This window comes from Panthera tigris, chromosome D1, assembly GCF_018350195.1.
Source record: "Panthera tigris isolate Pti1 chromosome D1, P.tigris_Pti1_mat1.1, whole genome shotgun sequence".
In the NCBI taxonomy this organism is placed as follows: domain Eukaryota; kingdom Metazoa; phylum Chordata; class Mammalia; order Carnivora; family Felidae; genus Panthera; species Panthera tigris.
Window position 1 is genome coordinate 63,724,735 of NC_056669.1, and position 267,574 is coordinate 63,992,308.

A 267,574-nucleotide genomic window follows, 5' to 3' on the forward strand; every position below is an offset into this window, starting at 1 on the left:
GAGAGTGTGCACACACATGTGGAGAATGGGCAGAGAGAGACAGAGGCAGAGAATCTCAAGCAGGCCTCGATCTCATTAACTGTGAGATCATGACATGAGCCGAAATCAGGAGTTGGACCCTTAACTGACTGAGCCACCCAGCCCTCCCCACCCCCCACAAAGAGTTCACATTCTTTTCAATTCTTTCACAGCAGCAGAAACAAATCAGCCATTAGTAGGTCCATAAATTATCCTGGTTCACATTTTATAATATTGTTGCTGGTTTCTTAACTTTTCACATGCCTCTTCTTTTCCTATTCCCATTTTGTGTGCCATTCAAGCTTCTACACGTGTGCAAACTTAACACAAATAGAATATGCTTATGAGAATTTATGAGATGATCTTTCCTTTGGCTCCCAAAGCTTCTTGAAAATTCCTTGCTCACAGTACTATAATATTTTCTACGCCTCTGCTCAACCCAGTAAGGAGGTTAAGACTGTAGACTGGCCCATTCATCTTAATATCCCCAGTGGCTAGGATCATCACTGCCATTTGGGAGGGATTCTCTAAGTGTTAAATGACTGCCTGACAGAAGGTGTTTCTAACTGGAGGAAAAATAATGATTTAAAATTCTGGTCCAGCCAATCAGTAAGTAAAAGGGCAGTAGCTTTACCAAAGGTTAATTTTGGAATCATTTATTAAATAGATTTTGCATTAATTGTTAAGGGTTTCTTGGGAAATCTAGCACACATATATTATGTGTACCCAGCACCTATGCACTAATGCATCCTGCACATACACACACACACATATACTATATTATAGAAATATCAGCAAAATCTTGGGGGGAAGTATAGCTGGCTGTAGCTCTCCCTGGAGCTCATCTTACTGTTTATTTAAAAGGAAACAATTCATTCTTTTTGAGCTTCAGCAGAGAACTCTGCTAAACTGAGCTCCTGGGCTGGTAACACATCAGAGAGAAAGGAAGGTGTCATTTGGCAATTTGGCTGCTGCTGATGACACAGTGATCTTTCAGAAAAAAAAAATTAGCTTCAGGGAAGGCTGCCTATTAGAGCAAAAGGATAGCAAGTTAAGAGAATTGGTTGCTAGATTTTCTTTGCAGGAAAGCAAGCTTTTTTTTTTTCTTTTTTTTTTTTTCTTTTTTTCTTGCTGAGTATGAAAAAATGCAATCTATTTATTCTGAGGTAATACTAAGAAAGGAGAGGCTGAAAACCAAATATACAAATCTTGAGAATCAGGTCATTGGGGGAAGGAATCATGCCCTTTGTATGTACACTGAGGACCTGACCCAGTGCCTAGCACCGATAGTCCCTTGGTAAATATTTGTTAAATAAGTGTATGAATGAATGAATGTCTCCTAGTTTTAGAAGTATCCCCTTATCCTTCTCCTCCAAACTCTTTAATTATTATAAAAATATAATATTCCATGTTTTCAAAATTACAAAAAAAATAAAGAGAATAAAAGAAAACACATTCATAATGGACTCATAAAGATAAAATTAGATTTTGACCCTTTTCCTGCATCATTTGTACACATGCACATGTGTTGGTATTTGGGGTTTCTTTTGTGGGGGGAGCTGCCTATTTTTAATGTATTTCTTTTAAGACCACCTCCTTGAAATTTCTAGGGACAAAATACAAAACAAGAAACAGACTTCCTTTCAAATACATAAACAGCATGCTAGAGTTTTTAAAAGCATTACTGATTACAGTGTTATAGAAAAATGTTTGCTTACTCTGGGACACTTCAGTATTCCTGAAGAATAAACGTGATTTCTCTTTTCCTCCCGCTGGGTTGTTCTCAGGTGTTAAGTCACTGCTCCCGCTCTCTGACAGATTTTCCATGTAGAAGATGGGGAGCCTGGAAATCATGCTGACAGTTGGAGTGAGGCCATTCTCCATTCCATGCCAGAACCAAAGGCTATTGGCCACATTCTTCTTTTAAAGCAGGGAAGTGAGAAAACAAGTCCTAATCCAAAACCAATACCTGTCTTCATGACCACATCTGCCACACACTGGTCCCACTTCCTGCCGAGCTCAGAATCTGACATGTTCCCCGTATGTGTGGCCGTTTGTATGTGTATGTGCACAGATGCACACAAATGTGTGGTCATGGTATATAAACAGTTTTCATTCTAATTTTTATTTGCCTTGTGAATATTTTTGAATGTTATTAATTTATTTAAGAATATGATTTATAATTGCTGAAATATTAATCTGTCCATGTTTAATGATTTTATTGTTAGATAATTAAACTTTTAAAATAGCACCTATTTTAATAACATGAATTGCAGTTAATAAGGTTACTTAGGTCAAAGGATATCAATATGTAACTACTTTGGTATACTTTTTCAAAATTATTTTCCAGGAAGGATTTTAATGTTATTGCATATAACCCTTAGTAACTGAGTCTTACAGCTTTTTAATATTTTTTTCAAATTCAGAATCAGGAAAATATTGTTTCATTTTTTTAATGTTTATTTATTTTTTGAGAGACAGAGAGAGAGAGACCGAGCATGAGTGGGGGAGGGTCAGAGAGAGAGAGGGAGACACAGAATCCAAAGAAGTTTCCAGATTCTGAGCTGTCAGCACAGAGCCAATGCGGGGCTCGAACCATGAGATGATGACCTGAGCCAGTGTCAGCTGCTTAACAAACTGAGCCACCCAGGCACCCCAATATTGTTTCATTTTAACCAACATTTTTTTCATAACTAAAAGATCAAAATTTTTTCACCTTTTTTGTTGCTTATGTCTCTTTTAGTGAATTATCTGTCCATGTCCTTCATTCATTAGTATCTATTTATCTAGCAATGTATTTCTTCTTGATTTAACAGTAATTTCATTGTGCTTATTTATTTTTTATGTTTTTATTAAAATTCCAGTTTAGCATTTTGTGTAATATTGGTTTCACTAATATTAGAATAGAGTTTAGTGATTCATCACTTACATACAACACCCAGTGCTCATCACAAGTGCCCTCCTTAATCCCCATCGCCTATTTTACCCATCCCTCTACTGTCTCCCCTCTGGTAACCATCAGTTTGTTCTCTATAGTTAAGAGTCTGTTTCCTGGTTCTCCTCTCTCTTTTTCCCCCCTATGTTTGTTTGTTTTCTTTTTTAAATTCCACATATGAGTGAAATAATATGGTATTTGCCTTTCTCTGCCTGACTTGTTTCACTTAGCATAATACTCTCTAGCTCCATCCACATCACTGTAAATGGGAAGATTTCATTCTTTTTGATGGCTGAGTAGTATTCCGTTATATATAAACCACATCTTCTTTATCCATTCATCAGTTGATGGACACTTGGACTCTTTACACGATTTGGCTATTGTAGATAGTGCTGCTATAAACATTGGGTGCATGTTTACCTCAAATTAGTATTTTTGTATTCTTGGAGTAAATACCTAATAGTGCAATTGCTGGGTTATAAGGTTTTTAATGTTTTGAAGAACCTCCATACTATTTTCCAGAGAGGCTGCACCAGTTTGCATTCCCACCAACAGTGTGAGTGGGTTCCCCTTTCTCCACGTCTTCACCAATACCTGTTGTTTCTCGTGTTGTTAATTTTAGCCATTCTGACAGGTGTGAGGTGATATCTCATTGTAGTTTTGATTTGTACTTTCCTGATGATGAATGATGTTGAGCATCTTTTAATGTGTCTATTGGTCATATTTTCTTGGGGAAAATGTCTATTTGTGCCTTCTGCCCATTTTTTAGTTGGATTAATTATCTTTTGGATGTTCAGTTTTATAAGTTCTTCAGAGATTTTGGATACTAACCCTTTGTCGGATACATCATTTACAAATATCTTCTCCCATTCCATAGGTTGCCTTTTAGTTTTGTTGCTTATTTCCTTCACTGTGCAGAAGCTTTTTATTTTCATGAATTCCCAATTGTTTATTTTTGCTTTTATTTCCCTTGCCTCAGGAGACATATCTAGTAAGAAGTTGCTATGGCCAAAGTCAAAGAGGTTGCTGCCTGTGTTCTCCTCTAGGATTTTTATGGTTTCCTGTCTAACATGTAGGTTTGTCATCCATTTTGAATTTATTTTTGTGTATGGTGGAAGTAGTCCAGTTTCATTTTTCTGCATGTTGCTGTCCAGTATTTGCAACACCATTTGTTGAAGAGACTGACTTTTTTCCATTGGATATTCTTTCCTACTTTGTCGAAGATCAGTTAACCATAGAGCTGTGGGTTCATTTCTGGGTTTTCTGTTCTGTTCTGTTGATCTATGCGTCTGATTTTTGTGCCAGTACCATATTGTCTTGATCACTACAGCTTTTGTAATATAATTTGAAGTCTGGAATTGTGATACCTCTGGCTTTGCTTTTCTTTTTTTAAGGTCACTTTGGCTATTCAGGGTCTTTTGTGGTTCCATACCAATTTTAGGATTGTTTGTTCTAGCTCTGTGAAAAATGCTGTTGGTATTTGGTATATGGATTGCATTGAATGTGTAGATTGCTTTGGGTAATATAGACATTTTAACAATATATGTTCTTTCAGTCCATGAGCATGAAATGGTTTTCCATTTCTTTGTGTTATCTTTAATTTCTTTGATCAGTGTTTTATAGTTTTCAGAGTACAGATCTTTCACCTCTTTGGTTAGGTTTATTCCTAGTGATTTAATGGTTTTTGGTCCAATTGTAAATGGGATTGATTCCTTGATTTCTCTTTCTGCTGTTAATTACTGGTGTATAGAAATGCAACAGATTTCTGTACATCGATTTTGTATCCTATGACTTTACTGAATTAATGTATCAGTTCTAGCAATTTTTTGTGGAGTCTTTTGGGTTTTCTATATATATAGCATCCTGTCATCTGCAAATAGTGAAAGTTTGGCTTCTTCCTTGCCAATTTAGATGCCTTTTATTTCCTTTTGTTGTCTGATTGCTGAGGCTAGGACTTCCAATACTATGTTAAGTAACAGTAGTGAGAGTGGACATCCCTGTCTTATTCCTGATCATAGAAGTAAAGCTCTCAGTTTTTCTCCTTTAAGGATCATATTAGCTGTTGGATTTTCACATAGGGCCTTTATTATGTTGAAGCATGTTCCCTCTAACTCTACTTTGTTTGTTAACCAATTTCTGTATGTTGGTTTATGTCCTGCAACTTTGCCGAATTCATGTATCAGTTCTAGCAAGTTTTTGGTGGAGTCTTTCCAGTTTTCTATACACAGCATCATGTCATCTGCAAATAGTGAAAATTTGACTTCTCCCTTGACAATTTGGATGCCTTTTGTTTCTTTTTGTTGTCTGATTACTGTGGCTAGGACTTCTAGTGCTATGTTGAATAGCAGTGGTGAGAGTGGACATCCCTGTTGTGCTCCTGACCTTAGAGGAAATGCTCTCAGTTTTTTCCCATTGAGGATGATATTAGCTGTGGGTCTTTTGTATATGGCTTTTATGATATTTGGTATGTTCCTTCTATCCCTCATTTCTTTTTTTTAAAATTTTTTTAATGTTTATTTTTGAGAGAGACAGAGACAGAGTGTGAGCAGGGGAGGGGCAGAGAGAAAGGGAGACAGAATCTGGAGCAGCCTCCAGGTTCTGAGCAAGCTGTCAGCCCGGATCCTGACATGGGGCTTGAACTCACAAACTGTGAGATCATGACCTGAGCTGAAGTCGGATGCTTAACCAACTGAGCCACCCAGGCACCCCTATCCCTACTTTCTTGAGGGTTTTTATCAAGAAAGGATGCTGTATTTTGTCAAATGCTTTTTTGCATCTATTGAAATGATCATATGGTTCTTATCCTTTCTTCTGTTAATGTGGTATGTCACATTGATTGATTTGTGAATATTGTACTGCCCTTCCAGACCAGGAATAAATCCCACTTGATGGTGGTGAATGATTCTTTTAATGTACTGTTGACTTTGGTTTGCTGGTATTTTATTGAGAATTTTTGCATCCATGTTCATCAGGGATATTGGCCTGTAGTTTTCTTTTTTAGTGGAGTCTTTATCTGGTTTTGGTGTCAGGGTAATGCTGGCCTCATAGAATGAATTTAGAAGTTTCCCTTCCTTTTCTGTATTTTGCAAAGAATAGGTATTAACTCTTTTTTAATTTATTTTTTAAAACAATTTTTTCAGATATTATTTTTTAGTATTCTCTACACCCAACTTGGGGCTCAAACCTACAACACCAAGATCAAGAGTTGCATGCTTTACTCACTGAACCAGCCAGGCACCCCTTCTGTTCTTTAAATATTTGTTAATATTTGCCTGTGAAGCCATCTGGCCCTGGATTTTTGTTTTCGGGAGATTTTTGATTACTGATTCAAATTTCTTTTCTTTTTTTTTTTTTTAATGTTTATTTCTTTTGAGATTCAGACAGACAGAGAAAGAATCTTGAGCAGACTCCTTGCTGTCAGTGCAGAGCCAGACATGGGACTCGATCCTACAAACCATGAGGTCATGACCTGACCCAAGATCATGAGCTGACCCAAAATCAAGAGTCAGATACTTAACCAACTGATCCACCTGGGTGCCCACTGATTCAATTTCTTTGCTGGTTATCAGCCTGTTCAAGTTTTCTACTTCTTCCTGTTTCAGTTTTGGTAGTTTATATGTTTTTAGGAATTTTTCCATTCCTTCTAGGTTGTCAAATTTGTTGACATATAGTTTTTCATAATATTCTCTTATAATTGTTCATATTTCTGTGGTGTTGGTTATTTCTCCTCTTTTATTTGTGATTTTATTTATTTGGGTCCTTTCTGTTTTCTTTTTGGGAAGTCTGGCTAGAGGTTTAACAATTTTAATGATTTTTTTCAAAGAACCAACTTCTGGTTTCATTGATCTGTTCTATTGTTTTTTAGTTTCTGTATCACTTATTTCTGCTTAATATTTATTATTTTCTTCCTTTTGCTGGCTTTAAGCTTTGTTCTTTTTCCAGCTCCTTTAGGTGTAAGGTTAGGTTGTTTATTTGAGATTTTTCTTGCTTCTCCCAGTAGGCCTGTATTGTCACATACTTCCCTCTTAGGCCCACTTTTGCTGTATCCTAAAGGTTTTGGACTGTGTATTTTGATTTTCACTTGTTTACGTGTATTTTTAAACTTCTTCTTTGATTTCCAGGTTGACCCATTCATTGTTTAGTAACATGTTGTTTAACCTCCATGCAATTGTGGTCTTTCTAAATTAAAAAAAAAAAATTTTATCTTTATTTATTTTTGAGACAGAGACAGACAGAGCATGAATGCGGGAGGGTCAGAGAGAGAGGGAGACACAGAATCTGAAGCAGGCTCCAGGCTCTGAGCTGTCGGCACAGAACCTGACGCAGGGCGTGAATTCATGAACCGTAAGATCATGACCTGAGCCAAAGTCGGAGGCTCAACTGACTGAGCCACCCAGGCGCTCCTCTAAATTTTTTCATAGAGTTAACTTCAAGTTTAATAGTGTTGTTGTCAGAAAAGATGCATAGTATGATCTCAATTATTTTGTACTTGTTGAGGCCTGATTTGTGACCTAGCATGTGATCTATTCTGGAGAATGTCCCATGTGCACTTGAAAATAATGTGTGTTCTACTATTTTAGTATGAAATGTTCTGAATATCTCTGTTAAGTCCATCTGGTCCAGTGTGTCATTCAAAGCCATTGTCTCCTTGTTGATTTTCTGCTTAGATGATTTATCTGTCCATTGATGTAACTGGGGTGTTTAAGTCCCCTGCTATTAGTATATTATTATCAATGTGTTCCTTTATGTTTGTTTCATTGTTTTATATATTTGGGTGCTCTCATGTTGGGTGCATAAATATTTACAACTGTTAGATCTTCCTGTTGGATTGTCCCCTTTATTATGATATAGTGCCCTTCATCATCTCTTGTTACAGTCTTTGGTTTAAAGTCTAGCTTTTCAGATATAAGTATTACTACTCTGGCCTTCCATTGACATCCATTTGTATGATAAATGTTTCTCCATCCCTCATTTTCAATCTGCAGGTGTCTTTAGGTCTGAAATGAATCTCCTGTAGGCAGCATATAGATGGGTCTTATTTTTTTTGTACATTCTGACACCCTATGTCTTTTGACTGAAGCATTTAGTCCTTTTACATTCAGAGTGATTATTGACAGATATGTATTTAATGCCATTTTATTACTTGTTTTGTCATTTCTGGAGATTTTCTGTTTCTTTCTTGTCTTTGTTACTTTGGTCTGTCCTTTCCACTTGATTTGACAGTAATTTAAAAAATATTTTAAGAAGACTAAGACTTTGTCTATGAATAATTTTCCAGGTTGTCAAATTTCTTTTAATTTTATTTAATGGTAATTTATATGTATATGGTAATATACATGTTTTAGATTTTTAAGAAATTAAATATACTGTTTTTCCTTTGTGTTTTTTTAATTTTTATTTTTTGCTTTGTGATTTCTTCTATGTCTTTCGTTCTTAGAAAACATTTCCCCTTCCTGGAGTATGCAAAATACTCATTTATAGTTTATTCTAGTTTAATTTAGTTTACTTTTGTTGAGTTTTATTTTGTCTTAATTTTAAGCACATTACTAAGTCATTTAAATCTAGCTTTATTTTTTGCCAAATACCTAACCAGTTGTTCCAGCATCATTTAATGAATACTCCTCAATTTACATATTGATTTACAATGGCATTTAACTATATTTTAAATTCCTACATAGAAGAGTGTTGGTTTCTAAAATATTTATATTGCTGCATTGCTCAAACTCAGTTCTTGCCCTAGAGACACAACATCTTGATAACTGAAAGGTTATTATAGGCTTTATTATCTCATAAGAAAAATCTCTGTTTATTACACTTTCGGTCTTGTTTTATTTTATCTTTTTGAAACTTTTTCACTATTCAAAACTATATACTTTTAAAATGAGCTATATGATCACTTTGTCACTTAAAAATTGGAAAAACTCAGATTTTTTATTGGAATCACATTAAACTTTTAAATTATTTGAGAAGAATTAAATAATCACCTTTATAATTTTTAATATTCCCATTCAGGAACATGGTTTATCTTTCCATTTATTCTCCTATTATGTCTCTCTGTTTTCTAATTTTCTTCATATAGATGAGACACAATTCTCTAAATTGCTTTTCACAGCTCTCTTATTACTGTTCTTTTAAATGTGCTTAATTATTTTAGATGACATAGAATAAAATAGTCTTACCATCATAATTTTGATTAGATTACTACTGGTAAAAAGAGGCACCTATTAAGATTTTATATGTATGTTTGCATCTGAACATCTTCCTAATTTCTCTAATTAATTTGAATATTTTTTTTTAAATTTCTTGAGTCTTCTAGAACAAATCAGTGATTTGTAAAATAACTTTTCCTTACTTTAATAGTGGTACCTATCTCCCTTTAGCTCTTTTATTGTTTTGCAAATTTACAAAGTAATGTTAAATAATAATGATATTAGGGTTTTGTTGTTGTTGTTCCTGAATCTCAAAGGAAATATTTCTGTTGTTTCAGCATTCAGAATGTAGCCTCTAGATTTTTATATTCATTGTTAAGGACATTTTCTCCCTTGCTTACTTTCCAAGACTTTTTCTCAGGGATAGATACAAAATTTTATGGGATCATTTTAGGACAACTGTGGGAGTAATCATGCTGCTTTTCTTCTTTGACCTATTACTGATGGGCAATATTAATAAATTTGTTAGTTAGAAGTGAACTTGTATTCTAAGAATAAAGTCTGCATACTATTCTGGGCATATAATTCTTCTAATATATTACTATATTATTTTCATTGGTTTATTCCAGATTTGACATGTACCTCTAAACTGTCATTTTGGAAATTGTAACCTGGCCACCTCCTTCCCCATACTCTGGATGCCTTTTATCAGGTGTTTCCCTTTTTAAAAATAAAAAAAAATAAATAATAATGATAGGACCATCTAGCACATTATGTAATTAGAATGAAAACTCCATAAGAGCAGAGGTCTTTGTTTTATTTATATGATGCATTTAAGATCTTATAAATGTACCTGACACACAATTGGCATTTAGTGGAGTTTAAATTAATATTTCTTAAATTAATGAATTATCTCTTTTATTGAAATTTACATTCTTCTTCAATCATTTTATACTACAAATTACACATTCTTTGATTTTTTATTTTGAGTCTTGACCTGTTTAGGTACAATAAGACATAGAATTACATATATTATGCACATATTTTCTTTCCGTTGCCATCAGGAATGGAAAAATAGCTGAAGACAAAAATTCTTCTCATACACTTTTTTTTCCATTAAAATTGTCACATATTGTTCCATTACTTCCTGGTCCTTAACATTGCTGAAGAGTATTATGAAGCTGGCCTTAGTTTCTTTGTCTACAAACTTTTCTTTTTGTTTAGTGCCAGGATGCTTTATTCTTTTTTAAAAAATTTTTTAAATGTATTTTATTTATTTTTAAAGGGGGGAGGGATGGTGAGGGGCAGAAAGGGAGACACAGAATCCGAAGCAGGCTCCAGGCTCTGAGCTGTCAGCACAGGGCCTGACATGGGCCTTGAACTCATGGACCATGAGATCATGACCTGAGATGAAGTCGGCTGCTAAACCGACTGAGCCACCCAGGCGCCCCAAGGATGCTTTATTCTTAAATTTTAAATACACAAGAAGAATATATTTATTTATTTTTAAAAAATTTAAGTTTATTCATTTTTGAGAGAGAGTGAGAGAGAGACAGAGCATGAGTGAGGGAGGGGCAGAGAGAGAGGGAGACACAGAATCTGAAGCAGGCTCCAGGCTCTAAGCCGTCAACGCAGAGCCCGATACAGGGCTCCAACTCATGAACCATGAGATCATGACCTGAGCTGAAGTTGAATGCCTAACTGACTGAGCCACCCAGGCGCCCCTGAATTATTTAAGAATATACAGACATATGTAATACGTAAGGCAAAAATCCCTCTTACTACTTAGTCCTTCCATTCCCTTCTCACAGAACTCCTCCAAAATAACCTCACTCCTCAGCTGTAAATACTCTAGCAGTTGGCTGTGTTTTTCTTCTAGATTTGTTTTCTATATATTTATATGAGTATAGAGTTTCTTCTTTCTAAAATGAGATCATATTCTTGTAACAAGGTGCCTGGAAGAGAACTTTAAAAATATTTTAGAAATAGAAGCTGCCAAATGCTTCTTTGTATAGATGGACACAGAAATTCACATTGAAACAAATTTTCTTGACCCACCGCTAGAATGCCCCTACTTGATTGTGTAAATATTAGACGAGTAAGCACTTGCCACCCTAGGGATAAGGGACAATAGAAACTTTTGCATCTTTGTCACATCTGCCTTTTCTTTTAATTTTTTTTTAATGTTTATTTTTTGAGAGAGAGAGAGAGAGACAGAGTGTGAGTGGGGGAGGGGCAGAGAGAGAGGGAGACACAGAACCCCAAGCAGGCTCCAGGCTCTGAGCTCTGAACTCCGAGCTATCAGCACAGAGCCCGATGCGGGGCTCAAACTCACAAGCAGTGAGATCATGACCTGAGCCGAAGTCAGATGCTTAACTGACTGAGCCACACACAGCTGCCTTTTCTGTGTTCCTAAGTATGTTGAGATATCTGGTCTTTGAGTAAAAAATGGGAAGTTGTAATAGGGGCCATGAAGCTGCCCCAGAAGACAGGTAAATGTTTCAACCCCTTCCCATTCAAAAATCAACATTACCAAAATCTCAGAAATGGATGAGGATGGTCCCAAACTAGCACAAGCATCCCAAAGTAAACAAATGAAGAGAAAATTTTTGAGTTCCTAGAATATTATGAAGAAATATGAGATGTATGACAGAGCTGGAAGGGGTGAAGAACCCAAATAACATATCAGCAGGTTAAGCTAGTCCAGAGCTTTCCAGCCAGTGAGAAATTTTTAATAATGGAGAATGGCTAATATATTTCTAGGAGCAATTATGTCTGCTATCAAATTTGAGGGTATTTTCTTTACTGACTATAGTTACCTATTAATATCTCTAAACCTTCCGTAGAAATCTGTTATCTAAAATAACCTAATGTTTGTGGTACTTTGTGAGTATGAAGGAAGAGGAAAAGAGTCTATACAGACCCAGAAACAAAGAAAACTTTTTAGGGGCAGACCATGATGAGTCATTGGGATTTAGGATGGAACATAACATCAGAACATAAGCCCTTCCTGGAAATCCAAGGGACCGTACCAGTGGCAGAGGTAGGTGTACTTTGTACAATATTAGGGTGACTGCTTGAACAATCTTATTTGGACAATATGCAAAGGATAAGACTTGAAAGATGGAGAATTTGGGAAGTACTAGGTTGCAGATGCTTGAGTATAAATAATTCCCAGTTGAAATGGCCCTGCTCTAAAGGGTGTAGTGGGTAGCCTCTAAGATGGACCCCAATGATCCCCACCTCCCAATGTTCATGCCTTTGTGTGAGTCCCTTCCCTTGATTATGGATTAGATTTAGTGATTCACTTCTAGCAAATAAAATACAGCAGAGGTGATGGGATATTATTTCTAAGATTAGGTTACAAAAAGACTGAAGATTTCATCTTGGGCATTCTCTCTTACTCACTCTGAGGAAAGCCAGCTGCCATATTGTGAGCTGCCCAATGGAGAGGCCCACATGTCAAAGAATTGAAGGAGGTTTCCAGCCAGTAGTTAGCAAGAAACTCAGGCACTCAGGTTAACAGCCTGCAAGGAAATGAAGCATGCAAACAATCGCATACATGAGCCTGGAAAGGGATACTGTCTCCCCCATCTGTCTCTCCTCAGATGAGACCATAGCCATGACCTGCAGTTTGCCTACAACCTCATAAGAAACCTTGAGCCAGAACCCAGTTAAGTTACACCTGGATTCCTGACCTACAGAGACTGTTTGAAAATGAATGTGTGTTGCTTTAAGTTCCTAAGTTTTAGGGTAATCTGTTATGCAATAACAGATAATTACTTCAGTGGGAGAAATAATCAAGTATATGCCAGATAGCTGATAAATTTGGTTGAAGACTCTGATTTGGATTCTGAATGGAATTAAATGTTTAATAGAGTCAGAGTGTAGGAAATACAATGATATGTTGAAGGATGCATCATTGTATAAAGCAGCATGCCACAATATATTATACCAAAACATCTATTTTCATGATTCCACTTGATTCTTAAGATACGTATGTAAATGTGTTTTAGAAGAGACAACTCAAAGGCTCAGGAGGAGCCTGTCTTCCCTTCCTTCCCAGTGACATACCGTGAAAACATGGAAAGTTACATAGGAATACTGTTCAAAAATCTAGTTGATACCAAGTAAAGCTAATCACAAAAGTGTAGAGAGAGCCTTAAGTGAGGAGAATCCAAGAGGTCCAGGGCATTCACCTACCAAAGGCTGCAGAAGAGCCACTCTCCTTGGACCTCTTCCCACTCCAGCCACACACAACAATGTCCTCAGTAATACATCTCTTTCTGGATGCTTTTAGGGAATTCAATTCCCAGGACTCAACATAGCTGAGGGCTTAATATAGACAGATGGGGGAGCACTGTATCCAGAGATATGAGGTTGATAGTATAAAAGACTAGAGGCAGAGAAAACACTAAAGCTTCCTTACTCTTATCAGTACGTTTTTTAGTACAGCCATGGGTTGTTACAACACATTCCCAGTATTTCCCATCCTTACATTTGCCTTATCATCCTAAAAATCAATCAATATCTAAATACTTAATGCCAAATTTCTGTTCTATTTTAAACTGTGATTTTATTTAATATTGACTTTGCAAGTCCATTTCTAGAACCTGGCTGTAACAGGGGCCTGGTCAGTCAGATAGTATGGTGTTGCAGTTAATAAAGCAGTCTCTATATATACTGGTTGGATTTGAACTCTAGCTTTCCTACGTACTGGCTGTGTCACCTTAGGCAAGTGACTTAATCTGTCTAGGCTTCAGGTTCTTTACTTATGAGATGGAGATAATAATAGCGCCTATCTGATAGCATTATTTTAAGGATTCAGTGACTCAATGCTTGTAAAGTGCTTAGAACAGCAACAGCTCCACAAATGGGTTTGCTCTCTGTTCGCCATTAGTTTTGTGATAAAACAGCAAGTGATGGGGGAGGGGAGGGGTGTTGGTGGACAAGAAGAGAAACCTTAAGCTTGCTTGCCCGGTACAGAGTTCTTTTGCCTCAGGAGTCATCCTGACCCAGAAACAGAGTTAGTGGTGTGACATAAGGCTGTTTAGTGTTCCCTGAAAATCCCAGATTAATATTAACACTCATGGCATAGTCTCTGGAGGCCCAGACTTGGACCTGCTTACACTTTAGCCCTGTTGGCCCTTAACTCATACATATTCACTCAGACAAGCATGGTTTAAACTGGGAAAATAGTCAGCTTTTTGGGTCTTTGTTTTTTATTTTATGGTTCTTTCTTTTGAACAACAGATGATTTATTCTCTTGCCCCTCTGGGAGCAGAGCAGGTCATAAACTGAAAACAAATGTCTGCAAAAAAAAAAACCAAAACTTTCCAGACAACAGTTCTTCTAACAGACAGAACATTATCTATTCACTAGAGATAGCCAAGCTTGCTTGCTTACTATTTTTTAATACTCTAAAAAAAACCATCAACTCCCTGAGAGTGGCCACTTTTCCATGGTCATCTTTATCTAAAGTTGCACAGTGCATTGAATCCTACCCCCAAAGAATAGGGAATGGAGGCCAAAAGACTGACAAGAGGGGCGCCTGGGTGGCGCAGTCGGTTAAGCGTCCGACTTCAGCCAGGTCACGATCTCGCGGTCTGTGAGTTCGAGCCCCGCGTCAGGCTCTGGGCTGATGGCTCGGAGCCTGGAGCCTGTTTCCGATTCTGTGTCTCCCTCTCTCTCTGCCCCTCCCCCGTTCATGCTCTGTCTCTCTCTGTCCCAAAAATAAATAAATAAATAAATAAAAAGACTGACAAGAAAGAGGCATGAGCCCCCATCTCCATGGAACTTGTTCTTTAGGATAAACTCTGCTAACTTGGAGGGAGGCTTGAGGTGGGGCATGGAATTCTGCAGGGCATAAAGAACTCCCTTCCTCTACTGAACTAATCAACAACACAAGTGCACACTCAGAGTCTCTCTCATACATCTTGCATGCACATTACTAAATTTCACATTTACTCTAAAGTTTTGTGTATATGTGTGTGCCTGTACGCGCGCGCGCGCGCACACACACACACACACACACACACACACACACACACCAGTCACCTCTAAACACTCACATCCTCAAGAAACATTCACAAATACAGGCTCATGGTAGTCATTGTCTACCATGTTGAGTCAGAGAAGGTCATGGAGGGTGAGGGCCTTACATCAGTTTGGAAAAGGGAGCTTTTTGACAGATTACTATCAAAGTAAAACTGATCCAAAAAGCCCTTCTCAAGCCTTTTGTCAGGATTCATGAGGGTAAGGTGCTAAGCCAGGAGTAGCTCCCTGAGAGCATTTATTATTTGTCTTTAACTTCCGTTATTTGAAACCTGTCAATTTGGGGTAAGAAATTTTACCCGATTCTGAGATACTAGAATAGGTGAGAAAGACGAATTTCAGTCTTCAACCAATCAACACGCATTTAACAGATGCCTACTATGGGCCAGACAACACCCTGGGCACTGGAACAGGATCTACCCCCTCATAGTCATAACAGGGGAGATGAAACCACACACATGAAACAGACAATCCAAGGTCGAGGTTATGCTGTCAATGCCTAAAAGGACCTTGTCTTGTAAAACATGTTCATTTTGGCAATGGAATACCTATATCCAGAGAGGCATTTACTTATGGCCACACAACTGGATAATAGACAGATGCTTTTTGATATAGTTACTCTCTCCATCCATCTGCATTGTTTCATAATTCTATATTTAAAAAAAAAAAAAACTTTAGCATGGTTCTATGTTTTATCTAGGTACCATGGTCTGTTCCTTCTCCAGAATTGGGAGGTCCCACAGGATAAGAGCTGATATTATATATTTTCAAAGGTCACAGTGACTGACACAATCATAATTATCCAGGAGGTGCTCAGTTCATTAGCCTGAACTGATCCTAAATAGTCCAGGTAGCTTTGCTGTTGGCCCAGGGCCCTATTTGTTGCACAAGAAAACAACATAGGTAATAGAGAACTAAATCTTGGATGCAGATTCAAGGTAAAATATTTCAAACTTGGCATAAAAATTACAGACATGTTTCCAAGCCCTTCTGTTTTCTTATTCATTTTGACCTTAGGTCTTGTATAATTATATGGACAAAGGTAATGCATTTTTATTTCAGCCAGCAGGAAAAGGTCAGCATCCTCAGGGTGCTTTTGACTCTTCATATCCATAGACAGAATCTTGAAAGTTTTGATATATTTCTCCTAAGGTTTTTTTTTTCCAAATTACACCAGGTCATCAAATCATCAAACATTTATTTCAACAAAAAATTTTGAAATCATCATGCCAAGTACTGGGTAAGTTGTTGGCTACAAATTTGCCTGGCTGAATTATTGAACACGTGCTTTATGCCCAGGAAAAAAAATAACAGCACAGCTGTTGTATTACCTCCCTAGGGCTGCTATAACAAATTGCCATAACCTTGGGGACTTAAAACAACAGAAATTGATTCTTTCACAATTTTGGAGGCTGGAATTCCAAAATCAAAGTGTTGGCAGGGCCACACTCCTCCTGGAAGCTCTATGAGAACCTTCCCTTGCCTTTTCCTAGCTTCTGATGGCTGCTGGCAATTCCTTGACATTCCCTGGCCTATAGCTGCACCACTGCAGTCTCATCTCTGTCATCTGCTCTGTGCCCTCTCCTCTTCTTAGAAGGAGTTCCCCCTAAATACAGGGTGATTTCACCCTAGATCCTTAACTCATCACATCTTCAAAGACTATGTGTTAAGATAAGGTCACTCTCTTGAGGTTCCAGGTGGACATGAATTTGGGGGGTGGGGGATGCTATTCAATAGCTGTTACTGCACTTTGCTCGTTTGGGTCTGCAGGGACAAGACTGACAGTAAAAGACATGGCCATGGAGGGAAGCTTTACTTTTTTCCCCATGAACCAGTTCCTTCCATCTTGCTTCTGGTTCTCCACAGTCTTACTCCCTGTCCTGCATTCACTTGGAATTCTCATCTCCTAATTCATGTGACTCTTTGGCATATGACACTGGTTCTTACGTGTTCCAAGCTACTGCCCTGTGAGTACCCTGGCCCATCTGGATTTGAGCGCTACCTGTCATCATCCACCATTTTTTCATTTAATGAATATTCCCTGGATACTTCCTAAGAGTCAGGCACTGTCCTGGATGCTGGATTCTCAGCAATGACAGAAAAAGTCCCTATATATCATGAGCAATGAGGAATGGAATTAAGGAAAAAACAAGCAAACAGATACTTGGCACCTAGAAGTTTCTGGTGCATAGTAGGTGTTTGATAAATATTTGTGATTTGGTAGAATTAGCAAGATTTTTTCTGATAGTGATAAGTGATATGAAAGAAATAGATTAGTGTGAAATAGAGCATTTAAATAGGGTCAACATGGAAGGCCTTTCTATGAAGGTGTGTTTAAGCTAAAATAGTAAGAAAAGGAAGGAGCCATCTGAGGACATATGTCTAAGATAGAGGAAGGAGCAAGTGAAACACCACTGAGCTGAGAACTGATTGTATTTGGGGGAAGAAGAAAACAATGTGACTGGGGAGAGCAAGGGGGAGAGTAATACAAGGTTGTGTCAGAAAGGCAGAGGGGATTCCACTCAGTTATGCTGGACACTATAGATCAAACAAAGGAGTTTGGATTTTTAATTTCCACTGCAATTGGAAGCCATTTGAAGTTTAGGTAATGAATTGATGTGATTTAACTCATGAGTTAATAGATCACTGTAGCTGCTCTTAGAAAAAAGGATTGTAGGAGGCAAGACTGGAAGAAGAGAGAAGAATGTTTTAGCACATAAAGAGGTTATAGGTGTAAAAGATATTGATTCCTTCAGTCCTTAGTGTAACCAGAAGACTGAGCTGGCCAAAGCCACAGGGTTGGTCTGTCTACAAACAGACTCATCCATTAACCTGAGCTTGCTGAATAAATAGCATCATTTTCCATGTCTGCCACAATGTGAAAAAGATTGGAAAGCACTGCACTTATGAACATTTTTCATGTTTTCCGACCATCAAGCTCCTCTTATACACTCTTACTGTGGAGAATTTCCCGCTGCGGTAACCAGTTTCCAAGATGGCTTCCCACATCCTGTTATTCACACCTTTGTGGAGTTCCCCACACTCCATATAAAAGTTTAGTTTGTGTAACTAATGGAATATGACAGAAGTGACTATATCTCACTTCAAAAATTAGGTTATAAAAAGCTGTGGCTTATATCTTGGGTTCTTAGATATACTCTTAGATAACTCATTTTGAGGTAACCAGCTGCCATGTCTTGAGAATACCCAGCCATTAGGCCTTTCCAGCTTTAATTCCTCTCCCCCACCCCAACTCTATCCTTGGAGGTCTGTGTTCAAACGTAAGAACCATCTTCTGTGTTTTAACTTGCATTTGTGTTTGAAGTTCCATAGAACAGATTTACCCTTAAGTGAGCCTAATACTACTGGAGACCAAAGGAAAATAGGAACATAATTCAAGGAGAAAGAACACTTTAAACACTTTTTTCTCTCTTTTTTCTGTTCTTTTTTTAAAAAATATTTTAGTGTTTGTTTATTTTAGAGAGAGAGAGAGAGAGAATGCGAGTGGGGGAGGGGGGAAAGAGAGAGAGGGAGACAGAATCTGAAGCAGGCTCCAGGCTCTGAGCTGTCATTACTAAGCCGGACACAGGGCTTGGAACCCACGACCCATGAGATCATGACCTGAGCCGAAGTCGGATGCTCAACGAACTGAGCCACCCAAACGCCCCTACTTTTTCTTTCTTGAATAATATGTGCAAGACATTTTTCTCCAAAATGGCATAATAAAAATCTAAAAGAAAAAACAACTTCACAAAACAAGCTTTGACTATATCTTTTAATATCCAAAACATTTAATTTTTAAAAATTTTATTTATTTTATTTTATTAATTTTTTTTTATTTTGAGAGACAGAGAGAGAATGGGTGAATGTGTGCTAAGGAGGGAGAGGGTGGGGTGGGGCAGAGAGAGAGGGGGAGAGAGAAAATCCCAAGCAGGCTCTGCCTTTCAGCACACAGCCTGACAAGGGGCTTATCTCATGAACCTCCAGATCATGACCTCAGCTGAAATCAAGAGTCAGATGTTTAACCAACCAAGCCACTCAGGTGCCCCTCCTAAGCATGTTTAAAACAAAAAATGAACAAGACCACCTCTTGCTATTTTATTGAGTCAGCATCCTTAAAGCCGTTCACAAATAACATTATGTTGCTTTAAATAGAACTGTTTCAAACAGGAGAACCAATATATAATGATCCCTTTTTTTATATCTAAAAGAAAATTAAGGCTTGTGCTTTTATTTTAATCAATGAGAGCTAAAGTTATAGTTTAAAAGGTACACCTCTTCTTCTAATTAAACCCTCAAAGCCAGGCAACAATCTACAGTTCATTAAAGTTCAGATTTTGCACAAAACCTTCATTATCTGCTCTTGATGAGTTTCCCTTCCTTTCCATACATTGCATTCTAAAAGAAGAGATCTGATTTCAAAAGACCCTTCAAGAAATGAGAAATAAACCCTTACCTGGGCTTACAATTGTGCCCTGATGAACCTGAAGACTTCTAACCTTTTTTGGAAACAAATATCCTTCCACAGGGAGTAAAATGGTTCAAAAGAAGAAAAAATAGTTTATTTGCTACATCCATCTGTATCTAGGGAAGCTGCTTTGTACTGCAACAGAGAAAGTCCATTACTTCCTCAACTGGCCAAGCCCTGAAAAGAGTTCCTTTTTTTCCAACAAGAAGTCAGAGATTATTTCTCTCTCTCTCTCTCTCTCTCTCTCACACACACACACACACACACAGCGTGTATTTTAGAGACCCATAGGGAAATGAGAGAAAAGAGATAATAGAGAAACAGTAAAGTATGCCCAAGCACAAAGAGAGAAAAAGTATTTGTGTGGTAGAGGACAGCAATTATTTTGCAGTTATTGAATGGCAGGAAAACTTACATCTGGTTAGTGGAAACTCTTGGTGCAAAATCTGAAGTTTCATAAGTTGCAGATAGAAAAGTTGAGGTCTCTGTATTGAAAAAGGCAATTCTAATGCCAGCACGAAAGGCAGAAGTACAGAAGAAAAGTAGCAAGAGAATGCATTCTGGGAGACCCAGTGGAGAGAATCCAGAATGCAGTGGGATCTTAGTCAGGTGGGAATGGGTTAGCAGAATAACAGATCAGAGTGTTTTACTTGTAGTTTATCACATAGTCAGCTGGGCTTTAGTCAATTCTTTTCTTTTTAAGTTTATTTATTTTGAGAGAGAGAGAGAGAGAGCACATGGCATGGGCAGAGAGAGAAGGAGAGAGAGAATTCCAAGCAGGCTCTGCATTGTCAGCACAGAGCCTAATGTGGGGATCGATCTCATAAACTGTGAAATCATGACGTGAGCAGAAATCAAGAGTTGGATGCTTAACTGGCTAGGCCACCCAGGTGCCCCAATCAATTCTTCAGTAAGCTACATGTAATTCATTGCAGAGTGTGGATTTGGTTTTCCTGCAATTGTCCAAGGGGATCATAAGGGTCTCCAAGAATGTATATAAAACTTGAAAACTCCTGCCAGACTTTTCTGATAAGAAATTCACGGGGAGATGTATTGTGTGATAATTGAAATCTAACTCTCCTTGAAGTCTTGGAATCTCCCCAACGTGGGTTTGAATCTTCATTTCATCATTTGCTAACTGTGTGACCTTAGGCAGGTGACTTAGATCACAGGGTGTTAGTGTTGCCATCTCTAGAGTCAGGATGATAACAACATCTATTTCAAATGGTTGTGATTCAGTTAAGCCAAGAACGTAAAGCACAACATTTGGTATATGGTATGGAGCAACTGTTCAATAAATGCCAGCTATAAATGAACACTTAAGCCAATCTGTAAAGACCCCACAGGACATAAATGTACATTGGTCAGATCCTACCCACCCTCACATGCAGAAAACCAAATCGAGATGTAGATCTGATAACATCTACCAGAGTTGGTGAAGGCACAATGCCAGTTTTGCTCTTTTGACCTTTGGGTTCATTCAGCTTCAGGACGTGAACTCTGTGCTGTTACCTGAATCCACCATACCCACCTGTAAAGGAGAGCAGTGTTAAAGTCAGGTCTCAGGAGTCACACAGTCCATCATGACTGCTGACTAGCTTTGTGACCTTGCACAGGCTACTTAATTTCTGTGCTTATGTCTCCTCAGTTGAAAAGAAGAGATAGTTAATAACAATACCCTGTTCCTATGGTTGTTATGGAGATTATATGAACAATATATTTAGAATATTTTTTAGAGTATCTAGCACATAGCATTAGCTCAAAAAACTATAGAAAAATATAATTATAATAAAAAATTTGAAATGGACCTCTAAGATTCCAAATTCTACTTTGCTTCCTGATGAAAGCTTTGAAGAATGGATTTATGGAAAGGAAATGAGAGAGAAGAAAATCAGGAGCAGGTAGGTTAGAGGAGGGAAAGAAAAGACAGGAAAATTTGCCATTGGGATAACTCAAAGTTTAAGCAGTACTAAGAAGATAACATTTAAATAACAAATAAAATATATAAGAAGAAAGCTTAAATATGGAAATTTAATATTCAACCCAGAAGTTCTATCAAAAAACCCTTGCATTTAGTGAGGACTCAGTAGACATATGATTAATTGGTTGGCTGATTAAATATGACTAAATACTGAGCTCTTCAGCAGACAACCTAAAGTTTGGTTCTCTGGATAGAATGAAGGCTAAGAAAAATATATGGTCTTAGGGTCTTCTGAATAAGGCTAGAGAGACACTGAGATGGATTCTCTCCCTCCTTCCCTACCTCCCCTTTCTCTCTCTCCCTCTATTACTCTCTCTGTATAAGCAGACATTTTTGTCCAAGCCATTTATTGATAAACAAAAGATCAAGAAAGGGATTGTTGAGCACTTCTTTAAGTGCTTAATGCTAACACTGTTTCTCATAAACACGCACATTGACCCCTTTTCTTAATAACCAAGCACTTGAGTGCAGGTCAACCTATTTTTAACACTGAGGATGGAAGGAAGTTTGATGTGGAAGACAAGGAAAGGTATTCTTTTCTTCTGACGCCTCTTTAGCTAGTTGGATGTTTCATCACCACTGTGACACAGTCTAGTCAGTTTTGGACTTTATCCCTTTCCAGAATCCAGAGTGACTCCAGCAGTTTTCCAGACCTGTCTAGGGTGAGGGACATTAGCCACTTTGAAAGGCAGCTCCAGGGACACAAAAAGTATTACAAAAACGTTACTTAGTGGCAGAAGGTACTTAGGTGTAGGTTTTTCTCAGTCAGCAGAAATCTGACCTCTGCTCCCTCCCCCACCCTTCCCTAGTCCTCATTCTGAAAAGACGAAAAAATGTAGAACCATGAGTATCTACTAAGAGGAGACAGCAGAGGAGTGCCAGGCCCTCTGACCCAGAACATTGCCGTCTGTTCCTTTTAATATACTCCTTTTATGGTTTATCTTTTAAATACTAAAGCTAATAAATCTCTACTCTCTTTAAAGTCAAAGAAATTGGAATTATAACTTTATAATTGGCAATCATGAAACTGGGAGGGAACAAGCACAGCTCAGGAAGGAAGAATAAAGATTTTGAACATTCCAGAACAACCTGTTATTTAGTGTAATGATAATGGACACACAGGCAAAGCGGAGCCACCCAATCCCAAATTTCCCATTTCATCTGTTAAGAAAAATTCACTCCAAACAGGGAAGGACTAAGTTTAGAGATTTACAAGATTGATGCCCAAGATGAGAGAGTGGTTGTCACAGAACATGAGTTCATTCCTGTGTCCTGGTCCAGGTGAATTATAGTGCAGGCTCTAAAGCAAGTGTGAGGTCGAATTCCTATCAGGGTTAATTAAGCAAGTCTGGGAGTATTTCACAGGAGTGGTAATCACTGGGAAATAGCATGGGCTCACTAAAAACAAGTCATGTCGGTTGTTTTCTTTTGTTAAAGGCAACTACCTGGCAAGGAACTGAATCAAACAAATGCCAGTGAATACGAAGTTCTGCCATTAGGAATGCCAAACCACTTCCCAAGAACAGAATCTGGGTCTTAGAAGCAGGATATAGTTTAAGAGCAGCATGAAAGATTTATAAGATTTCATTTTTTAAAATTATTTTTCCCCCAACTTTATTGGGGAATAATTGATAAGTGATATTGCTTATAATTAAAATGTACAACATGATGATTTGGTGTACATATACATTGTGAAATGATTGCCAAGATCAAGTGAATTAACACATGCATCACCTGTTAAATTTTTACTCTTTTAAAAACTTTTTTTGTGCGTGTGGTGAAAATATTTAAGATCACTCTCAGCAAATTTCAAGTAGACAATACTGTATTATTAACTATAATCACCATGCTGTACATCAGAACCTTACAACTGAGAATTTAGCATATATCTCGCCATCTTACCAATCCCCAACCGTTGGCACCCATCATTTTACTCTGTTTCTGTGAGATCAGGTTTTTTTGTTTGACTGGTTGTTTTTGATTTTTAGATTCCACATGCAAATGATACCATGCAGTATTTGTCTTTCTCAGTCTGGCTTATTTCACTTAGCATAATTCCTTCCAGGTTTATCCATATTGTTAGAAATAGCAGGATTTCTTTATTTTTTAAAGCTGAATAATATTCCTGTGTGTGTGTGTGTGTGTGTGTGTGTGTGTGTGTCACATTTTCCACATTTTCTTGATCCATTGGTCCATTGATGGACATTTAGGTTGTTTCCATCTCTTGTTTATTGTGAATAATGCTACAATGAACATGGAGGTGCAGATGTCTTTTCAAGATAGCAATTTTATTCCCTTCATATATATATCCAGAAGAAGAATTGCTGAATCATATGGTTGTTCAATTTTAATTTTTTGAGGAACCTCCATTTTGTCTCCCATAGTGGCTGCACCAATTTACATTCCCACCAGCCATGCACAAAGGTTCCCTTTTCTGCACGTCCTTGTCAACCACCATTCTGACACCAGAATATCACTTTCACATATTCTTTTGGTTAAAGTAAGTCACAGGGCCAGCCCAATTCAAAGGGGAAGGGAAACAGACTCAACTACTTGGTTCAAGGAGTGGTAAAGTCATGTTGAAAAAGGACATATGGAGTGAGAGGGATGGTTGTGGCTGTCCCTGGAAGCAATCTACCAGTTTGTCCTTGGGAAATTATTTAGCCACCTGATTTCACATGCTTTACCTATAAAATGGGAAATAATAACACCGACTTCTTAGGAATGTTGTCACTAATAAATTAAGAAAGTGTGTTTAGCATCATCTAGTACATTGTAGACACACAACAGCAACAACAAAAACATATGTTGATTGAGCCCATATTATGTGGCAGCATATTCCAAATACTCTATGTAATCTTTATAAGAATTCATTGATGCACATATTAGTATTATCTGAAGAGAAACCCTAGGCACAAAAATTTTAAGTAACTTCCACAAGGTTGGTTCCACAGTAACCATTTTCTCTAAATTACAAATGTCTTACTGCCTGCTACCTCCAAAGGGCACTTCTTAGTTTTTGTCTCTCTAGGCTCTGTTGACAATTGATGCTGTGGATCACTCCTCCATCAGATGCTCTTCCTCCTTTGGCTCTCATGACTCCCCTCTGTCCGGGTTTTTTCAATCTCCTCCTTACTGAAGCACATTTTAAATGGCAAAGCTCTCTCCTAATTTTCCAGCTCTCCTTGCCTGGATGAACCCATCCAATATGGCAACTAAACTCTAGGCTTCCAATTCTAAGTATCTTCCGCTACTTACCAGGTACGACCTAGGTCAGTTTGTGTAACTTCTGTGTCTTTCATTCTGTCTCATCCCATTGGTTGCAGTCTTGTCAATTAAACTTGAAATGTTTCTCAAATTTAGATGTTCTTGGCAATCAGCTAGTGCCTTTGGCCTGATCTAGGCCCTTATCATATCTGGCCTGGTTTATCAAAGTTTGTTCTTAACTGGACTTTTCACTTTCAGTTCGTCTTTGAGGTACTCACATCAGTGGTATATTTCTACATGTTTTAACACACACCCTCCTCCCCACCATTACTATACTAGCACTAGCATCCTACTCTCTGCTTCCCGCTCCGCTGTCACATGGTCTTTTCCTTCCTTTCAAGGACCAGCTTCTGCTCTGTATCTTCCACAGGCTCCTTCTCAGCTGGCTTCTTCACCCTCCTAGTTTTCCTAGGACACAGAGTCTGCTTGTCTTTTCATTGTTTGGAGTTATCTTTATAACTCTGCATTCTCTCTACTGTTCTAATATAAGATCCTGAGGCTCTAGCACCATTCACAGCAGGATTTCAAAGCTGTCTGTTGGGTGAACACTCTGTAGCATCCTGAAATACCTAACTGCACAGTATGATTTGCTATGCGGTGTCCCTAGCAACAGCACAACCTATGGCTAAGAGTGCCAGTTGTAGAGATTCTACTGTAATTGTTTTAGAGTAAGGCTTTGACACGAGTTTTACTTAAAGCTTATAATAATATTATTAACTTTATTATTACTACTAGTATTAGAGGTTACTCTGCCTCCTCAAGTATGAACTTGGGCTGGTGAACTGAGCCTTTATGAGCCTCAGGTTTTTCATTGGTAAAATGAGGGTAACAGTTATGTAGACCTTGGGGGGCTATCAAGGGAATGAAATGAGATTCTATATCTAAAAGGCTTGTGGTATAGTGCCTGGCACCCCTCTCCTGCTCCCCTCCCCACCGGAGTTCAGTCTTCGTAGTTATTTCTGTGTTTATTGCCTGGGAGTGTGAAGAGGTGGGTGCATAAGAGGTGGCCAACGTTCTCTTCCCCAAACCTCAGATTGTGTGATAGTCTAACTTGGTGTGTGCAGGAGACACGCTGGCAATCCTCGGATTTCTAATCAGTTGATTAGAAAACCAGCCAGGATCTGTGTCCCAGCCCCTTTCTCAGGAGCCATTTATTTGACCTTATTTCTACACTTGATCTTAGCCAAAAGGCCGAGAAGCGATTATTTGACCTTATTTCTGATGTGAGAGCCTCCACCGTCTCCAAATCACCACCGTGGTGGAAAAGATCCTGCACTTGGGAGATTCTTCCTTTGTTGGCAAATCTTGGCCCCGAACCCGCCTTTGGGGGTCTAGCACCCTTAGGCCCGTGATTTATGTCCAGACGGCGCTTTTCAAGTTCGAAGCCGGGACTAGGTTCTCCAGTTTGGGCGGGTGTGGTTCAGATTGCACCTTTCGCGCAGCGCACCCAAGAACGTGCTTTCGACGCACCGGGCGAGGGGCGGTGGGAGAGAGTGTTGGTTTGCAAGAGGACGGAGGGGTGGGATGGCGAGAATGCCCACAGCGCGCCCCCGATCACACTCCCCAAGCCTGGGCGCAGCCGCTCTGAGCGCCGGGTCCGGAGGCGAGTCCCGCGCTCCTCTAGGAGCGGGCGAGCGCCCTCCGTCCAACGCTGGCGCCCGAGCCGGGCCCACCGGGATCCCAGCCCGCGGCGCGCGCCACTGACCGGGCCCCGCCCCCCGGCGGCCGCGAGTGGCGGGCGGGGCGCCGGGAGAGAGGCGCGCGGGGCTGTGCGGCGCCACCTCCCCTCCGTGCCGGGGGAGGGAGGGACGGAGCGGACGGGCGGGAGAGAGAGAAAGCCCGACCGACCGGCAGCCGAAGAGCTGCATGCAACCGGTGGGAGGCCGGGCCAGCCGGGGCTGGGGCTCGGGCCGTTTCTTGGCGGCTCCCTGACGGAGAGCGCGGACGGCCCGGAGGCGGCGGCTCTGAGCTGGCAGGCGGAGGGTTGTCTCCCGCGCCCGCCTGCCCGGCTCGGTCCGAGGATGCGGGGGGGCGATGCCCGGGGCCAGGGACGCGCTCTGTCACCAGGCGCTGCAGCTGCTAGCCGAGCTCTGTGCCCGTGGGGCCCTGGAGCACGACAGCTGCCAGGATTTCATCTACCACCTGCGGGACCGCGCCAGACCCCGGCTTCGCGACCCAGGTGAGTGCAGCCGCCGCTGCTGGGCGCGACCGGAGGGCCCTGTGCTGGGAGTTGGGGCCGCACCGGGGCCTGAGGCAGATGAGCGACGCGGACTGGGGGAATGTGGGGGGTGGCCGCCGACCTAGAGGAGGGGATCAGGAAGCGGCTCGCCGTGGCCTGATGCTGGACCCGGGCGGGGACACGGGCAGGGGCTGCTGCGCGGAGGCCGGGTCCGGGGGGACTGGGGCAGGGCTGGAGGGACCACGCCCGCCACCTGCGCTCCGGTCGCCCTCGCTCCGGGGGGCGGCTCCCGAGCTCCCGGCTCCGCGCTCCACTCTGCGCTCCGGCCGAGGGGAGGCCGCGGCCGCTTCTCCGCGGTGGGAAGGGGGACGAGGCCGGAGGAAACTCTGGGAAGTTGGGAGTTGGGGACGGCCCCGGCTGCGGCTGAATCCCACTGGGCACTTCCCACTCTCTCTCTTGAGCGCCCATTTCCCTTCCCCGGTCTGGGGTGGGAAGGGCGGGGCGGGATCTGGCTCGGGGCCGGCTACGGGGAGCTCCGGGTCCTGGGCAGCCCGGCCTGAACCCGTTCTCGGCGGGTCGTTTGGCGTGGAGGCGGCCTGGGCCTGGGCTCCCGGAGCTACCAGCTGCCGCCGCCGGGCACAAACGGGTCGGTGGTGGGCTTGCTGGTCATGGCTGGGGCACCTGCACTTATCCCTAGTGGAAGTTGCACAGCTCCTAACTTTGGAAAGTTCGTTTATTTTGGCATTTGACCAATTAAGGTTAGAGAAAGGAGTTTTAGTGGAGCCATTTGCTTTTCCTAAGGGCCCTGGGTCTCCCACATTTCATCCACTGCTGTTTACTGGAAGACACAGTCCAAATGTTTACTTGAGATTCTTCTTACCTGGAGAAATCATTTTCTCGAATATTCTCTCAACCTAAATACAAAAAAAAAAAAAAAAAGTATGCGTTAAAGATGGGATGAGAAAATGGCCTTTCCCCTTGATGTTCCTGTGTATAAATATTGGAAAGGAGCTATTGCTGTGCAAATTATCCAGTACAAATTTACCTCATTTTAAGCCAATCCATTATATAAAAATCTACTTGTACAAAGGATAATTATTTGATTTATAAAGAGATACACAGCGAGTCTGACTTACATAGCATTTCCTTGATAGTATATTAAAAATGGGTCGGTGGGGTGAAGACAAATCATCTGCCAAAAGTTTATATCAGATTTTCCCTACTCAAAGTCTATTTTTCTATTGAAAAAGAAAGATTATTGTTCCCTGTTGCCTGTGGTTACATTAATTAAGTTTATCAGATGATCACTAATGTGTTACTTCAAACTGCAGAATTAAGTCAAGAAATACTGTTGATCCCAAACAATTTCCCTGGAGGTTCAATGCCCAGCCTTTGTGTGGCTTCCTGCTGGCTGTGATGTGCTGCACAGACCACAGATACCAGTGAGAGCTCCTTGTTTCGTGAACTGGGAGCCCTGGATGATGTCCTAAGTGGGGAAAGTTCTCTCCTTGAGCCACGGGAGCAAGAAAATTATTTAGCATGCTTCACCCAGAGCAAGTGTTAGTGTTGAAATGTCCCACTTCCTTGCCTGTGACTGTGCCACAAATTCCCATTGTTATCCCACATAAGTAGTCTCCTTTGGCTTTCTTTATAAGAGAAGATGAGTGAGGCCTCTTGCTGAGTCCATGTTTAACACTCCACATCTTTTTGGCTGATTTTATGCCTCTGCTTCTTTTAATATATAAGCTGGATTCCATGTTCTTGGGCTTTGCTTGGCCCCTGCACTGGGTTGCCCTTGAGGAAGAGTCACAGAAAAAAACTCCTTGCAAGAAACAAGTCTGATAACTTGGCTGAGAAGAAGCCACAGTTAAGAGTATGCCCTGCTAGTCCTTGAGTTCCTAAAAGCACTATGGTGCTTTCCTAACTAGGGCATGGTGGTTTCTAGGTAGCCCATGCCGCTCTGGATCTTTGGTTCAGGCTGTAAGTAGCCTGCTCCTGAGGCAGGAGTGGGGCACTGTGAGCATGGGGTGAGAGGGACGGAGGCTAAAGCCCACATCCAGAGTGCACCCTCTTTCCCAGGGCACTTCAGCTCAGGCCAGATCTCTCTTCACTTCCCTCCTTCCTCTCCTTGCCCACATTAATTCTTATATTAGATGCATTTATCTCTATCCCTCTGAAGCTGTTTGATTGTCTGAACCAAGAGTGGCTTTCATTTCGAGCTCTAAGAGCTGAGTGGCTTGAGTAGCTGCATTGCACAACACTGCACATGGTGCCCTGGCAATTGTCTAGTGTGAACCAAAATAAGCATACACACTGGTCCTGGGACACGGGTCCCCGACAAAGTCCTCTCTGTAAATGAATGACTTCCTTTTCTGCAAAGGGACTCAACTGAATGGCATTTGCCAGCTTTCTCTGTCCATTGTCTATCCATGCCTACTTGGTGGTAGTTAGATTTTCTCAAGCTCCACCGAGGAACTTTGGTTTTAGAAGAAGAACACAGACATCATTCCCTGTGGGGAAGTATGCAGAGGGACACTGCATCTGGGATATTTGTTCATTTTTTTCAGAGGTGAACTATGCGTGGGTCACAGATCAGTGGCCATCCAGAAGGGTTATTCCCTACCCAGGTAGCTGGGGTGCTCTGATGTGGGAGTACAGTACATAGTCTCCCCTGACTTGGCGTTAAGAGAGGATTTGATGAAAGTGCAGTGTTAAAAAGTAAAGCTGAGTCACATTTGGATCTGGAATGCCTCACCCAGGCTTTCATCTGTATGAACTATGAAAGTAAAGTGCTGATCTTTAAGCTGAGTGTGAGTACTTTTTTTTCTCCATAGAGAGCAGTTAGAATCCTTCTGTTAAGTGTCTTTATGTTGTTTCATATATTGGGGATGTGGGACATAAACTTGCAAATCCCAGAGTGTAGCCTTCATGACAGAGGGAAGAGCAAGTACAAAGGTCCTGAGATAAGGACATCCTTGATGTGATTCAAAGAACAGTGAGTTTAAGGGTGGCTGGAGAGAGAAAAAAATTGAGAATGATGAGAAACATGGTTGAGGGCTGGAGGGGAAAGATCACGTAGGGTCTTGTCAACCAGCAGAAGGACTTTGGATTTTACTCTCAACGAGAAGGGAGGGATTGAGCAGAGAAGTGGCAGCACTGGGGCTCTTTGCTGAGAAAATGCTGTTGAAGAACAAGGGGAGAGACAGAAACTTGATAGGAGGCTGTTGTCGTGATGCAGGCAGAGTGGGAAGTGGGTTGGCCAGCATTGTCATAATGGAGATGGTGACAAGTAACTGGGTTGTGGGCACATTTGAAGGTAGCTGCGCTAGAATTTGTGGATGGGATGGATGTGTGGGGTGGGAGAAGTGGAGTCAAAGAAGACTCCAAGGCTTTTTGGCCTAGGTTACCTCCATTTACTTCAAGGGGTGGAGGGAAGAAGGAAATGAGGTTTCTGTGTTACTAAAAAATATGTTTTTAAAAATATTAAGTGTGTGATGTCTCTCAGTTCAACAGTCACCTGAAACATGAATGTGTTCTTTAACATCAACTGGTCTATGCTCACATTTTGTAACTGGAGACTTCACACTCTCTCCTCAAGTGGGCCGATTGATTGTAGGACAGCATTTATTGTTAGAAGATTTTTTCCTGGTATGGAATGAAGAGTTCTGTTTAACTTTCACTCATGGACCTTGGTTGCACTTTTTTTTTCCCCAGTTAAAAACTATTGGTTTTTTCCTTTGGCTGTAAGGAGGTAGAGATGTTAGCTTTTCTTAACCCACTGTTTCCACATCTGGAAAAGAAGGGAGGATTGTGTCATGTAATTTCTAGGTTTTAACCACGTTGTATTATTTTCCTTATAAGCCTTTTCTTCTCTAGGGTGCCAACCATGTCCATGCCAAACTCTTTATGTAGGTCATTTCATTTAATCCTCATGACGTCTTCTAAGACCTTGCTGCGCCAAGTGTTCATCTGTGGACCAGCAGCATCAGCATCATCTGGGAGCTTATGAGAAACACAGACTCTCAGGCCCCACCCAGACCCACTGCACATGAATCTGTGTATTAACAGGATCTTCAGATGATTTATAGGCACATTCAAATTTGAGAAGCATGGCTAAAAGAGATTGGTATTTATGAATAAACTGAAGCTCAGAGCTAAACTAGCAGCAAGGCCATGGGTTCCATTTGGAAAGGGTTGAGTCTAAGTCAAAGTAGCTTCTTAGATAAACACATTACATGTACTAAGAATCTGAGAGTTATTGTCAATGAAAATTTCCTAGGTCTTTTTTCATAAGAGCCCCCTTCAGACCTCCTTTGTCTATTGCGTTCTTCTATAAAGGATTTAGTCTCTAACTGTAGGTTAAATTCTACGCAGTTGTAAAGATTCAGCTTAATTTTTAGGTTTTATGTTGACATTCCAGCTTTGTGTTTCTAGAGATTTTTCTTCATTTTGTGGTCAGGGTGTGAAGAAGAGCCTTATGGCTCATCATTAGTGACTTCTCTTTTCAAGTGGACATTGACCTTCTCAGGAAAAGCTCTTTCTAAACAAATGGTTTTCAACCTTGGCTGCACATTAGCAACATTTCAGGAGCAAACAAATAAAACAAACAAAGAGTTACCAATGACTGAGCTTTACTCTAGACAAATTAAATCTGAGTTTCTGGTGGTGGGGCCTGTTATCAGCATATTTTTTAAGTTCTGTTGATTCTAAAGTGTTGATTCCAAGTGGAGGACAACTGTTGAGACCATCAAGCAAAGGATTAAACCACCTAATCTGCTCAGCTCAGCTCAGCTCGTATTTCTTTCCTGAAAAATTAGGAAAGATGGTATGGAAAGTCAGGGGTGTTGTTAACGGTTGCCGTACACATCGACTGATTCTTTATTTTCCTTTGATAATATTGCCCCCAATTTTTATTTTGAGGTTTCTGTGAAAATCTAATGAGATCCATTATGTTCACCCAACTTGGGGGGTTGGGGGTGGAAAGAAGAACAAACTAAGAAAATCGTGTCCGAGCAGTATTTCATTAAAAAGCCAGAATGTGGAACCCTCACTAATGTCAACTGATACTGAATTAGAATGAAAAAATTTATTAGAAGATGTACATATAAGATAATGATTAAATATAGTTTCTAAGGGAAAACTTCAAAATAATGAGCAAGATTAAATATTAGTCTTATTAAAAATTTCACAGATAGTCAAAAGAGAGTTAACCTTAGAGCACTAGATTTTTATGAATAGACATTAGGATGATGATGCACAATGGGATTAATTTTTAAAAATTAATGATAATTGCAATCAGGAAATAGTCTTCTAAGGAATGAGTGGCATATTGGTTGCACAATATGTGAAGATAATTTGCATTTGCTTCAGTGACATTTGAGGGCTTCTTCATAAATATTTTATTTAAACAAGTGTGTTTTCATCTCTGTGGGATTCTTCTACATGGACCAGTGAGTGGTTTAGTCATGAGGTAATTATCAAGAGGGAAAAACAAAAGCAAACTGTGGTAAAGGCATCACAGGCTGTCCTGTGGCCAGCTGCCTCTTTCAGAATAAACAATCAAAAGCACAAACTTTTTGATGTGGGCTAACGTCTCAAGGAGAAATTAAGCTGACACCTAAGGGAAATCACCTAAAATGCCCTGTTCTGTATAGAGCATAGACTTTTCTTTCATGGTGAAAGCATATCGGCACGTTTGTGTTTGTGTGTGCACATGTGCTTTCTTGTATGCTTGGCCTAAAAAAATTTGTAATCCCTCTTGACTGAGTTACTTGAAGGACCAGACAAGTTTACTTGCTAAAGTGTAGAGAGAAAGGGGAGGAGCTTAGAGAGAGGCATAAGTGGGAGAGCAATCTCACTTTTAAATGGATTAATATGGAGGGTGCTTTTTTACTTTCTAAGTGAAATCACAATTTAAGCCATAATGTGCATCACAACCTTTTCTTTTCAGTGTTTTGTTGGAGTTAGTTCTAGGAATGACTTTAAACCAAAGCAAACCCTTAATGACTAGGTTTTGCAGATCTCCTTGAAATATTCATGTGTCCTTGTGCGTGTATTTTATCACACAAAAACTTTTATATCAATATTGATGGAACTGCACCTGAAGGGGGGAAAAAACTCAGCCAGGAAATCAAGATGACAAAGTGGGATAAAGAAAGAGCTTTAGAGTCAGAATCTGATCTTGCTCTTACTAGCTTTATGACTTTGAGCAAAATATTTAACTCTTCACTTTATTCATCTATTAAAACGGGCGTGGAAGGCTTCATGGGAGCACCGTGCCCAGACTAAGTGCTAGATTTTGGTGGTCCTGGTATTTATCTGTTCATGCTTCTTCTCAGCTGTGATCCATGGGCATGCATGTGTTTTACCCATTTCTAATCACTCATAGACAGAAGTTTCCATTCTACTTTTTCTGTATGCTTAGCATTTTATCACTGCTCATATGTCCCTAGGTGGATCTCTGTGTCTTAGTTTCCTCATCAGTAAAATGGATTACCAGTGTTCGGATAAAATATAGGATGCCCAGTTCAATTTGAATTTCAGATAAACAATGGGTAGTATTGCATGGGATAGACTTATACTATACCTGTCATTTATCTGAAATTCAAATTGAACTGTACCCCTTATATTTTTATTTGCTAACTCTGGAAACCCTATTATAGTATTTATCTCACAACACGTGTGAAATACTTACCATAGTACCTGGCAAATAATAAATGTTCAATATAGTAACCATTATTACTATTATATTTTTCCATGTTGAACAGTCATTATTGTGCAATTTTAATGATGACTATATATATTCCGAAGAATAGGTAAATCTTTTCCACTTGACCATGCTTTTTGGCCATTTATAGCTTCTAATTTTTCATTACTATAAATACTATTTTGTATCTATAATATCCTACTCCCTTTTGGGAGATTTTCTTCTCCCTTTTACTGCTCTAGTCAATGCAAAGGAAACTATGTTGAGGCCCCAAGGCCCTGGGGCTTTGGCAGGAGGACACCCTGACAGCAAAAGGAGAGCTGGTGGAGGGGCCTCATTAGACCTTCTTCTTGGGGTGCAGGCTGTGGGGGTGGCTGCACTTCTTATGGCAGTCCAGTACAGTATCTGATTCTTGCAGATACAACTCTTACAGTTGTATTCCTGGGCCAGCTGGTGGAGGGAAGTCTCAGTGATGCCATCCCGCAGGCGATGCAGTAAGTATGGGGTGGACTCTTTCTGAATATTGTAGTCTGAGAGAGTGTGGCATTCTCCAGCTGTTTGCCCACAAAAACCAGATGCTGCTGGTCAGGTGGGATGCCCTCCTCGTCTTGGATTTTGACTTCAACATTCCCAGTGCCGTCATTGGGTTCAACCTCTAGGATGATGGTCATGCCTATCAGGGTCTTCGCAAAGGTCTGCATGTCTACATCTGCCACAAGACTGCGGCCACTGACCGGCTCGGCTATGTCCTTAAAGAGGAAGAAGTGGAATATTTCTTAATGATAAATTATCAACAGTGAGTTCAGATTGTTTTCCTGTAAATTTTCCACCTTAAAAATAAAATCTTCCAGTTATTTTACCAGCAAAAGATGGGCTTATTCAGGAAAGAATTGCCACATGGGACAAACAACCTGTGGCAAAACCATGGGAAATCTGGAGAACAAAGGTACACCTTTTTAGGGAGAAAAGGGATAAATTGGGAAAGCTGTCATAAACTAAAAGTCCATTGGAGTAAACTGGTGGCTTCTCATTGGCTGAGCTGTTGAGTGGGGTGGGGATAAGAAAGCATGTCTTCCCCAGGTGGGATAGTAAAGTAGCATCCATGTGCAAGATCAAGTCCATCTCTTCCTGTTGGATCTGCAGTGGTAGGGCATGGGAGCTCCCCTTCCCAAACCTCCTGACTCCATTTTAGTAAGGTTTTCCATTATTTTCACAAGATCTATGCCAACTATCCCTGCTACATAGCAAACCCACTAGCATTAGATGGTAATAATGTGAAGAAAAACCTGCTAATTTAACAGGTTTTAAGTGGCTGCCCAGTTGTCGTTTCATTTATATTTTTTTGTTGGTGTTGGTGCAATTGAATATTTTCAATGTTTTAAACCTACTTTTGTTTCTTATGTGAATTTTCTGTGTTTGATCTCTATCATGTGGCAGTTTATTTTTTGAGAATCTTAATGTTTTTCCTACTAACTTGCATTAGTTAGAATATAAATATTCTGTCAGATCAGCTCACAGAAGGATTAGTTCACTGTTCAGTGAATGAGCTCTCCTTGTCTGACTACAGTTAATCATTATACTAGACCGATTTTTGAAATTTGAAGGGTGCATCAACAAATTGGGATTCACTGTAATATTCTTTTTTGGGGGAAGGAGGTAAGGTTTAATTGAACAATGTTGAGAATTTAGAGTGTCTCACTTTCTGCCCATAATGGTAAAGAAAAAAATCGACAAACTGTAACATTCTTTCCAATGCAAAGTACTGCCTTTATTTATGTGAAATATGAAAAAAATTGTGATGCATGTGATGCAACTTGGATCTCTTTTTCTGTATGTTTTCTCTCCCTCTTTCCAACTCGTCTTCCCTTTCCAGCAATTATGAAAACTTTACTCTTGCTACACTGACCAGAACACTCTTTTTTAATTATAATTAAGTTAAATTAAGAAAACATTGGAGTGCCTCGTAATTGCCAGGTACTCGGTTAGGCATCAGTAATTCAAAGATACATTAGACATGGTTACTGCCCCTATGGCTTTGAGATAAAACAATAATTGCAATTAATAAAATGAAGACAGGAAGGGAGATATATATGGGAAACAGTGCAAAGAAAAGAGGAGAGAAGTAATTAGCTGGCTTGAGTGGATCTGCAGAGGATTCCTAGAGAGGTTAATTCTTGGGTGGAGCACTTTGCCTGGAATGTGTGGGTGGGAAGGACATTCTAGGAATTTATAAAGGTCCTACATCAGGAGGAAATGGATCTTTGGTAATAATAGTAAGTAGAGTATGTGTTGGGACTGTTGAGGGAGGAGTCTGTTCTAGTAAACACTGGTCAGATCGTATGCCATTGTCAAAGTCCCACTGAGGACTTGGGCTAGAACACTCTGATGAGGAAATCTTAAAACAAGTATAATTTACTGTGATGGGTCTAGAGGACTCATTCTCAGCAAAGTACTCTGGGAGATTTCAGGATGGCAAGGTTCTGTGAGTGCCCATCTCTAGTCTCTTTGGTTGCTCATGGGAAATAAGCTCAAGTTGGTGGTGATGCTGCTTTTTTTGTCAAAGGTAAGGTCTTGACAGATTGGAGTCACTGAATGATAGATCCCTTGTTTTAGATATCCAATCATGTCACCCTGAAACCCAGGTATAATGACCTCACATAATTGTACAAACTGCCTTTAACAAATTTAGTCATCTGGTTCAAACATCTGGCTCTAGATATCATTTCAGAGTATGCCAACAGTGACATCTTGCTTCCTTGCCTGGTTATTTAATAATGAAAAAGCAACGTGTTCAGTTACATTGCAACCACACAGTATGTGGATATACACAGTCTGTTTTCTCTGATATTATAGGGCCCACGAGGGAGTAAGCATGGCAGACCTGCTTAGTGCCCACCAAGCCATGCTGTGGAGATGGTTATTTATTCTGAATACAGGAGCTGCCAGGTAGTGGGCACAATTTGTTAAAATAATTGAATTGGGGGCACCTGGATAGCTCAGTCGGTTAAGCATCCAACTTCGGCTCAGGTCATGATCTCACGACTCGTGGGTTCCAGCTCGCGTCTGGCTCTGTGCTGACAGCTTGGAGCCTGGAGCCTGCTTCGGATTCTGTGTCTCCCTCTCTCTCTCCTCCTCCCCCTCTCACTCTCTGTCTCTTTGTCTCTCAAAAATGAATAAACATTAAAAAATATATATTTTAAAATAATTGAATTGAACGCCCTTAGGTGGGTCATACACTTTCCACTTTTTTTATCCTCCCTTACCCCCTCCCCACACACATAAACTTTACTCATTACGTTTATAGGATATGCCTGACTACTGAAGACATTTCAGTTTGCATCACCTATAATACTGCAGACCTGCTGAAGGGTTTTAAGCTGAAAATTAAGGTGAGCAGATTTATCTTCTAATTATATCACTCTGGAGACAGGATGGAGGTTGATTGGAGAGATCATGATTGGAAATGCCATTTACTTACTCATCAAATGATTACTGAGCATCCCCTATGTGCAAGGCTCTGTTCTAGGTATGGTATATAGCTAGATATGTAGATACAGTATTGTGTATATAGTAGGGAACCAAACAAAATAAAAAGCTTTCCCTCATGGCACTTACGTGTTCCTGAGAGGAAAATTATAATACATAAATAAGTTAACTAATTACATAGTATGTTAGATGGTAATAAGTGCTAAGGAGAAAAATAAAACATGGAAAGAGAATAGGTATGGGGACCAAAATGGCATCACTGAGAAGCTGATGTGTGAGCAAAGGTTAGAAGGAGGTGATGGGAGTAAGGCATGCACACGTCAGGGGAAGAGCATTCCAGGCAGGTTTAAAGGTTCTGAATCAGGCACATGCTAGGTATTAGCCCAGGGCAAGAGAGAAAGACATAGGCTGGAAAGTGATGGCAGGGTGATCACAAGGCCCTATTAGCCATTGTAATGAATACGACTTTTACTCAGAGTAAAATGGGAAGTCATTGAAAAGTTTTAAAGCAGAGCAGTGTAATATCTGACTTAGGAATAGAAAGGATTAGTCTGATAAGACTGTAGAAGAGTGAGGGTAGAGTCAGGGAAAACAGTTATTTGACTGCTATCATAATTTATATGAGAGATAATGGTGGCTTGGACCAGAGTGATGGCAGTGGAGGTGGTGAGAAATAGTCAGATTCCAGGTGGCTTGAAGGTAGAGCTGATAGGAGTTACCAATGGATGGATGTAGGGTATGAGAGACAGAGAGGAATCCAAATGACTCCCAAGATTTTGGCCTGAGCAAGGGAATAGAGTTGTAGGGGAAGTAAGTTTGAGGGGAATGATTAAGGGCTCAGTTTTGAATGTGTAAAGTTGGAAATGCTTATTGGTGAGTCAAGTGGGGCTACAGATTAGTAAGTTGGATATATAAGCCTGGAGTTGGAAAAAGATGGCCTGACTGGAGATATAAATATAAGAATTGTAGGTATAGAGATGATATTTTAAATGACTCTGGCTGAGATGATCTAGGAAGACAGGAGAGAAGAGGACCACTAGTTCTGGAGGTCTCCATCCAACACTAGGAGGATGGAGAGAAGTCGAGGAACCAGCCAAAGAAGACTAATTAAGAGGGACCAGAAAATCCAAGAGTATTGACTTGAAAGCCAAAATGAAAAGCCAAGGAAAAGGTATATCAAAGAGGAGGGCATAAAAGTCATTTCAGGGCTACCATTAGGTTAAGTAGACTGACCACTGCAGTTAGTAGTGTAGGGGTCATTAGAAATGAAGTTGATAAGCTGTTTTGGTGAAGAGGAGGGAATAAGAGCCTGATTGGTGTAGACTTAAGAGGAATTGACTGGCAAAAGTAGTAGTTGGTGAGGGAAGTAAGATCAAGGGGTTTTTGTTTTTTGTTCTAAATTAATGTGATGGGAATGATCTAGTGGAGAGCAAAAATACATGATGTAGGACAAAACAGGAGAATTGTTGGAGCAGCATTCTTTTTTTTTTTAAGTTTATTCATTTATTTTGAGAGAAAGCACATGCGTGAGCATGAGTGAGATAGGGGCAGGATGAGGGAGAGAGAGAGAGAGAGAGAGAGAGAACCTAACTCGGGGCTCCATCCCATGAACTGTGAGATCATGACCTGAGCCGAAATCAAGAGTCAGATGCTTAACCAACTGAGCCACTGGAACAGTATCCTTGAGCGGCTATTGGGATATCTTTACTAGGTGCTCAAGGATGAAGTCTAGCCTGCAGATATATATCTAGGAGCCATCAGCATAGAGATTATATGTAAAGCTAAGACATTAGATGAACTTACCAAGGAAGGAATGAAGATTAAAAAGAAGAAGTCAAACTACTAGTTAGAGGTTAGTAAGATGAGCAGGAACCGACAAAAGAGACTGAGAAGGAACAGCAAGTACTGTGGGAGAAAAATCAGGAGTATGGTGGCCTGGAAGTACAGAAAGTATTCCTGGAAGGAGGGAGTGATCTTTTAAGTGAAATGCAGCTGATAGATCAAGATGAGAACCAAGCACTGGTTGCATTTAGCAACGTGGAGCTTCATTGATGACCTTGAACTGAGGGATTCTGAAGGAGTTGTGGGCAAGTGGAGTTCATGAAGAAAAGTTGGAGAACATACCCTACATTTTTGAGTTTTATAGTGAAAGAAAAGGAAGGAGAAAATAAGTCAATAGATGGTTTTTAAATAAAGGAGAAAGTGATTACAAATTCGTTTGCTAGAGAGGAGTTAAAAAGGATGCAGAGGATATGTCCTCAGGCAGAGGAAACAAAAGCAAAAATAACCTGTTAGGACTCTAACAAAATAAAAGGCTTTTGCACAGTAAAGGAAGCCATCAACAAAACAAAAATGGAACCTACTAAATGGGAGAAGATATTTGCATTTGATATATCTGATATTGATATTGATTGATATTTTGATATATCCAAAGTAGCTGAAGAACTTATGCAACTCAACACCAAAATATCAAACAAAATCAAAACTGAAAAAATCCACCATAATCTGATTAAAATGAGCACAGAGGGCCTGAATAGCTATTTTTCCTAAGAAGACATACAGATGGCAAACAGACACATGGAAAGTTACTCAATATCACTCATCATAAGGGAAATGCAAATCAAAAGCACAATGAGATATCACCTTACACCACCTGTCAGAATGGATAAAATCAATAAGGTAAGAAACAACAAGTGTTGGTGAGAATGTGGAGAGAAAGGAACCTTCGTACACTGCTGGTAGGAGTGCAAGCTGGTGTAGCCACTCTGGAAAACAGTATGGAGGTTCCTCAAAAAATTAAAATCAGAATTATTATGTGATCTGATAATTCCAATGCTTGGTATTTACTCAAAGAAAACAAAACAACTTAGTTCAAAAAGATATATGCACCCTTATGTTTATTGCAGCATTATTTATAATAGCCAAGATATGGAAGCAACCCAAGTATCCATTCATGGATGAATGCATAAAGAAGGCATACACACACACACACACACACACACACACACACACACACAGAAATATTACTCAGCCATAAAAATCTTACCATTTGCAACATAGATGCAACATAGATCTAGATGCAAATCTTACCATTGGAGATGGTATGCAATTGCATTGCATGGATGCAAATCTTACCATTTGCAACATGGATCTAGAGGGTATAATGCCAAGGGAAATAAGTCAGTCAGAGAAAGACAAATACCATGTGATTTCATTCATATGTGGAATTTGAGGGGAAAAAACATAAATTAACAAAGAAAAAAGAAACAAACAAAAAAAAACATAGTGTTAAATATAGAGAACAAACTAGTGGTTACCAAAGGGGAGATGGGTAGGGGGATGGATGAAATAGATAAGGAGGATCAAGAGTACACTTACCATGATGAACACTGAGTAACACAGAGAATTGTTGAATCATATTGTACACCTGAAACTAATATAACAGTGTATGCAAATTATACTTCAATTTAAAAAAAAGAGATAAAATGATTTAGGGGATTGTATTACCTGAGTGCTGTGCTTGAGTAGGTGGGTTTTTCAACAGTTCATTCATTGTCAGCGAGTCAGGAGTCCAGGTGGGCAGATATGGTTTGGAGATCGTATAGAAGTTTGTCTTCTGATTGCTCTCCCATTCTTAGTGAAAAAGGAGGTAGCAAAGTTATCAGCTGAGAGTGAGGATGGGGTGGGAGGTTATGGAGGTTTGAAAACTGGAGAGGTATAAATGATAGTCCAGAAGATGGGAGAGTAAATGGATCAGGGAAGTACAACGTACTTGCCAGGTGATGTTATGGGCCCACTTGAAGTTCATGACCATGAATTTGATGTGATACCCACCACCTTAAGCATGAATGTTTTCCCCACCACGTGCACCTGTGTTTGTGCAGGCATGAAGAAACAGGAGTTACGTTTAAGCAAGGTCATGCTGATATATGACAATGAGAGAGTGGCAAAAGAGTTGAGGGTATAAAGAATGGAGGAACTGGGGCAATTGACTCTGGAATCTCATCTGAGTAAGGAGGGGAGAGTAGACATGCAGGGGCAGGAAAGAGATTGGAGGCTTAGAGGATTGTGTGGGATGATTATTGGGAGCACAGTGAAGAGGAGGGACTGCAGTTGTTGTTATTAACCAGCTCTGCGATGTGACTGTGGAATGAGGCCCTAAGGTAGGGTGAAGGACAAGTTATAGACGGAGACAGGGGCAAGAAGACAAAGACCGTGGTTTGGGAAATATTGAATTAACCACACGTTAAGACAAAAGTAGTATTGGAGAGAGTGACACCAAGCCAGGAATGGGAGGAAGTGGGGAAATGGACTGTGGAATATAGATGTCTGTGACAGGGATGGGTATGTGTAGGGTAGTGGTGCAGTCAGGCAATATGAGATTCAAAGCTGGGGGATTTTGCAGAACACCAGAAGTAGTATTAGACCATTAGTATTTAGGCAAAAGAGTTAAAGGAATGTTTTAAGGCAATGGAGTTGGAGAAGAGGGGATTGATATAAAACATATCTAAGAGGTAAAAATAATCCGTATACTGATATGGAGTAGAGGGATCCTAATTTTCCAATTTTTGGCATAAGTGCCTGGAAGGATGGTCATGTAACTTATTGTTTACTACAAGAAGTTGAGTACGGTTTATGCAAAAAAAAAAAAAAAAGATTAATTTTAAATGTGTTAAGTTTGAGGATGTATGGAAATCTGATGCAGACATCCAGGTCTGTTGACTGGTGGACCATTGGGAAGAAGTTACTAGAAATCAGGAAGGGTGAGAGATGGTTGAACACTAAGGTCCCTTCCAACTTGAAGGGTTTGGGAAAATGATTCTCAGTTCCAGCTATGCATCAGAATCAATTGGGAAACTTATTTTTTTGTTGTTGTTTATTTTTGAGAAAGAGAGAGTGGGGAGGGGCAAAGAGAGAGGGAGACCCAGAATCTGAAGCAGGCTCCAGGCTCTGAGCTGTCAGCGCAGAACCCATGAGCAGTGAGATCATGACCTGACCCAAAGTTGGCCGCTTAACCAACTGAGCCACCCAGGTGCCCCTCAACTGGGGAACTTTTGAAGACATACTGCCCTGTTCCCTGACTGACTAAATCAGAATCTTCAGGGGTGATGCCTAAAGTGTCTCTATGCATGAGTCTGGTGTGCATCCAGGGTTGCAAATGACATGCATTTATGGCCTTTATGGATTGAAATTACTTTTTACAGCCCCATTGTCAAAATAAATGCTTTAACCATCTGTATAAAACTGTTATAATATATTAGGCAAGGAAATCCAAGCATGAAAATGCTCTCACTATCTATCATTGATTCTTTTTTTTTTTTAAACCACAGTGGGAGTTATCTCAAATTATTAGTACAGCTGCTGTTGGCACAACTAATAATAAATTCTGCAGAAAATTTTGCTGTAGAACGTGACTGTAGCACCCTGGCACGAACTAAAATCATGGTCTTCTTTTTTGTTAGACATGTAATATGATTGTCATTTATTTTTAATTTAGGATAACCATACTGTAAATAAGCTCTGTAAGAAACTCTAGGCCGTGAGCTTAGAGAAGACACGATTGCTTGATTCCTATACTCTACCACTTGTTCTTGCCGATATGTTCACTTCCTATGAGGAAAAACTCTGGAAATAAAGAAAGAGGTATAAATGGGGGACCACATTCGAACCACTTTTAACACTTGACACTGAAAATCTCAGGCGCAACATATTTTCATTGTGATTTTTTCAAATAATATGGAAGTCCACTGATGGCATAGCTGGGCCAGCTCTGAATGCTTCCCAAATTATTTCAGAAGGAATGAGAAAACTGTTGTTTGCTATTCTTTAATCTGTTCCACCATGACTGCTACTTTAGATTTAATGTCATTGTAATATACCAAATTTATAGGTCATCCTTCTCCTGGGGCTTTTAAAGTGCTTTGTGTCTATTACTTTAATTTTGGAGGGAGCTAAAACTCATCATGTTATGGAATTTATTTCAGAGAGTATACAGCAAGAGGTACAAAATCTCCCAAAGTGTTTCTTTTTTCCTTCCACATGCTGTTGGGAGAAGCATCCATTGATTGTAACTCCACACTGCTTTAGAGACCATTTATGGGTGGATTACTGTAGGCTTTTCTGGGGGGAAATCTAATCCCCAGAGGTTCAGTTTGAGAGGATCCACTCTGCAGGCCGATAAAGATTTAAATCACAGCTTTTTTTTTTCCATTACATTGGTTTTTTTGATCTTTTAATTTTTATATTGTATTATATGTCAATGACTCAATCATAGCTGTCTTCCCAGTGCCTCAGTATGTGGGAACTGGGAAGTTAAATTGGACAGATTCACAAAACAAGGGCCCTATAGCAAATTCCTTTATAATAAAAAGATGTTTTAGGGCTTGCAGTCACAGCGCTAAAGGACAGTCATCAGATTTGATTCAGGGAATGGAGGGAGAAGTGGGTGTTAAATAGTGGCCTTAATAATGCAGCTTAGAACATGGGGAAATGTCAGAGGAGGATCGAGTTGGATGTACACTACCTGATTTTTTAAATGCTCAGGAAATGGTTTCATTTAATGTTTTAAAATAACATGTGCAAAATATCTGTGGATTTTATATTTATCTGCTCTTTTTTCTAAGGCCTCATGCTAATTAAACTAACATTCCTGTATAATAAGCATACTGAATGTGACATAAAAGTCATCAAATAAGACTTATTTTAGGTTGGTAATAGTGCTATAAACAATGAAGACCACTCATTAACTTAATGAATCAAGTAGTATTCAAGTGTATGCAGGTAAGTTTGTTCAAACTTCCAAGTTAGAAACATCAGAATTATGATTGGAGACCATCATACTTCACCAATAATGACACATCAGTAGACAGTAAGTAGATAGAAATAATATTGCTAAAAGTTTGATTCATAAATACCTATGGATTTTCTAGTCACCAAAAGAGAGAAAATGTTCATGGAACATTTAAAAAAAATGGTTCAGTACCATATAAAGGGAACTGATCAGTCCATAAAAAGGGAACATTCATTCCAAAAGATCAAAGTTGTAGAGGCCACATTTACTAACCATAATGCAGTAAAACTATCAATGGGTGAATAACAGGTAACAACAATACCAGGAGCCTAAACTCCTGAAAACTGAACTCTTTTTTAGAGATCTCTTTAGTTAAAAAATCAGAAAAGGAAACTAAAATTCTAGACATTGAAAATACTGTGGAAATGAAAGTACATATATTAAAACTATAGAGTGCAGTCAAAGCTATATTTAGATGAAAATTCATAGCTTTCATTAATTCTAGTAAATAGAGTGATAGAAAATGAATACACCAAGCATTAAACTTAAAACCCCCCAAAATGTAGGAGCAAAGCGTTAGTAAAACCAAAAGAAAACATTCATGTATTAGAAAGTGAAAAATCAAACACACAAACAAAAGTGGTATTAATAAACAAAACTGAGATATGCTTTTTTTTTTGAAATTTACATAAGTAAATATTTTGTTGTTCTGACCAAGAAAAAAAAATGAGAAAACAAATACAGAGTAAAAAGAATGAGAAAAAGGATTTAATGACAGATATAGAAGAGATTAAAAAACATAAGAAAATTCCATATATGCCAATGATGTGGAAATACAAATTGAGTAGAAGTTATAAAACATCTCAGAGGAAGTATAGAAATATTTAGAAGATGCTGAATGGTGGACAAAGAATATTTGCCACACAAATTTATAGGCCCACATATTTGTATAGGTCAAGTCTATCAAAATGTCAAGTAATCCATCATCTTCTTCTTTGTTGGAACCATAATAGTCTTTGCAAATTTGTTTTAAATTCTCATTGCAAAACATTTTACATGAGCACAAGAATTAGATAAAGGTCACTACCACTTTCATTGTCCAGAAAGAGTCACTGTTACTTCTTTTTACAGAAGTGAAATTGCTAGATTTAAGCTTATGCACTTTGAATATTCAATACAAAACTATCAAGTTGTCCTCTGGGAAGAATTAACAATTCACATAATGTTAAAACTATTCCATAGCATAGGGGCACCTGGGTGGCTCAGTTGGTTCACCTCAGAGCCTGGAGCATGCTTAGGATTCTGTGTCTCCCTCTCTCTCTGCCCCTCTCCTAGTCATGCTCTGTTTCTTTCTCTCTCTCTCAAAAATGAATAAACATTAAAAAAAATAAAAAAAAACACTATTCCATAGCATAGAAAAGATATAGAAAGCATTCCAGTTCACTTTATGAGCCTGATATCAAATCTAACGAAGACAATAAGAAGAAAGATCTTTAAATTAATTAATTAATTAATTATTTTTGAGAGAGAGAGAGCAAGCCGGGGAGGGTTAGAGAGAGGGGGATAGAGAATCCCAAGCAGGCTCCTCAATCTCAGCACAGAGCCTGATGTGGGCCTCGAACCCACAAACAGTGAGATCATGACCTGAGCCGAAATCAAAAGTCATTTGCTTAACCGACTGAGCCACCCAGGTGCCCCAAGAAAAAAGAACTTTATGCACATTAAAAAAAAACAAAACAAAACCAAAAAAAAAAACAACTCAATTAAGCACATAAATGCCCAAGTTGTATGTTAAGTAATAGTAGAATAAATATAGCTTTTTAATGATATACTGTGACCCAGTGGAATTTTCTCCTGGGTGTTTACTTTGAGGATATAAGAATGGGAAAGCACTAGGAAACCTATCATTCATTGTGTGAATAGGTTTTCGGTTGTGTGTGTGTGGGTGTATATGTGTGTATAAAATACATAAAGTTATTTAAGTTTATTTTTGAGAGAGAGAGGAGAGCATTAGTGGGGGAGGGGCAGAGAGAAGGAGAGAGAGAACCCCAAGCAGGTTCCTTACTGTCACCACAGAGTCCGACACGGGGCTCGATCCCTCAAACTCTGAGATCATGACCTAAGCTGAAATCAAGAGTCGGGTGCTTAACTGACTGAGCCACCCAGGTGCTCCTAAAATTATTTAAGTTTTGATAATGTTTACACAAAAGTAACATAAACTTTTCCTATTTTTTCTCAGTCTCCATCCATTCCTTCATTAAAAAAAAAACTTCACTGAGGCATATTTTACATTTTCTATAATTCAGCCACTTTTAAGTGTACAATTTAGTGATTATTTAGTAAATTTATGAAGTTCTGCAAGCATCATTATCAATCATTTTAGAATGTTTTCATTGTTCCAGTTAAATCCTCATGTCCATTCACCATTACCTGGTTCCAGAAGACCTCTACTTTCTGTCTATCAATTTGCCTTTTCTGGATTTCAAATAAATGGAATCCTGCAATATTTGATATCACTTTTGTGACTGGATTCTTTCACTTAGCCTACTTTTTTTGAGATCCAGCCATGTTGTACAATGTGTCATCAATTCTTTTTTATTACTGGTTAATATTTCATTATATGGATATACCACATTTTATTTATCCATTCGCCAGTTCATGGACGTTTGGGTTGTTTACAGTTTGGAGCTACTATGAATAATTGATACTAAGAACATTTAGGTGCAAGTCTTTGCTTAGATGTATGTTTTCATTCCTCTTGGGTGCATACCCAGAAGTAGAATTGCGGGGTCATATGATGACTCTACATTAGCATTTTGTGGAATTGCTAAACTGTTTTCCGAAATGGCTGCACTAGTTTACATTTGCATCAGTAGTGTGTGCGGGTTCCCATTTCTCCACATTCTCAGCAACGTTTGTCATTATCTTTGTTATGATAGCCATTCTAGTGTGTGACATGGTGCCTTATTCACAATACATGATGGGTTTTTAGAGAAACAAACAAACATAATCACGTCAGATGATGCCATAACAATTATATGATAAAATTCAATATTATTCTTTGTTAATACCTGAGGGGAAAAAAGCTGCTATCCTAATATTAAGTATGATGATGACAACAATGGTATTAACAATTACATTGTGACTAGTAACAATAATAATATTGATGAGACATAATAGAACTTGAGACCAGGTATTACTCTAAGCTTTTTATATAATAACTCATTTATGGGGCGGCTGAGTGGCTCCGTCGGTTGAGCGACCGACTTGGGCTGAGGTCATGATCTCGCGGTTTGTGAGTTCGAGCCCCGCGTTGGGCTCTGTGCTGACAGCTCAGAGCCTGGAGGAGCCTGCTTTGGATTCTGTGTCTCCCTCTCTCTCTGCCGCTCCCCTGCTCACTCTCTGTCTCTCTCTGTCTCTCAGTAACAAAAACGTTAAAAATTTTTTTATAATAGCTCATTTAACACAGCCACCTTGGGGTAGGTTCTAGTGTTATCTCCATTTTACAGAAGAGGAAGCCAAAGTGTCACATAAGTGATGTGTCTGCCTCCACACAGCCAGTTAAGTCTTGGAGCTGGAATTGGAATGTAGCCATTCTGGATGCAGAGTCCACCCCATCAAACTTTACAATGTAACATGGAGAATCTCATTTCATCTGGGCCCTCAGTGCCTCCTGGTAGTTCTTACTTGTCATCTGGCTTCTTCCTTGCCCTTTTCTCCCTCCTCTCAAGCTCTACCTCTACCCTCAACTTCCCACTTCTCAGAGAAAATAAAGACTATGCAAAAAACCAGACAAACCTAATAGAACAGAAATAGAGTAACATGGCATTATTGTATTTAGTAAACATCGCATTTCAAATCATTGGGGTGGGGGGATGGATTATTCAGTAAATAATGTTGAGAAAAACACCGTATTTCTGCTCTATACTCCAAATTTGTCATGTATTTTAAATTTTCTAAAAAGTAAAACTGTTAAAATTTTAAAGGAAATTGTAAGATAACCTATAATTAGGATTCTCTACATGTGACAGGAAAACATTAATAACAGTGGCTTACACACAGAAGGTACGTTTTTAAAGTTCTTTCACATAAATATACCTAGAAATAGGCTTCCTAGATCTGAGAGGCTCCAGGTAGTCATGAGACCCACCTTCCTTCTGTCTTTCTATTTTGCTTTCTTTAGTGCATGGCTTATAGCTCAAAGTCACCACATGGGGTAAAATGGCTTCTGGAATTCCAGTACTCACATTTACATTCCTGGGAGAGACAAAAGAGTCCACCTCCAGCTCCAGTCTGCTCTTCCTCAGTAACCTTTTTGGAAGTCCCTGTCAACAGTTGTGCTCTTATCTCTTGATCAGAATTTAGTCCCACGGCCATAACCAAAGTTGGGAAATGTAGTCTTTTGTCTTGACATATTGTCAAGACAAATTCCAAGTACAATTTAAGTTTTATTGTTTTGGGGAAAAGGAAAAAATAGATTTTGGGTGGCAAATACCAGTTTCAGGAATAATTTAGGTAGCTGAAGCCTTCCTTGCATGACCCCCAAAGCCAATAACCATAAAAGACAAGCTTAACAGATTTTGGCAAGCACAATAGCAGCAGCGGTTTCTTTTGCAAAAGGCGTTATAAACAAAATGATGGCAAATCACAAAATGAGACAGAATAATTGCAGTGAATGACATATAATTAATATTCTCAAAATGTAAACAGATATACTAATTAGTAACTTGATCGCCTGTGCCTTTTGGAAGTAACGTATCAATTCTTTGGTTCTTCTGTAGATGTATATTATAGACTAAACAAAACTTAATCTTCTGTTTACTTTTAAAAAAAAACATGACCTTTTAGCAAGGGGAAACATTTTTTTGTTTTGGGTGTTTTTCTCTTCCCTTCAAGGGCATGTACTAGGCTTATCTGTTTAATGCTATCCTCTATTAATACATGTACATTGCTGGGCTGTTTGATTTAGGACAGATTCAGCTAGATTACCTGAATGCTCAATTAACTGCTATGGTGAGAATCATCTGCTTTCAGATTGATAAGAAGATCAAATCAGTAGCCATTCTTAGTTCAGTGCTTCATCAGCAGTGAATTAAAGTCAAACCATTAGCGGTCATTTTTCTAAATACTAATCATTGAATTCAAATCCTAGAAAAAGCCTTGCATGTTTTTAATAGTTATTATAGATTGGAATGTTTTTAACTGAGTTCAGGACTGAGCGACATTGGGAGGGGATACTGTTTCTGGCCAGATTACTTAGACAACAATAATTCTTCACAGCTTTCTGTTAATATCTTCTGATTAACAAGCAAGTTGGAGCCAACTGATTTTGGCTGTTTGGTATCCTTGGTAACCACTGTTAGATGATGAATTGAATCAGTCAAAATTAATTTCTTGTGAAAATGTGCTTCCATGAGGAACTATTGACTTTGATGTTTAGATGCACAAGAAATATGTATATGTGTGTATATATGTGTGTGGGGTGTGTATGTGTGTGTGTGTGTGTGTGTGCATATATGTATATGTTTGCATGTGTATACATCTCATCAGATGTAAAGAATATTTGTAGATAAAAGTGTGCAAAGCCTAGTAAATTCAAAAAGCAGGGAAGATGAGGGAAGGCTGCAAGGGCTCTGCTTTTAAGGATTTGCTTCTACCTGGAGAGGGACGACTTAAAATGAAGGAACCAGAGGCATAATAGCCACTGTATGAGCTTTTGTTCAGCTACAGGAGTGAGTAGCCTTCTTTCCTTTGCATCTGTGACTGCTGTCATGACAAAGCTATTTTATTGTTATAGAAGTTTGGAAAAAGAGAACAGTTCTTTTTCCAATATAAAATAATGCAATATATATTTTAGCTCCAAGCCCATTTTAAATGTCAATTTAGGAAGCATTTTCCTTTGGTCCTGGTGGGTGCCTTAGCTGAGGCCCATATCTGTTGCAAACCATGCATTTCTAGAAATGTGCATTTTGGAGGGTATTGCTAGGACATGAAGACACAGTGGTGGACTGTGTAGCATGGGCCAGGATTGCTGGTTGGTGTGATAGCAGCACTCTCACACCCCACATTTGGAGCCTGTAGCAGACATGACCCAGGTCCCTTTAGGCCATGCATTTCCCTAGAGGGAGCTGGGGAGGAATGCATGGTCCTGGTATCAGTTCCATATAAGATTTTGACAAATGCTGACTTCAGGACAGTCTGCTTGCTCTCAAAGGAGCTGTAAGAAAGGAAGGAAGAAAAGCAGGAGCTGAGCTATAACAAGGTAAATCACAGTTTCATTTATAAGATTTGCTGCTTAGGATTTTTTTTTTACCATAAAATCTGCCTTTGTTCTATAGTTAAATACTTTCTAAATGAAACACTTTCAGGGAATAACACATATTCTAGGCAGTCCATGTACATCCTTTATTTTTGCTTTCTTTTTTACTTCTTCCATAAATCATTCTTCTTGTTCTCCACTCATCTCTGGTGTCTTACTCCATTATTTTTTCTCTCCTTTTTCTTCATCTTATTCCCCCTTACTTAATTTTATCCTCCAAATTTGTTATTGGCTCTTTTCTGCTACTCTTCATAAATGAGGATGTAATGTAATCTGGGTATTCGTGTGTTGGATGCTGTCCTTGGTGCTGGAGTTATTGTGACTGAAAAAGGCATGATCCTTGTCCTCAAAGAAATGAATTATCTTCTAGTGGAGGAAATAGAGAAGTAAACAGGCCATTACAATTAGTGCCATAAGGGAAAATGTGGTGTGTTATGGAAGCACATGGGAAGGGCACCTAACTCAAACTTGCCAAGAGTGGTGTCAAAAACAGCATCTCCAGACAAGAAGTAAATAAACTCTGATATGTTATGGAAGTGTGAGCTCAAGCAAAGCATTCAGAAGAAGAGTTTTTAGTAAAGAAAACAAAGGCTAGAATACTTGAAGTAGGGAGTGACCTTAGGGAGCCTGAAAGAGTTTAGGGTTGATGGAGTTGAATTTGGGAGTTGGAGTGGGGATGTTTATGTGATGAGAGAGAAAGAAAGTAAAGTAGGGGTCTTGTGGGCTATGTTAAGAATTTGAATTTTATCCTGGGGTGCCTGAGTGGCTGAGTTGGTTAAGCGTCTGACCCTTGATTTTGGCTCAGTTCATGATCTCACAGTTTTGTGAGTTTGAGCCCCACATTGGGCTCTGTGCTGACAGTGTAGAGCCTGCTTGGGATTCATTCTCTCTCTCCCTCTCTCTCCCTCTCTTTCTTTCTGTCCTTCTGCTCACACTATCTCTGTCTCTCAAAAAAATTTTTTTTTAATTATAAAAAAGGAATTTGAACTTTATCCTAATGGTAATGGTGATCTATTTTATGATAGAATCCATAGGGCATGGAGTACAGTAGGGGGAGAGGTATAAAGGAAGTCTGAGGTTTCTGAATTAGGCAGCTAGGTCATACAGAATGCACAAGAAGGAGCAGGTTGAGGGAATGAGAGAGACTGAGTTGAGTTTTAGAAATGTATGTTTGTGGTATATAGTTAATACAAGTTGTAAACATGGGTCTGAAATGAAAAAGCAATTGCAAATCTTATTTTGAAATCTTGGTAGTGATTGCGTTTGTTATTGCCAAAAGTTTCCTTGCATTTTTTTTTTTTTTGCATGATTCTGGTCCTTCTGCTTGTCTTTATATTTTGGTGAGCATAGTTGGGCAATGATGTGTCAATTATATGTATCCAAGTAAGATCAAAATGTGAGAACATAGTTGTGGTGGAAGAGAGAATCCAGTATGCACTTTCTTGTGAAGGCAATTCAAACAAAATAGTGTTCAGCCTCTGGTATTATAGGAGTTGCCTACAGGAACTTGGAGATTGGCTTCTTTCCAAGAAGCAGAAGAGCCATTCTAAGTGAGTCCCATGGCCAGAAACATGGACTGATGGTGGTCCCAAGGGAAGTGTATGAATGAGAGTTTGGGGGTAGGTGATAAGGTCTTTTCCTGTCTAAACTCAACCTTCAAGATGAGAGGTATTTCTAATCAGCTAATTTCATTTAAGAAACAACCATGGTTATGTTATTGCTGAATTTATCTAAACATTTGGGTCTATTTTTATTTCCGGCTTCTATGCCCTTCAAGATGAAGTCCTATGGTAAATTTATTGCCTGCTGAGCTGTGTATAGCTGCCTTTGATTAGTCAGAGCCTGATACCTCCTTTGCTTCCAGTGCTTCTCTTTTGCTTCTGATATTTCATAATTTGTTGACCATATCTATGTTTCTTTAATTTACACCAGTCATGATTGTATTATCTTTGGTCATACTTCTGTAAGTTCATATTTTCTTGATGTTGTCGGTTTGTGTGGTTGGTTTTTTCCCAAACAGATAGGTTTTCGTTCCCATCACTACTCAAGTTTTCCCTTCTGCACCTCTCACATCCCACCTGGTCCATGGAACTGGACCTGACCTTGAACTCTGGGGCTGATGCCTTATGGTATAAATGGAAGAGTGAGGAGTTTTCCCTTAGAGGTTGCAGCATCGCACATAAGGCCACCTTCTCAGGAAACCCAGCATGGGCTTCCCAACCACCTCTTCATGGCCAGGCCCCTTGGTTGAGGAACATCATTTGTTATGTTTTGCTTACAGTGTCTCCCATTACACCCAATCCTTAATACAGATTTGGGGGGACTTCGTAAAGGTTCTTGCAATGCACTGGAGTGAGGAAAACTAGGTGATTTAACCACTCTATCCTGGCTCTGTAAAGTCCAAGTCAAGGACTGGAATTAGTTCTTTGGAGGCAGGGCTGCACAAAACCATCTGGAAAAGTAGTCATGGCCTCTGCTCCAGTTTAGGGCATGCCCCTTGCCTGCCAGTACTGGCCTGGCTCATTTCTCCAGACTTGATAGACTCTGGACTCTACCAGTGTAGATGTTCTCTCTGTTGGCTGTCCCCTCTCCATATGACCTCTCTCTCTTCACAGCCACACTCTCATAAGATGCCTTATATTTGCTGGGTTTCCTTCTTATCTTCTTCAAACCCCTGTCATCCAATTTCCACCCGCCCCACTCCTCTGGGGCTGCTCTCACCACAGTCATCAAGGACCTGCTAATTGCTAATCCCAGTGGCCACACTGCAGTTATCGGAATGCTGTTTCTTTGGACATGGTGAACACTGCTTCCTACCCTCTTGCATTTTGCCACACTGAGTCCCACTCTTCTTTTTCTCCTTCATAGGTTCTTTCTCTTTCTATTTTCCCCTTAGCTGTTGGTATTTCTTAATGAACTAGCTTGGCCACTGCTTTTCTCACTTTGCATTTTTCCCAAAGTCGTCCCCTCCTCTCTCGAGATTCCGCAGCCTCCAATGCACCCCTAGTTCCAAATCCACTTATAGCACAGACTCTGCTGAGCATCAGCCCTGTGTATTTTATTGTCTTGGATGTCTCCATCTGGATAGATGAAAGTCCCCTCAAATTCAACATGTCCAAAACTGGAGTCATCATTTTGGCCTTTACCCTGATGCTCTTTTGCCTGGAATATGCTTCCCACTGGTCCCTCAGGGCTCACTGCTCTCTTATTTGAGTCTCTCTGCTCAGTCAGCATCTTCTCAGAAAGGTCCCATATCTACCTATTTCTTCTCTGGCTTTTTTTTTTTCCTTGAGTGCACATATATCTGAATTAATATGATAGAATTACTTTTACTTGTTTAGTGTTTTCCTCCCCCAATTAGAATGTAAGCTCTCTTCAAAACAGATGAAAATAAGGGAAGGGAAACAAAAATAATATAAAAACAGGGAGGGGGACAACGGGAGGGGTTGTGGGAGGGGCGATGGGCTAAATGGGTAAGGGGCACTAAGGAATCTACTCCTGAAATCATTGTTGCACTATATGCTAACTAATTTGGATGTAAATTAAAAAAGAATAGAGATATTGGAAAAAAAATTTATAGTTAACATTAAGAGCAATTAAAAAGTTTTGAATGAAATAAAAAAAAAAGAATGTAAGCTCTCTTTATCTGTCTAGTTCACTATTATATTTATAGGACCTGGGCCAATTTCTAGAACATGGTAGGTACCCAAATACTGAGTGAATGAATAAATCATCCCCTTGCTCCCAGACTTACTTCCATACTTTTTTATCTTGATGGCCGACACCATGCCCATCCCTAGTCACTCAAATCAGAAACCAGGATGTCATTCCAGAAAGTTCTGTCACCGTTACTTCTGTCGTCCCTGCCATCCTTTATCCAACAGTCACAAATTCCATCTAAATTGATCTCATAATTATTTCTCAAATCTGTCTTCCAGCACCCTTTCTTCGACTATCACCTTGTTTCAGGCCTCACTCCCCTCTTGTATTACTAGAGCACCTAATGTGCTTCCTGCCTCTGTTATAAACCACCTAAATTGAGCCTCCACAGAAGCTGGAGTGATCTTTCTGAAAAGCAGATCTGACCCTGCTGCTTTCTTTTGTAAAACTCTTCATTGGTTCCAATCAGCTACAGGATCAAGTTCAAGCTCCTTAGCATGGCATGTCAGAGATGAATCCAGTCACACAACATGCCATCACTTGCTTTACATTAACAGCAGAGTGTGCCATGCAGTTTCTTGCCCCCCTACTTAAACTGTCCTCTTAGCCTGAAATGACTCTCCTCACCCTCCTGCCCCCTCCCTTTTAGTGGATCTTCCTTATCCTTCTGTTAACACTCAGCTTTGGGTCTCTTTCACGTGAATTCTCTGTGCTCTTCTCCCTCTCACTGTACCTACACTTAAAACACTATCTGTCCATGTATCTGCCCTCTTCATTTGATTGAGAATGCTTTGATGGAAAGACTGTGTGTTATTCATCTTTCTATTCCCCTCATCTAATCCAGTTACTGAAGCATAATAAGTACTTGATGAATACTTGAATAGATGAAAGAGCGAATGAATAACCTGTCAAGATGGGTGTTTCTGGCTGAAGTCTGGTCATTGTCATCAAGTTATGGCACAGAATTGCATTTTTAAAACCTGCAAATGGGAATTCCTTGTGTGCTTTATGCTACAGAACATTCTCTTTATATTTGTCAGAAAATACCATGTCTTAACCTTGCCTGTTGTCTTATTAAGACCCCAAATCAATAATAACCAAACAGAAAAAAGGGCCACTGGAAGATTATATCAATTGGTTTCTGTGTCTTATGAATCTGAAGGTTTTTCTCAAACAAGAATAAAAGGACATTTTTTTGCAATAGTTAAGTAATTATGTTGTTATTATAACATGTATTATGTCAGCCACATGGACATTATGGCTTAGTGGACAATTTTCTTAAGGATTTAAGGTATGCTTAGCTGAAAGTTACTATTCCTTCCTCCAGAGTACATACTGGATTTGAGTTTTCAACACAAAAACAAATGTTTCTGTTGCAGAATTTTATCATCAACTTGGTTGGAATTCATGCCCAGAATTTTTTGAGTTGAACAGTTCTGTCTCAGTGGCATGTAGAGATTCACCAAGAAAGGAACTGTGCCAATGATACTGTAAACTTGTTAAAAGCTATGAAAGCTGCACATTACTTAAATGGCAGAGGAAAGTCAGTCCTAAACTGAGGTAAGCACTTAGATCTGCGCAGTGGTTTTAAAATTCTGTTTTAGTGAGCCTTAAGGGTTTTTTTTTAATGTTTATCTATTTTTGAGAGAGAGAGAGAGAGAGAGAGAGAGAGAGAGAGAGAGAGCGAGCATGAGTGGGGGAGGGGCAGAGAGAGAGGGAGACACAGGCTCTGAAGCAGGCTCCAAGCTCTGAGCTGTCAGCACAGAGACCGATGCGGGGCTCGAACTCACAAGCTGTGAGATCATGACCTGAGCTGAAGTTGGACGCTTCACTGACTGAGTGCCAGTGGTGTGCTAGTAAGCGGTGAGATCCTGCAACATTGTCTTGGCCACACTTGGACCTAAGGGGTGAAACTGAAGCTGCCCTTCATTCCCACTGCACCAAAGCAGCAACACTGGTATCTGGTGTATAGAGGGTGGTTCTTTAACATATTTCCTTTGATACTCTACTTGGGTCGATCTGGCTGAAGAAAGCTGGATTTGTACTTTATAACTTAGAAAAAATTTTCAGTGAATAGAACTAGGTATAATTTCATGTAGTTGGATTCTAAATAGCTCAAGAGGACTGGAAAACATAGAGGATCTTCTAGATTCTCACATTCTAACTTTTTTTTTAAGTTTATTTATTTATTTTGAGAGAGAGAGAGAGAGAGAGAGAGAGAGAGAGAGAGAGAGGAAGCTCATGCACAAGCAAGAGAGGGGCAGAAAGAGGGAGACACAGAATCCCAAGCAGGCTCCACACTGTCAGCACAGAGCCCAACACCAGGCTTGAACTCAACAAACTGTGAGATCATGACCTCAGCTGAGATCAAGAATCGGACACTTAACTGACGGAGTCACCCAGGTGCCCCTCACATTCTAACTTTAAAAGTAGAGAAGAGGTAGAAGACCCTATCATTTTAGAAACTAGGGCCAATGAGCACAAATTTTAAGAGTTTTGGCACCCAAATGAAGAGGCCAGGCAAATATAATCCAGGGATTTTAAGGAGGCATATGCCATCAAGTATTTCCAGGAATGCTGGTGGCAAGAATGAATTGGTATTTTGGAAACATCCAAAGAATAATGTGAAATGTATTATTTTAATTTATGTTCAAACCAAGAAAGAAGACCTCTTCCTGCCTGGGGAGAGGGAGTAATAACAGATGCCAGGAGACACCCAATAGAGGCAGGAGCAATGCCAGCAGATAGAGCTGGGCAGATGGCCCGGTCCTCATGGTGGAGGATGTGTGGAATCGAGAAATTCAAGGTTTGTGAGCTTGGTGTCCATCTCTGGCAAAGTCCAAAGCCAATTTAGCAGATGGTTTGTGAGCACCTAGAAAAGAAAAGGTGTCCCAGAATGGCTTGTTAAAACCAAGTCGTAGTAATCTTCCTGTGTGTCCTTTCTTGATAGAATCACTCTAGATTTCAGCAAGATTTTTCATGAGGCTGCTTAGGATACCCAACACAAGTTCTTTTTTCACTGAGAACAAATAAATTGAGTTGGGGAAACGGTATGTAAGGTGAGGCTCATGTCAGCTGAAGAGAAAAGCCAGAGAGGCAGGAAGATATTTCCTTGTGGCCAGTTTGATGGAGCCAGTTAGAATCTGCTTGAGCAAGGAGTGGGGAACTCAGATAAGCTACTGTCTATGTTCAGAGTGTCCCACAGTACTGCATTTCTCAAACGGTGAACCGTGAGCCACTGCCTTCAGAGATACTTGGGAATGTTTATTTAAATGTAGATTGTAACGACCCAGCAATAGCACTGCTGGGAATTTACCCAAGGGATACAGGAGTGCTGATGCATAGGGGCACGTGTACCCCAATGTTTATAGCAGCACTTTCAACAATCGTCAAATTATGGAAAGAGCCTAAACGTCCATCAACTGGTGAATGGGTAAAGGAGATGTGGTTTATATATACAATGGAATACTACTTGACAATGAGAAAGAATGAAATCTGGCCATTTGCAGCAACGTGGATGGAACTGGGGTATTATGCTAAGTGAAATAAGTCAGTCAGAGAAAGATAGATACCATATGTTTTCACTAATATGCAGATCTTGAGAAACTTGACAGAAGACCATGGGGGAGGGGAAGAGGGAAAATTACAAACAGAGAGGGAGGCAGGCAAACCATAAGAGACTCAAATACAGAGAACAAACTGAGGGTTGATGGGGGGTGGGGGAGAGGGGAAAGTGGGTGATGGTCATTGAGGAGGGCACTTGTTGGGATGAGCACTAGGTGTTGTATGGAAACCAATTTGACAATAAATTATATTTAAAAAAATAAATAAATGTAGTTTCCTGGGCCTTACCCAGAATCAGGATCTCTGGAGGCACAGCCCAGGAATCTATATTTTTAACAAACTTCCCAGGCAATTATCAAGCACAGATGAATTTTAGGACTATTGCTTTAAAGATAAGATCATTTGCTGTCAAGAATGTTACCCAGCTAGTGAAGTATAGGGTTTTTTAGTTGTTTTAGAAGCAGATTCATTTTTTGTATAGGATTATGACCCAGAAATTTCTGATCTTCCTCTATATCTAATTGCCCAGGGTCAGGCCCAAAACTCTTGTTGCCATCTGGTGATAGTCCATTTATGGTACAAAAGTAGGACTGATGAAGCAAATCTTTTGAGCACTAAAATAGTAATTCTGCATCAGGTAAAGACCTCATGTAAAGAGCAGTGGAGCATACTTGAAGGAACTTAGCTCTGTACACTTCCTTAAGAAAGTCAGTCTCCATGCTGTCTGAATTGCAGTACTGCTCTATGGGTAACAACCATTTATGCACATATTTTTAAATATGTGCATAAGTATATGTACACAAGTTTATTATAAATTTTACTGATATAAAGGTTGTGCAGCACACAGTTCATAGTAAAATGCACATTATAATTTATTGATTGCATTATAATTGATTCTCACAGAGGGCTTTCCATGATTTTTGTCAAACATTTGTATCCCTAGCAACCTTTGGTTGCAATTGACAAACGAGTGTGGGTCCGACCTGCATGGTGGTTGAGTTTCATTTACATTAGCAAGCAAGATGAAAGTGACACAACAGTGGCACATATCCTAACGTCATTCATTCCTCAATAATGGGAGCAGCCTCTCTGTTGAACCAGGTAACAGTTTTTGAATACTGGAAGAATGTGTCTTCAGTCTTTTGTGCTGTTCACAATGTAATGGCTACAGACACGACACACTTTTAATCTTTATTATTGACATTTTCTCTATCACTCTCTTAAGACTAGTTCATCAACAAACTAATAAATGAAGCCCTGATTTGTGGTGTGTGAAATTTCCATGATATACATGCTTCTACCAACAAGGCCCATTTCAACCTACCAGCATGACATCACTGAACTCAGGGTTGGGAAGACATGAGCAGTGGCATATCATTGTATAGTATTCCCACCATACAGATGTAATATATCTAAATAACCTTGGGAACATGGATAATAATAAAATGTAGTAAAATGAATAGGAAATGGCAACTTTTGAATATTTATTACTTTTGTTCTTTTTTTAAAAATTAATTTATTTATTTTGAGAGAGTGAGAGCAAGCATGAGCAGGGGAGGGGCAGAGAGAGGGGGAGAGAGAGAATCCTGAGCAGGCTCCACACTGTCAATGCAGCTCAGAGCCCCACGCGGGGCTTGAACTCCTGAACCATGAGATCATGACCTGAGCTGAAACCAAGAATCAGACACTTAACCAAATGAGCCACCCAGGCACCTCCACTTTTGTTTTCAATGTAATGTATATAATTGTAAGTTTATACAATTTTTAAATAATGGCTGTGTTTAATAACGAGCTTTCAAAATGCCTGAAAATTTAACACTTGGCTCTTATAAGCTGCTATGAGCTGGCTCTAGCCCACTGCTGAATAGGGGCAAATTTTCTGAACTTGTAGATCAGTTATTTGGTTCTGTCCCTGCTTTTATGCAGGAGTACAGCTATGATATTTAGGCGCTTTTTCATATTTGCAGAAAATGCAGCTCTTCTAAGCCAGAGCATGGCAGTAACATGCCCGACAAATGTGTCCCGCCCCTGGGCATCAGAGTGAAGAGGAATTCCTAAACAGATGAGTTCGGATCCAATAGAACAGGTTTCCCCTGTCATGTCTGGGAAACTGTTTATGACTCATGTTCTTTGCCAGCTTCGTGTTTTGCATCAGTAGATATTCTGACATGTAAGGGTACCTCTCTTGTGTTGCATCCTACTGATTTCAACAAAACTGTTTTTGATATTTTGACACTCTCCAATCAAGAAGACCTTCTGAATACAAGTATGATATTATTGTTTGCTTCTTTTCCATTTTCTTCTATACCTGTTCTGTAAAAGGGCAGTCAGTTCATTATTAAAATCTGATGACAGCCTGGAGGTGGGCATTAGAGTAGATATTTGGAGTCATTTGCCCAAAGCCAGATACAGAATGTATTTGCAGTTTGTAGGTTTTTGGAGCTGGAAGTTGGAGGCTATCGGCCGCAATATCCAAAGATATTAGGATTTGAGCTGCACTTTTACCTAAATTCTTATTAAAACTGACAGTGCCGTGCAGTGTTATTTCTTTGATAGAATTTTTGGATAGTCAGGGAGTAGGTAATATGCCTCCAATGCACAATCATATCCTTTCTGCCTGTTTTCTCACTGTTAAGCTTACAAGCAAATTGTTGAGTAATTTCATTCTTCTCCCCGAGAGCATTTCCTGAAGTGCATTTGAATTTCCCACTGTAGGGACCTAGGCTCTATCAGTATTTTCTGTACTGACCCTTGTAATTATGGCACTGGGGCCTACTTAAATAGACTTTTGCCTAACAAATATAAACACAAAATTGCTTTAAGTTGCTAACTGTTCTTTCCTGCTATGGATATTGGCTATATAATCCAGCAACTTGCCTGCTATTTCAGTCATAAAACATCTTCTACAGGCTCTCGAATTCCTAAAGTTAAAATTCTTAGGGCACCCCTGATTCTTAATTGAGGTGAGAAAGCTTCTCTCCTAATATTGTAACAAAATTTTACATTTATAAAATGAACAAAAAACTCTTTCTCATATAATAAAGAACATAAAATGAAACCCAGCAATCTTTTTGGCTGGGAGGAGACCCTGAGCCCATTTTACGGTATTGACACCATTTTCCATTTTCCTCTTCAAGCCAAATCCATGTTCAGAGAAGCTCTCTTAGTGTATGCGCAGCCGATTCTGTGGTTCTGGTTCAGGGTGAAAAGCGGAACCATGACGGAGGGCTTCTATAAAATATCCTTTGGCTGGGTATGTATTGAGGTGTGAGTTTCCAGAAGCAGGCAGGTAGACAGATGGCAGGCTAGGCACCCTGGGCTTCACGTGCCCGATGACAGGCGGTGCCTAATTACAGATCCTCCAGTGCGCACCTCCCGGGGCACTGCGCCCAGGCGCTGACCCAGAGACTCCTGGGAGGCCATCTGGGTCCCCCACCCCAGGGTTACCTGGAGGCAGCTCTATGGGACGTTTCTGAGAGCAGGAATCTTCCCAGGTGCTTTTGTGTGTTTTCTGGCATCTGTTTCAGTTGAGACAGAGCCCTTTCTGGGTCCTTAATGATCCTCTTTCACCAGAATTGGGAACGTTCCAGCTTCCTAGTTTAAAGCATGCTTTCTTTATTTGCATTGCTTTTAGCTTCTTCACATTTTATTTGCAGTTTTTAAATATAATTATCTAAGTAACACATATGGTTAAAAATGCTTCAAGAAATCACAAAATACTGAAAAAAAGAGAAGAAAAGCTTTATGTCTTTCTCGTGGGTCCACTCTCCGAGGCGACCATTCCCATTGACTCTTTACTGGTTTTGGGTCTCTGGTAATTTCCTTCACAATGTAAATAATATAATTTTGCTTCAGTTTTTTATTTATCAGCTTTAGAATATATGTAAACAGGGTGAGGAATATTCTCATTCCCAATTTATATTTGTTATGATATTTTGAATCCTTTTATTAGTTACACGTTAAACTCTAAAAAAATATTTACATTTCCATGTCCTATTGAATCAGCTTTAGGCATTATTTCCAGGTCCTCTGCTCTGTAAAATAAAGATATATGGGTTGTTTAGCACACTGTTATTATGCTGTGATTGTAAAATTCTTACATTCTGTATTATAATCATGCAGCCATCCATGTTTTGTCCATATGTTAATCCTAAATATTACATACCAACAAACTGTGGTTAATAGAACATGTGGAGTTTTCTTAACCAGCTTATGGTTGTCTGGTTGGCTAGAATTATCAGGGCTTCCCATTTCTTTTAGAAAACATTTCAGTAAATACCATGAGAGGCTGAGTGGTCAGAGACAACAGCATTTTCACTACTATTCCTGTTTATTTCTGCTTCCATAAGTCAAGCTGAATGCTTACTAAGAAGCAGTTATTTTTGTTCCAGAACTTGTTTATCCTGATTGTGTTTATTGTTTCAATTATGTAATTTAATTAAATATTACATATGCTAGTGAAATAGGAGTACTAAAAGAGAATTGTTGTTTCTGTGAAAACTGAATCAAATGCTTTCTAAGACTCAGTAAAGGGAAGTCATATCTTTAAATGCCGCTGAAGCAGGAGCAGAGGAGCAACTGGGAAAGATTGAAAACAATGGAAAAATCTAGGGTTCTCCTCTCAGATTGCCTCACAAATATCTTTAACTTATTTAAAAAAATTTTTTTAATGTTCATTTAATTTTGAGAGAGAGAGGCAGAGCATGAGCAGGGGAGGAGCAGAGGGAGGGGAGGGAGACACAGAATCCAAAGCAGGCTCCAGGCTCTGAGCTGTCAGCACAGAGCCCAACACGGGGCTAGAACCCACTAACCGCGGGATCATTACCTGAGTTGAAGTCAGATGCTTAACCGACTGATCCACCCAGGCACCCCATAACTTCTTATTCTAAACAAACTCGAGATGAATACATACTGTATTGTGGATATCTTTGATGTAAGAAAGACAACACAGAACTACATACAACAATAATCCAAGGACCCGTATTCAAAAAAAAGAACTTTGCCCTTTATCAAAGAACTGGTGAATTCATATTTTAAGTTAAAACAAAATATTTACATTAAGATAATATATTTGAGGTATAAGGGGGGTGGATTTTTCCTTTAACTAACTTTTTTTTTTCAATTAACTGGCACCAGCCACATTAGTTAAAAGTCTTCTTAGCTTGTAACATTAGAGTATATACAGTAATTGAGTAGCCTTCAGCAAGTAACCTTTCTGTCCCTAGGTTTCCTCATCTGTTAAATTGTGGTAATCCTAGGATTTTTACAGTGATCAGTGAATTAGCACATAGGTGATGCTTATTACAGCATTGGCCCTTGTTAGGCACTCAAAGGTGGAGCCATTTTTATTGCTATTATAATTTTGTGACTTTGTAAAAATTAGTAGCTACTGAGCCATGAAGTGTGATTGGACCTTGGAAAAGGAAACACAGGTTTATGTTGTTAATCTTGTGCCACTTAAAGGATTCAGTCCCTTGTATCCAAAGTCTTCAGTTATGTGCCATCGATTGTTCAAAATTTTATTGTATTCTGGGGCACTTGGGTAGCTCAGTCGGTTAAGCATCTGACTTCGGCTCAGGTCGTGATCTTGGGGTTCATGAGTTTAAGCTCTGTGTCGGGCTCTGTGCTGACAGCTCAGAGCCTGGAGCCTGCTTGGGATTCTGTGTCTCCCTCTCTGTCTCTCTCTCTCTCTGCCCCTCCCCCTCTCACACTCTGTTTCTCTCAAAAATAAATAAACATTAAAAAATGATTACAATACTGTAATATAATACAAAATAATAAAGAAAATACAAAATATAAAGAAAAATAAACAAATTAACCTGCACTTACCTTTGAAAATCTGTGGCTGGTGTTAGATAGACAAGAGAGGAGCGTTATTGCGTAGGATGACTTTCACTATCACTAATGGGTATTGATAGTACGGTGTTAATAAACTCTTGTCATATATTGTATTTAATGTAACTGGCAATAAGGGAGCAGAGGAAAGGGTCTATGTCTGCAGGCAGACTGACCTAGAATGAAACAAAGCATTCCTAAGCTTACTCTTGTATGGAAAAGCAAAGGACTGTCCATAGATGCTTTGAAGTGACAAAAAATACATTAGTGCCTGTTGTGGGCACCTTCCAACATTCTGAAAAATCACTGATTTCTGTCAGACACCATGGCCTGAGACTGAGCATCCAAGTATGGGAGATGATCACCCACAATCCTGCAGTGTGCATGCACGAGAGAGAGAGAGAGAGAGAGAGAGAGAGAGAGAGAGGAGAGGAGAGGAGAATTGGCTCAGTTGTGATCACGTGACATTCAGCATCATGGAACACTCACAGAACAAGTTCCTCACAATCCAAGGTTATACTGTATTTTCTAAAAACAAATACTTAGGATATTATGTAAATAAAAAGAAATATACTTCTTCACTATATTATTAAAAATACCCAGTCTCTTTATCATACATATGGTATTGGGAACCTACTTTCTTCTTTAAAAAATTTTTTTTAATTTTATTTATTTTGAGAGAGAGAGATGGAGAGAGAGAGAGAGCGAGAGCGAGCATGCATGCAAGAGTGGGATAGGGGCAAAGAGAGAGGGAGAGCGAGAATCCCAAGCAGACTTCACGCTGTTAAAGCATGAAGCCCAAATCAGAACTTGATCCCATGAACCATGAGATCATGACCTGAGTCGAAATCAAGAGTCAGACGCTTAACCTACGGAGCCACCCAGGCAGCCCTTCTGGATGGTATTCTTCCCAGGAGTTCCTGTTCTTCTCATCTAGAAATATTCTGTCTTACCTACACAGAGCTGATGCTCTGGGATCCCATGTGCCCGGCACCTGAACGTTAAGTAGTTGTTTATTAGTTTCCTACTTTCTCTTTTTTTCCCCATGTAGTCAGAGTACATCGTCAAGTACATTTTTCAGAAGATGGACATAGGATATAGATATTAAATCCTTGCATTCTAAAAATTCTTTTATTTTGCCCTCATTTTTATGGATGATTTGGCTAAGCATACATTCTATAATGAGAATAATTTTCACTTGGATATTTAAAGGTACTGTTTCATGGTCTTTTTGCATTACAGAATTGCTTAAAAGTCTAAAGGTGCCTGCTTCTAGATCTCTTATAATGTTCTCTCTAGCCCTGGGGTTTTGGAATTTCACAGCAATGTGTCTGGATATATGCAGTCTTTCATTCATCTTACTCAACATTTTCTGGGATATTTGGTCCACAATCTTTCTTTCACTCTGGGAAATGTTATTTTTATGAGAATTTCTTCCTCTCCACTTTCTCTTTTGGGGGGCCTCCTGGATTAATCCTCATTGTTTCCCAGCTTCTTTGCAGTTTTTTCTTTCTGCTCTATACTCCTAATGTCCTGGAAGGCAAACATTAGAATAGTCTGTTGTGGTGAATCTTTTGTTTTCCTTCTCTCATTTCTCCGTGCTTTTTTTTCCCTTTACATGACCCTTTCACCATAATTTTCTGCACCTAATCATGGAGTTTGAGCATTGAGGAACAGAAGAACAACTCAGTATGAGTTTACTCAGGCCATTGGGTTATATGTCCACATCCTTAAGGGGCCAAGCTATCTTAGTCTATTTGGGTTCCTATAACAAACTATCCTAGACTGGTTGACATATAAGTAGCAGAAATTTATTCCTCACAATTCTGATGTCTGGTAAGTTCAAGATTAAGGTATAGGCAGATTCAGGGTCTGCTGAGGGCCTACTTGCTAGTTCATAGCTGGCCATCTTCTCACTGTGTCCTTACCTGGTGGAAAGGGCAAGAGAGCTCTCCGGGGTCTCTTTTAAAAGGGACCCATCTGTGAGGGCTCCACCCTCATGACCTCCCAGAGGTCCCACCTCCCATCACATTGGGTGTTAGGATTTAATGTATGAATTTTGGGGGTACACAGTCTATAACACAAGCTACCCCTAGACCCTATTTTAGGGAAATTTTGAGACTAAAGATCAGCTAGGCTTCTGTCTTCTTTCAATCCCATATTAAATTAATGGTTCTGAATGAACTCTGTGGCCAACACTAGTCAGAAGGGGTTTTCAGCAAAGTCCACTTCTTCCCAAGGTAACATTAAATAATGATTGGATATAATTACCCACAGTGATTTCTCAGTTTGCTGGTGGTTATGGTTTCTATCCTTACTTGTTCAAAGATCTGAGCAGAAATTGAGTTGTTCCCTATCTTAGAAGAGGATCACACCCCTTACTATAACCTTCTTCACCTTGAGATAATCTGCATCCTTATTTTAAACCTAATTTGACTAATGGTGGTATCTAATTGCAACTTTTTCTTTCTCATTTGGGATGAGATGTGGGCTCCCTGCTAGTTTCCAACAAATTATAAAGCAGCAAACACCTAGAACTTTCCAAAACAGTATGCAAGTTATAAAGACAATCAAACACTTCATGCTTTCATTCCATTTCCTTATATATTTTATAACTTATTTATGGAAATGGAATTGTTTAAGCTCTGATGCACCACATTTTCCAAGTGATATATAGCAGTCCATATGTTCACAGTGGAAAGAAGCATTATGACTTCATGGCAAATGGCAAAGATTGCAATATTGTCGAAGGGTCTTCTGACAGACTCCGGAATCATAACAGTGGGACTAAGTATACGAGTGCTAGGGCCCTGGGAAACCCTGGGAAGAACCCCAGACTGTGAGGTGGGCGGTACTCCATTACTAGTATTTTGGAAGAAGGATTTGAGAGAGACTGTGTACCTGGCTGTTACTGGTATTTAGTAAAGCCACGGAGTTACATGAATTTATTTGAAATCTAACTCTTCATCAGCATGCTCCTTGCTTAGTCATTCTTGTATTTTTATGATAATGTCTCATCCTTTCTGATCATTTCAATAATTCCTACTTCTGTTTAATTGATTATTAACTTCAGTATCTCCTGAAATCACCCACTCGTGGGCCTCCATGAGACGACTTTACCATTTTATACCTAGGCCTGCTGGACCATCATCCTTTACCTACTACGGGACAGGAAGGACCCCTGTCCTCACACTTCTTGTGTTTTCCTCAGGTCTCCCCTGGGGAATATGGTAGATAATAATATCCCACTTACAATGAGCCACTCTGTCATCCCTCTGATGCAGACTTGCTGCTGTCACTGTCACTTCCTTCCAGTGCTGCCCCCGTTCAGATCCTTGCCTTAGTTGCCTGCTAATCTCCGTTCTGTCCTGATCTACCACTAGTGATTGAGCCTCAGTCTCTTCTGCCTTTTATGTGTGAGAACTCTTCCCTCCCTGTTTGCTGTTTGGAGTCTACTCTTGCCTCTGGCACTCACGGTCTTGGTCTTTAGGAAAACACTTTTCCCCTCTCAAGCCTAGTTTGTATAGAGCATCTCATGGCAGTGCTGCTTGGACCGCTAGTGCTACAGGATGCCAATGAAGGCCAGAAAAGTGGGAGAAGTTCTCTGCAGCTGCAGGAAAGCACATTCCACCTGGGGTCGGAGAACCTGGAGGATGTTAGCAAAACACCTATTTGCGGCCCCCTGTCCCACTTAAGTCTCCGAAGCATCGTTGGGGATGTACCCCAGACTCTCCAGTTTACTCCACATTTGTGTAGCAGCCTGCCTGTGTTCTCTGGCTCGTGTTGTCTTTGGTGCTCCTCTCTGAACTTTTGGGAGGTGAAGAGCCTGCATAGTGACCAACTTTCATTAAAATGAAGCAAACTATTTGGTTTATCATAGAGATAGAAGATAGAACAGTGGTTGCCAGGGACTGGGGGGAAGGGTGGAGAAGTGAATGGGTTGGGGGTTGTTTAATGGGTACAGAATTTCAGTATGGGATGACAACAGGTTTTGGAGATGAACAGTGGAGCTATCTGAACAACAATGTGAATGTGCGGAATGCCCCTGAACTGTGCACTTAAAAATGGTTAAGGGGCACCTGGGAGGCTCAGTTGATTGAGCATCTGACTTGTGATTTTGGCTCAGATCATGATCTCATGGTTTCGTGGGTTCAAGCCCTGCGTGGGGCTCTGCACTGACAGTGCGGAGCCTGCTTCGGATTCTGTCTCTCCCCTCTCTCTGCCTCTCCCCTGCTCGTACTCTCTCTGTCTCTCTCAAAATAAATAAACTTAAAAAAATGGTTAAAATGGTAAATTTTCTGTTATGCAGAATTTTGCCACAATCAAAAAAAAAAAAAAGGAGGAGGAGGAGGAAGAGGAGGAGGAGGAGGAGGAGGAGGAGGAGGAGGAGGAGGAGGAGGAGAATGGGCAACAAACAAACAAACAAAAACCCTACCCAATTTGAAAAGAAGTTAGGACTAAAGAAATGTCTTAGGAGACAACATCAGCGCCTGCTTATGGCTATAGTTCTGTCCCCTGCCTTAGGCAGAATTTCCATGACTCAAGGAGGGGCAGGCCTTAAGAGATCGCTTTTGAGAAGAATTGGTATTCCTTGTATCTTCCAGTTAGGAGTAATTTGTGTTGAAATCTAAAGTATTTTTTTTCTTTACAGTCCATGCTTTTTAGAACAATTACTACATTTTTGGGTCATATACCAGTATTATTAATCATTCTGATGTCGAATAGATGCCAATTTCTGTGTGTAACTACTAATGAAAGTGAGCGATTTAAAAGAAACCATCGTCATTTCAGCAGCATGATCTTTACTGAAAGGAAATTGACTTAAAAACATATAATTTGTAGCAAATTAACAGTGAAATACAAAGACATGAGAGCCCATGCTTTTAATCAGTTGCCAATAATTTAAGCCTGATTGTGCTTGCACAGGCAGATCCATGACCTGGGGGTGGGGGTGAGGGATACATTAGGGTTTCAGGTATAGAATGTCCAACCTAGTAAGAGGTTTTATGTTGGAAGGGAGTCTGTTTTTAGCCATGGACCAGGGTTCAAGCCAGACAGAAGAAAGAAAATAGGGAAGAGTTGGAGCCAGTCCACTCTCTGTTCTGACTTTAAGCAGCTTGGAAATGTTTCTTAGGAGACCTAAGTCTAGGGTTAGAGTTGCCCTGAAAGCAAGACTATTTGGCTGTAAGAGTGTCTCCTGAAAATGTGGCTTCTCTCACACACTCTGAATAGGTCACTCTACTAATTACATAATATTTTCATAAAGGCAGCTCAATACAGTGTGTTGTGAAGTTGATATAATGAATAATGCCTGTCTTCAGAGCCCACATTCCTTGCACTGCACTGCCCTGCCTCTGTGGAGTCTTAAATATCCAGGGAAGCATGAAATATTGTATCATTTTCAATCATGATGAAAAGGTAATCTTAACGCTCACTCTATATATACTTAAACACGCGACTTCTTTGGCAGTTTCTTTTCCTGACGCACATTTTTTAGTGGATATAAAAATGGAAATGATACACAGCTTAGAATTTTATCATTCATCAAACATTGAGTGCCTCCTGTGTGCCAGACATCATGATAAGTTGTAGAAGATACTTTAGATATAAAATTTCTCTCACTTCAAGAATATGAGATCTGGAAGGACCCTTCCATCTTATTGCGTCTGATTTTATATATTAGGAGACTCAAGCTCCAATACGCGTTCAGATTCCCTGAGGTTATTCAGGTGACAAGAGGTAGGGCCCAGAATAGAAAACAGCTCATTCTGCAGCATATCAGTCTGGGTCCCAGTAGAAACAGGCACCGTGGTCAGAGTAGGTAATTTGAGGAGGGCTTAATAAATGACTTTTTACAAAGGCATGGTCAGGATGCAGGGAACCAAGCAGGGGATAGTACAGTACTCCAGGGCTGGAAATAGTAGGGAGCCATTGCCACCCATAGGCCCGAAAGAACCTGGAAAAGGGGCTGTGGCTCTCAGTAGAGGGACACATGCAACATGGTAACCTATCAGGAAGAAATCTGGGGAAATAAATATTATAACTTCATTCTCTTCCCACCCTCTGGTTTCCCATTAGGGCCTCTTATTGGCTGAACTCAACAGAAGCTGAAGGCAAGGGAGCCCTTGGATATAGTCCATATGGGTCAGCCTCCATGTCCCAGAGTGAGGTAGAGAGGAAAGGATGGATTTGGGGTGGTAAATGAAAGATGCTTTCTAATTGAGCAACCCACTTTGCCTCTGAATGGAGAAGTAAGAGGTGGGATGGTGGCCAGGAGCATTTAGGGAAAAGTCACTCCTCGTGGGAGCCAGGAATGGGAAGAAGGATTCCCACTCTCACATTACACATTGCTTTATGAGATTTTTCTAAATGCTGGTTCGCAAAGGTGGTTGTCAGCAACCTTTTTTGATCTTGTTCCACAGGATAGATGAGAGATTTAAACACTAACTGGAACAAAGCAAGATCAGATCTGGCCTAGGAAAGAACTGGGACTGATGGAGCTTATGGGGTCCTGTGGGAGGTGTGAATTATTGGGTCAATGCAGCAATGCCAGGCTTAAGAAGAATCTCAGACAACACTATGAAAGCATATGGCAGGCTTTATACATATGCAAATGCACCTAACTTTCCAAAGAGGCAGGCAAAGAGGAATTTCAACCCTTCACCCCATTTTAGAAGCAAAGATCCCACCCAGGAGAGGTTGCAGGCAGCCCAAAGTCTTATAGAGGTGACAGAAGTGGACCTCAGGTCTCCAGTTGCTGAGCCCTGTCCTCCTCTGCTGCTGGACAGGCTGGGCCTCCCATTTTCCACAGACACACCAGGTGGGTTGCTGACCTCTTTGGCTTGTGCCCAGTGCCCCCTTGTTCTTGCGTTTCAATTCATGGTGTTCTTTTCAGGCAAAAAGTCCCCATTGTCTAAAACCTTACACATCAAATTTTCTATGATTTTGTTAGAATCTTAGTATATCTTGAGTGTTTCCATTTACTCTGCATAGGCCAGAATTCCATGATATGAAGAACATTGTAGATCTGCAAACACCTGCCATGTTTCCAATTAAATAATTTCTGTAGAGAACAAAAAGAGACTGAAAACTCAGTAGCAAACCTGATGATAAACCCTGAGGCTTCCTGTTGTGCAGACAGCAGGGGCTCAGGTACAACAGGATTGGAAGGTCAGGGATACAAAAGTTGAAACCCAGCTCTTGGGGTGTCTGACTCTTGGTCTTGGCTCAGGTCGTGATCTCACGGTTTGTGAGTTCGAGCCCTGAGTTGGGCTCTGTGCTGCCAGTGCTGAGCCTACTTAGGATTTTCTGTCTTCCTCTCTGCCCCTCCCCAGCGTGTGCGTGCATGCGTGTGTGAGCACTTTCTCTCTCTCTCAAAATAAATGAATAAACTTAAAAAAAACAAACAAAAAAAAAACCCAGCTCTTGATGTTTGTGGCTACAACCAGTGTGTAGTCTCCGTAGCCCCTGCCCCATCTGGCTGACGCAGGGGTGGGGTGATGCCAGTGTGAAGAGGAGCTGGTCACACTGATGAGGCTGCACTTTGCAAATAGAAGGTGCAACAGAAAGTGTTCTCTCGACCTAATTTTAGGCCAGCTGTTTAGTTAACACATACAGAACAATTTGGGCAACCTTCTGAGGAAGGGATCTGAGGGACAGAGACACAATCCTACTAAAATATGGTCTACCTTTTATGTCAATCGCTGGAAAATGCAATTGATGCCAATTTCTGTGTTCTAATTCATTTTATTAGTCCACAGGCTTCTTAGAGTTAAGGCAGCGAAGTGCTCTGTTTATCTGGCTCAGTACCTTAATAATGGTATGGCCCCTGCAGGCACAAGTTAATGCTCCTTAATCCTTGCAATTTGCACTGTGAGCTAGTGCTCAGGGAACCTCCTGTCTGCTGCAAGAATGAAAAGCAGGAATGGCCCTAAACTGTAGCCACCAGTTGGATAGCACCCATTGGCTTGTGGTCACTAATGGGAATTATTATAATGGCTTTAGCTCTAGATACAGACATTCCTGTGAACTCAAAGTCATTTGGCAATTTCACAAGAACCACAGAATGTGAGAGCCATGCTCAGGACCTTTATGACAGATGAGGAATACCATAGAGAGGTAGTGGCTTGCCCAAGGTCACAAAATGTAAATGGTGGCAAAGCTGGTCCTGGAGCCCTTGTAGCATTCCATTTCTTTCCTGGGCCCTCCATGTATAGTTGAGCAGTTGTGCCCAATGCAACATGGGTGACCATACACAGAAGCCCTGGCCTTTCTTCTGGTGAAGTCTTTTGACTACATGGCCAATGACCTGATTTTGGTCTTTGTAAAAGAGAAGTGGTGATGGAGCGCCTGGGTGGCTCGGTTGGTTAAGCATTCAACTCTTAATTTCGACTCAGGTCATGATCACATGGTTTGTGAGATCAAACCCTGCATTGGGCACTGACAACACGGATCTTGCTTGGGATTCTCTCTCCTCTCTCGTCCCCTCCCCTACAAGTGTGTACTCTCTCTCTCTCTCCTTCTCTCTCTCAAATTCAATAAGCATTAAAAAAAGAAAAAGACAGAGAGAGAAAAGTGGTTATAAGTAGGACATGGCTCACTCTTCTTTTATGGTAAGCCTTTTCTGAAACCCAGAGTAGGTTTTGTATCCCCACTTCTGGACTTCACTAGCTCTCTATGAATTGTAAATAGTGTTGTGGAAATTCTCTTGATTTGACTAGTGGTTCCTTGAGGGCAAGGATGAGTTTTATTTATTTTGTACCCCTTGTTTACTCCTTAGCAAATACCAGGTGCCCAATAGGAGCTCCTTCTCTTGTCCTCAGTAATTCAGCTCAATAAGCACCTATTAGGCACCTGATATTTGCTTGTTGCTAGCTCAACTCATCAAGCTATAGGAGGTCTCATGATTTATTAACCAAGTTGACTACTTCTTGGTGTAAGAATAAGTCTGGTTATGGAGTGGCTAACTCCTGAGACACCCCATGAAAAAATTAAAAAAAAAAAGTTATGTATTGAGTGCCAGAACCTTTCTGAGCCCTCATTACAACCCCAAGAGGTAAATACTGTCATTATCCCAAAGTTACAATGAGAAACAAGATAAAGAGGAATTTAACTAAGGTTACACTACTGATGTTGGGCTGCAGTCCTTGACTGTGTGATTCTAGAATGCCTGCTCCTAACTACTGTACTATGGTGCCTGCAGTATAATTAAAGGGAAAGGTCTGCAAGATTGCATTTTCCAGACAACCTAAGTGCAATCATTTAAACACCAACACATCTAATTTTAGCCTAAAGTCTATTATATGCTTCTTATCCAATATGCCTCAAATTCACCATCCAGAAGATGCCCTCTGGGCTGTCGAGGTGTTTATAGGGCTAGGTTTCCCTTCACCAGATAACTCCAGAATGCTGTGATTTTTTTAACACAATTTTATTATTGTTGTTGTTGTTGTTGTTATTATTATTATTATTGTTATTATCTTTTTAAATTGTAGAGTAATACATGTTCATTGTATTAAGTTTAAAAAACCTAGAAAATATTCAGATGAAGGCCTCATGGTCACATGGAAGGGATTGTTGATGAGGGAATTCTGCTGTGGAATGTTGTGGATGATCCCTAAGTTTCCTTGTAATATAGGGTTTCCACGTTGGTTCAGTTCCCTGAAATACCTGACTGCTCATCCCCAGAACTGTTTGGTCTTGCCTGTTTCCTCCAACTAATTACATTATTGCTTTCCGTACAAGGCACCATGTGATAGTCTCAAGTTCTCTATGGCCTGACTGTCTAACTAAATTTCCCAGTGTTATCTTTATTAAACCCCCAAGACACAATTGTTTTAGGATTAGGAAAGCATCTTGTGTTCTGAACCACTGTGTGTGTGTGTGTGTGTGTGTGTGTGTGTACTCCATATGTATGTAGACTATATATATACTTGATCAGGTTTACTCAGTATCATCTGTATACCATCTGCATCATGGAGATCATGCAAAATGGAGATTAAGGGTCTTCACCCAAGGTCTATTAAATAAGAAAATCTAAGATTGGAGTCATGGATCAACATTTTTCCTGACCAAAGCGAGTTTTGTTTTTTGTCATTAAGAGATTGTTAGAAGTAGAGAGAATAACATAAGAAATTCAACGTACTTATTACTCAGTTTCAATAACTATGAACCCATGCTCAGTCTTGTTTCATCTATAATTTGAAGCAAATTCCAGGTATCATGTCATTTGAATGTTTTCATATGTATCTACATAACATAACCACAATATAATTATCATATTTGAAAAGTAATTAACATTAATCTCTAATATTACATTTCTAGTTCAAATTTTCCTTGTCTCAAATGTTTCTTAATTGTATAGTGTTTTGGATGCTGAATCACGTAATTAGTTATGTCTCATTCTTTTCTCTGACAAGTAGGACGTTGGGAGCCAATTCTGTAGCCACTTCTGGCAACTTTACAGAACCTCACGCATGTTTTTTGACTATGTACCTTACCCCTGACTTCATTTTCATTTTACTTTTCTTTTTCTTCAGTTCTGATTTCCTCACAAAGTACATTTTATCTTACTGTGTTGTGTATGTTTTTTAAGCTGCCTCTAATCCTTTTGCCAAAAGGTAAGTCGTATGTAAATGACCGTATCAGGGACCCTGAGCCCCTTGCCTTACTTCATTTTGCATGAGTCTTTCAAACCAGTCCCTATCATCTGAGCTTCTGACCATGAGTCTCCTCTTCTTTTTTATGCCCCACCACATCTCAGTCCCAGTGCTCAGAACCATTTTTCTGGTTCTGATCTTTTTTGCTTCCCTCCTCCATCGTGATTCCTGGCTTCCTTTGCCTGCCCTGGAAATACCACATTTCATTCATCCTGAGCCTCAACTGGCCCCTCTGCATTGTCTTTGTCAGTTTCCTTTGGCAGTGAGAGGACTAGACGCGGACACTGAATCTTTAGGTTCCAACGTAGTCTCTTTGAAAATTCCAGTCCTCTGGGACAACATGAGGTTGGGGGGACAGTTGAAAGAGGAGAGCTCAGGATAGGAAGGCGGGGTGGGTATCAAAAATGTCATCCCTTTCCCAGTTTTGCCCTGAGCTGTATTTGTTGTTAAGAAGTAGAGATGGGGCCAGACTGACATGTGAGAGACTAGGTGGTTCCCAATCTCTGGTGCCTTGTGTAGCCTTTTTACAGGGTTCTCACAGATCTGAAACAAACTGGCGAAATAAGGACAGTGGAATGGTTTTATTCATAAAGTTCAATATAGTGCTTTAAAGCAATGCCATTTATTTGGAGTGTTAAAATTCTTTCTTTCTTTCTTTCTTTCTTTCTTTCTTTCTTTCTTTCTTTCTTTCTTTCTTTCTTTCTTTCTTTCTTTCTCTTGCTCTCTTCTTTCCCTTCCTTGCTTCCTTTCTTTCTCTCCTTGTATGAAGTGACCATGATAATAAATAAGTTACCTTTTAACATCAGTATTAGCAAAGTAAAAAGTTGATAACCTATGTCAGTCCCCTGATATATTTTTAAATTTTTTATGTTTATTTATTTTTGAGAGAGAGAGAGAGAGAACGCACAAGCCAGGAGAGGGGCAGGGAGAGAGGGAGAGATAAAATCCGAAGCAGGCTCCAGGCTCTGAGCTGTCAGCACAGAACCTGATGCAGGGCTCAAACTCATGGACCGTGAGATGTGACCTGAGCTGAAGTCGGACGTTTAACCAACTGAGCCACCCAGGAGCTCTTGTCAGTCCTCTGATATTATTTTCATGAATCTAGAAGTCCAAACAAAGATGAGTAGAAAAGGATGGATGTCTTTTATGGGTTTGACTTTGAAGGAAAACTGTGCTAAGGAACTGAGATGATCATTATTATAATGATTGTCATGATTTTCAGTTATTTGTTCCTTATAAACCAAGGAGGAGGATTAAATAAGGACTGTTTTCAGAAATGCTTTGGGATTACAGACCCAAGTTCACCAGAATATACTAAGGCATATATACTTTATATACTATAGTAGCTTTAAAAATTTTTTTCTTCTCAATAATATTTGTTTATTGTAAAAAAATTAATATAGAAATGAAAGTCCCTGGGGTGCCTGTGTGGCTCAGTCGGTTGAGTGTCTGACTTCAGCTCAGGTCATGATCTCACGGTTCGTGGGTTTGAGCCCCGCATCCAGCTCTGTGCTGCTCACACACGCTCTCTCTCTCTCAAAAATAAGTAAACATTAAAAAAAAAAAGTGAAAGTCCCTTCTAATTTCATCTCAACAGAAATGGCTTGCCGTATCTCTGCATGGTTTTTAATGTAAAAATCAATGCTATTAGCATGAAAATATCAATATGTACAGATTGTCTATCCATTTTATACGGTATGTCTTGTTTCCCTCATTTTGGAAGGCAACCTTCAGTCTTGCTATTAGCTTCTTTTCTCTTTCTACGTCTTAATTTCTGACATCTTTTCTATTAAGTTTAAATTGTCCAAGCTGAATGTGCATTCAGTTCTACATCCGTACTTACGTCTTCCATACTTTGTCTATTACTTGATTCTAAGCATTGAAAATCAATAAATGGTATTTATATTATTATGAATATAAAATATTATTTAGCATAGAACCAGAAGGTATATTGTGATTATTTTTCCTTTTCCCAAACAGTTTTACTGCAGGAATTCCTAATTATTCTCTCTTTTCCACCATTTGAAGACAAATGGTGATGTCATTAGAAGCTGAATATTCCATAATGTCATGTATTTGTTTTCAAGTCCTCTTTGTCTGAGGACACCTCCTTCCTAGAGCCCAGTCTTCCTGCTCCAGGCTGGACTGGCTCCTCTCTAGGCCCGCCACTCACCTCTCACACAGGGACCTTACTGGTCTTCTGAGTGGAGTGCAACTTTTCCTATAGACTATGTCTTCTTCTCTCCTGTTGTAATCTCATACATTCATCCTCAAGTAACTTCCTATGATAGGTGCATGGGAAGTAATCTTGCTGACATTTTTGGCCCTCATACTGCATTGATAGTATTATTGGGTGTAGAAATCTAACTTAAGCGTAAGATTTCTTCAGAAATTTGTAGGCATTAGTCTATTATCTAGTGCTTTTAATGAGAACTCCAATACCAGTGTGGTTCTAATTTTTTTTTATGTTCATATTACTTGTGTCTCTCAAGCTTTTGTGATTTTCCTCTAATTTTTGTGTTTTGAAATTTCACAATAATGTGTCTAAGATAGGGTTATTTCATTGTAGGTGCTCAGTGGACTTCTATAATTTGTCCTTCAATTTTAGGGAATTAAAAGTTTATTTCTTTGGTATTTTTTACCTTCATTTTTCTGTCTTTACTTTCCAGGAAACATAGATATTAGACCTCCTGGATGCATACCCTGTATCTCATATCTTTCACTTAAATTTCCTGTGCCTTTGGTGCACATTCAGGTAGATGTTCCTTGACTTTGCCTGTATTAAATTTTTTCCAATAAATATATTTTTATTATAAATCACAATATTGCACTGAGAAAAAGGAGTGTGTACAGGTAGCTTATTGGGAATGTGATCCCAGAGAGAAGGTATGAGGAACAGAGGGATGAAGTAGGAAATAAGGGAAAATAAGTGCAAGGATGAGCTTTTGAGTTGACCACATGGACAAGCAGCTATTTCTTGTTCATCTTCAATTTTCTCAGAATCCTTAAGAATTCTAAGAATTGTCCATCCAGGAGACAAAAATCAGAACTACTTCTCGATCAATTCCCATCACTAGTTAGGCAAGGGTGATCCCATGGGCAACAGCTCCCTAATATATCTCTAAATTTTCTCCAGAGTGTCCGACTGAGTGGTCAGTAGTCTACTTAGCATCTCCTCTTAGAATTTCCATAGGTATCAGATTCTCCACTTTGTTGCTTATGGTTCCCGAATATGCAATTTGCAGTTTGTCTCCCTAGCCATAATCTAAGCTTCTTGAGAACAGGAGGAGGTGTGTCTTCTCTTCATCCCTTTCTGCACTTTATGCGTATTAGTTGGTTAAGTCATTGAAATTCAACAGCAACAGGCCAAGTAGTTGTCTAAGTGTATCACAGACCAGCGGCGGCAGCAGCAGCAGCAGCACTTGGGAACTTGTTAGGCAGACCTACTGAATCAGAAACTCTCTGCCCACTATTAAATTTTTTATTTGTTTCAGCAATCACATTATTTTACTTCTAAGAACATTGTCTTCTTCTTCATTCAATTTACCAGTAGTCTACTCTTATCTTATGTATGGATCAAATATCTTCTGGAAATGTCCTGTGAATGAAAAATTCTTGTTTCCTCACTGATTTATCTGTTTTCTCTGGGAACCTCTCTCTCTTTCTCTTTCTCTCTCTCTCTTTTCTTTGCTTTTATACATTGATCTGGTTGCTCTAGGCTGTCCTTACATGGCTGGTGATTGTTTGCAGCTTAATCATATTTAATAATGAGGCAGTAGAAAAGCTAACTATGAGGCTATGTATCTGTGAGTGATATTTTAATAGGCAGATTTTACTTTACGGGAACATAAGAAGTTACATTTTTTTTGTCAGAACATGGAGGATTTTGGTCTTGGGCATTAATTCTCACGCTAGTTGCCTTGGTTTCTCCCTAGACAGACTGGGAAATATTTTGGTGAAGATTTTTAATCCATGCTCATATTTTTGTTCTGTATCTCAGTCTTAGCTGCCACCATAGTGGAAATGTCTGTGTCCTGAGGTTGAGTTCAGTAGGTCAGGTTGCATCTTCTATCACTTTGCTATCCACATACAGTCTTCAAGAAAAAGTTTTTAGTTTGTTGATTATCTTGTGCTATATTCTTTATGACTGTAGGTTTCTATTTTTTATTTACTTCCTATCACCTGATGGGAGTCTCAGGAAGGGGAGGATATTAATATAAATATGCAGATGTACCATTATGAATCAAAGTCCCCCTTAAATATTTTATATACATATTTACACCTGTATTTCTTTATCAACATCAAGTTGAAGTATCAATAGTCTCCACATGCTAATAATATAGAACATTTAATTTCTTTTTACTTCCTTCCTTCTTCTGCCTCCCATGTTTTGTTGGAATTGTTGAAATTTGAGTATGTATATAGCATCATTGCTTTGTTCTTTTAAGTGTTTTTTTCATAACAGTTACATTAAGCTTCATAACCTCATAAAGAGCAATTATTTAGACTTAATGCAATTTGTGCTATTTTCTTTGTTTATCATTAATTCTTGTGATACATAGTATATAGATACACCTAATATAATATGTCCTTCCTTTCTTGAGTTCTGTATTCTGACATACATTTTTATTTGTTTGTTTGGAGAATTTGCTTAGATTTTATGCAGGAGAAGGTATGTGAATGGTGTATTTTCTGAGTCATCGTCTGTTTGAAAATGCCTCTTTTTCCCTCGTGATAGTCTGGCTAGCTGTAGAATTATAGGACCACAATATCCTTTTCTTTTTTTAAAAAAACATTTTTTTAATATTTATTTATTTTTGAGAGAGAGAGACAGAGTGTGAGTGGGGGAGGGGCAGAGAGAGAGAGGAAGAACAGGATCTGAAGCAGGCTCCAGGCTCTGAGCTGTCAGCACAGAGCCCGATGTGGGGCTCGAACTCACGAACCATGAGATCATGACCTGAGCTGAAATTGGACACTTAACCGACTGAGCCACCCAGGCACCCCTCCAATCTTTTTTCCTTAGATCAGCTGCGATCTCAAGCCCATCTGCTTCTGATCACTACTTTACCCATACCTCTTAGTTTTCATCACTATTTTATTTAATGTCAGGACCAGTTTATTCTGATGGCTCAGCTTGGTTGACCTCTTTTGAGCTGCTGATTTGTCCCATTATTTTTCTTTGGTTGTCAGTTTATGTGTTCTTACTGGCCCTTCATAGTTTAGGGGGACAACTACTGTTCATCTGCCTGTGTGTAGTATATGGAAGCTCAAGCCTTTCATTCATTGGACAATAATATTTGCCATTCCAAAACAAGTATTTAGGCTTGCATGGATCCCTTAGAATTCTAGGTGTACAGCTGGGATGTCTTCTGGGGGTAGGGATGTCATGGTATCTTGTATCTGATGTCTGCAAGATCAAGGATATTGCTACACTACATCATGTTCAGTGGCTGCATCTAATAGCAGGTAGAAGAGAGTTCTGATGGTCAGACCTCACTGCAGGGTCTTCTAGGCCACATCTTCCCTGGAAGAATGTACTCTGTGGCAGATCTGGATGCAGTTTTGTGCACAGTCACCCCCAAGCAGCAGCACCTCCAGGGATCTGGATCAGAACTGGGTTGCCATTTGCCTCCTTTCATCCCTGAATCACCATCTGGTTATTCTCTTGGCTCTTGGACAGAAGGACTAATTATACTTTCCCATTTTTTAGAAAATTTATCTTTAGAATAATTATTTTTTTGATGTTACTATTTTTTTCAGTTTTTGTTATGAAATATAGCATAAATGCCAAAGAGTATATATAGTGAATACATATGGTTTCAGGATCAATCATAAAACAAATGGCCATGTACCTACCACCTAACTTAAGAAATCTCTTCTAAGCAAGGCTGTTATGTGATTCTAAGCTGATTCTCCTCCCTTTCCTAAAGTCATGGGTCTGAGGTGGGTAGTATCTGTGGCCCTAGTGACTCAACAGGAGTTTTCTAATACTTCTTTCTGAAAAAAGAGAGAAAAGTGTCCAGAGGGTGCCCTGAGTTGTTTAAAAACAGAAGCCCAGATGATTTTGCTTTGTGGTTGGTATGTCTGTGTAGGTCACTACTGGTTTCTCCTCAAAGGCATTCCCTGGCCCATTGCTAACCCACATAGTACCTTTGTGTGAATAAGAAGAAATCACTTCTGCCATTTACTAGAAATTCTCTTTAATACCTATCTGCACAAAAATCTATAATGATTATGAATGTGACTAACACCTCTAGAGCTTATAGGACACAACCATAATTCACGGTAAAAGTAGTAGGTGGCCATAGCGGTCTTCAGGTGGGCACCATCAGGCATTTACTCAATGCCTACAATGTGCCAAGTGTTCTTTTAGTTGCTTGGCATTCAATGCTGAGATGGATGGGATTCCTGTTCTCATAGATCCCCCATGACTGGACTGGTGAGCAAGCTGTTTTTTGGGTGCATGAACTGGGAGTCAGCTAACAAGCTTGGGTCATTCTTGTGTTGGGTCAGGTCCCTGTGGTTACTAGCAGAAGTGGGTTAATTTAATTTCATTTATTTAGCATGTTGTCTATGCCACGTTAACCCTGAGAGGTTATGCTGTACCCAAGTGATGAGTTCAGAGCTTAAGTCCAGAGTGACCATATTCCCTGGTTTGCCCTGGGTACTGGGTAAAGTCTCTTGTCCCAAGTGATTATTAACATCACACCTCTCTCTCTTAAAGGTGTCCCAGCTTAGGACAATAAATTATATGGTCATGTGTATGAGTTAACTGTTTTTGCCATGGTAACAAACTCCTTCAAAATATTAGGGACTTAAAACATGAACTAGGGTTTGCTCACGGATTTGTGGATCAGCTGCAGCTCTTCTCCAGTCTGTGGATAAGGTTTAAGCTTGCTTCTCATTCTGGACTTTGGGCCTGTGCCACAAGTCTTCCTGTGATAGTAACTAAGTTGAAAGACTGGGCTTTATTTAAGATTTCTTCTCCTGGCAGAAGGTGGGAGCCAAGAGTCTTCTGGTCAGAGTTGGCATGGGCCATATCTCCTTGGATTTTATTGACTAGAGCAAGTCACATGGACAAAATCAACATCAGGGGATTGGGATTTATGCTCTTTCCTTGGTATGGGGGCACTGTGGTGGAAGAGAGTGAATATCTGGTGAATAACAAAAGAATTAATCACATTACACTCCTAAACCTACTGTTTCCCAGTGTGTCCCAACCCCAGCCTTTGCTGGTGTTTTCTAGCAGTGTCTGTGTTAGGAAAGTGCCACAGTGATTAACAGGACATAGGAGTTTTACCTCCATTTGGATTACAGAATGTATTAAGGGATTTCACTATGGTATGGAGCCTGTTTTGTTTTTGTGTTTTATTGAACTAGGTGGGAGTTGATGTTTGCTGTGGCCACCTGATTAATGAGGATAAAGTCTCCTCCTTTCTGTGTCCTGAGCACTACTACCTATCCTAGGAGTTTGCACAGTTGAATTTCCCATACTCCGTGTGAGCTGATGGAACCCAATGGAGCCTGTGGCCATACCACGCTCTCTTCCTACCTCATGTTGGGGCTCCATGAGGTGTGATTTCTGGTGCCCTTTACTCTGCCCCCACTGACTCTACTCCCTGTCCTCATCCTTGCCCTTGTTTCTCTGCACCTGGGAGTTTTAATTTTTATTGTTTCCTTAGTGTCCCTTCATTTGCTTGTGTTAAATGTTCAATACTGATTGGATTTTCCTTTAAAACAATTCTAGAAACCTCTCAATGTTATACTGGTTCACTGATGGATTGATGGAAGTCATCCTTGTTTCACATTGTTGTATAGTTTGCTAATCCCCTTTCAGTGGGTTGAGGAGAGAAAGGTGGCAGATTTGAGCTCACTTACCCATGTGAAACTGGAGCCCCAGTGTTGTCGAGCAGAGACAGAATATTATTTCACTGAAAAGGCAGAGATTGATGGGGAGGTGTAGAGGAGATACATTAGCTCCATCACCAGTCCTGGCAGCTGGCATTCTCTCAAGAGCCATTTTTCATGAGGAAACTGCTTTATCATTTCATAAGAATGATCAAGTACCTTCAGAGTCATGTTGAAAAGCACACGGATGGTGGGTGGTCAGCGTGACTCAGTAGGTAAGTGACCTGCAGTAGGAGTTCACATGCCTCAGCAGAAATGTCAGTTGTCTCATGTCATGGATTATCAGTATGCTGTGGATAATTAATATTGGAAAATTAACTTATTCCTAATTTTCTTCTTCACGAGAATATGAGTCTATGAGGAAGGTATGGAATGTGCCTTTCATGTTCCCCATTGTACTCTCTCCAAAACCTAGCCCAGTACCTGGCATGTAATGGACATTCAGAAAACTTTGGCTGAAGCAATGCAAATATTGATGATGGACAGTAAAGGCAAAGCCTGGGAGAATCCTTGGAGCTCCTACGTGTGATGGAGTGCAGTAAGGGCAGGTGGGAGTGTCGTTTAAAGTAGGGCTTACAGCCACCCAGGAATGAGTTCAGGTTGATGTCTTAGCCTCCCTGGGTCTACTGTAGCGTGGAGTGGAAGCCTGGAGGGAGTTGGGCTTTGTTCTGGGCATTAAGGGCACAGCCACTGCACTGCCACGGACCCTAGCTGAGGCCATACAGTCCGGGCCTCAGATGCCGTGGTTGCCTTGCCATATTTGCTCACTCTCACCACTTCAGCACATGCCCGCTCACCTCCAAAGGCCAGCCCCTGCATTTATTTGAACGTTCGATTTTTCTGGCCACTGAAGCTTACTTTGCCACTCGTGCTGCAGGTGGGAAATGCCCCTTGAGAGCTGCCCTCCAATCCATGACTGAAGGGAGCTGACATTATAAATAGCCCAGCCCCTTGCCCCTTGGGTAACTGGCTTGGTAAAGCCCCCTTCGCTGGCTGCCTTCCCTGGATCACTTCCTTACTCCCCTACCTGTGTTTTCTTCCCCTTCTGAATAAACCACCTGCCCTTGAATACTTGTCTCAGGATCTGCTACTGGGGAAACCCAAACTACGGTGGTCAGCACTGGGTCCTAGGTACCTGACCACTGGATGGGGGTATTCTTGAGGCTTCAGAGGACTTGAGCTTCATTTTGCTGAGACCCTTAAAAGTCAATGTCAAAAAGAGAAAGAAAGCACTCTAGTTTCTCTTGTATTAGAAAGTTGTTACTTAAACAATTCCCAAATTTCATTATACAGCTCTCTGAAATGATTGAGTAATTTTTAAGGACAGTTGAAACTGCCCTGCTCACAAAGCCTCAATGATTTGTATTGCTGTGGTGTAGGGTCTCAGTTGACTTGGAGGGCATTCCTAGTCCCCCTGAATATACCCCGTCTCTTGCTAGAGCAGACTGTTCATTGTTTTGAATCATGGCCTGCATGTCACTTTCTCTGTGCTGTGTCTGAGTCTCACCATCCCTGCGCCAGAATCAGGTGACCCGGCAGCATCCCTGGCCTATCTCCTGCGGCCAGCTCCTGAGGGATGAATGGATTAAAGAGTCATTCTGCCTGCACTGTGCAATGGATGGGCACAGGACGAGCAATCACACTGACCTTTGATCTTTGCTTCTTTGCAGATATCTCAGTGAGCCTGCTGACCCTTGTGGTCACTGCCTGTGGCCTCGCGCTTTTTGGCGTGTCTCTCTTCGTGTCTTGGAAACTCTGCTGGGTTCCATGGCGAGAACGAGGCCTGCTCTCTGGTAGCAAAGACGACAATCGGGAACCTCTTAACTACACGGACACAGAGACCAATGAGCAGGAGAACAGTGAGGGCTTCCTAGACCCTCCCACCCCCTGCCCTGACTCTTCCATGAAGATCAGCCACACCTCCCCTGACATTCCCCTCTCGACCCAAGCGGGGGGCCAGGAGAACTGTGCCCATGGCGTCCGTGTACAGCGCCAAGTCACAGAGCCAACCTCGTCGGCCCGGTCAGTAATGCCCCCTTCCTTTCTGACTGCAAGGCAAGGGCCACCTCGTTCCCCTCTATTGGCAGCAGTAGTGTTGGTTAGCCAAGGATCCTGTAACTGAAATTTCACATGTCCATTCAGTTTCAGAGATGCGAATATGGGAAAATGTGGTGCTTCCTATGCTCTAGTGAGGCTCCTTACTTCTCTTGAGTTCCCTGTGTAGGGTCCACAATAATAATAGTCCATAATAATAATAGTTACATTGCCAAGATTAACCATGATAAGTACTAAGAACTTTATGCATTGTTTTATTATAGTTCACAACTTTGCATGAGATGCAAAAGTTATTTTCATTTCACAGAAGAAGAAACTTAAGTCAAAGAGTTTAAGTAAAAACATCATAGATTGGTATGCATTCAGGGTTTGGACCCTGATTCAACCAACACCAGAGCCTGAGACCTCTTAGCCACTCTTCCCACTATCCTCCTAGTGCTATTGGACTCATTCTCTGTGCCTCTGACCTAGCCTAGCTGTCACACAGGCTGTCTTTGTAGTCCACAAAGTGGCTGGAGGTCTTTGTGCATCTTCAGCCTTTGTAAGGCCTAGAGTACCCAGGCCTCGGGTCACTTTCTTTCTGTGGGCTGCATGCTCCTCTTTAAGCAGTAGAGAAATCATGTAGTGCAGTGATAAAAACCCAGGGCTCTGGGGTCAAGTGAACTGGCTTTACTTACATGTATGACACACTGGACACATTACTTAACCTCCATATGTTTCCATTTCCTCTTCTGTGAGAGAGAAATAGTGATAATACCAACATATAGGTGCTTTTAAGAATGAAGCAATAACGTGCACATCCTGTGCTTTACATAGGCGGCACCTGGTAAGTACTCCAAAACGTGAACGGCCATTTTGATTTCCGTGTTGTTTTTGTCGTGATCATTGCCCTGTGGCTGGCCTCTTCCAGGACTCAGATGTTGCATAAACATGCCTTTCACGTTAAACAGACAATTCTCAATCCCCAGATCTCAAAATTCACTTTCGACAGGAGTTTTCAAGATAAGAGATACAGGAAGTAGCTTTTTTAAAATGAAAATATTTGCTTGAGCAATAGCCAGAGGAATAGCATGTGCTGTTATTTGGAGAGTGCGAGCACAGTTTGGGGGCATTTTTTAAAAATCTTTTTTATTTGTTCTCTAGAAACGGAAGTAAGATTTTACCCTTTTTTATGTTAATCGAGTTTATCCTAGAGACTCTGCTCATTCACATTAAGTGGGATGGAATATGACAGTTTATAATTTAATTTTTCTACAAACCTATTTTAGCATCATTTCCAATTCTGAATCAAAGAGCTAAACCTAAAATATTCCTCTGTGAGGAAATGGATGGTTGTTTGCCATTTGATTTAGAAGAACTCCTCAGATTTTATCACTAGGATTTCTCTTTAGATATGACTTAAATATAGCTGGAGCTCTGTTTGATGCTGTCATGGCGTTCATGCAGTGGTGTAGACTCGTAATAAAATCCCTTCACTATTTCAATAACTGGAGTCTTTCAGATGGAGTATCCATTGAAATTGTTTCCTATTCGGTTTTACTCTGAATGTTAATTTTTCTGACCTAGGTCCCATCAATACAAGGTGATAGTACTGTGCTTTTATTAGATTATGGATCTGAGGACTCTGCCATGATTCTAATGAATTGATAGCAATCATATCACTATAATTATCACAGTATTTATTCTAGAAAAATATATAAGTACTCTACTTATCAAGAAATGTATTTCATTTAAGAATAAAACCTGTAGGGGTACCTGGGTGGCTCAGTTGGTTGAGCATCCGACCGTTGATTTCAGCTCAGGTCGTGATCTCATGGTTTGTGAGTTCGAGCCTTGCATTGGGCTCTGTGGTGACAGTGGAGCCTGCTTGGGACTCTTTCTCTCTCTCTCTCTCTCTGCTCCCCACCCCCAAAATAATTAAATAAACTTTAAAAAAAAAACTTTAAAAAAGAAAGAATGAAAATTGTAGTATCTTCACCACTGATTTATAGAAATTGGGTAGAAGGGGAAAAAAAGAAGAAAGCGAAGGAATTATTTCTATAAAATGAATTTACATTTAGATTTATTTTAGTTTGAGAGTCATGTAATTATCTTTCTGATGGGCAAAATCAAGTTTAGTAATATCTGATCTACCGTAAGAAAACTAAACTCTTTCCAGCTGTGTTGATCTAATACTGATAATTTGTATCATTGTGCATTTAAAACATTCTTACCTAAATTACTACCGACCTAGTTTTATGGGTTATGTTGGGAAATACGTATGTATTAGTTATAGTCTTATCATAATGAGTGGTATATGGTCTTCTCATTCTTTAGGAATTGTGTTATTTATAAACACACACAAAACATTTTTACTGACAAAATGAGAGAAATGAATGAAATTTCCTTCACGTTCCAAAATTTTTAACATTCTTTTTAAGTAATGTTCTCGATACTGATTTGGGGAGGGAGAAGGTACTGTGCTGAGATGGCTCTAAACAGTCTGCTCTGCTAGTTCTTATTTCTTCCTTTTTTTCTTGTAATGCTCCTACTTCCTCACTGTAATCACTTTCTTTCTTACTGCTTCCTTCCTGCAGCTGTCTGGGGACTTGTCCCCAGAGTCCCAGGACAGCTCCTTTACCCAGAGCACATAAGCCTTAGACTCCCAGTTAAGGGCATCCCCACTGTCCCTGCAGTCCCTCAGCATAGCTTCTGTCACAGCACTGACATTGGAAAGCTCACCCTCTCCTGGCCTCTTGATCATGAATATGTGCAGCTCCCACCGATGTCTATGGAATGCCCTAAAGATGAGTTTTGTCTTCTCAGAAGGTTTCTAGTCAGGACAACTTCCTGTTGTTTTCCCACGATCGAGCACATTAACATTCTGTTTCTAGCTAGCTCAGTTACTATTAGAACCCTCCAAAGTCCCTGTTAATTCTTTTCAATTTTAGATGAAATCCCTTTTGTATAATATACTGGAAATATGGATTTGTTTTCAGAATGCTTCAATACTAGAACATTTTAAATATCTCTATTCTAAATATATAAAAATCCCTAGGTCCTCAAAATAGAAGGAGCCTTTGCAAGGCATCTAATGCATTTCCTGATTCACATCCCAAGATGAAAGTCCAACCTGTTTTATTAAGTCGTCTCAAACTTCTTATATAACACTTTGGTTTTATAAAAATTTCAATTACCACACTGCCATCTCTTTATCAGGCCTGTTAGAACCTGTGTGTTATTGCCACAGTCTGCTTCTGTCAGCTCCCCACCTCAGCACCATGCAGCGCTGCCCCAGAGGACAAGGACTCACTAGGAAGCTTTACCTGGAAAAGCTCATCATGTTCCAGCTACACTAGCCTCTCTCCATGCCTTCAGTATCCCCTGCCTTTTCCTGCCTTGAGGCCTTCACAAACAAGCTGTTCCCTCAGCCTGGAGTACTTTTGTTTTTCCCCTCCATCTCCTTTGCAGCTTTAATGTCCCACCTAAAGCATCACCTCCTCAGAAAGGCCTCCCCACCATCCTGTCTGAAGTATGTGCTCTTTCCTCCACTCCCTCCCACTCTGCATTCTCTCACATGTCACCTTGCCTGCATTTCTTCACAGGATCAAACTCTCTTTCTAACTAAATGATTACTTGTTTGCTTGTTGCCTGTACCCCTTCTCTAATCTAGGAGTTCTGTGAACTCAAAAACTATAGCCGCTGTTTTTCCCTATATATCTAACACCTAGTGCAGCCCCTGGCATAGAGCAGACTTTTTATTTTTTGTTTTTTTAATGTTTATTTTTGAGAGAGAGATAGAGAGACAGAGCATGAGGGGCGGAGGGGCAGAGAGAGAGGGAAACAGAATCTGAAAAAGGCTCCAGGCTCAGAGCTGTCAGCACAGAGCCCAACGTGGGGCTCAAACTCATGAACTGCGGGATCATGACCTGAGCCAAAGTCAGACACTTTACCGACTGAGCCACCCAGGCGCCCCTAGAGCAGACTTTTTCCATGAATAGCTGACAGAATACCTTCATCAGTATCCAGCCACTTTTATCATGTACCACTGACAAGAATGGCAAAAGGCCAGAAGTATAAACTGAAGAAGGGCCTATATGGGATGAGGCCGGTGGAAGACCTTTTGTCCCAAGTCTTACCTGACTTCAGAGCCTTACACTTAGGCTTTTGGCCTTATCTCCAAACTAAGCAAGCCACAGACTCACAGAAATATACTGACAGAGTTGAAAGAAGATGACAAATATTGAACTTTATTTATTTATTTATTTATAATGTTTATTTATTTTTGAGAGAGGGACAGACAGAGTGAGAGCAGGGAAAGATCAGGGAGAGAGGGAGACACAGAATCTGAAGTAGGCTCCAGGCTCTGAGCTGTCACGCAGATACTGAGGTGGGGCTCAAACCCAGGAATTGTGAGATCATGACCTGAGCCAAAGTTGGATGCTTAACTGACTGAGCCACCCAGGCACCTCGACAATTATTGAACTTTAGATTCGGGTCCCATCACTGGCCACAACTCCAGTAAGTGGTATGCTGAGACTGAATGTTGTAATTACTCTATGAGGACCACAGTTATATTAAGCTATGTTTGTGTGTGTGTGTGTGTGTGTGTGTTGAAAACATTTTTTTAGATGTGAACATTTAAAACACAACAGTGTTTTGGATGAGTCTTAGATATTTCTCCAAATTTTAATAAACTGACAGCTTGGAAAATGGAAGTTGCTTAGACCTCTCTCAACTCCCATGAGGTTCTCAAACTAGATGTAAATGTGTATTTTCTCTACTGGGGTTTAATTATTGGAAATTGTTATTTCCTTGGCATTCATCTATTTATTCTAGACACTTGTATTAAGCATCTTCAATGTGAAAAGTTCCATATCATATACTGGTAGTAAAGAGATGAAAAAACATATATATATATATATATATATATATATATATATATATATATATGTATATATATATACGTACACACATACATATATATATATATATACGTACACACACACACACACACATATATATATATATATGTACACATACATATATATACATATATGTATTGCCCTGACCTTAAAAGATCCACAGCTTAGTTGGGGAAATAGGCAAGAAGAGCCTATTTCCACTTATGCACATTAAAGTACTCAAATTGTTTTCTAGAAGATCATTCTGGCAAGAGTGTATAAGAGGCTTGAGATAGGGTGAAGACTGGCTATAGTGGCTGATTCAGGTCAATAATGATGAGGTCTGAACTCCTGGAAGCAATGGAAGTAGAAAGAGGCATGCGTTGTGAGCTACTTCAGAGAGGGTGTTGGTGGACATAGGATCATCTTAGAAATAGGGAATAAAACATTGGAAGATGACACCAAGATTTCAAACTTGTTTAACTTGGGAGGTGTGGGAGGAAGCAGGTCATGCATCAGAATATCCAACTGCACTTGACCCTACACCTCCACTGGCCAAGGTGTGATGGTTACATCTTTCTTATATCACTCAGCCTGGAGACCTCTGAATCCTGCACTGAGAAAGATCCCCATTTCCTCCTGCCCTGTAGTGAGTTCACTTCTGAGACTTCCTCTTCCGTGTCTGCCTACAGCTCAGGACAACCCAACCTCTTCCTCTCTGTCACCTGGGGAGTTTTCAAGAAGGCAAACAATCCCATCCCCAGCATTTCCAAACTTCCCTGTCTCGACTTGAACCTAATAAAGAAACCCATGTGGTTCTGAAATCATAGTTTGCTTCTCTCTTTCCTTCCCTTGAACCTTGAAGCTCTGTCAACACTGGTGCCCCAGAACCAGGGAAGGGATAGGCCAAGTTTCACCTCTAAGATGGGGTCACTGAGATGATGGCAGGTAGAAGAGTGTAATTTGTCTGTAGTTGCACAGGATATTTGGAGGTGCAAAGGATAGTGGGAATGATGACTGTCTGCTCTCACCCAGAGCCTAGACAGAAGATGTTGGCATATATGAGGAGAAAGCTGTGGGGACAGAAGGGTTGAAGATCCAATTCTGCTGAAGAGCTGGTTGCCAAGGTGGAAACTTGCTTGATTTCCCTACTGAGGTCTACAGCACCAGCTTGGAAGCTGATAATATGAGGCCAAGTTAAGTAACCAGGCTCAGTGAGAGTACCATTTCCTCCATGACAGTTTCCCAAGCCAGAGGCCTCTCTATCTGTCTCTGTGGCTCCCTAACGTCTGGTCAGTTCTTTCCCTCTTCTTACCTGCTGTGTGTTAGTGTTTGACTATTTTATTACTCTCCTGGCCAGCCAACTCCTTGCAGGCAGTGGCTAGGCTTTGCCTGTCTGTGCCTTCCACCCTACCTGACCCTTTGCTTTGCACATTCATATTTGGTAAATTGTGGTAATGTCCTCTTACTTAAAATCCAGTGGAGGTAGTTGGCTTTTTGGGTGATGGTTCGGGGACCAAGAGTTTGTTGGAGGACTCAAAGTGGGACCCTGGAACTGGCTAACTCAAATTTGAGGAAAGGAGAGGAGGAAAAGCTTTTTTTTTTTTATTTAAAACAAAATTTCTTTTTTACATTTATTTATTTTTGATAGACAGAGCACAAGTGGGGGAGGGGCAGAGAGAGAAGGAGACACAGAATCCGAATCAGGCGCCAGGCTCCAAGCTGTGAGCACAAAGCCAGACACAGGGCTCGAACTCACAAACTGTGAGATCATGACCTGAGCCAAAGTCGGATGCTTAACCGACTGAGCCACCCAGGCGCCCCTGGAAAAGCTTTTTTATATCTGGGTCCCTGCCTCTACTGACCCTTGGCTGCATCTCAGCACAAGGCTCAGATTCCTTCAGGCATTAAAGTGTTTTTGAGTTTGTTGTAGGAAATCTGCTTTACAGATTTTGTTAATCATCTTTGAAATAAGGATTTCTCCAGGCTCAACCACCAATCTTCCACCTCAGATCTGGGACAAACACATCCCGATCTTTCACTTCTCCACAACAGGAAAATGTGCTCTGCCTGCACTGAGGGAAAGTGGGAGGTAGGGGGAGCTGAGGGTCTCAATCCCAGTGGCTGGCTTCTCTAAGACAGCGTCAGAGTGTGACTTATTTACAGAGGACCCCATCTCTCAGCTTTCCTTTGCACCCCCAGTCTTTGGAAACCATTTCTTTTCCTTCCTTTAATTGTGCACATTAAGTCCTGAGAATACCAAAATACAGGACTCCCCAGACCTACTCAGAGGACTGTCTGCTTCAGATCTCTCCTTGTCACACTCATTCTGTAGCATTAAAATTCCAGACCCTTGCCCTGGATTCCTGTGGTTTACTGTAGTCAAGGGCCACCTCCTTTGACCATTTTTAGAACCACCTCACCTGGGGTGACAGGGGCCAGATCACAATATTCTGTTCCATATCTTTCCTTTCTCTTGCTTTGGACTTGCCTTTCGATCCCACCTCCATGTGAATAGCCTATGAAATTATGGGATATTGATTTTCCGTTTCTTCTCCTTTGTCGTCTTCTTATCCCCGTGGCAGCTTCCGTGCCCTACTTGCTCATGTCTCAGCCAAGAGAGCTGCAGAGGTTATACAGGGAGGTGGTGAATTACCCTGGTTCCTACTCCTTTGAGCTTCTTTAGTCTACCCGCCCACCCCTCCGCCCCCCAACTCTGGTAATCCCTGACTCTCTCCTGAAAGGAAATTGAAAGCGATTGAAAGAGAGCCCCAGGGAGTGAGAACTGTCATGGCCTGTTACAGTCTGTGCTGTCTGCTTTAAGCCACCACCTTCCGGTTGGATTCAACTGTTTCCCTAACAGTGTGATCCTGAATGGAGGAAGAAGTATCGGGAATGAAACTAGTGATGGAAAACATTTGGGTAGATAATAGTGTTCATATCTGTGCTTGGTTTTTAAAAGGAATCTTCAGCTATATCAGAATTTTGAATGGAGGCATCCTGTGTGGTTGGGATCTTGTTTGGTCTTTGAAGTAGGATCTCTTCATGATGCCCTCCCCAGTCTACTCCCTCAACCCCCTGGCAATCCATTGTGGTTAGGAAGAGCCGAGCACATGGGACTTACTTCTCTTCAGATTTACTGTCTAAGAAAATGTACAAGTAAAACAGAATATGTGCCATTGCTAAACAGAGTCGTGTATTTTAAATTAAAATTAAAATTTGCATGGCAGGCCTAGTCCTACATATAAGACAAAATGTTGCTGTGATGAGTCTAAAGGCAGTACTCAAAAAACCCAAAGGTAGGTTGTTATGCACAGAAAGTCAGCTCAGCAACCAGGTTGGGAGAAAAGTGGTAGCAGAGTGGCAGGGTTGGGTCCAGTGTAGACCCAGGACTGGTGTCCCATCAGACATTGGTCCAAAGAAGGTGGGCCTTAAGGAAGCACTTTTAATATTTAAACAGCATCACTAGACGGTTTCTGGAATGGCTTGTTGTAAGTGGGAACTGACACCAGCCCCAAGTAGGGCCCTTGTTTGAATCCAGACTGGCGGGAAAAATCAGTAGCAGGGGCCACAACTGGTACCACCCCTTTATGGCCTTTGCATAGAGCTGGACACATGCTGTTCCCTGCCAGTCCCTTCTGCCCAGAGATCCCAGTAGAGTGAGACTGGAGCTCTGTTCCGGCACTGCAGAGGGTCAATGTCTGGACAAGGGAGTGACTGAGCTGTACCAGCACAGACAGCTGGTTTTAGGTGTTTAGCAGCATCCCCTGACTGCCCCCCCCCACTTGAAAAATCGTTAAGATGCAGAGAAAACTTAAGATTGTGGATTTCTTTGTAAGAAATTAAAATCTGACAACAGAATCTTTCAGACCACATGGTTTTTGCACATATGGGGATGCATGTGCCTGGGATGTGTCTGCCTGCGGTGGACTGGGTTGGCTCCGACAGGTACATGTGATCGTTCTGTGATTGTGCTCTTGTTGTACCATGTAGGTGATTAATTAGTGACCAGGAGCATAGGTTGAAGATGAAGAGGAATGGTTAGTATAACAACATCTGTATTACCAGGGAGAATAATTTCAGACATGTTTGGGGGTCTGTTAATCCCATTTTCCATCTTTATTTCATAAAGTAGTCTCAAGAAAGGAAAAGAAGACAAACTCAAATGTTTACTCTGCCTCTCGAACTATTTGTAAGTCCCTCAGAGACAACCTGGCTGTTCTCTTTCACCTACTGGTGGACAGAGGCTACTTTAATTAAGGTTATTGGGAGACACCAGAAAAATATGGTATAGTGACTCTGAGCTGAAAACAAACAAAAATAACATGGAAAACAACCTTGTGTGTAATGACTACTCTCAATTTATGAGGACTCGCACAGATAAGGCAGGTTTCATAGAGAATTTCCGGGACGCTACTAACCCAAACCAAAAAGCTTCTAGAGTAAAGACTAGATTCTGTCAGCAGATACTCACTTTGCCAATATCAGTATCCAACCTTCTTTGAATTCCTCTATACGTTTGTAGTAGCTTACCTTTAATTGTTATGCTGTTAGTGTTTATTGCAGAAATAAAACCCTTGCTCCTGATCACTAATCACCCACATAGTATGACAGAAGCACTGTCATGGAGTTGCCAGGGGCACCTGTCAGAGCCAACACAGTCCAGCACAAGCGGACACATCCTGTCACCTACATTCTCACAAGGGCAAGAACTGTGCTCTTGTGAAATGCTTTGATTTTAACCAGTAAGAATTTCTTTACCAATAAAGTTATAAGCCAGAGACAGTTAATTCTATCTAATTTAGAGACAGATGCATTCTTCTTAAGGCAAAAACACATAGCTAACTATTTCAATTTCAGGATGATATTATATATAAAAGGTGAATAATTTTATTTTTAAAGCAGTTTGTACAAATCTTTACATTCCACCAACCGAATAGGCTTCTTTATTGGCATAGTAGTTTAGAAAGTGCATTAAACCTTTACAGCTCCAAGGTCACGTGGCAGTAGGTTCGTTTCCTGATACCAAGCCTCGATTTTGAGCCTCAAGCCTTGGGGAACAGCTTACTCACATTGATGAGCCTTTTGAATTTAGGCCAAAAAAAAACCAAAACCAAAAACCCACGGATCTGAGCTTTTAACAGTGCATAACTGACTACCTCGAGCCCAGGCACAAGTTTCTGGAAGACCCGTAGCTATTGAGGTTGTAACTTTTCTTCTCTCTTCCTCCTCATTCAAGGCATAATTCAATCCGGAGACAGCTCAACTTGTCAAACCCGGACTTCAATATCCAGCAGCTTCAAAAACAGGAACAGTTGACTGGAATTGGCCGAATTAAACCAGAGTTATATAAGCAGAGGTCACTGGATACTGATGATGGGACAAGGAGTAACAGCAAAGCCTGTGGGAAACTGAATTTCATTTTGAAATATGACTGTGACTTAGAGCAGCTCATAGTGAAGATTCACAAAGCTGTCAATTTGCCCGCCAAGGACTTCTCTGGGACTTCAGATCCTTATGTCAAGATCTATTTGCTTCCTGATCGGAAAACAAAACACCAGACTAAAGTGCACAGAAAGACCCTAAACCCTGTGTTTGATGAAGTGTTTTTGTTTCCGGTTCCCTACAATGACCTTGCAGCACGGAAGCTTCACTTCTCTGTGTATGACTTTGACAGGTTCTCTCGCCATGACTTGATCGGCCAAGTGGTGGTGGATCACTTCTTAGACTTGGCTGATTTCCCCAGGGAGTGCATCCTTTGGAAGGATATCGAGTATGTCACCAATGTAAGTCCAGCATTTCTCCATTTGGGGGGAGGCTTCTTGGTCTGCATGCATACAGATTACTTACACCTTATTTTATTTTGGGGGCAAAGTATAAAACTCACTTTCATGTCTGGATAGCTGTTGTTTCAGAACCTTCCTTGTAACTTCCCAGAAGCAGACCTTTAACAGTATTCATTTTAAAAGTTCCCGGAATTGCTCATGAAAACAGTATTAAAGAGCAACGTTCTCTCTTTTCTACTTTCTAATTCTTAGCTATTCCCTAACTGGCAGTAGATATTATCTGCCCTCCTTGCCACATTTTCTGTAGAGCTTTCTTAGGTTATTTGTGCTAAATGGATCCTGGCATCCTATTCGCTGTAATCTGCAGCTACGAGACCATTGCCAGGCTCTCTGAGAGCATTATGTCCTTGCCTGTGTGCCCAGGTCAGTTCAGTTGCATTTCCCATGATCAGATCTTCAACTTGAATCCCAGAAGTGAGAATGGTTGACAAGAGTTTGTACCACATTTGTAAATACAGAATCAAAGTGACAGGGAGTTCAGTCTGAAAAGATCTGCAGATATTGGCAAAGCTAATCAATAGGTCAAATCCAATTTAGAGCTCAGGAGAGAGGTCTGAAGGGCTACGGCAGTGACACCACACACCCATGTTTACATTTTAAATGAGATTGCAGTGGTGATATTATTACTCCATTTACATCCTTATCACTCTCCTGCAGACATGTATTGACACTGCTGAAATAGAAGGAAAACTGGACTTTCTTGGGTAATGCTGATATTTTAGAGCCACTTGCTTCTTACATCAGTCCAGATTCCTTCAGGCAACTTTGCTCGCACATCTTCTAGAATGCGAGCCCTTCTGAGGCCAGCATAGTTTTCTTTCTCTGCCTTGGCATCCAAAGAAACCAAGCTCCATAATCCTTCCTCAGCTCAGATGATGATCCAGCTTGAATTTGGAGCCCAGTAAGTGAAAGGCTCTCATCCTGCTCTGGAAGAGAACACGCAAAAATCTCTGTGTGGTGACCAATTACCCACACTAGTCTTCTCACTCTTGTCTGCCTTTGTGAACTGGGGACTCACCCATACTTTGGCTGTTCCAAGAGACATCTTCTCTTCTCATGGCACTAGATACTGGTGCCAGCTTTGTCCTGATACTCACATAAGCAAAGTGTGGCACTCAGTTTTGCTGGCCCTTATCACAAGAATGAAGAAAGGAAAGAAAGAGCTGGAGAAAGCAGAGCGAAGAGTCTGTTTCTGAAGTCTTTTTTCTTTGTTTTGTTCTTTTTCACTAAATCTACCTATAGCACAATTTGCAAATTACTATCATTCTATGATAAGATTTACTATCAGAAAGAACAATCATCCAACCTGATTTTTCTTCAATTCAGTTGGCTGGTACTTGACTTTTCACATAAATTTTGGCATCAAATTGCCAAATTAATAATTCTTTCTGGTATTTGGACTTGTATGAAGTCTGTAGATTAATTTAGGGAAATTGTGCATCTTTATGATATTGAGTCTATTCATTACCATAGTGTATTTTGTTTCATTTATTTATTTCTGTAAAATTCTAGGGGCGCCTGGGTGGCTCAGTCAGTTAAGCATCTGACTCTTGTTTTCGGCTCAGGTCATGATCACACGGTTTGTGAGTTTGAGCCCCATATCAGGCTCTGTGCTGACATTGCACAGCCTGTTTGGGATTCTTTCTCTCTCCCTATCTGCCCCTCCCCTGCTTGTGGGTGCGCTCTTTCTAAATAAGTAAATAAACTTGAAATAAATTAATTAATTAAATTAAATTCTTTCATTCGAGGCTTATAATTTGCTTCATGAGGATCTTGCATGTCTCTTGTTAGATTTATTGGTAGGTGCCATGTTTTTCATTATTTTAGGTACAGTTGACCCTTGAACAACATAGGTTTGATCTGCTCAGGTTTACTAATACATGGATTTTTTTTCAGTAAGTGCAATACAGTGCTATAAATGTATTTTCTTTCCTTATGATTTTCTTAATAACATTTTCTTTTATCTGGCTTACTTTATTGTAAGCATACAATGTATAAAACATATAACATACAGAATATGTGTTAATTGACTATGTTATCAATAAGGTTTCCAGTCAACAGTAGTCAATTAATAGGTAAGTTTTGGGGGGTCAGCACTCTAACCTTCACATTGTTCAAAGGTCAACCATAGTATTTTTTCTAAAATTGGATTTTCTAACTTTTGTTGTTATATAAATGCAGTTTAAATTTATCTTCAATTTGGCAATCTTGTAAAATTCTTATTAATGCTTATAATTTGATTGTAAAATCTTCTGAATTTTCCTTATAGATAATCAGACATGTGACTTGATAGTTTTGTGGGGATTTTTTCTAATCTGGATGCTTTTATTTATTTTTTAATTCAGTTTACAAACTAGAATTTCCAGTATAATGCCAAATAATAATTATGGTAGTAGTCATCCTTGACTTATTCCTACTTTTAAGTGAAATGTTTTTAACATTTTCATAGAGTATAATTTTGCTGTAGATGTTTTGTGGATGTCTTTACCATATTAAGAATGTATCCCTTGGGGCGCCTGGGTGGCTCAGTTGGTTAAGCATCTGACTTCAGCTCAGGTCATGATCTCGCAGTTTGTGGGTTTGAGCCCTGCGTTGGGCTCTGTGCTGACAGCTCAGAGCCTGGAGCCTGCTTCGGATTCTGTGTCTCCCTCTCTGTCTGCCCCTCCCCCACTCGTACTCTGTCTCTGTCTCTGTCTCTCTCTCTCTCTCTCTTTAAAAAATAAATAAACATTAAAGAAATTTTTTTTAAAAAAAGAATGTATCCCAAAGAAGAAGAAGAAGAAGAAGAAGAAGAAGAAGAAGAAGAAGAAGAAAAAGAAGAAGAATGTATCCTTCCATTCCTTCATGACTAAGACTTTTTATTGTAAACATTTGTTTTGTCAAATGCTGTGATCTTGTGAGGTTTTTCTCTGCTATAATTTGCTATTTTACTCAATTACATTGATCAGGTTTTTAATTTTAAACCAATCTTATATTCCTAGTATGATCCACACTAGATTTGATATATTACCTATTTTGCATATTAAGTTCACTTTGCTAATATTTTGTTTAGCATTTTTTTAATCTGTGCTAATGAGTGATACATGTAATTTACTTTCTCATATGGTTCTTATCTGGGTTGGAACCAAGATAATTCTTGTTTTATAAAATTAGTTGGGGGATTATTTTGGCTACTTTCCTTTTGTTTTTCCTTGGTGCTCCTGGAGGCTTTGGGGTTTGTTTATTTTTCTTTGAACTGAAAATAACTCTTTTAGTCTCTGGCTAGTAGTGAGGTTTAGGTAGTGAGGAAGAGAAGGGAGCAAGGTTGGCATATTTATTCCCCTACATAGCCTCCTTAGGGTATCTGTAGGCTGGCAATAACCTTCAACTGAAAGCCACAGTTCCGCATATGTCTTTGTTTTGCTATTGTTTTTAGAATGTTTTTCTGGGTATAAAAATAGGGTTTTTGGCATTGCCAAAAATGATTTTGGCATTACAAAGCTATCATTCCATAGTCATCTGACCTCCATTTGCCTTTGAGAAGTTGACTTTAGTATAATGTTTATTCCTTTGTATGCAGTTTTTTTTCCTTTGCTTTCAATATCTTGCTTTCCTCTTTAGTGTTCCATAGTTTAATTGCTCACGTTGCTAAGTGGCTATTTTTATTTATTCAGACTGATTTATAGGGTTCCTGAATATGAGATTGTTTCCTTTTATCAGTTCTAGAAAATTCTCACCCATTTACCTCTTTTCATTTGTAGAAGTTTCATTTGCGGTGTTTCCACACTTGACTAGTATCCTTAATAATCTCTTTTTTTTGTTTCAACATACTTTCAGTTCCCTTTTTAATTTCTTTTACCATTATGTACAAATTACTTTTATATTCTGTTCCTAACTGCACCAGCTATAATCTTTGTAGCTCTGATTTTTTTGTTTGGTATTTCCATTGACTAACTCATCATGCCTTGTTGCCTCCTATATTTAATGATTTGTGATTGTGAGTTCATATGGCTTGAAACTTTGTCAGTAGAAAATTTCATGTTCTGGGCTTCATGTTCTGCATTCTGAAAGTGCATTCCTTCAGGGATGATTTGTGAGGTAACCAACAGGGAACCATTCGAAACTGAATTTTGAGCTTGAGGGTTTGGGGGCAACAGAGAAGTAGGGTGAATATAGGCTCCAAATGTGTAAGTGCAGGCTTGTATTAATGGTTAGAAATTGGCAGGGGAGACTTTTTTTCCTTGCTTTCCCTAGAGCAAGTCAAGGACAGGATATATCTTTAGCTTCTACTTATGCAGGGTAGAAGTTCTTTTTTGTTTATCCTTTAAGGATGTGACCCTTAATCTTTAGGATTCCAGCTCTATGCAGGGTTCTCCCACAGTCGTCTTAAAACCACACACTAAACCACTAGAGATTCACATTTACCTTCATTAAAGCTCCAGTTCCAGGGCTTACTTACCTCCATGGATTCATACTTTCTTGCTGTTTCTGGCCACTGAAAAATTGCATTTTTGTCCCATCAGCTCTGCCATGCATTGAAAATGATTTTGTAGGGGCATCTGGGTGACTCAGTCTTTTAAGTGTCTTGGCTTCGGCCCAGGTCATGATTTCATGGTTCATGGGTTGAAGCCCTGCATCGGGCTCTCTGCTGACAGCTCAGAGCCTGGAGTGTGCTTTGGATTCTGTGTCTTCCTCTCTCTCTCTGGCTCTCTCCTGCTCATGATCTTTCTGTCTCTCAAAAAATAAATAAATGTTAAAAAAAAAAAAAAAAAAGAAAAGGATTTTGTAATCCAGTATTTTTACCTGGAGGAGTTTCTGTGAGCATCTACCCTGTTGTTGGAAATATCGTGTGCTACAGTATATTGTTTAAAGATTGTTCAAAAAAGCAGTTGTTACCTGTACTAACTGGATAGTAATCTGTGTATTGGATGTTTGCCTTGTGATTGAATAGCCAGAAAGAACCTTAGAGGTTCTGTAATCTGAAATCCTCACTTGGCCCATGGCACTGAGGTGGAGGGCCATTAGGAGATTCAGCTAATCTCACGTAGCTGAATAATGGCCAAACAGGAATTAGGACAAAGGTTTTCAAGCCAGTTCAGTCAGTTCATGAAAAGATGTTTCAAAATTATCATACATGCTGGCTGGCTTCTCTTTGCCTGGCTATCTCCTACTAAGCTCTTAGATCCCACCATAAATGCCACTGCCTCAGAGAATTTGTATCTGAGACCTGGACTAGAAGGGTAGGTTTTTTTAGTATTTGTTTCCGTGACACTCTGTACTTTTGTCATTACTCATCATACCTTCCCCATTAGACTGTTCTGTAAGTGCGCAGACCATGTCTGGCATGTTCACTGCATGCCCAGCCTCTGGAATGGTGCCTGGAAGTAAAATAATTAATATGCACTTACTGAATAAAATGAAGCTCCTTATGTGGGGCTAATTTGGTGAGGCTCCAGGGACTGATTTGGTTGGAGAGGAGCTTTATGCAGTGCTAAAACCCATAAACTAATCTTTCCATTTTTAAAAAATCTTGTTCCTTATTTCTCCAAGTAGATTATGGGTTTTACAAATGTTAGCAGTCAAATAAAAACTAATCCTCACACCTTCCTGTGAAGAAACAAAATGGCAGTTATTGAGTGTAAAAACAGTAGTTTAATTGGACCTCTCAACTGAAGCTATATCAATCAATAAGAGTGTGATGCATCTCTGTGGGATATGTTTCAGTCAACAAGAGAGAAGACATTATCAGGGGGAAGGTTGAAGTTGAGAGAGCATGAGTTTAGTGGTCTGGGTGAATGTTGGTTGTCATGCCTGAGTCTTGACATTTTCATATACCCCACTCATCACTGACTCCCTGGTGAATAGGCATTGAGCATTCAGGAATCTCTCTTTCAATGGCCCTCTTAGAAACTGATTCAGAGACTTTCTCTGGGAATCTCTGATCATCTCAGCTACACTCTAATTTGGGAGAGATGGCAGAGTTTTCACGTAGTAACAGTGGAAGCCATGAGGTTTCCTCTGTGCCCATATGGACCCCAGTTCAGAAGAGGGAAGGGTACAGTTGACAATAGCATAGACTCTCTTTTAATATTAGGAATTTTAAAACTGTACATTTCCATCAAAATTTGACTTTGTGAGTCATTGCAAAGTCCCATATCTTTCAGTGGCTGATTTAGGAATTTTCCTGTTCTGTCTTCTAAGTCCCTGAGGCCATTTTTAGACCTGACCGAGGTGTATACCTGGAACCAATCAGGAGGAAATATAAGTATTCAGGGAAGCCAGTTGAATGCAGATGGGGCAGGCAGTCTCTGTCACTGAAGAAGTTTATTAATTTAATCGTGTTTCATTCCATTGCACCATGAGTCCGAGGTATTATCATATGATTGTATAGCTATGTCAGATTCAGTGGCATCCTGGTAGATGTGTAACATCTGGCTGGTAGAGGTGGAGGGACAAGAAGGGGACCTGATTTGTAGCATTTCTTTATTTCCGTGGAGGAAATAACTCCTAGCGGCGCTGATTTTTCAAGCTACCAATGTGACATCACTGAAGGTGGAGCTAGCAAAAGATGCTCACATTGGCTCTTGCAAGCTGGTGCCTGTTGATAAGAGCTGGCTTCAGCACACAACTGCATCTAGTGCTGAAAATACTAACACTGGTTGGATAACTGATCCTAAGAGAACAACAATTTGAAAAACCCCATAGAAAGCCCTGGCTTCCAGCTGATGACAGGGAAGCCAAGTTCCTTCCATAATGTGGGTGTGAGTGGAGTCGGCCATCGCCGAGGCTCATGAGCTAAATCTTCACGAAAATCCACTGAATCCCACCCTGTCATTTTTTCCAGTCATGATCCCTCAGACATGTCAACCCCTCGACGTCAAGATTATTCAGAGGCAGTGAAAAGTGGCAAAACTGTAGAACAGAACATCTGAAGGAAGGGATTACTAAAGCTGCAGGTCTCTGACAGAGACTTTGATAGCTTTTATCCTTGCCTAGGACAAAGCTTTTGCTTTTTCAATGAAATAGATGACATGTACAAGAGTATATAGAATGCATATGTATGATTTAATAATAATAACAAAATAACATCAGTCAATCCAGAATTTAGCTCAAGAAAGAGAAAATTGTTTATCTTTTTGAAGCTCTCAGTGTGACTTTCCTCCATCCCTCAAGTTTCCCCAGAGATAATCAATAAACTGAATTTTAGAGCTACAATTCCCTTGTTTTTAAAATCACTTTACCACGTAAAAATTCAGGTTGTTCAGTTTTGCCTATTTTTGAAATTTTGTGGAGAAATTATATTGTATGTATTCTTCTGCAAACTGCTATTTTCAGTATTTTGTTTTGAATCGCTTATGTTCATGTATATACTATAGTCCTTTTTTTTTTTTTTTTTTTTGGCAGGGGTGTTTTAGCATTTCATCGTATAGTGTACCATAATTTATCTCATCTCTTGGGCATCTGGGTGGCTCAGTCATTAAGCATCTGACTTTAGCTCAGGTCATGATCTCACGGTTCATGAGCCCAAGTGCCCCGCTTCGGGTGAGCATGAGCCCTGCTTCTCTCTCTCTCTCTCTCTCTCTCTCTCTCCCCCTCTCTCTCTACCCCTTGTGGGATTCTCTCTGTCTCTGTCTCTCTCCCCCTCTCTCTGCCCCTTGCTCACTTGTGCCCTCTCTCTCTCTCTCTCTCAAAAAAATTTATCTAGTCTCTTGTCAATGGATATTTGAATTAAGTTTTTTCTATTTCAGGAAATTCTGCTAAATGTATGTTTTTTAAATTTCTTTTTAATGTTTATTTTTGAGAGAGAGAGAGAGAGAGAGAGAATGAGAATGAATATGACTGGGAGAGGGGCAGAGAGAGAGGGAGACACAGAATCCGAAGCAGACTCTAGACTCTGAGCTATCAGCACAGAGCCTGACGCATTGCTCCAACTTACCAGCCGTGAGATCATGACCTGGGCCGAAGTGAGATGCTTAACTAACTGAACCACCCAGACACCCCTGTGTGTATGTTTTTTGTACATGTCTCCTGGGAAATATGTGCAAGAATTTCTGTTAGGGTATATACTCTAGATCAAAGATAATTATATCTCAAGGAGGTTTAACAACAATCCCGGCAGCAGTGTGTGAGCCCATGTTAGTCTGTGCTCCCTCCAACACTTGGTGTTGTGTCACTCTCTAAAAAATTGACCATAGACTCTTCTGAGTATTGTACACTGACAATTATTCCATGCATGAATAAGGACAGTTTTGTTTTTTCTCTCCTTTTGGCTTCTCTCTCCCCACCATCTTTATTGCTTGCTTTATTGTATTTGCCAGGACTGCTGAAACAAAGGTCCACAGAGTAATCTGCCTTGTTCCCATCCTAAAAGGAATACTTTGAATTTTTATACTAATAGGCCATTGGCTGTAGACTTTGAAAACCTGAGTGGATATTGAATTTTATCAGATGACTTTATGAATTTATCTAGATAATCATATGTTTTGCTCCTTTTATCTTTTAATGTGATAAAGTATATTGCTTTATTTTCTAATTTTGGTAAAAACATTACTGTGATAAATCCAACTTGTACATGATGTATTGTTTTTCATATACATAGATATACATAAATGTATGTGTGTTATTCAGTTGTTTGGTTTGTTAATGTTTTGTTAAAGATTTTTGTAACTGAATTCATGAGTGAGATCAGCCCCTGATTTTATTTTCTTGTTTTCTGTTCATCTGGTTTTGTGATCAAAATGAGTTGATGGAGCATTCTTTCTTTTTATTCTCTTGAGGGTTTTGTGTACAATTGAAATCATCTTTTCTTTCAGTGTTTAGTAGAATTGACCCAATCAGCCTTCTGTGTCTCGTGTTTACTTTGGGGGAAATTGATTCCGTTCCTTTGTTATTGCACTATACAAGTTTTCTATTTCTTTATAAATCATATTTGGTGATTTAGATTTTTCTGTTTTAAATGTATTGACTTATAGCTCTTCATAGTCTTATCTTTTTATTTTCTACCTTATCCCTGGCTAGGTCCTTTTTCTCATTTCTAACATTAATTATTTGTTCCTATTCTCTTTTTCTTTGATCAATATCGTTGGAGGTTTGTCAGTTTTTATTAGTCTTTTCAAAGAACCGTTGAATTTTATTGATTATATTTAATTTTTATTTACTCTTTCTTCTTTTGATGGTATGATTTTTTTTTATTCCTTAGGTTTATTCAGTTATTTCTTATTTCTTACATCTCTAGGTCCTTTCTAAACCTATTTTACTGAGGCATGATTGATGTGAAAAACTGAATATTCTGGACAAGTATGCATTCATGAAACCATTGTTACCACCAAGGCCATTGACATATCTATCACCTCCCACAGTTTCCCCCCATCTTCTCTATTATCATTATTATTATTATTATTATTATTATTATTGTTATGAGTAGTGGTAATAGTATTATTTTTGTGTGGTAAGAACACTAGCAAAGGATCTGCTTTCTTGGCAAATTTTAAATATGCAGTATAGTACTGTTAGCTATAAGCACAATGCTATATATAGATCTCTAGAATTTATGTATCTTACATAACAGAAACTTTAGATATGCGTTTAAGACTATAAATTTCCCTTGAAATGCTACCTTAACTGTCTACAAATTTTGATATTTAATATTGTCATTATTCTGATCTGTTTTCTAATTTCAAGTATGTTTTTTTCTTTGATCTACATATTTTACTTGAAAGCGTGTCTTAAAAATTTCATATTTAATAGTTTTTTAAGTGTTACTGCCCTAATTAGAATGTGATCAGGTATGTAGACTATATTTTGCATATTATGTGATATGTGTTGATACTTGCTTGATGTTCTCTTTTGCCTGTTTTTATATATATGCTATATGTGCTAGAAAAGATTATGCATTACCCACATCCATATTTTAGTAGATATTTTTTTCTGCCCAACATATTGGTTGTCAAAAAACATGCTTAGAAATCTCCTACTATGATAGTAGATTTTCAGTTTCTTCTTGTAGTTCTATCAGTTTTGCTTCATATATACATGTATATATATGTATTTATGTTTATAATATTGGCACTTTTTATATCTTTCTGGCCATTTGAACCTTTTATCATTATTTAGTGCCTGCTTTTACCTAGAGAAATATTTTTTGCTTTCTAAGTGCACCTTTCCAAGTGCATCTTTTCTGGTATTTATAGAACTATAAACCCTTCCTTTCAGTTAGTTTTGTCTTATATATTGTTTTCTGTTCTTTTACCTGCAGATTTCCTATATTCTTATAAGTAATTGTAAATACTGAAAACAATGTATAGGTGGATTTTTGAAAAAATCCATTCTGAAAATCATTTACTTTTAACAAGTGAGATTAGTCTGTTTATGTCATTGCAAACATTAGTATTTTGGGGTTATTCTACCCTTTTATATTATGCTTATTTTAGTCCTGATATTTTTTCCTATTTTTTTTGAATTAAGTTTTCTCTCTATTTCACTTTCTCTCTTCCACTAACTTATAATCTGTTTGTTCGTCATTTCCTAAAAATTGTGACATGCATGGTTAATTTAATAAACTTAAGGAGTTAATCAAAACTATACTTATATCTTGGAGCCCTCAGCTGCAGTCTCCCTCATTCCAGGTACCATTTTCCAGTGTTTTACTTCTGTCTTGCCTTGCTTTTTTACTCCCTCAGTTAGACATTATAATTAATGTTTTCCATAGTCAATGATGGTTTTCATTTATCACATATTCATCACTGGTGTTTGCCATTTCTTCAGGCTTTCCTTAAAGATGACTTTTCATGTTTAGCACATCCTCAAGATACTGCTTCAAGAGAGGGCCTGTCGTTGTTAACTCTCAGGATTTTTTTGTCTGGAAATGTTGCTATTTCACATTTATAAGTGAAAAAAAAAACATGACTATACATGTCTTTGGTGGATAATAACTTTTTAAAATTTTTTAACATTTATTATTTTCTTAGAGAGAGAGAGAGAGAGAGATTAAATGGGGAAAGGAGCAGAGAGAGAGGGAGAGAATCCCAAACAGGCTCTGTGCTGTCAGCACAGAGCCAGACACAGGGCTTGAACTCAGCAAGATCATGACCTGAGCCGAAACCAGGAGAATCGGATGCTTAACCAACTGCCACCCAAAACCCCCTGGAGGATAATATTTTTTTCTCAGCAATAAATCTGTTGTCTCCTTGCCTTCAAACTCTTGGTTTTGAGAAATCAGCTACAATCTAATTGTAATATACCTTTCTCTTCTCTGTTTTAAGACTTATCTTTGTCTGCAATTCTATGATGGTGTGGATGCTGTATATTTTGCTTAGGATTCACAGGGTATCTTGAGTCTGGGGATAAGTGTCTCATCAATTCTGAAAATTCCCAGCCATAATCTTTTCAAATATTGTCTCTTCCTGATAACCTTCTATCTTTTCCTTCTGGATATTTTTAGACCTACTCACTCTGTCTTTTATGTTTGTTTACTCTTTTTTTTTTTATTGCTGATGCATCCTAGGCAACATTTTTAGATCTGTCTTTTGGTTCAGTAAATCTTTCTTTAGCAATTTCTAATTAGCTATGTAACAAATCCATTGAATTTCCCATTTATTAATGTAATTTTCATTCCTAGCAGCTTTGATTTCCAAAGCTTTGGTCATTTGTATAATTACGTGATCCTCTTTCACATATTTGATATCTTTTAAAAATTTCTTTAAGATTATCAATCTACTTACATAATATTTTCAATCAGACAATTATAAAATAAAATAATATGATTCTAGACATCACTTCTGCATTTGAAACAAAAGGAAAGTGCCAAGAATAAAAAGCAATGCTTACTACCTCTTGGAATTTCCATCAGGAAAGAAAGACTTCAAAGTCACACTGATATCTTCTGCTTATTTCTTATTGGCCAAAACTGTGTCATATAACCATATTCACATTTAAGAATGGTTTTGACGGGTGCCTGGGTGGCTCAGTCAGTTGAGCATCCAACTCTTGATTTAGGCTCAAGTCATGATCCCAGGGTTGTGGGATCGAGCCCCACATCAAACTCCATGCTGAGTGTGGAGCCTGCTTAATATTCTCTCTCTCTCTCTCTCTCTCTCTCTCTCTCTCTCTCTCCCCCTCTGCCCCTCTCCCCTGTTCTCTCCTCTCTCTCTTAAGAAAAAAGCTCTCTCTCTGTCCCTGTCCCCTGCTCACATACTCTCTCTCTCTCTCTCTTAAATAAAAATTTAAAAAAAGAAGAATGGTATTGAAAACATAATTTTTCCATTTTTCATCCCCTATGCTGGAATGTGGCCAGATGAGGGGGTTATAGTGCTGGCACAGTGTCTGCCCCAGTGGCCCAGAGGGAGATGCTCAGCAACATTTCATTGAATCCAAGTCTGAACTTAAGTATCCCATCTAGATGCTCTGGGTTGCACAAAGAGGAGGACAGGGCAGAGACCTGAGAAAGCAGGCTGGCTCTGTTGGGATTCCTGTGTACATACAGGGAGACAGTACCACAGCTCAAAATTGATAGCAGGTGGGGTGGGGGAGCGTGCCTGGGTAGCTTAGTCAGTTAAACAACTGACTTCAGCTAAGGTCATGATCTCATGGTTCATGGGTTTGAGCCCCACTTCTGGCTCTGCACTGATGGCGAGGAGCCTGCTTTAGATTCTGTGTCTCCCCCTCTCTCTCTGCCCCTCCTCTGCTTGTGCTCTCTATCTCAAAAATAAACACTTAAAAAATTCTTTAAAAAAATGGTAGCAGGGGGTACTGATATTTTTCTCTATAAAATCTACCCATGTTTTGATTATTTTAGGTGGAATTTGGAAAAGAGAACATTTATAAGAGAAATAAAAACATTTATAAAAATATCTGTATGGATTGGTATGTGAATGTTTATAGCAGCTTTATTCATAATTGCCAAAAGCTGGAAACAACCTAAATGGCCTTCAGTGGGTAATCAGATAAATGTTACATCCATACGATAATAAGATACTATTCAGTAGTGAAGGGAACAGGGTGTGCATCCCCTGTTCCCCCATAGGATATGAGGAACAAGGCAAAATTACAGGGACAGAGAACAAATCAGTGGTTGTCCGGAGTGGGGGCAAGGAGATGGGGGGACTACAAAGGGGCAACAAGAGGGAATTTTGGAGAAATGATGGAATCATTATAATTGTGGTGGTGGGTACAAGCCTCTACGAGTTTGTCAAAATTCATTCCACTGTCTAACATACCAGTGAATTTTACTGTCTTTAAATTAAAAACAAATTAATAAAAATTAAAAATCACCTTTGAGGGGGAAAATAAATAATTAAATGAGAAAAAAAAATCAAATGAAAAAATAAGAAAAGGTACAGTGTGAAGCGATAGAGAGTATAGGATAATCAGTAAAAGTTCCCTGAGAAGGTAGGAGACAGAATCCAAAATACAGGTATAGGGGTTGACTTTAGATAAATACAGGGACATCATTTTCTTTGTTATAGGAGTTAGTGAGAAGTGTGGGGGCAGACACAAAGAAGTTTGTAGATTTGGAGCTGTGTAATGGAAGATAAAACATAACCTATGTGCAAAAGGGATGGAAAGGAGTTTTCATATGGAGGACCAACATTAATCAACTGGCGGTAGCTGACTAGTGGGCTGCACGAAGAAGGTTTAAGAAGCAATATCATGGCCCAGCAAATGAGAAGACCAGGATCCGATAGCAATGACTGCCATAAGTTTTGGACAACCAATTCCCTTGTGCTGTTCTAGCTCATTCTCTCTAATTGCTCACTCATGTATGTGTTCTGTATACACACTATTCTCTGTCCGCATGACCTTTTTTTCTGCTCCTCTTCCCTGTTCAAGTAAATGTTATTCGTCTTAGGAGTCCTACACTCAGCCACCACCTCATTAAGTAAGCCCTCGCTGTATCCACCCAGAACAGATTAGGTGTCCCTTGTGTGCTCTTCAAGTATCCTACATGCACCTCTTCACAGCATTTTTCCCACTCGATTGTAAGTATCTGTTTACCCTGGCCCACCCCATTAAACTAGTTAGTTGCACCTTGAGGACAAAGCCTATGACTATATCTTTGTTACTCAACCCGAGAAATAGATGATAAATGCTTTTGAATGAATAAATGAACAAAATGAGGATGGCTCCAATGTAGTATGTGTATCTTAAGTGGGATTCCCTTAGGAGCAGGGGCTGAGAGGGATTCTTGTGCAGGTGATTTACTGAGGGACGGCTCTCATGTGAAATCCGTGAGGAAGTAAGGGGAATGGGATAGGCAAAGGTGGAGGCTAAAGCTTATCTTGAGCCTGATCACACAGGCAGCTGTGGGAGCGTGAATCCCACCCCGTGTCAAGAGGGGGGTGCTGCCTGTAAACCCTGAACTACTTCGATATTGGCTACAGGCCATTTCCGGGCTTGCCAATCATTTTTAAGGTGGCTGCCTTCAGCTGATGGGAATTCTCCCAAGTAGGATGCAGCCCTGGATGTTAGCGGCCAACAGTCACAGCAGCTAAGGAATGGGCACACCAGCCTGGTAAAGGGGATCTAGTCGAGACACAGTGGGGTCTGCTGCAGTGTGATAGAACAGCACAGTGGGAGAGGGGTTATGGGGACACAGGAAAGACGCTGACTCACGTGATCTTTGAGGTGGAGTCAAATGATGGAGAGAAGGGACCCTCTTCTCCCCACCATCCCCATCCTACATGCTCTTTTTGCAGCCAAGAGTCTACTTGCTGCCTGGGCAAGGGCACCAAAGGCAGGTGTCTGTATGGTGAGCTGTCCACTCCTGAGAGAGAGGCTGGCTTTGCAAGGAGCTGAAGTGGGCTCTACTTGGTCCCCCCCTGTACACAATCAGATATCTCCATGGTTGAGCACATGGGGACAACCTAGCTTGATGAAAAAAATCTTCTGCAAACCTGAAACAACTGAAGGAAAAGTTAATGGAGTTGTCAAGGGCAGCAGTTTCATCCCTGAAGAAGGGTGAGACTAGTCAGGTAGAATGTTCCCTTGAGACTGCTTTTAATGATCTTCTACCTGTGGAAGGATTAGTGTCCAAAATAGCAAGCCAGTTCCTGACAGAGAGCCTTATCCCATGGATTGGTGTTTGCTTGCTCAGAAATGAGTTTTGAGCCTTTGGAGAATCAAAGCAGTCCGTGGTATTTACAATACAGCCTTACTGTCCAGTAGCTTAAGTGTAGTCTAATTCTGACAGATGGCTCTCAAGGGAAATTTTCTTTCAAATTGGATTATGCTTCCATGCTGAAATGCTCTAATTAAGGGGAGTCTATAAACATGGTGGGGGAGTGAAAGGGAGGGGAAGGTAGGCTGTTTCTTAGGAAGCTGTTTTGGAAAATGGCCATGTTTGCAATCTTTATCTTTTCAGCCCCACACACTCAGCTACACTGAGAATCTAGGGCACTGCTTTGCTAAAAAACATGGTAGTGCTGGGTCAGTGGTCAGCTTTCAGGAGGCTGTGACTGCATTTCCGGCAAGGCCCTGCCTCTCTCACCGCACCTCCATCTATTTCCTTCATGCTTTGTTAACTGTCTTGTTAACTAACTTTGTAACTGTCTTGGGGTGTAAGTTTCAGAATAAATGTATTCTTAAAATGAGCATGAGTGACTTTTTAAAAACCTCAACTGATCTATCAGTTCAGCTGTGTTAAACATTACTAACCTTTCTAAGTCTAATACTTTTGTTTTATTTAATACTTAAGCTAACTGCTTCATTACATTTCCTAATTCTTACCAATTTGAGACTTAAGTTTTAATTATAGAAAAAGTATACTTGGCTGTCAGATACAGAAGGATGGGTTTTGCGTGTGTGGGTTGAGAAAAATCTAATTTAGAACTCAGAGAGTGAGTTCTGGGTCTGTCTCTATCATTTATTCAACAAGTGTTTTTGAGTACCTACTGTGTGCAAGACAATGCACTAAGCATCAAGTACATAATGATCCCTACTCTCTGGAAGCTTATGGTCTTAGGAGATGGGAATGTGGGAAGAAAGGGCAGTAGACAAAAAATTACAGAGATAATTGATTACTTACATGTGCAGTTGGTGCCACAAAGGAAACATAGGTCGGTGCTACTTTCAAGACCTGATCTGGTCAGTGCATTGGGAAAGGATGCTTAGAAGAGATACCATCAAAACTGAGACTAAAGGACTAAAGGCAGGTTAGGGGTTCACCTGGAAAAGGGCCGAGTCCCAGGCAAAGGGCACTGGCATGTACAAAGGCCCCGAGACAGAAACACTTTGGGCAAGTTCCAGCAACTGAAAGCACAGAGTGGTTTAAAAGAGGGAAACACAATGGGAAAGAGACTAGAACTCAGGCAGGAACAAGAGTAAGTCTTTCAGTCTTTATTTTTTCAGTAATTTTTGAAGGACTTTGAGCAGTGAAGTGACACAAATAGATTCACATTCTTAAAAAGTCACTCTGGCTGCAGTGCAGAGAACAGACAAGAGGAAACAGTGAAGGAAAGGTCAGGCTGTTGTAGAAGGCCAGGAGGGAAATGATGATTTCTCCCACAGGCTGGTGGTAATAGACAAGAATTTTTTAAAAAATAGTTTTGTTGAGGAATTGGTATACAATGAGCTACATATGTTTAAGGAGTACAATTTGACAGTGTTTGACATGTATATGCTTTGTGAAACCACTGCCAAAATCAAAATAATGAACATACTTGTCACTCCAAAAACTTGTCTTTGGTAATCCCTTCCTGTGTCTCCTCCCTGCCACCCATCCTCCAGTCCCCAGGCAACTGTTGCTCTGGATTGTGTCACTATAGGTTAGTGGAGATTTTTCTAGAATTTTATACACATAATAAGTACACAGTGTGTTCTCTGGTTTATTTGGCTTCTTTCAATCAAAATAATTATTCTGAGATTCATCCATTTTATTGTATGTATTAGTAGTTCAGTCCTTTTATTGCTGAGTATTATTGCATCACATGGATATACTATTGTTTATCTGTTGCTTATTTGGATTATTAATGGATTATTTTCATTTTGAGACAATTACAAATAAAGCTGCTATCAACATTCATGTGTTTTGTATGGGCATATGCTTTCATTTTTCTTGCATAATTACCTAAGAGTGGAATGGCTGGATCGCATATATATGGTAGTTATATATTTACCTCCTAAGAAACTGCCAAACTGTTTACCAAAATGGCTATACCATTTTACATCCACACCAGCATTGTATGAAAGTTCTTGTCACTCTGCATTACCACCAGCACTTGGTAAGGTTGGTCTTTAATTTTATACATTCTAACAGGTGTAAAATGGAGTCTTCATTGGGGTTTAATTTGTATTTCCCTAAGGACTCATGCTGTTGAGCATCTTTTCATATACTTATCTACCATCAGCTTATCTCATTTGATGAAATTTCTGTTTAAACCTTTTATCCATTTTTTAATTGGGCTATTTGCTTTCTTGTTATTGTATTGTGAGAGTTCTTTGTATATGATGGATGCCAATCTTTTATCAAATGTATGATGTGCAAACATTTTCTTCCAAGCTATAGCTTGTATTTTCATTCTCTTAACATTGTCTTTTGAAAGGGAAAAGTCATTAATTTTGCTCAAGTCCATTTTATCCATTTAATCCTTTATGGAGTATGCACTTAGAGACATGTCAAAGAAATCTTTGCCCAATTCAAATTTATGTAGTCTGATTTTCTCACATTTTCTTTGAGAAGTTTTATACCTTTAGCTTTTACATTTGTGACTATGATATGCTTTGAGTTAATTTTTATATATAGTATGAATTATGGATTGGAGTTCATTTTTTTTCTTGATATAGTATTACATTGTTCGAACACCATTGTTGAAAAGACTATAATTCATCTACATAATTGCCTTTTTCACTTTTGAAGAAACTCAATTGATCAAATATATGGGTCTATTTCTGGACTCTATTCTTTTCCTTTGTTTATTTGTCTATCTTTACTCCAATGCCACAGTGTCTTGATTATTGTAGATTTATAAGTCCTGAAATCAGGTAATATAAGTGCTCAACTTCGTCCTACTTTTTCAAAGTGGTTTTGGTTATTCTAGGTTCTTTGCATTTCCACATGAATTTTATAGTTAACTCCTAGCACACACACACATACACATGCATAAAACGCTGTTGGAATTTTGATTGGAGTTTCATTGATTATAAAATCAATTTGGAAAGAAGAGACATCTTAAAAATACTGAGTTTTCCCAATCATGAAGAATATATATCTCTCCATGTAATACATTTTCTGTAATTTACTTCAGCAATGTTTTTAGTATATGTCTCTGGAGCTCTCTGTGTTCATCTTTCTCCCCTCTGTACTATGCCCTGCACTCTAGTTGGGTTGGCCTTTCTGGAGTGCATTTCCACAATGCTGGGAGGCCACTGGGCTCCGCCTGGTGCTATGCTGTGTCTTAAAAAAGTTGTTCCAGGTAGTGAGCTGGGCTAATTGTAGGACTTGTCTCCTTTGTTTCCTGTCATTCAAGTATCACTTATCCTCATGGCCTGGTGTTCAGTGTTTTAGAAATCATCATTTCATGTACTTTGTCCAGATTTTGAATTGTTTCAGATGTGAGGGTAAATTCATTTCCTGTCTCCCTGTCATTTTCTCTGAGACTTAAAGAATGGACGTAGTCAAAATAATTTCTGGGTTTCTAGAGAAAGCAACCCCCAAAGGAAGGTGTTGGTATTTATTGAGATAGGAATCATTAGATGAAGAACAGGTATTTATATTTTTGTTGTGGGATAAGCTCATGCATTACATTTCTAGCATATATGGTTTGTACTTTCAATGAAACATTCAAGTGAAAGGCATAAAAGCTGTCGTATACCCTAGGCTGTGGTTCAGAAGCAGGGTCTGTTTTGGAAGTAAGAATTCATGAATCGTCAACATATACTGTTTATGCTATTTGGATCATATAGGTTGAGGAAGTCACTTACTAGGAGAATCTGGGGTGAAGAAGGAAGAGTATAGGACCAATTCCTGAGACCTCATAGGGCCTGAAGTGGAACAGTTGAAGCAGTAAAGGAGAACTAGTTGATTGTGTCACAAAGTCACAAGGATATTTCGAGGAATTGTGAGTGGTCACGTGGGTCAAAAGCCGCACAGATGTCAATTAAGAAAGAACTGAAAAGAACCTGTCGGATTCTTCGACAAGAAATATTTGGTGGCTCTAGTTAAGGGATGCTAGTGGTGAGAAATGAAGCCAGAGTGGAGCAGACTAAGAAACACATGAGAGCGAAGGCGGGGTGGGGGTCTGCCAAGACGAGAGAGATTGAAATAAAGAAGGGTTTTGTCAAGATGGAAGGGATATTTTAAATGCTGACAGGTAAGAGCAGGTAAAGGGGAAGAGCGTCAGGTGCAGGAGAGAGAAGATGAGCAGCGGACACCCCGTGGCCAGAAGCCTGGTGAAAGGTGAGAGTGGATGGGACCCCAAATGGAGGAACAGCGTTGACGGTTGGCTTGGACAGGGCACTTCCCCCCATGTCACAGTGGGACGGGGAGGCCCCACACAAGCAGGAAGTCGAGCTCAGCCCCATCTGGCGAGAAGGATGAGACGGAGCTGCGTGCTGAGAGTGTATATGGAACGGCCCCTGCCCTCAGGGAGCCTGTGGTCTTGGTGCTGGTCTGATGAGTTCTTTTATGGTAACTGCAAGACATGATTTATTAATCTCAGTTTGGTCTGTTTTAAATTTTAGAACATATTTTACTTTTCAAAAATTAATTTGTTGGCTTTTCCCTTTCTTAGGTAATATGCTCAATCCAGAAAACTTGAGTAAAAGCAGAAGGGCAGATAATACTGAGTACAAAGTCACTCATAATCCCTCTGTCCAGAGATAACCACTGTTAAAGTTTGGATATGTCTCTCCCATGTAAACTCTGAGCATGGCTCTCCGGTGGCCGTTTTGATATGGTTGTAACATGATTTGGCCTGCCTCTTTGCTTTAGTGTGTTTCAGGAAAGGAGCAGAATGCACAGTTGTGTATCTCAGAGGACTCCCTCTGCAAGTGGGTGGAGCCTCTGTCCCTGAACAGCTGGACAGGACTTTGTTCCCTTTGTCCACTTGTCTTGAGGTGAGGGCTTCGCTGGCAGTCAGGCAGCCCAGGGCAAACCCAAATCCAGTGTGCCACCTCCGGAGGAAGCTGGTCTGGCTTGTTCCTTCTCTCTGGAGGCTGAGGGATCTTAGTCAGTATATCCAAAAGAGAAGCTGGCACTGACCAATTAGGCAATAGTGCTTTCAAACAGTTCTTAGCAAATATTCCAATCAAAGTAGGGTAATGCTTGCAGGGCCAGACACTGGGCAAATCTCATATGCAGCTTCTGGGGTCTTGGGGCCAGCCTCCCTATACTAAAGGATGCTGCCAGGCCCAGGGAGTGGGGAAGTGTGTAGTTCTATGGTGCTTCCACATAGGCCTGGAGGGAAAGGTCTCACTGTCCTTCCACAGCAGATGTGGACAGCAGCTTGTCAAGGGGATGGAGGCCTAACAGAGGAAATTTTGGAGTCTTGCCATATTGAGCCAGAGATCCAACTCAGTGAGAGCAGAGCATGAGGGAAAGTAGGGTCCAAGATCCAGTGAAGCATTTGTTCTTTCTACAGACATTAGGCTTGATGGTAGGCTCTGGGACACCCATAGAAACTGAAGAACACCACTGTCTGGCAGAGGCCAAGCCTGTGGCATCAGAGCAGGAAGCTGTTCCAAGAGGAAGCAATTCATCGCTAGCTGCATTTACTCCCTTCTCATCCTGGAAGAGTTGGAGGTGGAGAGAGAACATTTCCTAATGAGGAACTTTTCTTAATACCTGGGTTTCGTATTAAGAAATGCTCTCAGAATTAAAACGAATACTTTCTGCAGAGGGTTTCCTCTGATGCCTCCCAAATGCTTAATAACTAGAGCTTGACCACACCCTTCCAGAAAAAAAATAGGGGATACCCTCCCACCCCGCCTTCAGAGACATACACAGGCTCCAAGAAGCCACCTGAGAATCTTGTGTTGGTCTCTGTACCACCCTCCCCAGTCTCTACTAATCTGTTCCCAAAAAGAAATGTCACCAGATGGCCCTGCAAATGTTACCTGGCCATCAGCACGGTTTCACCCAAGACAGGGAGGCATTAGAGAATTGAATCCATAGTTCACTTCCTTCATTTCAGGTCAGTTTTGGATCCTTTCCTAAGTATTTAGTATTTTCTTAACACTGGGTTGGACAGTAAGGTCCATAATTGTGCTGCTGTTAAAGAAAATTCCTTTTTCATTTAATGGAGGAGGGTCCTAGTGACTCACAGATCCCAATCATTTGGGAAGAACTCCTCTCTTGTTAGCATTTAATGCCAGGTTTTACTGCTCTCTGTTTCATGAACTGTGTACTCCCTCAGCATTCTTAATACCTTGAGCTATTTTTAGCATTTAATCCCTTCCAGGTATCAGAGCCACCAGACCCCCCCCTTTTTTTTTTAACAGAATAGAATCCTTCTATATTTTCAGATTGTGGATGAGTGGTTTTTAGGAATTGAGCTAGTCCTGTTTTAAAATGGGTTTTCTTTTACTGTCTCTTTAGATTTCATACCCAGCCATGGGCATCAGATCAGGTCTAGTCCTGGCTGTGGTCTGTGTATTTCTCAATTCCAGCAGTTATCAAAAAGTAGCCGAAGTCAGTTTGATCCTGAAGAAAGGAAGGGAGCTGAGCTCCACAAACTGAGGAGGGTACAAGCCACAGCTGGTGGAGGGTGAGGTGTGGGGAGGGGTACTAAAGGCCCTTCAGGCAGAGGAGCCACACGCCCTGATGGGGTTTTGAGGTAGCCATGGCTTTGGGGGAGTGGCTTCTGAAGGGGTCAGAAAATTCAGAAGAGGGTCTGGAATAGGAAATTTCAAGTGGGTCCCTGCCCATTGTCGCCACCACGTACTCTCCTCGGTGGGAATCGTCGGGATGGGAGAGGGGGAAGTGGGGAGCTATTGGTTAATGGATACAGAGTATCTGGGATGACACAGAAGTTCTGGAAATGGATTGTGGTGATGGTTGCACGTTGCGCATGTGCTTAACTCTACCGAATTGTACACTTACCCCTGGCTAAAACCATTGATTTTATGTTATGTATATCTTTTCCACTATTAAAAAAAATGCAGAAAAACAACAACCCTCTATCAGGATGCCAAAGAGGCTTGTAGCCAGCAGAGGAGACAGTATCGCAGGGATGGCCCCTCCAGTCTGGAAGAGGCCTGAGGAGGTGCAAGCTGGCCTTTTCTCAGCCTGGGGACCTGGGTCATCACCCATGGACATGTGTCCTCACAAAATCCACTCTTGTATTTCACTCTCTCTGAATTCTCACTTCTCCCACCACCCCATCCATGCCAGTCTCTCTCCTGGATGCTGAGCACACCCACTGGAAAAACAAATTTTTCATTAGAAGAGGTTTTTCTTTCCTAGAAGTCGTTGGCCTAGTCACAGAACAGCCGCACAGCAGTTGAACCTTTCACACTCAGTGCCCGCTTAGGACTGGATTCTGCGCTGGACTAAGGAACGCGTCCTAGGCGCCAGACCCCAGCTTCAGGGCTTTTATGTTTCCCAATGAATCTTTAAAACAGTGAAAGAAGTGTTATACCCATTTTACAGAAAAGGAAACTGGGCATAAAGGAGTTCATCACTTGCCTAAGGTCACACAGGTAATAAGGGGCAAAACAAAGTTTGAATGTAAGCCTATTTAGAGCCTCTGTTCCAAAACCTCTGTTTTTTTTCCACACCACACTTCCAAATATCTATCCCAGCATAAACACATGTTTTGAACAATGCCTTCTAAACTCTGGAATAAAAATGAGTCTGCATCCTGGTTTGCATGTAGCACACTTATGAGAGCCACTAATATTTCTGGTGTTTTCCCCATAGATCCCCTCTACCCCATGAGTCACTCATGTCAGCGGGAACCCCCCATAGCACCTTGTCCCCGCCCAGTGTAGTTTTTGATGAATAGATGATACATCAGATCTTGAATAAGGGCAGGCTGGCCAGACAGATATCCAGAGAAGTAATCAATAAAGGATGCTAAAACACCGTGGTGGAGGAAACTATTAATCAAAGTTTCTCTCCAGGAGAATATTCTCTGTAGTTGGAACTACTATTACCGTAAGCCACAGAGGGAGAGCACTGGCATTTCCAAGTGGCCCAGTTTGCAGTGAATGCACGTCTTCTGATGATGTAGGTCCAGTTAACTGCCAGCTTCAGGCTTCACTGTTAGGTGATAGAGGGGAGGCCAGCGCTGCCTCCAACAACCTTCTTTCTCTACCCACCAGTACAGGCAACTTCTCTTCCGATAAACACTGATCAGGTATATAAATAATACCATTTTAAAGGACAGCCCGTCAATCCTGCCTGAGCTGCCCACAGGCACTGGTCTGTCCTGCAGGCTAAAGCCCACAGTCCTGTTCACCCACGTCTGCCTCATAGACACGGATGTCCAAAATGCAGTCCTGTGGCCTGTGCTGACTTTCCTTCATCTTCCTTATCTCAGGACTCATTGCTAAGGCCTCCCCAGGCCTTCTCTCTTTCCACCCCTCCTCCCTCAGTGCTCACTCCCCAGCTCCTTTCATGACTGGTGCTGCTATTGCTGCCACCACCAACTTTCAGCCTGAGAGCAGGATTTTTCCAGAAGAAATGAGGGAGGGGCAAGAGGGAGACAATAAATAGTATGTGCATTTTGACACTGCCTCAACATGAACAGATGAACTTCCAGATTTTACAAACTTGTCTAAAAAATGTATGAAGCAACCGTGTTTAGAGGATTCTCAACTCTGACCCTGTCTCTAACCCTCATCCTATTTGTAAGTGACAGTCACATGGAATGGGGTCAGGAATGAGGTAAGCATCCACTTTGTAATAAAACCAGTGATTCTTAGGATAGGATGCTATGGTTTTAAAAACATCCATGTCAAAATGGTCACCTTAAAAAAGTTCTACTCCCTGAGGCACCTGTGTGGCTCAGTTGGTTGAGCATCTGACTCTTGATTTTGGCTCAGGTCATGATCTCACAGTTTGTGGAATGGAGCCCCATATCAGGCTTTGTGCTAATAGCATGGAACCTGCTTGGGATTCTCTCTCTCTCTCTCTCTCTCTCTCTCTCATCTCTTCCACTCCCCATCTCATGCTGTCTCTTTCTCACAATAAATAAATAAACTTTTTTTTTAAAAAGTTCTGCTCCCATATGAATAGCCAGGGTTTAAAAAATAATTTTGGCATTTTTTGGCACCTTGAAACAAATATGCAGTTCTTATTTTTAAATGGTTGAATATCATGAACTCTGGTGAAGGAAGAAACTAATAGTTCAATATTTTCTAAGATCTTTAGTACAAGTAAAGTATTATCTGTGTGTCATTTGGGGCAGTGGCTACATTTTCAAGACTCTGCCATCTGTGCTAATTGGCCAAGGATGTGGCTAGCCGGGGTTAAGCTCCCGCAGTCAGTGCAAGAGGACCCTGTGGCTTTGGGCAGCCTGGCTGGTGGCAGTCACCTAATGCACGATGCAGTGGTGATGCTGGCCTACTTTTGAGAGCAGCTCCTGAGTTACAGGCTCCCCGTGTGGGAGCTGTGTGTTGGACGGGAGCTCCAGACTGCTCATTCCCTGCCCAGACCCTTAGCCTGTCATCATTGATTTTATGGGCAAAGAAAGCATTTTCTTTTTGTAAACACCACACCAGTGTCTTCAATAAGATGATGTAATGGGATTAATGATGCACTTTCCAGAATGCTCATCGATTCTGAAGATGGAAGTGGAAATTTGAGATGAGGCTAGGCTCTGTTTTGTCAACATTTGGCCGCTCCGTTAAGCAAAGTATCCTCACACAGACAGTGGGCTTAGTTGAAAGATGTGCTGGTATTTGAATACCCAGGGCTGGGAGGATTCTACCTAAGTTACAAACATTGCCAGGCTTGAGAGTGAGGAGAAAGGAAGAAAAAAATAATGAGCAACCAGCACTCTATGCTAAAGCCTGCTGTATGGATGAGCTGGGGTGACTGGCTTGTGAATGTCTTTTCCAGGAAGTAAAGCCTGCAGGAGTAGTAGGGGCAGGATGGAGTGAGGGAAGCAGAGGGACTACCAGACCTTGCTTTTCTTTGCAGGTGTCTGTCCACCATCAGCCTGAGGAGGGCCCAGATGGTGAGCAGTTGTGTGTCTCTTTGGCCAAATCCCAATTGGCTCGACAGGCCATCTCTGAGGACTTGGGAAGTGTGTGTGTGTGTGTGTGTGTGTGTGTGTGTGTGTGTGGTTTTACCCAGTGAAGCAGTCTCTCGACTTCTGACCTAAATGAAGTGGGCTTTTTCCTTCCTAAAGAAGCAGAAATACATACAGTTTTAGAGTGATAGGAGTTTCTATGCAAGTGTTGTCTAAGCACTCAGAGATGAAGAAGAGATAAGGGTCTTTCCAGCAAGGCAACTGGGTCTGCATAGCTGCCCTGAACATCTGCACTGGGATTGAGAGAGTATTTACCTAAATTTATCAGAAAGTTGTACAGCAAACTTTCAAGCTGACAACAACAAACATGTTTTATTAAATACCTTGTATTCTTGGAGGAAGTGAGTTAAAAAAGCAAGACCCAGACATCATAGTTTAAACTTTGGATACATGCACTGCCTCTGGCTGGTTATTATCTGAATAATAAAGAAAAATGGTGTTCGGTAGATATTGACGTTATTTAAGTATAGTTGGTGACGGTGGGTATGTTTGTGGCATCGATTGTGGTGATAGTTTTGTGGGTATATACTTATCTTCAAACTTATCAGGTTGTATACACTAAGTTCTTTAGTTTTTTATATGTCAAGTGTACCTCAATAAAGTAGTTGTGCAAATAAAAAAGGATAGTCAGTGAGTCAGCCATTAGCAAGGCTGTGATAACTATAATTTTTATTCAGTCCTGTGGGGGATAGTACGGAATAGTGTATAACAAGTGCCCCTGTGGTTGTTGGAGGAGATGAGATGTACCTGTGAAACACTGATGTAGCAATACAGAGCAGAATTCACTCAAGGATGGGACCTATGGAGAGGTTACCATGAGCTGCAAATATGAGAAAGGTATTGCCGAGTAAGTAGTTTGGCTCTGGTCCCTTAAGGGTTTGACTGGGTGGAGTACATTGAGGTGCAAGAATAAAATATTAGAATTTCTGCTTATATTATCTTGGTTGTTTCTCTTTTTTGTGTATGTTTATTATATACATTTGTTAGAACTGTCTATATGTAAGCTGTGTGTAAGTAAATACACATATATTGAGGATTATGCCCCAAACTCTTTCATACTGCTTGTGCCAGTTATAAATTTATTTCCTCTCAACTCCAAATTCATCCTTCATTGCCTGCTCTGGAAAAATAAATTGGGACCTTGAACTGTTTTACCTTTACCGCCTAACACATTGCTAAACTCTGTCAGGAGAGGGCACTGGACAGACAATGTAGGAGGAAGGGATTTTTCTTCTTAGTTCTGATGTTTTCTTCTCCAGCTTCTGCCAGGAGGCCAGGCTTCTCCAGCACCCAGCTCCTGCAGCACATGCAGCTTCCCTAGTGCCCTGTTCCTGCAGGTGTGCGCACCTACTTCAGTGCTGGGCTCCACAGCACAGGTGGCCCCTCCGGCACTCAGTGGTTAGCAGCTCCCCCTGGCCCCTCCTCAGTTGGTTTTGTAGCAGAGTGCCTCTCGTGAGACATCTTCCCATGAACAGCTCTTCCTGGTCCCTAGATGGCAGATTCCCAGCAAGTTCCAGAGGTGGATTTCCAATAAGTTCTGCTAGTGTGACACCCGCCTCCACCCTTACCTCCCCACCAGCTGGTTTTCTCTCGGGTGCACTACAGACATAGCTTCTTTGCCACAACGCAAAATATTAGGCAAGCACTGTGTTAGAGTTACCTTCTACTCTTCTCCTAGCTGTCCCATTATTCCTTTTGGCCCCAACTCAAATCCCACCTTTCCCTTAAGCTGTCTCTTGCCTTCCTCAGCCAGAAGGAAGAGAAGCGTCTGTCTGATGCAGATTACCCCACCTTCTCTCATATACTTCTATGACAGTTACTGCCTGATCCTTCGATTGCACAATCGAAGAAACATTCAGCTACTGCTTTGGGACTTCTCTTATATTCAATCACTGGGTTAGAGAAAGAGGTGGGCACAGTGAGATGGATGGGACTGACTTGAGAGATCATCTGGTCAAATGATACACAGACAGAGGAGAGAAGCCTTATCAAGACTCAGCATAACTTGCTCAGAGTCACCTGGAGCTGGAATCGGAGTGCCAAGATTCTCATAACTAGTCCACAGTCATGCTGTTCGCATTTCTCGCGCTGTGTCTTCTCTCCCCAGCTATCCCAGGAGCTTCTTGGGGGCCCATTCGTTTCCTTATGGACTTGGGTCTGCCTGGCCCAGAGCCCTGGACAGAGTAGAGCTCATGAAATGTTTCTTATTTAATTTGACTGGTCACACCTAAGCCTTTCCCCTGGATTTCATTTGGGAATCAACCTAAAATCATTCCAGTGGAATAGTGGTTTCTCTTGTGCTCATCAACCATCTCAGGTCTAGGCCGAGATAACTGATGATGTGTTTGAGCTTATCCAGGAGTTGAGATTGGTTACTGAAATTAAAGTCACAAATGGTAATGAGCTTGTCGAGGATGGAGGAAGCAGCTCTGCAAGGCCAACTGTCTGGATCCCAATGTAGTTCTAACACAGAAAGACCGAACTGTTGGTGAGTCTGCTGTTTGCATCTTCAAACTTGAGTCACCTTTCTAGCTCTTGAAATTTAATTTTCGTACCTTCTTTGCAACCCTGACATGCAGCATCTAGATTCTCCCTTGGGAGAAATGATTACTTCTGTTTTTCAGTGATCTGAAATAGGAGCAGTGAGTGTCTAGGCTTTAGCCTACCTCACCTGGTTTGGGGCTTGCTCTTTTCTGCTCTTGCTCTCTCTCCTTCCCAGCAGGGCTTGGACTCCATCATATGATGCAGCCCCCCAGCAAGGGAAGAAGAAAAGGACGCCTTCTTGCACATTACCCTTCTGTACTCCACTAATGCTGCTTCCCCCTTGTGATCTAAGTACTTAAACCTATGACTTGAGAGCATTTGAGATAGTAACCAGAACCCCTTTTTGAACCTTCTAAAATGAGTCCTTTACAGACAACTATCACCATTTTCCAGTCGATGTAATGGAAAGTAATTATGACCATCAGTACTTGAAACTCCACTTTGCAGTTTCTGTTATGTAGAGAATCGTTATCTTTAAGTCACTTTTCTCAAGTTGTAATATTAAAACATGCTAATTCGTGCATCCCACGGTAACATGTTGAATGGTTTGTATGTGGGAGGCGCTGGGTTGCTGTGAATGAGGGTCTTTGCCTTCATGGTGTTTGGACAAGGAGGAAAGGCAGATATCCAACAAGTAATTACACAGATTGCTATTTAATTGGAAGTGTGAGAAATGGCACAAGAAAAAATACCAGATACTCCAAGAACCAGTAACAAGAGGGCAAAACTCGGTCTGCGGCGTCAGGGAAAGTTTCCCCAAAGAAGTAATGTTTATGCTGAGGGTGAAGTGTGAATTGAAGCTAACCTGAAGAAGAAGACAAAGGAGAAGTTCTGGAAAGAGCCTTTCATGATGAAAAACAAGCCATATTCAGTATTTGGGATTTTTCCCCCCTAAACAACAAGTAGAAACCAGTGACGGATTTTTAGGAGGAGAGAGACATGCAATTATTTGCATTTTAAAAATACCCCCTCAGGCTGTTGTGTGAAGAAGAGATTGTAAGGTGTCTAGGGAAATTGTCAAGGACTGTATTGGTATCATCTTAATGTTGCAGAATTACAAAAGGGAGCCAAAGTCTGGTTGTTTGGAAATACAGGATATGAATACCAGCGTAAGAAAAAAATAATACTATGTTTACTCGGGTCTTTAAGACCTGATAATAAACATTTTTTTACATTATTGATATGACTAAGCTTGGTCCCCCAAGCGAGGTAATGCAAAAGAACCAGCCATAATTGGGTAAGAGTGTCCTAAAGATAGAGAGGCAATGAGAAGTAAACCCCTGGTATAATAGTTTTCAGACAAATAGATAACCAGAGACCCCAAACTCTCTCCTCCTACTTTTTCTAATAGGCACCCTGGCTGGGTGCCTCATTTTCTCAGTTGGTTAAGTGTCCGACTTCAGCTCAGATCATGATCTCACGGTTCATGAGTTTGAGCCCCATGTCAGGCTCTGTGCTGACAGCTCAGAGCCTAGAGCCTGCTTCAGATTCTGTATCTCCTTTTGTCTCTGCTCCTTCCCCGCTTGCTCTCTCTCTCTCTCTCTCTCTGTCTCTCTCTCTCCCAAAAATGAATAAACATTAACAAAAAAAATTTTTTTTAAATAGGCACCTTGGCAGCAGGCTAACAAATCAAGATATAACCCAAGAAGACCCATTGCTTGTCTTTCATCAGCCACATCCATTTTGCAAAAATATCCACAAAAACTAGGGTGGGGAGAGAATGGGTGGCCACTATGTTAATTCCTTCCATTGTCCTTTTTTATTTGTCTTTTATTCTCAATATTTTAACATACAGAAAAATGCAAAAAAAAAAAAGGCATAATAGAAGTTCATATGTTAATATCTTGCCATATTGATCCTAATATATTTATTGTTATAAAATAGTACAGACATAGTCAAACCCCTCCCAACCACCTGACCTAACCACTGAAGTTGGTGTGTATCCTTTCCATGCATATTGTTATTATTTTACTACATGGTTATGGCTCTAAACATATATAATATAATATTGCCACATGTTACATTTTTTCAATAAGTAGCATTACAATTTATATGTCCCTTTGTAGCTTGTTTTTCTTCTAATATGATTTTTTCAAGGTTTATTTCGCACTAATACTTGTACATATAGATGATTTACTTTGTTATTTAGAATTCCATTTTGTGATTAAGTTAGTTTGCTTATCTGTCTCATGACTGATGGATAGTTGCATCAATTCCCCTTTCTGCTAAAAAAAAAATCTATAATGAACATCCTTCTACATGTCCCTTTGGGGCACTGCTAGAAATGAAACTGGTAAGGGCTGGAGTAGACACACAATTCAGTTTTTATTAGGTATTTAAAAACTGCTTCTCCAGGTATTTATGCCAATTTATACTCCCAACAGAAATATATAGTTTTCAGTGTCTGTATGTGTTCCCTAAAACTTGGTTGATGGGTTAATTTTGACAGTTGTAGCTCATTATTTTAAGTTACATTTCCCTATATGTTTATTATGTTTATACGTATTGCCATTAGGAATTTTTGTGGATTGCCCGATCATATAATTTGGCCATTTTTCTTTTAGGATTACTTTTATTTGTTAATTGTTATGGTTTTGGGGGTTTTGTTTGTTTGTTTGTTTTTTACTTTCTAGTTATAAATCATTTTTCTATTATGCATTTTGTAAATACCTTCTCTCATTCTAAAGCTTAACTTCTAACTTTGTGTGTTGTATCTTTTGTCATACAGAAGCCTTTAATTTTAATATAATCAGAATTGTCTCTATTCCTTATGGTCTGCAATTTTAGACTGCTTTAAGTTTTAAACAACTTTATAAAAGGAAACTTTTAGACTGTCTTCTAAAAACTTTTTAGGTTTTGTATTTTACAGTTTATTCTTTGATCTATGTGGATTTTTTTCTTTTATGTGTGCAGTGTGAGTGTTCACTAAAAAAAGTCTATCCTTCTCCATAAAAGTATCTACTATCCATTTCCTAATGCCACAGTAATGTTGCATAACAGCCGCAAAACCTCAGTGATGTAATGATTTTGCTCCCGAGCTTGGTTGTGCTGAGCAGAGCTGGGCCCAATGGGCCTCACTCATGGCTGTGTTGTCTGCTGGAGGTTGGCCGGGCAGGCCTGCTGATCTTGGCTGGGCTCTTTCACATATCTGGGGCTTTTGTTGGGACGACTGTCCTTAGCTCTGCTCCACGTGGCTCCCCAAGCTTGTTCTCCCGGCAGAGGTTCCAGAATAGGAGAAAAAGTGGAGGCGCATAAGGCCTTTCAGAGGCATAGGTTTGGAAGTGACACATGGGCACTTGGATGTCATTTGATTAGCCAAAGCAAGTTGCAGGGTTGGCCAGATTCACTGGAGGGGGGGTGGGGGGGCGGGCGGAGACAGACCACCTCCTCCTTATGGGAGGAGCTGACACATGACTTTGCCAAAGGAATGTACAGAGGGGTGGAGCGTTGGAGCTATTTTTACAATCAATCTATCTTAATAGCCACTTGTGTCAGCTCCCGTGAGTGTGGAAGTCTACTTTTGACATGTAACAGATTCTCATACATACGTTGTTTTTCCGCTGGGCAGTCTTCCCTTCTCTATCAGTTTATATTTCATTGATTTCTATAGCGTTTTCGTAACTGTTGAGTCTCCTCCTACCCAATTCTGTTCTCAACTTTCCTCTCCTCCCTCTTATGTGGATAGGCTATTTTTAGCCCTTCATTATTCCTGAAGAATTTTAGGATCAGCTTATTCAGCTTCATAAAAAACACTGTAGACATTTTTACTTAAATTGCATTCAATTGATATATTAATTTGACTAGAATTGACATATTTATAATACTGATTTTTTTTCTACCTTATATACTTTATTTCTCCATTGGGTTAGATGTTCATTAATTCACTGAAGAAGTATTTTTTTTTAAATTTTTTTAATGTTTATTTTTGAGAGAGAGACAGATAGAGCATGAGCGGGGGAGGTGCAGAGAGACAGGGAGACACAGAATCTGAAACAGGCTCCAGGCTCTGAGCTGTCAGCACAAAGACTGAGGTGGGGCTCGAATTCCTGAACCTGGAGATCATAACCTGAGCCACCCAGACACCCTTGAAGAAGTTTTGTTTTTGTTTTTTTGTTTTTGTTTTTTGTTTTTTTAAGTGCATTTATTTATTTATTTATTTTGAGAGAGAAAGAGAGAGCCAGGGGTTGGGGGGGGTGGGCAGAGAGAGAAGGAAAGAGAGAATCCCAAGCTGGCTCCACACTGTCGATGCAGAGCCCAATGTGGGCCTTATACTCACGAACTGGGAGATCATACCTGAGCTGAAATCAAGAGTTGGACCTTTAACTGACTGAGCCATCCAGGTGCCCCTGAAAAAGTATTTATGAGACATACAGTATACCAGGCATTATTCCAGAGACTTATGCAGCAGAATAAAAGCAAAAAGAATACTAGCTTTGAGGACTTGATATTCTAGTAGGGGAAACAGACAATAAACAAAAAATGCATATGTTAGGAGGTGATCAATACTATGAAGAAGAAAAAATTGTGTGCAAAGGGATAAAGAATAACAATAAGGTTAGTACTGTTTTATATAAGGAGTCCTTTTTTGGTCATTCAGTAATAATGTCCTTCTTAAAGTTTTAAAATAATTTTTACCGATCTGTTTCTCAGTACAATATAGTTTTTGATGCCACTGTGAAAGTTGTCTTTTAAATTACAGTTGTTTTGGCTAGTGAATAAAAATGCTCTGGATTTTTTGAGCATTGATTTTATGTCCAGCAAACTTTTGTATTTGGTTATTAGTTAAATTAGTTTTCAGATTCTCTTTAGGTTGTAATTTTTAACAAAATACAACTTCGTTTCTCTTCATTACTCCTGCCAGTTATTTTTCTTATTTGGAGCCCTGTTAAGTACTCCTGTATAATATTGTACAGAAACAGTGAAAGCAGGGAATCTTGTCTTCTTCTTAAAGGGAAGTTTCTAGCATTTCACCATTAAATATGATAGTCTCAGTGAGTGTTTGATAGGTAACTTTTATGAGATTAAAGATTCATAGTTTGCTCAATAGTATCTTTTCCATGAATGAGTGTTAAATTCTAGTGCTTTTTTTGAGTCTAAATGATACCATTGTTTTCCATATGCCATTTCCATCATTTTATGTGGTGGGTTTATAGTATTATAGTATCTAATGTTAAATCATCCTTGAATGCTGGTGATAAACCCAACTTTGTTGTGATGGTTTTTTCCTTCATATATTACTTTATTTTCCTCTCTTATAATTTCTTTACTGCTTTTGCAGCTATGTTCATAAAGGCAATTGGCCTATTATTTTCCTCTCTTATACCGTCCATGCCTGCTTAAGAGATCAATGTTATACTAGCTTCACAAAATAAATTGGAGAAACTTTCTTCTTTAAATATATTCTCTCAAAAAATTTGTGTAAGATAAAGAATATTGATTTCTTAAAGATTTGGTAGAACTTGCCTGTCAAATTATCTGTCATAGAGGGCTTTTTGAGGTAGGTTTTAAGTAACTGATTTGATTGATTTAATGGTTATAATTTTTTCAAGTTATCCATTCTTGATTCCAATATTAGTAATTATATTTTTTAGATAATTTTATGTTTCATTAAGTTTTCAAATTGAGTTGGTATTAAGTTGATCATAATATTCTCTGACATTTCTAAAAGTTCCTAACATAGGCATAGTTATGGCCTCTTTTACATTTCTGACACAGTTTATTTGTTCCTTATTTCTGTGTGTGTGTGTGTGTGTGTGTGTGTGTGTGTGTGTGTGTGTGTTTACCTACTTTGTCAAGGATTTAACTGATTTGTTAGAGCTTTTCAAAGAACGAGTTTTGTACTGTTGATCCTTTTGTCTTTGTTTTTGATATTTTCTCTAATTTTTTGGTCTTGTGTTTGTTTTTGGTTTGGTTAGTCTGTTATACTTTGTCTAACTTTTTGATGTGGTTTTTTGTTACATCCTATGAGTCATTCAGTTCCAAGCAGCTTCTAATTCCCATTATAATCCCTGTTTTAAGTGGTGAATTATTTAGAAGTATGATTTTTAAATTCCCAAATTTGTGGGTCTGTTTAGCTTTTTGTTATTGATTTATAATCTTATTGCATTTTGCTCAGAGATTTGAAGAATATCGGTGTTTTGGATTTACTGAGGCTTGCTTTGCAGCCTTATACATGGTCAGCTCTTATAAACTGTTCAATGGTTCCCTAAAAAGAATGTATTTTCAACTTTTGGCTTCTGGTTCTTCATGTGAGGAGCATGGAAATTGCCTCTCCCTCCTAACAAGTAAAAAGCTGAACAGACTGAAAAAAAAACCCAACTCTTATAGACTCTGTAAAAGAGGTGAGGACACATGGCAAATCCCTAAGGCTGGAGAGACTGACAGGCAAGGACAGAGAGTAACAACTTCCTGGAATAAGGACTCACTAGTGGGAGCCACTCTTGGAACCAGTGCCAGGGTAGGAAAACCTGATGAATTGCTAAAGGCTCAGTGTAGACAACTTTGAGAATTAAAAACTCCAGGGGGACCTAATCATGATGGAACTTCACAATTTTGTGAAATTTACCTCTAGCTCAACCAGGTTTCCACAGTAAATATCAGAGAAAAATCTCTTCCTGTTTCCAGCAAGCAGAAGGAAAAAAGAACCATTCTGAATGTGCTAGTGTACTCTGTTCTACTTCACAAGGCCTGCCCTTGGGAGAAACTGTTTAGCCTGAGCCTCACTGACCTGGGGGAAAGAAAATACCCAACTCCAGTCAGCTCTAGCCATTCTCTCCCACCTAAAGATGGGAGAAAAAAGAAATTAAAAACACTTGTGAAGTTCACAGTCCAGAGGCACAGCCTCATCAAAAGGCTGAGCCCTAATCATAGGACTAGAGATTGCTTCCTTTCCCCCCACCACCTAGCACCACATGACTAAAGGCCTATTTACAGCAGTTCCTTTTACCCAGTACATCGTGTCCATCTATCCATAAAAAATTACAAGGCATATGCCAAAAGACAAAAAACACAATTTAAGGAGACAGAGCAAGCATCAGAACCAGACATGGAAGGGATGTTGGAATTGTCAGACTAACAATTTAAAACAACTATGATTAATACGCTAAGGGCTCCAATGGATAAAATACAGAGCATGAGAGAACAGATGGTCAGTAAGCAGAAATATGGAAATGGTAAGAAATAACCAAAAAGAAATGATAGACATAAATACTGTAACAGGAATAAAGAATTCCTTTGATGGATTTATGAGTAGACCGGGCAAGGCTGAGGAAAGAATTTCTGTGCTTGAAGATATCTCGGTAGAAACCTCCAAAACTGAAAAGCAAAGAGAACAAATACTGAGAAAAAAAAAATAAAAGAACAGAATATTCAAAGGCTTTGGGACAAGTACAAAAGGTATAACATACATGAAACAGGAATATCAGAAGAAAGAAAAAACAGAATAAATATTTGAAACAATAATAACTGAAAAGTTTCCCCAAATTAATGTTAAACACTAAACCACAGGTCCAGGAAGCTCAGAGAACACAAAGTGGGATAAATACTGAAAAAGTACACCAAGGCATATCACTTTCAAATTGCAGAAAAATCAACAATGAAGAAAAAAATCCTGAAAGCCAGAAAGAAAAAACACCTAACCTGTAGAGGAACAAAGATAAGAATTACATCTGACTTCTTCTCAGAAACTGTGTAAACAAGAAGAGGGTCGAGTGAAATATTTAAGGTATTGAGAGGCAAAAACCAGCAACCAAGAATTTGGTACCCTGCAAAATTATTATTCAAAAGTGAAGGAGAAATAAAGACTCTCTCAAACAATCAAAAACTGAAGGGGATTTGTTGCCAGTAGACCTGTCTTGTAAAAAAAGGTTAAAACAAATTCTTTAGAGAGAAGGAAAATAATACAGGTCAAAAACCTGGAGCTGTATAAAGAAAGGAAGAACATCAGAGAAGAGCTAAGTGAAGGTAAAATAAAAACTTCCATTTTTCTTAATTTAAAAAAAAATTTTTAATATTTATTTTTGAGAAGAGACACAGAGAGGCAGAGAAACAGAGTTTGAGCAGGGGGTGGGCAGAGAGAGAGGGAGACACAGAATCTGAAGCAGGATCTAGGCTCTGAGCTGTCAGCACAGAGGTCGGTGCGGGGCTCGAACTCACAAACTGTGAGATCGTGACCTGAGCCAAAGTCAGACACTTAACCAACTGAGCCACCCAGGTGCCCTTCATTTTTCTTATTTTTAATTGATCTCACAGATTAATTAACAAATAACGACTCAAAATAATAAGAACAATGTAATCGATTATGTATGCTTATGTATAAAAAAGAATGTGTTTTCTCCTATTATTGAATTCAAGCTTCCATGTATAACCCTTAGATCAAGCTTGTTAACTGTGTGGGTTTTTTTAATGTTTTTATTTATTTTTGAGACAGAGAGAGGCAGAGCATGAACAGGGGAGGGGCCGAGAGATGGGGAGACGCAGAATCCGAAGCAGGCTCCAGGCTCTGAGCTGTCAGCACAGAGCCCGACATGGGGCTCGAACTCAAGGACTGTGAGATCATGACCTGAGCTGAAGTCGGACGCTTAACCAACTGAGCCACCCAGGCGCCCCAATTAACTGTGTTTTTCAAATAATCTGTATTCTCACATAATTTATTTGCTTGGGTTATCATTTACTTAAAAAGCTATGTTATAATGTCCCACTATGATTGTGAATTTGGTATCTCTAGCACATATACACTGGTTCAGGATCATTATATCTTAATGATGAATCGTTCCTTATATCATTATGTCCGCTGGAAATGAGATCAGCTGCATGTTATGGAAAACCAATGAGAGTGGCTTAGTGACAGAATATCATTTTTCTCAATAAATAAGAAATCTGATAATAACTCAGGGCTGGTCACCCTCTTTAAGGAAGTTTTCAAGGACCCAGATCCTTCTAACTTCTTACTCTACTATTCTTAACATTGTACTTGCAGATTCATAGTCACTGAATGCCTGCTCTACCTACAGTTATCAGCTCAGCATTATATATAAGAAGATGGTAGAAAGTTGAATGACAATATCAGTTAAGACTATTCCTTTATATCGGATACTTCTCAAAAGTACCATCCAGCAGATTTCCACCTATATATTTTCAGCCAGAAATGGTCATGATCATCCCTCACTGCAAAAGAGTCCAGAAAATTGGGTATTTTTAACTGGGCCCATTGCTGCCTCAAACAAAATTGGGGTTCCATCAGTCAGGAAATGGAGATATTGAACATTTGGCAGAAAAATCAGCCAAATATACCATACTATTTTATCCCTATAGTGTTTTTCACCCTAAAGATCCTTTGCCCAATATTATGTGAACTTTTGGTTACTATTTATTTACCTCACATATAGTTTTCATTTCTTCACTTTCAACATTAATATGTTGTTACATTTTAGGGATGTTTCTTATAAATAGCATAGAACTCAATTTTACTTGAAAATTTAATCCATCTATATATGTTGCCATTAATTATACATATTTAGATTTCTTTTACTGTCTTACTATTTTTCACTTTCTGGTTAATATGGTTGATATTTTTTGGCTCCTCTTTTTTCTTGTTGTTGTTTATTGAATTGACCTCTATTTTTGTTGTCCACTATACCTTTTTTGCACCTGTTACGTATATTCGGCACTCAGAATGTCTCCCTTGTACCTTTTGTTCTTCTCACACGTTCCATCAATCACCAGTTTCTGTAAATCTCAGTTTCTACATTTAGCTTGAATCTTCATTGCTACTACCTTGGCCCAAGCTATTATCATTTCTCTGCATAGTCTCCTAATGGGCCTCCTGGAATCCACTCTTGCTACTATTTCTGAGTGATTTCACAGAACTAGATAGAGAAATTAGTAAGAAAACAACTAACCTAAATTCTCCTGACTCATCCACCTGGTACAAATTGAGTACTGTTAACACCAGGAAATCTTACAAGGAAAATGATGATCCTAAGTTTTTTCACATTAGCATCACATTAGCATCTAGGTGAATGGTGATACCATTTATTGGAATGGAGAATACTAGAAATAGGTTTAGAGGAGAAGGTCTGAATTTAGTTTTTTACGTAGTGAATGGGAGGTGTCTATGGGCCATCCAAGTGGATATGTTGGATAGGCTATTAGATGTATGGGTTTAAAACTGAAAGGCATGGCTGGCCTGAGCATATTGAAGACATGGAAAGGGATCATCTCAGATGAACTAGAGGGAAAAGAAAGCAATTCCTGGTACCACACCATGGAGGCTTTCTACATTTAAAGGTCTAATGGAGTAGAAACCTTCTCAAGGGAAACTAAAACAGTAGAGTCAGAAAAAAGGAAGAAAAGCAGGAGAATCTAATGTTGTCAGATCCAGGGGAAGTGAATACGTTCACAAAGGATGTGTGAACATTTAGGGCAAGTGCCCTCTGAGAGGTCAAAATGAAGACGGAGAGATATCCACTATATTTGGCAACATGTGGGGGGTACCCTGTGAGAGCAGTTTGGATAGACCGCTGGCAGCATAAGCCAAGTAAAGGTGGGTTGAAGACTGAGTGGCAGGTAAGGAATTAGAGCTATTTTGTCTAAACCACCCTTTGGAGAAGTTGGGCCAGACAAGAAAGTGGCAGGCAGTAGCTGGGAAGAGGGCCATGTTTTCAAGGGAGAGATTTATTTAAAAATTTAGAGAGTATGTTTAAACGCTGACGCATAGGCTGCATTGGAGAAGAAAAGGGTGAAAAATGAGAAGAGCAGAGATAATCATTAAGTTTCTAAGCGGGCTTAGTGGGGTGGAATATTACCCCCACCTGATCAGATGAGGAACGCGTCTTCTGATGCAGAAAGGAGGATAAAGACACAGAGGTCTTTGTAAGGATGTTGAGTGAACAAGCTCGGGGACTTCTGGTCCAATGACTTCCGATTTCTCCATGAAGTAAGAAACAAAGTCATTTGCTGATACTGAGATACAGATAATGTTCAGAGTTTTGAGGAACAGTAGGAAGCCTGATTGACCAGCAAATGATAGCTTATGTTCTTTGAAATTTCTAGTGTCAGGGACATGCGTTATTTCTAATAATCCCCAAAACCCAGTCAAGTGCTATTACTTTCACTCTAGAGATGTGGAAACAAATGTTCGATAATTTGCCCAAACTCATCCAGCTAGTGGATAGCAGAGCTGGGATTGAACCCCTGATCTGTTTGCCTTTCAACTGACACTTTAATTTGAAACATCAGACAGCATGGCAAAGACAAAATGACCCACTCCAGTTCTCCCTGGCTTGTTGGAAGTTCTCTGCTATCCCTTCACTGGCCTGCTTACCCTTCATATGGATATTTAAGATCGTTCGTGACCCAGTTGAAAACTCTAACCTGTATGAGCAGGGTTTGTCGTCTCGGTGGTTACATTTATTTCTGTTAAATGTAAGGCATCACTTGGACTAAAATAGAATTTGGGGTCAGATTCCTTCATGGCTGGGGAACTCTGCAGCTGTGACAGATGGATGAGGGAGCAAATGCTAGCGGGAGAAAGGGAAGAAAAAAGATCTGTCCTAAACTGAACCTTCTATCCGGACAGTGAAGATTTGCCTCCCGGAACAGGTTTTCTGGATTGCTAGCAGCCCTTGCTTTGTGTCTGGGGGTATCTGAGTGAGTATGCCTTAGAGGCACCCAGGCTCCCTCCTCCCAGGCCCACCCCACTCTCAGCCCCCCTCTGTCCCTTGGGTAGTGAGACCCTGCAGTAACCTTTCCATTTCCAATGACATGGAAAGCTGTGATGATGGAGTGTATGCATTTTTTTGTCTTCAGGATTGTGGAGAGAAGAAAAACTGAAGAAAGAACTTAGAAACCCTCCAGATGGGGTTGGGAGAATGGGAACAGATGACGTGTCAGGAAAACAGACACCCCAGTCTAAAAAGTACATCCTTTATTCTCCTCCCATTTCATAGGGAAAAGCACGTTTTCAAGTTTTTTTTTCTCAGCCAAAAAAGAAAAAAAAATCACATTTCTCATTTTCTGTCTTTGCAAGCCTAAAAATATTTTTAAGATTTTATAGTATACCATGTTCTGGTTATGTGACAACATTATGTTTAATTGTTGGTTGTAATTTATTTGCACTTCCGAGCAAATGGGATGGGGAACTCCTTAGGGTCTGGGGACTCTAGCTAGAATTTGCCAACCCCAAATTCTAGCACCTCGTGCCGTGCTTGACATCTCGTGGGTGACAACTTTTGTTGTTGTTGTTTTTTAAATAAATGAATGAATGAGCTAATTTTACTTTTCTTGCTGAGTATCCAGCCTTAATGGGCTTTTGGTTTTCATTGCTTTCTCCTTATTGACATTTTCAGAGGATTTCTCTCACCTGTTTTGATGTTTGCCTTTTCTGGTTGTTGTAGTTATTATTTCAGTTTGTGTAGGGCTCCCAGGTTTTCTCTTATCATAATTGTATTATTTTCTAATGTAGCAAGCAAAATACAGCATGATTTTTTGATATAATTTTGATATAATTGTGTTTCTTATAATATTGATGAAGATAAACATCAGTGTATACATTTATTGACCATTTGTTTTTTCTTTTTCTTCTTTTGTGACTTGTCTGTTTCTTTTATTAGTTTTTGTATTGGGGTTTACTTTTGTTTTTTCTTAGTAACTTTTAAGATCTCTTTGAAAAAAAAGATGTCAGTCTTTGTTTGCTCTTTGACCCTATTAAATGTTTATGTATTCACATACATAATGTTCTTCTGTTGAAAATTCAGCAGTCCCTGGGTGGCTCAGTTGGTTGAGTGTTCAACTTTTGCTTTTGGCTCGGGTCATGATCCCAGGGTTATGGGATTGAACCCTGTGTTGGGCTCAGCACTGGGCCTGGAGCCTGCTTAAGATTCTCTCTTTCCCTCTGCGCCTCTCCTGCTCACCTGCAGGCATTCTCTCTCTCTCTCAAAATAACAAAAGAAAGAAAGGGAATTCTGCCTTTGGAGTTATGCTTAGAAAGTCCCTCCCATCTCCACCCTCATTCCTGAAATTACAAAAATCACCTATGTCAACAACCACAGCAACATTCGGGAATAACATTTACGGAGCACTTAACCATTTGCCAGCCTGTGTCCAAAGAGCTTCACACATGCCATCTTCTCTATTCATCACAGAAACCCTATGAGGCATATGCTATTATTATAACTTATTTTACAAATGAAGAAGCTGAGATACAGAGAGGTGAAGTGACTTGTTCAAGGTTACCTAGTGAGTGGCAGAGCCTGGAATCAAGCCCAGCTCGTCTGACTCCAGAGGCTGCAGTCTAAACTGCACTCTCTACTTTGAAACTCAAATCCATTTGGAATGAATCTGGCATACGTGTAGGCTAGTGATCTTAACTAATTTTTCCAAATAATTGGTTTTTCAACCAAGATTGAAAGATTCAACCCCTGATTGAGCCAACATTTCCTAACCTGCCAATTTGTCACATAACAAATACTCATATTTTTAATTTTTGTGCAGTCTGCACATTTGAGCCTTATACATTCACATCACTAAACCACCTTTTGTAACCCAAATTTAACATTTAATACATCAGCTGATAAAGCTCTTGAAAACTATTTTAAGTGGCATTGCTGAAACAGATCGGTGTCAGCAGGATTTTCATCTTCATTTGATTAGTGGTATTTACATAATTGTCTAAAAATTGAGTCTCATCTTGCCCTTATTCTGAAGCCAGACACAGTAGAACATAGATTGTATGATTCCATTAATATGGAATTCCATTAGTATGTAATGTCCAGAAAAGGCAAATCTGTAGAGGTTCAAAGTAGATTAGTGGTTGTCTAGGGCTAGGGAGGTTATGAGGAGAGACTAGATAGGCATGAGGTTTCTTTTTTAGAATAATAGAAATGTCCTAAAATTAGATTGTGATGATGTTTTTGTTGTTATTGTTTTAATATTTTAAATTTTTATTTATTTTTGAAAGAGAAAGAGACAGAGTGTGAGCGGGGGCGGGTGGAGAGAGAGGGAGACACAGAATCCAAAACAGGCTCCAGGTTGCCAGCTATCAGCACAGAACCTGACGCAGGGCTCAAACTCATGAACCGTGAGTTCATGACCTGAGCTGGAGTCAGACACTTAATCGATTGAGCCACCCAGGCTACCCAAGATCGTGGTGATGTTTATAGATTCTGTAAATGTACTAAAATTCGTTGGGCTTTACACTTAAAACAGGTGAACTTTATGGGATGTAAATTATTTCTTAACAAAGCAATTAAAACAATAAGACAACAACCTACACCCTATTCAAACACACATGCACGTGCACACACACGCACACACAAAGATGGGAAATTGAAAAATGCTGATATTAATCATAAAGTATGACCCTCAAAAATGTAATAAAATGGGATAAATATGGAAGTAGTGAGAATTTGAAAGCAATTGACTATTATCTTCAAACAGATGCTCTCTTCCACTTAGCCTATTGATTCTGCGATCTATTGTGAATGAAAGAGAATGTTGGGAACATACTGTTAAAAATTGTGCTATCAAAGTAATATGTGGTAAGGGTTTTAATAAAATCTGTAGTTCTTAGAGAATAGAAACTCCTTTATAAAAATATCCAAGTATGTTTCTCGAGTTTTGTGCATGAGTATCCCTTGTATTTTAATGAGATAATTATGTACCCAAGTGCTGGTCTGCATATATAGTTGGTCTATTTTTGTACTTTATGGGTTTTCCCCACTCATCTTCACTTTTTTTTGGTAGCAGTATACTGATATTAGAATGACAGCCTTTTAATAATACATTTTACTTCTAGTAAGACAGATGTCTCATCTTATTCTAATAAATGGTGAGAAGACTGGGTATTTCATCGATGTAATCTTGCAAGTAATCCTTTATATGATTTTGGAAAGATGCTTAAAAATGAACTGTGACATTGTTGTGGGATTTACTTATGTCTACATACAATTCTGGTATGAATGAACATAGTTATAAATTTAAATATTCCCATCTGGGAACATAGAATATCTCCATTTACTTCATAACTTTTTTTTAAAAAAAAGTCATTTAATACCATTTTGTAAAATTTCTTTATCTGGATTCATTACATATCTTTTTAAGATTTTTCCTGTGTACTTCATATTTTTGCTGCCATTGAGAATGGAAAATTTTTCACTTCCAAAATCTGTTTCACTGGTATATATAGAAAAGACTTTTTAAATTGAGATATAATTTACATTTGGTAAAATGCATAGATTGTAAGTGCTCAGTTTGATGAGTTTTAGTATTTGTGTTCATCCATATAACCACCATCCACAGCAAGGTAAAGAACATTGCCATCATCCCAGAAAGTTCCATCATGCCCTGTTCCAGTCAGACCCTCCACCCTACCCTAACAGCAGCCAATTTCTGACTTCCATCACCACAGTTTCCTGTTCTTGTACTTAATAACTTGTGTAGGAGGGAATTCTTTTGCTCAAGGTAATGTTTTTGATATTTAGCCATGTGGTGGGGTATATCTGTAGTTTGTTCCTTTTTTTTTTTTTTAAACTGAGTAATATTACAGTGTATGAACACACCAGAATTTGTTTATCCATTCTTCTATTTTTGGACATTTGGGTTGTTTGGGGTTTTTTTTTTCTTTGCTTTTGTTTTGGCTAATATGAATACAGCTGTTATGAACATTCTTGTATAAATCTGTGAGAGATACATTTCGTTTCTGTTGGGTAAATACCTAGGAGTAAAATTCTTTGGTCGTAAGGTAGATAGATAGATGTTTATAAGAAATGCAAATGGTTTTCTAGTGCGTTGTCCTATTTTATACTCACACCAGCAGTGTGTATGAACTCTAGTTCCTTCATGTCCCTGACAATATTGGTGTCTTTATTTTAGCCATTCCAGTGACAGTATTTCATTGTGGTTCTCCTTTATGACTAATGACATCAAGCTTTTCTCGCTTTCCAGGTATCATCTATAAAATGTATGTTTTAGCTTTTTGACCATTTTTATTGGGTTGGCTTCTGACTTATGATTTCTAGGAGTTCTTTGTTTTTACATACATGTAATTAGCCACCTGTTTCATTAGTTTCAATAGTTACTCATGTGGTTATCTTTGGTTTCTAACCAAGCAATCATAGCTTCTGTGAAGAATCATTTTTACTCCTTTTTTGTAATAGTTTTACCTTTTATGTATTTTTCTTACTTTATGGTATTGGTTGGAACTTCCCAAACTGTCAAATAATGGGAGTGATAGCAGGAATTCTTGTTCTGATCTTGAATTCAATGATACTGCTCTCCGTGTTACATGATTGTTTTATTAGGAATGGATGTTGAATTTTATCTAAAACCTTTTCTGTTGAGATGTTTCCTACTTAATCCATTAATGTATTTATTAATTTTGAAACACCCATGTATCTTAGAATAAACCCTACTTGGTCAAGGTTATTATTAATACCAATAGGTTTTATTTGTTAGTATATAGGATTTTTCAACTATATTCATATAAAAATTGACCTGTAGGTTTGTTTGCTTGTTTGTTATTATTTTGGTAAAGGTGTTTGTTTCTTTTGTGCATCTTTGTCAGATATTATTTCAGGGTTATACTAGACTCAATATAAGAGTTGTTACTATTTTCCTCTGGAATATGTATTTTTGTTGTTGTTTATTTATTTTTGAGAGAGAGAGAGAGAGAGAGAACAGAACATGAACAGCAGAGGAGCAGAGAGAGAGAGAAAGAGACATAGAATCTGGAGCAGACTCTAGGCTCTGAGCTGTTAGCACAGAGCCCGATGCAGTGCTCAAACCCATGAACTATGAGATTATGACCTGATCTGAAGTTGGAGGCTCAACCAACTGAGCCACCCAGGTGCCCCTGGAATACATTTTTAAATAAATCAATTGCATATGTCACCTTTTCATTCCTATTCCCTTACCTGTTTTACCCTTGGGTGATCTCCTTAAGCTCACACCTCCTCTTCCCAGATTGTTACTGTCCAGTGCTGAGTTCCAGATGTTTCCAAGCCCCCATTTACCTGCTTTGGTCTGATTGCTTCAGGTACAGACGTTGTCAGCATCTTTTGTGTAGGCTGACCTGAGCTGTTGAGGCTTGCATTTTATTTTGGAACAGTTTCTCATGTACTAAGTCTGAGGGCATTTGTGAGAACATTTAGGGCTGCAGCTAGCTCAGAACATTTAGAGTCAGCTCCCACTGACTCTGAACCATGAAAGAGATTGAACTATGTAAAATTGCTAATATATTGTCCATCACTTTTTACCTATAAAAGTGGAAGTTTCACATAATTTAACCTAATACTTGAACTCTCTCCTCGCAGATGTCTGGAAGCACTAGAGGCTGGGGAGGCCTTCACATCTTTTCTTTTGGAGACCCTAGAGGGAGATGCCTGCATTAGGTGTGATGTGACTGGGGCACCTGGTGTTGGGGAAGTTTTCCTGATGAACATTTTTCAAGGCTCTTTTTACATTTTTCTAGATTATCCTAGAGGGTTACGTTTTGATATTGCAGAATTCCTGGGGCCTCTATCATGAATCTTCCTAACCAAAAGGAATGTCCTATCATACCCCGCAGAATCTGATGAGATGAGTAGCAGAAACCTGTTTACAACAAAAGCAATGACGAATTCAATAACCAATTAAGCCACTTGTTAATGACTAAGAACACCTTATAAAATCCAGATAATCTTGGGAAATTAGCTAAAAAAACAATGGAAGCTTGAATAGCATAAGTTGCTGATTTATTGCAATGGCCTCGTAGTTAGTTATCGTGATCCTATTTTGCCTCCCTGCCTCATGCAGTTCTCTACACAAAAGCTAGAATGATCCCTCTTAAATTTTTGGCTGATTCCTGTCACTTCTTTGCCCCAGATCTTCTGATGACTCCTAGTTTTATCAGAATATGAGCCAAAATCCTCCAGAATTTGTACCCTGTGCCCCATTATCTCAGACTGCATATCCAGTCCTTTTCCAAATATTTTCTCCACTACAGCTACACTGGAGGCTCCTTCCAATGTTGACACACTGCTGCCTCAGGGTCATTTTATCTGCCTGAGCCACTTCTGCACTTTTGCTTCCTCCCTTCCTTCAGGTCTTCTTTTATTTATTTTAATTTAATATAATTTTGTTTTGTTTTGTTTTGTTTTGTTTTGTTTTGTTTTTGGAGAGAGAGAGAGAGCATGGGAGAGAGGAGCAGAGGGAAAGAGAGAAAATCTTAATCAGCTCTACGCTCAGTGCAGAGCCCAATGCACAGGTTGATCCCATCACCCTGGGATCATGACCTGAACTGAAATCAAGAGTTGGATGCTCAGCCAACTGAGACAGCCAGGCACCCATGTCTTCTTTTTAATGTCATCATCTCTGAGGTCTTCCCCGACCATCTTATTTAAAATTGCATTTCCTGGGGCACCTGGGTGGCTCAGTTGGTTAAGCAACTGACCCTTGATTTTGTCTCAGGTCATGATCTCACAGTTTGATGAGTTCAAGCCCCACCTCAGGCTCTGCACTGACAGTGCAGAACCTGCTTGAGATTCTTTCTCTCTCTCTGCCCCTTCCCTGCTCACACTCTCTCTTTCTCAAAAATTAAAAAAAATAAATTTAAAAAATTGCATTTCCTTCCACCATCTCCTCTGTCTGACTATAATTTTGACATTTTTTTTTACCATTTAATGTACAATATATAGTTTACTTTTTATATTTGTTTGTTGTCTGAGTTCTAGAGTATCAACTGCAATGGCAGTTCTATTACAGCAAGAATTCTTACCCTTTTTCCCCCTTTGTATTCCCAGTACCTAGTATAGTGCCTGGTACATGGTAGATATTCAACAAATACTTGTTGAATAGATGAATTAATAAATTTAAAGTGAAGACTCTCTCTGTTTTTTTTAAACATTCCCAAGACTCTCTTGCCTTCTACATAACTGCCTTTGTTCTTGTCCCAGATGGATGAGAACTACACCTTTGTAGAGAGAAGCTAGAATTCCTACATAACGTAGACTGTCATGATTCTAGGGAGTCAGGGAATTCCTCAGGTGGTCAGGGCAACCTCGGTGCCCATGTTTGTCACCCAAAACACCCCGACACATGGAATGGCTTAAGGCCATTACCAAGAAGTAGACTTTCTGTAGCAGTTGAGTTATTCTTCCTAGAAAATGCCTGTGAGTCTCAACTGGGGTGTTAGGTGGAGAAAGCTTTAGACTCTCCGCAAAAGTCGTGAGAGTTGGAGTGGGATGTTTGTTCTCAAACTCTTAATAGGATAGTTTGACACCTCCTGAAAGTCACCACCCTGGAATGAAGACTTGGGGTCACAGAGAGCACAGGGAAGTAGAATGGATCTTCAGACCTATTCATGACACTGGTGCACTTTGTGACCTCAGGCAGGTTGTTCAACCTCTCTGATGGTATCTGATAACCTTATGTAGCTCCTAGGACTGTACAATTTTGCAGGGATAGTTTGTTTTCTTTCCTGTATGATTCTTTTCATAGCCTAGGAAATTCTTGCAGCATCTGTGTGTCTCCTTTATCCAGCTAGTAGATCAAGATGTAAGAGTGTTTTCAAATGTGGGACGAGCTGTTGGAGAGGAGTTTCTGCTCTGTGCTTTCCCTGATCAGTCTCTCATTCCCTTCCTGTAGAGATTGACACTCATTCACTGATACATTGCACCTGAGAGTTAGAGACCTCCTCTGTGCCTTGCACTGCTTTGAGCAGTGTGGGAGTGACATGTATAATGCATTACCACATATTTCAGACATCGTGCTAAATGTTTTACATATATTAGTTCATTTAATTTTTAATGAGAGAGATGATTATTATTGTCTTTATTGGAAGTATATCTGAAATGCTTCGTAATTATGCCTACACTTCCCTTTATTGTAACGACATCTCTATTTCCCGAAAGAGTATTAGGAGACTTTAGTGGATATGGAGGGAAATGGTCTGATGCTTGTATGTGAAGGAGAGGCAGATCCTCTTTTGCTAAAGCCCCATTTGCCCTAGTTCTCAAATAGGATTCCGTCAAGGTTGCTTCTCTTGCTTTTCTTTCTTCTCTTCTCCACTAGCTGCCAAGGCAGAAGTGAGTCCTTGCTGATAAAAGGTGAAAGTGAGCCCTGAGGATGAAGACCTTGTGTGGTAAAGGGAAGGATCCGGAGACTAATGTTTCCCAGTTCAGCTCCCCACATGCTTCCTCATCTCTCTCCACCACACAAGAAAAAATAATCTGGCCAACTTCCCTTTACCATCCTCTAAGATTCTCCTGGGCTAGGCAAGAGCTCTCCACTTGGGAGCACTATAGTCTGCGGTCAGTCTGCCTGACTGGGGCTCCAGCACTACCTAGCTGTGTGACCTTGGGCAGGTTACTTAACCTTTCTGACCTAGAGTTCTGTTCTGTCAAATGTCTGGGGCCCTGGCTAAAATGCTAAGAGGAAGAAGATATAGCTCTTGCTTTCAGCATCTCACAATCTAACACAAATATCTCTAATTTCTTGTGGTAATAGAAATATGGACAAAGGGCTTCCTGAGCGGAGAGCACAGGGCTGGAGAGACCTGAAGTTTGCACAGTAGGGATTACTTGCAAGCTGGGTCTTCAAAGACACAAAAGAACATTTCACCAGCAGAGAAGTGAGCAGTCATTCAGGAAGAAGAAACAGCACACAAAAGGAATGCAAGGGTAAGGTATGTGTAGGGAGTTAAGAATAGTTCAGACTGATTGGGGAATTGAACATGTTAGGGGAAATAACAGAAGATCATTTATAGGATATGCTAAGAGGTTCACTCTTAACCCAAGGATTTAAGCAAGGAATTTAAGCAATCAAGACACACTTTGGAGGTTGGATGAAGCGACTTGGTGACCCACGTACTAAACTCTAAGAGTTACATGGTAGTAGGGGTGGAGGCACAATTGATGGGAATGGAAGAGAAGTGGGATGCCTAGTGGTTGTCTCCAGTGTAAAGGTTAAAAACAGCCTATGTCCTGTGATTTTCTTTGGAGCAGGTCTCCATCCATGGTAGAATAAAAATAATGTGTTTCTCTTGATGACTGCTCCTATCACTGAGCATGTTGGTTGTTTCATTCACTTACTGCTATGCTTCTCTTTAGAGGGCATTTCTATGAAAGAATCTCATTCTCCCATCTCCAGTAAATGTGAATTCTCAGTTTTGATAGACCTTTTCTGGATGACAAGGATGTTTAGAGTGCAAGATAAATTCATAATTATCTCTAACTCATCTCAGTGTTTTCTTTTCTCCAAAAGCCAGTGGTACACGTCATAGCAGCCAGAGCCATCATACAATGCCCAAGCTTCTAAGGATGCTCTGACAGTCCCAAATGATATTTGTGCTTTAAATAACAACAAATTTTCATCTCCAATTACTTCTGGGTCTTTATTCCCATTGAAAATTGATAGATCTATAAAAAGACTTCAGAATAAATTATTTTGCATTCAAATTCAATACTAAAGCCTTTTCTGTAGCCCTTTAACTTCTGAAATCTGCTTTGTTTTTACAGACAACAGTCTTTGATTAGACATGCTCCCTGGGAAAATAGGTACATTAAAAAAAATCATGTGCAAATCTCGAAGAATCTATTAGAAAAGCGTGTTGAGAAATAATAATAAGGTTCAGGGAGGGGCACCTGGGTAGCTCAGTCGGTTGAGTGTCCAGCTTCGGCTCAGGTCATGATCTCACAGTTTGTGAGTTCGAGCCCCATGTTGGGCTCTGTGCTGACAGCTTAGAGCCTGGAGCCTGTTTCGGATTCTGTGTCTCCCTCTCTCTCAGCTCCTCCCCTGTTTGTGCTTTGGTGCTTTCTCTCTCTCTCTCTCTCTCTCTCTCTCTCTCTCTCTCTCTCTCTCTCTCAAAAATAAATAAACATTAAAAAAAAGAAGAAGAAGAAGGTTCAGGGAGACCCCAGCACTCAATATTCCTGTGTTAGATGCACCATGGCTTGGAATTCACCTCCTCCTTCCCATGTCCCCCTTTAAAGCATGCGTGTTCCTAAAATGCACAAGTAAACTTTATCAGTCAACCTCCATCACTGCTCTGACCTCCCAGTCTCCAGATCTTTCCCTCAAATGCAGTTGCACACTCCACCAAATCCGATATCCTTAATCACGCTTCTGATAACACAATTGTCTTGCTCCAAAACTTTATTGTCTCTCTTGCCTATCAGTTAATCTCTGAGATCAGGGAATTGCAGGATATCAGGGCTGGGAAAGGCTTTGCTTTTGTTTAACCCTCCTCTTGATATTCCATTCTTCTCTAGAGCAGAGAAAGCAGCCCAACAGGAAGGGAATTTCCCACTTTCAGAGACGAGCAGACTGTGGTTTTGTATTGTGATAGAAAAGAATGTTCTACATCTTCCCATGGCTTCCCCTTCTTGGTCCTAGTTCTAATCCTTGGAACCATTAAGAACAAGTACAGTCCTTCTTCTATGTGACACCACTTCAAATATGTGCTGACAAGAACCTTTCTTGAATCTCTTCCTTAGAGCTTCATAGCTCTTTATTGTTCCGTCTATAATCCTGACCCTCTCCCATCTGGTTGCACTTCTCACCATCTTCTAGATGATTACATATCTCTAAAATTGAGATGCCCAGAACAGAACTAATGTTTTGGGTGTGTGGTGGCTGGTATACACCCTCCCTTTCTAGACTATACCTCTATTGATGCAGCCCAAAACAAAATTAGTTTCTGGTAACTGTATCACATTTTGATTCGAAATATGATTAAACCATAAAGACTTTTATTTTCACCTAATTAGGTTGCATCTACTTAAGAGGTGGCATCATTGACTGGGTAGGCCCTCAAATAACTTATCTTAATCAATTTATATTGTTAGGCTTTATCCGTCTCACCTATCAGGATTTTTAGGAATCTTGATTCTGGGCTCCAGTGTACTTATTATGCCAATCATGTCACACCCAAATTCTAGGTCTTCTTCTAAATTATTGACACAATAATAGAACTGGATAATACCCCAGTGTTGAATCATTAAGCAGCACCCTTTGTTATGGTTGATTGTCCAACTACAAGTGAATTCACCTTGTTTTACTATCATCCAGCCTAAAGTTATGCAGATCATATACCAGGGGATCAGGACAGACCTCACCAGATGCTGTGTTCAGGTCCACATTTACTGTGCCTACCAAGGGGCCCTGATAATAGGGGTCAAGTAGCCCAAATCAAAGAAGGAAGTGATGTTAATCTACTACCCCCCATGTTTAATGTACCCATGAAGACTCATTGAAATTTTAGGGCCTCCAAAACCATACTTTTAAAATAATCAACCCCAATAACATGCCTGAGATAAACACCAAGTTTACTTTTCCCAGAAAAGGGCTCAACTCTCTTCTGGGCTATGGTTTCCCTCTCTGCCAGTGAGGACCCAGCCTCTGCCCATGGTGACACTCTGCCTGTCATCCTAGGCGGGCAGTTCCTACAGAGCACAGACCAGTCACCAAGCTTTTCTTTCATCCTCTAGTGCTGAGAAAAGCTGAGCACCTAGTAAGTATTTCACAGAAGAGAGTGTCTGCCACATCACCACATCTTCCTGGCTGTGTAGGTAGTGTTTTGAAATATGAAAGACTCAAATCTCAGCCATCGTGTCACTCGAGACAAGCCAAATCTACCTCTTTTTTACAGGAAGAGAGGTTGCTGAGAGTGAGCTATTATCATTGTTCTCATCAAGTTTTCCCTTGTGTGTTATTATCGATCCTATCTGCCATTGCATCAGTAAGGTACAGCCTCTTCCTGTGTGGTGGAGGCATGATGGGAGCTCCCCAGCCACTAGGTCATACTCTAGAAGCCTTTGAGGGAAAGCACCAATGCCAATCATGGGGGGAGGTGGGGAACTGCAGTGTCCTCTCCCCTCATGGGGCCAGTCCTTTCCTGAAGCTCTGTCTGAGTACTCACCAGTGCACCAGACCACACTGGGAGTCCCAGACTCAGAATCTTGTTGCAATGGGGACATGAGGATATGTAAGCAAGCAGCAGGGCATCTGTGAGCCATGCAGAGACATGTGCTCTGGGCACAGAGCCTCATGGACTCGCCTCTCCTTGTGCCCTCGCTGTTCTTCAGTAGTTCACATGAGCGAGGCGACAATATTCTGGAAAAGGGACATGTACAGAGAAGGAGAAAATTGGACAGACTCTAGATATTCTGGGAGGGAGAGATAACATGACTTGCAGATGTGGGAGGGTGAGAGAAGAGGAGGAATTTAGATATGCTGACTACCAGATTGTGAGCTTCTGGAGGATGTTTTTACCAAACTGAGCTGAAGACGACTTGGGTGGGAAGGCTGGGGTGGGAAGTCAGCCCTGTTTGTGAACTGTCAAGGTGGGGATGCCTATTAGACAACGGACCTCTAAAGAAAGCATCTGGATGAGTCCATAATGCAGGGAAGAGCCTGGGATGGAGACATAAATGTTGGAGTCAGCACTGTAAACCAGGGAGCTGGATAAGATCAGGTAAGATTGGGATACTGAATGTTTTAGTCAACCATGAAGTGCTTTACACACGTGCAAGCATATCACTAGTCCAAGTAAATGCTGTCTAATGTCGGCTCAGTCCTATGGAATGTGACCCAGAGTCATCTGAGGGAGTGAGTCAGAAAAGGAAAAGGAGTGGGCTGACCACAATCCCTTCCAGCACCCTGGGAGGGCTGCTGGGTTCACTTGTGCCCCAGTACCACTCAGAAAGTGTCATCCTCCAGGCACACTGCCAGTGCAATTAATCATGTTAATATCTATAAATAAAGTGCAATCAACAGTTACTTTAACAGTGCATCGCTAATTATTGGTAGGATCTGTCACTGGAAAAGGGTGTTTTTGCCAATTTTATCATGTCTGTGGCAAGTATCAGGAATACAGTTGGAGTTTCTGAGAAAACAGGATGATCAAATCATTAACAGCTTCCCTGTTACAGGTGAGGCAGGTTTGGGCCATCAATGTATTTATTACACTTGTGGATTAATGACACGTAAGAAAAATATTGCAACTAGGATTTCCTCTCCACTTGCTAAATAACGATTTCTTGCTGCTGTATCTCACAGGGGGGTTTGTTTTTGAAAGAGACTCTGGAAGTACCTAGGTGGCTCAGTTGGTTAAACATCCCACTCTTGATTTTGGCTCAGGTCATGATCTCACCATTCATGAGATCAAGCCCCTTTGTCGGACTCTGTGTTGACAGCGCAGAGCCTGCTTGGGATTCTCTGTTTCCCTCTCTCTCTGCCTGTCCTCCTCATGCACTCACATGTGTGTGCACACTTGCTCTCTCAAAATAAATAAATAAACGTTTAAAAAAAAGAGAAAAAGACTCTGTAATAGGATTTCTCAGGGAGTCAGTAGTGCTGGAGAATATAAGGGGTTGTAGCAATCGCATGTACCATAGTGTGGTGCCTCACTGGAAATTTGATCCAAAGGTCCTAGGAGGCTAGGCTACTGAGGCTGTAGCAACTGTCCCAGGACCCTTGCACTCCTCTTCATTTGTGCATCAGTTCATTAATTCAGGAAACACTGACCAAGCTACTCCTAAAATCAGCCACTGGGACAGGTGGGTGAGGGGACTTCCCCTGAAGAATACACTGACCAGTGAGAGTGAGAAACATGTAATCAATGCAGAGGCGGTAACAGATGCCCCATATTCAGTACTGACCACACACAAATGTTTTCTCATTTAATCTTTTTAACAACCCTGTGTTTTAGACACTAATTTCAGTAGTCTCAGTCTCCAGTTGAGGAGACTGAGAATAGAGAACTGAGACACTGAGAGATTAAGTAGTTTGGTTAAGGTTGCATAATAGTAAATGAGGTGCTGAGACTTGAACTCAGCTCCCATCAACTGTACTGTGACCTCAGGGCCTTTAAATACCAATTATGTCATCATTTTTATGTTTATACCTCTTATCCCAATTCCCACTCTGCAGAAGCAAATACTTTCAGCTACTTTAACTGTTTCTTTTAAAATATACCTCCATATATTTTTAAATGCTTTATTTTTAGTTTTAGCTTTATTGAATTTTATTGCAGAAGATGAGGACATAGCTCCTAAGTTCACTACAGCCACAGACTCTTCCCCATCTTCTAACATTAGCTCTATCATAAATTTGTGGAGGTAATTATTCATGTCTGTGTCATTATTGTGTAAACTTGGTTTACAGCTGAACTATGTGGTATGCTGTGATTACATTCTCTTCCCCCCTGCCCCCACCCCAGGAATTGGTCATTTGTATCTCTAGCCTGGCTCTTTCCCCTGATTTCCATACTCATACCTAATTGGCTATGAGACATCCCCATTTGGATCTCACATGTAATGTACAAAAAACTGAGTTCTTGATCTGTCCCATAGCCCATTGCCTTCTCCTACATGTAGATATGAGGGTTAATAGAAATCCCACCTTTCCATTAACTCAAGCCAAAAATACTGGAATCAACTTTGATTCCTCTCTATCATTTAATCTGCTAGAAAATCCTGTTGTTTTATCTTCAAAATCGGATAACTTCTCACCACCTCCACTGCTTTCTCTGGACCAAGCCACATTAACTCTCACTAGGTTCATTGCAGTAATCTCCTGACTGACGGCCCTGCTTCTGCCCTTGTCCCCTCAGACTATTCTCAATGCAGCAGCCTGGCTGATCCTGTTAAAAAAGTCACATTGTGCTGCTTTTCTGCTTTAATCCTTTTAATGGCTTCCATTCCCACTCAGAGGATAAGCCAAAATCCTTTTGATAACCCGCATGATCTAGTCCTTCACAGTCTCTCTCATCTTGTCTTTTTTACTCTCTTTTTCCCTCTTTTTCTTTTCTCAGGAACAGCAGATACATTCTTACCTCAAGCACTTGCTCCTTGGTCTGTGTTCAATCTTCCCCAGTTAGCTACATTGCTGCCTTTATCACCTCATTTCCCCAGGTCCTTACTCAAAAGGCATTCCGGTTTGAAGCCTTTCTGTTTAATATTTTATTTAACCCCTCAATATTACTTAACCCCTTCTTTACTCTTTTCTTCTCTACATTTCACCATATGTGTGTGTTATGTGTATGTACGAACGTGTGTGTGTGTGTGTGTGTGTGTGTGTGTGTGTGTGTGTGTGTGTGCAATTTATTTTGCTCATTGCCTAGGTTCACAAGAAATAGAAGCCTCATGAAGGCAAATGATTTTTATCTGTTTGGTTCACTGATGGATTCCCAGCACCCAGAAAAGTACCTGGCAAATAATTGTGTTCTGTAAATGCTTATTGAGTGAAGAATAAACAAATGAATTATATGGGTTTTATTTGCTGTATGAGGGTGTGTATGCCCATGTGCCTTTCACTAATTCATCCCAAAATCTGTTAGACATTCTCTTAATAAATACAACAGATTTTACTTCTTTCTGTAGAGGACAGTCTTTTAGGGAATAGAGCAGGGAGTAATGTGCAGAGGCAAATGAAGACAACCACTACAATAAAACAAATGTCCATATACACAAGTTAGTTTCTGAGCTCTCTGTACAACTCCATTCATTTGTTTACCTTGCACAAATGCTACACTAGTCCAGTCTGTTCTGGACACTAGTCTAGTAGAATTCTACTAGTTTTCCTATCCAGTAGAGTAAAGTCTCCCAATTTGTTCTTCATCAAAAGAATCTTGACTGTTCTTTGCACTTTGCATGTTCAAATAAAATTTAGAATTACTTCATCAAGTTGTAATCTGATTGGAATTAAATTTACTATGTAGATCATTTTGGAGAATATCTTTGTAATATTGAGTCTTCCAATCTATGAACACAGTACCTCTCTTCATTTATTTAGACAGTTCCTTTACTCAATAATGCTTTATCTTTTTTCTGTAAAAAAATCTTGGACATTTTTTGGTAGATATATTACAAGGTATTGATGGGTTTTTTGTTTTTTTGTTTTGTTTTGTTTTGTTTTTTGTTTTTTGGTTTTTTTTAATATATGAAATTTATTGTCAAATTAGTTTCCATACAACACCCAATGCTCATCCCAAAAGATGCCGTCTTCAATACCCATTACCTACCCTCCTCTCCCTCCCACCCCCCATCAACCCTCAGTTTGTTCTCAGTTTTTAAGAGTCTCTTATGCTTTGGCTCTCTCCCACTCTAACCTCTTTTTTTTCCTTCCACTCCCCCATGGGTTCCTGTTAAGTTTCTCAGGATCCACATAAGAGTGAACACATACGGTATCTGTCTTTCTCTGTATGGCTTATTTCACTTAGCATAACACTCTCCAGTTCCATCCACGTTGCTACAAAGGGCCAGATTTCATTCTTTCTCATTGCCACGTAGTACTCCATTGTGTATATAAACCACAATTTCTTTATCCATTCATCAGTTGATGGACATTTAGGCTCTTTCCATAATTTGGCTATTGTTGATAGTGCTGCTATAAACATTGGGGTACAAGTGCCCCTATACATCAGTACTCCTGTATCCCTTGGGTAAATTCCTAGCCGTGCTACTGCTGGGTCATAGGGTAGGTCTATTTTTAATTTTTTGAGGAACCTCCACACTGTTTTCCAGAGTGGCTGCACCAGTTTGCATTCCCACCAACAGTGCAAGAGGGTTCCCGTTTCTCCACATCCTCTCCAGCATCTATAGTCTCCTGATTTGTTCATTTTGGCCACTCTGACTGGCGTGAGGTGATATCTGAGTGTGGTTTTGATTTGTATTTCCCTGATGAGGAGCGATGTTGAGCATCTTTTCATGTGCCTGATGGCCATCTGGATGTCTTCTTTAGAGAAGTGTCTATTCATGTTTTCTGCCCATTTCTTCATTGAATTATTTGTTTTTTGGGTGTGGAGTTTGGTGAGCTCTTTATAGATTTTGGATACTAGCCCTTTGTCCAATATGTCATTTGCAAATATCTTTTCCCATTCCATTGGTTGCCTTTTAGTTTTGTTGATTGTTTCCTTTGCTGTGCAGAAGTTTTTATCTTCATGAAGTCCCAATAGTTCATTTTTGCTTTTAATTCCCTTGCCTTTGGGGATGTGTCAAGTAAGAAATTGCGACGGCTGAGGTCAGAGAGGTCTTTTCCTGCTTTCTCCTCTAGGGTTTTGATGGTTTCCTGTCTCACATTCAGGTCCTTTATCCATTTTGAGTTTATTTTTGTGAATGGTGTAAGAAAGTGGTCTAGTTTCATTCTTCTGCATGTTGCTGTCAGGTCTTCCCAGCACCATTTGTTAAAGAGACTGTCTTTTTTCCATTGGATATTCTTTCCTGCTTTGTCAAAGATTAGTTGGCCATACTTTTGTGGGTCTAGTTCTGGGGTTTCTATTCTATTCCATTGGTCTATGTGTCTGTTTTTGTGCCAATACCATGCTGTCTTGATGATGACAGCTTTGTAGTAGAGGCTAAAGTCTGGGATTGTGATGCCTCCTGCTTTGGTCTTCTTCTTCAAAGTTACTTTGGCTACTCGGGGCCTTTTGGGTTCCATATGAATTTTAGGATTGCTTGTTCTAGTTTCGAGAAGAATGCTGGTGCAATTTTGATTGGGATTGCATTGAATGTGTAGATGGCTTTGGATAGTATTGACATTTTAACAATATGTATTCTTCCAACCCATGAGCACGGAATGCTTTTCCATTTCTTTGTATCTTCTTCAATTTCCTTCATAAGCTTTCTATAGTTTTCAGCATACAGATCTTGTACATCTTTGGTTAGATTTATTCCTAGGTATTTTATGCTTCTTGGTGCAATTGTGAATGGGATCAGTTTCTTTATTTGTCTTTCTGTTGCTTCATTATTAGTGTATAAGAATGCAACTGATTTGTGTACATTGATTTTGTATCCTGCAACTTTGCTGAATTCATGTATCAGTTCTAGCAGACTTTTGGTGGAGTCTATCGGATTTCCATGTATAATATCATGTCATCTGCAAAAAGTGAAAGTTTGACTTCATCTTTGCCAATTTTGATGCCTTTGATTTCCTTTTATTGTCTCATTGCTGATGCTGGTACTTCCAACAGTATGCTAAACAACAGCGGTAAGAGTGGACATCCCTGTCGTGTTCCTGATCTCAGGGGGAAAGCTCTCAGTTTTTCCCCATTGAGGATGATATTAACTGTGGGCTTTTCATAAATGGCTCTTATGATGTTTAAGTATGTTCCTTCTATCCCGACTTTATCGAGGGTTTTTATTAAGAAAGGATGCTGAATTTTGTCAAATGCTTTTTCTGTATCAATTATCAGGATCATATGGTTCTTATCTTTTCTTTTATTAATGTGATGTATCACGTTGATTGATTTGCGAACCAGCCCTGCAGCCCAGGAATGAATCCCACTTGATCATGGTGAATAATTCTTTTTATAAGCTGTTGAATTTGATTTTCTAGTATCTTATTGAGAATTTTTGCATCCATATTCATCATGGATATTGGCCTGTAGTTCTCTTTTTTTTACTGGGTCTCTGGTTTAGGAATCAAAGTAATACTGGCTTCATAGAATGAGTCTGGAAGTTTTCCTTCCCTTTCTATTTTTTGGAATAGCTTGAGAAGGATAGGTATTATCCCTGCTTTAAATGTCTGGTAGAATTCCCCAGGGAAGCCATCTGGTCCTGGACTCTTATTTGTTGGGAGATTTTTGATAACTGATTCAATTTCTTTGCTCGTTATGGGTCTGTTCAAGCTTTCTATTTCCTCCAGTTTGAGTTTTGGAAGAGTGTGGGTGTTTAGGAATTTGTCCATTTCTTCCATTTTGTCCAGTTTGTTGGAGTATAATTTTTCATAGTATTCCCTGATAATTGCTTGTATCTCTGAGGGGTTGGTTGTAATCATTCCATTTTCATTCATGATTTTATCTATTTGGGTCATCTCCCTTTTCTTTTTGAGAAGCCTGGCTAGAGGTTTATCAATTTTGTTTATTTTTTCAAAAAACCAACTCTTGGTTTGGTTGATCTGCTCTACAGTTTTTTTAGATTCTATATTGTTTATTTCTGCTCTGATCTTTATTATTTCTCTTCTTCTGCTGGGTTTAGGCTGCCTTTGCTGTTCTGCTTCTATTTCCTTTAGGTGTGCTGTTAGATTTTGTATTTGGGATTTTTCTTGTTTCTTGAGATAGGCCTGGATTGTGATGTATTTTCCTCTCGGGACTGCCTTCGCTGCATCCCAAAGCATCTGGATTGTTGTATTTTCATTTTCGTTTGTTTCCATATATTTTTAAATTTCTTCTCTAATTGCCTGGTTGACCCATTCATTCTTTAGTAGGGTGTTCTTTAACCTCCATGCTTTTGGAGGTTTTCCAGACTTGTTCCTGTGGTTGATTTCAACCTTCATAGCATTGTGGTCCGAAAGTATGCATGGTATTATCTCAATTCTTGTATACTTATGAAGGGCTGTTTTGTGACCCAGTATGTGATCTATCTTGGAGAATGTTCCATGTGCACTCAAGAAGAAAGTATATTCTGTTGCTTTGGGATGCAGAGTTCTAAATATATCTGTCAAGTCCATCTGATCCAGTGTATCATTCAGGGCCCTTGTTTCTTTATGGACCATGTGTCTAGATGATCTATCCATTGTTGTAAGTGGGGTATTAAAGTCCCCTGCAATTACCACATTCTTGTCAATAAGATTGCTTATGTTTGTGAGTAATTGTTTTATATATTTGGGGGCTCCCGTATTCGGCGCATAGACATTTATAACTGTTAGCTCTTCCTGAGGGATAGACCCTGTAATTATTATATAATGCCCTTCTTCATCTCTTGTTACAGCCTTTAATTTAAAGTCTAGTTTGTCTGATATAAGTATGGCTACTCCAGGTTTCTTTTGACTTCCAGTAGCATGATAAATAGTTCTCCATCCCCTCACTTTCAATCTGAAAGTGTCCTCAGGTCTAAAATGAGTCTCTTGTAGACAGCTAATAGATGGGTCTTGTTTTTTTATCCATTCTGATTCACTATGTCTTTTGGTTGGTGCATTTAGTCCATTTACATTCAGTGTTATTATAGAAAGATATGGGTTTAGAGTCATTGTGATGTCCGTAGGTTTAATGCTTGTAGCAATGTCTCTGGTACTTTGTCTCACAGGATCCCCCTTAGGATCTCTTATAGGGCTGGTTTAGTGGTGATGAATTCCTTCAGTTTTTGTTTGTTTGGGAAGACCTTTATCTCTCCTTCTATTCTAAATGACAGATTTGCTGGATAGAGGATTCTCAGCTGCATATTTTTTTCTGTTCATCACATTGAAGATCTCCTGCCATTCCTTTCTGGCCTGACAAGTTTCAGTAGAGAGATCTGTCACTAGTCTTATCAGTCTCCCTTTATATGTTAGAGCACGTTTATCCCTAGCTGCTTTCAGGATTTTCTCTTTATCCTTGTATTTTGCCAGTTTCACTATGATATGTCATGCAGAAAATCAATTCAAGTTATGTCTGAATGGAGTTCTCTGTGCCTCTTGGATTTCAATGCCTTTTTCCTTCCCCAGATCTGGGAAGTTCTCAGCTATTATTTCTTCAAGTACACCTTCAGCACCTTTCCTTCTCTCTTCCTCCTCTGGAATACCAATTATGCGTAGATTATTTCTCTTTAGTGCATCACTTAGTTCTCTAATTTTCCCCTCATACTCCTGGATTTTTTTATCTCTCTTTTCTCAGCTTCCTCTTTTTCCATAATTTTATCTTCTAGTTCACCTATTCTCTCCTCAGCCTCTGCAATCCGAGCTGTGGTCATCTCCATTTTATTTTGCAGCTCATTAGTAGCATTTTTAGCTCCTCCTGACTGTTCCTTAGTCCCTTGATCTCTGTAGCAATAGATTCTCTGCTGTCCTTTATACTGTTTTCAAGCCCAGCGATTAATTTTATGACTATTATCCTAAATTCACTTTCTCTTATATTGTTTAAATTGTTTTGGATCAGTTCGTTAGCTGTTGTTATTTCCTGGAGGTTTTTTTGAGGGGAATTCTTCCATTTCATCATTTTGGATAGTCCCTGGAGTGGTGCGGACCTGCAGGGCACTTCCCCTGTGCTGTCTTGAATAACTTGCATTGGTGGGTGGGGCCACAGTCAGACCTGATGTCTGCCCCCAGCCCACTGCTGGGGCCACAGTCAGACTGGTGTGTACCTTCTCTTCCCTTCTCCTAGGGGCGGGGTTCATTGTGGGGTGGCGTGGCCCCTCTGGGCTACTTGCACACTGCCAGGCTTGTGGTGCTGGGGATCTGGCGTGTTAGCTGGGGTGGATCAGCAAGGTGCACAGGGGCGGGAGGGGAAGGCTCAGCTCGCTTCTTCAGAGATCTGCTTGGGGAGGGGCCCTGCGGCAGTGGGAGGGATGGATCCGCAGAAGCACAACGTTGGGTGTTTGTGAGGTGCAAGCAAGTTCCCTGACAGGAACCGGTTCCCTTTGGGATTTTGGCTGGGGGATGGGCAAGGGAGATGGCGCTGGCGAGTGCCTTTGTTCCCTGACAAGCTGAGCTCTGTCATCCAGGGCTCAACAACTCTCCCTCCCGTTGTCCTCCAGCCCTCCCGCTCTCCGAGCAGAGCTGTTAACTTATAACCTTCCAGATGTTGAGTCCCACTTGCTGTCAGAACACACTCCGTCAGGCCCCTCCGCTTTTGCAAGCCAGACTCGGGGGCTCTGCTTGGCCAGCGGGCCGCCCCTCCACCCCGGCTCCCTCCCGCCAGTCCGTGTAGCGTGCACCGCCTCGCTGCCCTTCCTACCCTCTTCCGTGGGCCTCTCGTCTGCGCTTGGCTCCAGAGACTCCGTTCTGCTAGTCTTCTGGCAGTTTTCTGGGTTATTTAGGCAGGTGTGGGTGGAATCTAAGTGATCTGCAGGATGCTGATGGGTTTTTTGAAAACTATTTTAAATAAGGTTTTTTTTTCTACTTTTTAACTTTTTTTTTTTTTTTGGTATAAAAGTAAAATTTACATTTGTTTACTGACACTGATGGCCATTAATCCATCAGTCATAGATGAAGATGCTTATGTATTCTAATGGTTTTTCTGTAAGGTTTTTGGGATAGTTTTACACATCATATTATCTGGCAATAATGACAGAATTAATTCTTCACATCAAAACTTTATACCTTTTATTTCTTTTTAATGCCTTATTTCACTAGGACCTCAAGTACAATGTAAAATAGAAGTAGTCTGTGTCTTATTCATAATTTAATTGGGAAGCTTTCTGTATTTCACCATTAAGTATACCATTGCTATAGCCTTGTTTTTAGATGCCCTACATCAGATCAGCAAATTTCTCTTTTATATATGGTTTGATAAAAGCTTTTATCATAAGTAGATGCTTGATTTTATCATATCTGTCTCTATTCATTTAGATAATTATATGATTTGTTCCCACTTTGTTCTGTTATGGACATAATTGTCCATAATTTTGTTCATGCTGTCAGTGTAGAGCCTGCTTGGGATTGTCCCTTTCTCTCTGCCCCTCCCTCTCCCTCTCTCTCTCTCTCTCTCTCTCTCTCAAAATAAATAAACTGGGGGGGGTGGAGCTAACTTCAACTTCGTTTGGCTTTGTTGACTCTCTCTAAATATATTTGTTGTCCAGTTCATTAATTTTGCTCTAATATTATTTCCTTCCTTCTAGTTTGTGTTTAATTTGTTGTTCTTTTTCCAGGTTCTTCAGGTAGATGCTTTGATCACTGATAATCAGCCTTACTTTGTTCCATATTATACATTTAAAGCTAAAAAATGTTTCCCTAATCTGATTTTTAAGCATTTATGTAGAAAAAAGCTACCATTCTCTTCCTGTTTGTTTCTCCTTTACTCTGATACCACTTACCACACTTACGACATTTCTGACACAAAACATGTGGGGTTTTCCTACACCAAGCAATTCTGCAACACAAACTGGGTATCCTAAAATTTAGCTCAGTTCTGATACTATCTATCTGGAGATAATGTCAGATCCCACAGGTTAAGGGATCAGGCTCATGAGACTGACTGCCACTTTGGATGCCAATGATAAAAAGTAGGTCCCTGTGTTACCCACAACTTCTGTGCAACTTGGCTACAAATCAGGGATTCCCATGACCTCTTCTCTGTTGGATTTGATTATTTTCTGGAACAGTTTATACCACTCAGGGAAACATAACAGTTTATTAAACAATGTGATAAAGGATACAGATGAACAGCCAGATGAAGAGATACATAGGGCAGGTATGTCACTCTTCCAGTATATAGATAGGTTCACCAACTTGGGGGTCTCTGAACCCAGGTCTATTGGGTCCTATTTTATGGAGGCTTCCTTATGTAGGCATGATCAGTTATTAACCCCTTTCCTCCCACTCTCCTCTGGCTGAAAATTCCAAGCTTCTTTTTTTTTTTTTTTTTTTAGTGTATTTATTTATTTTGGAGACAGAGAATGAGCAGTGGAGGGGCAGAGAGAGGGAGACAGAAGATCTGAAATGGGCCCTGTGTTGACAGCAGAGCCTGACTCGGGACTTGAATTCACAAACTATGAGATCATGACCTGAGCCGAAGTCGGACACTTAACCAACTGAGCCACTCAGGCGCCCCTGAAAATTTGAAGCTTCTTATTCTGGCTTGGTCTTTCTGGTGACCAGCCCCCATCCAAGAGCCCACACAGAGTTGCTTCAATAGAACAAAAGATGCTCCTAGTTCTTTTTATTACTTGGGGGCATAGAGAGGGGGAGACACAGAATCTGAAGCAAGCTCCAGCCTCTGAGCTGTCAGCACAGAGCTCGACACGGGGCTCGAACCCATGAACCATGAGATCATTACCTAAGCCGAAGTTGGACACTCAACTGACTGAGCCGCCCAGGCGCCCCTCAAACTCTACACATTTTAAAGAAAGGACTGGTCCTTGACTGGTTCTTGAGAGATAACCTCTAAGCCCTTAGAATATCCTGCCTGATAAGAGTTCATTATATAACAGAACTTGGACCACATTAGATATTTTATGTTAACAATGCAATAATGGTCAACAACTGTGTTTGTTCACCTAGGGTCCTGAGCCATGCTGTTTGACCTCTGATGATGGAAATGAGGACTGACTTGTTAAGGTCAGTCATTTGGGAACTCTTTGCCACCCACAACAAGAACCTTGGACATTGGGGTGCCTGGGTGGCCCAGTCAGTTAAGCATCCAACTCTTGATTTCGGCTCAGATCACAATCTTGCAGTTCATGGGTTAGAGCCCCATGTTGGGCTCTGCATTGACAGTGTGGAGCCTGCATGGGATTCTCTGTCTTCCTCTCTCTACCCCTCTCCCACATGCTCTCTCTCTCTCTCTCAAAAATAAATAAATAAACTTAAAAAAAAAAAAAACAGAAGTGTTTAAAGGAAAGGAACCTTGGGCATCAAGGTTTAGTTAAGTTTCCCATTTGGCAATACTCGATATGTGTTGTCACCCATCATGACTGGGAGAATTAAGTGCTGTCGGTGTGACTCCATTGGAGGAGGATAACTGGAAGCTTATGCCTGGTTTCTCCCAGACTCTACCCTGTATCTTTTTCCTTTGTTGATTTTAATCTTGAGTCCTTATGCTGTAATAAACCATTAACTATAAGAATAACAGCTTTCTGGGTCCTAAGAGTCCTTCTAGTGAATCATCAAACTTCAGGGTGGTCTTGGGGACCTCCAATACAATGATACTCAAAAATATTGAGGAAACTGGAGTATCATAAGTCTGTTGATAATGATTCCCTTTGCCTAACTTGTGTAACCTTCTGTAATGCCAAAGTTCAGTAATTTTGGTAATGTTAATATCCTACAGGTAGTGTTAAAGAATAATTCATCAGAACTCCTAGTTAAATACATCAGATAAAAAACGAGATTGCCTGCATTGCCTCCTGAGGCCCCTCATAAAATAATAGTAAAGGAATTACAGAGGCCATAAGCAATAGAAGACTTTCCTTTGACCCTTTAATTATAAATATAGACAATTAGGGATGTCCTAGACCATGAGGAAAACCACTATCATGGTCCAAAATGAACAGATCAACTGATCCCGGGGCGGGGTGGGGGGAAAGGGAGTGGGGAGGGGCGGAAGACATTAAAAGAAAAGAAAGAATTCTAATTAATATGGATCATTGAGGACCAAGCAAGATCAAGGAAAACAAGATATCTAAATACCTTTTGGGAAAATTTCAGAAGGTGTAAGTACAAAATAAAAGTACAAAGAGACCATCTTAAAACCTCCTTGAGAGGGAAAAAAAAATCTACAAAAGAATGGCATCAAATGTTCATCCCAGCTAGAACATGAAGTGCTTGGAGACATTGTGACAATGTAAAATGATTCTAAGATAAAAGAATTTTAACCTAAATTCTATGCCCAGCCAACTTTCTTTTAAGAATTAGACCACAATAAAAATTATTTTTACTACCTGTGATCCCTCACTGGAAAAAAAAAAAAAAGAAAAAAAGTTCTCAAGGACATACTCAAGTAAAATGAAAAATGTTTCTATAAAGGGGGGGATGTGGGTTTTAAGAAACTGCAGTGAGCAAAGAAATGGGAATATTTTAACTATATCTTAAATGTTTGTTAATTTGGCTGTGAAACATAATGGAATAGCAAAAAATAAAAATAAATAAAAAATAAAAAACACTTTTTAATTTTTATTTATTTTTTAAATGTATTTTAAAAGACAAAGCATTATTAATTAAATTCTGGAAGGAAGAAGACTTGGATACAAAGTCAACAAGCTTGATTTAATAGACACATGGGAATTTGGCCCCTGCAGATAGAGAATACACATTAAGCACATATAAGCACAACTGAATGAGACAGGATAGGACAGAATAACATAATATTTTAAATGGTTGAAATCATTAAGGCATATCCTGTGAACTCAAGGCCATAAAATTGGAAGACAAAAGTGTAGTCCTCTACAAAATGTGTCTTTTCAGAATTGTTAATGCCCATTATTAATTTATATACCATAAAACTAACCAATTTTAAGTGTACAAGTTTTGTCACAATTATACAGCCTTGTAACTGCCACCATAATCGTGACATGGAATATTTCTCTCATCCCCAAAGATTTCCTGGTGCTCCTCTATGATCAGTTCCCTCCTCCCACCACCAGTCCCTAGTTTCCACTGATCACTTTGTGTCACTGTAATTTTGCTGTTCCCAGAGTTTCATATAAAGGGAATCATACATGTTGTCTTTTGTTGGAGATCCTTTCACTCAGCTTAATGCTTTTGTGATGTATTCGTGTTGTTTCTTTTATTAGTAGTTTTTTCCATTTGGTTGCCTACTGGCATTCCATTGTATGGATATACCTCATTTTGTTTGTCCATTCACCATTTGATGCTACATTTGGGTTTCTTTTCAGTTTGGGCTCACAACAGTTGCATACAAGTCTTTGGATGGAGGTGTGATTTTATTTCACTTAGGGAAATAACTAAATGTGAGATTTCTGGGTCATTTGGCATGTGTATGTGTAACCTAAGAGAGACTGCCAAACTGTTTTTCCCAAATGGTTTTAACATTTTGCATTTCCAGCAGAGCTTGAGAGGCAATTACTCTCCATCATGGGCAATAAGTCATATTGTCAGTCGTTCATTTTAGCTTATTCTTGTGGTTGTGTAGTGGTATCTTGCTATGGTTTAACATTCTTTTGAGGAAATGCCTGTTCAGATCTTTGCCCCTGTTTTTGTTAGGTTATTTCTCTAAGTTGTAGGAATTCTTTATATATTCTGGATGTAATTCCTTTATGGGCTGTATATTATACAAATATAATCTTTCAGCCTGTGGCTTAACCTTTGTCTTTCCTAAGAATGTGTTTGAAGAGCAAAAGTTTTTAACATTAATGAAGCAAACGGTATGAGTTTCTTTTATTATGTATTGTGCTTTTTGTGTCCATCTAAGGGATATTTATCTAACCCAAAGTCACAAACATTTTCTCCTATGCTTTCTTTTAGCACTTCCATAGTTTCAGTACTTACATGATCCATTTGCATGAAATCCTTTCCTATCATGTGAAGGAAAGGTCATGGTTCTTTTGTTGTTGTTGTTGTTGTTTCAAATAGATATCCAACTATTCCAGTACTGTTTGTTTAAAAGAGTATCTTTTCTTCATTAAATTATGTGCTCCCTTTTTAGAAAGTGATTTGACCATGTAAATGAGGGTCTAATTCTGGCCTCTTCATCCTGTTCCGTTCATCAGTATGTCTGTCCTTTTGTGAACACCTCCTCGATTACTGATTACTGTTGTTTTATTCTACACCTCATAGGTAGTGTTAAGTACTTCCATTTTGTTTCTTTTTTCCAAAATGATTTTGATTATTCTAGATTCTTTATATTTGCATATAAATTTTAGAATCAGTTTGTCAATATCTACAAAAGGTATGTTGAACTTTTGATTGGAATTACACTGAACTTATAGATTATGGAAGAATCAATATCTTAATGTTAATAAGTCTCTTGATGTATGAATGTGAAATATCTCTCTATTTATGTCTTCTCTAATTTTTCTCACCGTTGTTTTGTAGTTTTCAGTATACAGGTCTTGCACATGATTTGCTAAATTTATCTGTGAGTATAAATGTAAGTGTATTTTTAAATTTCAATACTTGTTTCATTTCTAGTATATAGAAATAATTTTGCTTTCATATTAGCCTTGTTGGCCTTGCTAAACTTGTTTTAGTAGTTTTTTATAGATTCCTAAGAATTTTCTCCATAAGTAATCATTGCACCTGCAAATAAAACAGTTTTACTTCTTCTTTTTTAAGGTGTGTATCTTTTATTTCTGTTTTCTTTCACTGGCCGGACCCTCTAGTACAATGTGAAACAGAAGTAGTGAGAGCAGATGTCCTAGCCTTGTTTCCTAACCTTAGGAGAGAAAATGTATAGTCTGTCATCAAGTTTAGCATTAACTATAGTTTTTTTATAAGTTATCTCTCTTTTTTTTAAGTTTATTTATTTATTTTGAGAGAGATAGAGAAGATAAGCAGGGCAGGAAGAGAGAGAGAGGGAGAGAGACAGAATCCCAAGCAGACCCCACACTGTGAGCGCAGAGCCCACAAACTGGAGCCATGAGATCATGACCCAAGCCAAAATCAAGAGCCAGACACCCAACCGACTGAGCAACCCAGGCGCCCCTACAGGTGTCTTTCTTAATAGAAGGAAGTCCACTTCTATTCCAGTTTTCTGAGAGCATCTATCCTGAATGGTATTGACTTTTTTCAAATGATTGTTTTCTGTCTGTTGATATGGTTTTTCCTTTTTAGTATGTTGATATGTTGATTTACTTTGATTAATATTTTCAAATGTTAAGCCAGACTTGCATTCCCAGGATAAATCCTACTCATTCAGGATATATCTCCTATTTAATAGATTGCTGGCTTTAATTTGCTAAAATGTTATTGAAGATAATTGTGTCTGTGTCCATGAGGACAATAGTCTGTAGTTTTCTTATAATATCTGTCTAGTTTTAGTATCAAGATATTGCTGCCCTCATAAAATGAGCTGGGAAATGTTCTTCTCTTTTCTGGAAAAGCTTATATAGAATTGGTATTATTTTTTTCTTAAATGGGCTTGACTTTACTTTGCGAGAAGGTTTTTAATTGGGACTTCAGTTTATTTAGTGATATAAAACAATTCAGGTTATCTATTTTTTTCTTTAGTTTGGTATGGTGGGTTTTTTTTTTTGTCTTTCAAGCAAGTTGTTCATCTTCTCTAAGTTATCAAATCTATTGGGATAAAAATGATCATAACATTTCTTATTATTTTAATGTCTATAGTATCTGTATTGATATATCCATTTCCATTTGATATTTTATTTTCTATTGATAATTAATATTTTCTAATTTTTGTTTCTGGTCAGTCTTGCTAGGATATTGCTTTCATTGACTTTCTCTAAGTGTTTCCATTTTTTATATTTCATTGTTTTCTATGCTTATGTTATTTTCTTCCTTTTATCTGTGTTGTGTTTTATTTTCTCTTTTGTGTGTGTGTGTGTGTGTTCCTCACTTGAAACTCAGATCAGTGTTTTGAAATTATACCTCTGTTTGAATATAAACATTTAATGCTGTACATTTCCCTATAGTACTGCTTTGTCTGGGTCCTGCACATTTTGATATGTTGTATTTTCATTTTCATTCAGGTCAAATTAATGTTTAATACACCTTGTGGGGGGTTTTTATTTGACTTGTGGGTTATTTAGAAAATATTGTTTAATTCCCAAATATTGGGGGATTTTCCAAATATTATTGATTGAATTCTAGTTTAATTTTATTCTTATTTGGAACATATTTGGCATGATTTCAATCTTCTTGAATTTAATGAAAAAAAATTTTTATGGCCCAGAGCATAATTTATCTTGGTGGATGTTTTGTGTATACTTAAAAAGAATATTTTGTTGTTGTTAGATGGAGTATCAATGGGTAAAGTAAATGCCAATTAGGTCAAGTTTGTTGATATTATTGCTCAGGTCTTTTATATCCTTACTTCTTTTCTATTTGCCTGTTCAATCAATGACTGATAGAGCAGTGTTGAAGTCTCTAACTCTGCTTGTGGGCTTGCCTAGTTTCCCTCTTAATTCTCTCAGATTTGTTCAATAATTTTGAATTTTTGTTGGTAGATACATACACATTTAAGATTATGTCCCCTTGATGATCTGATCCTTCCTCCCTGGAACTATTCCTTGGTTTGAAATCTTCTTTGATATTAATATAGTCACTAAAATTTTCTTTTGATTAGTGTTTACATTGCCTAATTTTGAAAAATCTTTCAAAACCTATCTTTGTAATGATATTTTAAATGGGTTTCCTGTATACAGCATATATGGTTGGTCTTGGTTTACTATATCTATTAGTTATTTAGTGATTACTCTATTTGAAATATACATCTTTACATTATTTTACCTAATCTTTATTATTTCCTTTCTTCTGCTTACTTTGTTTTTATTTATTCTTTTTAATCTTCATTTATTTATTTTCTTCTGATTTCTTAGAGTGGAAACTGAGGTCATTGTTTTGAGACTTTCCTTCTTGCATAATATAAGCATTTTGGTGCTATAAATTTCCCCCTACATGCTGCTTTAGCTGCGTTTCACACATTTTGATGTGTCATGTTTTTATTTCAGTTAAGTTCAGAATACTTTCTCATTCCTCTTTTGATTTCTTCTTTGATCCATGGATTATTTATAAGTGTGATATTTAGTTCTAAAATATTTGGAGATTTTCCAGATATCTTTTTGCTGTTGATTTCTAATTCATTTCCATTGCAGCCAGAAAATGTACTTTGAATCTTCTCAGATTTAATTGAGACTCATTTTATGGCCTAGAACAGAATATAGTCTAGCTTGTTTAGTGTTATGGGTGCACTTGAAAAGATGTGTATTCTACTGCTGGTTGATAGAGTGTTATTGTAATGCCACTGGTTACACCAAGTCAGTTGTTAGTGTTGTTCAAGTACTCAAACCTCTGACTCTAACTTGTCTGTCCTCGCAATTCTATCAGCTTTTGCTTCATGTGTTTGAGAGTGTGTTATCTGGTGCATAAATATTTAGAATTGTTATGTGCTTTTGATGAATTGACTTCTTTATCATATCACTCTTTGTCCTGGTAATATTCATTGCTCTGACATATACCTTGTCTGATATTAATATAGTCCTCCAGATTTTTTTATTAGTGTTAGTATGGCATATCTTTTCTTACTCTTTTACTTTTAATTTACTTATATTTTATATTTAAAGTACTTTTTTTTGTAGAGACCATAAAACTGAGTCTTGCTATTTTATTGTCTCAATCTTTGCTTTTTATTTGGATGCCTAGATCACTTACATTTAATGTAATTATGGAAATAATAGGATTAAATTTACCATCTTGTTATTCATTTTCTATTTCTGTAAGGTTTGTCTCTTCTCGTAGTATTCTCTTTCCCTTTTTTTCTGTCTCCTTTTGGATTAATTTAATACTTTTAAAGCATCTATTTTATCTCCTTTTTTGGCATATTAGCTATAAATCCTTTTAATAGTCATTTCTTACAGGTTTATAGTGTTCATCTTTAAATGTTTAAGAAAGAAGGAGACAGAGCTGTCAGCGTAGAGTCCCACGTAGGGTTTGAACCCATGAACCATGAGATCATGACCTGAGCCAAAATCAAGAGTTGGATGCTCAACTGACTGACCACCCAGACATCCCCATAGTGTTCATCTTTAATATACACAGCCTAACTTAAAGTAATATTATACCATGTGTGCTACATATAGTATAAGAACCTTAGAACAATTCTAGTTTCATATCTTCCCAACAAATAACCCCAATAAAATGATAATTGCTCCGTTTCAATATCAATTTTTCAATCCCAGAGAAGATTTGAAGTGGCCTTGCCTGGGTTCCATGATTATCCCTAAACAGATATGGACAGGGCCATGAATATTTGGTTAAACCTGAATTCCTGCAGCAGCCCCTCTAGATCTTCACAGAATTGGGAAGGAGCTCACCAAAAGAACCTAAGAAGAAGAATGCAAAGTGCACTAATTAGACAAAACTTACAGCTATCATAGACCGCTACAGGCAAACATATCACATTACAGATTGGCAGGTAGAGAATTCTCACGCACTTGCTATAAATTCCCAGTATATTTTGCTAACAGTACTGAACGTGGCCACACAAAGCAGGAGCAAGTGAAGCATTTCTTTATATGACATTTTCCTTCCCCTTGTATCCCCCAGGGCACACAGCCACCAGTGACACTCTGTATTCTTGTCAAGCTGAAAAAGAAGCCAAATATTCCACCACCCTTTTATATTTGACTTTCATCAGCACTCTGGAAAAAGTTTTACGAACAATATAAGCACTTCTGTGTAAGGCAGTTTCTCAACCTTGAAACTATTGACATTTTGAACCTGATAATTCTTTGCAGTAAAAGGGGCTGCCCTGTGCATTGTAGGATGTTTACCAGCATCCCTGGACTCTACTCGCTAGCTGTCAGTAACTGCCTCCCCAGTTATGACAATAAAAAATTTCTCCAGATAAGGCCAAATGTCCCCCAGGGGAACATTACTACTGTTGAGAACCATTGGTTTAAAGGGATGTTTGCAAACATAGGGATCTACAGTTTCTTGACCCCAAATCAGCACCAGCTGATAGGGGAAAAGCAGAATTAACATTATGTACCATCGACCCCTGTTCCATATCCCTGCAAGCCCATCTGCACTTAAGGGACCCTGTCTGTTGTTCCCACTGCAAAAACAGCTCCAGCGCCTGGAAAAGAGCAATGCCCAACCACCACCATCGCAGCCGATGTTAAAAGAATAAGTGAGTGAGTGGATGGATTGATGGATGAATGAAAAGAAAACTACAAAGATTATTCAGTGTCACTCTGGGGAAAGGAGTGACAACAGATACAGAAGAAAAGGGGATATTTTGTTCTTTCACTAAAAATATCTATATATTAATTTTATCATAATTTTTACTTTCATGATTTAGAAAATGTTAACTGTTTTATTTCTAAACACTTGAAAGTCTAATCAAACATTTTCTCTTTGATAACTATGTTTTTAATTTTCTGGCTTTTTTTTTTTAAGTACACATGTGGACTTTAGTTGACCTTTTGAATACTGTATCACCAAGTCCAAAGCTTGATTTCTTTTTCCTTAAACTTATGAGCAAAGAGCCATAATGTGAGTGATTTGTGAATGGGGTTTATGTTGGGAAGAAAATGTACTTAGCACAAAAGTAACCTGAGTCATCACATTCAGTTGTGTTCATTGGGCTTAAGGGCAGGGCTTGGAGTGCAGGCCCCATCACATCTTGAGCCTGACAGAGCTTGGGTGAGTGTGGACCTTCCAGAACTGTATGCTGAGAAAATGGGTGAGATGAAGCTTCATCGGCATGATTCTGGTTACTCCTGTTTTGCTTTGTCAAACTGAGATTTTCTGAGCAGGATGAGAGGAGGGGGTGGTGAGCTAGGTGCAGTGAATAACCTCCTGAGGGAGGAACAGGTGTTTGGGCCTTTCCGCTTAAGGCAGACAGAATCCAAAGGGCAAAGGAATAGGGCAGGGAGTGTGGAAGGAAAAAGATAATTTGTGGGGACAGCTGTTGTTTCTGTTTCTCCTCTGCCACCAGCAGGAAGCTGGATCAGATCCTCCCTCTTCAGGGAAAGCAGATGCCTGTCCTGCAACAGGGAACCAGCAGCATGAAACTGTCCAGCGCCTGCCTGGTGTGCCACCACCCCACACTCCTATAGAGTTCTTGTCTCTCCCCCTCACTCTATCTGAGAGGGAAAGGCCCAGCCGCCTGGGTGTCTTGAGATCCAGGTTCCAGGAACCAGGAGAGCCTGGCTTGCAGAGTGAGGTCATTTACTTACACGATGCAAGTGATGCGCAGAGATGCAGAGCAATCCATCTGCCTTAGCGACCAAACAGATTCCCTTCGCCTCATCCTCCTGCAGAAGCGGTCAAGGCAGGGAGGTTGGGCGAGGTGACCTTCCAGAACTGAATCTTTGCTTCTAAAAATAGAAGCATCTTTGGAGACTCGAGGAGGGGAGGGGAGTCTGTGGATGTTGAGGGCAAAACCCGGACTCCCCAGAGCATTGTCAGTATGAAACCGTATTAATTAGACACAGACACCCACCTCGATAACCTTAGGTATCAAAGAAATGGAAAGTAAATGAACTGGCTTTTTTTCCCCCTTTCTGGTAACTCCTTGGGCTATAAAGGAGAAAGAGAACCATGTCATCTGACCTATTTGAATGGCTGCACACTGCCTGAGGAGATGTCTTCCCCAGCAAAGGGAAACAGGCTCCTTAGGGACACACTAAGAGAAGGCAAGAGCTACAGCTAAGTGGGAACCCCCAAGACCAGCAGTAGGGGGTCACACCCATTTCTCCCTGTGTAGAGACTACAGAGGGCTCTGTCTGAGGCTGGGCAGGGCCAGGCGAGTATCTGGGTGTGTCCAGGGCTGTGGAGGGCACGCATGAGGTCACGGGGTGGCACTCACAGCCTTCTGCAGGGTCCTTGTCTAGAGCCACATAGTAGGGGCAAGGTGTTTCAGGATCCAGCGGAGCCGTGTGTTGTTCTACATACATAGTGCGTGTCCAGGTTGTGTGCAGTGCTCTGCTGGGTGGAGGGTTGTTGGCTGAGTGTGTATGTGTGCACCTGCATGCACTTGTGTGTGTTTTGGGATGGGGGTATTTGCAGGAGTGTGTGCAAGTATGACAGCAGTCCTGAGGGGACTGGGTAGGGGAGTGTGTAGGGCTGTAAGGGAAGGAGGCATACAGATGGTGGCTATTTGGAGGACTTTGCCCTCATGTGGGGCCTGTGGGGGAGACTATGGGGGAAGGGCTATAGGAAACAGGGAGAGGCTGTGTGGGGGTCTGTTGAGAGGCTGCAGGAGGCTGCGTGGGGCTGTGTGCAGAGCACGTCTGTGCCGTTGGTGGGGCTTTGCAGTCCTAAGGAGCACCTCTTTGGGTAGCTTTGTCCTGGGGGGGGCCTGGGGGACTGTGGTGGGAATATGAATGGAACCACATGGGAAATAGCCAAGGCTCTGGGGGCTTCATTCCTGGGGGCTGTGCGGGGCCGCAAGTGGCTAGATAGATAGAGGGTGGTGGAGGCCCTGGACGGCCTCCACAGCTTTGCCATCTGAGGACAGGCTATACTTCCTTAGGGTCTGGGGCTCCCAAAGTCCAGGCATTTGTTCTCCTCCTTGTGGTCGACGTGAAGCAGGAGATAGCAGGGATTCACAAGATGAGCTGAGGACCAGTGGTGTCCCTTCCAATGCTGTCCTGCAGCTGGTCCTTATGCGTGCCAGGCTGAGGACAGTTTCCAATGAGTCCGCTTGTGCTTTCTCAACAGGACAATGTGGATCTTGGAGAGCTGATGTTTTCCCTCTGCTACCTTCCAACTGCTGGCAGGCTGACCATCACTATTATAAAAGCGAGGAATTTAAAGGCAATGGACATAACAGGAGCATCAGGTGGGACATTCTCAAATTCAGACTTCCTCCCATGGTTCTAATGTAGTATTTATGAAGTCTCTAACAGAGTAATAAGGTGCATAAAACCAAACTACCTAGGTTTAATTCCTCTCCTAGACCTCATGGCTGTATGACTTTGGGCAAGTCACTTAACCTGTCTGAGCTTCGGATTCCCCATCTGTAAAATGAGGGTAATAATAGTATCTGGCTCATTGGGTTATCATAAGATTAAGTAAGTTAGTGCATATAATGTCATAAAACAGTACCTGGCACATATGAAATGCTACCTAATGGGAATAGTCATTATTCTCTTGTACGTCTTCTTCACCATAGTTGTGAACTGGACCTACAGTTTACACATACTGACACAGCTTATCTAATTGGGTCTTTCTTCAGATACAAGTAATCACCATCTCAGGCCTATGGAAGATTGAAAACAATCATATATCCTCCTACAAGGCCTGTCAATGAACTATGCAGTTTGGTATTCTAAACATATTCTAAACCATAACAAGAAAGCCCTGATATGCAGGTCCTACTATACACATTCCCAAGCAACTTCTTCAGGGGCTCCCAAAATGTGGTCATAGAACACCCAGTCCATTGGCTGTTGATCACAGAAATCAATGGACATCAGATGCAGTATATTCTGCTTACTTACTGGCCTCCAGTATTTTTCCAAGATAAAAAAAGTTGTGGCCCCTTCTGGCCTTTCAGTGCCTCCTGGACAGTGTATGGGGAGTCAGGGAAACACGTGGTTGTGCAGGCAAGGAGAAAAAGAGAAGTCCCCATGGAGCAGAAGGATAGTGAGGTAGAACCAGAGAAGTCCCACCTGAAGCAGAGACCGAGCTTGTCACCTGTCACCCTTTGCCAAGGTCATGCCATAAGCAAGCTTTGTCCTTTCTCTGCTGTGCTGAACTGCTTCCCCCTTTGCAACCCGACTTCAGGCAGCTCTGGGGCTTGAAGCCCCTGTACTCCCCAAAGCTGTCCCTGTCGTCTAGGCATTCTATCTGTTCCTTTCCTAAAGACCTGATGTTTAGGAAGAGACTGTCTGGGGTGGTTCAGAGTCGGGGCCTTCAGCCTGTTTTTCCTGCCTTGGAAATACCTTTGCATCTCTCCCCATTGCAGCCAGGCAAGTCTGGAATTCTAGCTGGAACATTTTCTAATTTGGTAACAGATATTTTCACACTATTTTTAAATTCCACACACTTTGAGGAGACAGTGTCCTGTGCTTTTTCTTGAATGAATGTCTTAATTATCCTAACTGTAGTCACTGCCCAGGCATCTTATTAATTAAAATCCCCAAACTCCAGCCCACAGGCAGGTAAGGGAGTTCTGCATCCTGTAGTCCGTGGAACTCCACAGTGATGGAACTGCCCCCTACATCCACATTTATCCTCTCAGTACCCCCGCTTCTCATGGTTGTACAGATCCCTACGTGAAAGTGTCACTGATGTGTGATGGCAGACGACTGAAGAAGAGGAAAACATCCACCAAGAGGAACACTCTGAATCCCGTTTACAACGAAGCCATAGTCTTTGACGTCCCTCCCGAGAACATTGACCAAATCCACTTGTCCATAGCCGTCATGGACTATGACCGGTGAGATACCTGGAGCTTTTTCTCAGGGCGGAAAATGTCTCTTGTGCCCAAGACAGGGAGGGAAGAGGGGGAGTGCAGCCACACGTTCTTAGCTGGTGTCCCAGGCTGCAGGAAATGAGTCAAATGGACACCCCGGGAAAGCTGACTGACAAGGAGTCTCCATTTTCCAAACCATGCTTTAGAGTTATATTACCCAAGTGCCTCTTTGCTCTCCACCTTTTTATTTCTTTCTCCTTCCCCATCCTCCCCTCCTCCCCACCTCATCCCCTTTCCATTCCTGCATACTCCCCAGAATCTCAGCTTGGAAAAACCTGGTTCTGCAGGTCTTAATCTTCTCCTGCGCAATCCTGCCTGGCCTTCGTGGGAAGATTCCACTCAAAATAGCAGAGTGATTACTTTAGCCACACCATCAACATTTCTAAATACATAACTCTGTTATTTTTTCCCTTCTCCAAGTGTGTTTAATAAAGATCATTTCCATCCACTTAAGTCTGAAAGCAAACAGAAATGTTCTCTTGAAAATGCTAGAATCAGTATGGATGACAGGGTACATTAAAATGTATAAGATGCTCAACTTTCTAATTAATACAGCACAGAAGAGATATTTATAGCCTGCATTGTAGCCAATTGTGTATTTAAAGGACAGATTTGAAAAACAGTCATTTTAATATGCAAAGGAAGTACCAACAGGGAATTAGACATGTTAAACCAGTCATTGGACTGAAATGCAGAGTCTCTTTTTAATTGGAAACCTCCCACGTGGTCTGGGCACAAGTATAAAAAAAATCATTCTGACTTCTAATATAATCTTACAAATATTATTTGTAGCTGAAAATTTTCCCACATACCCCTGAAATGTCACTAAGGCAGCATCAGTGCCCTGAACACCCTTTCTAGCAGATGCCTAGGTGAAACAGAACTGTCTTCCAGCTCAGGGAACACATGGGTTGGCTCAGCTGCCCATGGGTGTGACAGCCCACATGGAGCAATAAACCTTATCTTGTCTTCTCTGGACGAAACACAACACCAGTAGTGTCAGGTCACAGGAGGGGACGTTGCCCACCAACCGTGGAAATCTAGGCCAGCTTTTTTCAAGCGATTGCCAAGATTCCCGCATCAACAAATCTGATTATATGAGCTCTGCTTCAATTCAATTCTCAGTAAACTCATGAATCTGCCTGGAAAAATCCATGGCAGAATTCATGGGGCTTCTGCACACAACTGATTTTAATGAGCACAGACTCAAATGTCCTTCACACTCCCCCACCCGTGTCTTGCCATTACTCCCTACATACAAATAGGAGAAAAATTACTCATCTTTGCAGGAAGGAAAACAACGGAAAGTCCATGAGCTCGGATCCTAAAGAGTTAAAGGATGGGTCATATCATTCTAGTTACACAGGCAACTTCTAACCAGAAACTGCTAAGGAGAAAGATTGCCCCAAGGCAGGCACCTACCCAGGGAAAGTTTCAGAAATATTAGCCCTAAAGTTAAAGGAGCTAAGTATCTTTCTACAGTAGGGAAATCAAGTTGGGTCAAAGAAGCAAAGGTGGGCTTGGAAGGAAGGAGGGGAGAGTGTGAGAACACACATTCCCTGAAGAGAGGGGTTGCAAGAAGACTCAGGAAGTATCCCCACCCTGCCCCCTTTGTAAGCTCCAGACTATGGCTGCCCTACCCAATACTTCTCTTTTACACATACTTGGTTGCCTCTTATAGGAATTTGAGCAGCCATTAATGCAAGGAACTCCTTTCAGATGGCCTCCTTTTCATTACATAGGTTTGAAGACCTGGAGGTCAGCCTCATTCTAGAACCAGAGTTGTCATCCCTAGCATGCATCAGGAACAAGCTAAGCCATGCCAGTGTTACAAAAGCTCAGGTGTGTGACAGCTAACCTCTGCTCTTCCTCTCTGTGCCACCAAGTACAATCTTGGATCCCAAGTTCTATTGGCTTTTAAGCTTGTCCTGTAGTTTTAAATTAAGGAATGAAAAGAACCACCCTTTGCCTAATTCCTCTCAGTTTGAGTAGTTGTTGCTTTTACATACCAAAATTTTAAGAAAAAGTTATTGTGGGCCGTTTTCACAGTGTAGGTCATAATGAGATCATCGGCGTGTGTCAAGTAGGCAACGAAGCTGAGAGGCTGGGCAGAGACCACTGGAGTGAGATGTTGTCATATCCTCGGAAGCCCATTGCACACTGGCATTCCCTGGTGGAGGTAAGACCCTACTCCCACATGCTCCACTTTGTGGAAGAATAAATGCTTTACTGTTGAAATGCAGAAGACACCAAGAGGGTGAGTGTACCGGGGTCTACAGTCACTGATGGGTTTCTCTGGTTGCCTTTTCTGAGGCCGTTGGAAATTGCATTCAGTCTGAGGTTGAGTCTGTGCTCCCTATCTGTCTAGTGGGTTTTGGACATTGATCACTCATCCCTCACTTTGATTGTCTTCAAGAATGACTAAGATTCTCTGATTCCATGTCATGGCTTTGGGTTGACATTTGGAAGGTGTCTACAGGATCCGGATGAGTGTGGAATTTCAGGTCGCCATATAGTGACTTATGTGTAGCATCAGAAAGAACCTGAGACTAGGAGAGAGGAGGCCTGGATTCCAGGACTGGCTGTAGCATTAACCTGTGATTCTGGACAAGCTGTTTAATATCAGATTCAACTACATGTGATAAAAATGGACAAAACAACAAATGAAATAGAAATGTATATCTCTCTTACATAAAAAAGGTCCAGAAGAAGGCAGCCTAGTGGCTCTGTGATTACAGTAGAGAACTAGACTTCTGTCTTTCTGCTTCACTGTCCCAGTGTGGGGTTTTTTTGAGGTCACCTCATTGAACAACATGGCTGCTAAGCTCCAACATATCTTTTCAGGTCATCCAAAGGTAGAAAGAGGCAAGATCCAAAAGCACACACATTCTCTTTCAAAGGATTTTCTTTGATGTCTCATGTGACACATCTACTTATATTTAACTTAGTCACAGAGTTTAGTCGCATGGACACATGTGGGAAATGTATTCTTTTACTGGGTGTAAATAGTCCCAACTAAAAACCGGGGTTTGTGTGCAGGGAAGAAGAGATGAATGAATACTTGCATCCAGTGGGCCATCATTCTGCTTCACACCGTCATTCGTTCATTTACCACCCCCCCGATCATTTACTTCTCATTCATGCTTCCCCCATCCATCGTTGCTCATTGACACCCTCTCTTATTTATGTACTAACTCATTCTTTCAAAAACAAATTGCATTTACAAATTTGCAAAATGCAAATTGCATTGCAAAAATAAATTGCGTTTATCACCTGTGAGAGTCAATTGCCGTATTAGGTAAAGAGAATAGATGTGAATAAGAAACCATCCTGTGAAGAGCTTGTAGACCACAAAAGAGACAGAAGAAGGCATGCAAACTAACCACTAAAATGCACAGTCATGAGCTTTAACATCCATATCAGGTGCTACAGGAGCACAAAGGTGGCAGGTGAGACTGTCCAGGAAGGCATTTTCCCTCCTGCTCTTGGTTAAGTGATGGGAAGTGAGCCCCTGGAAAACGGGACTCCAGGGAGCATGGGTTCCAGGCAGAGAACTTTCCTCTTATTCTTCCAGTACAGGCAGCTCTACTCCCATCAAAGCCATCCTGAGAGGCCAAGACAAAACCTCAGTCGTGTGGGTTCCGTTGCCATCAAGATTCAGGAGAGTCGGGTTGAGGCAGACCTGGGGAGGCAGGGGGCCCTGGGGAGGAAGGGACAGTCTTCCTTTGTTGGAGATGGTGCCTGATGGAGAAGACCGGCATAGAACCTATGGACTGATTCTAAGCTTCAGGGCCTGGGGTGTATTCAAGCAGCACCTAAGGCCCCCTAATTTATAGGTCCCCAAGGATATCTCTGCCCCTGGGCCAGTGAAGTTAAGACTCGTTCTTTTCTGGACTCAAAATTAATCCCTGAGGGAGACCCACGGCCCCCTGAATCACCTGAGAAGTAGCTGCAAGTCATATGCTAACCCAACTTCCCCTCACTTCTTCAGCTCCTGGGGGGAGCCCTCAAAGGAGTCCATGTGAGGGCTCATTATACTGCCTGAGTCTGTCAGTACCAGTGACCATCAGAGCAGTGGTAATAGACTTTTTGTACCCTTCAGTCACAGCTGACTTTAATTCTTGTTTGTAATCAGGAGTGTCACAGAATGTCACAGAGCTCTCTGCCTCTCAGGTCCCAGGATGGGAAAGGAGTAAAGTTTAGGGATGTGGTGTGGGGCTGAGACAGGAGCCCCTGTTTGGTGCACAGCAGCTCCTTCTCAGTGCCCTTGCCGGGGAGTGAGGACAGGTGGTGTATTGTGCACGGGACCCTGAGTGGCGGTGCATGCATGGTACCCAACGGGAAGCGTGGAATGTGGGCCTTGGAGGCTTCTTTTCACTCCTGAGGAAAAAGCACTGTCTGACTTTGCTCGCTTGGGAGATGGTCCCTAAACCCTGGGCACTTGACTTTTTGCAAATAAGGGTACGATAGCCATGTAAGTGAGAAATCAGTGTTTTTAGGGTTAAACCACCGAAACTTGGGAGTCGTGTGTTGCAGCAGCTAGAATGACTTCAGCTGGTACAACAGTGGTCTCTTAACTGCTGCCCCAGAATGACGTGCCTGCACACCTTGTGAGGGGCAAGTGAAGAGGGGGCCATCTCTGCCCCGTTGCTTCCTGTCTCTCTGAAGTATGCGCCCAGGACCCCACATCCATCCCAAGAGTGGAAGCGGTACTTTCCCTTTTAAAAATAAACGTGCAGCCAACAGAATCGGGGCACTGGTACCAGATGAGATGAAAAGCAGGATTGGAGAGGTCATTGCGCTTTGCTGACAGCTGTAAGGAAGGAGGGAACTGGACTCAGAGCCGTTGGTCAGAGGCACTCACTGTGGAGTTGGATGGACCTAGAGTCAGATCCCAGTGCTGCCACTCACAAGTTGTTCCTCCCTTTCTGAATCTCAGTTTTCTCCTCTGCAAAGTGGCTCCTAACAGCACCTGTCTCCCAAGGGTGGTTGTGAGGATCAGACAGTGAAGCCACAGTGGCTGTAGACGCTCAGGGAGGTTCTCTGTTACGGTCAGTACTATGTATGCCCCGCATGGTGAGGGGCTGCCGTGTGTCCTCATGGAACCCTCAGCCATCATGTTTGCCATGGAGGGTAAAAGGAAGGCTGGAAATCCCACCCCCTGCACCCTCAGATGGGGGGAAGGGGCTAGACATAGATGCATGCCCTTAAGTTCTGATTCTTCTCCTCTTCTCTTACACTGTCTGAGAACCTTTAGATTTTCTGTGTAAAAGCAAAAACGGCAATTAAGTCCCAGTTCTGTGTGTGTTTGTGTATGTGTGCGTGTGTGTGTGTGTACATAAGCATGTGTGTATACGTGAATGAGAGAAAGGCAGAGAGAGATTATGGGGTAGTTAGGATTTAGTATAAAGGGAGTCTGGCCTGGCAGAAGCTCTTCACCGCTGGGGGCTGAGGGACCAGGTTAAGACTGAACCCTGAACCCTGCAGAGATTTGGCAGCCGGCTCGGGCGGGGCTGCATCCAACACACCCTGACCTTGCCAGGGCAGGTGGCAGATGGAGTCTTCAAAGGCAATGAGTTCAGAAATCCATTTCTCTCTCAGGGTTTCTGGATGGCTTCACTGCACACTCAAAGGTCAGCCAATACAGCTCCCTTCACTCTCCATGATGTTAAAGGCTTGGGAAGCTGTGCAGACTCCCCTAGAGCCAGCTGCCTGGGACTCGGGGACAGGAATATCCCTTCCAGGGGGCCTCAGGAGGTAGTAGAACTCTTGGAGCTCCCACTACAGCCCCCCCCCCCTTTGATATCCTGGAGAAGATGGTGTTGGCCTGGTCACAGCCCAGCACCCTTCCCACCCTTCTGGAGTGGAGCTGGCCTACATCATGAACCCCGGTGAGAATAATAAAAATAGTTTCAGGTTTTCATCACTTTCCCCCTGTAGTGCTGCATAACCTCTGCATTAACAAGCAGTGAACTGGTGTAATGGGAAGACCGGACACAGACACCATTTGGTTAAATAAAATGTTACTTCTCTAAAAGAGAGAAGAGAGAATATCCAATCAGAATGTATAGTGAAGATCAGCAACATTATCCTGGGCGGCGATACAAGATTCTAAACCCCAGAGTCCTATTCACGTTGTGCTTAGGGGTGGATAAGTCTCCTCTCTCTAAGCTCAGCCTTTCCTATGTGTGTGTATATACAAGGGGGTTCTGCACCCACTTGGTCTGGTGGTCCTCAGGGCCACCTCACTGAGCCCAGTGCCCCCTACAACTCAAGAGTTATGCAGTTCCCGGCATAACTGAGGGACAAGTGAGGCCCAGCATGACCAGAGTACTCACCTACCACCCTCTGGAACCTCTTGAAGGTGTAAGCTTACAGCTGTAGAACGACAGCAAGCATCAGTTATCCAGACGTCACTGGGAGTTACACGACCAGGCTGTTGAAACCAGTTCTAGATAGTGGCCATCAAGTGCCCCGCAGAACCTGCCTGAAGTCTGCGAGGTACACACATTCCCGGGAGAAGGCATCCGATTGCTCCAGTTGGGTTAGGTGTCTTCCCCCGCCCCAGGGGTCATTGCAGTGTGAGCCAGTGCTCCTTCCAGCTTCCTGAGAAGGGCCCAGGCAGGACGGAGACGTTGACGCAGGCGAAACGCAGTGCTACCCAGATTTTTAAGTGAGGGACTCAGAGGCTTTAGCACTTTGGGGAAATTGTTATTTACAAGAGACTGAAGAAACAAAAGTGATTCTCCACAACGGGGAGGGGTTGGCTAGAAAGAACCAAGCAGGCGATGAGGTTCCCATCAGAGGACTTGGCGTCTATTGCAGGACGTGGGCCCAGGTGAGGACTAGACTACCAGAGAAGGAAACTGAGACTGGGTAGGGGAAAGTGTGGAGTGAAGGACGGGACAGGGAGAGCCCTGGAAAGTGCTGCCACACAGAAGCAGGATGTACCTGAGGTGCCTACAGCACCCCCATTGCTGGTCTTTGGAAATACCGTGAATTCAGTTCTGATAAGTAAGGGATGAACTGAGGCTGGCGATCACATGCTTTGCCCTGTGAAGGGGTAGCCCAAAAACTGGGTCATTGAGCTGAGCATGAGCCTAATGTGTGTGTCAGCAGATAGTGATGGAGGAAATGAGGAGTCTGTACCTGGAGGGCCACATGCTATCACAGTATCTTCTGCATGTGGTGACACACACACCCCCCCCCCCACCCCTCCGAATATGATCCAACAGAAGATCTCAGTGCCTCGGACAACAAAATGCTTGGCCTGGATGGGAACCGAGAGAACCAGAAGCACTTGAAGTACATTAAAGTAGTGTAAGAAAATGTAAATTTCTTTATTATCTAAAATGAATACCATCCTGGTAAAGAACAGGAAGGGGAAAAAAATTGATCTTGCTAATTAATGATTTCTGGTCTTTTCTAGGTTATCTTGGTTTCTCTGGGATAAATATTTAGTCAAATATAATGCTTAAATTCTCTACCAGAGCTATTTCCCTTCTTTCTGGAAGTCTCCTCTCCTTCCTCCTTCCTAAGCTGCCATCCAGGTGTGGGGAAGCCTAAAGGCCTTGTGACAGGAGTGGACTGCATGCTTTCACCTGACAGGGGACATTTTCCTTCTTGTCTCTGGCCATCAGATGCCACACTGTCTCTGCCTGCGCTGAGGATCCCTGCTGATGTAACTTGCTACCTGTCCTCACAGAACAAGCCCAAGCCAGGCCTGATTACTCTGTGGGAGCTCGGCCCCTTTGAGGCTGGCCAAACCTGAATGTGGCTGTTGCCAGCCCTGAGGATCTCTGAGGTCTGACAGCAGCTCTCACTTGATGCCTGGCCTAGGAGGTTTTTGCACCCCTTGGTACGGGGTCACTTCCCCACTTGCTGGAACCCCTGGAACCCTGTCAGCCAATAGTCCCCTCCTTTCCACACCCTCCAAACATCAGAGACATATAGGAGCTTCAGGGAACTTGATGACAGTACAGACGCCCTCTGCATGTCCATTGAGTTACATGGCCTTTTTTTTTTTTTTAAGATTTTATTTTTAAGTAGGTTCCATGCCCAACATGGCGCTCGAACTTACAACCTCAAGATCAAGAGTCACACTGTCTACCCACTGAGCCAGCCAGGTGCCCCACATGGCCATTTCTACGTTGTTCCTCTGGCCTCATGTTGGTAGAGAGACACATCCACCTTCAGCTTCCTCCTCAATCCACCTGAAACTTGGGATTTTAGGCCTGAGGGGTGAAACCAGGGCCTCACAGGAGATCCTGTCTTCCCCTCTCCCTGTCTCTTCTGCCAAAGCTCTCTACTTCCTCCTCCCAGCTGGAAGAATCTTCTGTAACTGAACTAATGTGAGTTTGCTCCTTGGTGAGTTACAGGTAGATACCACACCAGGGGGAGTTTTCACAGAAAGGAAACTTTGTTTGCAGCCAGTAAGGAGATCATAGGGAATAACTTCCAAAGTCATGACCACCCCCCATCCCAAGCAAGGATGAGTAGGTTCTTTTTATTTAGAGTTTAGGATGAGTATTCAGAAAGGGGAGCTCTGTCACCACTTGTGAAGGCGGGCCACAAGGTTGTGTAGGTGTACTTAGAAAACATCCCTATACATTCATCCTATGTCATGTTGAAGAAGCTTGTGCTCCATTTAAGGCTGATACTGTGACATTATAATGAAGCAGAGGTAACTGTCGACACGGGTATGCTCTGAGAGCAGGTATAAACTGACTGGGGTTTGGGGCTCCTTCTCTTGGGTAAGGAGGGCGGGGCCTTGCTTACTTTTGAACCCGCGCTGGGAGTTTTACCACTGGTTGTCTCTGATAGGGTGAGGCTATTTCCTGGCCTGGTGGAGACTAGTGATTTTTACATTCCCTTTGTTCCCTTAAAATCCTTAACTACTGAGGTTTTTGCATTTCTTTGTAATTCTAATATCTCTTAGGATGTTCTTCTAGAAGTGTGCTCCTGCTACTAGAGCCAGGTAAGGCACAGATGAGGGAAACTAGCTGGGTACCTAGAATGACTTCTCTTAAGTCACTAAAGCTATATCTCGTCTTTCTTTTTGGGGAAACCCCTAACTCTTTCTATTACACTTACTTTATACATAACATGACTCCTCTCTACTTATGCCTTATGTTCAGATCTCTACGGTTTCCTCTCAACATGCAAAGGGAACATTTGGAATTTAGATGTATCTCTTTTCCCTGAACAAGGCCTGGCTTTCCAGACTCTTATTTCATGAGGGACTGGCTGATAATTGACCTTGTGTTATTTGCCCTTGGCTTATAGCAGTCTATGGCATTAATTCATTGCATGGAACAACATGATTTGCAGAGAATGGAAATACTATCCCTCTTACATAGGTATTGAATTAGTATTGATGAACGAATGAAAGAATGAATGAATGAGGCATATTGTGATGGCATTTGGTTTCCTTTAGTTCTAAAGTTCCACAGTTTTCGATGGAGTTCAAAGTACAAGTCAGTTCAAGGAAAGATGTAAAAGGTCCTGACACAGAACTTGCAGGGGGCTGTTCAAATGGAGATGGCCCTAATTTATTTAGCTGTACATTTTGATTGACTGTTTTCCATTTAGAAGGAGGATATGAGAAGAGGCCATTTCCTCACTTTGTTCCCATTGTTTAAAAAATCGAAATTCAACTGAGTAAATTGAAAGATCTTACATGCTTTATACAGTAATTCATGAATTGAGCAGCCTCCCGTCTGGCAGATAGAAAGGAGCTCTGAAGAGCTGTACAAAATGAAAGCCTTCTGTAGGCAGAAGGAGGTGAATGAAGCAGGAAGTTGCTCTAGCAAAGAGTGGATTGTTTCAGATAAGATAACCTTCCTCTGGGGGAAAATAGGGGTCAGGCAGAATACCTCACTAGTGCTACTGACCAGATAAGTCCAGATTGATTGGTTACGGGTCACATTCCTGGGAGAGGCTGAACTGCAGGTAGGCTAGGTATTAAGTCCTTGTTTGATGATGCGGGATGTTTGCACAAGTGACTCCATTTGAGCCTGTTGCTTTTCTTTCTTTCTTTCTTTCTTTCTTTCTTTCTTTCTTTCTTTCTTTCTTTCTTTCATCACAAACTGCATCTGGTGATGATAGCTTTGCATTTTGAGTGAAAGTGAAAAATATTCAGAACAGTAAAGAGACACCTTGTTAAATCTTGAAGGACCCCCCTGAGCTGACATAGGTGGCCGGGTTCTAGAGTATTTTAGTGTCTTCTTTTGTAAGAGACAGAGGAAGCAGAAACAGCACCGAGATGTCTGTGGTGAAGGGTAGACAGCTGCACCCTGAATGAGAACCGATCAGGAGGGACAAGGACATTAATCCATAAGTTAGTTTTCTCAACAGGGAAACACTTTAGCAGCAGTTTTACACAATGTAATGATTCACTCCACCTACGTGCGACAATAAAAAGTAAAAAAAATAGAAGAAAATGATTTTTTGGATAAAATAAAGGACTCTTAGTTGAAATTTTTTTTGGAAAAAATTAACTATTTTTATTGGTGAGATTTAGCATGCCAGTATCCATAAACACCTGCAGTACCACTGAAGCAAAACCAATTGCAAAGAACATAAAGATATGCTATATGTTTGGGATCTGAAGAACGTTAACAAACCTTTTGGAATCTGTGCCAATTGTTACAAGTGACCAGAGTGCCGTTTGGACAAGTAGGCACGGTTAGTGTTAATGAGGCATTGTATTTCCAGCTGGTGGAAGAAATGGTCAGCAAACAAAGCCAAGAGCACTCAGTATTTCTCAAGCAGTCTTCTTTCTTGTATTGAATTAGTTATCAAAAAAAAAAAGACCCTAAGCATTTTTTCATCTTTAGCTGGGATGCAAAACCAGTGGTTCTTCTGAGTATCTGTAAAGCTGGTGATCATATAAAACATGGAAACATTTGGGGCAACGCTAGAGTTATAAGAGATAATAACAGTGTGTTAGAAAATAACATTTCTGCCTGAACAAAAAGTCAATTGCATCTTGACTCTCCTCTCTCTCACAAATGACCTCGCCCCAGCAGTCTCTGCCCTGGAGCACACCTGCTGCACACTTGAATAGCAATTAAATAAAAAGTGGTTAACAACGGGCTTGAGGCTTCAGCAATCTCCATCTCCAGGAGTGGCATTCAGAGGTGACAGTTTATACAGTGGGCCAATGGGCCAATTCTTCCCCCATAGATGAAATGCACCAGAAGAGTTCCGGCCAGCCTCGGAAGGAGCCACACCCCTAGGTGGTATCTAGGGGTAAGAGGGAACTTGGGGGGTTGATGGGCCTGGAGCAAGAGTGGTGCATCTTGGCAGAGGAGGGGGATGTCTGGAAGGCCACTGCTCCTGGAAATGAGTCTTTTGGGAGATGTGCCTATTGACTGCGGCCTCCCAAATATCACCAGAACAACCTGTTAATAGGGCAAAGCTGAGTTTATTGCTTGCCTGCTACGGAACGGGGGAGCTTGGTTAGGATTCTGTAAAGATCATGAGGTGATAATTTAGGTGAGGATTGTGAGACCAGCAAGGTGAGGATTGTGAGACCAAAATTCAAAGAGTTTGGGGGCATAAACTTGTCTTTTGATACTAAAGAAGAATTCGATGGTCTTGAGAATTCCCTGTAATAAGCAATGATGTTATTTACAACTTTTATCTCTCGTGGCAAGACTCTCCAGAATAGTAAAGTTGTGTTAATGAAGACAGTAGAATAGTTACAGTCAAGTTGACGTAGAGTGTGTTCTGTAGACAGCTGTGTTGGGGTAGATGGCTTTAGTTCTCACATCCCAAGAACAAGAAGCAAGAGAGCTGACAAGGATTTTGCCCAGTTCTGCAGGTGCCCACAGACAGTGTGAGTGTTAATTAGTTGCCTCCCCAGCATCAGACCTTCTTTTTGATGGCTCTGATTGGGGATTCTAGGGAGCGTAGCTCCCTCCTTGGCTTCGGTGATGAAACTATGACCTGGTCCGAGGCTAAACCACTCAAACCATCCATGGGGGATTAGCACTGCATAAGCTGATTCAGTTGGAGAAGATTATACAACATTTGGTGTGAATGTTTGGACAAAGATGCTGTCTCTTTCCTGTTGGATGTAAACAAAGAAGCGTATACCCCAGGAGCAGCTGTGGCCCTTTTAAATCTGTAGAAGATCCGGGCATGGGGTGAGGCCAACCCCATGGATGGCAGAATAGAGAAAGAAAAAGAATCTAGACCCTTGATCAAGCGGCTGGATCAAGCCACTCCTGAACATGGAGTGTGGACTGTGGATATGTCAGCATATAAATTCCCTTTGCTATGTAAGCAATATGAGGTAGGATTTCTGTTGTTTAAAACAAATATATTTTCTAGGACACTGGTAAGCATCCACTCCTGACCCATTTGGTGTTCCTTTGGAGTGAAGAGAACCATTCCCAAAGTTGCCACGAGATCCACTCTTCTGTTTTGCCCACTATGGTATGTCCAGTATCTAACAAAGTACATGGCACATGATAGACGTTCAGTGAAATTTTCCTAAGAAAACATTGTCAGTGTTTGATTGCTTAGCTCACATGTTGAAACAGTCATGGCCAGAAGAGAGACTTTCTGCTCTTAATGACATGCAAATGCTGTATAAAGTGAGGGGGAAATCTGCCTTCCTGTTGTATTTGTATCTTATTTTGCAAAGGGAAATTCAAACCCTGCATGAACCTGCAGGACCTGTGGGCAGCTCTCTAGCTTATGGTGGCTCCCTTGGGTTGATAAAGACACAGTTCCTCAGCAATGAAGATCAGTCACATGCCTGTCATTTCCTGTTGATGTCCCCTACCGTGTACTACAGTTCTGTTTAGAATGAAAATAAAAATCTATATTCTTTTAATAGCGATATTTTAGCAGCTCTAAATTATCTTTTAGTCCTATTCTTATAATTTTATTTTTATTTATGAGCTAAAGCTCACAGGCTAAAGCCTATAATCAATAGTGGTAGAGTTACATATTTTCTCCCATTTTAAATCAAATTCAGAACATGAAATGTGATGACATTGATGATTGAAATGCTTAAAAATGTTATAAGGAAACGGGGAAAAATCACAAAGCAATTACAAAGTGCAATTTTAACTTGTAGGTTTAGGGAGTACCACCGTGAGTTGTGCTCAGAGTATCAAAAGAGAAGCAGCTATGAATGAGGGTTAGGAAAACAAAGATGTACTTTTTTTTTTTCTCCCCACGTAGCTGAGGATCTGAGTGGAGAGTGCTTAAATACTATACATACCGACAGTAAATGTCCAGATTTAGAAGGTTTACTAGAAAAGATCATAAAACCAATCAAGAAAATGCCATCCAAAGAGATCAAATTGTTTCAAGTTAAGCAGTGTAAACATTCTGAATTTTCCTTCGTGTCATTAATGCTTAATGAAGTCTCTGAAGGAGGCATGGAGATGTGGATTCAGAGTGCTGTTTTAGTTGTGGCTTATCTACATTCTCTCTTTGTTGCCTGGAATCACAGTCACACTGAGGAACAGAGCTGAATTGGAACAGGCAACACCTACTCACAAGGAGAAGATGGGCAGGGAGCCCACAGAGTCCATAGCTAAGATATCAAGGTAGAGCATCAGGTACTCCCTTCTTAGTTCTGGAAGCTTCCATCTAGGGGTAGTGAGTGGAGCCCTCCAGTGGCAGTGACTGTAGCTGCAGATTCAACCTCTAACAAAGAAGCCAAGAGTGCAGGAATCAGGGCGGGCTTCTGTTTAGAGAGAATAATGGCAGAGGTCTTCATGGCAAACCTTTAGGATTGAGCTAGGATCCAAGTAGGATCTCAGCTTGGCAGGCGAGGTTCACCTGATAGTGGAGGCAAAGGATGTGGAGTTTGACTCATCTTGGCACACAAGGTTCTAGAATGGGTTGACAACTGAGGTCCCCGTGCTGTAGAAGATTGCATCATAGGACCTTGAAGCAGGGCAGGGCAGCCACAGAGCTACAGTTTTGCCTCCCCACCTGGATGGAGCCTACAGGGTGATATCAACAGCATGAGTAATTGGGAATGATGAAATCTGATCTTTCGCTTGCATTTTAAATGTTATGTTCCTTAAAGTTGTGAGATGTCCACTCCTGGTATTGGCGCTAATGGCTTGTGTGCTGCTGCTTAAAAATAATGTGATAGTTCCGTTGCTTCTCAAGTATGGAACCAAAGTATTGTGTGAATGTGGGCATACCTAGAACCTAACCTTAGATCAGGAATAAGGATCTGGAGATCCTTGTAGCAAAAGAAATAGTTACTCTCCACTCTCAGGAAACCTGAGGAAACTCCACTCTCAGGATAACAAGGGGAAACCTGGGATGCTGCCCTCACTCACTGAGTCCAGCAGAATCTAAGCCATCCCGCACAGCACGCCTGCCCCTCCACCTCCCATCCTGCTGCTGCTCTCACATGTCAGCGGGCACCAAAGTGTTAATAGCAAGGACCTTGGGAAAGCTGTGCTTTGTTACAGGGAAATAGCTTTTAGCTCCAGCTGCTGCTGCCAGAGGAGATGCTTGAAAGCAAAAAAGGGAATAATAGGCAAGAAAAGGACTTTTGAATCACATGGGAGTCTTCAAGGACCACTCAACCCAGAAGATGTTCCTCTTACTGCTTTAAGCCATAGTTCTCTAAAGCCCCCAGAACATATGCAGCTTCCTTCACTGTCTGGAGATTGTGTTTGAGTTCATGGGAGCCCCAGGACACTGCCCTGTTGCATAAGGACTTGCTCGGTAGCAGGAACTAGGGACAGCATTAATAATAGGAGTAGCACTGGAAATGCAGTGCTGAGCCCTGTGTTCTAGTCAGCTTGGATGGCACTGAGCTTTATGAGAGTCCTTGAGCAACTACAGACCGAGACTCCTCTAACTCTACGTAGTGAATCAGCTGCAAAGACCACAAGGGGACTCCATGAGCCAGGGAATGCTGGGGAACCAGGGCTATGAAAGAATAAGCAGATCTGGATCAGACTCAGGGCTTCGCCCATTCCCATCCAGGGAGGAGGGTCCCCATCCAGGGAGGAGAAAGTTAAAGGCTGGGCCCCCTCCACCATGCCCAGCCCACCATACTCAGAGAACATTAGGTGACCTCTGTGTTTAAAGCTCTGTGTTGCTGAGTGGGACCTGCCTGCTGAGTACCTATTGAGTGGGATGGGGCAGGAGGTTGCATAAGGGGCCCTGCCTGTGGTTGAAGAAGCTGAAGGAAGAGGAGGTTTAGGGGAGAGATTTGTGGGGCAGTAGCCCACCGCGAGGAAAGGAACCTGGTGGAAGAGGGGAGGATGGTGGAAGATGAAAGGCATTTCAGTGAGATCTGGACTCAGTCTTGCTGGCCAGAAACAAGGTAGCCTTTAATAGCTCCAGGAAGTCTTCAGTAGGATTGACATAGATTTGCATTTGGAGTGTAATATGAGAACTTGTTGGGTCTGGCCCCCGGACTCAAGGGTTCGTGGAGGTCCTACGTGATTCTAAATTATTTGTAATCTGCTGTTTATATGCATATGTAAATGTACAAATTTAAGTTAGTTCTTTGCAAATTTAAGCATACCTCGAAATGCTTAAACTAATTGTTTAACATAGTGGTGTCCAGTTTGGGGAGGTAGTTTCGTTTTGTCTTATTTTGTTTTGTTTTGGTGAACGGTTTCCTCAAGTCCAATCTAATTTGGAAACTGAAAGAGCAGAACAGATAAATGCAAGATCTACTGTGGTCGAAGAAGACAGAAAAGGTGGAGAGCAAAATCACTGAATCAAAGAGGATGGCATGACCAGTCCCACTTTCCAATGGGCTAGCCCGGTTGTGCTGCGTTACCGGTGCCTGACGCCCGCTCCACCACTCGGGACTGCTGCTCCCAAGCAAATTCCCTGGTCTCTCTGACACCAGTTTCCTCCTAGACAAAAATGGACTGTCAGTACCTAGTTTATATACCTGCCATGTTGATTAAATGATTCAGCATATATGAACATGCCCAGAATAGTCTCTGGCAGTGGAAGATGCTCCACAAGTCTGGAACAAGTAGGAAAATACAACCCCGCCCAGCCTTGCAGCCGCTGGTTGTTGCTGATGCTCTTTCTTGCAGCGCTCAAATAAGGTAACTTTTCCAAGGATGTCCCAACATGTCGTCTCTCTGGCCTTTGGAATTTCCAGTGTTACCCAGAGACTTAGATGTTGAGATCACAAGGAGGTGGCACCATATTTCAATAAGCTCCCAATTGTTAAATAATAAAGCAGTGGCCTCAAGTGATCTTAGCTTAGATTTAGAGTAAGAAATACATTTTACAGCATGACATACCAGATATAAAACTGAAACAAAAGTTTCATGAAATAATACACATACATCTGATGCATTTTTTAAAACAATTTTGTCATTAAAACAAGAATACTGGTCACAACCGTTAAAGGTTTCACAAACCCAGTCAGTGATGGGTCACAGTTCACACTATGAAAAACACAGGAGTAACAGGATATGCACCTTTCGAAAGACCACTGTAATTTTGATGCAGTTTTAAGAGGGAAATGTGGAATCATAACCACATAACTACATTCTGTAGGTCCATCCAGAATGCTTTTTCTCCAAAAGACTGGAATTCTAGGCTTTTCATCACATATATTAATCAGGAAACACTGGCTTTACTTCTCTGCATAGGACACTGCATGCCTGAGTCTGTGTTGTCTCATGTGCATGAGCACATATAGGTTATTTTTAATCACGAGTATTTAACCTTCTGGTTTGGATCTGTACTTAGCCTTACACTGCTTAAACAGCACAGAGACACCAACTGTGTGTTTATAATTGAAGAAAAACATTGTGTAAAGCCACAGAAGGAAGGAAGAGGTGATTCCTGTTGGATGTGTATATCACTGCTTCAAAAGAGTTCCCTGGGGTAACCGTCTCTGCGTAGACTCCTTCACTCCTGCCTGGTGTGGGGACACAGTGCCCATTTTCAAGGAGTCTACTGGGGAGGTCTGACTGGAGATTGTATAATCACTGTTTTCAAAATTTGTAAGGGAGTGTAGATGAGAGTCTCAGCCACCCACTGGAGAAGGCTGGTACCAGAGAGACATGCTGGGCCCACTTGGGCAGGCTCTGCAAAATGAGTAGGGATCTTTCTGCTGAGCAAAGAGGACAAGGAACGTGAAGGAGAGAGATGAACACATCCAAAGGCATGGAGATGTGAATGGAAGGAAGGCTGGTGCCTGGAGCAAGGGAATTCAGGATGACTGAAACACAGGGTACACAGGGATGGAAATGAGGTCCAAAAGGGAGGCAAAGGCTTGTTCAGCTGTGATAAGGAATGTGGACTTTCTGCTGGGGCAGTAGGGGGCTTTGGAATGATTTGAAGAAGAGCACAGCTTGCCCAAATCCATGTTTTAAAAAGATCACACTGACCATCTGGAGGAGCATAGGCAAGAGGGAGGAGGTTGGAGGCAGACACAGCTGTAGGGTCAAGGTGAGCTATGCTCATGCTCAGGCCTGAAGAGGGCACAAGTAGAGGAGGAGGTGGGAAGAAAGTCTTGCCAAGGTTTATGGGAAGCCAAAGAGAGAGGAGTTCGGGATGATACCCAGGCCGCTCTGCTGACCAGATGGATGGTCCTGATGTCTTCTGAGCCACAGAACAGTAGACAAAGGATAGGGTGTTTGGGGAGAGGATGAAAGGACAGAGCCTGACAAGGAGACAGGGGAGGGATGAAGGAGTTTCAGCATGTGCCAAGAGCAGTGACATGTGACACAGTGTGCCATTTGCTTGTTACCTTCTACAAGATGCTCCTCTGAAAGATATAATGTTCACAGCTAAGTTACTTTAATTTTAACCATCCACTGCCCCCCACCACACACACATAGATGCACAGACACACATGTGCATGCTCACATAGCACTCCTACCTCCTACCCTTTTCTTAACTGAGAGCCAATCAGATTCTAATCTGGGCCCAAGGCCATGGGAAGGAGGCAGATTCTTTCACCCAGTTTTGCAGTAAAAATGCCTATGCCCGTAGTCTGCTGACAAATGGCTAATTAGCCTGATTTTAAGTCCCGATCCCTTGGAAAGAGCATGTCAGAAAGTCCTGAGCTTGACCAACGAAAGCTCTCCCTGAATTAGGGGAGGTTGCGGGTTTTTCCAAGTGGCCTGTGTATCAGCCTTAGAAAATGCAGACTCAGCTGTGACCCTACAGAGAAGAGAAGGGCCGTCCATTCACACAGGCTGATTCTTGGAATTGCCACCCTCTCCTGCTGAGGCCTAGAGTGAGGACTGAACAAGTAACTCTGAAACAGCAGTCATCAGGGCACTCAGACACGTGGGTGCCCTCCAAACAAGGCATGGACGAGGGAGCAACAACTGGAGAGGGGCCCAAGGGGACAGCATAACACTAAGGCAGTCAGTGTCAGGGTGATGTCACAGAGCAGGCCAGGACAAAAGAAAGGTTAGAAAAATCTGTTCAAGTCAATGTCCAATTAAACTTAATGGCATTTTAAAATCATTTCTCATTACTGTGCCCATCTCTCTGCTTTCCTTCAAATTTCTCAAATGTCTTCAGAGAGAGTGCTCTTGTCTTTCTGTATCCACGGGTTGGTTGGGCTGACTGCCCTGAGTTTTTATGTCTGTATGGCTCCTCCCCTCCAGGAGAGCATTTCAGCAGAGAAGTGGTATCTGGTAGCATCCAGATTGGTGACAGACAGGAGTTAATAAACACAGACAACTCCTTCAAGTTTCTTGGCCAAAATGGAAAGGCAAGAGACAGGCCAATCACTAGAGAACAAAGAAAGTTTTTGAGAGTGAGATTTTCTTTTTCAGCAACAAGAGATCTGAGCATTTTTATAGGCTGAGGAAAAGGCCAGTGGAAGGGAAAGGTCAAAGATGCAGGAGAGAAAAGGGATGATGGGTGTGTGGGCGTTAGCCTGGAGACACAGGGCCCTGGGCCTGTACCCAGCTTTTCTCCCAGAGTACACAGATGCTCCTCCCACCTGGTTTGGGCACAGCATGGCTCCATCCTGGAGAAACAGATGTCACTCCACAGGCAGGGTTGCAAGTAGCCTTGCACAGAGCACCCAGCATCTATGCAATGCCCCCTTTCTACCTTCCCTAATGAGCAGAACTGAGGCCCAGGTGATCCCCTGCCTCCTCTCTTACCATGTCTCTGGGTCCCCAGGTGTCCTCTGCATACTTCCTGCACACTCCAGTGTCCTAAAAGCAGCCCTGCCCTCTTCCAACCTGACTCTGCCTTGAAAGGACATCTTTCTCCACCTGGGTCCTGCTGAGCCTTTTGCCAGCATCTAGGTGTTACTCTTATTCTTCCATCAACTTTGATCAGATTATCTGGAACAGCCCAGCCTCTTCCTGATGCTCTGCTCTGCACTTTGAAACTGTGCCCCTCAGATCAGAGACCTACTCCCTGTCCTCCCATGCACATCCCACGTCCCACCCCTGACACTTGAAGGACGTGCCACACCTCTGCCTAGACCTCATCTCTGATTTCAGCATCAGCCTTGATGCAGAAGCTTCTTCCTGCTAAGTCTTCTCCTCCCTGCTCTAATTCACAGCCCCCACCTACATTCACTTCCAGCAGGTCCTGCTGTGGACAGTCTTTGAGCATTTATTCTGGAGTCCTAAAGGGCTCAATGTTGATGCAAGAGGCTGTCCCTCACAACTCAGAGTACAAATACTCACTGTGCCCTTTTGGCTTTAATTAGACAAACTCTAAGACATTGGAAGAGATGAAATAGTCTGGAAAAATGTTCCTAAAAACCCAGCTTAATAGAGAAGACAAAGTTCCAAGAGAGAATGGAAGATATCCTACAAGCAAGAGGCACTAGAGACACTGAGACACTGAGGCATGCACACACCATAGAAGAGAATGGTGTGAAATCTTCACTTAGAATGTGAATTTAACCTTCTGGGCAGCTTTCTCTGTTCCAGAAAATAAGAAGGAAGCTAAGAGGAGCCAGTGTTGGAACTGAGTGTTGGCTGAGAGAGAAGAGGAGCATGTCTGATTTCACATTGGGTGGCCAAGGCTCAGGAATGCTGGGTTGTACCTCCCAAGGCTACTTGGAAATGGTTGACGGGAGTGGACCCCCTGGCCAAGCCATAGGAGCTTCAGTCCAGCAACACTAAATCAGAAGACAGGCTAAGGTGAGAAGTGGAACAGTAAGCTGAGACTGGAGAGGCTGAGCAGACTTCAAAGTTGGAGGTCAGGAAAATTAAGCAAGGGTGAGACACGGAGCAGATGGGAGGCAGAGCCTTGCAAGGGAATTGCACTGAGTATGTTACTCACAGTGCCTGCCCCGTCTGAGCCTCCCCTGCATGCACACACAGCTCCACCCCCTACCATCTGTTGAAGAGACAGTTCTAAACACCATCGTTTATAAAATGTATTCATAGCCAGAGATGATTGGATCAAGAGGGGCACATGCTCCCAGCAGCCTGTCTATGAGCTGCCCAGCAACATATGATGTGGTCACATGATACCCCAAGGTGGGTTGGGTCCATTAGATACTGCCACTGACCCTGGATATATCAAGAAAATGAGGCATCAGCAGAACTATGAGATGAAGAGAGACTTTAGAGGTCTTGGTAGGCCATGGAAAAAACACATTAGAAGTATGCTGAAATGGTAGTGAGTAGAACTATATGCTCAGTAGAAGATTAAGCAGCCAATCAATAAAGAAAGAAGAGAGCACAGCTGAATTAGGTTAATAATGGACCAGAGCCAAGATCTAGAAGTTGTGATACTGAGGTTCCAGGGGTTACCTTGGACCCAGAACAAAACTCCTGCTCAGTTGGTCTTAGGACCTACTCCTACCAGGGTGCCTGCTCTTGAATTTCTGTGAAAGTCCATTTCCATTATTGCTCCATGAGTGGTTTCATAAGAAATCATCACCACCACCCCTAGCTAACCTTTATATGGAACTACTCTGAGTGAGCCTTTATTACTCACAACCCAAATGCTTAGCAGCAGAACATGTATGGACTTGGGCCACCCAGAAGTACATTTGGTGGATGTTGGATTTGGGCCACTCAGTGTTTTCACATAGTTTGCCATGGTCTAGCTGTGCATAATGATGAGGTTTTGGAGTAGTGGTGGGGGTTCAGAGTCAATGGCCAAGAAAGAATTCTTAAAGACCTCTTTGGTACAAAAAAGGTGATTTTATTAAGGCACGGGGACAGGACCCATTGTCAGAAAGAGCTGCATTAGGGTTATGACGAGTGACTACTTATATACTGTGGAGTTGGGGGAGATAAAGTCAAGAGGAAGTTTCTTAAAGGTATTTCCATATGCTAAAGACTTACAGATTACTGGAAGCCTAGCTGTTGTCAAGCTAAGGTTGTTTTCCCTCTAGCAAAGCATTATCTTTAAGGCAGTAGGGAGTTCCTGGAGATTAGCTATTGATAAGATTGCCCTTTTCTTGTAATTGTACCAAGATATTTGTAAACTGATGGAGACTATCAATTTAACCATTTGTTTCCTGACCTTTCCTTTGTCTTTGGGCAGCCAGGAGTGCCTGAGGAATATCGCACACATCCCACCTGGGGTCAGGGGGGTGGGCGGGGGGGGGGGGGGGGGGGGGGGGGGAGTGTACTAGCTTGCGCTTTGACCTCAGCTTGCCTTATGTTCCCTCATCAAGATGAAACCTGAAAATGGTGGAAATCTCCCTGAATAGGGAAGAAGCAAGAATGAATAACACACAAGAGAAAGGAGATTTAAACTATTGAGAGGAAGCTATAGTTTTTGGAAGAGAAACACAGATAAAGAACAAAAACTTGAATGTAAAGAAAGCTGCATGGAAGGAGCTTAAAAAGAGCCTGGTTGGTGATTCCTCGTAGTGAGGCAGCTACAGATAGACCCAAATGATCTGATAGCAAGATGGCTTCCTGATAGTCAATAAAGTATAATAAAGAGTCAGCTGAGATTGGTCAGACTTACTGTTTCTCACGAACCATAGACAAACCACTAGAAGGAAACATGGATACATCTTCAGAGATCATGATTTTGGGGTGGGAAAATTAAGGAATTGAGAACGTAAATGGTGTTTTCCTTATTCTTCCTCATGTCCTTTGGAACTCTAGAAGGAATACCTCAAAGATGATCAACAGTTGGCCGCAAAAAATCAGGCTGATGTTTAGATGAGGTTCTGAGCCATGGCTTAACATACCAGAAGAAATGCTTTTTAGCCAAGAATGCAGATCTTACAAAGACATGGGGGAACTAGCTATTGATTAGCTAATCCCATCAAGATGATTTAAAAAGGGAATGCCAAGAAGAAAAGGGAAACAACACAACAAAACAGATAACACACCAGACTAGTCCCTGTGGATGATATTAAGTAGGATGTGGGAAAAAGACTTTTGGCATCAGTGGTTGTCAGTGATCCATGGGAGGTAAGATCAGAAGACCAGCCAGAAGTGACCTCCAGCGTTCTAATGTATCCCACACAGAGAACAAGCACAATGATCCAGTGCAAGGCCTGTGGACCCCAGGCATGCCAGCAGATCACTTAAAACGGTCAGGTTAGTGGCAATTAACCTGCCTGGAAAGTCTGAGGCAGAAAACTCAAGGAGCAGGGTACACGTGGAGCTTAGCAGAGTGACCCCTTGAACGGAGTATCGCAGGCAGAGGGGCAATGCTCTCCTAAAGCAAATCATAGCACTAGTACAAAGGCAAAATCTCAGCATGAGGGAGGAAGTCCACCAAAGAGACATGTCCTGGAAGTCTTCTTTGATTAAAAACCTCTTGAGTTGCTTTGCTGGCAAGATGTATCAGAACACTTTGGATGTAAAGAACAAAATCCTGCCACAAACTGGGCTAAACAATGAGAAATGTGTCATTTGGCTAAGGAGCTGTGGTTAGTGACAGGATCAGGAACTCTGGATCTTTCTGGGCTACTGGGCCATCTTCCCTTTTCAGTTCATCTTCAGGTTGGTGGCAAGATGGTTGCCACTCCAGGCATCAAGTCTAGACATGTAAATAACCAGAAGAAAAAGTGCTTCTTCTAGCTTTCTGTTGGGAAAAGGAAAATATTCTTCAAGCCCCCAGCAAACTTTCCCTTTACATGTCATTAGCCAGAAGATGCCAAGTTTTGAATCAGTCCCTGGCAAAAGGAGTGGGATTATGTAGGCCAAACAGATCCAACTCCAGAGATGGATCCTCTTCCCTTGAGATACATAGGTGTGTGGGGGAGAAATGGAAACCTGACGAATTCAAGGTTCATTTAGGAGGGAGGAAATTAGGGGGGGAGTTAGTGCTGGGCAGGTAATTACCAGTGTGCTTCGCAAGACATCTTCTGATAAATGTAGACAGTGAGTTCAGGTCAGAAAAAAATCTATATCAAAGTAAGAAAGAGAAGGAGAAAGAAAATGTGTTGAGAAATAAAAACTCTTTGGGAAAGTAGAAGTAATTAGGCCCTCAGGGAAAATTACTGCATCATCATAGAGATCATGGTAGTGAAAGAGATAATGTTTGGATATGGTCAGATTCTGTCATAGCTTTTGAGTTAAGATTTTCGAAAACTCAGAAGAAAAAAATAGGTACATATTTTCAGTTGCTGGGAGCCTAGATAGAGAGACTCAGTGTATTTGAGAAGCTCTCTAAAATGCTGTTCTGACGCAGTCACAAATGGTAGTAAGGGAAGGACTCAGAGAAAGATATGCTCACTGATGTCTTAAATGGACGTGTATGTACAAAGGCTGAAAAGAAAACCTTTTCAGTAAGGTTTTTCTTTACTGAAGTAAGGACGGCACATTCTTGCCTTTGTCTTAATACCTGTTCTCTGTCTCTCTCTTACCACCTTACCTCATCCCCATCATTTTGCCTCTTCACTGCACTTCCACTCTCTAGAAATATGGAAACTTGCTTACCTCCCCACTTTCCTAGAGGGGCCCATGCCAGATCTGAACTTAGAAATCTGGTCTTCTGTCTCTACTGGGAAGCTGGGCTCCTTCACGGAACCATGAACTTGACTCAGGGTTACTTGTTTTCTACAACTGAGACACTTTGAGGCATCATGCAGCAATTTTGCTTTCATCAAAGCTTTGCTCAAAAAAAAAAAAAATGAGGTTATGTGCCTCTTCATATTCTCATGGGCTAAGGATCTCCCAAAGCTCCTGACACTTAAAGCATCCTGGAGGGATGTGTGTCCTACCTACCACTTGGGTTAACTGGCCATGTGACATCTTTCAAGGCACAGAGGGCTTTCCTTGATTTGGAGGACACTGTTTTCCAATCGCAAGCAGAATCCCTTCTTCATACTGGCGAAAAACACCATCTCCTTTTCCCCTAGTGATGTCTGTCTAACCTTCCGGCTGTGATTCCCTCCATTCCCCTGATGTCTGTCCACAACAGCTCTGGGCTCAGTGTTGTCTGCCCTCCTGGAAACATTTTCTAGCCAACATGAGCACCACAGGATAGCGAATCAAGTCTGGAGCCCACATCTGCTGGACCAGCAGCCCCCACTGAGAACCTCTCCAGGTGAGAGGTGGTCTTGGCAGGAAGCCATGGCCTGCACCCCACCTGCTGCCTGTCACGACTCTGCATATGCTGTCAGCACTCTGCACCAGAGAGAATTGACCAAGATGAGGAGCGCTTCTAATGATCTGGCACTCTGCCTATCCCCACACCAAGCAGGGACCTCCCCCCACGCAGCCCGATCTGGTGTTAGCCTTCTCCTCCTACTGGTCCTGAGCCCAAATCAGTATTGTCAGTGGTATCAGGCCCAACTTCCAGGACACTTGTCACTATAAGAACCAGAGTCAAAGCCCCAAGAGTAAGTCTGGAGCTCCAGAAGGTACTCTGCACAGGCCTTGTGCTGCCAACACTGTGAGCCTAGACTACTTCCCTTGAGATCCTGGCCATCAGCCTCTCCTTCCCCATACCTCTATTCCAGCACTGGCCCCTACCCTCTCTAGCTGCCCACTCAAACTGGTCTCCCTCCTTTATAACGCTGGGTTTCATTGGACTTCTGTCAGCAGTCTTCTTCAATCCTGCTGCCTCCATGTCTCCAAATGATCACATGAATAATAGAACTTTTGCCTCAATGCCAAGTGATCACCAAAGAGCAGATAGCCCTCTCCTGGGCTTCTGGCCTCAGCTCAGCTGCCCTTTGCTGCCCTCCCCTGGCCATCAGCATCACTGCAGGTAACCTTTCAGTGCTCTGATGGCTTTACTGATGCTCTTACTCAATAAACATTTATTTAGGGCCACTCTGTACTACGCAATGTCTAGACACTGAGGATTCAGCAATACAAACACATACCACTTTCTTTCCAGGAGCACGGTCTAGTGAGGAAAAGTAGAAAGACAGAGACACAGAGAGACAGAGAGACAGAGAATGGATGAATTGTAGTGGACCCCTGGGGATGCCTAGATTTGCTCATCATTCCACAGACTTCACCGCCCAGAACCTGCACCTAACACCCCTTCTCTTCAGGGATGGAGCTGGGGACCTTTGATCTCACTCCAGTAGTGGAATGTGCCAGCCCCGTCTGCCTTCTTCCTCCGGGGCATTTTATAGTTTGTTTTCGTTGATAAACCAAATTTTTCTGAACAGGTGCCAAGCATTCTGACGGGCACTAGAGATACAGTGGGGAAAATGCTAGCCCCATTGCCCTTGGAATTTATAGTCTAAGGACACAGACAAAGTAAGTAATCAGACAGATTGTTTGGTAACACTTATAGTAAGCATTTCCTTTTGCTATGTTCTGCCTTGTTCATATCTAGTAAGAGTCCTGCACAGCAAAGATCGGGTACGGGGTCCATTGTTTTCAGGTAGAAGGAATGAACCAGAGAGGAGCATAGCTTATACACGTGGTGAGCATCTTGGGAAGTACTGAATGCATGCCAGAGGGTGCAGACCAGAGGCCTAAGAACCAAGCCCATTGCCCCCAACAAGTGTGCTGAGACCCACAGCTCCTGTGCCTTCTCAGCTACAGGACACCCAGCCCTTCCTGACATGGTCACATGGTCTTGTACCCATCCTCCTCATCTCCACAGGCAGATCCAGATGCGTGAGATCTTTAGCAGGTTTCTGGCCAAGTCAAGAATGACTCGAGCAGCATGGTCCAATATTGCAGGAGCCCTGTCTGCTCTGTTCGCCTATGTATATACCCAATCCTTCACACAGCACCTGGCACATAGGAGACACACCATAATTCTGTCGGTGGTTGTTGAATGAATACATGAGCTGTACATAATTATCTGGCAGGAGCATAGCTTCTGCAAAGAACTTAGTCATGACTAGACTCATTTGATCAGTGTAGACAGCCATTCTGATTAATCCAGACCTGGATTTATAACCTAATTTTGTGTATTGGCCACCAACAGGGTGTAGACTGCATTGTAGTGGCGGTCAGGGCCAGGGGTACAGAGCAATAGCGAGAACACATTCCCCAGGTTCGAGAGACGAGCCTCTACAAGGGCCATGCTCCCTTTGGCGGGTCCTCGTGTGTCCCTGTGCTGGTTGGTAGCGACTGACTTTCACTGGATCTGGCAGGGGCTTCACCACGTTTTGCTTAAAATTACAGCTGGTTTGTAATTTCGGCCTCAGACAGTAATTACAGCTGCCGGAGCTCCTTGGAGAGATAATTACAGAAAGGATTCAGCACATTCATTTTATCTACGCACTTAACCATCAATTAAATCATTACCGCCTAATCCTATTCCAGAGTCTAGAAATGTTCTGTGAATGTATAATTTTGAAGGCATGAAGTTTGTTTTCAGATGGTTTTAAGTGAAAAATTGCCCAATTTCCAGAACCAGTGGAGGCCCGCGTGTGCCTCCCCTGTGGAGTCAGAGCCAGGGATGTTCTGGTCTTGTGGTGGCTGCTTCCCTGGAAGCCAGCCATGGGAGGGGTCAGGCGGGAATGGATTGGCAGGCGGTACCCAGCTTTGCCTTTGATCTCCCATGAAGTTCATGATCTTTCAGAGCAGGGTTACTACAGGGACCTAGACGTCAGCTGCTGGGGCCAGATGAGAGAGTGGCTCATCTTGCCAACAGGCTTTCAGGAGGGCCCTCCCCTGCTGGGGTTTTGTAGGAGCCCTAGGCCACTGTCCACTAACTGAAAGCCAGGGATGAGGTCTTTTCAGTGCAGGAACCATGGTATTAAAAACACAGGCTCTAGAGTCATACCACTGGGCTCATGTTTTGGCTCTACTGCTTCTGAGCTGTGTGTCCTTGGGCACGTTTCTGAACCTCTCTGAGCCTCAGATTATTCATCTCAGCACAGCAATAGACCCTCTCAAATGGAACAGTTTGAGACTTAATGAGAAGTAATGCGGCATGTTTGTTTAACACAATGTCTGCCCTTAACGGATACTAGGTACGTTTTGATCACTGATGTTATTTAACATACAAGTATGTTCAGGAAAAGGAGAGAAGCAGAAGGGAAAACTGGACTGTCTGTAATGTGCTGCCTCAAGCCCAGTGGCTGATGAGAGCAGGGGGCACCAGGCCTCAGGCTTCACTGACCAGCTTGGACTTCACAGCTGTGCCATTCGACCTCCATCTCCCTCAGTGGTGACCCACCAGGAGCCCCTGACTCCAGCCTTGCTCTGCCCCTTCTGCCTCGACCCTGCCTTCTCCTGGCTCCCGCTGGCTCCCAGAAGAAGTCTGCTGTCCTCCTCCATCTCCAGCTGTTCTTTTCTATCTCTTGTATGAGTTGGTGGGCTTACGGTTAGACACATTCATGCCCCAGGTTTCTGTTTTAGGCCACTTTCTGTTTCTTCCATACCACACAAAGCAGCTTTTGGGGACAGGGGGCTGGTGACCTACTGGGATACAGTGGATGCTAGAGAGACAATTCTTTTACTTATTTATTTATTTATTTTAATTTACAGGCAAGTTAGTTAGCATATAGTGCAATAATGATTTCAGGAGTAGATTACAGTGATTCATCCCCTATATATAACACCCAGTGCTCATCCCAACAAGTGTCTTCCTTAATGCCTATTACCCATTTAGCCCATCCCCTACCCACACCCCCTCCAGCAACCCTCATTTGTTCTCTGTATTTAAGAGTCTCTTATGTTTTGTCCCCCTCTCTGTTTTTATATTATTTTTGCTTCCCTTCCCTTATGTTTTTCTGTTTCATATCTTAAATTCCACATATGAGTGAAGTCGTATGATATTTGTCTTTCTTTGACTGACGTAGCATTTTGCTTAGCATGATACGGTCTAGTTCCATCCACATTGTTCAAATGGCAAGATTTCATTCTTTTTGATTGCCGAGTAATACTCCATCGTGTATATATACCACATCTTCTTTATCTATTCATCCATCTGTGTACATTTGGGCTCTTTCCATACTTTGGTTATTGTCGATAGCACTGCTATAAACATTGGGGTGCATGTGCCCCTTCGAGACAGCATACATGTATCCCTTGGATAAATACCTAGTAGTGCAATTGCTGGGTCATAGGGTAGTTCTATTTTTAATTATTTGAGGAACCTCCTCCATTCTGTTTTCCAGAGTGGCTGCACCAGTTTGCATTCCCACCAACAGGGTAAGAGGGTTCCTCTTTCTTCACATCCTCACTAACATCTGTTGTTTCTTGTGTTGTTAATGTTAGCCATTCTGACTGGTGTGAGATAGTATTTCATTGTGGTTTTAATTTGTATTTCTCTGATGATGAGTGATGTTGAGCATGTTTTGATGTGTCTCTTAGCCATCTAGATGACTTCTTTGGAAAAGTGTCTATTCATGTCTTTTGCCCATTTCTTCCCTGGATTATTTATTTTTTGGGTATTGAGTTTGATAAGTTCTTTACAGGTTTTGGATACTAACTCTTTATCTGATATGTCATTTGCAAATATCTTCTCCCATTCCATTGGTTGCCTTTTAGTTTTGCTGATTGTTTCCTTCACTATGCAGAAGATTTTTATCTTGATGAGGTCCCAATAGTTCCTTTTTGCTCTTGTTTCTCTTGCCTCCAGAGACATGGTGAGTGAGAAGTTGCTGTGGCCGAGGTCAAAGAGGTTTTTGCCTGCTTTCTCCTCTAGGATTTTGATGGCTTCCTGTCTTACGTTAGGTCTTTCTTCCATTTTGAGTTTATCTTTGTGTATGGGGTAAGAAAGTGGTCCAGGTTCATTTTTCTGCATGTTGCTCTCCAGTTTTCCCAGTACCATTTGCTGAAAAGACTGTCTTTATTCCAGTGGATATTCTTTCCTGCTTTGTCAAAAATTAGTTGGCCATATGCTTGTGGGTCAATTTCTAGGTTCTTTTTTCTGTTCCGTTGATCTAAGTGTCTGTTTCTGTGCCAGTACCATACTGTCTTGATGATTACAGCTTTATAATACAGCTTGAAGTCCAGGATTCTGATGCCCCCAGCTTTGGTTTTCTTTTTCAGGATTGCTTTGGCTGTTCGGGGTCTTTTCTGGTTCCATACAAATTTTAGCTCTATAAAGAATGCTGGTGTTATTTTGATAGGGATTGCATTTAATAGGTAGATTGCTTTGGTTAATATTGACATTTTGACAATATTTGTTTCTCCTATCCAGGAGCGTAGAGTAGTTTTCCATTTTTTTTTTTTTTAATGTGTGTTCTTCAATTTCTTTCATAAGCTTTCTGTAGTTTTCAGTGTGTAGATTTTTCACCTCTTTGGTTAGGTTTATTCCTAGGTATTTTATGGGTTTTAGTGCAGTTGTAAATGGGATTGATTCCTTGATTTCTCTTTCTGTTGCTTCATTATTGTTGTGTAGAAATGCAAATCATTTCTGTGCATTGATTTTATATCTTGTGACTTTGCTGAATTCATGGATCAGTTCTAGCAGTTTTTTTGGTGGAATCTTTTGGGTTTTCCATATAGAGGACCATGGAGAGACAGTTCTTTTAATAGTCAGGGCTTGCCAGGCCAAATTAGTTGTCGAGACTCTGTACCTAGAGCTGGGATCCCAGAGATGTTCTCTGCACCATGGGGCCCTGGGGAAGTCCCCATTTGGAAACCAGCTTTTCCAGATGCAGCACCACTCCTGGCCAGTGTCTGGGCTCAGCCTGCCTCACCCTTCTGCACACAGTATGTGCACCTTCTAATGAAATTGCTAAAAAGTCCAACTCACCTGGCTAGCATGGCACGGACCACAGGATGGGCTTCCCTCCCCACCCCTAACGTAAGCAGCAGTTACATGGCAGCCCCAAGCTGGGAACCAGCCCCAGGCACAGCACCGCCAAGGTGCCAGGTGAGCCTGGAGCACCCCCCCTGATCCTACAGCTGTGTAGCCAGGGCTGCAGGGAAGTGAAAAGCTCCACCCAGTGATGTCATGGAGCCGGATGTCCAGTCTTTACATCCACAGGTGATCTTGGTTATTGTTGGGAAGATTATTTTTTAACTACCTTCTAGAGCTGTAAGAATTAAATGAGTTAATAAATGTAAAGCACTTATAAGAATGCCTAGTGCCTAGTGTATGCTCAATAGATACTAGTTATTATTGTCATTGTTATTAAAGGAGAAACCAGGCTCCATGGGGCTTATAGAGTCCTGGCCAGAAACACTGGGAATACCTGACCCCTCCCTCCCCAACTTCGGGACCTCTCGGAAGGGCTGATCCTCCTATCCAGTGGTGTCCAGGCCCAGTGACATCATGACAGCTTCCTGATCCCTAAACTTAGCATTTGGTACCACAGGTACTCGTCCTTTAAGTACCTGGATCCTGGCACTGCCCAGAGGGGAAGAAGAAAAAGCCCTCACTGCCCACCCTCCGCAACACCCACCACAGACATGGCCCCTGTGTTGACTCCCTCAAGGAGATACAGGCAGGGGATACTCTGTGATCTCCCCATCTAGGAACTCAAGGCTGGTCCACTGGGACCTCCCTGCTCCTCCTCTGCTCTTCCTGGGTTATGTGGGGAGATGGTTCCTGCCCTGCCTCTCTGTGAGCCCACCTTGGTCTTGGCCAGTCCCCCAGGTATCTTGCAATGATTCCTAAATAATCAAATGCCCATGCAGTGGACAGGAATGACCTGATCCTTGAGAAGAGCTAGGGAAGGAAGCGCACACCTTGTGAAGCTAGGGAAGCTAGGGAAGTGCACACCTTGACACTAGCACCACCTGGAATATCCACCCTGGGTCCCAGCAGAACCTGACCACGAATGCAACATGACTCTCACTCCTGGAGCCAAAGGGCACCCATATCCTTTTGCTTTGGCATATGGGGTTTGGCGACCTGCGAGTGTATGTGAGGCTGCAGGACAGGTGACAACACTGGCCAATGGAACTCAGGTTTTCCAGTGCTGTGAGATGCTATGTTTTGGGGTCTGGCCAGTCTCAACCTTATAACTAGAGCCCTTTGGAGCAGGAGACAGATGCAGCCAGCTTCCCTGTGCTCCAGTGAATGCATCTGGAAATTGCCTGCCCACTACGTGTCTCACTCTGGCACCTCACCCCGATTCTGTCTTTTCCTCCTGCCCTCTCAGACTTTCTGTTACAGGTAGAACCCAAATTCCTTAGTGTGCACACAGAGACCTTCACAACCTGACCCCCTCCCTGTCTGTCTGGAGTCCCAGCCCATCACTGCCCCTTGACGTTTTATGCTCAGCCACGCCTCACTAGCTGCTTCTGGGATGTGTAGACACTGTGTTCTGTGATGTCCCTCTGCTTTTGCATGGGCTGTTCCACCTGCCTGAGATACCTCCTCAGAACTTCCCCTGCAAATGTGTACTTCCTTCAGATTCAACCCAAGTATAGCCTCCTCTCTCTATGTATACCTTTGTGATAGCTCCCATAATGGGATTTTGTCATTTCTTTTTAAAAATTTTTTTAAATGTCTCTTTATTTTTAAGACAGAGAGAGAGAGAGAGAGAGAGAGAGAGAGCAAGCAGGGGAGTGGCAGAGAGAGAGAGGGAGACACAGAATCCAAAGCAGGCTCCAGGCTCTGAGCTGTAGCACAGAGCTGGAGGCAGGACTCGAACTCATGAACGTGACATCATGACATCATGACCTGAGCTGAAGTCAGACACTTAACTGACTGAGCCACCCAGGTGTCTGCGATTTTGTCATTTCGTATTCATTTTCCTGAATAGACCATGAGCTCCCTGAGAACAGGGAGTGAATCCCATTCATCTCTGAATCCCTAGACCCTTTTATAGGCCCCAGCAATGAGTAGGTGCTTGGTATTGGCTGAATGAGAGAAAGCCAGAGGGCCCGGCTTCCCACGTGCTCGGTGTGAGGCGTGCGGGGCCCAGTTGACTGACCCCCACACTGGGTATTCTTCACTGACAGCCACTGCATGATTCCAGCAGATTTCAGTTCAAACTTCTACCCACTGAAAAGCTGAATGGAAAAGGCCCAGGTCTTGCCCCATGATATGGGATCTCCCTCTTTGGAAGGGCTATTAGGGAAAGTCTGTAAGGTCCACAAGGAGAGAAATACAGCCGGGCTTCAGAGACCCCAGACTCCGGGATATTTCACATTTTGAGATGATTTGGTGACCTCACTTGTGCAGCTAAGGAGGCAGGAGATGGAGAGGCAGTGGGGATAGAGGCTGTGGCCTCCAGAACGTCTTCAGGGTCTGTTCTCAGAATAGCCTTGCCATCCAAGGTGTGGTACTCAGGTGTGGGGACCTGGCTTGAAGCTCGGGGAGGGGGGAACATCATTGCCCTTGATGGCACCTGTGAAAAGAGCACCGCCACAGATCTCGGCCTCTGTGCCCTCGCCACAAGGCAGAGAATGGGGCAGTGGCACACAACGCCCCCTCTGAAGAAGAAAGCGGCCCATGCGTGCTCTTGTGCTGGCTTCAGCAAGATGACTGTGCCCATTTATTACAATTTCATGCTGCGATTATCTCACTTCAATCTATGCTGAAAATGGCAACTGTACCCACTGTGTCTCCAGCGTGGTGTAGTACATAGTTTTGTTTTCCAGACTTCCTGAAATCATTTGATAAAGGGGAAAAATCTCCTCTGCTACAGAGCACAAAGAATTCTCTCAAAATAAATCACCTTTTATAGGTCCTCCAACATAATTTTGCAACAGGGCACGCCGAGTTGGAGGCCATTTCTCCGCAGCTTTCCTGGAGAGCTGAATCTCCCTCACCACCCCCACTGTCACCACCACTGTCACAACAGCTGGCTGTGGCTTCACGATGGGATGGGTTGGCACCCAGGTGAGAGACCTACCTGGACTGGCTGTCAGTGCGGAGCAGGGGCAGGCGGGGGGCAGCAGGGGTCTTAGTCATGGCCAAGGATGTTCCTGGTGGTAGCAGGGAAGAGAGGTCGAGGGAAGGCAGGTGGTTTGACAAGAAGATGGAGAGGCAGGGGCATCAAGGAGCAAAAGAGACAGTGCCCCCACCCCAGCCTGGGACCCAGGGAACTCACAGGACAAAATGGCCTTCTGCTGAGAGGACTGCAGAGCCATGGCTTCCAGGGAGAACTTAAGGCAGGGAGGCAGGTGGAAGGTTTGAATAATGAGTCAAGGATAATAGAGGATGGCATGTGAGGAGCCCCAGAGGAGGGCTGCTGATGTTTCGGAGAGGGGGTTTGTTTGGGGAAGGGGAAGTACAGAGCAGGATATGGGTGACAGGGTAGAGAGATGAGGTGACTGGACAGTGGGGGCAGAAGGAAAGGGAGTGAGGCCTGGCAGCTTCAGCCTCAGGGAGCAAAGTGTGCCTTCCCTGGAAGAAGTAAGGTGACCAGGCTGTCCTGGGGGTGGGAAGATAAAGCCACAACAGCCCTGAGACCAGCTGCTCTTCCAGAGTTGTTCAAGAGGGACGTAACCTGAGCCATCTCTCATCCACGCATCCATTCATTCATTAATCACCCAGTGTTCGTGAGCCTTGCTTGGGTCTAGTGTGTCCACAGCCTTTCTACCACTTTAAATCCTTACTTGCCTGCCTGACCACCACCTCCCCTACTGCTGCCCCAGACTGTGCCCATCTAAGCTGTCAGTCACTGTCCTGCCTTCTCCCTAGTGCCAGTCATCACCCGCCCCCGACAATCAGGAGTTCCTTACCTGTGACATAGTACCTCAGATGAGTAATAATATCACGTTAGCTTGCCTACATCAAGCACCTACTCTATCCAGGGCGTCGTGCTAAGCACTGTACATGTATCATCTAATGTCACCCTCACTCTGTGAGGTAGACGATAGCATCTCCCCAGATAAAACAACTGAAGCTGAACTAACTTTTCCAACATCATAAGGCAAAGCCGTGATAGAGCTGGCATACTGAGGTAGCTTGTATTATTTGTCCATTGTTACATGCCCTCTCTACACTCCTTAAGGGTCTTATACTCTGGTTGCTCTGGGTGAGGCCCTGTGACTTGCTTTGACCAATATAGACTATGGGTGGGGTCACAGCTCCAAGCGGGGCTTTCAGAAGCATCTCCTAACTCTACTCATCCCCTTGGGCTTTTGGCATATGTCAGGGAATTACCTAGACCCTGGAATGAGAAGACACAGAAGCCGACTTCCACCTGTCTGGAGCCAGATCCGGCTGAGCCCAGCAGAGCCACAGACAGCCCACAGACCCACGAGCAAGAAAGACATGTTCATTCTTATAAGCAGCGAAGACTGGGGAGTTTTTATTGCAGCAAAAGCTGACTAATACAGATTTTTCGGATTCCTGCCCCGATGCATCTTGGGCACAGACACCAAGGCCATTCTGAGTGGGTCTGGATGTGGACCTCCTCCACCCTCTTAGGAAAGGCTCTCTCTGCCTCTGTTCATCAAGCTGAGTCAGGCAGCCTATAGCTGTTCCAGTTGCTCTCTTCTTTTTCTTCCCCTCCCCTCTTCCTAGAAACAAATCTGTATGGACCTACCCAGTCTCTCAGCATATCTCTCAAACCTGCCTCTCTGCTGGTCAGGCAGCTACATCAGTCAGACACAACTGGGTCCTCACAGGGTCAGGCAATCTATGGATCACATAGCGATGCTGGTTCTAAAAGATTCTTCCTCTGTGCTGTTGTTACGCAACTCAATTAATAACGTAAAGCTAAAACAATGCCTAAGGATTTTTGGAAAATTCTTTCATTTTCCTCCTGCTGGCTCTCATGCCCTCTCCCTTGTGACCTCACATTCCCAAATGATTCGTCATGTAAGTTTTTTTGCTAATTTATTTTTCAGTTGTTTTGCTTCTTCTGTTTCTTCCCCACCTAATCAGCTGCTGCTTCAATATAACCGTGATTTTCAAAACCAGTAGGACATGCAGTGAACAATATGCAGTAAAATTGATTAACTGAAACCTTTTAAAAAAAAAAAGTCCTAAAAGCTAATGGACTACTCTTTTTTTTATTTTAGCAGTCCTGTTACGTTCTGTGGGGTTTTCCCGCAAATGTGTTTTTAAATGTTGTATTCTGATAAGACTAAACTTCGTAGCAGCAAAGATTTGATTCCTTCAAAGTAGAACATGATTTTCTCTTAATGCCAAAGGCTCTGAAGTGAAAATTTATGTGTTGCTTATGCAGCATTCCTTCTTCTGATAAAATAATCCCATTTGCCTTGAGGACTCACCCTACCTCCCTCTCTGCCCCTGTGGTTTGGGAGGACGTAACCACACTCTCTGCTCCAGGAATGTGTCTGTGTCCCCCCAGGCTGTGTCCGGTCAGCACACTCCGGCATTGGTTCATTGGTCACATTGGTGATGTGATCTAATTTAGGCCCAGGGAGTGGGCCCAGGGAGGGAGCTGACAGTGTGAGCTGGGAAGACACTCCAAACTATGTTCCTCTAAACCCCAAGGGCTGGCCGTTGGCACGTTTATCATCAGTTGGTACGGCAGTCTTCAGCTGTCCTGATGTCTGCCCTCCCACATTCATTCAGCCAGCATTCACTGAGCACCTGCTGCGTGCCAAATGCTGTTCCAGACACCGGGAATGCAGTGTTGAATGTAAAACTCACATTCTGATGGAAGGAGACAGACAAACCGTGAACATGTAAACAAATGGGTCATGATAAGTTCAAAGATGAACATACAACAGAGAGATATGATGGGGTGAATGGAGCCACCTTGGTGTTGGGAAGTGACACTAACAGGGACCTGGGACAAGAAGCAGACCACAGAACAAAGACTTGGGAAGAGCAGAGAGGAGGTGGTGTAGCTAGGACAGGGAGTCCCAGGGATTCCGGGTTCAGGCAAGGGGAGTGGCTGCCCCTGGGGTTTCTACTCCCCCACCCCTCATCGTGAGCCCCAGGAGACTGGAATGGAGCTCAGTCTCCTCAGCCTGTCCACTCTGCTGGTTCATCTTGTCTCCCAGGCCAGGTGCTCAGGACAGAGCTATGAGAGTTCAGCTTCTTCACAGGTAACACCAACCCCTAATTCATGCAGGAAGAACCACCTTTCCCAGTACTCTCTCCATCCTTGGTCACTTTTCTCCCTTCTCCCTGAATTTCCAGCCCCTTTGATGAAAGTCCCGGGTCCTCAGGTCCTACCTGTCTGAGCCTCTGCCCTTTGTGTCTGCCCTTGTTAATTTCCTTTCCCCACACCACTCAGCAATTCTGTGTCTCATCAGTCCTGCTTGTTGCTTACTTTCTGCCCCGAGTCGCGCTCCTGGTTTCTCTGCTGGTCATTGTCAGAGGTCTCTGACCTGCTTCTTCAAGCCCACAGCCTCTCCCTGCGCTGCTTACCCCCAGCATGGACCCAGCTCCTCTGCAATTCCCCAAAGCACAGCTAGCGCCCGGCGCCAGTGTTTAATGAAATCTTCCTAAGGGCTGGGGGTGACAGGAGTGACTGCAAGACAAACAGATCATAAGAAACTGAAAATCCTATATCAGGGAAAGAAACATCCACCTCAGGTCATAGTTGTCTCTGCCAGTGGGAACCTGCCTGCAAGGAAGACACTTTACCTCATTAAGCAGAACAATACAGCCTCTCAGGCCAAGGTAAGGTCTGGGCCTTTAAGCTCCCCAAGGGACTCCTACCCCCAAGAGCTTTTCCCCCAGGGCCTTGCAAATACTCCTATAGGCGATTCCTGCAGCAGGGAGCTGGGCCGACTGGAAACACAAAGCTGAAGTCAGCTGTCTTTCCACTGCCAAGTGGTGAGTGTGCCTGGAGGGGCTCCTGGTTCTAATTTACGCAAAGGCCCAGTGTTAACAGCACTGTGCAGAGAGATGCATTCCATGGCCAACTATCAGTCAGATTTTTCAGAAAAGAGCAGATACTCAAATAAGAGAAAAGTGTGCTGATAGGTGTTTTTGTTTGGTTTTTGTTTTGCTTTTTTTTTGGATGTTGTGGGAAGCTGAGATGAAAAGTTAATGGTAGGGGGGCACCTGGGTGGCTCAGTTGGTTAAGCATCCGACTCTTGATTTTAGGTCAGGATCTCACAGTTTGTGGGATCGAGCCCCGAGTCGGGCCCTATGCTGATAGCACAGAGACTGCTTGGGATTTTCTCTCTCCCTCTCTCTCTCTCTCTCTGCCCCTCCCCCACTCATGCACACATATTCACACACCCTCTCTCGCTCTCTCTCTCAAAATAGATAAGTAAACATTAAAAAAAAAGTTAATGGTAGGAATAAAACCCAAAATGTTGATATTGTGAATAACTTAATATAAGCCTCTAAATCTTTGGGGGAAAGAAAGTGGCTTATGTCATAACCTCTTTTCAAACAACAAACATATTTAAGGATCTCTCTCTCACACAGAAAACTAAGCTATAAGATATTATATTATTTTTAAATTACCACATATTTAATGGACTTTTCAAAACGTAGTTCTGTTCAACCTATTAGATGTATTTATTCCATACAACGACATCCCAGTGTTTAAGCTAATTCTGAGAACTTCTCCTAAGTTAAGGGAAACACATCCATAATCACAGAAGGAAAAGGGAGCATGATAGGCCTGAGTAATTTATGGGGGAGACCCCTGCTTGAGGCCACCATGCAGTGGGTATTTTCTCTCTCATGGTATCGCAATAGACTATGAATTCTACAGCTGTTCTCTTTGGCCTGTGTAAACTCAGTGTGGTTGACCATCTCCTGGGTCATACCTGCTGAAGGGAGTATCCACCACTCAGTTCAGTGAGGCTGGTCCCAACAGGTGCCCAGGAAGGAGGTCCCCCTCAGTGCCTGCCTTCCCTCCCTTAGGTAGTCTATGCTAGCAATGTCCACAGCCCCTTGGTTGTTTCCTTCTCATTTTAAGCCACTCTCCTTAGGCAGGAGAACTCAGATTTTACCAGGTCTCCCTCCTTCAAAAGCTTCCACTGGCTGGCCATGCCTATTTATAGTGCCTAAATTAATTTTCTCTTTTTCACCTTTTCTCCTGATGCTTCCTTAACCTGCTGTACCTTTCCTCTACATTCTTACCATATAAATCCTACATAATCCTCAGGGTTTAATAAGTGCCACCTCCTCTGTGAAGTCTTAAGTGAACTACACCCCACTTAGAATGAAGTGCTCCCATGATACTGTGATTGTGATTCATATTGATCACTTACTGCCTCTAGCTTTTGCTTTCTAGTGCGTTAGAGTCATCTGTCTTCTCTCTTGACTGTGAACCCCTTGAGGTCTGAGATTACGCTTCCTCCCCATGGTGAAAAGTAGGGGCTTTCATTATTCACCCAGTTGATGTATTTAGCTGACATGAGCTCATTGCTGGATCTTTACTGCAGAGGGTGATTGAGCCTTTCCTCTGTGGTCCCTAGAGAAGTTTCCAGAATGTGATCATCAACAGGCAGGAGGGGGACTGGTCAGTGTGAGAGTCCTGAGGGAGGATTGAGACACATAGACTCTGCACAGCTCTTCAAAGTGGGTAGAAGCACTCAGAGGGGAGGGTACAAGTCACCCACACATGCAGCAGGCTGAATGCATCTCCCTTCAAGGTCTCCCTTATGTCAGGCAAATAAAAGCTAGAGGATACTGAGGTCTTGTTGTTTAGCCAGAAAATGCCTACCATCTGTAAGTGGTAATGGTGATATCCTGGAGTCAATTTCACAGGTGAGCAGATCGAACATCCATTTTATTGTACACTAAACATTGGTGGGTTGGGTTGTAGTTATGACCATTCATTATCTCTTTGATATTTATATTTCTTGCTCTTCATTATTTTTCAGAGTTCCATTTGTCCCTTTTTAGGAAATTCTGAATGTAAATGCTCTCATCCTGTCTCAGGACCAGCCAAATAGAGCTCTCAGGAGCCAAAACCAGCTACCTCCTCCCCACTGACCAACACTTCTACAAGGCCAGGGTAAATGAGGACTATAAAGGCAAGAGGGGTGCTTCACCTGCTCCTACATGGTTGCTCCACCCTGGTTTCTCTGCTCTCCTATCCAGTCTCTGCACTGCTTGCAGGGTCCAAGTCCTAAAGTACAAATCTGACCACTTCAATAGCTGCCCTTTGTTCAGATCAAGATCAGGTCCCCTATGTTGCTATTCATGGTCCTCTGTGACCCTGCATCCATCTCTTCCTTGTACTTTATGTTGATGCCATGCCCACTTTCTGGTGGCCCACCCCATACTTTTTGTTCACCCCCATGCCCTTGCTCCTGATTTGACTTCTTGTGCTGTCCTTGCTACCTCTCTTTGCTTGGCTACATCCAGCTCATCTTTTAAGCATCTGATCAGTTGTCATCTTCTTTAGGAAGCATTCTGGAGATCCTCCTACTAGGTGTTAAATGTCTCCTGTATGTGTTCTCACCCTTTGGTCCCCTGTGCCTACCCCTACCATAGCATTTGGTGCCACTTGATATTATTTGTGTATGTGTCATCTGCAGTACAGCCAGCTGCTCCTTGAGGATAGCAATTGTTATTCATCATTGTATAACCAGTACCTGGCAAAGTACCTGGCACAAAGTCAGCATTGAATAAATTCTTGTTGGATAGAATTCCAATTTCTTCTATCTTACAGCTTGGAAAATGATTGTTGATTTCTTAGATGGACTCTGCATGTCATATTTTCAAAACTACAGCTACAGTGGTTCTATTAATTTATAAAAGTAACCCAGTGTTAGCTCTGAAAGCCTAAGAAGCTCCACTGTCTTGAGGAGAAAATGAGCTCTACCTACCTTCCAGCTCTCAGTTCTCCAAGTGCAAGGCAGCACCCGTGAGAATTACAGTAATGCCGAGTTCCCAGTCTTTGTCTCAGGTGAGATTTGTGACAACAAAAATGCCCAGAGCGTTCTCATAAAGGTCTCTGTGACAGAATCATCTTAATTTAAAAAACAGATGGGGGGTTGGGGTACCTGGGTAGCTCAGTCAGTTGAGTGCCCCATTCTTTATATCAGGTCAGGTGATGATCTCAGGATCGTGGAATTGAGAACTGCAACATGGAGACTGCTTAAGATTTTCTCTCTCCCTCTCCCTCTGCCTCTCCCCCAATCAAAAATTAAAATAAGACAAGACAAGGCAAAATAAAATAAAATTAAATTAAAATAAATAAAATAAAATAAAATAAAATAAAATAAAATAAAATAAAATAAAATAAAATCTAGTCACTTTAAAAAACAAACAAAACAAAAGAGATTGGAAGAACCATGACCATGTCCTCTAGAATTTCTCCATGTTTGGACTTAATGATGCTGGCTGCTTATCTCTGCAATCTTTCAAGACGCCTCTTTGCATCATTTGCATCATTTACTGTCTATATTGTGACATTCTATTCAAGTCATACTCAACCAAGTTTCCTTTAAAACAGTCACTTTGCAGAAGGATGTGGGGGATTTAATCATTTATTTATCAACAAATATTGATTACCTACAATGGGTATACATCTGTGAGAAAAAATAGACAAAAATTCTTACCCTAGTGGAGCTTAATTCTAGCAGGAAAACCAGAAAAGAAACATTGTAAGTGAGCGTATTCTGTATTATTGAAGCTAATAGTCACTAATCAATAAAAAGAAAAATAAAATAGGGCAAGTAAGGGGGGGACCAGAAGTATGGTAGTGGTTTTTTTTGGTTTGTTGGTTGGTTGGTTGGTTGTGTTTTGTTTTGTTTTTTAAGAGAGGGGGTGGTAATTTTAATAGAGATAACATAGGTCTCATGGAGAATTAAAACATCTGAGCAAAGGAGATGAGGGAGGAAGTCACATGTGTATGCAGGCTGATGGGGGATGACCAATACAAAGGCCTTAGGGAAGTCTGTACATGGAACACTGAAAACAATGTGGGGGTTGCAAGGGTGAGGGAGGGAAATAAGAGATGAGATCAGAAAAGTAAGAGGTGGGCAGGGCTCAGATCACATAAAACCTCATAGATCTCTATAAGGATTCTAGTTTATACTCTGAGATGAACAGGAAGCCATTGCAGGATTTTTGAGAGATGTGGGTGTGCCTGGGTGGCTCAGTCGGTTAAGCATCCCAACTTCGGCTCAGGTCATGATCTCATGGTTCGTGGGTTTAAGAGAGATGTGATGTGATCTGAGGTCATGAGTGATCCCTTTGATTCTGTGTTGGGAATAGACTGTAGGGGGCAGGGGTAGAAGGGGGGAAATCCGCTAGGAGTCTGCTGCTATTATCCAGACAGAAACAGTATAGGCTTGGACTGGTGTAGAAGTGGGGTAATGGTGAGAAGTGGTTACATTCTGGATATATTTTTGGAAGGAGACCTATAGGATTTCCTGATGTAGAGTATGACAGAGAGAAGTGAAAGATGATTTCAATATTTTGGGCCTGAGCACCTGGAAGTGAACTGAAAAAGACAGCAGCAGGTCAAGCACCTGTGCAGGGCAATCAGATATTGAATATCTACAGGGAGACATCAAGTGGAAGTTAGATGCAGAAATCTAGAATTCCAGAGAAAGGTCAAACTGATGTTGTAAAGATGGTTGACATATAAATGGAGAAGAGAAGAAGTCCAAGGATTAAAAACTGGGACATTCCAACACTTAAAGCTAGGAAAAAAAGAGAAACCAACAGAGACTGAGAAGGAGAAAGTCATTGAAATGATTAGAAAACCAGGAGTGTCCAAAGACAAGAAAGAAGAAATTGTTTCCAGGAGAAGGGAGTTATCAGATCTGTCAAAGGTTACCAATAAGTCAAATAAGATGAAGACTGAGAACTGACATGGACTTTATCAATGTGCTGGATATTGGTGACATGGGATACTGCATTAATGGTGTCCTTCCAAAATGCTAATCTACCCACAATCTTTTTTGGAAAGAATCTTTGCAGATATATTCAGCTACATTAAAATAAGGTCTTATTGGATTAGGATCGTCCTTAAATTCAATGACTAGTGTCCTTATGATAAGAAGACCATGTCAAGACACAGAGAGAGCTAGCAAGGAGAATGCAGTGTGACAGCGGAGCAGAGATGGTGGAGTGATGCAACTAAAAGCCGAGGAACACCATGATGGTTGGCAACCACCAGAAGCCAGGAAGAGGCCAGGGAAGGATTCTTCTGTAGAGTCTTTAGAAAGAGCACAGCCCCAATGACACCTTGAATTCAAACTTCTGGCCTCCATAACTGTGAGAGAATAAATTCCTATTATTTTAAGTCCCCCAGTTTGTTGTATTTTGTTATGAAAGCCCTAGGAAATGGAGGCACTTGATGCCTCAGCTTGGGCTGCCGTGACAAAATACCACAGATTGGGGGGCTTACACCACATCTATTTCTCACAGTTCTGGAAGCTGGAAGTCAAAGATTAGGTACCCCCAGGGTTGGGTTCTGGTGAGGACTCTCTCCCTCGCTTGTAGATGGCTGCTTTCTCACTGTGTCCTTACATGGCAAGTGGAAAGAGAGGAAGAGCACCAGCTCTCTGATGTCTCTTAGCTAATCCCATCTCTTAGGTCATCCCATCATGATGACCCCATCCTTGGGACTTCATCTAACCCTAACTACCCTGCAAAGATCCCATCTACAAATACCATCACGTTGGAGGTTAGGGCTTCAATATATGAATTTTGTGGGGTATACAGTTCATTCCATAGCACTTGGTAAAGTAGTCCTTTTACATCTTTGTTCCTTGACTTCCTCATCTGTAAAATGGGGATAATAATAGTACCCACCTCAGAGAACTGTGGTGAGGAGAAAAGGAATTCATAGATATAATATTCTTAGAACAGTACATACTAAATGCTATATATGATATTAGCTATTACAATGATTTATGAAACTAATCATATCGTTTTGAAATTAAAGTACTCATTTTCATTTTTTCCATGTTTAATTCTCAATTAGTTCACTAATTTGACAGATTATATTTCCCTAAGCTGCTAAACACTGATTTCACACTTAATCAAATTCTCTTAAACATTTCAAATTAAAGAAAAGACCTTATACATCTAGCAAGTAAAATTCTCCTAATACTTAAACACTGTTTAAGCAATTGATTGGCTAATTTCCCTAAACATTTCAAACTGAAGTCACAAATCTAAAGAGTGATTACATCAAACACTTCAAACATCTAACACAGTAGGTGTTAAACAAAATGGTTCTCAAGCACTGTTAACTCTTCCAATGCTAATAAATAAAATCATATACTTTTAGATTACACTACTTTAAGCATTTCAACATCTTAGAAAATAAATTTCTAAACTTAGTATATTGGATTTTCCTGAGCATTTAAATGTTCAGTAAATTTAACAAGTCAACTTTTCCTAAATGTATCTATTAAAATCATAAATCCTGTAATTTTTAATATATTATAAGCACTTACCTCAACATAAAGCAGAACTGTGATAACAAAATGTGTTCTTACACTCAAATAAATATAACTTACACAAAAAAGCATCATTACTTCATTGTTTTGAATTCTTGTTTGTTATACCTTGCTGGTGTTACAAAGTTAATTTTCTAAGTAATACGATCAGAATTACCAAGTCTTTGGTAGCACCTGAGATTACAGATGGCCATTGAGAGGTCCAAGTCCCAAACTGCAAAGGTAGGATACCTGTGCATGGACATGGGGAAGGGCGTGGATGGCCCCCTGGAATATTTCACCAGAGCTGTGCTTTAACAAGGCAAGTCCCTTCTTATGTTGGCTTATAGTTGGCTTCTAGCTGTACTGTCAGTGGGAGAACACCGTGCTTTTTTAGTGGGATTGCATGTCACAATCCAGTGCATCTCATATATCCTAGGAACCTTTCAACTTTCACCCTGACCCAGTTTTTTTTATAACTTTTTTCCTTTTTCTTCTCCGACTTGGGAAAATGGAATCCTGTACACATGCACATGTGTGCAACTGCGCGCGCACACACACACACACACACACACACACACACACACACACAGTCTCTCCCCCACCCCACACACACACCCATACATAGCAATTTCAATCAGGCTTCTTGATGAGACTTCATTTACTCTCTTTTCTTCCTCAGTGGCCTGTTTCTCTAGCCATTTACTGACAACTGCAAGCTCTTGAGGATAGGGTGTGCATTGGTCATCTTTGTGTTTCTAGTGGTCCTCACATTTGCCTGGTGCTCCATAAATGTTTGTTGAATGAATTAATGAATAAATGTAACAAATTATAAACTCGGAGTAACAAACTCCAAATATCAGCTCAACTCCCATCAGGTAGAGTAAGCTTTGCCTTGCAATAATTCACTAACTTGGCCCTTCATCTGGAAACTGTGACAGGACTCCCCTATACCTTTTTAATGACACCTCACTTATAGCCCTTGCTTCTTGCTTGTTTCTGATGAACCTTCTCAGTAACAATGTACATGTCATACATGCCGCCACCATTCACCACCTTTCCCCTCAAGGTTGACTTCACAGTGGATGTTAATACACTTTCCTATGAAGTCTGTACTGTTCAGAATTATCCTCTGAATTGGAAATCCTTTTTAGAAAGACTCTGTGATGGGGTGCCTGGGTGGCTCAGTCGGTTAAGCATCCAACTTCAGCTCAGGTCATGATCTCACACTTCGTGGTTTGGAGCCCTGCATTGAGCTGTTAGCTCAGAGCCTGGAGCCTGCTTTGTATTCAGTGTCTCCCTCTCTCTCTGTCCCTACCCCACTCATGCTCTGTCTCTCTCTCTCTCTCTCTCTCAAAAGTACAAATAAACATTAAAAAAAATAAATAATAAATAAAAAAAAGAAAGGCGCCATGATGTAGTTGGCATTCAGGGTATGATAATTTGCTGTCCTGGGCATGGTACTTAAGAGCATACATTATGAACCCGTAAACACATGATAACAAATCCTGGCTCTGCCACTCACTACCTTTGTTATTTGGCCTTTCTCAGACTCAGTTACCTCTGTAAAAAATGTAACTGTAATATTTATCCCAGAGGGTCCAGGCAAGCATTGAATGAAGTAAGCTATGCAAAGCTCTTAGGATAGAGAAGAGCACTTGAGTGCCCTACAAATAGTAGTTACTACCCAAATGGACTCTCCTTTTCCAGCTATCACCCCAGTCTCCTGACTAAAAGAATAGTCACATTCACCCTGCTTTATTTCTTTAACATGATTCTTAAAAGGGTGAGGGGCAATGAAGAATAAAGAATGCCCGCTTCGGGGAAAGAAAAAAGAAGCTAATCATATTGTAAGCAGGAGGGCCTGATGTTTCTTCATATATTTCCAAAGCAGTGCTAAGTAATAGTCAACAAAATCATGAGATTTTTGTGATTTTTAAATAAAAATTTTAAATACAAGCTTAACAATAATAAGCCCATGTAAGATTGAATCATGTAATGAGTCACTTCAATTTTTGACAAGCCTCTTAGTTCAAAGCCCTTAGACACTTCCTGTAATCAAAACCCATTTTCAAATTCACAGGAAGATATTATCTAATGATCCACTCAGTCTTTTCATGTTCTTAATTTGGGGTCAGTTTCAATGGCCTGTCTCACATCAGCTGTCATTTTTGTGATCGAAATGTCACTTCACATTACGGTTTTCATTGAGACAGTTCTCATCTTTGGTTTCAATTCAATTTAATTTAAATCGGATCTGTATGTCTCAGGACAATTCAATTCACTTAAATTCCCCTCTGTTCTGATAAGATTGTACCCACTACTTCCTGTTGATGCCACTGAAGTTCCTGATACCTTCCAAGCCCCTGGTGCTTCCTGGGAGGGCACTGGTCTGATAACAAGGACACTGCTGCTTCTGCCCACTGAGATGGGCCTGGTGCCAGCTTGGAACCAGCTAGGCCAGACTTATGGCCACCAATGTTTGTGCTGCCATTGCTGTCAGTCTCTACCACCCTGTCCCCCCACCAAAGCCCTACTGGGTCAGTACTCTTCTGAACTGTAGAAAAATCTTTCCTTACGCTTTATTTTATAGAAATCTTGGCTGAGAAACAGCTCATTAGGTAGTAAGAGTATGGGAAGTTGTTGTAATTTACTTACTTCATTTTCTTTGGTTTTGTTGAGCTTTTCCGGTCTTTCCCCCGACAAAAGACAAACAAAAGAGGTTGGGCCACAGCACAATTCACCCATGCCACATTCAAAACTACCCTTCTCCTGTAACAACCGAACTACTTTTTCCACACCTGAATTGTATATCTGACTTTCCCTAGGAAAAGTTCATTTCCGAGAAGCTTCTCTTGCAAGACCCCTGGTAGAGACGACCACACCACCATTCCACCAGACATCGAAACTCCTTTATCCTGTCAGCTTGTGGGCTGGAAGACCAAAAACATTCTGGGGCCTTCATGGCACTGTCCAGAGTAAGAACACAAAGGATACTGGGACCAGACAGGATCAGGGCCCAGAAAATAAACCCAACCATAGAAGAGGGAGATCCAGCTAAAGAAGAGAATAGGCACCCCACAGTATTCCCAGGGGCTGCGTTTGATTCCAGTTTTCCACAAGGAAACTCGCCAAGTGAGCAAAACCCAGCTGTGGAGGTCAGGTCAGAGCTGCCCTATAATTTGGCCATTTGGCTGCTTCAAATGCTTCAAATGGAGAGGAGAAACTAAAGTCAGAACAGGGAAGACTGAGGTTGTGCATAAAATTGAGGGGGCAAATGAAGTACATGGGCAGGTCACTAGCCGGGGGAATCCAAATGGAGTAGTAAGGTTGGAAGCTGTAAGTGGGCTATGGTATCTGCTGCATGCTACTGGCTCAGACTAGGATTTCTTAGTGTTCCTTCTCCTGATTTACAGTATCTAGAAAACCAAGGCAGAAGCTCAGATGTATAGACTGGACTTACAGAGTGAATTTAGGAACAACGTAATTGCTAAAGCATAGACTTTGAAGTTACAAGTCTTGGGTTCAAATCCCAGCTCTGACTCATAGTAACAGTATGGCTTTGGGCAGATTAATCTTCCTATATTTTTATGTCCTCCAGTAAAGAGCCTCGTAGGGTCCTTTTAAGGATTTGTAAAGTGCATATCTGAGCACCTGGCACATAATAGGTACTCAAAACCTGAAGGAATATGGCACATGGCCTAGTTGGCTAATAGCACAATTAATTCTTTGGTGAGGCTAAGCCTGTTGACAGTTTGCCTTCCCAGATAAGGAAAGACTCAGGGACTGGCAAGCTGGGCCTGCAGGTATGGGTCTCACAGCTGAGAAAAGGGGCTCTGGGAAGATCCTGCAGGATGTAGGTGGTAGGCTGGGAAGGAGAGCCATTCATGGGGTGCTCCAGAGCATTAGCTGGTCTGGGAAGGTTGTTTTGAATCACAATATAAGACAAATATCCATTCACAGTTTCCTCCTAGACTCAGAAAGGAACATCCCTTTCCCAGGGGTATGGGTGTGCCCAAGCCCAGGCACACACTTTACATTCGAAGGTCACAGTCTGTCTACAGTGTATGCTCTAGCTTTTATTGCTCTAAGTTTTAGCCTCACATGTGAACATTTGATCCTTGAAATGCAGTCCATGTATTCTAGTTTCACAATGTTTGTGAATCTCCCATAGTTAATATGTATATTTTTTGTTATTGCTGTGTCCTTGGGACTGATTCCAGTTTTCTTTCTCTCTGGGACAGCAGCATTAATACCCCTAATCTATACTGGAAGATGCTCTGAGTTTAAATTAAATTGATGCTCCACTGAGTGTGAAACATGAGAGATCCTGCTACTCTAAGTCTGGACTCCACTGAAAGAGCCCATCCTTCACAGCTTGAAGAAAAGGAATGGATGTGGCACCGCACAGACGCCCCTCTCTCCTCCCCAGCCTTACTTCCTCCCCTTCTATTCCTCACTCCAAATTCTGCCACTTCCTCCAATGGGCCAAACATACACCTTTCCTGCTGTTGTGCCTTTGCACAAACTCTTTCCTCTGCCCAAATTGGCCTTCCCTCCTTCTCTCCTGATGGACTCCCCTTTAGCCTAAACAGCCCAGCTTGACTTATCTTTCAGAATCCTCTCTGTAGACCTCCCCAATCCCCTTGTCCTTCCCTATGCATTTTATGTACAACTCTGTCATTCAGCTTCTCACATTCTAACTTCTCCCCCTGTGAGCCCTTTGAAAAGGCAGCATGTGTCTCACTCATGATATCTATATCCCCAGCAACTATCACAGTGCCTAGCACTTATTTGGTGCACATTAAAAAATGTCTGGGTGATTTGTAGTATATCTTGAAATCTAGAATTCTAATACCTCCAGCTTTGTTCTTCTTCTTTATTTACTTATTTATTTTTAGAGAGAGAGAGAGAGAGACAGAGTAAAGCAGTGGAGGTGCAGAGAGAGAGGGAGACAGAATCCAAAGCAGGCTCCAGGCTCTGAGCTATCAGTACAGAGTCCAATGCAGAGCTTGAACTCGTGAATTGTGAAATCATGACCTGATCTGAAATCAGATGCTTAACCAACTGAGCCACCTAGGCGTCCCTTCAGCTTTGTTCTTCTTTCTCAAGATTGCTTTGGCTATTCAGGGTCTTTTGTGGTTCCATACAAATTTTAGCATTATTTGTTCTAGCTCTATGAAAAATGTTGTTGGTATTTTGATAGGGATTGAATTGAATCTGTAGATTGCTTTGGATGGTATGGACATTTTAATAATGTTAATACTTCCAACCCATGAGCATTGGAATATCTTTCCACTTGTTTGTGTTGTCTTCAATTCCTTTCATCAGTGTTTTAGTTTCAAAGTACAGGTCTTTACCTCCATGGTCGTGTGACCATGCTAGGTATTTTATTCGTTTTGGTGTAATTGTAATGGGGATTGTTTTCTTAATTTTTCTTTATGCTACTTTGTTATTAGTGTGTAAAAATGCAACACCTCTCTGTATATTAATTTTGTATCCTGAAACTACTGAATTCATTTATCAGTTCTAATAGTTTTTTTTGTAGAGTCTTTAGGGTTTTCTCTATACAGTATCCTGTCATCTGCAAATAGTGAAAGTTGTATTTCTTTTTACCGGTTTAGATGTCATTTATTTCTTTTTTGTTTGATTGCTACAGCTAGGACTTCCAGTACTATGTTGAATAAAAAAGTGGTAAGAGTGGATATTCTTGTCTATTTTCTGATCTTAGAAGAAAAGCTCTCAGTTTTTCACCATTGAGTATCATATTATCAGTGAGTTTGTCATATATAGCCTTTATAATGTGGAGATATATTCCCTCTAAACCCCAAAAAGTATGGTACAGATACAAAAATAGACCCATGGATCAATGGAACAGAATAGAGAGCCCAGAAATAAACCCATGCTTATATGGTCACTTAATCTATGACAAAGGAGGCAAGAATATGCAATGGGGAAAAGACAGTCACTTCAATAAATGATACTGGGAAAACTGGACAGCTACATGCAAAAGAATGAAACTGGACCACTTTCTTATACTGTGCACAAAAATAAACCCAAAATGAATGAAAGACCTAAATGTGAGACCTGAAACCATAAAACTTCCAGAAGAAAATATAGGCAGTAATTTCTTTGACGTTGGCCTTAGCAACATTTTTCTAGATATTTCTCCTCAGGCAAGGGAAACAAAAGCAAAAATAAACTCTTGAGACTACACCATAATAAATTTTTGAACAGTGAAGGAAACCATCAACAAAACAAGAAGGCAACTTATGGATGGGAGAAGATATTTACAAATGATATGTCCAAAAAGAAGTTAATATGCAAAATATATAGATAACTTCTATAATTCAGTACCAAAAAACTCCACAAATAATCCTATTACAAAATGAGCAGAGGACCTGAATAGACATTTTTCTAAAGAAGACATACAGATGGCCAACAGATACAAGAAAGGATGCTCAACACCACTAACCATCAGGGAAATACAAATCAAAACCATAATGAGATATCACTTTACACCTATAGAATGGCTAGAATCAAAAACACAAGAAATAACAAGTGTTGGTGAGGATGTGGAGAAAAAGGAACCCTTGTGCACTGTTGTTCACTGTTAGTGGGAATGTAAACTGGTGCAGCCACTGTGGAAAACAGTACTGAGGTTCCTCAAAAAATTAAAATTAGAAATGCCATATGATTCAGTAATTCCACTAAACTCCAAAGAAATTACCAAAATTCCAAAGAAAACAAAAACATTAATTAATTTGAAAAGATACATGCACCCCTATGTTTATTGAAGCAGTACCTACAATAGCCAAGATACGGAAGCAGCCCAAGTATCTATCGATTGATGAATGGATAAAGAAACTGTGGTGTGTATGTCTACACATATATAATGGAATATTATTCAACCATAAAAAAGAATGGGATTTTGGCATTTTGTGACAACATGGATGGACCTAGAAAGCATTATGCAAAGTGAAATAAGTCATAGACAAATACCATATGATTTTACTTCTATAGGGAATATAAGACACAAAACATATGAATAAACCAACAAAAAAATGTCTCTTAAATACAGAGAACAAATTGGTGGTTGCTAGAGGGGAAGCAGGTGGAGGGGATGGGTGAAATACATAAAGGGGATTGAGAAATACAAACTTCCAGTTCTAAAATAAATAAGTCATGGAGATGAAAAGTACAGCATTGGGAATATAGTCAATAATATTATAATAACATTGTATGGCAACAGATGGTGACTACACTTACCATAGTGAGCACTGAGTGTTGTATAGAATTGTGAATCAATACATTGTACACCTAAAACTAAAATAACACTGTATGTTAATCATACTTCAGTTTTAAAAATAAAAGAATATATATGGATGAAAACCAAAGCATTCTCTTTGTTTCTTCTTCCTACAGAAACGATGACTATTGGTAAGAGGATTGTTTGTGCCGAGGACACAGTGGGACAACCACCTTACAAAGATCTTAAGTAACTTTTCCCATCGAACAACACCCGGACAACTGCAGTGACCAAATGCTGAGCTGTAACCACAGCAATAACTGGCCCTCTTTCCATATTAGGTTTGGTGAATATGAATGGCCTGGCCATCCTCAAGTGGCCTAAGGTGGTGTGCTGCAGGGGAAGCATGACTGTCATGGCCAAGAACCAAGATTGGACTGTGGAAGAAACCACCTGATGTAGTGAGAACACTAAGAGTACCCTAGAGCACTGGGATTCTTAGTGATTAACACGAGGCCCTTGGTGATGGGGTCATAGCACCTGCTCTGGCAATGTCACTCTGACATGATGTTATTTGCTTGAATGCCCTGGAAGGACAGAATACTTAAAAATATATCCAGGTGCTAAATAGGCAGCAGATCTAATTCATACTGGACTACCTTTGAGCTAATAACTGTCTTCAGAAAATAATTTTACCCCAAGAAGTGCTCCAGCTTTGCAAGGAATAGACCCAGGAGAGTCAGAGGATAAACAGGCTGTTCCCCTAGAGAAAATCTAGTGCAAGGAGGGTTAATTCACAGCAAATTCACTGCCCCCTCCCATGCACATGGCAGAGAGTACCAGTTGATCATAGATGTTTCTTGTGCTGCACCTAGATTCTGAGGAGCCAGAATCCTCAACAGCGTTTTCTAGATGGCCAGCAGCCACTTCCTTGCAACTGGTGTTGACATTAGAATGAAAGTTAATTGCCATCTATCTCTGTTAGGGAGGCAAGCATCTCAATGGCATAAGCATTCTGGAATACACTTTCAGGGCATATTTGTCCACCAGGGGAACGGCGTCAAGAACAGGTGTACCATTGTGTGAGATGAGTTGATGGAGAGGTAACACAACCCTCCCCTGAGAAAGGCACAACTTTTGGGCCTTCTTGGTCTGAGTGCTTTCTGGGGTATTTCCATATGCAACAACCCAGGGGCATAGCCTTGGGAAGCCACAGACAGGTTTCCTTTCACTTCCAGACACATATATCACTTTCACAGCACTTGGGGAATGGAAATACCTACAAGAGTGAAGGTCAAGGGCTCTCCCCGGGTATCTCATTCATTACTCAGCTTTTCCTTTGTGACCACATCAGCCAACCCACTGCCAGCTCTGCTCCTCATCCTCATTGCTTCTGCCTCCATACAAATGAAACCAAAGGCCTTAGCATACCTTGGGGTGGGGGGAGGAGGTGGCTGTTACCTAGTGGTCCTCTCTCTCCCATCATGGGTGCAAGGTAATTGGGTATCCCAACCACACATTGCACCACTTCTCCAAGATAACATCCTGGGAAGCTCATTACCTTTGTCTGAATTCACATTTCACTATGGGGCTAACTGGGTAGAAGCAGGATCATTGCATGTCTTCAGAAAGTTCTTATTGCCACAGCTGCCTGGTATAAGAAACTCTACACTGATTTCACATCTAAATAGAGGCCTTTGGTTCTGTAAGGCAGTGTTAACCACACTTCAGCTTCACGTGTTCCCCAGCCTGCCTAGTCCATTTCCATCTCTGATTGGCTTTCAACAACCGGGATCCAAAGAGAACCCAAGGTTCTGCCTGCATCCGATGACATGAGAATTCAACTTTCCTCCCCATTCAGACATCTTCCACCATACCAGTGTTCCAAACCAAAGCATGAAGGACATGTGCCAGCTGGATAGCCAGCAGATATACTGTCTCTAGAGCCAGGCAGATGAGCCCAGAAGAATGGTCCCAGAGAAACCAGACTGGCCACAGCAGATATCAGGCAGCCATCCCAATAAACTTTGACATGTCCTTGGCACTGAGAACCTGGGTAGGAGATCCTGGGGCAGCTGTGCCTATTGTCCCCCCCCCACCCACCCACCCAAAGATCTTCCTGCCCAGAGAGCTAGCAGCCCTGGGTACTACTGAGTATGTTACTGGCTTATTGATATGAAACAGAAGGTGGCTTTGTAGGAGCCAGCAGGCAAAGAAGCCTGTCTGCATGGCAGGCAGGTGGCTTTGTGTCTAGAAAGCTTTATCTAGCCAGTCCAGCTGTGGCCAGAGGCCATTTTGAATTTGAACTCCCTGAACCCATCAGCAACTCTGCCTCTGTTCTCTTGCATTCTGTTTGGTTTCCCTTTAGTTTCCTAGTAAATGTTCCTTTTGAAAAACTCCAACCTTGTCTCATTGAACTTGAAGGGAAGGGGATTCTCCAACCTCTTTTCCAAGATGGAAAAGGAAATTAACATACCTTGAAAAAATGGAAATGGCAGTGAGAGGGTCAGATATTGGGAGAAGACCTTGGGAAAAGCTGGTGCCAAGAGATGGGAGAGGCCAAGTGTCTCCCTACCCACCTGGCACTGATTCTCAGCCCCTTCCTCTTGCTGCCTTTGTCTTCAAGCTGATGTGCCTTGGATGTGTGTAGCTACCTAAGCTTCTCCCCTCCAGTGAGCTGAGCACATTCAACGGGTGATATGCTGTCCAGGAAGTACACTGGTACACAATCAGAGCAGGAATAAGGGAGAGAGGGATAGGCGTGGTTTCTACAATGTGGATGTTTTCAAAATGCTCCAATTATCATGACTCTAAATGGAATGACTTAGTCCTCATGACCATTAATAGAACTAAATTGCATATGAAAATAAGAAAGTTATGCATGTTTTCATACTTAAGCCAAGGAGACTGACAAAAGATAGATGTGGAAAGCTATCTTCATGGCCATCCTGTCCTGCAGTGGTGGATGTCCCAGTTATCTATCACTGCGTAACAAAATACAAAGCTTACTGATTTATAGGGGAAGTTATTACCCCTCATGGTTATGTGAGTTGTCTGGGCTTGGGTGATTGCTTTCTCTTGGAGTCCCATGGTTACTATCAGATGGCAGCTGAAGGTGGCATCATCTCAATGCCCGACAAGGCAGAATATTTATGATGGGTTTATCACTTACATGTCTGGCTCCTTCACTGGGATAACTGGAACAGCTGGTTGCTGTTTGGGCTTCTCCATATAATCTCTCCACATTAGTTTGGGCTTCCTCACAACATGGAGGTCTCAAGGCAGTTAGACTGTTTGCATAGCACTGGCTTCCCCAGAGCTAACATTCCAAGAGGTCCCAGTAGATGCTGCAAGGTTCTTCTAAATAACATTTGACGTATCACAGAGTCATCCCTGCCACATACTACTGGTCAAGAGCAAGTCATCAGGCCAGCCTAGATTTGGGGGAAGAGATTACACAAGAATGGACTATCAGAAAGGGTGGCTCATGAGGGCTACTTTGGAAATAGTGGGGTTAGGAGTGGAGAGGGAGGTGTCACTGAATCAGAAGCCTTCCTGGATAGCTCTTATTTTAAAAGCACATGTAAGTCTTAATACATACAATGGGGGGGGGGAGGGTGGTGGTGAGTGTGGTAGTAATAAAGGGCAGAGGAGAGGGGGAAGGGCTATCCATGGACACTTAAATAGAGCAAAATCTAATGAAAAGCAACTGGTTATCACTGATGCAGAGCCTACCATAAAACAAGAAACTTTGGAGTAAAAATATGATTATCATCATCCTACTGAGAGCTCAAAAGCTTAAGTTGGATGCTTTCTCCCTTTATCTCTGAGCCGAAGGGACATGGGCCACAAATGCTGTCCCTTTATGTCATTGCTACTGCCTTCCTAAACTCTGTCATAGGATAGTTGTATTCATGAAGGCTGGGTCACTGTTGTCAGACAGTTATGAAGGTATGTTTATTCGTAAGAAGGTTATTGATGATAAACCACTGCATCTTATAGCTTAGAACACATCACATTGCTTTTACCATTTCTTTACTTTTTGAAAATTCAACTGTTATTCCAAACAGTAAAGGTAGTAAAACAAAATTATAGTCTTCTTGACTCAATATTAAATTCACTGTAGCTATTATTCCAATAATTATCAATTGCATTAAAGCTATTTCCAAATCAGCATCTGACATAGTAATACTGATAGTTTTTCCTATCAAGTGAACATCATCTCAAGACACTGATATTAGCGCAATTTAGATACAATTCTTGTGTGGCAGCAGTTTCCAGATTTGAATTTATCAAAGAAAGGCAATTTCTCTAATTTGCCAATCTCAAAGCTGTCAGAGAATAATAAATACCTGAAGATACTTGTATTCAGGGCTTCAGAGACAAGCTTATGGGCTACATAAACTGGTAAATAAACCTTCCAGAAACAAGTTTTTTTTATCTTTATTTCAAAAAAGTAATGATTTTTAAGATGTATTTCCCCCTCAGGAGTTTTTAGGATTAAATTAAAAATTTTTAGGTATAGGGGCACCCTGGGTGGCTCAACTGGTTAAGCGTCTGACTCTTGACTTTGGCTCAGGTCATGATCTAACAGTCTGTGGGTTCAAGCCCCGCATCCGGCTCTGCACTGATAGTATAAAAGTATAAAATAAAATTTCAAATAATCCCTACCTTAGAAGTGCACTGGAAAGTGCAAAGCAGAGTAAGAACTCAGTGAAGAAAAGCCATGCTATAAAGTGTACGTTTCTTAAAGGGAAACAAATGTGCTATACCTATCCGCATGTCTGCAAATGCAGACTGAAAGCTCTGCTGAGGACTCACGGGGTCTGCTGGCTCCAGCGACGTTCATGAACCTTCCTAACCAAGCTGCAGATCTGCATTATGGTCACGATTGTGGGTAGCGTGGTTCAATTATGGTCAGCATTTTCTGGATGCAAAGAGTGAATACAAAATACGTTTTCTTGAGAATAAGATGCAGGCAGCCCTGGGCCAAGCCCCACGGAGACCAACGGTATGTCTTGGCTCCTCTTTAAAAAGGAAGAGGAGCTGCTTTATGCCACTTTTCAAATTAGAACTCTGGGGATGAAGATACCTCAACCGAAGTAAATATTTTTTTTCTTTTCAAAATATGTGTTGGTTTTGCTTTGCTCTCTGCAAATTAAGTGAAACCCTATGTTGAATTGCACTGGTAGATTTTGAAAGAATTGTGTTTGTTTGGGTAGAATTAGCCAGAAGACGTGTAAACTTTGCCTCCTGGTGTTTCCCACACCTGAAAGGCACGTTGAGGAGCCAGTGGCACTTACATGTCAGGTGCCTAGTCTTGCAGGTTTGGGAGAGGAAGCTGCCTGCCTGACCTGCTGGATCCTGGCCCCAACTAGTGCTCATCACACTTGTTTGGCCTCACCCCACCACCCCCCAACCCTGAGCCCCAGCCCGCTGGCAATAGCAGGTCCACTTAGCAGCTTTGACAAAACGTCTGGGGGTTCTGCATCAGGATAATGCCATCTGGACAGCAACTGCCACTTGCTTTTGATTCTCCCCAATCTGACAGGTCGTCCTTTTGTCCCCAGAACTCCAAGGCAAAGGAGAGTGTATTGTGTCACCAAACAGAACAACAAGGACAACCACCATGTGTGGGTGCAGGGTTCTGGGGGTGCGCATCATCTGGAGCCAGACTAAGTGCAGTCTCCTTAACTTTTCCCCACATTTTAAAGTTCATTGATTTTGGATTTTTAAGAGGAAGAAAGATGTAATTTTTTAAAATGTAAATAACGGACTTAAAAGAAATCCAAGGGGTATATCTGTGACTTTAAAGAGTCCCATAAAACCAGAAAACTTAGGTAAATTATTCACGCATTTATTACATCTCTTAGAGCACATATTGACTTTGACATTTGGCTGAATGGCTCCATTATGTCATTTCCCTGCTCATGTAAAAGTAGGTGTCATGGTGCCTTAATAAGGACTGCTCCTGTGTGTAAAGCCTCAGTGGAACCCACTGCCCCTCTTGGGCCCTTTCTAATTTGGAAGAAGAAAGAGCCTGCTTGGGCAGGCTAAGGAAACCCCAGCACAGTCTTCATGTCTCCCAATGTTTCCATGGGGAAGGCAGGTCCTTGTGGAGGAAGGCATTTGTATACATGAGGAAAGAACTCATGACCTTCTTAGCTCCAGGGGACAATGTAAAATCACTACTTTGGGAAAGCCCAATTTCAGGCTTAAAGCTATAATTACATGGGGGTTAAGGACCCGGAAGGAAGGTTAACTAAACTTTTATCAACCACTTAAAACTATTCTAGTGCATGATCTCACTGCTTTGCCAAAAACATTTGCCCTTTGCTGGTGGACCAAAGCAGTGGTAGAGACCAGATGGCCCTAGAAGATGCAGAAGGACCTCAAATCAGTTACCTCCAAACATAGTGCTGGTTGGAGACAGCCCTGCCCTGCAGTGGGGCTGAGAATCTACTCTGCCACTGACCAACATTGTAACCTCCAGGCTTCCCCTTCCTACTACACCCCTAGCCCTCAAGGATTCCTGCCCAGACCCTTCTCAGTCCCTGGTGCAACCAGACCACAGACATACCTGAGACAGAAAAAGTAGTACACTTGTGGGAGTACTTGGCTCCCACTCTCTTCTGGGCTTAAGAGGGCTTGGGCAGTCTTCAAAGAACTCAAGCACACAACAGAAATGTGACATGGGACTTTCTGCCTTGACCCAGTCTCTCACTGATTTTTACTTCTTGGTGCTTGGTATGCCTACAGTACATGGGCACACACATAAGCACAAATGCAATTATTGTTCAGGAGCGCTTGGCAGAGGCTGGTGCAGAGCTTCCTGTCTCTCCTAGGCAGAAGAAAATGATTGAGGAGAACATGGTCCCATGCAGAACTGGGAGACTTGACCTTTACATCTTTGTAGCAAAAAGCTCTCTGGATCTTTTAGAACTCGCTGCATGGAAATACCAGAGATAAAGCAAGGTTTTGTGAGTGTTCTTGCCCACTAGCACAGGGAGTCCAGTTTTCTCAAAGCCTCTTATCTCCTTAGATACCCATGACCATCATTCATGGCAGCTCTCTACTCTCATTTTATGCAAGAGTCTACATGACACTCACCTCCATAACCCAGTCTTTGGCCAGGAAAAGCATCACTGCCAATGACTCCACCTCTCAAGGGCCACAACATGTGGGTTCGAGAAAGGATCATATCAGAGACTACAGCATCACATGTAGGGTTTGTCAGGGCTACCACTTCTGGCAAAAGATTGCCATTCATGTGTAGTACATTTGACCTTGGCACAATGTGGGGGATAAGGGCACTGACCCCTCCAACACAGTAAAAAAATCCACATATAACTTTTGACACCCCTAAAACTTAACTACTAATAGCCTACTGTTGACCACAAGCCTTACCAATGACATAGTCAGTTAATATATTTTGCATGTTATGTGTATTATATACTTCTATACATTATTCTTAAAATGAAGTACACTGGAAAAAAAAGAAAATAGTATCAAGAAAATCATAAGGAAGAGAAAATAAATTTACAGTACCGCACTGGAAAAAAAAAACATATCAGTGGAACCACCCAGTTCAAATCCATGTTCAAGGTCAACTGTTGTTTTTCAAGGATCAGGAACATTGAGCAAGGACCAAGAGGTAGCATGATGTAATGGAGCCACAGTCTGGGGCTGGGCCCAGGGCTTTGCCCCTGCCTCTGAAGCCAAGGCCACTCTTGTGGCTCCCAGCTTCTTCTCACATGGGGAAGTTTGGCCTGATGTGTTCTGTGCTCTTCTACCTCTGATCTGTGTGTCTCTGAGTCTGAGGAACTGCTTGTCCCTGTCCCCGGAAAGCTGCATAGCTGGGGTGGGGCCTGTGCAGTCCTAGACTCCTGTTGCCTGGAAACCCAAGTGTAGACTAACTGTGAGGGGAGGGTTTTCTATGCTCTCCAGGGGCCATCAGCTCTCTCCTCACCTCTCCCAGTGCTTCTCAGTTCCCTTTTCACTGGCTCTTCATTTTTAACAAATGATCTGAAAGGACTTTTTGATTTTGAGAATTACCTAAATCCCTTTTAATAATCAGTGATGTCTAGTGTGGATCATGACACAGGACTGGCACTCCAGGCAGAGGCAATTCCATTCTGAATTCAATACCAGCATAGATTCTCTCAAGATACCCTAAAGAATTCATTATAGTCCTGTGAGTAAGCTGGAGGGTAGGAAGAGGGCAGCTCCCTAGAAGAGGAGATTTTGATGAAGAAGTAGGTGTTAGATGAAGAGGGACAGTCTGGGCTGTTGGTTCCTAGGTAGGGGCAGGAAAGAGAGGGAACACTGAGTGGCCTCTCACCCTGGCCTACTTTGTGAAGCAACAGCCTATGAACCCTTGCCTTGGGCTGCAATAAAAATCTTTATCCTGGGGGTGGGGGGTGCCTGGGTGGCTCAGTCAGTTGACCATCCAACTTTGGCTCAGGTCATGATCTCACGGTTTGTGGGTTCAAGCCCCATGTCGGGCTCTGTGCTGACAGCTCAGAGCCTGGAGCCTGCTTCCGATTCTGTGTCTCCCTCTCTCTCTGCCCCTCCCCCACACATGCTCTGTCTCTCTCTGCCTCTCAAAAATAAAGAAAACTAATAAAAATTTTTTTAAAAATCTTTATCCTGGGAACCTCATGGATTTGTCCACAGCTGCTGCATCTCAGCCCTGTCCCCCTGATAACATCAAGACAGAGGTGTTTGGGGGGTGGGGGGTAGGCAAAGAGCAGGAACCTCCCTTCTCCCATCTGCAGTCCACACAAGCCAGCCCTGCCCACCCCCCAAGCCCACGTGTGACTGGTTTGAGATGTGGATTTCTAGGGCCTGATACTCTATGGACTGCAAGAGCATTTTTTAATTTAACCCACTCAGTCTGTTCTATTGATTCAGTCAATCTGATTGAGAATATCAATCAAATTTATTGAGGGAGGCAGAATTAAAGAGAGAGAAAGTTTATGGGCACTCTTTGTAGATGGGCTACAGTCCTATTCAAATATAAAAAGAGAAAGAACTACCATTTTAGCCATAGTCAGGTAACTGCCTAAAAAGTCTTTGCCCCCTAGTGGCAAACCAATATTTTGCACAAAATTGACTCCATGTTTGGTCTTGAACACTGAACTGAGACCACCCAAGCAGATACTCTGTGGGGACACAATGTAATCCATGATGTTAAGTCCTGGGGCTCAGTCCGCAGTGGGCTAAATGCTCATCGGTCCCCAGAGGCCCCACTTTCTTGGGGACCTTCACAGCAGAAACCAAGGGTATGTCCAATGCTGGAAAAGACATGGGGCCTGTATAAGACCCAGCTTTCCTACACATGCTGACCAGCCTTGGCCCTGGGACCTACTTAGTAAGGAGTCCTATGCTCATTAATCAGTCCCTTCCCTGCAGTGCATCCTTCCCCCACTTCCAAGACCTCCCCAAGCTAAGTGAATGTCGGCAAAACTTCAGGAGCTCTTGGCAGAGATGTGGTTACCAGGTGATCTGAGAACAGACACTCCAAATAGGACACCCGCGCCCAACCAGCTACACGTGGCACATGGCGTCTAGCATTTGACTAGTGTCAGTTAGGAGCAGACACTTGGCTCCCATGAGAATCCACTCATAGGAAACTGCTCAGGTGGATTTCAAAAGCCAAACCAGAATGATCACCAAGAGAGGTTTGGGAAGTTCTAGGGACTCTGGTGCACATGCTTAAATAAGTCATGGAGATATAATGTACAGCAGAGGGAATATAATCAACCATATTGTAGTAATTCTGTGTGGTGACAGATGGTAACCAGAGTTATCATGGGGATCAGTTTATAGTGTATAAAAATATCAAATCACTATGATGCATGCCTGAAACTAATAGGACATTGTATGTCAATTATACTTCAATTAAAAAACAGCAACAACAACAAAGAGGGAGGCTGTGAGTATTCCACCAAAGGAATGCTGGACAGCACCTTTCCCATCCTGAGGCTGCAGGAGACAGGACCAGGCTCTCCACTTCAGAGGGGGAAAAGCACTACTGGTGGCCACTTGAGAGGATTCTGGCCAGAAGACATTTCCAGTAAAACATGGAGGAGAAGGGGGAGGAAGTCCAGAACAAAGAAGACTGTGCTCTGAGTAGAGTCAGGCCAAGAGTGAGAGAGGGTAGGATAAGAAGAGGTGAATGGGGGCAAAGGAAGTGTCTCAGGAACTTCTTGCTCTGCTCATGTCAAATTACATCATCACTGATAAACGGAAAGGCTGGTGACAAAGGCTGAATGGGGACAGAAGGTAACTAAAGGTATATCTGACACTGATGGGAGATTCCACAAGCATTTATATATGACTGTCATTTTTGGTTACCTTTATGGGGCCTTCTAAGGGGGTTCTGTCCTGATTTCCTATGTTCTAATGTAGATCTCTAAAGACTTTTAAATGATTTCTCAAATATCTCATTATCCACTAGAAAAATCACAAATTGCTTCAATAACTTCTTGCCCCAGAATTATCAGTCAGAAATTCTTCTTTTTTATATAAATATTTTTAATGTTTATTTATTATTGAGAAGGAAAGAGAGCAGGAGCAGGGAAGGGGCAGAGAAAGAGGGAGACAGAGGATCTGAAGTGGGCCCTATGCTGACAGCAGTGAGCCTGGTGCGGGGGCTCGAACTCATGACCGTGAGATCATGACCTGAGCCAAAGTCAACCAACTCAGCCAACTCAACCAACTGAGCCACCCAGGTACCCCAGTCAGAAACTCTTCTTAATGTCAAATTTAATTTCCTTCTATAGTATGTTTCTTTTTAAAATCACATCCTGAAACAGCATTTAGTCCTATGAAATGACACAAACCACTCCCTATTGCTTTACTCCTACCTCCTTCTTTTCCAGGTAATCCAAAGATCTGAAAAGAAGAGAGTAGCAAATTAATAAGAGAATAAATCCATCAAGGGGAAAAACACAGTAATTAATAAAGGAGGCTGTTTCAAGTCCCCTACACACATGTCATCTACGTACAAACAACTGTGATCCTCACAACTGGATCTTTAGTCCTAAAAAGTACTGACTTTTTAAATAATTTGGTGTTTCAGGCCCCCCTCCTTCATTCAGTGCCCCTCCTCCTCTCCAAGTGGTCCTAGGTTTTGAGGTTTGATTGTCCTTGTAAAATCTTCCCCATCATGTCCACAGCACTACATAGCTTATATATCTGACACTTCTGAGAACTTGGTTTTCACAGGTATGTGGAATATGTTGAACTACTGTGAAATCTCACATCTGTCCAGTTTGCTAAGGGCTAGAGAGTACTGAGTCCTTCAAAATAATGTAAGGTTTGAAGTCAATGCTAAAATCCATTAAGTGGGCCACAGTAATGGACCTGAGGTTCTTACATCATCCATGCAAAATTCTAAGTGTCTTTCAGAGAGGCTGTCAGGTGACAGGACTTGGCTGCAAGGTGACAGCAAGCATGATTCAGACAAGGGACCTGTTCTGGAGGAAATAGAAACCCAGACCAAGAGCAAACATTTCTTTCTTTCAGGAATTAGTCTAGGCAAGGACATGTGTCCCAGCAAAAGTCTAAGAGCTGAGTAGCAGACATATGGCAAAAACAAGCAGAGAAGCAGAAATTTCGTCTAAAAGAGGCATCCTCAATTCTAAGAGGCAGCCTTGCTAGCCAGAGGTAAAGGGCTATCTGTGTGCCTCCCTCCCCACTTGGAATGTACCTCACACTTACCCCTATTCCTTTGCCGATATTTTGCTCATGCTATAGATCCTAATTTAGATGTAACTTACTTGCAAAGCTTTCCATGAGCCTGGGGAATTTAGACTTTATTGGGGAGGAATTGGCAGACAGTCCGTGCCCCTAAGCAGGGGGAATTACATAATTAGGTTTGCAAATTGGCTCCATCATCCTGGCTGCAATGTGGACAATAGACCAGAAGGGGTCAGAATGGAGGCTTCTGTAGACAATGCAGAATCTAGCCATCAAACTGGATTCCTCCCTCTCTCTATCCTTCATTCAGTTAGTAACCAATTTTGTCACTTCTGCATCCTAAACGTTTCTCAAAGATATCTACAATTCTGATCACCAATTACAATGCGTGTTTTCCCCCCACACCATCAATTCTCTGATCCCAGCTGGGTGCCCTACAATTTAACTCAAATCTGACACTATCTGGAGACAGCATCAGATCCCAACCTTAAGGGCTCAGTCCCACAAGACTTCGCCCACTTTGGACACCAATTACAGGTCCAGGTTGTCACCTGTGCTTCCAACTGATTGGCTATAAATTAGAGGTTCCCACACCCCACTTCTTGTGTTAATTTACCAGAGCGGCTCACAGAACTCAGAGAAACATTTTACTTACTAGAATATGAGTTTATTATAAAAATATATGACTCAGGAACAGCCAGATGGAAGAGATGAAGAGATGTGGGCATAGGGCGTGGAGCCTCCATGGCCTCTGAGTGCACCACTTTCTTGAACTTCCACGTGTTCATCAACCTGGAAGTTCTCCAAACTCCATCCTTTTGGGTGTTTATAGAGGCTTCCTACATAGGCACGAGTAATTAAATCATGGCTGTTGGTCATTGAACTTGATCTCTAACCCTCTCCCCTCCCTGGAGGTCTGGGTAGAACTGAAAGTTCCAACTCTCTAATCACATGGTTGACTCCACTGGCAAGCAGCCCCCACACTAGGTGTGGTCCAAAAGTGCCCTCATTAACGAAAGAGACTTTAATGGCTTTCATTACAGGAAATTCCAAGGGTTTTAGGAGCTCTGTGTCAGGAACAATGGTTGAAGACCAAATCTTTATTTATTTTATTTCACAATACCATAATATCCATTTAGCTCTCTCTCTACTGACTACTCTAGTTCTGGCTCTAATTATCTCTCTGCAATCACTGTAACAGCCTCCTAATCTCCCACCTTGAGTTTGGTCTAGTCACCCTCCAATCCATCCTCTGGAGAGGTCTGTCTAGAACATCAGCCTATTTATGTACTCACTTATTTGAAACTCTCTAATTGCTCTTTCATTGTTCTTACCACAACATCTAAACTGTTTGGCAGGTCCTACAAACTTGGCGAGGTCTGGCCTCTGCTTATCCTACTAAAGTGGATGCTATGATCCTCTAGGACAAGGACACTTATTCCCCATGTTGTGTGAGTGTTGCCATTAACACAGTCCCTCTCCAGGACTGTCCTCAGCCAAAGGAAGCTGCCTCACTCAACATTATGTATCCTCCCAACTCATGAACAGTCCTTGCCAATGACTGCTTGATGCAGGGGTGCCAAGACGTGGTCCCTTTGCATCAAATTGGGACATATCTGAAGGGGTCTCCTAGTTCCGGAGCTCTTTGTGAGATCACTTGAGGCCTGTGTTGCAACTGCACTGCAATTTAACTTCTCTTTTTGCTCACTCATGCTTCATTCACTCCCCCACAGGTATTGTCCACTGAGCACACCCCCAGAAATGTTTTGCATGCAGGTTGGTCTCAATGTCTGTTTCCTAGGGATCCTAACTACAATAATTTCCCCAGCATCATTACTCAGTCATTGAAAGTCCATACAGAGCTTTTCATCAGTGCCTCAAGTCCACTAAGTCCTCATTTATGTGTTTTTGCCCATGTTCTTGCCTGTGCTTAGAGCCATTCCCACCTCTTCCCCCTGTTACCTCCTTGATAGGCTAATTCCTACTCATCCTTCAAGTCTCAGCTTCAAGTATCAGGTGTCACCTCCTTTGGGAAGTCTTCCCTGATTCACAGAGCTCAGGTGCTCCATCTCTAATACTGTCCTGGCACTCAATACTATCACCACATAATTAAAATAGCTATAATGCAGAGCACCTGGGTGGCTCAGTCAGTTAAGCATCCGACTTTGGCTCAGGTCATGATCTCACAGTTCATGGGTTCGAGCCCCATGTTGGGCTCTGTGCTGACAGCTTGGATCCTGGAGCCTGCTTTGGATTCTGTGTTTCCTTCTCTCTCTGCCCCCACCCCACACCATGTCTCTCTCTCTCGAAAATAAATAAGCACTAAAAAATAATAATAATAAATAATATAGTTAAAATGTATTATAATTTAATTATGCATCTCTGTGATTGTGTCCCCTCTGAGAGTACATCCTCTTTGTGGGTAGGAAATATATGTGTTGTGTCTGTCATTATATCCCTAGTGCATAGTCCAGTGATTGGAAAATAATAGGCACTCCCAAACATTTGTTAAATAAGTGAATAAGAAGTAGAAAATAAGGAAGCTCTAAGTAAGGAAATAGCAATAAAAGGATATAAAAGAGAAGAAGGCATTTTTTGATATACATTTAGGTGATAAAATTAATAGGTCTTGGTGACTGATTAAACATAAGAATAAGAGTGATAGGGTGCCTGCGTGGTTCAGTCAGTTAAGCGTCCAACTTTTGCTCAGGTCATGATCTCACAGTTTGTGAATTTGAGCCCAGTGTCGGGCTCTGTGCTTACAGCTCAGAACCTGGAGCCTGCTATAGATTCTTGATCTCCTTCTCTTCCTGCCCCTCCCCTGCTTGCACTGTCCCTCTCTCTCAAAAATAAATAAACATTAAAAAATTTTTAAAAGAAAAAATAATAAGGAAAAGTCTAGAATACATTTCAGCATTTATAAGTAGATAGAAGGTGGTGCTATTTGGGGAGAGAGAAAACGCAGAAGGAAGTTTAAGTTTGAGTACAAAGATAGAGACAGCTCAAGTTTGAGATATTTATTCTATATCCAAATACAAACGTCCAGTAGACAGGTGAAAATAGGATTTGGAGCTTAAGCAGTAAGCCTGGACCTGGAAATCATTGGAGTATCACCCAGGAAATTCCTTATCAATTTACTTCCTGCCAACAACATCCCCTGTAGATCCCCATTGGAATCTTTTTCCATTTTGTCCCCATACTGCCCCTTTCTGCAACTCAGCAGGTGCTCATATTAGTTTGTTGGGGCTGCCATAACAACAGGAAATTATTTCTCATGGTTCTGGGGGCCAGAGGTCCAAGATCAAGGTGTTAACAGATTTATTTTCATCTGAGGATTCTTTTCTTGGCTTGCAGATGTCCTCCTTCTCACTGTGTCCTTACATGGTGCTTCCTCTGTGCCCATTGCACCTGTGCTGTTTCTGTGTGCCTCAATTTCCTCTTTTTATAAGGTCATCAATCAGATTAGATTAGGGCCCACTCTAATGGCTTCATTTTAACTCAATCACCTTTCTAAAGGCCTTATCTTCAAATACAGCCACATTCTGAGGTGTTATGAGCTAGGACTTCAAACTAAGAATTTTGCAGAGGGACGTAGTTCAGCGTCAAACAGATGAGAAGATTTCCTCTCATCCTCCTTCCACAGTGCTGCCCTGGAAGCTGCCAGCCAACACTCCTCCAACAGAGCACCAATGTCCAGAGGTGGCTTCCCCTCAGATTTCCAAGATTCTGTCTTTAACGTGTTACAGAAATAGATGGAAGAGTGGGTTATTCTGCAGGGATATGATGGTGAGGAGGTGGTAGGAACACTTGAAGGATAAGTTAAGAGTTCACTGTTTACCAAGGGGAGAAACATTTTAGGCTAAGCAAAGATACCATGGCATTAAATTTCAGAGGGAGTTTGGGGACAATTAGATGTAGCTGTAGTGGAGGTTGAATGTGGGGGATGGTAGTAAGAGCCGATGCAAGAGGGGTTGGCCAAGGGCATGTTTTAAAGCGCTTTCCTGTTGGCATAAAATCAGCCACTGCTTTATGTGAAGAGACATAGACAGGGAATTAGAGGCTGCTCTGATCACTCAGGCAGGAAACAATGCAATTACTTGTAAAAGGCTGGAAGGTTGGAGGATGATGTTAAGGCAAAGAGCTATTGGGGGGGGGCTATCTGGGTGGGGGCCAGAGTGGGGAATAAAAGATAAAGCAGAAAAGATGGGGGCGGGGGGAGAGAGAGGATAAAACAGGAAGTATCTTGTTCAGATCTAAATGCGGAATTCTAGTAACCCAGATGGGATTCTGTTGGGTTGGTTCTCCTCCTAGTTGGCTAGCACTCCTTGGTGAAGTGGAGGATACAGGGAGCAGAGAAGGCTCTAGCTATCTGGGAGTCCATTAATAAAGAAGCACAGCAGCACAAAGGCCCCCTGTCATCAAGGTGGCAAAGAATTCCAAGAGGCCTGGGAAGCTGGATGAGATCATCCTCAGCGGGCTGACCAGGCTCGGCATTCACAGGTCCGGTTCTGACTGGTCATCTAGGGCAGTCACCTCAGGACTGGGCCTACAGATCAAGGACTAGTGACCTAGATCCAACCACACTGAGGACATGGTGGTAGCTGTCAAGGGCTTAAGTTTCCTTAAGGAGCAGGAAGGATCAGACACCTGCACAGGAGAAAAGCAGGGGGGCACTGTGCTTGGTCACTGTCATCGCTAGTGAGCTTATAGCAGTGGTCGAGGCCAGAGGTTAGATGTCAGGAAGGCAAAAGGGCCAGTCAAATGATCTTATCCCAACTGCAGGCTAAGGTGCACCAAGCCAACTTTCCATTGAGTAAGGCCTGCTCTGAATAAGGACGGCCACAGTTGGCCACTGTATGTCTTTCAAATTTGTGACTATCTTCAAAGGGAGTTTAATCTTTCTTTATGAAACCTCTGGACACAAGAACACGAGGGTTTCCACTCTGGGTCTGCCCCATGGTTGACAATCCTAACGGGACCCGGAAGCCAGCTGTGGGCTTCGCTGCATCTGGAATCCTAAGAGTAAAGCTCTCCAACTAAGACCATGGATGGGCAGTTAGAGCAGAGAGGCCTTATGCCTGTGAAGCTGGTGACTGAAGAGAGAGTGGTGAAGGGCATGAATTGGTGGCTGGCAAGTGAGTGCCTGCCAGACTGGACTGAAGGGCTCTGAGGCCAAGCTCTTTGAAGCCCACTGTGGAGATGTCAGGGCCACAGCAGCCCTGGGTGCAGCCTGAGGAGTTATGCTATAGCCGTGGTCTCCCACTGCCTTCTCACCTACTCTCCATAATTCCTGAGACTTCACTGGTAGTGAATATATATTTCATTGTGAAAATAATGTAAACATGCCACAGAAAACCAAGAAAAAGATTTTCACAACTCTGCTCCCGCCCCCCCCCCCCCCACCGCGAATTAGTTGTGATACAATCACTGGGCCTTATCCATCTGAGTTTACAGTCTCAACGTTAGGACTTGAGGCATTCATGAATAAAATGAACCAGAGCCTCTTCAATGTAGGAGATGGTTCCAAGATGCTGGGCATGAGAAGTTTCTGAAAGAGCATTCCCACTTGGAGAAAGAGGGTGAGTCGGGCAGTGTTGTTTCTGAGGATTTAAGAGGAGGGGTCAGCAGAAGTTCACCTCATTTGGGGAATGGTTTAAAGATGGTTGTTGGAAATAGGAGGAATTAACCCTAGGGATGAGCAGCCATTGTTTAAGACTTTAGTGGTGAGGCATAGTTAGGGGCTAAGGTCAAGTGGAAGACAGGTAGAGAGGAACATCTATCCAATGGGGACAGGGACTTGCAAGTACACCCTGGAAAGTCCTGTCTTTTGGTGTCTCTTGCAGGGACCAAATGCAGACCCACGTCTTCTGTCTCCTGGTCAGAGTTCTTCCCATGTCTCATAGATGCCTCAACGCTTCCCACTTTGGTAGATGATTGAGAAAGAACCATAGGTATTCTGGACCCACCCATAGAAGGAGAGATTGAGATAATTAAAGGCCTGGACAGAAAAAAAAAAAAAAAAGGAGGATTTACCACTTTGCCCTTGGGATGTGATGTATCTTCAACAGGACCAGGTCCTGCAGGAGTTGCATCCTGTGAATTGCTGACCTGAACCTTCAGGAAGGAGATTCTGCTTCTAGAGATTGAGAAAACTCAAGGACTTCCTTACAGAAGAGTTCAGTGTCCCGAAGGCTTGGTTTTGGAAGCATCACTGTACAGATAGCTGTTGTTTTGTCCCTTAATAAAATTCTTCTGAGCTCCATCCTCCGATTTTTCAGCTACCTGGGGCAGTCAGGCCTGTGGCTCATTGTATCTCTCTCCCCAAGGGGCAGTCAGCCCTGTGCCCTGGCTGTTCAGAGACAGGGGTGTCTCCAAGCTTTCATTTTTCCTTGCTGTGCCTTTAAGAGCTGCAGGAATGCAAAGAGTCTGGAGGAGGGGTGGGGTCTCCCAACAGGACTTCTGGGAAAAGGATCCTGGGAATTTTTGCCAGAAACTAAACTGAAATTCCAACTCTGAGAAGTTGGGGGTGGTTTGGTTTGTGTTGGGTCAGGCCTGTGATTGGACTGCAGAATCCGCTAGGGAGGAGGAAAGCAGAAGTAAAATGCAAGGAGCCAAGGAGAGGAGGAGGGCTGCCCTCCCCACCCTTACCCCCACCCCAGTGCACACTCACCCAGGCCTGCAAGAGGGTCCAGCCACTAGCCTGGAGAGGATCAGTGTGTGTGAAGGGTGATAATAGCAGATGGACCCAAGGAACTCTCTACCCCACATCGACCTGCAAGGCCTCCAGGGACTGGCTTGCCAACAGCTGGACTTGATCACTGGCTTGCAAAGTGAGATCACGCATCTGGTGGAATAACAAGCAGGCTTTGCTCTCTGGCTGTTTGTGGAGGATTTTCAAGCAGTGGCTAGAAAGTGGGAGACTGCTACCTGGACCCTTGAGTTTTCTTGGAGAAGCACAGCACAGGAGATTCCACCCCTGGGTGATTTGCAGGACAATGATGGCCCTTCAGCAAGCATCTGCTTTCCTGGTTCTGTTCCTTGCGGCTCTCCTGCTCCCTCCACAGTGTGCCCAGGACCCGGCCATGGTGCACTACATCTACCAGCGCTTTCAAGTCTTGGAGGTAGGTAGCATCTGTGCACCTGATCCGGGGAACATGCCTCCCGGAAGTCATGTTATCTTACCCCTGTTTCCCTCTCTACTGGGATGCACTTTCCCCACATATATCATAAATACATTGCCAACATTACACTTGAGATTTTTTATCATCTAGTGGTTCAGAGAGCTGGCTCCAGAGCCCAGGCTGCACCACTCTCAAACTCTGAGCAGGCTTCACTTTGTGGTCTGATCTGACAGTTTTTCTCATCTGTAAAGTGGGGATGATAATAGAATTTATCTCCTATGGCTATTCTGAACATTGCCTGGCATGGCGGTAAATGTTACAAAGTGTTGTTATTATTCAATAGTTCCATTATTTAAATATGAAAATTAAAAATTTTGGTCACTTCTGGGGTGCCTGGGTGACTCAGTCGGTTAAGTGTCAGTCTTCAGCTCAGGTCATGATCTCACAGTTCATGAGTTCAAGCCCTGCATCAGGCTCTGTGCTGACAGCTCGGAGCCTGGAGCCTGCTTCCGATTCTGTGTCTCCCTCTCTCTCTGCCCCTGCCCTGCTCATGCTCTGTCTCTCTCTCAAAAATAAATAAACATTAAAAACAAAAAATAATTTAAAAATTTTGGTCACTTTTTATTTGTATTTTACTATATCAGTATGATAGTAGATGTTAGTTTTCCTTTTGTCTTTTTATGATAAAATATTAGGCCACTGTAAAAAGTTATGGTATTATATCAAGAGGCTACATCTTAGCTCCTTTGCCAAACTGCACTTGGGTTTAGAAATGAGTAGATTTCAGGGGTGCCTGGGTGGCTCAGTCTGTTGAGCGCTGACTTCTGCTCAGGTCATGATCTCATGGTTTGTGAGTTCGAGCCCCACATTGGCCTCTGTGCTGACAGCTCAGAGCCTGGAGCCTGCTTCGGATCCTGTGTCTCCCTCTCACTCTCTGCCCCTCCCCCACTCATGCTCTGCCTCTCTCTCTCTCTCTCTCTCTCTCTCTCAAAAGAAAAGAAATGAGTAGATTTCAGCAGTGTTAGAGAGAAAGTGTTGGGGGTCCTCTTCCCATGGGTTGCAGCTGCCACTTCACTAAAATTTGTAAAACCCACCATTTTTGCAGTACAGACAGGCTCCCAGCGACAAATGTAACCCTGTGCCCTAGCCTTTGGCATACCCCTGGCGTTGCCATTATTTCATACTCAATTGCCTTGCTTTTGTACAAGTTAAATTTTGATAAATTCTTTACCTTTTTCCAAAGACACTTTTTTTTTCCAAAGACACTCTTGTTTCCAATATTTATTTTCTATATCTTCATGAATATTTTTAAAGTCCAAATTAGTTGATGATCTGGTTAAGTAAAATAATTCCAAAGAGCAGGCTGAACGCATTTCCTAATGTCCAGCCAACCAGCTGAGGCTGGGGACAGGGAACAAGATGGTCCCAGGCCATGGCCTCTTGCTGCTTGCCTTACTTGCTCTTTCCTCAGACAGCTCCTCCCCAGGGTACCTCCTTGAAAGTGCCAGAATTAGGCTCAACCCTGGGCCCCCTGCATTTAGCACTAGCTTGCCCTGGGATTCCTGCAGGTTTCCCTCAATACCTGAAAAGTTTTTCTGCAGAAAAGGGTATAAAGTGCAGACACTTTGATTGCTATGAATGTGGATTTTTTAAAAGATGGGGATATGGTTCCTATAGATCTTCCCACCTTGGTCAAGACTTGGAGAGGAAGTCAAATCCCAGGTGGCAGTCACTGTTGACCAATGTGGACACTTACAAAGTAATACAGTTCTCACCCTGAGGGATTTTTAAAAATTTTTTAAACATTTATTTATTATTGAGAGACAGAGAGAGACAGAGCATGAGCATGGGAGGGGCAGAGAGAGAGGGAGACAGAATCCAAAGCAGGCTCCAGGCTCTGAGCTGTCAGCACAGAGCCCGACACAGGGCTTGAACTCACAAACTGCGAGCTCATGACCTGAGCCGAGGTTGGACACTTAACTGACTGAGCCACCCAGACACCCCTGATTATTTGTATTTTAAAAATATTTTTCTGCGAATGATAGCTATTTGTATTCTTGACCAATTTAAGTAACTAGCAATAATTTGAGAATTTATTTTCTGACTGAAGCAAGGACTGGAAAAATGTACCCAAGCAACGAGGGCATACATTCACGACTTCCAAGAGTTCTCAAAAAACATATCCGTTATGCTGGGAAGATGTCAGACGTCCACCAGTGAGTATAGGAGTGCAGTGGCTAACCTGGCCCTGAGAGTTGAACGTGCCCAGCGCGAGATAGACTACCTGGAGTACCTGCGGGAAGCTGACATATGCCTGGAATCAGAGGACAAGACCCTGGCAGAAAAGCTCATCCAAGAGGCCGAAGAAGAGAAAAAGATCCGGACTCTGCTGAATGCGAGTAAGAGAACCATGTCTTTTACAGCCCTTGTAGGGACTCACATTCAGAGACACAGACTCGGCACAGATAGGGGTCTGGCCAGGTATGAGAGTAAGAACCAGATGTACAGTTTTGGGGGCAGGCTCTGGGAGGGAAACCTTACCAGGGAACAGGTGTCTGAAGGAAAAAGTCCTTCTCAGAAAGCAGCTTTTCCTTTCATAGAGAGTTCTTAAAGCCCCCATAGAAGGTCAGGGCTTCAGTGTCAGAGGTCAGCTAGGGAAGCACATCTCCAGATAGACCTTGGTTTGGAAGAGGTGTGTGGTACCAGATCCTTCCAGGGAGGGTAGAAGGTTGGCAGATTCCCCCGGTGCCCTGAGAGTAGGCAGCAGCTGCTAATGTGCCAAGAAATAGTCTGAAATTGTAAATGGCATTGGTCAACCCTCAGGACTGAGGACTGCAGTGAATCATTACTGTGTTGTCAGGATGGTGATATCTAGGGGATTTGTCTTCCATCTTGGGATCCTGTTCAAATCCCTTCCAGGCCATTAAGAATAATGGTTAGGAGCTCAAATTATAATAACGAGTATCAAGCAAGAAAAACATAAGCGAGAAAGAAAATTTCCTGTGCATGAGTCCATTTTATTAAAACAATGAGGGAGACAAGTCACCCAGCTCAGAGCCTGTATTCTGAGATGGTTTCACTGCAAATAGGAAAACTTTATTTATATGTTAATTGTGTCTGTCCCAAATGTGAGAAATTCCATCAGAGAAATAAGATAAAAGCTGAGTGTCATCATTGTGCTAAAGGTTTCATATATCCTCTCAGTGTAATCCTGATAAGAACTCCACAGGTCATCATAAGATGGGTCTTCCTAAATGATGTGACACTTGATCTGAGGTTTTTTTAAATTTTTTTTAAATGTTTATTTGTTTTTAAGAGACAGAGAGAAACAGATCACAAGCAGGGGAGGGACAGAGAGAGAAGGAGACACAGAATCCTAAGTAGGCTCCAGGCTCTGAACTGTCAGCACAGAGCCCAGCCTGGGGCCTAAACTCACAAAGCGCAAGATCATGACCTGAGCCAAAGTTGGCCACTTAACCGACTGAGCCACCCAGGTGCCCCTTGATCTGAGTTTTAAACAAAGTATTAGAGAAAAATGAGCAAGAGGTACGTGAGATGAGGGCACAATATACTGAAGGCATGAGAGTATAGAACACTTTGGCATGTAGGTCTGCAGATATGGCCGAAGGGAAGCTCAGTGGGGCAGATGCATTTGCAAAACAAGAAACAAGATTGTAGAGTTCAATGAAAGACCTTGCATGTGAAGCTCAGGGGTTTGAACTTGATTGGAAAAATGATAGAGAACCACTAAACAATGTTCATCAGGGACATGACATGAAGGAAGAGGGCAAGACTAGAGAAAGGAGACCAGTGGGGGACTACTGTAGCAATTGGGGCAACAAGTGATGGTGTCTGCGTTAGGTGTCATTGAGATAGAGAAGGGCGGATGGATTTGAGAGCCATTGAGAGTTGGAATCCACATGGCTTGGTGACTCATAATTAAAGGTGAAAAATGACTGAAAATGATGAGTCCAGGACACTTTCTGGATCTTTGACTTAGGTTTTGGGTGGCTGGTCTCAAATACGTTGAGATAAGAAACCCAGGAGGAGTTTTGGAGCACTATTACTCTACTATTTGTTTTTTCAGAAAACTTATTACTCTGAAATCTTCTAGTTCATTTATTTGCTCACTGCTTATTTTCTGCCTCTGCGTCTAGAATGTTAGCTCTATACGATCCTGCACAATGCTGTGCCCCAGTGCCTAGAACAGTGTCTGTGTTCAACACATATTTGTCTGTGAATAACTAAGTGAACAAATGAATGGATTGTTGGAGAGACTGTCAGCATGGTCAGAGGAGTTATTAGGTTTTGATGGAAAGGAGAACAGAAGGCAGAGAGAAGGGTGCCTATCTATAATATGAAGCAGTTGATCAAGTTGGTTGAATGAGTGATCCTTTTTGGCCTTGACATTATCTTGAGATGAATCATCCTCTGAGAGGGAGCAACTGGGGATAAACATGGGGTGAGAGAAGGAGGGAAAGGGTAAGGATGATCCAGGAGAGGATGAACAGAGACTGCCTAAAAAGCTGATGAGGAGGATTGGGTATTATTAGTGTACCTGAGCTTTCCTGCCAGGGGTCAGGCAGGACCCTGATCCTGAACGGTGGTGCTAGATTAGATCCCTGAGCTGCCCCTGGTCCCTGGACTGGCTAAGCCCCTCAGGCCTTGGGGTTGCCCCTTTCTTCTCCAGCTAGAGCCCAGCAGAGGTCCTGATTCTGAACTTGCTGCTCTTTGAACCCTTATCATCTGCATCATCCCTCAGACACTGGAGGCCTGAAATATTCCCTCTTCCATGGTGAGTGAAAACTTTCAACTTTTCAGAGATTGTTTCTTCCATGCCTGTTCCCTCTGGAGCCCTTGACTGATGATTCATTGGTTTAAGATTCCACACTTTTGACCCCTACCCCTGGACGGGCCCTGTACTACACAGTAGGGATAAAGGCGTGAGCAGAACATGTCTGTCCTCTGAGCTTCCTTTCTTACTGCTCCTCTTGTCTCCGGTCTTGCCTCCTATCTGCTGTCACACAGACCTCCCCACAATACAAAATTAATCACATTACTCCTCTGTGTAGAACTATCAACACCAAAATTTCCATTCAAATCTCTTGGCCTTTTATATAAGAAAGGCCCTTTACGAAATGACTCAAGTTCATTTCCGGCTGCTTCTTCTCTCACACTTTACCCACATGCAGTTGCAATTAAATATATATTATATATTATAATATATATATTATATATATAGTTTTTCTTATTCCCCCTTTTTGACTCAAAAATGCTGTGAATTCTCTGTGAATCCCTTCTGCCAGGCAGATTGACCTCTGGTGCTCCTGGAGCAGCTCATTAAATCCTCCAAGGGAGCATTAATACTTTCAACCACACATATGTGTGTGTATTTATTCCTCAACCAGACCATAAACATACAGACATCTTCCTGTCTGTATTCACAGAGTCTAGATCAGTGTGGCCCGTGGAGGAGGCTGTAAAAATTGTCCATAGAGGAGATACTGATGGCAGAGTCGCCTCAGAGCTTAGTTTAGGGGAAGACAAACCTGTAAACAACCACAATTGTGTGATTAGTATTGACGTATTATTTTCAGAGTTTCTCCACTCAAGAATAGACTTTTCTGTGTTTTGTATTCTGTGCCCATCCCCCACTTTTCCTTTTTTTGCCATTTCTTTTTTGTTTAAAAAAATTTTTTTTAACATTTATTTATTTTTGAGAGAGACAGAGACAGTGCGAGGTGGGAAGGGGCAGAGAGAGAGGGAGACACAGAATCCGAAGCAGGCTCCAGGCTCTGAGCTGTCAGCATAGGGCCCCATGCGGAACTCGAATTCAATGAACTGCGAGATCATAACCTGAGCAGAATTCAGATGCTTAACCAACTGAGCCACCCAGGTGCCCCTCTTTTTTTGCCATTTCTGTTAGTAACTATATCTATCTTAGTTTTCTAATGCTGAGTAACAAATTGCTGCAGATTTAGCAGCTTAAAACAAGGTACATTTATTATCTCAGAGAATCTGTGGATCAGGAGTCTAGGCACAGTTTCACCTCCCTTTGTTCAAGGCCTCGGGAGGGTACGGTCAAGGTATTAGCTGGGCTACATTCTCACCCAGAGCTCAGGGTCCTCTTCCAAGCTTACTGAAGTTTTTGACAGAATTTGCTCTCTTACGGCTCTAAGACTGAGGCCCTCGGCTTGTGTTGCCCATCGACATCAGCAGTTCACAATGTCGTTGTTGCTTCTTCAAGGACAGAAGGAGAGTATTTCTCTTCAGCCTAGTCCCTCTTAAGAATTTGTATGTGATATAAGCCAGGCCTACCCATAATAACCTTCTTTTGGGTTAGCTCAGAATCAACTGACTTGGGACCTTAATTATATCTGCAAAATCCCTCTACCTTTGTCTTGTTATGTAACCAAATCATGGGTGCTATCCTGTCATATTCACAGATGTCACACACAGCCAAGGGGAGGGGATTATGTAGGGTACGTCCACCAGGGGAAGGAATCTTGGGGGCCATCTTAGAACTCTGCCTACCTGGTGCTCTAGTCCACTAGGCCTAGCTGGTGTCGCTAATTACATGTATCGACTTTCTTCCTACAAGGCTCTGATCTTCCTATCTTCTAACCTTGGCCAGAAGGGACTGAGCCAGCTACAGAGCTCCCACTAAAATCCTTAAGATTCAAGTCAGCACCCTTGTGTGTGGGGAAACAACTTGGGATTATAGGCCAGGGAGGGTGTTTCACATCACAGGGTTTCATTCATACATATACACTGTCTTCTAAAGAGAGTTTCTTCGGGGGGGCACCTGGGTGGCTCAGTCTGTTAAGCACTTGACTTGGCCTCAGGTCATGATATCATGGTTTATGAGTTCGAGTCCCATATCGGGTGAGCCCCACTTCTGTCTCTCTCTCTCTGCCCCTCTGCCTCTCATGGTATTCTCTCTCTCCCCCCTCCCTCTCTCTCTCTCTCTCTCTCTGCCCTCACACACTTGCGCTCTTTCTCTCTCTTAAAAAAAAAAAGAGAGAGAGAGAGTTTCTTTGGAAATCCCATAGGGAGAGAATGATGCAGCTTCCTTGGGAGATTCTACCCTGTGTCTCAGGATACTTCGAGAAAATTCTGACATCAGTCTAAAATGGTTTGCATTTATTCCTGGAATATTTCTCAGTCAACCAGAAAGGGTCAGATACTGGGGATGATAAATAAGATAGAATTGTTCTGTAATGAAGCCATTTCCTATAGAGCTGTTCTCAAGTCTTTAGGCTTTATTTAGAGACAATCTGCAAATGGTGTTCACGTGAGGGCAGCAATCCCAGGGATGTTTTGGGGTTAGGTCAAATTCTTAAATCTTAACTCCAACATGCACACTTTCTCTCTTCCTCTCTCCTTCAGTCTCCATCTCCCTTTCTCTCTCTCTCTCTCTCTCTCTCTCTCTCACACACACACACACACACACACACACACACAGAATTTAGAATGTAATGACTGAACGTTGCTGTACATAATCCAACTTATATTTAAAAGTCATTCAAAGTCTTTGGCACTCTGTTATTAGTAAAAAGAAATTTTGCATTGCACTTGGCAACTTAGGGCAAAGCACATTGCCTCAGATACCCAGATTGAGAATTTATCTAGCAGTTTTTTGCAGATTCTGCAGGCTACATTCTTGTGTGGATAAGAGTATTAACCTCTTTTAACTCGCAAATAGCTTGTGAAGAAAAATTCTAAAGGCAGTCAAAACAAGCCATTATAGCAGATTTTACTTTATTTCCTGTTTCAGCACAGCAACTTTTATTGCAAGGCCGCATGTAGGTGACCTCAAGTAACCCTCTCTCTCCTGAATTAAATAACTCCTATCTTTTGTTAGATCATGTTTCAAAAAGAAAATCTGTTGCTGCACATTTAAATGCCTGTGGGATCCATTCAGGTATTATAAATGTGCCTGCCCTATATTCAAAGCCATTAAAAACAAAACGAAAAAAAAAAACAAAAAACAAAAAAAAAAACCCTGGCAGCCAAATAAAACATCTCTGTGAGTCAACTCCCAAGGTCCACTAGTTTGTGACACAGGGCACAAAACATTAAGAGAGGTATAACTCTAATTTGTGGCAATGTATTTACTATAAAGGAGGGGATTGAGAGTGTACACACAAGTGAAGTGCAGGACAGAGAGATAGGGAGAGAGAGAGAGAGAGAGTGTGTGTGTGTGTGTGTGTGTGTGCGCATGCACTTGTGTGCACACGCACATTTCTACCCAGAAGTTGCTGCAATATAGGGCCAGCAACACCAGAGATGTATATAATGCTTATCCTGGGCCATCTCCAGCAGAGTTCCATAGGTCACCGTGCTGGGTCCAGAAGGGCCTATATACACAGCACTTCTTTTGTTTATCCATCTGGAAGGCCTGCAATCTAAGAAGATACCTCCAGTCCCATCACTATGGATACTAATAGACGGTCCCAAAGTTGTTTCAGCTGATGGCTTTTGGCTCCAGGTAGAGTGAGCACCCATTCAGTCTCTCTATAACTCATTCATTTGCTCACTCATTCAGCAAATGTCTAGTGAATTCCAGGTCTCCGTTGGCATGGTGCCAGGCATCAGAGATGGGACATTGAATAGGGTAACATCCTTGTCCTCAGGAAGCTACAGCCAAGTGGGGAGGCCATCTAAACAAACCCGGGGTAACAGCCAGAGTGTTGACTGCTCTCACCAGAAGCACAGGGGCAGGCATTGAGTAATTTAGCAAGGTCAGGGTTGCTGTGGAGATGGGTGGGGAGGGACTGTGGAATTTGGAAAGTAACCCTCAAGCCGGGTTTTAATAATGGAAAAGAACGATTTGAATGGAGAATAGAGTAGAGGCTGCTTCAAGCAAATGGAACAGCCTGCGGAAGCACAGAGGCCTAATGGCGCTTGGCATTCAGACCTCAGGTGGAGGAAGAAGTTGTAGAGAGCAGATGAGAGAACTGGGCAGGGGCTTCATGCTAAGCCAGTTGACGCTTTCAACCTATGAGAAATGAAAATAATGTGACTCATGGTAGCTAATATTTAGTGAGTGTTCATTAACTGAATAATCTTTAAGAATTTACCTTACTGGGTTATATCATCCAATTCTCACGGCACCCCTATGTATATGTATTATAGTTATCCCCCATTTTGTACGTGAGGAAATCAAGGCACTGAGAGGATGAGCAATCTGTCCAAGGTCTCACAGCCAGTTGATGCCAGAGCTGGGATTCAGACCAAGGCGGCTGACTCCTCCACATTCTAACCTCTCCCATCATGCTGTTGTGCTTAAGAGTGGTGAGCAGGGATGTGTCAGAGCTCAGACAGAGGTTGGGGAAGGTCATTCTGGCCACTGTGCATGGAACAGACTGGCAGTAGGGGAGGATGGGTGTACACAGAAGAGAGAACCAGGCAGGCCATCTCCAAGCCTGTCACGGAAGCACTTGAGGTAGGAGCCCACTGTTCCGAGACTCCGTGCCTGCACCCAGGAGGCCCAGCTTCTTGTGATCTCGTTGTGGGACACATATGAAGACCATGTCCCTCCCCTTGGTCACTGTTTGATGACGATTCCTACTCACAGATTACTTTAATTTTTTTTTTAATGTTTATTTACTTTTGAGAGAGAGACAGAGACAGAATGAGAACCAGGGAGGGGTACAGAGAAAGGGAGACAGAATCTGAGGCAGGCTCCAGGCTCTGAGCTGTCAGCACAGAGTCTGATGCAGGGCTCAAACCCACGAACCGTGAGATCATGACCTGAGCCAAAGTTGGACACTCAACCGACTGAGCCACCCAGGCGCCCCACAAACAGATTACTTTAAATCATTCTTTTAAACCCTGGCCAAGAAGGGTCAAAAATTTTCCCTTACCTCCTTGGTTTTTAATTATTTGCCTTTCCTTCATTTACTTTATGTTTTAAATTTTTAGATTTAAAATTTTTATTTTTTATTTGCTTATTTTTACTTTTGAGGGGGGAGCAGGAAGCGGCAGAGAGAGGGGGAGACAATCTCAAGCAGGCTCCTCACTGTCAGCGCAGAGCTGGGTGCAGGACTCGAACTCACAAACTGCCAGATCATGACCTGAGCTGAAATCAAGAGTCTGACGCTTAACTGACTGAGCCAGGTGCCCCCGTTTACATTTAAAATTAAAACACTCATCTCTGTCCCCCCATGAGTTAGCAGAAGAGTTCCACACACACTTTTCCTGTGCTAGAAATCTCAGAAGCATCTCTTTGGCCCTCATCTGACCAGTCACCATATCCAGTACATATTTCCTTCTGAACATCCCTCAAATTTATTTTTTCCATCTGCACTTTTCTCTCATCATCTCTGGTCCTGATTACTGCAGGAGCCTGCTGACCAAGCTTCCTGCTGCCAGCCTCTCCCCGTTCCAGGGCTCTGTCCTATGTTGCTACCAGGGTTATATTGCCAGATTTACTGTATCATTGCTTTATCAACTTTGATGGTAACCACAACCTATGGGTTAAAGCAAACCCCATAACATAATATAAAGAAAGCCCTCTGGAGCTCCTGGGTGGCTCAGTTGGTTAAAGGTCTGACTTTGGCTCAGGTCATGATCTCACAGTTCATGGGTTCGAGCCCCGCGTCAGGCTCCGTGCTGACAGCTCAGAGCCTGGAGCCTGCTTTGGATTCTGTGTCTCCCTCTCTCTCTGTCCCTCCCCTACTCACACTCCATCTCTCTCTCTGTCTCTCAAAAATAAATAAACATTGAAAAAAAATTTAAAAAAAAAGGAAGCCCTTTACAACCTGACCCCAACCTAGCTTTCTTTAACTATTTTGTTATTCTCCATGAAAGTGGCATCTTCTGATTAAATAAAAACTATGAATATCATATAGACTATATTTACTGTATTTACCTTTATTGTAAAAAGGTAGATAACATGCTAACAGCTGAACACATGAACTTTGAATGTTTCTCAGCCTCATCTTATGTCACTACTGCCTGTTCGCATCCTCTCAATGCTCTATGCTGTGTCTGATGTGCTATTCGGAAAACAAAATATAGTTCATGCACCCCTACATTATTCATACTGTGCTTTCCAAGTCTATCACAGTGCCTGGAACAGAGTAGAAATCAATATTTTCTGACCTTGGGGAATAGTTTATTAGAGAGTGGAGGCAACTAATTGCCAAAGATTGTATTAAGCCCTTTGTCTGTTATGTTGCCCAAAACCCACCACACCCGTGCCAGGGAGATACAATTATGACTTCTTTTTAGATGACGAAACTATGGTGCTGAGTGTTTCATGCAGCCCCATCTCCCTCCCACGCTCTGGCTAGGAGCGTGTTCCCCTGCCCCAGACACACTAGATTCATCTCAGCCTTCATTTCTGCTCTCCATCCCTCCACCCCCACCCATGTCAATTCTCTGTGCTGCCACAAGAATGCTGCAAAACAAACCACTTTATAACTTAGTGTGTTAAAACAATAATCATTGATTATTTCTTAGGAGTCTATAGGACAGCAGGGCAGTTCTGTTGGTCCGGGCCAGGCTTGGCTGCTCTTGGGTGGGTTCTTCAGTGGCACATTGCCCAGGGGATGGCTGGTTGAGGAGGGCCTCAGCTGGGATGGTTTGGGTCTCCTCCACATGGTCCCTGATATTTCAGGAAGTGAACCTGGGCGGGCTTGTTCCCATGATAGAGGCAGACCTCTGAGGAAGGAGGCACAAGCCTACTAAAGGTCTGGTCCCTTGTACTGAATTCTTTGGGCCAAAGCAAGTTCCAAGCCTGGCTCTAGAGCCCACACTTCCACTAGAACCTCCAACAACATCTCATAAGGCAAAAGCCAAAAGGTCCTGATGCTCCTGGAAAGAGGCAGTAATCAAGATCAGTTTTTACATATGCCAATTTCTATATGGAAGCAGTAAATTGAGCATTAGTGTGACTGATGATTTTGAGGCTGCTGCAAAGTTCAAGTTCAAGAGAGCAAGTCCTAGACTTTGAGACAGGAAGGATGAGAACAGGATGAAGTGAGACTTATCTCACAGGAAGAATCTGTGGTACAATGTCAAAATGACTCTGTTTTCCAACCAAGCAAATGGGAGAATGGCAGTACCACACCTAGAAACTAAGAACATTTCCATCTTTTTTAGTTTGGTAAGAATGTTACAGGAAGAAAATAAAGAAAAAAACACTATGCAAGAAAAACCCACAAGAACCAGCTCATTTTTGAAATGAACAATACACAAAAACAAAAATGTTCATAATTATAACCTTGGAATGCTTAAATGTTGCAACAGTCAGAAAATTGGTTCAAAATGGAACTGTTTGATCGGAAATTCCTCAGAGACTGCCCACTTCAATGCCTCACTTCCCATGCATGTTGACCAGCCTGGACCTGCTAGGACAGCATTCTCAAACTTTCAGTTTCAGGAAACTTTTACACTTCTAAAAAGTTATTCAGGACCCCAAAGAATTTTTCTTGATGTAATTTATATCTGTTGACACTTACCGTATTCATAATTAAAATAGAAAAATTATAGTGTGTGCCAGATGGCTCTTTTAGGACAGACATACAACAGTAAAAACAACAGATTAGACAAAGCCTTGCCCTTCTGGGGTTTACATTCTATTGAGGGGAGTCAAACGATAAATATGTTAATGGATACATTTAAAGCATGTCAGATAGAAGATAATAAATACCATGGAAGAAAATCAGCTAAGGTGTGGAGGTTATGAGAGCTGGCCAATTCCAAAAGGAAGCATCTGAAGGAGTCTGGCTGTGTTGGATTCCAGCGAGAGGGACCCCACAGTGGAAGCAGGCCAGACTCACACTCGCATTCACACATCTCGCAGGCTTCCATCCGCTCCTGTGAAGTTCTCAACTTGATCTGGAGAACAGAGCCATGCAGGCTACCAGCCATGTATCAAGTCTGTTTTCTTTCTCACAAGCTGCTGCTAATCACCAATAAAGGGAGGCTGTCAGGGTACGACACTGGGTACCATGGAATAGTTTGAAGTTAGTCTGGGAACCTAGAAAAACCTCTAATATAGATTTACTACAGACTTCTGTAGGACTCACCAAAACCAACATATGCTGTATGCCAGGCTCTTTTAAAGCCCTGGATTCACAGTCGTGCAAAGCCAAATCCTACTGTGGCTCACTCACTAAGTACCATTTCCCACAAGCCAGCCTTCCCTCTTTCCTGCCATCCATCTACCCAGGCACTCAAGAGTGTGAAATAGCACCTGCTCATGTCTGCCCATACCTCTTGCCATTCAAATCTGATTTCTAAGCTGGCATACCATGAGTTGGGATAGTAAGTTTGGACACTAATACTGCATTCTCTGAATCAAATTGATTCCTGAGTTTGTGGACAGTAAGCAGTAAGAGATTAAACAGACAGGATATATGTAGTGGGTCCCAGGAGCTATGGATAAAAACAAATTAGACAGAATTTGCTGCTCTGGTGCAGCAAATCCACTTCTGCACCAGAACTGCTCTGGGAGGCACCTGCACAGAGTGCTTGGGACGCACAAGGAGGAGCAACAGATTGCCCTGTAGGAGCCAGAGAATTTGGTTTTGAAGGACCAGTAGATGTATCCCAAGTGAGTGAAGGTAAAATATGGAAAGCTAAGGAAAAATATGGATGAAGTCTAAGACTTGTAAGAGGTCATGGCAAGTTGGTGACCAGTGACCAGCCCAGTGTGGTGGGGAAGTGCCAAGAGGAGGTCAGATGAAGGACCTTGAGTGCCGTGCAGTGATATCTGAAACTTATTCTGTAGCAGAAAGCATGAAACAGCCCTAATTTCTAGAAGAAATTAAGTCCATGCTGACAATTTCATGTACTGACTGGCTCAAAGCTTTTCTAATTAATTGCTCATTTGAGAGCTTCCATCTTTGTCATCCTAGAGCCTAATGTTGTACTGTCACCTGATAGGTATTGACTAATGTTTATTAACCTGAATACAATCCAGGTGCTTAAAAAGTCAAGTTTCATAGCACAGAATTCCAAGAAGCAGTCAAAATACTCATGGTTTTATAGGAGTTCTCTTTTTTTATTTTTTATTATTTTTTTAAATGTTTATTTGTTTTTGAGAGAGACAGAATGTGAGTGGGGGAGCAGCAGAGAGAGAGAGAGAGAGAGAGAGAGAGAGACATGCAGAATCTGAAGCAGGCTCCAGGCTCTGAGCTGTCAGCACAGAGACCAGTGCAGGGCTTCAACCCACAAGAAGCAGGATCATAACCTGAGCCAAAGTCAGACACTCAAGCGACTGAGCCACCCAGGTGCCCCTGGCGTTCTCTCTCTCTCTTTTTTTTTTTTTTCTTTTAAGTGAATTCATCCCTGTTTTCCCCAAGCAAACCTGGGTTCCCTTCTCTGTTGCTCTCCTGTGCATTCCATCGCCCCTAGCCTTGAGGGCTCCTTCCATCTACCAAGTTGCTAAGACCTGACCCCTATTTTCCTAAGGTTTTCCCAAATCCTTACTCATTTTGCCATGTCCATCATTATTTGGATATCTCTGATATGGATTGTACCTACAGACTCTCTACCTGTTTCCCTGTGCCCCCTCTTTCCCATCCCTACCCCCAGTCCATTCTCCACCAACATCCAGACCATGTTTCTAAAGCATAACCACAGGGGAGTTGCATCACTCCCTATAGAGGAACAAGTCTCACCAGGTCTGGAGAGTATTGCCATTAAATAAGGGGAAAAGTATTTTAAAAATTCAAAGAGTGTTATTTGTATATGAAATCACTGTGAGGTCTTGGGCCACACTCTGTCCTAATTGCCTGTCTCCAATTGTGCTTGAGGGAAAACCATAGATTTGCATTCTCTGATTTGCAGTTGGATCCTTCATTGTCATTGTCTCTGTTAAATAATTTGCATCTTTGTTGAGCTCAAAGCTTTTAAATGTATTTCTTCCTCAGCTCTTTTCTCCTGCTAATTATCTCTCTCTGAAGAAAAGCACTGAAGGAACTTCTAACTTACTCTTTTACTCAAACACTATAAGTATATTTTCTCCAAATTCCAAAAAGAAGAGGAATTTATAAAAACCATAGACTATCTGCCCTGAAGAAACTCCAGGCTGAACTCCTCATTTTAAGGCTAGGATAGGTAAGGGCGGATTGACCAAAGGACTTTCAGGGAGACACATGGAGAACCAGAGATGGGGTTCAGAGCATTCAGGTCTCTGACTCCCAGTGCTGGGTTCCCTCTACAAAGGAAGGATTGGAGGAGCACAAGGGGCAGTTGTGTGTTTCTGCACTCTCACAACTGTCTCTGCCTAATCAAAACCATCTATCAACACTCTTCTTGTTTTGCTATTTCTCTAAGGATTCTGCATGAGAAAGGAGGAATAGAAGGAGAAAGAAGAATGGTTGAATTAGTTTCTGCTGTATATTAAATGAACATTTTCTCACTCGTGAGACATTGAATGTGCCTTGTTCTTAGCCATAGTCCCCCTCTGTAGCTGGGCTGTAAGTCTGCTGACTGTCCTCCTGTAGGGATGGGCCTGCCCTGGGGCTGGCTGGAGGGTTCCTGGTTAGCTCTGCCTCCTGGTGCACTTTAAGTTAGGAGAACCTATAGCCATGTGACCTTCTAAGTAGCTTATCCAAGCCTTTCTTTTCCTTTAGAAAATGGAGTTTGAAATATTTACCACTTAGGCTTATTGTACGAACTAGACAAGTTGATGTAAATAAAGTATCACCATACCAAGCACATTATGTGTATTTGTACATATTTATTAACTTCTCAAGGCTTTGTGCTTGTTCTCCAATCAGAAACAGTTTCTGAGCTTCTCTGGTGGCCCATGGACCCCTCCTCTTCCCCATTAAAGACATTTATGAGCAGTTGTAAACTTAAACCCCCATTCATTCATTCATTCATTCACCCTCCATGATCACCAGAGAGTGTGAGAAGAGCAAAGCATCCGCAGGAGACAGACTCCGCTTAGGAAGCTGAGAAAAGGTACACTTCACCTGGCAGATATGGGGCCCTGATAAACAGAACAGCCCCCTCCTCCCTCTTCCAGCCACAGCCTGGAGCTGCCCCTACCCGCCCCCCCGCCACCGCCCGCCTCCCAGGCTCAGCCTGGTGAGGGGCCTTCTGTTAGCAGTCCTGCAGCGCCTAAGGTTTAAAGTAGCTGGAGCAGCCTTCTCTGCCTTCCCCAGGGGGAATGCTTCCTATACATTAATCCCCCCTTATCTGTGGTTTTGCTTTCCACAGTTTCAGTGACTGCTGTCAACTGCACTTCAGAAGCAGATGATCCTCCTTCTGACGAACGTCAGAAGGTCAGTAGTAACCTAAACGCTGTGTCCCAGTGCCTATGTCATTCACCTCACTTTATCTCATCACATGGGCATTTTATCATCGCACATCATCCTAAGAAGTGTGAGTACAGTACAGTACGATACTTTTGAGAGAGAGAGAGAGAGAGAGAACCACATTCACATAAGATTTATTGCAGTATATTGTTATAATTGTTCTATTATAATTGTTGTTAATCTCTACTGTGCCTAATTTATAAATTAAACTTTATCACAAGTGTCCATGTATAATGTATAGGGAAAAACATAGTATGTGTATATAGATATAGATGATATAGATATAGATATAGATATAGATATAGATATAGATATAGATATAGATACAGATATAGATATAGATACAGATATAGATATATAGGCATCCCCTGGGTCTTAGAACCTATCCCTCACAGACGAGGGGTGATGACTGTAACCAGGCTGAAGTGGACCCAGAAGCAAGGGGAAACAATCCCTCGGGCTGGCAAAGCATGTCAACAGGGGGATATGGTGGCAACTGATGGCTAAGAGACTTCTATAGCTTGTCCCAAAGTCTGTCCCTGGCCACGGTAGGGACCAGGCAAGGCCTCTGGGCATCTGGAGCAGCCACTGATGACCTGACCTTGGAAAGGACTGACCTGCTGAGGCTCTGCTCTCCCCAGCTAGAGTTGCTCCCCACGCCCGCTCCTGCCATATGCTCCTTGATAAGAACCTTGTGTCAGATTTTTAAATGAAATAATGGATTTGAAAGTATCTTAAAAGCTTTAAAGTACTTTACAAATTATTATTTACTTAAGACAGGCCTGTGGTCAGAACTCCAGATGCACAGTACTATGTAGGCCCTAGAAAAACATCTGTTTGAATGAATCTATTTCCCTCATTAATGCAGTAGATATTTATTGAACCCACAAAGCACTGAGTTAGGCATTGGCGGTACAAAAGTAAACATGAAGACAAAAGCCCTACTTTTGTGGAGCTTATAGTCTAGTGGGGGAGAAGGTCAATAAGCTAATAAATAAAACAGATGACATAATTACAGAATATGACAAGTGATCTCAAGGAAATAAGAAAGATGTTGTAGTAGGTCATTTTAAATTTAGATGCAGTAGTCACAGGAAGCCCCTTAGGGAGATGATATTGAAACAAAGACTTGAAGGATGAGAGGAGCAGACTGTGGGAAGATCAAGGAAAAGAGTACCCAAGGCAGAAAGAATCACAAGTACAAGAGCCATGAGGCAGAGAAACTTGACATGCTCCTGGAATAGCAAGAAAGCCAGTGTAATCACAACACAGTGAGCCGGGGCGGAGAGTGGAGGATACAGCTGCCATATCATGTAGGTACTTTAGGACAGAGTAAGAGGTTAGGATTTTATTCCAAGAATGATAGGAGAATGGGTTTAGCAGGTCAGCCACATAATTTATGTTTTTAAAAAGATTACTTCTACTGCTTTGTGGAGAGCATATTATAGGTAAGCCAGAGTAAAATCAGAGAGACAAATTAGAGACCACTGTAGTGGTCTAGGCAAGAGGGAAGAATTCAGGGAGTACAGGGATGAATGGTGGGAAGAGGAGGAAAGAAATATATTTGAGCATTAAAAAAATTGTTTTTAATATTTATTTTTGAGAGAGACACAGAGAGACAGAGAGAGAGAGACAGAGCGTGAGCAGGGGAGGGGCAGAGAGAGAGGGAGTCACCAAATCTGAAGCAGGCTCCAGGGTCAGAGCTGTCAGCACAGAGTCTAACGTGGGGCTCAAACTCACAAACCATGAGATTATGACCTGAGCTGGAGTCAGAGGCTCAACTGACTGAGCCACCCAGGTGCCCCTTGAGCATTTTAATTTAAGTATAACATAATTTAAAGATTAGTTTTACTATCAGAACTTGGTGGTGGTGGGAAGATGGAGAGAAAGGAGTTAAGAATGACTTCTAGGGGAGTCTGGTTGGCTCAGTGGCTTGGTTAAGCTTATGACTTTTTTAAAAAAATTTTTTAACAAAAAAAATTTTTTTTTAAATGTTTACCCATTTTTGAGAGAGAGAGACAGACAGACAGACAGACAGGGCATGAGCTGGGGAGGGGCAGAGAGGGAGAAAGAGGGAGACACAGAATTCAAAGCAGACTCCAGGCTCTGAGCTGTCAGCACAGAACCTGATGCAGGGCTCAAACCCACAGACTGTGAGATCATGACCTGAGCCAAAATTGGCCACTTAACCAACTGAGCCAGGAGTCCCCCAACTCTTGATATCAGCTCAGGTCATGATCTCACAATTGTGAGATGGAGCCTCACATCAGGCTTGGAGCCAAACGTGGAGGATTCTCCATGCTGGGCACAAGAATCCTCTTAGGATTTTCTCTCCTTCTCCCTCTGCCCTTCGGAAAAAAAAAAAAAAATGACTTATAGATAAGAAACTTTGTTGATGGTTTTTGCTTAAAATGGGAAGAGTAGGGAGAAAAAGAGTTTGGGATATAAAAGCAAGGGTTCTATGTTGAACAGGTTAAGTTTGAAGGTATCCAAGTAGGGCTACTGAACAGGCAGTTGGATAAGTGGGTTTGGGACTTAGTAGACATCCTGATAGGATGTCATTCCAGAGACAACTTCAGAATTTATCATTAATTAGAATTGAAATGGTATGCAGAGCCATGAGATAGAATGAGGTGGTTCAGAAAGTGATTATAGACAGAAGGGGTGTGAGGACAAAGCACTTATGGGTGGGAGAGGAAAAGAAACCAACAATGGATGCAAAAAAAAAAAAAAAAATCCAGAAAGATGGGAAGACAAACAAGAGGAAGGGTGTTCCAGAATCCACACAAAAGGGTTTCAAGGGGAGGTAGCAATCAAGTAATCAAATTTTGCTGAGAAGTTGGTTAAGATGAAAACTGAGAATTGACCCCTGGATTTGGCAACATGGAGGTTGTTGGTGACCTTGAGAAGAACTGATTCTGTGGCATAGGCAGGGAAGTTTAGATCAGTGAGAGCCTGAAGTCTGATTTGAATGGCTTAGGGCATTATTGGAGGTGAGGAAGTTCCTCCTTTGAGGAGTTTTATTATAAAGTGCAAGAGAGAAATGGGGTACATTAGAAAGTGAAATAAGAGGCAAGATCTTCATATGAAAGTAAGGAGGGTATGATGAAGGCTTGAGGAGGGAAGAGAAGGTATAATAATAGTGTATGGTGAATTGATTAAGGAACTGTGGTAAGATGGCGGGCCAAACAGCTGGCAGAACAAGCAGTTTGCTGAAATGCTTAGCTCAGAACCTCTGGGACTTCTCTGGGTATGCACCTCTCTTCTTCATGTCTAGTTTCTCTCCCTTCACCCTGTTTCTGTCCTCTGACTCTAGATAGTCCCCAGTTGTCCTGCAGAACCCAAACATTTATTAAGAAGAAAGTGACAACCCATGAGCCCATCCAGCTTCTTATACCAAAGCCTTTGCAAAGGTTTGAGGGAAACCCCCAGAGAGCTCGGTTGTCCCAGAAAGATTGTTATACACCTGTAATTCCACTACAAAATGCTCCAGGAGTCAAGGAGAGAGGCCCATACAGCTCCTGTCCCACCTATGATACAGACCTCGGCAAGGTTTGAGGGATACCTGCAGGATTCCTCATGCTTCTAGTAAGCCACCACTCTCTATCTCTGTAACTCTGTAGACTGTCTAATGGTGCAGTCCCAACAAGTTCATCATTAGAGCTGATGACTCAGTCCTAATGGGTCCTGAAATGACCAGTGGAACAAATTTCATCTTGGCCCATATCCCTCTTTAGCTTGGACACCATGAGAATTCCAAAACATGAAGGTCATCTGGAAGATAGCATATTTAAGGGCCAGGTCGAAATGGCTCACACCACTTCTGTCCACATCTCTTTGGACAGAACACGGGTCAGTGGATGCAGCCTAACTACAAAGAAAGCTGAGAATATAGAAGTAGGGAAGAGGAAAATGAAATGGCATTTAGTGAACACAGATACTGTCACTGCCATAAGCAGAGAAGAAGCAAGTAGGAGGCACACACAGAGACTGTAGTGACACAAAGATCAAGGGCAAAGAAATCTTCAAGAAGAAGGAATTAATCAATACCATCATTCTATGGGAAGATCAAGTAAGATATGAACGTAAAGGTCTGAGTTTTCGGTTTGGAGGTCCCCAGTGACATTATGGAGGGTGATTTCTGCGGAGTTATTTTGAAGTGAAAGATGGGAGGTGAAGAAGTAGATCCAGAGAGCAAACTGTTCTGGAACAGAAACTATGTAAAATGGCAGAAAGAGTGAAGTAACTAGAAAATGGTGCCTAATTGAGGGAGAATTGTTTTTTAATATAGGCAAAGTGTTTACAAGCTAAGGAACTAGCCATGAAGGAGAAATTAAAGATAACAGAAAGGAGGCAATTCATTGAGGGAATCAAGAAGAAGCCAGGAAAGAGTGAGATCAGAGCACAAGTGAAAGAATTAGTCTTGCACAGGAGGAATGATGTGGCCTCTTCTAAGATGTGTGGGAGGATAGCAAGGGTAGGAACAACTTAAGAGAAGTTTATAAGCGAGGGGCAGAGGTGGAGGCACTTCATGTCTGGTGGTATTTATTTTTGCAAAGGAATTAATCTGCTGTTGGTAAAGAGACTGATGGGGTAGAGTGTGAGTGTATGGGGGTGGGATTTAAGATACCTGCTATGTGGAAGATAGGGGACTAACCATGAAAAGAGCAGTATGTACTTAGGGCCCAGCTGAGGATGGAGACGCCGTATGTGCAGGGGCACCTTTGGGAGATCTTCTCCACCACACGCAACTCTCTGGGACACAGCCAGAGGTTTGGATTCACTCAAGGCCACGGATTTTTGTAGAGTGCATATTGTGGAATAACTAGGGGGGTAAGCATACTAGTGAGAGAAGTATTACAGTGGTCCAGGTTGGATAGAAAAGGAGGCTGACAGCCTGGGAGAAAGCAGAGGTCAAGGGACTCCAGGGCCCAGGGAAATGGAAGAGCAAAGGGGGTAAGAGCAAAGAGGTGAGAAATGGAAAGGCAAAGTGTTGTTGCAGAGGGTAGGATAGTAGAATTTTACATTTCTCATAGGGAACAGTTCCAGGGGATGGGGGGTGGGGATCCAGAGTATGGACATGGAGGGGGTTGCTAAAGTAGGTTGAAAGCAAGGTGCTGTGGAGCTGAAGAGGTTGGAAGTGCTCAGGTTCCTAATGCATATGGGTAGTGTCCTGGAGAGCTCTCAGTGATTTAGACTAGAAGGAGTTGATAGCATGAGATACAAAGAAGGAAGGTGTTTTTTTTTTTTTTTTAAGTTTATTTATTTATTGCGGGGGTGGGGGTTGTTGCCGAGAGTGGGAGAGAGAGGATACCAAGCAGGCTCTGCACTTGATCCCAGAAACTGTAAGATCATGACCTGAGTCGAAATCAAGAGTCCAACGCTTAATCAAGTCACCCAGGCACCCCAAGAAGGGAGGGTTTTTGCACGAAGGAAAGTAGAAAAGCTGGAAAAATGTAACCCCACCCTTTTTTTTTTTTTTTTTTCAACGTTTTTTATTTATTTTTGGGACAGAGAGAGACAGAGCATGAACGGGGGAGGGGCAGAGAGAGAGGGAGACACAGAATCGGAAACAGGCTCTAGGCTCCTAGCCATCAGCCCAGAGCCTGACGCGGGGCTCGAACTCACGGACCGCGAGATCGTGACCTGGCTGAAGTCGGACGTTTAACCGACTGCGCCACCCAGGCGCCCCCCCACCTTTTTTTTTAACTTCATCTTCCTCCACCTATTTTAGACCCTTATGATCCTGTTTGGATTATAGAAATACTCTCCTAATTGGTTTCCCTGATTTTGGTTTCCCTCCCATGTATCCATCATACACACAACTGCCAGGTTAATTAATCTTGACCAGGATTCACTCTTGCTCAAAAACTTCAGTAGCTCTTCACCTGCCTATACAATAAAATCTATATTCTTTAGCCCCACCCTCAGTGTTCCAGGCACAGAGCTGGTTTCAATCGATTTTGTTTTATGTATCTAGTTTGGGGCAAGAACAAGTATGTAGTTTATACTGGTTTAAACGCTGCACTACTTTCCTAACACTGATCCTGAAGGACTTTCCCAAATGTGGTTTTGTTAACTGTAAAGAATGTTATTCCCAACCATCTCTGAATGGCATCCTTCAAGGGTCAATTCAAATACACATTATCCCCTTCCTTAAATGACAGCACCATTCTCTGTCCTTTTGTAAAAAATTCACTTTAAACTTCATATTGTAGTTAGGTGCCTCTTAAGCAAGAACCATTCTTGATTTATCACTGTACCTCAGCCTATTGTACCCCATAACACCTATCTCAGTACCTTGCCTTTTGGAGGTATCCATTGTCTGCTGACTGACCAAATGCGTGCATTCATATAAATAAGTGGATGGATGAATAGAGTTCTTATAAAGTTCTAGTAGTATTAAGGGCCAGAATCCTTCACTAGAAGGTGATCTCTTCAAGGTTTAGGATTGATATTATATATATTTTTTATTCTCAATACTTAGTTAACATGGTTCTGGGAGACTTGTAAGCTAAGTACACAGTAGATACCCAGTAAGATCTTTGCAAATGGAATTGAACTAGGTGGCTTCACACCTAAGTGATTCTCACTGTGTCAACCCCAAGAAAGTGAACAGGGTCTCTGACCCAGCAAATAGCTGTTTATATCCTGACTTGAATAAAATGTTGACTCTTATAATTCGACAGCAACTCCCTTAACAGAGACCCATTTATTCATTTAATTCTTTGATTCTTTGAACCAAACTATAAGTTGTGATTGATTTATGTGTGACAACTTTATTCTAGACACTGAAGGGGAAAAAAAAAGCAACCAGTGAGAACAGATACATGAAAAGATGCTCAACATCACTAATCATCAGGGAAATGTAAATCAAACCCACAAAGAGCTACCACCTTACATCTGTCAGAATGGCTAGTATCAAAAAAGACAAATAACAAGGATGTGGAGTCAAAAGGAACCCTCGTGTGCTATTAGTGGGAATGTAAATTGTTGTAGCCACTGTGGAAAACAGTAGGGAGGTCCCTCAAAATAGAGATACCATATAATCCAGTAATTCCACTACTGGGTTTTTACCCAAAAATACCAAAATGCACTAAATTTGAAAAGATATGTGCATCCCTGTGTTTACTGCATCATTATTTACAATTGCCAAAACACAGAAGCACTTAAGTGTCCACCAACAGAGAAGTGGATAAAGAAGATACGGTATATAGACAATGAAATATTATTCTGCCATAAGAAAGAAAGGAATATTGCCATTTGGGACAACATGGATGGAGCTAGAAGGTATTATGCTAAGTGAAATAAATCAGAGAAAAACAAATACCATATGATTTCATTTATATATGAAATCTTAAAAATAAAAAAAAGCAGAAACAGACCCATAAATACAGAGAAAAAACTAGTATTTGGGGTGCGAGGGAAAGGGCAAAATGGGTGAAGGGGAGTGGGAGGTACAGGCATCCAGTTAAGAAATTAATGACCAGGCAACATGGGGCGCCTGGGTGGCTCAGTCCATTAAGTGTCTGACTTCGGCTCAGGTCATGATCTCATGGTTTGTGAGTTTAAGCACCACATCGGCCTCTGTGCTGACAGCTCAGAGTCTGGAGCCTGCTTCGGATTCTGTGTCTCTTTCTGTTCCTCCCCCACTCATGCTCTGTATGTCTCTCAAAATAAATAAAGAATAAAAAAGTAAAAAAAAAAAGAAATTAATGTCATGAGGATAAAAGGCATAGATAGCATAGGGAATATAGTCAATGGTATTGTCATAGGGTTGTATGGTGACAGATGGCTACACTTGCTGTAAGCAAGCATAACATATAGACAAGTTGAATCACAATGTTGTACACGTGAAACTAATGTAACACCGTGTGTAAACTATGCAACAATAAGCAGGGAAAAAAAAGAAATCTGTGAGAAAAGCAGACCTCTCATGTTTACAAAGTCTCTCTCCTTTTTCTCCTGTTTTGCCAGGCTGTGACAACATGTTGATGGGCATAAAGTCTCTGAAAATAGTGAAGAAGACTATGGATACACATGGCTCTTGGATGAAAGATGCTGCCAGCAGTTCCCAAAAGGTTTATTTCCTAATCGGATCCAGAAACAAAACTCTGTGGGAATTTGCAAACATGCGGGCATTCATGGAGGATAGCACCAAGCCAGCCCCACGGAAGCTCATCCTAACGCATTCCTGGCAGGGAACAGGCCAAGTGATCCACAAAGGTTTTCTGTTTTTTCACAACCAAGGGACTCTCAATGAGATAATCAAATATAATCTGCAGAAGAGGACTGTGGAAGATCGAATGCTGCTCCCGGGAGGGGCGGGCCGAGCGCTGGTCTACCAGCACTCCCCGTCAACATACATTGACCTGGCTGTGGATGAGCATGGGCTCTGGGCCATCCATGCAGGGCCAGGCATCTCTGGCCATTTGGTTCTCACAAAAATTGAACCTGGCACACTGGGAGTGGAACACTCATGGGACACCCCATGCAGAAGCCAGGATGCTGAAGCCGCATTCCTTTTGTGTGGGGTTCTCTATGTGGTCTATAGTTCTGGTGGCCATGGCCCCCATCGTGTCACCTGTGTCTATGATCCGCTGGGCACTATCGGTGAGGAGGATCTGCCCAAACTGTTCTTCCCCAGGAGGCCGAGAAGTCATTCCGTGATCCATTACAACCCCAGAGATAAGCAGCTCTATGCCTGGAATGATGGAAACCAGATCATTTACAAACTCCAGACAAAGAGAAAGCAACCTCTGGAGTAATGCGTTACAGCAAGGAGGAAAGGCACTGTGGCTGTGGACACTTCTCTCCAGGACATTGAGGCCACAGCCCCTTTATACTATTGTGTCCCTCTGATCACAGACAGGCATAGGGTGTAGAAGCAGGCTTGCATATGCATCCTTCCCTGGATGTGATGGCCTGAGGTGTTTTCCAAGACCTTAGACGAGAGTGTGTCATTCAGACATTTTCTACTTCCATCACCCGTCCAAACCTCCGGGCTCTCTAGGCCTTCCACATTCTGATCCAGCTTACGTCCATCCTTTTCTTTGCTCCCCTCAGCCAGCAATTAGAAATGAAGGCCACTGCCTAGTACTCCTGGCTTCCCTCCTGGCCTTTCCTGAAGTTCTTTCCTCTTTCATAAATACCTGTCGATATTCTTCCATCTGTCAGTGCCCCACTAAAGTACAATCTTTTCCTGATGTTGAATCTCCACTTCCCCTAGCTCTGCCCTGCCACCAAGCTAAGTAGATAAAATAGTGAAGCAAAACCATTCACATGTGAATACCACTTGCTGGTTACAAAGTGTTTGCACCTATGTACGTCGTTTAATCCCCATCCCATGTCTTCTTCTGAGACATACAGAAGTCTTTATAATTGCCAGCTTAGAGATGAGAAAAGTTGAGGTGAGCCAAAGTAACACAGCCACAAAATGAAAATAGGGCTAGAAGATACTGCAAATCCCATAGTCTTTCCATTGCCCAAGGAAGCATCGAATATGTGTGTTTGCTCACCCAACCTTTTGTAAGCAATACGTTCATCATTTCATCCTAAAAATAATGGTCTGCCCCCTTTGGCCATTTTTCATGTCTGCACAAGACATTCCTATAAGCCCTTCAAAAGCTACTTCCCCCAGAAAACCAGCCTAAGGGTGAGGACCCCCGCTGTAGCCTCATCTTGTTTTACCTTCCCCTGTGTCTCTTTTCTTGCTAGAAACACAATAAAACTGACACGAAGCAAATAACCCTCATCAGGTTATATTTGCCTACGTGCCCTCAGCATACAAACTCTCAGGAAGTGCTGTCTGTGCTGGGATTCCCTGTGAAGCTCCCCAGCACACTGAGGCCCTTGGTAAAGATTCTGGAATCTGGATGGAAGCCAGGTAGCAGGCAAGCGGCTCCCTCTCACAGCAGGCATGCCAAGTGGCACAGGTGACAGAGGGCAGCTGTGCCTGTCCAGAGGGGCTTCTTCAAATCTTTCCCACGCGTTTGTCCAATTCAGCCTAGTGTGGGTCACAAGCTCAGGCTGTGGTGCCGGTCTGTGTCATGTGCTGAGGCCTCTGTCTTTCCAGGTTGGTCACATGAGAGGGTTGGCTTTGTGTGCCTGCAGCTGTTTTGCCAACTCTGCCAAGCTCAGGGCGGGACTGTAGGCAATGAAGAGACGTTCCCCCCCACCCCCCATAGCATCTAAGTAGATCTCTGGCAGAATGGAATCACTCACCCCATGCATACAGCACAATTATCCACAGTTCTGATAGATACAGAGCCCCAATCTGTTGTGGAATGAGGCAGGTATGAATAAATAAACATGGCAATGTTCCCCACTCCATGGGTTTGTGGACATTACCTACTCCGTGGGTAAAATGACATTACCTATTTCACGGGGATAAGGAACATGGACTGCCTCGGGAGGAGGGTAGAGTGGGATTATCAGTGAATAGAATTATGTGTGAGTCCTGCACACATAATTCCTCTGGAGGCACAGAGGAGGGTTGCCCTTCATCTGTGATATACTTTAACTTGTCGACTCTGCAGAGTGCACCTGCCACTAACAACACTCCCAGGTGCTTTAAATTCCTACAGCTAGAATCACTCTTTTAGGTCAAGACATTTTCTCCTTGTCAATGTGCCACTTTGCTTCCTGGGAGCCAGGGCAGCAAAGCATTCAGGCCCACGGATACTATCTTGGGCTTCTTTTGGGTGAATTGTTCAGCTCTGAGGTCTCTTGTTGGAGTTTAGTCAGGATGAAAGTCCCTATGGCCTATAGCAGTAGTTAAACTCGATTGCATGTAAGAATCGCCTGAGGGGCTTTTAAAACTCCTAATAC

At 41.7% G+C, this 267,574-nt stretch overlaps 2 protein-coding genes and 2 pseudogenes across 2 annotated transcripts; 2 read left to right on the plus strand and 2 right to left on the minus strand.

The window, feature by feature from the left end:
* Window positions 1-1,813: 1,813 nt before the first annotated feature.
* Window positions 1,814-2,051, minus strand: LOC102972943 (annotated as a pseudogene).
* Window positions 2,052-26,906: 24,855 nt separating this feature from the next.
* Window positions 26,907-222,350, plus strand: SYT9 (synaptotagmin 9). The gene is made up of 7 exons (XM_042959357.1): window positions 26,907-27,051; window positions 83,648-83,999; window positions 94,155-94,701; window positions 169,164-169,284; window positions 170,715-170,886; window positions 172,972-173,101; window positions 221,811-222,350. Exons 1-7 carry the CDS (start codon window positions 26,907-26,909, stop codon window positions 221,817-221,819), a joined length of 1,476 nt encoding a protein of 491 aa, XP_042815291.1. The 3' UTR covers window positions 221,820-222,350.
* Window positions 34,095-34,464, minus strand: LOC102958181 (annotated as a pseudogene).
* Window positions 222,351-239,856: 17,506 nt separating the features above from the next.
* On the plus strand, window positions 239,857-266,492 carry OLFML1 (olfactomedin like 1). The gene is made up of 3 exons (XM_007083175.3): window positions 239,857-240,461; window positions 242,572-242,860; window positions 264,722-266,492. Exons 1-3 carry the CDS (start codon window positions 240,336-240,338, stop codon window positions 265,510-265,512), a joined length of 1,206 nt encoding a protein of 401 aa, XP_007083237.1. The 5' UTR covers window positions 239,857-240,335; the 3' UTR covers window positions 265,513-266,492.
* Window positions 266,493-267,574: the final 1,082 nt, after the last annotated feature.

Coding starts and splice junctions, on each gene's coding strand:
- OLFML1 (XM_007083175.3), top strand. CDS start 240,336: ATGATGGCCCTTCAGCAAGCATCTGCTTTCCTGGTTCTGTTCCTTGCG. Junction 240,462..242,571: donor AGCGCTTTCAAGTCTTGGAG/GTAGGTAGCATC, acceptor TTCTGACTGAAG/CAAGGACTGGAAAAATGTAC. Junction 242,861..264,721: donor CCGGACTCTGCTGAATGCGA/GTAAGAGAACCA, acceptor CTGTTTTGCCAG/GCTGTGACAACATGTTGATG.
- SYT9 (XM_042959357.1), top strand. CDS start 26,907: ATGCCCGGGGCCAGGGACGCGCTCTGTCACCAGGCGCTGCAGCTGCTA. Junction 27,052..83,647: donor ACCCCGGCTTCGCGACCCAG/GTGAGTGCAGCC, acceptor GCTTCTTTGCAG/ATATCTCAGTGAGCCTGCTG. Junction 84,000..94,154: donor GAGCCAACCTCGTCGGCCCG/GTCAGTAATGCC, acceptor TCCTCATTCAAG/GCATAATTCAATCCGGAGAC.